Source organism: Argopecten irradians, chromosome 9, assembly GCF_041381155.1.
Source record: "Argopecten irradians isolate NY chromosome 9, Ai_NY, whole genome shotgun sequence".
Classification (NCBI taxonomy): Eukaryota; Metazoa; Mollusca; class Bivalvia; order Pectinida; family Pectinidae; genus Argopecten; species Argopecten irradians.
This window is the reverse complement of record NC_091142.1, coordinates 11,503,422-11,708,761: the sequence shown is the minus strand read 5'-3', so window position 1 is coordinate 11,708,761 and position 205,340 is coordinate 11,503,422. Positions and strand designations below refer to the sequence as shown.

General features: G+C 34.7%; 17 protein-coding genes and 1 pseudogene across 17 annotated transcripts; 13 read left to right on the top strand and 5 right to left on the bottom strand.

Annotated features, from left to right (window-relative positions):
• Positions 1–1,708: 1,708 nt before the first annotated feature.
• On the bottom strand, positions 1,709–18,443 carry LOC138331462 (nose resistant to fluoxetine protein 6-like; annotated as a pseudogene).
• A 9,682-nt stretch (positions 18,444–28,125) lies between these two features.
• LOC138330528 (neuronal acetylcholine receptor subunit alpha-7-like) lies at positions 28,126–29,370 on the top strand. Its single transcript, XM_069278097.1, has one exon. The coding sequence runs from the start codon at positions 28,126–28,128 to the stop codon at positions 29,368–29,370; it is 1,245 nt and encodes a 414-aa protein (XP_069134198.1).
• An 8,221-nt stretch (positions 29,371–37,591) lies between these two features.
• On the top strand, positions 37,592–52,720 carry LOC138331461 (beta-glucuronidase-like). The gene is given in 13 exon segments (XM_069279107.1): positions 37,592–37,847; positions 39,681–39,857; positions 40,441–40,625; positions 40,852–40,994; positions 41,651–41,751; positions 41,753–41,845; positions 42,221–42,367; positions 42,927–43,102; positions 44,071–44,220; positions 44,508–44,592; positions 45,278–45,454; positions 49,406–49,541; positions 49,653–52,720. Coding segments are annotated over 13 exon segments (1,923 nt in total). The 5' UTR covers positions 37,592–37,613; the 3' UTR covers positions 49,772–52,720.
• A 2,511-nt stretch (positions 52,721–55,231) lies between these two features.
• LOC138331460 (uncharacterized) lies at positions 55,232–57,838 on the top strand. Its single transcript, XM_069279106.1, has 3 exons — positions 55,232–55,772; positions 56,524–56,741; positions 56,934–57,838. Exons 1-3 carry the CDS (start codon positions 55,397–55,399, stop codon positions 57,480–57,482), a joined length of 1,143 nt encoding a protein of 380 aa, XP_069135207.1. The 5' UTR covers positions 55,232–55,396; the 3' UTR covers positions 57,483–57,838.
• A 125-nt stretch (positions 57,839–57,963) lies between these two features.
• On the bottom strand, positions 57,964–72,769 carry LOC138331459 (nose resistant to fluoxetine protein 6-like). The gene is made up of 15 exons (XM_069279105.1): positions 71,859–72,769; positions 71,227–71,387; positions 70,127–70,211; positions 69,405–69,492; positions 68,754–68,953; positions 67,308–67,493; positions 66,728–66,821; positions 66,072–66,164; positions 64,744–64,933; positions 62,321–62,400; positions 61,844–61,942; positions 61,364–61,508; positions 60,799–60,988; positions 60,101–60,243; positions 57,964–59,301 (listed from the first exon to the last, which is right to left on the bottom strand). Exons 1-15 carry the CDS (start codon positions 72,310–72,312, stop codon positions 59,191–59,193), a joined length of 2,319 nt encoding a protein of 772 aa, XP_069135206.1. The 5' UTR covers positions 72,313–72,769; the 3' UTR covers positions 57,964–59,190.
• Positions 72,770–78,133: 5,364 nt separating this feature from the next.
• LOC138330527 (neuronal acetylcholine receptor subunit alpha-7-like) lies at positions 78,134–80,088 on the top strand. Its single transcript, XM_069278096.1, has 2 exons — positions 78,134–79,305; positions 80,061–80,088. The coding sequence occupies exons 1-2, from the start codon at positions 78,134–78,136 to the stop codon at positions 80,086–80,088; spliced, it is 1,200 nt and encodes a 399-aa protein (XP_069134197.1).
• Positions 80,089–80,299: 211 nt separating this feature from the next.
• LOC138330526 (neuronal acetylcholine receptor subunit alpha-7-like) lies at positions 80,300–81,364 on the top strand. Its single transcript, XM_069278095.1, has one exon. The coding sequence runs from the start codon at positions 80,300–80,302 to the stop codon at positions 81,362–81,364; it is 1,065 nt and encodes a 354-aa protein (XP_069134196.1).
• A 9,509-nt stretch (positions 81,365–90,873) lies between these two features.
• On the top strand, positions 90,874–94,766 carry LOC138331458 (mitotic-spindle organizing protein 2-like). The gene is made up of 3 exons (XM_069279104.1): positions 90,874–90,940; positions 92,719–92,880; positions 93,444–94,766. Exons 2-3 carry the CDS (start codon positions 92,753–92,755, stop codon positions 93,775–93,777), a joined length of 462 nt encoding a protein of 153 aa, XP_069135205.1. The 5' UTR covers positions 90,874–90,940; positions 92,719–92,752; the 3' UTR covers positions 93,778–94,766.
• Positions 94,767–95,953: 1,187 nt separating this feature from the next.
• Positions 95,954–111,407, bottom strand: LOC138331457 (nibrin-like). Its single transcript, XM_069279102.1, has 15 exons — positions 111,292–111,407; positions 108,134–108,267; positions 107,760–107,902; positions 106,561–106,720; positions 105,504–105,607; positions 104,886–105,003; positions 103,091–103,281; positions 102,453–102,544; positions 101,594–101,660; positions 99,839–101,006; positions 98,765–98,827; positions 98,092–98,289; positions 97,572–97,685; positions 96,666–96,715; positions 95,954–96,084 (listed from the first exon to the last, which is right to left on the bottom strand). The coding sequence occupies exons 1-15, from the start codon at positions 111,320–111,322 to the stop codon at positions 96,048–96,050; spliced, it is 2,670 nt and encodes an 889-aa protein (XP_069135203.1). The 5' UTR covers positions 111,323–111,407; the 3' UTR covers positions 95,954–96,047.
• A 2,333-nt stretch (positions 111,408–113,740) lies between these two features.
• On the top strand, positions 113,741–128,708 carry LOC138330525 (uncharacterized). The gene is made up of 2 exons (XM_069278094.1): positions 113,741–114,585; positions 123,744–128,708. The coding sequence occupies exons 1-2, from the start codon at positions 113,859–113,861 to the stop codon at positions 125,495–125,497; spliced, it is 2,481 nt and encodes an 826-aa protein (XP_069134195.1). The 5' UTR covers positions 113,741–113,858; the 3' UTR covers positions 125,498–128,708.
• On the top strand, positions 114,582–115,513 carry LOC138331456 (uncharacterized). The gene has a single exon (XM_069279101.1). It carries the CDS (start codon positions 114,594–114,596, stop codon positions 115,392–115,394), a length of 801 nt encoding a protein of 266 aa, XP_069135202.1. The 5' UTR covers positions 114,582–114,593; the 3' UTR covers positions 115,395–115,513.
• Positions 128,709–134,276: 5,568 nt separating the features above from the next.
• LOC138331455 (complement C1q-like protein 4) lies at positions 134,277–137,790 on the top strand. Its single transcript, XM_069279100.1, has 3 exons — positions 134,277–134,312; positions 135,220–135,549; positions 137,131–137,790. The coding sequence occupies exons 2-3, from the start codon at positions 135,489–135,491 to the stop codon at positions 137,538–137,540; spliced, it is 471 nt and encodes a 156-aa protein (XP_069135201.1). The 5' UTR covers positions 134,277–134,312; positions 135,220–135,488; the 3' UTR covers positions 137,541–137,790.
• A 2,081-nt stretch (positions 137,791–139,871) lies between these two features.
• On the top strand, positions 139,872–141,601 carry LOC138330524 (complement C1q-like protein 2). The gene is made up of 2 exons (XM_069278093.1): positions 139,872–140,073; positions 141,198–141,601. The coding sequence occupies exons 1-2, from the start codon at positions 139,872–139,874 to the stop codon at positions 141,599–141,601; spliced, it is 606 nt and encodes a 201-aa protein (XP_069134194.1).
• Positions 141,602–147,427: 5,826 nt separating this feature from the next.
• On the bottom strand, positions 147,428–152,895 carry LOC138330831 (transcription factor 23-like). Its single transcript, XM_069278338.1, has 2 exons — positions 152,224–152,895; positions 147,428–148,857 (listed from the first exon to the last, which is right to left on the bottom strand). The coding sequence occupies exons 1-2, from the start codon at positions 152,560–152,562 to the stop codon at positions 148,672–148,674; spliced, it is 525 nt and encodes a 174-aa protein (XP_069134439.1). The 5' UTR covers positions 152,563–152,895; the 3' UTR covers positions 147,428–148,671.
• Positions 152,896–159,853: 6,958 nt separating this feature from the next.
• Positions 159,854–169,452, top strand: LOC138330523 (aspartate and serine-rich protein-like). The gene is made up of 7 exons (XM_069278092.1): positions 159,854–159,908; positions 160,214–160,227; positions 161,358–161,458; positions 162,632–162,774; positions 163,906–164,094; positions 166,732–166,788; positions 167,643–169,452. The coding sequence occupies exons 1-7, from the start codon at positions 159,854–159,856 to the stop codon at positions 167,732–167,734; spliced, it is 651 nt and encodes a 216-aa protein (XP_069134193.1). The 3' UTR covers positions 167,735–169,452.
• A 1,631-nt stretch (positions 169,453–171,083) lies between these two features.
• LOC138331454 (uncharacterized) lies at positions 171,084–177,327 on the bottom strand. Its single transcript, XM_069279099.1, has 4 exons — positions 176,977–177,327; positions 174,843–175,057; positions 174,292–174,408; positions 171,084–173,820 (listed from the first exon to the last, which is right to left on the bottom strand). The coding sequence occupies exons 1-4, from the start codon at positions 177,295–177,297 to the stop codon at positions 173,703–173,705; spliced, it is 771 nt and encodes a 256-aa protein (XP_069135200.1). The 5' UTR covers positions 177,298–177,327; the 3' UTR covers positions 171,084–173,702.
• A 4,269-nt stretch (positions 177,328–181,596) lies between these two features.
• Positions 181,597–187,533, top strand: LOC138331453 (uncharacterized). Its single transcript, XM_069279098.1, has 4 exons — positions 181,597–181,796; positions 185,477–185,572; positions 185,911–186,017; positions 187,200–187,533. The coding sequence occupies exons 1-4, from the start codon at positions 181,718–181,720 to the stop codon at positions 187,392–187,394; spliced, it is 477 nt and encodes a 158-aa protein (XP_069135199.1). The 5' UTR covers positions 181,597–181,717; the 3' UTR covers positions 187,395–187,533.
• A 6,781-nt stretch (positions 187,534–194,314) lies between these two features.
• On the top strand, positions 194,315–200,933 carry LOC138331452 (uncharacterized). The gene is made up of 4 exons (XM_069279097.1): positions 194,315–194,905; positions 197,965–198,066; positions 198,714–198,823; positions 200,196–200,933. Exons 1-4 carry the CDS (start codon positions 194,824–194,826, stop codon positions 200,424–200,426), a joined length of 525 nt encoding a protein of 174 aa, XP_069135198.1. The 5' UTR covers positions 194,315–194,823; the 3' UTR covers positions 200,427–200,933.
• Positions 200,934–205,340: the final 4,407 nt, after the last annotated feature.

Genomic DNA, 205,340 nt, shown 5'->3' with positions numbered 1-205,340 from the left:
GGACAAAGAAGAAAAGAAGAACTTCGCCTGCTATCAGAACACACAGCAGAAATGAGTTACAAATCCATGACATGGGATTCTCGACGACGAGATGCGAACACGATTTTTTACGATGATGCGATACCTTTGGTAGAACCTGTTCACTATTTAAATGTACATGTTTGTTGTAGGTAGGTTTTATTTTTGCCTCCATAATTGACGACGGAACTACTGTATTGCTACAGTCGGGGCGAGTTCGAATAGGGTACGAAGGTTTGGGAATTGTATCCCAGCTGAAGCGGTACTACTTCAGGAACTTGCCGGCAGGCGTAAACAAAAGTGTGATTAACACATCGTCTCCTGAAGCTCTACGTCACGCGCAAAGGAGAGGGTCACCTGTGGTGTTTCAGAGGGTATGTGCACAGAATGAACAATTTTATTAGTATTATCTTTGCAAGCAACACTGCAAAAAGGATACCTAGATCTCATGTGCACTCGTATGGTATATAACATCGTAGATAAGCATAATTTTGAATAATAAATATCTGTCTCAAAAAGTATACACTTGTAATACTACAGCGTATGCATTTTTCGTTTATTTTCAGAACGCGATCACCTTTAGAACCTCCAAGACTGATATTAATGCATGGTTTCAAACAATAAGACCAAATTTCCCAACACTCGAAAGTGTGGACATCCACTACTTCAAGAGAATCTGTCGGTCACGAGAAACTAAAACCATTTTATTCCCCGAAGATAGAATCGTTTTGAAACGCGTTCCTTATCGTCTGCTGACATCAAACACCAGCCATGTTTTCAGCTGCAATCCAAAAATGTTTGCTTCAAAATGTGAAACCGAAAAACGTCCTGAAATCCCTTCTATGATGTCTGCCTCGACAAACCTTTCATGTGAGGTAGGTATGGTGATGTATTTGGACTTGTATGGCGATATCAGTGATGTCGAAAATGTAACTGATCATGTTGGTAAGCAACTTTCGTACTGTTTGGACGTTTATGAAGGCGACATTTTGTTTTTATACATTACATGTGCAGCTCAGTTTAGTGTTGAGGATGTTGTACGTGTTCTGTCCGTGTTTCCTTTGGAACTGGTCGGAAACGAGGTAACATATTGTGTTGAAGAAACGATAGAATGATCTTTTTTATGTCAAAATATATAGCCGCTAGAATATTAAAATCCTACAGTACTACGGGCGATAAATATCTAGCACATAGAAATATGCTTATTATTAAAGATTGATGTTATTCCGTCTTTTCATATTACAGAGTTAGCTCCCATGGGGTAGGTATTCATTGTGATGTCATTATTTTGTGGGCACATTTCACGTCGTTTTCTCTGAAAACATGACGTTACACTAGAGAACACATGACGTCGCAATCAATACCTACCCACAAGGACAGATAACTCTGTAATATGTAACTAGAGAAAATAAATATACTGTAAACAACCTTATTTTTGCGAGACACTAAATTTTGCGTATTTTGCGAGCGATTTGAAATCGCGAAAATTAACCGCCGCGATAAATGTGTGTCAAATGTAAAACGTTAACTTCATTTTTCATAGAACTGCAAACTATTTTCACCGCGAAATTTAAGATTGCTTACAGTATATGTACTTTATTTTGCAAATAAATGTCACTTGGCACATTTCCTGTGTCATAAAAACAGGTCTTCCTGACTTTCACAAATATTACGAACTATTCAGTCTGGTATAAATATATTTTTATTAGCATATATAACGATGACAAAATCAACTTTCAGCAAGTTTTACGGAACACGTAAGACTTGTGTAATACAACATTAGTATATTTAATAACTACATAATGATTATTTAATTGTTATGTTTAATGCTGTTTATTTATGTTTTTAGCTTTCGTGTTACATGAAATATTCGTTGCTTAGAAACTTTCGTTGTTCATGGAGTTGTTGTTTACCCACAAATATTAAAACAATTAAATTTGTTTATACATTTTTGGAATCACTGCTCATAGGTCAGCCATGGAGGTTTCTGCTCACAAAGTAATTTCTAAACTATAATTGACAAATGAAAGTAGCACAAATTTATCATGTTCCACAGTATTTTCTTATATGAACTGCCATGTTTGTATCTAAACATTGATATAGACAAATGAAGGAGAACGACAGAATATAAACCATTAAAACAAATTGATAATTGAGTCCATTGTGGCCGTACATCCTCTGATTTACCTTCCTCTGACTCAAATCCATATGGCTTTAATACCGGAAAACCCTACTTTCACCAGCCTCATTGCCAATTCATATTCGGAAAGAAGGTTCGAAATTAAATTTTAAGTAAACATCTAATATATGTTTTGGGTGATCGGGTGGTATAGTGGTTAAGCCGTTCGCCTTTCACCAAGCCGGTCGGGGTTCAATCCTCTGAAAGGACGTGAAAAGGTTAGGGGTCACCTGCTCGATCACGTGGATTTTCTCCGGGCACTCCGGTTTCTTCCCACATTAAGACCCTTCGTGCGCTTACATTCGGGTCATCGAGAGTGATTTGCATAAGTTGTATAACTTGTTTCGCAATCGATGTAAATAAAGTTTATTTTTATATGTTTTTGAAAACGTTTTGTTCAAGTTTAAACTAATAACTTGCACTTCACTATCAAATGAAGAACTTTGAAATGACTGAGAGGAACACATGTTTAGAATAAACACCATAGACCAGTAAATTCGTAATATTAGTCTTAAATATATGTTTATGCAGCTAGAAGTACATGTAGCTTATGTTAGCGCATAATAAATCATTTAAATACCAACTTCCTTTAAAGCTTTTAAAGCTAGAGAAATGTGTTGGGATTCAGTGACACAAAACATTTTTAAACCGGGAATTCATATTTGATATGCAACGTCCTCTTAGTTTCATATTTTTGAGTATTTTATAAGCACACTGTGATTATTTTCGTGCACTATCGTTTGAAAAACACCTTCTCTAGTCCCATCATTGGCGCTTCAATTACCATGGAAACAATATAAGCTATGCAATATGACGTCACCAGGTTGCCAAAATACATGTAAATCTGAAAGCAGAAAAATAAAATAAAAATGCATTGTAAGTAAAGCCATTATATATTATTCTATTGATACAAACAATAAAACATTAAAGTGAATAGTCGGGCAAAGAAAACCAGTCTCAATGCTTTCATTAGCCTTCCAAAAGTTCTCACATATTAATACGAAGGTCAAGTTCGGCTTAGTTTCCATGTTCTGACCATTGAAATAAAGAAAAGTTGAAAGCATTGAAAGCGAGGCTGCGTGGAAATGTAACCACGGACATAGTCAGCCGGGAGGACGTTTTAGGATTCCTATACTTTAAATTAATTTCTTCGTACGCAGACAGATTTTGACGAGAGATTTTATTTTTCTATTTCAATAAATAATACTGGATACATTCACACCATTTTTACCTACTTTAGCCATCCTTGCCCGACTGTTCACTTTAAAGATATACATCTTATATATGATTTTAATGCAGTCGATCGGTGACCTCTAGGTGTAGAGATAATACCTTTGGATACATTTATAGCATAGTTACTTCCCTTCATTTCACTCCGTCAGTACTGACGAAGCGAAACGGTATTGGCGGAGTGAAACGGTACTGACGGAGTGAGACGGTACTGGCGGAGTGAAACGGTACTGGCGGGGTGAGACAAAGGGAAATAACTCTGATAGATCGGAATGAGATCCTACAACAGTAGCAATGGACTATGCTAAGGTAGTTCAAACGTGAAATAACTGTGTTCAGACGAATTACCTTATTAATATTCCTCATCTTAGGAAAACCAGGAGCGTATTTAATTATAAATTAAGCGGGCTTACCACAGATATATCACCGTAGATGAACTCCGAGGGGAGGTTGAAGCTGTACATTGATATAACCACAGGATGAACGAGGTAGGCACAGTAAGTCAATCTTCCTAGAGGGGCCCAGACCTTCCAGGATAATAGGATGTTCACTGGACCTGTAGGTACAAAACCAGGAAACATAAAGAAACAACAGCAAAGCTACTACACTTTGAGGATTCATGAACATATTTAGTTCGCTAATAGTTTGTATCATTCAGGTTTGGGAGGTATGGATACATAATGTCTTAATCTCGTAATATTGAATTGTCAACATTTCAACACAATTTTTCAAAAATTGAATAAAATTGGTATTCTGCACATAAATCTTGTTTTTGTACGATATACCGAAATATATTTTCAAATACATTTATAAGACTGATGATACAAATATCAAAATATACATGTATTTCCAACTTCCAACTTTTCCAACATAGTTTTAATGTCAATAATATAACGGATCATGTAAAAATGCCAGGCATTGAAAAGATGACGTTGCAATATAAGCGACCAGAATTCACAGTTGTCTATTGGAGTAGGGATGATTATTAAGTAATTTGGTTATGACTACGTCACAATCAATCAACACTCTTAGAAGGCACTGGCAATTTTCAAGTTATAGTGAAATTTATTTCTCTTTTACTGAGCTTTATCATGGTGCATGTATATCTTACCACCATATCCGGTTGCGCATGCGTATATGACCCATGCTATAGCAATCGACCATGACAGCCTTGAACAGCTGACGTAAAGTGCACTAACTCCCAGATTTGCTTCAGCCGAGTCGTGGTAATAATGGTAAAGACCATATACTGGAAGCGTTCCCATGAAAACTGCTAACAACCAGCCAATTAGAACACTTATCTGTGAAAGAAAGTAATTCCAGGAATATGTAAGAATAACTCTGAATATGAAAACAAATGGTGGCTCTCCATTATTTTGAAAACAGAAACTTCATTATGCCCGCCGAGTCAAATTTAAAGACTAGCCATTCCATAAAGTTCACTTTTAAGAATTACCTTAATATTTAACATTGCTTATCACACGAGCCAAGAGATTTTTTACTTCATATTTTTTCCATTTCTCTTTATACTCAAGGTACCTGATGTAATAGTGATAGTAACAAATGTAAAACCTTTCGATATTCAAACTTGATACGGCCAATCACGTTACAGACCCTCTTTGAAGCAAAGTCAAAATAAGGATATGTATTTTCAATCAGATTGGAGAAATACTTACCTTATTTAGTCTTGCCTTACAACCATTTGTGTGTAAGAGGTAGCCTAGCAACATCCCAACCATATAAGGAGCTATTCTGGTGTATGGTCTGTTGTACAATGTATTACCAGCATAGGCGTCGTCTTTATGCTTTGTGGCTGCCTGACTGAAGAATAATACCAATGAATTAAAACACTTATTTTATGCCATCATACTGTATAGTTGCTTTTATTTGTGGGGATTTATTTTATGTAGTTTCGCGGTCAAATGTAATTTCCGCGAACTCAGATACCCGCGAAAAGAACAAGTAGGATTAAATGTATAAAATAAGAGAATGTCGGGAATGTTTCTAACCGGGAAAAAAGTACAGAATTACTTTCTCTTGTGCGTATACAGTTGTTGACCTGGGTTGAGGGCAGCAGTTGCCCGAAGGCGACCAATAAAACATTAACAATTCGACAAAATAAACAGTTTTGTGTATTTCAAAAAGCAATTTCTTACCTCGGTATGTGAATGCCGTATTCAATAGCCGTCATCAAACGAATAAAGACGCATGCTGCAATCATTGCAACGCATACGCTAACACCTACTTTCCGATAACTGAAATAAATTTGATCTTAATATCGATAATCCATTAAAACATTATCGCGTTAATACATAAATCAATCGTGATTCAATGCAAGGATGTTGCATAAAATCAAACCAGATTACATATGTAAACAAAAAACAATAAAAAAGGAACGGTAACATGTTTTCAAATAATTAATTTTAATATTTGTATGTAAAAAATATTGTATTAGTAGAACCCATTTTTCTATTATTGCATCGTTTATTCACAGTCAAACATTGAGAATATGACCTTCAGGTCACTTAAAGCATGTTTAACCTATTAAAGTTTATCATAATTATCACATCATGTTTTATTTGTCCTTTTTACAAATTTTCTATATTTTTCTTTATATTTAAAGATGCACTTACCGTAAAAGTAGAATGATAAATATAGGACTAATAATGAAAAACTGCATGTCATTAGATAGATACCAAGTCCACGCCATACACTGAAAACAGTAGATTAGAAGACTTAAACTAGGTGATACATGTAGATACTATTTGATTTTGATTTCCATAATATTGTATGAGAAAGGGTTCAACAATATCGATATTTATCTTATAAGAAGAACTCACTTAAACATGATCAGAAAATTTAAACGATTATGGCCATATGCTTGCGCTGTCGCATGAGAGACACGACGATGCTGCTTTATATTATGACATTATGATTTTAAAGATGATTCCATGGTAACTATAATCAAAAGAATATATTATAAAATGTGTGTGTGATTAGTTCTTGAACCTTTGCATACACTTAGGTATAAACAAATACACGGCATATTAATAGGACTTGTATAGTACTTTTTATTCACAGGAAATTGCGCTATTTTAGCGTTCAAGGTAATTTCCGCAAACTTTGATACCAATTAAATAACGAGAATGACAAATAAGGTAACATGTATGAATAGCTAATTAATTTTATGAGAAAATACAGAAAAAATCGTGATTTTTTTTTTTGCGAAAACAAAACGTTTTACAGTTTTTTGTGCCTAGAATCTATTTTTGCTAGGTACCACTCTCAGGGCAGAAGTTGTTTATGTTAAGTATGACCGCATTAGACACAAACGTACTATTTTTCCTAGGCTACCACTGTCAGGATATAAGTTGTTTATGTAAAGTATGACCGCATTAGACACAAACGTACTATTTTTCCTAGGCTACCACTTCCAGGGTAGAAGTTGTTTATGTAGAGTAGACTAGACCACCAAGAAGATGAACAGGGGTCCCCAGCATAATCCATCATGGCGTTGTAGACAATACCGTAAGGTCCACTGACGAAATGCCTGGTCAGTGTAGCGTATATCATCAAACAAAAGGCAAATGCTGGAGTAAGCCTAGAAATACAAAGTAGAATATGTAAATAAAGGATCTTCATTGAGTGTTCATTTCATATAAGATTTTATGCAACGAGTCTAAGAAGCTTTCACTTTTGCTAGCCTTTGCAAGCACAAATTGAAACTTCAACTCAAGACGAGATTCATAAAATCTCATGAAAGCACAAATGTATATTTTAATTAATGTTATCACATAATTACAACAACCTACAATTCGACACATTTCAACGCCAAAATGTGTTGCAAAAATCGAGCGAATTATATTACAATAGTGACATATGCATAAAAATATTACATCACATTTTTCTCACTACCCGCGCAAATTGCGAAATGCAATCACACGCGAATGTAAACTGTTCTACAGTAAAGTATGCAGTTCAAGTATATATATCACCGCCATTTTTAGTTTTATGAATAAAAATTATTTTATCATTGTTTTTATACTAAATCTGGCTTTCTGATTGGCCAATACGTTTTTAGATACCAATTTAAAAAAAAACTGGAAAAAAAGAATGGAGCGAATGACGTGACAATATAGAGACATTGACGTTGCGTATTGATTCGGAAAATGAGTCCTTTGCAAAATCATTATAATATTTTATTCTATCCAATAGATAAAAAAATTAAATATATGCAATATTTTTTTAACTTCATCGGGTTATGATTTTTTGTTTGCAAACTTTGTGAAAATGGAAAAAAATTAAAAATAATTAAAAAAAATGACATCAATGCTTAAAGATGCTCCACCGCCGACAGAGCATAAATGATATTCATTATTTGAACAATAATTAGTGTTTAATCGTGTATGAATAAGTCTAATTATCACAAAAAATAATATAAAATAATTTATTTTGACTTTGGATGTGCGCAAACAGTATTTCATTCCATATAGGATATATGTCGGAAATGGTGTTAAGTAAGTTACAACTTTTGTAATTGAAGAAAAATACCAAATCGTCTGCTGCTGTTTTTGATAGTGAAAAATACCATTTGGCAGCGGTGGAGCATCTTTAGTTAAATAAGAATGCATGCATAGATAAGATAACCGCTAAATAGTGAACAGTCCAAATTAGATCGGGCAATTTTTTTAAAATTTGAATTTAGTAAGACAATCCCGACGTGTTTATATAGTTACCTCCAAACTCTATGAAAGTAAAACATTCCCCATCGTGTCCGGCCGTTGTTTGCTGCAATATCTTTTAAACACAAATAAGTCACCAAAGCTCCGCTGGAAAAGGAAGATAATTCAAAACACTTTTTTATGTATATAAGTTATATCTAACACAAACACTAGATCTTTTTTTTCAAATGAAGAAATAACCAAATAACAAGTCTGGGTACAAAGCCATAAATTAATATCACGAAATAAAAAATGTTTATTAATAAAAATCTTCGCGAATGGAATATCAATTATTATGAAAATGCACATGAAAACTGCTTATGGATACAATCGCTCACGTTCAATTTACAACAATACGTAATTCTATTAATAGTTTTATTCATTACTTATTATTAATTATTTTATTTAACGTATAAAATCAAAATGATTCGGATTTAATTTAATATATAACAAAACAAAAGCTATGTAGTATTGCTATTATTGTAGGGGTTATTTTTTTTCAGTATATGCATACAATCTGCGAATATATCTGTAAATTAATTAAAAGCAAAAATTGAAAAAAAAACACGAAAAAGGGTTAAAAAGAAAAAACATTTAAAAAAAAAGTAAATAAAACAAAGTAAAAACAAAAAATGATAAGTACTTTTTTAAGAAGTTATTTACCTCATAAAGAAAAAAGTGTCAACAGAAAAAGTGGCGTTTAATATGGCCTGGAACGTAAATCGTTGACCAAGTTGTATGGCCTGGCCAGGGTTTTCTGAAAATCAAATTATATCGATAAAGTTGAGGTACATGTATATGACTTCATTAAGCATTTGTCATGCTAAAATAAAAATGTAATACAAAGACTTTTCTACTTTTCAGAAATATATGAAGTACTTTCATTTACTAGTTATAATACAAGATAATTGATGCTAACCATTAAAACATCGACTGCAAAAGAAATGATGATGTATCCTTTAATTTCGACGTCCGACCTTTTCAGCAATATATACCATATAGCCAGGTCAAAAAACTTCACGATTTAAACTCATAAGGAGTATACTGGACTTTATCGCTTTCGCGATTTTGCTAAAATTATATATAAAATTCATTCAGTTTCTTGATTTTTTACGGCTAATATTTACGCGACAATAGCAATATCCTACAAAAAAAAAAAACCCCGAAAATATAGACCTCGCGAAAATAACAGGTTATACAGTATTTAAGTGGCTAAGTGGGTGACGTTCTACTTACGAAGTGATGTGTTTGCAAATGGTATTTCGTAGTTATGTCCCAAGATGACCCACCACATGCTCAACACGCGCATACCATTCAGAGAAGAGAGCGGACTCGAGGCTGTAGATGTAGACATCAGCTTCTCTGTGTTTCTCACGAAAGAAAATGATGTCATGAATGAAGAGAGCATCTTTTTTGACCCGTCTGCAACCAAAATCATAAATGAAAGTATGATAATGCATCAAAGAAATTCCAGAATCTGTGAGGATCACATCACTGTTTTCAAATTACTGTAACCAGGCCAACGTATATTTTCGCATACCATTAGATATCGCGAATGTATTTTTTTTGCTAGGTAGTAAAGCATCTCGAAAAAAAAATCACCTCAAAATGTTTCAAAAGTAAAATAATATCTTAAAACCGAAAATCGTGTATTCAAATGAAAACACAAAATCAAGTCTCCGCGAAAATAACTTAGTTTATCGTTGAAGAAGAATCGGCAACACGAGGATTCGGGATATGCAGGCTAGTCTATTGTGAGTCTATCGGAAAATACTCTCTAAGCATTTCGTTACATCACATGGTTCCAGTGGCACCATGCGATACATTTTGCAAACGGAGATCAAATCTGAATATTTTGGTAAATCAATATTATTTCTTCTTCTGGAAAGAACTAACTCACTCATATTGCGGTAAAATAACAACGAAACCATACTTGACTCGGAGTACAAATAACGACCTACAACGAAACCATAATTGACTCAGAGTACAAAAATAACGACCTAAAGGCCTTAACGACCATCTGAAACTTGTTTGACGTTTTGCAAAACACCATATTCTTTGTAAATGCATATTTCTTCAGATAATTAAAGAAGCTCCACCGCCGACAGAGCATAAATGATACTCATCATTTGAACAATAACTGGTGTTTAATCATGTACATATGTCTAATTAACACAAAAAATAAATAAAATAATGTATTTTGCTTTCGGTGCATGCGCAATCAGTACTTCAATCCAATTAGGACATAGTGCCACGGAATCTTTTCGGGGTGCGATTAGAAGCTCAAACTTTTCAATGGTGGTAATGATGTAAAGTAAGTAACTTTTGTCCCCAAAGAAAAATATTTAATCGTCTGCTCCTGTTTTGATAGTGAACAAATATTATTTTTCCGCGTTGGAGCGTCTTTAAAACATTCTTAATGTGTTTTCAAAATAACAGTCGATCGTGATGGTCATCTTCAATTCAAAATCTACGTGAAAAATAACAACATGGGATCATAGAATTTCAGATCGAGTCGGAAAATACCCACACCTGGTAGAGAGCATGTCAGGAAAAGTTTGAGCTTAAGCCCACAGAGACAACGACGGGTACAGCACGATGTCAAATACCAAAAAGAAATCACTTCAATGAAGATAAATCTTTTTGATGATTATAAGTTTATTATAACTATTTTAACTGACTTCAAAAGTTTGAGTACGATTTTAATACAATTGTACTGAAAGCTGATGATGCATTTTTAACTTGAATAAACTTTAAATATTACCATTATTAGGTGGATTAATCAGTGGAGCTTCCTCTAGTGACACTGATGTACTCGAAAGAAGACCTGTCCGCTCATTACTTTGGATCGCTATACCGTTACTTGCTTTGTCTTTCCGCTGTCTGCTAGCACCTTTATACCTCAGACAAATATCTGTCAGTGTTCCAATACATACCAGCGACCCCAGTAAACCGCACACTACCCTGACGTTAAAAAAAACAACAAAGTATCATTTTATTGTTTATAAATACAGTGTATTCTGGTATATAGTCTAATATTTAAACCGCACACTACCCTGACGTAAAAAGGAAGGTGACATTTTATTGTTTATAAATACAGGGTATTCTGGTATATGAATTAATATTTAAACCGCACACTTAAAAAGGAAAATGACATTTCATTATTTGTAAATAGAGGGATTTCTGGTATTTAAATGAATATTTAAACCGCACACTACCCTGTCGTAAAAAGGAAGATGACATTACAATGTTTATAAATACATGGTATTCTGGTATATAAATTTATATCTAAACCTTACACTACATATGTCCTGACGTTAAAACAATAGCATTACATTATTTGTAAATACAGGATATTCGGTATATTAAATTCCCAGCAACATGATTACAAATGATGTATTACGTGAAGCTTACAAAGCTACGACAGCGCCGGTAGAATAGGACCGCTCATCATCAGATTGGGCCGCCACGGGTTTGGGAGGACCGGAGCCATCATCAATCACTTTACAAGATATGATAAAAGTTATTTTATTATTTAAGGTTTATGTTGAATACTGTTGATACATGAAGGTCATGAGAAAATATTTTTTTCAAAAAGTGAATTTACTCGAAATAAACATGATGAGAATCTTTGTGTTACATCTATAAAACATACAAAATTATCAGTATTCAAATCAATCCATTAAATTTAATCAATGATATATAATCTTTTCAGAAGATCCTAATTGACAGAGGAACTATTTTCTATGAAATCTCTACGCCATCAGCCAAGCAGAAGCAACGTTACAAAAGAAAATGTAATTGGATTAGTACAAATTTCAAAGACAATGACATAGCTCGTTACAAACATAAAATGAATTATAAAAAGATATGATAAAATGTCATTTACAATCTAAACTTACTTTATTTCAACAAATCAATTTCACTTTTTTTATTCATTCACAGGTAAAAAATAATACATATGTTATTAAATAATTAACAATAAAAGTATTTTTTATAAAATCACACACTTAGGCAATACCAATTGATTTCTCGTTCGTCGGATTTCCCGCTCCTATTTTCAAAAAAAAATGATTTTTTTTACCGCTCCCATGTTTTTGTCGGGGAATCTGACGAACCTGGGCAATTTTTACAGGGTCCATTTTTAGTAGTCACCGTTTCCTGATCACCCAGATGTTTGAATCATAAGTGCATTGTCTCTTCAAACACGCAAGCGTCTTACAAACCTTTACAACAACATACCTAAATATCAAGTTTTTCCGCCACCACGTGCAGACAGAGTGGTACTTAGAGATAGGTCCCGATTTCAGTCTTTTTTGCCGATGTCCGCAACTGTTTTAAAAGACTTTGCATTCGATGTCACATTAAAAATGGCGACCATGATAGGGGATTTGACTTACGGACGAAAAACCGTCATCAGGCATGTCAATATTACTGTATGGCAATCGCTAATTAATTAACACCTCAGTTATTTTATCTTAAGACCCGGTCAGTATGTAATTTGACAGATGGCCCACATAGCTTGCATTTGCCAATATGTTTTGACTGCGCGACTTAGTAACAGCTAGGTGACGATTCGTCTGCTATTCGGTCAAATATCTGTAGTAAATTACACTCTTTACTGGGATCCAAACTTAGTGTTACTTATGCTAGGTTTACACTATGTTCCCGGCGGCCACGGCAGCCCCGTTTCGGGCCACCGTGGACAAAACGTGGTGACCGCGAGACATCTTTCAAGAGACAACGCAGAAGGACGTGATAGACAAACGTGAGCGGTCGTGATTACCGTGGATGCCGTGCCAGATTTTTAAACTGTCAAAAAATTTGCCACGGCAGTCACGGTACAGATGGTAAACGCCACAGGACGTCATAAAACGGGATTGACGTAACAAAACGTAACAATGCGTGCGAGGCCGTAACGGCAAGCCAAGGTGGATGATAACCGTTTCGATACGTTCTGTCAAGGCACATCACGGCTTGTAGCGATTGAAAGCCCGACGTGATACGGCGTGTTACGTCTTATTACGGTCTTACGTTGCAACCAATATCTGATGAAGTATCATTGCCTGGCCTGGTACATATTTGCTACTTCATGGATTATTTGTATTATTAAATAGAAATAGTCATTATCAAACACATTAAAACCATCAAATTATACAAAAGCTATTATTGCAAAAGACAGATTAAGTGATTAACCATTACAGAAAAAAATGGCGTAAAAATACTTAGCTATAATAATTATATATATTCATACCAAATATAATTTGTAATTAAAATGTGTTTGAAATGACATTTTCGGCAATAAATATTGTTTCATTTGCTTCAAAAAAATCCCGGTATCAGACTTTCATCCCTAGTAAGCCTTGGCGGACCGTGAAAAACGTATCGGAGCTTGATCAAAACGTGTAAAACGTAGCAGACCTCATCAGATCGTAACAGGCCTAGTGAGAACGTAGTGGTATCCTTGATAGACCGTGCTAAAGCCGTAGTGTAACTTTAACCTTCCGGAACAGCACTTTCCCGTATATCCACGGTCCATGACGTAATCCGTAAAAGACCGTCGCAAAACTTCACAAGACCTAGCTCAACTTGAATACAGAGACAAAAATAGCCAAAATTCCACGGCGCACCACGTTTCGGGCAAACGGGGCTACCGTGATCGCCGGGAACATAGTGTAAACCTAGCATTATGTTTCATTTTGACTTCTACAACAGTATAAAATATATTTGCCTTCATTTTTGTGTTGATTGGTTATGTATGTTTGTGTTTGATTTACCCAAAGCGTTTCATGAGAAAATCATAGAAAAATGATTTTAGAATATTTCTGATGAATGCTGATATACATGTGGTAAAACTTTTGAGCCATACTGTCCTTATATTTTGATACAAATACACTTTTAAAGACAATGAAGGAATGTTATTAAAATGAATAATTTTTATGTCAATATGTTTGGTGGTTACATATATAAACATTATCTCATCTTAAGTATGAGCAGCTAAATAAGTAACATGCTAAACAAAAATAGTCAGTTCAATACAATATTATGTGTCAACTAAAAAAGAATGTGCATGTCGGATGAGGCTACATTGGTTTAAAAGATTTTCCATTAATGATAATCGCTGATTGTTTCTATTAGTTTGTTGGTTTTTGCTGATAGCTCTGTCAACAGCAAATTAACTATTGAAATTATTGACAATAAGTAAAGCTTTCTTCACTATTTCCTTTTAAGTATTAAACATTGCTATTCAATGTTAAAATTGTCATGATTTGTCTTAAAATTGAAATATACCATGCATTGAAAGCATTTTGTGTAATAGCATATTTTCAATAGCTGCACAAATACTAGACTTCATGGTTTTTTTTTACTTCTTTGATACAGTTAAAAATGTTGAAAACAAAAACTTATGTTTAAACATAAAAATAAAGTTTTTAAGTGGTATTTCACGAATAAACATAAAAGTCTAATAAAAATCCCGTGAAAATATTAACTCGCTCAATTTTTTCCCGCTTTCAAAATATTTTTTAGAATTAAAAATATTTCGCTCGCCCGCTCCTATTTTAAATTTCCAAAATCCGAAGAACAAGAAATCAATTATTGGAATGACCTTACACACAATAAAAAATATTGCGATATATGTCATATCATTGACACTGCATCACATGTCTGTTGACAAAATTTTCGGGATTTCAGTTTGTATACACTCGACATAGTACCGTCAACATGTACTTACATGTTCGAATCAAACCCAATCACATCTGTTTCGTTGCAACTACTCGGTACGCATATACCGTGGGAAAATAGGTTTGTTTCCAAGCGCCTGATAACACAATGAATATAATGATGGTGATGTTTTTTCATTCTGGACCCTCTGGTCTGGTAAAATATTCTCCGGGGTGTAAATATAACGACATTGAAAAATAACTCCTGGGATATCAAGGATGCTGTACAAAAGATAACCCAGATCGTATTGTGTTATTTTTTGTATTGTCCAATACAGATGTCAGATTATTGTTTACGTTTGTGGAATTTGAAATGATTGTCTGCAAAAGTGTAAAAATCTCTATTGATCACAAATGAAATGTACATGCCGTATCACTTATTATTTTTCTTACGTTATCAATTTATTTTCGGTTATTTGATGATGTGATGTTGAGCTTATATCGAGGACTTCGAAACAGTTTATGATGGACAAATGCATTCATAAGATGGACATTTATTTCGAGATAGTTCGGTTACCATTAAATATCATCATGATTCTATGTATTTATAAGTATAAGTATATATTGCGCCTCATTTGTGCTGTATTAGTTAAATATTTGTCCTACTTTGTCCCGCATTACTGTTCGTATTCTATTATGTAAACGTGTTCATTTTGTATGTCTTGATAAAGGGGCAGATCGCCTCAAAAATTTGACAATTTTTTGTGTGTCCACGCGGTTGGAATTACTTCCTTGTCCCATATTTATAAGTATACCAACTCGACACCAAGTTGGGGTCGTTGATTTATATACACTTTGTGATAGCAACAAATAAGTTTATTTTGTTTGGATTTGGTTTTGTTCTCTATTGTAGTACATGCGGTTGGTACGAAGGGTTATTAGTGACTCTTATATAACATATTATATATCAAACTCGCAGATACCAACGTTAACGATTACTTATTTGTCGAAAAAAAAACGTTTTATTTCTTATGCTATTTCATAATTCAATAACTAGATATCATTGCACCGGGTATTTTCTAGTGAAATAGACGAAAATGGTCACTGGGTTTGGTGATGTCAGTATTTGTTATCATGACAAAAAGCTTGGGGCATATTCGTATTTACCTGTACAGGTCTCAGCGAGGATGCTAGGAAATATTTCCCAGTGATGGAACGTCCTGATGGTAGTTTAGGTGACTTGACCGATACACATTCGCCATAACTCCCAAACCATAGATATTGTCCCTGCAGTATACCGCTGGGGATCTTGGCGTCGGCATCCAACACTAAGGTAAAGGAAAGATAATCATGATTTACTGGTAAGTGAAAAAAAAAAGAAAAGAAATGTTTCACCAATACATTTTCATAACTCTCCATATCTAGATGCTTATTTGACATTTTTCTTCGTCATTTATTTTTGTTAAGGTTCATGTAATGGCTTTAAACAGTGATATTTTGCAAGCCTAAAACGCATTACTGTGCTGCAATTGAACAGAACTAATTTCATTAATTGTTGGTATATACCCTGGCTAACTGCCAGTCTTACTGTTGATATGTAATTTGTGGAGCTGCGTGTAAAATACAGTAAAATATGAGAAAAATGTATAGTTCTGGAGAAGACATAGAACTCGTGTGAATTGCATTGATGGAACCAAATAATCATGCCATCGTGTTCAGTTGTGAATATGCCAGGTACTCCAACAGTTTGTTTGGCAAAATCGGACCAGCAAATAGCGCAGGAGCCTAGTGTAGTAAATGCAAATGGCTGCTATAAATGGCGGATCGAAAATATCGCATATAAGAAGCCATCTCAATTGATACAAATGTTTTTTATAGACACCAAAAGGTACTCTGAACATAACAAGAAGACTCTTCACGAAAAAATAGTTCAAACAATCTGTTTGGGGCGAAAAATGCAAATTTCCGGAAAGAGCCTCAAAGTCCACATTTTAACTATTTTTTTCGTAAATATTCTTCTTGTCATGTTCAGAGTACCTTATAGTGTATATAAGAGCACTTGTATCAATTAAAATGTCTTTTTATATGCTATATTTGTGATCCGCCATTTAAAGCAGCCATTTGCATTTACAACAATAGGCTCCTGCGCTATTCGCTGGTCCGATTTTGCCAAACAAACTGTTGGAGTACCTGGCATAGTCACTACTGAACACGATAGCATGTTTATTTGGTTCCATCAATGCAATTCACACGAGTTCTATGTCTTCTCCAGAAATATACATTTTTCTCTTATTTTACTGAAATTTACAAGCAGCTTCACAAATTACTTATCAACAGTAAGACTGACAGTTAGCCAGGGTATATACCAACAATTAATGAAATTAGTTCTGTTCAATTGCAGCACAGTAATGCGTTTTAGGCTTGCAAAATATCACTGGTTAAAGCCATTACATGAACCTTAATGTGTTTTTTTTTTATATAAATGAACATAATTATTACAGATAGAACAGAATTATTGATTTATCAGCATATGCATACTTTTCTTTAACAAATTGATTTACAAAACCCTATGCTGATTTTTTATCCAGTTATTTTATTAAAGATAATTTAGAAGCAACCGGTTAACATAATCTAACGCTATTCTGTATTCACAGAACATACATTGTAGAACGAAACGAAATGATAATGTTGATATTAACATAGGTAGCCATTAAAACTATTGAGGAACAGTGTAAATATCAAATTTAATAAAAATAAACCGGTAATTAGAAATAAAACACTTACTACTGAGAGCATAAGGTTTTAAGCCTTGGATATCCAAAATGACTTGTTTTGTGTCATTTAGACAAGCAAACGACACATAATACCGGCTGTCATTTGATTTACTCATAGAAAACACGTTCGTCAATTCGCTCACATCTGGTCGCTTTAATTCACTTTCACTTCCGGTGGTTTTCAGTCCCTGCAAATCTTCGTAGTTTCGAAGCAGAGTTCCAATTGCACCATCACGAAGATAGGATCGTCTGAGATCTAAGAAGTGTTCCTCTTTTCCCTCTTTACCCTTTCCTATCGGAAACGGATCTCCATTGATGTAAAAGTGATTTCCGAAGTCTCCCACAGTTCTCCAATCGATATTTGTCGTGTCTTTGTCAGCTAGACATCTGACATGTTGTGAAACCATTAAGCCAAGAAACAATGAACAATTCACCAAGAACGCCCAGCCGGCCATTGTCTTCATCTTTGTCGGGAAGTACGTTCCTTGTATGGATCTTCTTGTACTGTTATGAATTAAATACTATCGTACGTGAGTTGGTGGTTATTCACACCCGTATAATATCACCTTTGAACCTAATGAGAAAAGCATGACTACCCGTAATACGAGTTTACCTCAGCATACCCAGCTTCAAACTGAGACGACAAAGGCACGTGACGACTCCAATAACAAACACTTATAATCCGAACTAACACCGATGTCGTCACATGCTTAAGGTGTGAATGGTAGCTATAGGTACATGTCCTCACGATTTTGCACCAAGAGAGTTCCTCGATATAGGCGAATGTTGTACTCTATGTTAAAGCTGTGTGTTAATGGACACACAATGTAAATAGACTGATATACAAGGGTCATGGTCAAGTGATCGCGGTATATCGTGAAGTGTGTACATGTGTATACAAACATAACCTAGATGTCTAAATATAGATCAGTCACATGTGACTGAGTCACTACGTAATTGCGAAATCATGGTTACAGTAAGCGTTCCCATTTCATGATTTATGTAAAAAAGATAGTTATTTTTAATCTTGATCAGATAGCAATATCATCATTCTATGTTTTTTTTATAACTTAATCAGATAGCAATGTGGTCATTCTATGCATCGGACTATACATGTGATGGCACATCATGGTGTTAAATAAACATACACATGATATTATACATGAACATAACAATATTAAATATTTTATTCAGTGAAATATAGCAATACATATGAAAGATAAAGAATGTTCGCTACGTCAGACTCCATTTATAATGCATAATCCATTGATTTATCTTCGAGATAATACTTATATCTATTATGTTATTATTAGCAGATATCAATCTCTATTAACACAACAAAGCAATATGGATGGGCTTGGTATTTAGCGAAAGTGAAATGGAATTAAACATTTCTAAATCTCCAAAATTGGTAGTTTTTTGAAGTTGGGAGTTTTTACCTTATTTACGTTAAATTACTTTTTATGTCTGAAACGTTCTGTACTATTTATCAAAATCTATCACAGTGTTTGGTTCAAGCTGTCTACATCTTTTAACTCCATGATAATTAACAAAATATCGTGCATGGGAATGGTGGTTTGGATATTCTTGACGTCTTGCTTCACGTTTGACGAAGTTTCAAATGAATTAGGCCTATTCTAAACACCGTGTTATCCATCGTGCGTCTCGTCTGCTCGTAAATAATTAACATTTGACGTCTCAAAAACTACTAAAACTGAAGCATATTCAAGAAAATTTTCACATATTTTTCAGAGTCGAAGTCCATTAAAAAATGTGAATTATATGGTCCCCACCCCCTGTGGCTGTGGAAAATACCAAAATGAGTAAACTTGACTAAAATTTCAAACATCTTCTCAACTCACAGAACTGGCGGAAATAGAAATTTTTCATAGATTGAATGTCCTTATAAAATTGGAAATTTTATGGCTCTGGTGTCTTCGACTTTCCATGGAGAAGAGTCAAGGTCACTTAGGTTATATAGAAAAACACATTTTTGAACATTATTTGTTCGATATCCATAGGAAAACGGGTCATACCTAATTAGAAATATCAGTATGTGATTGTCTTGTCTGACCCAAAAAGACCCGAGAGGGTCGGAGTCAAAAGTGGTCAAAATTCTTGAACTTTGAAATTCCTATCACTGTTCTAGGTATAATACACTTAATTACTCTTCATTTCAAAGGCTAAATTAATTAAAATTTATAAACGTTTCAGAGGTGTTATTTATTATAAATCATTTTCATTTTGGTTTTTTAAACGAAATTGTAGATCATGATATTCAAGCCATTTTTATTCTTTGTATATGCACAAATTATTCCTAACAGACATCAAGAGGCTGCAATGGGTCAGAATTGTTAACATATCTTTGTGACATTTTGTATAAGAACTGGTGTGACAGCCAGGACCTATTGGCCTTTTGTTAATAGTGTTGTCATATTGGAGAATACAGCAAAATAATCTAACAGGACACGAAAAACTACTCGTGCATTATTTCAACTATTACAGCTTGCTCCCCTGCGTAGGTATCCATTGTGACGTCATTATTTTGTGAGGGAAACTCACGTCGTTTTCTGTTATAAATATGATGTTACGCTCACAAACACATGACGTCATAATCAATACTTACCTGGAAGAGCTGGGTTCAGTTTCACGAACATTGCAAAATAATCATTTAATGGCACATTTAAAATATAATCACATTGAATCTACATTACTAAATTTTATAAATTATTTTTTAATATATTGAGTTGCCAAAATTTTTATCAATAGGATGTTAAACTATTAACGTCTATACCAAGGTACATAGTGTTTTAATAACCTATGGATGTTAATTTGTGAAGGAAATTATCTTAGATGTATTTCTTCATATATTCCATCTAAGCATATTACGCAGTTATCTGCTCTCGTGCAAAGGTAAATAGTTACATCATTATTTGATGTGTAAAAATTACCACTTAATTTAAATACTTAGGTATGATGACATTATTTTTTAACATCACCGGGGTATGAAATAAATTTTGTTTGGAAAATGTATGAATCCTTGTTCGCGTAGCTGAATCTCACAAAAGTCAAAATTAATTTCGTAACCCAATAAACTTGAAAAATAGTGACGTCAATGCTTTTAATTAATCTTTCTGTCCACTTGATCACACAAATTACGCTTAAACGTCAGACTCCATTTATAATGCATAATCCATTGATTTATTTTCGAGATAATACTTATATTTATTATATTATTATTAGCAGATATCAATCTCTATTAACACAACAAAGCAATGGATGGGCTTGGTATTTAGCGAAAGTGAAATGGAATTAAACATTTCTAAATCTCCAAAATTGGTAGGTTTTTGAAGTTGGGAGTTTTTACCTTATTTACGTTAAATTACTTTTTATGTCTGAAACGTTCTGTACTTTTTATCAAAATCTACCACAGTGTTTGGTTCAAGCTGTCTACATCTTTTAACTCCATGATAATTAACAATATATCGTGCATGGGAATGGTGGTTTGGATATTCTTGACGTCTTGCTTCACGTTTGACGAAGTTTCAAATGAATTAGGCCTATTCTAAACACCGTGTTATCCATCGTGCGTCTCGTCTGCTCGTAAATAATTAACATTTGACGTCTCAAAAACTACTAAAACTGAAGCATATTCAAGAAAATTTTCACATATTTTTCAGAGTCGAAGTCCATTAAAAAAATGTGAATTATATGGTCCCCACCCCCTGTGGCTGTGGAAAATACCAAAATGAGTAAACTTGACCAAAATTTCAAACATCTTCTCAACTCACAGAACTGGCGGAAATAGAAATTTTTCATAGATTGAATGTCCTTATAAAATTGGAAATTTTATGGCTCTGGTGTCTTCGACTTTCCATGGAGAAGAGTCAAGGTCACTTAAGTTATATAGAAAAAACACATTTTTGAACATTATTTGTTCGATATCCATAGGAAACGGGTCATACCTAATTAGAAATATCAGTATGTGATTGTCTTGTCTGACCCAAAAAGACCCGAGAGGGTCGGAGTCAGAAGTGGTCAAAATTCTTGAACTTTGAAATTCCTATCACTGTTCTAGGTATAATACACTTAATTACTCTTCATTTCAAAGGCTAAATTAATTAAAATTTATAAACGTTTCAGAGGTGTTATTTATTATAAATCATTTTCATTTTGGTTTTTTAACGAAATTGTAGATCATGATATTCAAGCCATTTTTATTCTTTGTATATGCACAAATTATTCCTAACAGACATCAAGAGGCTGCAATGGGTCAGAATTGTTAACATATCTTTGTGACATTTTGTATAAGAACTGGTGTGACAGCCAGGACCTATTGGCCTTTTGTTAATAGTGTTGTCATATTGGAGAATACAGCAAAATAATCTAACAGGACACGAAAAACTACTCGTGCATTATTTCAACTATTACAGCTTGCTCCCCTGCGTAGGTATCCATTGTGACGTCATTATTTTGTGAGGGAAACTCACGTCGTTTTCTGTTATAAATATGATGTTACGCTCACAAACACATGACGTCATAATCAATACTTACCTGGAAGAGCTGGGTTCAGTTTCACGAACATTGCAAAATAATCATTTAATGGCACATTTAAAATATAATCACATTGAATCTATATTACTAAATTTTATAAATTATTTTTTAATATATTGAGTTGCCAAAATTTTTATCAATAGGATGTTAAACTATTAACGTCTATACCAAGGTACATAGTGTTTTTAATAACCTATGGATGTTAATTTGTTAAGGAAATTATCTTAGATGTATTTCTTCATATATTCCATCTAAGCATATTACGCAGTTATCTGCTCTCGTGCATAGGTAGATAGTTAAATCATTATTTTATGTGTAAAAATTATCACATGATTTAAATACTTAAGCATTGATGATACTATTTTTTAACATCACCGGGGTATGAAATAAATTTTGTTTGGAAAATGTATGAATCCTTGTTCGCGTAGCGGATTCTCACAAAAGTCAAAATTAATTTTCTTAACCCAATGAACAATAAAAATAGTGATGTCAATGCTTATAATTAATTTTTCTGTCCACTTGATCACATAAAATACGCTTAAACGTATGATTCTATTGATTTTTAAATGGACTATTTTTTTCTAAATCAATAAGCAACATCGACTTCTCTATTGTGACATCATGATAACGTCAAGTTTACACGCAATTTTCGGATTCCGATTTTGTTTTCTTAGTATTATGCAGAAAAAGAAGCTGCCAATCAGAAAGTCGAATTTAGTATGAAAACAAATAAAAATTAATTTTAAACTTATGAACTAACAATGAATATCTACCTTTAAGACAAGACTTTGGTATGGTTTGGTTTGTTTAGTTTTACGTCCTATTAACAGCCAGGGTCATGTAAGGACGTGCCAGGTTTGTTGGTGGAGGAAAGCCGGAGTACCCGGAGAAAAACCACCGGCCAGCGGTCAGTACCTGGCAACTGCCCCACACAGGATTCGAACCCGCATCCCAGAGGTGGAGGGCTTGTGGTAATATGTCGGGACATCTTAACCACTCGGCCACCGCGGCCCGTAAAGACAAGACAACTCTGTAGTATACAAAGACAGACTAAAGATATTCAAATATCACATTGGACTATCCACGTCACTAAAATGGATCAGTCCATATGTTATCTAGGGAATTGTGTAAATACAAAAATATGTAAGAAATATTTAACTGACTAAAATATTGATGACTGCAAAAAGATTATGATGAAGGTGATATTGATGATGATGGTGATAATAAGGAGATGATGGCGACGAGGATAATGATGATCTTCAAATGACACATGTATGTACAAGTGTAGATTTTTATATTTACAATGGAGATATATTTATCATATATAACCGTATAATTCTTATTTTGGTAGTCCTGTATGTAAACTGGTCACGTGGAGATTGGTACGAACAGTTGTCTTGTCATACCTATATTGTAATGTGGTATACATACCTTCCAGACTATATCCTCTTCAAGTTTCATGTTGACAAAGAATATCAAAGTTGTAATTTCTTGATCCAAAATTGGGAGCATTTAGCTCCTTTTTGGTGACAGTAATGGGAGGATTGATGGTAAATTTAATAAGGCACACTAATGTTTAACTTGTCATTAACTTCAACAAAGTTGAACAATTCAAACAAAACGAACATTCCTTAAATTTAAGGAAACCCTTAACTTAAATCTCTCCATATTCAAGCATTACAGATTTTAAAGAAGGCTTCTTCACTTCAGATTTTTTCCTTAACTTTTTTTAATGCTTCTTTATGGCAAAATTTAAGGAATTACAGGAATTCAACCGGCGCCTAACTTCCTTCATGATGAGCGTCAGACCGATATCAACCATAGAATTTCAGTCACGTTTACTAAACGGTGGTAAAGTCTAAAATTACCACACAAAGAAAAAATCCAATAAATATTTTACAGTCATATCCTTTGTATTTAAAAGATTGAACAATATGATTGATAGACCCATGAAGTTTTGTTTCCGTCATCCAAGAGGGCTTGAGGACGAGGTCTGTATTTGAAACCCTATTGTCTCATTGCTAAAGTATTTGCACTTTTGTGTCGCATGATATTGATTCGTGGCTTTTGTTACTTTAACCCTGAAATCAGACAAAAAATATTGACTGCAATAAGCACATTTTACCATTAAACAAGAGGCCCAGAGGGCCTGTATCGCTCACCTGGTTTGTAATGCCAAGTAATATTCTGGATACAGGTTCATTGTTTATTTTCTCTAGAAATTTGAATATTTACCTCTAATTCCCCTATTGGGCCCCACCATTCCTGCCCCCTGGGGGTCAGAGCCAAAATTTATACAAGCTCTGTTCCCCTTCCCCCAAGGATGTTTGTGGCCAAATTTGGTTATAATCATTGCAGAACTCTATGACTAGTAGCGATTTATAGGATTTACCTTTATTTCCCCTATTGGGCCCCGCCCCTCCTGCCCCCAGGGGGTCAGAGCCAAAATTTATACAAGTTCTGTTCACCTTCTCCCAAGGATGTTTGTGGCCAAATTTGGTCACAATCCATGCAGAACTCTAGGTCAAGTAGCGATTTATAGGATTTACCTTTATTTCCCCTATTGGGCCCCGCCCCTCCTGCCCCTGGGGGGTCAGAGCCAAAATTTATACAAGTTCTGTTCCCCTTCCCCAAAGAATGTTTGTGGCTAAATTTGGTTACAATCCATGCAGAATTCTATGACTAGTAGCGATTTATAGGATTTACCTTTATTTCCCCTATTGGGCCCCGCCCCTCCTGCCCCCGGGGGGTCAGAGCCAAAATTTATACAAGTTCTGTTCCCCTTCTCCAAAGGATGTTTGTGGCCAAATTTGGTCACAATCCCTGCAGGTAGGGCGTTAGAATTGTACCTGCTGCCCCTATTGCATGATCGTAAAAGGCGACTAAATTTAGGATCTTATCTTTTCTCTTCTTCCTAACTGACTTGATCTTTCCTTATGCCTCCCTTGGCACCGCCTCACTTTTGGCCTTGAGTTGAGCGTTCGCCCCTGTGAGGAAGGCTCTGGGTTCTGTCCCCTGGCCGAGACACACCAAAGTCTATAAAAGTGGTAGTTTCTGCTCCTGCTTAGCGTTCAGCATACAGGGAGTGGGACGACTGGTTCGCCCGTTGTCAGTATAATGTGACCGGGTGGGGTGTGTTGCTTGGTGTCTTCGGCGGCATGCTTCAGTGATATAGCACTATAAAAAGGGCAACAGTTCCACTATACAAGAAGACACAACACGAACATACCGCAGTCTCCCAGTCCACTCACCTCGCACAACATGCACGCAACACACCGCATACATGGGAGGCCGTCCTTACATGACCATAGCTGTTAATAGGACGTTAATAAATCAAACAAACAAACAAACAAACCATGCAGAACTCTAGGACAAGTAGCGATTTATAGGATTTACCTTTATTTCCCATATTGGGCCCCGCCCCTCCTGCCCCTGGGGGGTCAGAGTCAAAATTTATACAGGTTCTGTTCCCCTTCCCCAAAGAATATTTGTGGTCAAATTTGGTTACAATCCATGCAGAACTCTATGACAAGTAGTGATTTATAGGATTTACCTTTATTTCCCCTATTGGGCTCCGCCCCTCCTGCCCCCAGGGGCTCAGAGCCAAAATTTATACAAGTTCTGTTCACCTTCTCCTAAGGATGTTTGTGGCCAAATTTGGTCACAATCCATGCAGAACTCTAGGACAAGTAGTGATTTATAGGATTTACCTTTATTTCCCCTATTGGGCCCCGCCCCTCCTGCCCCCGGGGGCTCAGAGCCAAAATTTATACAAGTTCTGTTTCCCTTCCCCAAGGATGTTCGTGGCCAAATTTGGTTACAATCCATGCAGAACTCTATGACTAGTAGCGATTTATAGGATTTACCTTTATTTCCCCTATTGGGCCCCGCCCCTCCTGCCCCCGGGGGGTCAGAGCCAAATTTTATACAAGTTCTGTTCCCCTTCCCCAAAGAATGTTTGTGGCCAAATTTGGTTACAATCCATGAAGAACTCTATGACTAGTAGCGATTTATAGGATTTACCTTTATTTCCTATATTGGGCCCCGCCCCTCCTGCCCCCAGGGGGTCAGAGCCAAAATTTATACAAGTTCTGTTCCCCTTCTCCTAAGGATGCTTGTGGCCAAATTTGGTTACAATCCATGCAGAACTCTATGACTAGTAGCGATTTATAGGATTTACCTTTATTTCCCCTATTGGGCCCCGCCCCTCCTGCCCCCAGGGGCTCAGAGCCAAAATTTATACAAGTTCTGTTCCCCTTCCCCCAAGGATGTTTGTGGCCAAATTTGGTCACAATCCATGCAGAACTCTATGACTAGTAGCGATTTAAAGGAAATGTTGACGGACAGACAGACGGACGGACGGACGGACGGACGACGGACGACGGACGCCGCGCCATGGCATAAGCTCACCGGCCCTTCAGGCCATTTTACCATTAAAAAAGTGAAAAGTTTTATTACCTAGTCTCTCCGTAGCTTTTCGTTTTGTTATTTTAATTTACAAGGTGAGGAGTAACAAAGCCTATTTATTTTCTTGCCAGTGCCAGCAGTCACTGATGCTACCTATTTTATGAACATCCGGTTCTCTACAACATGTTAGTGGATAGATAAATGTATTCTGTCGTTTTGAAGTAATGAATCAATTTGAAATGTTATTTTTGGAAGTTCATTTTGCTATCTTCTTTATATCTCTATACATAAATATTCATTACGAAATAAATCGATTTGATCATAGGTTAAAAGCACCCATTTAGATCGTTTTATAATTTGCTTCTTCGGTCAGACCAGCAGTCAGATACCATACACCATCCGAGTAAGCTAAAATCACCAAATTAAGTTTGCAAACGCAGGTCATTTTTTTCTTTAATATTTCTCAACAAGTCGACTGCCAAGTTCAGTGGTTCATCATTGGAGATCGTGTTACAACGCGACTATATTCGGTAAGTTTTTCATTATTTGCAATAATAAAATGTGTAAAAATTATAAACTGCGTCTGCAACGATTGATTAACGATTAAAGTTTGAACAATACAAATATCTTTTTTTTACAATTTTTCGGCCTCTTGGTCATCCTTAGGTATATGAAAACAAAAAACCAGATATGTAAAATCCATCTTGAACTTCTTCATATGATCATATCATTATATACTATAGTAGCCTGAGGATAGCAAAAAGGCCGAAAACTTGGAATAGAAGAAAATTTTTACTGTTTAAATTACATTATTTTCTACCTCTGGAGGCCGACTGTTTGAAGGTTCAAGTTTAATTTTAATAAAAAATAAATATGTTTTTTGTTATTATGGAGCTATGTGTACTATAAATAAATAAATGGTGAAGCTATTTACGGTGAGAGTAAAATATGATTTTGTGTCATACACTTGTTTCGTCATAACACGAAAATCTAAAAAAGAACAATGAAAATATTTGCTACATGCTACAATCAAGATTGAATTATTGAATTCATTGTCCGTTTTAGAGGTCTATCTTGAGCTTTGGCGTTTTAGTATCTTAGAGCAAAGATTTGGTTAGCTAAAAAGGTAGCTGTGAAAATAGCATAATAGTACCAAGTCGTCGCAAAAACAAGTTTACAGTTATCGATTGAAATGCTGGGGATAAAGATATATTTTATTACGTTCTCAAAATCGATATCCAGGTTTAAAATACATTTTTTCTTTACGTAATTCAATTATATCATGTCACTTGGATTAAAACAACGATTATTTCTAGTTATACCTGATGCATAATTGTTGTTTGTTTAACAGTCGTATAATGTCAGCGGATGAGATGTAGTTTGGTGTCTTCGGCGGTATGCTTCAGTGAGACTGTGCTATCAAAAAGGCAAGAATTCCACTATCACAAGGAGACACAAAACAACCATACCACAGCCTTCTAAACATAAAGATACCCACAAACACAGCCACTCATACGGGGAGGCTTTCCTAACACGATCCTAGTTGTTAAGAGGACGTTAAACATCACAAACCAAACAACATGGCGGCTGCACAACTTGGACTGTGTGTTCTACTTTTACACGTGATGAGGACGCCTGTCAGGGGGGAGAGTGGTTCCATGGATGACTGGATACGTCTGACTAATACACTTCTATCCAACTATACAAGGGAAATCTTCCCCCTCTACAACTTCAGTGATACACTAAACATTGATATATCGATGTTTCTCATGTCCATTATCGATTTCGATGAACTTTCTGGCGTTATTACATTAAGTGCGGGCATTATACTTACATGGCCGGATTTTCGCTTAAAATGGACGCCAAACGATTATGGTGGTATCCAGAAAATAAGGATTAATTCACTAAAAGTTTGGGTACCAAAAGTTTACGTCATCAACGCTGCGGATGACTTTCGGCAGTTTGGTGCGGATGAGTATGACCTTGACATTACCAATACTGGTAACTGTGAGTATGTTCCCGGGAAACTCTTAAAGGCCACGTGCACAGTTGACATGTCAAAATTTCCCATTGATACACAGATTTGCAGCATCCAAATAATGCTATGGCGATCTCCGTCCAATGTGAAACTGACCATCAGTAAATCGCATATTTTGATGACGTGGTACGCACCTAACGGTGAGTGGAGTGTAGACAAAACCGATGTTTCATTCTTCATGGGCTATGGTACACCATCGACGACTCTGGACTTCACTGTTCATATGTCTCGACGATACCAGTATTTCATTGTATCTATGACGATCCCCATCATGTTGTTGTGTTTCCTCAATCCTTTCGTGTTCCTGCTGCCTGCCTCCTCAGGCGAACGAATCTCTTATACAATAACCATGTTTCTGTCGCTGACAGTGTATATGACACTCATCAATGACATCCTTCCGAAAGTGTCTGAAAACATGGCGGGGATGACCTACTTTTTATTGGCAGTCATGTTCTACAGTGGAATCATGGTCCTGCTCACCATCTTCACACTTCGATGTGACAGTATCGAGGATGTTCGTGAATTCCCAATGTGGCTTCGGCAGTTTGCTGGTCACTTCTGCAAAGTCAGAAAAAATCAAATTTTCAATCATGCAAGACCGTCTGAAGGGTTTGTGGCTAATGAGCAAGGAGAACCGGAAGTTGACAAAGCGGATGTTGAAGATCCGAAATGCCTTCGTGTTCAACACAAAGACACAATGCGCATCATTGACAGGTCTCTGTTTGGTTTCTCCATTCTGTCTATTTTTATCATCGTCACGTGGTTTCTATCCGCATACCACTCTTAATTTAATTTCGAGTTTTCGTTTTGTACACCAAACAAAAGTTGAAGCTTGATCCGTATTCAATCCACTACTCGGCTAATTTGGTGTTTGAGTGAACTCTGTGAGTTGTTGAGGCAGTATCTTTGAGTTCGATTCTTGTGGTTGTCAAAACCGTACAGAGCTCATGATATTTCTGATTATATTATGCATTTTATGGCCCCGGTGGCAGTGTGATATGAAGGTTTATTTACCCGAATGTGTGATATTTCCCGAGGGCTTGCTGTTATAATAATAATCATAGGTATAAATATCATTTATTTAGTAAGGTTATGGTGTTATTAGATTCTCTGGACAAATACTTAATATACATTGTATGTGAAAAAACTATATTGTTACATACCATTTTCGAAAGAATTCTGAGCTTCATATTGGTAGTGTTTGTTTTCTTACTCTTTATCCTCTCTTGTAGTAAGATAATCATCAGTGTTACATTTACAACATGTGCCAATATTTCCATTCTAATTCTCGTTTTCTGCTTACTCTATATAAACCTGATTGGTTGTTATAGTAAGTGGTATGAATGCCCATTTTGTTCAAGCATTAGCTTGCATATTTCGTAGCTTCAATAGACTTTAATACAGAATTAATGTTGTGTCGTCATTAGGAGCTACACAATTGGGTGCATGTATTACTGATGAATGGAGGCAATTAAAAATGATACGTTGCATTATCCTTAGTTATATCCTGTTTGTATTTGCATTTTATCCTTTGATGTATTAACAGTCGCCTTATCTTACTTAGCTAATAAAAAATGGAACCGCTATAGATTATCAAATTCACAGCAGAGACGTTATTGTGTTTGTTCATTTATATAAATATGCATTGGGTATTTGTTGAAACTCCCAGGAAGAATCTATACGACCTGCTCTCCAAAGTTATGTAATTTTGAAGGTTTAATGATTGGTCAAATCACGATATTAAGAATGGTCGTTTCTTTAAGAAAAAAATAATATAAAATGCATGTATACGCTTAAAATAATTGGAAACCTACAACAAAGTATAGAAAATAGTGTCCGAGTGATTTTCTGAGGCAGAGCATAAGGTATAGTAGGCCAGGTGCGTATATTCGTTCTAGTCAACCTAGTATAAATTATGGTAAGCAGCAAAATGAATTTGAAAAACAGTTTAATAATTTATTTTTGTTTAAAAAACGATAAAGCAGAATTATGATGTTTACATTTTTCTTATGAAATATTGTGCAGACTTGGGCGCCCGTACATTGTAGTTACTTCTGTATTTAAACATGACTGTAGCAGTCTAATATCGATGTGTCTTCATAGAAGTGTTTTTGTTATTCAAATTACTGTCATTATTGTCAAGAAATAAAATCCTTTTAATTAATCTGCATAAGAGTTGTATTTGATTGTTTGTTTTTAATCGGTATTTTAGAGGGAACTATATTGAGATGGCTTGAAGATAGGCAATTCCATTTATTGAACCTGGGTAGCGTCATCACTACTGCAGGCGGAGAAATTCGACGATATAATTCTTTATTCCCAATGTTTTGGAGGGAAATAATTTAAAATAATAAATGTTACCAGAAGAGATCTACAGTTGATATGAAACAAACCTGTTGTTGGAAGGTAAAATAGCATTAGCTGCCAAACGGGGGTACCCTAAAATCTCGATAAGATGCCACGGCTTATATTCTTTTGTTTTGTAGGAAATCCCAGGCTTATTTTCGAGAACGGTCTATTTTAAAACCCGTTTTATTATCAAAGTCAAATATCCTACAGAGTTCATAAGACATGATGCTTACTTACGAGACCGGCTTACTTTCGAAACCTTTCATCTGCGGCCTCGTTTTGGAAAAAAATACGTCATGTTCCAGATGTAAAGCTTGACTTCGCTCTGTTTTTAGAGGAGTATTTTCCTGGTCAAGCTAGGCAACTGACCACCGATATTGTTCGCTGTATGCATTGAAAATGATCTGAAGATTATATCTATGTATAGGATAAATTTCAATTTCGTAGTCTTTATATTTCATTGGGCGAAACCTACCTTTAAACAACAAAATAAATAAATAAATGATGTAAATTGGAAAATATTTAAATGAATAAATGTAAGTTGCATATTACATGTATTTTGATTAAGGTCATGTAATATTTTTACCGTCTAACGTTCTTGTTCGTCATAATTTTTACAAACAAATACTCCTGTTAGGATCATAAAGTATTAAGACCTCTGATTAATACTACAAGTTCATTGCTCTTCTTTACTATTTCCAGTCGATTCAAGAGAAGTCTGGAATCGTCGATTCAACGTCTATAGAAAGCTATACTTAATCTTTTTATACCGATTTTGCCCCGTATTCGAGTTTACTGCCAGTCGCAGGGCTAAACATAAATGTTTCAGCATTATATGCTATTGTCTAGAGAATATCTGATTATGTTTGAAACTAATTGTAATGATGTTCATGAAAATTCAAAATGTAAAGGGAGTGATCTTGTATCTTTGTAGGAAGATGTTATTTAAAAATCATATTCAAGTAGATAATTGATGTTTTGCGAGCAATTTATCTGCAAAATATTGAGTTTGTGACTGATTTGATGAAGTAGGTCACTCAGTGACCATTTGTTAGGGATTTTGCTCTATTTTAGCAAAGTTAAAAACTCAATGGATTTTGCTGAAATAATAACTTTCAACTTTCAAACCAATTAATACGGTTGAGTATTTGACATTTAGCAACTCATGCATGAGGACCTTTACGATTGATCTAAGAATAAGTAAAGAGTGGGTAGTGTAATCGTTGAAGCAAACCGTTAAATAAAATCATTAATAAAACCATAAGAACTACTGAGCCAACGAAGAAAAAATATATTTCCGGTTGCGTTCATTGTCACAATTATACTGGGTCGTATTAAAAGTGAATCCTCCGTTCATAAAACATACATTTAGAATTTTCAAACTTTAGGGGAATTCCCCTTTTTTACCGGAAGTGACGTATTGTGAGCAACAGATTACGTCTGTGTTGTGACAACACGATGGCTTCGTGCTCGATGCGTATCAATTTGAAAACATTGCATTATAACTCATCGCCTCTTTATATTTGAATTTATCTTTTTACGTACGTATACAGTTTTTTGTATTCCTAAGCTGAAGTTTTTTTCCCCTGTAAATGTGATAAAAATGGCAAGTTTTCGGCACAAAGGATGACGGTGCATTGTTGCAGCAGGCTACAGCGGTTATCAGGACATCTCGCACTTGGAGACCTCGGTACTTGGTTTTTTTTTACACCTCGACATTTTCCCGATATCTCGGCACTTGTCGGTATCTTTGTCGGTATAATGATATAAAGATACATCATTGGCCTAATCTTTAATGCCTCAACTATAAATCCTTGTTATATGAAATTACTGCAGTAGATTCTACCCCTTTTATAATTTACAGAATACGAACATAAATTGTAAAAATTAAGATTGATTATAATTTTCGACACTTGTTTATACATGTACAAGAATAGTTCTCTTTTCTTTTAAAACTCTAACCAACGACGAAGATCTAAATCTTATGTCATAAACACACGTGTTCCATGGTACAATAATAATGTACATTGTAGTTCAGACATCCGAATGTGTCAATTTACGATATATTTATACATATAAATATTCATTAACAACCTTAATGCATGTTATCATTTTTCTTTCAAGTCGGTTAATTATAAGCTCTGCAGTTATCTTTCATATCATACAATAATTAGTTTACGGCAAATTAAATCCTTAAAAGTATCTGTCAGTGACTAATGGTAAAAGATACATGGAATGTAAATTATGCTGTCGACAGACTTTTGAAGCGTGTAGTAACTTACAAAATATCGACTTAATCCCGATCTTAAGTACTAGTTAATCGGTAAGAGAATGAAATATGCTTCAATTTCTTGATTTCAGCATTTTTGAAGATGACCTCTGACAAGTGGTATTTTTTTTTCTATCAAAAACAAGAGAAGACGATTTTACACTTAGTATTACAAAAGTTACTTGCTTTACATCATTACCACCATTGAAAAGTTTGAGCTTCTAATTTTACTTCAAGATAAAGATATAAAAAAATAATTGCATCCCGAAAAAATCTGTGGCACTATGTCCTATATGCAATGAAGTACTGAATACGTATGCACCAAATCAAATTAATTTATCATTTGTGTTGATTAGATACATGTATATACATACGCGATTAAACACCCATTATAGTTCAAATGGTGAGTATCGTTTATACTCTGTCGGCGGTGGAGCATCTTGAATAAATTGGCTGTAATTTATTTTTCTGATATTCACAACTGGAATATTTGCAATATATTGATCATCGTATCGCTATAAGTCTATAACAACCTGTCATTTGACACGAACACATGCATTTTTATGTAATAAATCTTGTACCGAAGTACATGTATATGTTGGGGTTTTTTTTGCGGGAGGTCGCCGTAGATCTAGAGGCCCCGCCCCCGCCATAGCATTGGCTACAAGCCTCGATGTTCACGTGTCAGTCAATTATAATTACCAACTGATTGACGAGGTGTGTTCCATTGGTTACTGAATCATTTATTTCTGCAACCAAACCGAAGCATATGATATGAAATGTGTCGCTATACAGAAATCTTCAAGTATATGTTGCAAAAAACTTTAATTTACGTTCCGGGACTTGTATTTTGCATAACCAGAATAAAATACCTATCACTGTAAAATCTACTAAATTTGATGTATACGCCGTAAACTCCCTATGAACGGAGTAAATAGTGAACAGCTAACTTTAATTTGATTGCTGTAAAATCTTGCGATATTGGAAATTAAAGCTCAGATATGTCAATGTCTGAGGCACGTTCATGTCTTCTCAGTAACAACTTACAAATGTACCTAGCTTCAGTTAACATTTTATGCAGAGAGAACGTGGTAAACTTTCTTGTACATATATGTTTGTGGTTAAAAAAACTGAAAAGTTACGTGTATTTGGCCTATGACATTGTCGAAATCAATTCTTTACGTTTGCAAATTGCAATTAATTGTAAAATCAGATTTCCTGGTATTGTATAATTTTTTTAATATATTTCATGCCTTTTGACATATTTTTAGTTGATTGTCACAGTTTCGTTATTTAACCAAATTTTATTAAATTCCGTATGATCGTAGATAAAAATTTGCAGATTCCATAATAATGGTATGATTTTCCGTGGTCTATTTAATTTATATTTTAATGTTACATGCATTTTTATCGCCAGCGGAACATGATATTGACGTCAATTTTTTGTTAAGCACTAACACAGAATTTATGGAAAATTCGTTGAAAAACGAACGTGAAATTCGACTGAAAATTAGTCAAAATGCATTAAATATCATATATAAGAAAAGTATCATTAATATACTAAAACGAACATTCTTAAACGTGTGCAATATAGCGATTCCCCCTAATAAAAAGCTATTCCTTCGTTCGCGGTACCGCCAGGTGCTGTAAACAAACATGTTTACTTCTGTTTTAAAACTTCCTAATCTTAGTTATTGATGAAGATACTTGTAATACTATCAATTTAATAAATCGATTGTTATCATAAACTACTTTGATGCTTCTATATTGAACAATTAAGTCAATATTAAGATAAAAAGATTTCAAAATGACTTCCACACCAGACCGGAAGGCGAAATGACGAAAAGACGAAAATTAAGGTTTGTTAATATTCGTCTTTTCGGGGCGAAAAGACGAAAAGACGAAAATTAAGGTTTTTTAAATTTCGTCTTTTCGGGGCGAAAAGACGAAAAGACGAAAAGACGAAATTTAAGGTTTGTTAAATTTCGTCTTTTCGGGGCGAAAAGACGAAAAGACGAAAATTAAGGTTTGTTAATTTTCGTCTTTTCGGGGCGAAAAGACGAAAAGACGAAAAGAGACGAGAATTTTGAAGGCGAAAAGACGAGAATCAAAGTCGCTAATTAGCGTGTATCACTTTCGTCTTTTCGTGTTTGACTTTTCGTCTTTTCGTCTTTTCGCGGCGAAAAGACGAAATTTAAAGTTGTTAAATTTCGTCTTTTCGGGGCGAAAAGACGAAAAGACGAAAATTAAGGTTTCTTAATTCTCGTCTTTTCGGGGCGAAAAGACGAAAAGACGAAAAGACGAAATGGCACAAATCAGCCACCGTAATTTTCTTATGTTATTAATGTTTTTAAGAAAAATTTAAAGCTTACAGCTTATTCTATTTATCTGCCACCCAGATTGCATTTATATCTCCAATAAATGCAATCTAACAATCCTTTGATTGTTAAATATGCACTTTTCAAGATAGCTGTCAGCATTAGCCCAGGTTTTGGAAAGCAGTTTCCACAAGAGATAACAACGACAAATCAAAGACCAGATATTGTTATGTGGTCTTTGTCTACCAAATAGGTTATCCTGGTGGAGTTGACCGCACCGTGGTAAGAACGGATGGATGATACGTATGAGAAGAAGAAGGACAAATACCAGAATCTAGTAGTCGACAGAGAGGATACGACGAATAATCGTCGTATTTCTATCAGCTAAAAGCGAATATATTTGTTGAAGAAACAGGTCACACGACTTTTGGTTGTTGGATATGGAATTTATTCCACACTCGTAAATTATTTTTTAAAAGTTACAACAAGAATAAAAAAACGAAAAAAGTTCACTCGTGTGGAAAAAATTCCATGCACAACAACCACGTGTAGTGTAACCTATATATATGCATGTAAGTGAATTTCACTATTTTATATATGCATGTAAGTGAATTTCACTATTTTATATATGCATGTAAGTGAATTTCACTATTTTATATATGCATGTATGTGAATTTCACTATTTTATATATGCATGTATGTGAATTCCAATAATAATTGTTAATTTGTGATACATATGTACATGTAAATCTGTGTTCTCACTCAGGCCATTTGTTTCTGTACTATTTTTTTTCTTTTTCTCTGTTCTTTTATGACCTCTTGTAGAGCATGTATGTGACTAATTAAGTGCATAAAGTATCTTTAATCTTACAATGCTTTCGTGTAAGTTATTTAAGGAAAAGATGTTTATTTTGTTGAGGTTATGAGGGTATAATGATAATGGAGTCCGTGTATATTTTATGTAACCTCGGCCCATAAAAACCTCTGTATCACCTTCTCTAGTGGTAAACTCAAAGAATTAGCCTGCACGTTTTTAGTTCTGATGGTTCTATCGAAGGATACCACAGGTATTGATATTTGTGATGTACCGCATAATCTATAGTGTCTATGATATTTGTAAGATTCCGACAGGCGTTTGGAACAGCAAATTACAAATAGATGATTGGCAGGGATAACCGCCAAACTGTCAATGCACATACATGTACAAATAAAATTAGTTCCGTTTATCTAATGAAGCAAACATCTGTGGTTTTGTCGATATAACAATAAATCTTTTAAATATTAAATGAGATGAAGTTGAACTCCACGGTGCAAATCAGTTTGAATTCATGTTAATTATGATTACACACGTCATATCGTGGCAGGATATAAGTCTTAATTTTTAATGCATTATCTGTCAGATAAGATAATTTATTTCCCCTTACACTATCCTCATAAGTCATGTATCGGACAAAGAAAGACAAGCAGGCGCGAGTGGTCTGTGGATGGCCAGACGTTGCCAGGAACACTTTCCACAAATCAGAAAAAAATCACGACATTTAGGTAATGTACATTACTTCAGCGTGTGTCCTAATTTATAACGTTAGGTTTTTTGTTTAAAAAAAAAGAAGAGAACAGGCCATGGGGTCACTCAGACCTCTAAAACTCTCAAAAAGTTAAAAAAAAAAAAAAAAGATCCGCGTCTTTCTCAAAAAAATAATAAGGATCCTTTTTAATGTACATTTTCATTTTTGTTTCACACATTTTCTGTCGCATTTGGTTCTCCCTTTGGTTTTGGTTTGGTTTTCCAAAAATCATAAAATGTGTATAAATCATTAACAAACCGAAGAATGAACGGCCTCACAACTTTATTTAATCCTTTTGAAATAAAGTACCATATCCACTTTCGGATATCCGGTATTTAATTATACGGTATTACAATAGAAACCATGAACCCGATAGGAATTTGAAAATTCCCACCATAAAGTTTTATGTCTAACATGAGAGGTTCTCCGAACGTCATGATAAATCGGATCTGATGGAAAGAGCAAGAGTTGTTCCGGAGAAGATCATGTGACTTTATTCACATAAACAAAATGGCCGCGTCCATGTAAGATGTTGATAAAGCGAGAGAACATGAACGCACATCACTATTTCTTTAATTTTCTGTTACATTTCTGTTTATTTCATATATGCATATGTCTAGATCCATTCGGGATGCTATATCCCAAGGACTCAGAAAGCCGGACAGTAAAACTCTTGGACGGGATGTGGAATTTTCGTGTAGATAATTCGCCTAACAGAAATAAAGGATTCGAAGAAAAGTGGTATACAGTTCCCCTTTGTCAAGTATGAATACACTTTGATAGTATGCATTGCTTAATCTATTGAACTGTTAGTTTCCGGTTTATGAATGCAATTATAGAATATAACAGACAGTGCTTAATTATGAAAATGGTCATAGTTACCAGTTTTATGAGTAGTACGACGAAGTGACGTTTTTTCAATTGATTCTTCTAGTTCTACTTCTAGTTCTACCGTGTTCTTGCCTACTTTAACAGAATGAAGATTGTGCAAGTTAAGTGCGGCAAGACTTGTGTGTGAAAGATTATTTATATTTGTATTTTGATAGTCCAGTCTTGAAGGAGGAGAGGGTAGCACTTGTTGCTACTTCGGGAGGGAGAGAATTCCAGTTGGATATGGTGCGTGGAAAAAAAGATTCTTTACGTGTGGAGGGTTTACAGGAGAGAGTTCGGAAAGAGAGTGTCTGGACAGTCGATTGAGAGGTTTTAGGTATGATGTGCGGATGGCTGTCTGTTTATGAACTATTTTAAACATGGTTTTCAGATAAGAATCACAGCGTCGGTCCACCAGGCTGCGCCATTGCAAATGGTCCAGCATGTTGCCAATACTGGATGTATTCCTGTGGCGACTGGTTACAAATCCTTTTTAGCCCACCATCATCAGATGGTGGGCTATTCAAATCGCCCTGCGTCTGTGTTCCATGGTCCGCCGTCTGCGTCCATCATCCATCCGTAAACAATGCTTGTTATCACTATTTCTTAAAAAGTACTGCAGGGATTTTGTTCAAACTTCACATGGAGGTTACCCTTGGTCCCTAGTTGTGCCGCCAGACAGCCATCTTTGATTATGGCAGTTGAAGTTTGTTATCGATATTTCTTGAGATCTACTGAAGGCATTTTGTTCAAACTTCACATGGAGGGTACCCTTGGTCCCTAGTTGTGCCATATTCAAAGTTTGTTATCGCTATTTCTCAGAAAGTACTGAAGGGATCTGTCTCAAAATTCATATGTAGGTTCTCCTAGGGACCTAGTCGTGCATATTGTGTTTTGGGACCGATCGATGAACAAGGTGGTCGCCAGGCAGCCATCTTGGATTTTGATATTCAAAGTTTGTTATCGCTATTTCTCAGAAAGTACTGAAGGGAGGGATCTTTCTCAAATTTTATATTTAGGTTCCCCTAGGGACCTAGTTGTGCATATTGTATTTTGGGACCGATTGATCAACAAGATGGCCGCCAAGGAGTCATCTTGGATTTTGATAGTTGAAGTTTGTTACTGCTATTTCTCAGAAAGTATTGAAGCGATCTGTCTCAAATTTTATTTGAAGTATGTTTGAAAAAGTTTAAAAGTAGAGAAAAGATCCATCTGTCCTTTGTCAGATATAGATCATTCTTTGGTGGGCGCCAAGATCCCTCTGGGATCTTTTGTTCAAATATGGGTCCCATACTGAACTGGCGTATTCCAGCTTCGGGCGGACCAGGGCTAATGTGTAGCAATGTTTGTTATAGCAATGTGTAGAAATTGCATGTGATCTGAAGTACACGTGGTATAAAGGTCATCCAAACATGACCCCTTCTGGGATGTTGTCAGATCCTCTATTGAACAGAGTGGTTATTAGCTGCGATGACGTACTTAAGATCTGAACGACGGACGGACAATTTCTGACAGATGGTCGTCATCAGATACCCTGCCGAGAACGGACTTTAACCTGTTTAAGCTAATACATAAAACAATCTTTCATTTGGTTTTGATTTTTGCCTATAATTGATTTATAATCGTTTAGCATCTTTCAGGTAAAGTAAAGATAAAAGTATTATTTTCGATTAAAAAAAACCTACTTGCATGTACTAGTCACTTATAAATGGGTTTTTTTCATCAGACAGGGGAGGTAATTCCTATGCCTGTTCCTTCAAGCTACAATGATATCACCCAGGAAAAGGAGATCCGTGATTTTGTGGGCTGGGCTTGGTATGACCGAGAGTTTTTCTTACCTCAGGAGTGGAAGTCTAAGCGAGTTGTACTACGTGTGGACAGCGCTCACTACAATGCTATTGTGGTAATTAATGATACTTTTGAGTAAAATACTGATCAAATTTTTTTTTATCAAGATCCTAACACTGGAATATCTTTATTACAAAATCAGCACAAATAGAATACTGCAAACATTCTTACAGAATTTCAGCAGTAGTTTAATTTTAGCACTTTTTCACACTGTCTTTTTAGCGCCAATGTGCTAAACTTGTAAAATAGTGTTTTCATATTTCTTGTATTGAACAACCGAATTGCACGTATCATAATTTACTGGTTCTTTTTTTTTTTTGCAGTTGCACTATATATATTTAACTGCATTGAAATAAGTATGTTTTCAGTTAACTATTACCTTCCATGTTTTGTTAATTAAGGTTAGAGGGGAGGGGTTATACTGGAACCAAGTTGTTTGTCTGTCCGTCAGTCTGTCTGGCTTGATCTCTGTCTGTCTGTAGACACAGCTTTGTCCACTGGGCCAGCAAACTCCTCCAAAACTACTCGACAGATTTTTATAAAATTTGGTACACAGAACCCTACATGATGGGGAGTTGATTAAACTACATAGGGTTGTGTTTATACAATATAAACCAAGTCTTTTCATGTTTTTGTAGTGGGTAAATTCTAAGCAGTTGGTTGAACACGAGGGAGGTCACCTGCCATTTGAAGGGGAGATAACTCAATGGGGCATGCCCATTAAATTTGGGGGTAGCAATAGGGTGACAATAGCCATAAACAACACTTTAACACCTACCACCCTCCCACCTGGAACCATCCAATACCAACATGATACCAACAGGTAGGGACCAAGATAGTCGATTTAAGTTGTTTTCATTTTTTTGAGAATAAATGTTGATTGATATATACTGATTTTTTTATCAAGTTTTAAATTATGATAATCAAGAATTAACAAACCTTAATTTTAGTCTTTTGTGGGGTTTTTTCTTCTCCAGATTAGTCTATCTTGATTTATACTGCTATTGGTAGGATCAGGAAAAAACTTATCGCTTTGTTTTTTTCCTTAGATATCCTGAAGGCTATTTTGTCCAGAATTTGCAGATGGATTTCTTTAACTACGCTGGGCTTCACCGCCATGTCCAACTTTATACCACACCCAAGGCTTACATAGAGGATGTAATCATAGATACCAGTCTGCAGGATACAAAGGGTAAATATAAAATTAACAGATTTATGGAGACATTTCTATCCTGTCTGGTGGTTAACGTTGTTGAAAACTAACTGTGGTGATATGATTTTTTAAAAGTAATTATTTTTGATGAGTAAATTACCTGTGTTTTTGTATAATGTAATATTTATTTCTCTATTTGTTGCTGATAAAAGCATTATCTACTAGGCTATCACTAAAACCTCTCAAAATACACATTATAAATTAATTTGTACACTGGAGATGCTGTCTTGAAAAGATTGGCTGTTGATATAGGATTTCATCTTCGATTCTCCAGTGGTCACTATCACTGTCATTATATCCACCTCTGGACCATGTCATAGTAAAGCCGAAGGCATTTTAAATAGGAAAAAAAACTTAGCAATTACAGTCTTACAGAGAGACTTCTTTTGAAAACTAATCAAGAGCAAAGCCCAACTCAAAATCATACAGTACACATACCGATAATTGATTCTTTTGATGAATTCACACATCAAAGGACCAAACTATCTGTTTCATTAGTTGTCACACACAGAGCCTTTAGTTTTGCTATGATATAAATGTAGTCCAGTGGTGGATAAAACAGCGTGATAGTAACACCTGGAATATTTCGAGATTTAAAACTCATGAAATTGATGGTGAGTTCTCTCAATTTTTAGGCCTGGTCAAGTACACAGTGGTCACTAGCGGTCAGCCTGGAAATGTCCAATTAGCTGTGGAAATCATAGACCAAGATGGACAGGTGGTTGGTCGCAGTAATCATTTTCCAGGACACAATAACAGTGGACAATGCTCAATTCTGGTGGCCGTATACGATGAACAGTTCTCTCCCTGGATACCTCTATACATTCAAGGTCAGATTCATGCTGAAGTTTGAAATTTTATACCTCTGCAAATTCAAGGTCAGCTTAAGAAAAAAACTTGATGTTCATTCCTCTAGATAGTTAGATTCATTGTAAAGCTTGAACACATACATTCAAGTTGACTTTCCTGCATTCACATATAAAAGATTCATTATGAAGTTTGAAGAATTATTGATAATCATGTGGGTGAAGTACAATTTACTGTCAATTTGTCCCAACTTTCAGTGATTTTCACATCATATTTTTACATAGTTTTTGATAAATTGTACTTTTATCCGCATCATTTACACATCTCGAAACCCCCCTATTGCGTTGCAGTTGAACTTTACTACCGATTACACATGACCTTTGACCTTTGTATTGCAGATGAACCTGACCTTCCTTAGCAACCAAGTGTCTGATGTGTACCGACAAAAATTTGGTATTCGTGAGGTCAAGGTCACAGATAAACAGCTGCTGATCAACGACCGACCATTTTACTGTCATGGCGTGGCAAAACATGAGGACTCTGACGTAAGTAAACCACATAATCCAGTGAAACAGATAAAAGTTCCCTTATGATTGTTGTCTATCTCACACTTTTATACCAGGCAGATGCATGTATACTACATACAGTGAAACCTGAATAAATCGAACACTTGAATTGCATGCCATTTCCAAACTGTCCACAATCAAATTTGTTCCCTGACATTTTTATTCAAATTGTGAGTTTTCCAGACTATTGGTGTCCGGTCTGGATTATCATGGATACACTGTGTATGAATGTTTTGGCACCTTTAGGTTTAAGTTTAGCAAAATACAAAATGATTGATAAAATTAATAAAATGCTTTTATGTGGCATTGTACTAAGAAAAGACGGTGCTGAGCATGACATTTGGCATTGTCTGCATTTGACATTTAAAGTAAACTAAAACTCGAACTATTTAAGATATTTAATTGAGTGAAGTTAAATATCAGAAGAACAATGAAAAATTTACATATACATCTGCATGGCCAATTCAATTTTAGTACCAGGTACCGGTAATTGGCCAAATATTTCATCTAGTAAAATATATGTGTTTTCTTGTTACAGCTAAGAGGTAAGGGGTTGGACTACGCTCTTATTGCTAAAGACTTCAACTTACTCAAGTGGCTTGGCGCCAATTGTTTCCGAACCTCTCACTATCCATATGCTGAGGAAATCATGGACATGGCGGATGAGCAGGGAATAGTGGTCATCGATGAGAGTCCAGGCGTGGGAATCAGAGAGTAAGATGTTAGCTAAGGACGACATTGGAGCTAGTTAATTCCACCTTCTTCCAAATGTGCTTCTTCTTTCAAGATTTTAATTAAGTTGACTAAGTGTTCAAGGTAGTACAGTGAAGTCTTAATTACAATAAGATAAGAAGGTAAATATCCATCCTTGATACTCCAGGGGTTACTATCACTGATGTTATATCCACCCCTGGACTATGTCATAGTAAACTGAAGGCAACAGAACACACAGGTTATGTAGTTCTGTGATGTACATCAAAATAATCAAATAACGGTACACTGTGGTTGACTGTGTGGCTTTGAAGTCAACGTTGCTCTCTCTGCAATCATCAAAGAAGGTCTCTGCAGGCCTGTGATTGGTCAGTTTTTTTCTCTTGAACGTCATCCAGTTTTACTATGAGATAGTCCAGGGGTGGATATAATGTTAGTTACAATAACCCCTGGAGTGTCGAGGATGGTAAATGTCATAAAAAAAAAGGACCAGAATACACAGGGATACCGTATTCTGTCTTTGCATATTGCAGAGTTAGCTCCCTTGAGTATCGATTGTTACATCATTATTTTGTGAGCGCAATTCACATCGTTTTCTCCGAAACGTATGACATTACGCTCGCAAACATATGAGACCACAATCAATACCTACCCGCAAGTGCAGATAACTCTGTAATATGCAAATTGGGAATAAACAAGGGCCAGTTTAGACACATATACTGTAGTAATTAATTTAAAGTTATTACCTCCATTTCTTTTGTTGGCTATTTTTTATCAATTATTTTTACCAAAGATTTCTTCAGCACTGCTATAATGTTTCTCCCACTGATTTTGTTAAAGCCTTAATTCTTTAAGAGTTAGATTGGATTTCATTTTATTTGCTTAATAATATTTTTATAAGATATATTTAAATCCATTAAAATGGAAGACAGTTAAGTGACTTACCATGTATTTACATTTCCTCTTTTAAGAGGCAACAACTTTGGAAATTTGTCCTTGGCACACCATCTCAAGGTTATGGATGAGATGTACAGACGTGACAAAAACAGACCAGCGGTCATCTTATGGTCAGTGGCTAATGAACCAGACACAAGAAAGGATAAGTCTATATATTACTTCAAGTAAGTAGATTCTTGATATCACTTATTCATTGCCTCCATGAAAAAATCAATTCATTATCGTCAAGTATGAAATAGGTTTTTCAGCAGCCATCTTCCATGATCTCAGAAACGACAATTGAGATGTCATAATAGTAGTTACATTAAAATACCTGGTAAGAGGATGGCAGTTCATGTGCCAAACAATGCCAACTGCATTTGGTAAGATTAAATAGTGAGGTTGCAGTGAAAATATAAATATAGTAAAATGGGGTAATTTTATCTTTACATTAATTATTCCCCCTTTGCAGAACTCTCCTGTCCCATGTGAAGTCTATTGACAGCACAAGACCGGTTACTTTTGTGGCAAACTCTGACTTCAACACAGAGAAGGTGGTATGTAGATTTGTATTCCTTTGTCAATTTTAAACATTATTCATAGAATTAATAAATATAGGCTATTTTTTCGGAAAATGATATCACCCTTCAGTCGGCCGATTTTCCGTGAATTAAACAATTTTACGATTGAACATGTATCTGGTACGTTATTATTTTTTATCTTTATTATATTTTCATCACATATTATATCGTTTAAACACTTTTACAGTGATTTTTTTTCGGTGTATAACTTTACTAAACCGCCATTGTGTTGTGAACACATTTCTGTCGGTGGATTTCCTTGAATTAAACAATTTTACGAGTGAACATGCATCTGATAGTAATTATGTTCATCTTTGATATATTTTCATTGCATATTTGATCTTTTAAACACTTTTACAGTGATTTGTTCGATGCATAACTTTACAAAAATGGCGAGTAAAACTTTCGATTTTCACATGTGAATCACGACGTAATAATGCAAAAACGTGGTCAGATTTTGGTTTTCGTCCACGGATAAGCCGCACTGGTGTATTAGCCGCCTCTCCCGATTTTCAGGGAAAAAAAGTCGCGGCTTATACTCTGGAAAATACGGTAATTTACCTATTTGGTTAAAAATAGCTCTGATAGAAATATATAGTACAAACATACAGTAGTATTTACCCATTTGACATTATGATCCCTATAACCTTTGACCTTTTAGGCCCAATACACAGACATCATTTGCCTGAACCACTACAATGCCTGGTACCACGACTGTTCTCACACAGAACTCATACAGAGGCAGCTGACCTATGACCTCCAGCAGTGGTATGCCAAATATCACAAACCAATCATGATTACAGAGTATGGAGCCGATACTATAGAAGGTTTTCACCAGGTATGTATACATCCTCGATACTCTAGGGGTTACTATCACTGATGTTATATACACCCCTGGACTATCTAATAGTAAAACTGAAGGTATCAGAACAGAACAGGTAATTTTGTCCTTTGATGTACTACATCAAAGAAGTTATCTACGCGTGCGAGTATGTATTGATTCAATCTTTCCCAGGGTTCATTGCGGTCCCCACATTCACATCTGTCAATGGCACATGGACTGGCATGGCCGTCTGTTGACCTCGGTTCACAGAACAATACATTGTGCCCCCTTTATATATGACGTCACAGTGATTGTTTTTTGAAACGGCAGACGTCTTATGCAAATCGTGACTATTTACTTACAAGAAAATCTAGTGTATCCACAAAATAATCCATTATTGTTTGGTTTGATATTGAATGATCAAATGAGATAATATCAGAACTGGCAGTCATTTACAGGAAAATGATACAAAAGGAAACTTACAACATATTAAAGAATTTAGTATGTGTACGAAATACGTTTTTCAAGAATCTTGAAATTTCGCTGGGCCGTTTACAGAGGTGAAAGTGTGGGGACTGCAATGCACCCTGGGAGAGATTGGTATTGATTGTGACATCATATGTTTGCAAGCGTAACGTCATACTTTTTGGAAAAAACGACATGAATTGCGCTAACAGAATAATGATGTAACGATCGATACTTACCAGAAGTGAGTTAACTCTGTAATATGCAAATACAGAATAACGAAGTGTGCTTATAAATAAGTAAATCTGTTGGTCCACTGAGGTTCATTATAACCATGCTTTACTCTATAAATAGGTGTTTGATATGACAATGATATGCAAAGATGGAATGCACATACGTAAATTTATTGGCCTAATTTGAAATATCTTAAGTACAGACCATTTCTTAGTAATAAAACAATGCTAAATATCGACAATGAATAACGGAACACATTAAATAAATCGGCATGTTTTATTTTGCCTACCCTATCATCCGAGTTGTGGCTTCAGAATCACGCTTTACGAGTGATCTTTTCGTGCACATGGCGTTTGCGACCAAACATGATTTCAGTCTTTGATAGGCATAAAGGGTCGTTAAAACTTCCATCCTTAAGTTGGCAACCATATTTGTACCTCAAATGTTATGACCGCTAGGTTATAAACCAAACAATACTGTATAAACAATTCATAGCTTGGGCTTCAGTAATGGCTGCCAGGGAGTTAATTACCGGAAGTAGGTCAAAGGGACGCTACTATACATACACTGTACTCCGTACTCGAAAAGTCGATCTCAGGGACCGGTCGTTATACAACTTTGACGGGGCTAAAACGACCGGTCGTTAGCCACATTAGACAGGTGGTCGTTATGCAGAGTGCCATTATATAGTAAAAACGCACGGGGAGTCTAAAAACCGGTCGTTATAGACAGGCGGTCGTTATATACAGGCGGTCGTTAGAGCAGGTTTGACTGTACTGTATTACAAACATCTTACAGGAGTATTGATGGGAAATGAAAAATACTATGTTATAACAATGGATTTATTATATACATGTATTATACTTTACACATCACATGTTACAGCTATGTGACAAGGCATGAAAAGGATGTTTATGAAAAAATAATGGAAACATTTTTAATTATATTTTATGAATTATTTCTAAAGAGGTTGGAATTATTGGCTGTATTTCCAAATATATATTTAGTTCTTAAATAGTCTTTATGCATTGCATCTTACATAAACTTAAATGAATAGCAAAATTTTAATGAATTGCATATTATTATGCCAGGTCATGAATTTGGGTACATCTAGTGTTTCACACATTCGTTCTAGATTTAAAGAAAAGCTATTAATGTTTACAGACATGTGTATTATGAATTTATGAATAGTGCTATATCTGCCAAATAATTAATATCAGAAAAAAATGATAATTTTTGTGGGTAAATACTAGTATTGCAATGGAAGTGTAACTTTATACAATATTATGATCAGGAAGGGTATAGGTAATAGAGCCAACAGCTTTTAATTCTTGAAATGGGAATGTAAAACGCGATTGATAATTTTGTAGAGTCACAGAAGTTATTAGCTTAAAGATGCTCCACCGCCGACAAATGGTATTTTTTCACTATCAAAAACAGGAGCTGAGAATTTAGTATTTTTATTCACAAAAGTTACTTAATTAACACCATTACCACCATTGGAAAGTTTGAGCTTCTAATTTTACTTCAAGTTAAAATTACGAAAAATAATTAATTGCATCCCGAAAAAATTCTGTGGCACCATATCCTATATGGAATGAAGTACTGATTGTGCATGCACCAAAGGCAAAATAAATTATTTTATGTAATTTTTTGTGTTAATTAGACATACATATACACGATTAAACACTAGTGTTTCCCACAGGAAAAAAAAGGGCATGGTGCTGGGTTTTGAAAAGGGCACTTTGACCGCGATAAATAACCATCAGAGGGGCACATAGGTTATATCGACAACTTCCAAGGAAAAATCTTTAAAACTGTCTTGTTGTTTATTTAATTCTGGTTCAACTTAATATCATTTAAATGCTTTAAACTCTCTGAGTTGCTAAGTAATATCAGGACATATATTTAATTATTCTGAGTGAAAAAAAAAATGATTTTGAAAATTGTAATCTGCCGATCATATGATCATGACTATAATTTATTAACAAGAAAGATCTAAATTTCATTTATATTAATTAAAAGAATGGGGAAAATGCAAAATATATTCCTTTATTTCAATCCAATAACCTTTATTTTAATATATATCTTTATTTAAATATTAAAAATACTGTATTGATTTGAATAAGATAACATGTTTCATAATAATGGGCAATTAATTAAAATAATGTTCTAAATTTACAAGCACTAAATTAAGAAAATACAGATAATTGTTAGAGTAGTATTCAAAATATTTCAATTTAGTCTGATAGAGAAAAAAAGTTGATTTCTTTTTAACTTGATAGCCTATTAATAATTTTATCATATCTTTTTTAAAAATAAATACCGTTTTCATTTTTAAAAACGTGAATATTAGTAAAATCCTGAAATTCAATACCTCCAGATCTACTATTACAATACACCCAAAATGGCTGCCATTACAAATCAAAGCTTGTGACATCCATCAGATTTAGATAGGCCTATTAAACATTAAAAACGTGAGTAAATCATTTACAGTTGTAAGCAGTATTTGTTTTTGAAGTAATGCTCACTAGCTGTAGTCATAAAACTTATTGAAAGGCCAGCTGATTGTTTTCTAGGCTGCCGATCGGCTGCTTGACTTCAGCTTACGTAATACACAGACCTGAAAGTGACACCACAAGCCAAGGTGGAAATAGCCCAAGGCTGCTAATTAGGGCCACTGGGGTGTTGGTCAGGGGGTCAGGGAGTGGTCACACCTCTTTTGTTTACTTAATTATCAAGCCACTGCCTGGTATTTTGGTAGTTTAGTAAAAGTGTACTGGGGACAAACAGGGCACGGCGTTAGGTTATAGGGGCATGGCGTCAGGGAAAAAGGGCACGGCGCGGCGCCATGCTAATCGGGGCTGTGGGAAACACTAAACACCAATTATTGTTCAAGTGATGAATATCATTATGCTCTGTCGGCGATGGAGCATCTTTAACATTGATACTACACTTATCATCTTCTGAATAATTTAATTAAAATAAATCAAATATTTATTTTCATAATGTAGGTCATATTATGTTTCCTGCTGTCGTCCTAATTACCGCTAGTTAGTTAACTATCACTGCGCTAAACAGTAAACCAGAAAAAACAGCAAAATGAATCTTCATGTTTGGTGTTGTAACCTCATTTTAGGCTATCAATAGATATTTTCTGTGTTATCATGGTTTTTAATTTGTTTTTGTTTTGGAAAGGTAGTGGACCTTGAAGTTGGTAGGTATGAGGTTTCTTCCTGTATTATGATCAGTATATTTTTCTTCCAGGATCCATCAATCGTATTCACAGAAGAGTTTCAAGTTGAATTTATGACAGAATATCACAAAACATTTGATAACCTACGACAAGATTTCCTTGTTGGAGAAATGGTGTGGAACTTTGCAGACTTTATGACTGCTCAAGGTATGGATTTAATTAAAATCATCAGTGTGGTTGAGCTTTGTTCAGTGTTTGATAGCATTTGATACAACAGGTATAAAATTTCAGTACTTTCATTACTTTGATTTATTTCAGGTATTACTAGGGCATTTGGTAATAGAAAAGGAATATTTACTCGACAGCGGAGACCAAAAATGTCAGCTCACTTGCTACGGACAAGATACCAGGGAATGATAAACAGTCATCGGCCATGATTAAGTCATACTCTAATAACATCAAGTCGTCGATTTTTTTTTATAATTTATTAAATGATCTGGTAAATGTTTCACATTACTCACTACTATACAATCAACAGCTAGCTGTTAGTCTGAGCACAGTTTTGTTGTTTCACCCACTTTATACAGGGGTTTCAAATGTTATGGTATCTAGGTTGAGGAAGAAATTAAATTGGTTGCCTTTTCCCTTGGATATGACAGGGAAATTCTTGAAATCCTTTTCCAATCTCACTGTATGTATGTTTTGAATATTCAATAGTCGGACAAAAGAAGGCTAATATATCATGTATAGTTGCTTATGAAATAGAAAAATAAAATTTTCCGTCAAAATCACTCCGATGGCGAAGAAATTAATTTATATTACAGGAATCCTAAAATGTCCTCCCGATTGGCTATGTCCGTGTTGACATTTCCATGCAGCCTCGCTTTCAAAGAGTAAGGCAAATTTACTTTTAGAACTGTGCTAAATTTACACGAGGCTTTTCCATAATTTCAATTGGCAAAACTTGAAAACGTAAGAAGAACTTGACAGTCGTTCTGATAAGTAAGGTCTTTTTTGAAGGCCAATTAATGCATTTAGACTGGTTTTCTTGCCCAAGTATTCATTTTAACATGCTTTGTGAGTTTTAAGAATAAAAGATTTCATCATGGATATGTCATTTATATAGAGATGTCTAAACTCTCTGGAAAACTTTGGCCAGCCAACAAAAGGCTTTCAAGTGCTGAGCGACCAAACATCTTTTTGGAAAGTCTAAATACCGTATTCGACCCAATAAGCATCCAGGGCATTTAAAAGATTGAAAAAATGAAAAAGTGCTTATAAGACGAAATTATTGCAAAACAAAGTGCAAGCCTATACATTTTTTTATTTTAGTTTTTTTGGTCTTTATTTATGCCCAGGCAATTGAAATTGAGGCTTCAAAAGGGGGAGGGGTGCTTATAGGGACCCCAGCGCTAATTGGGTCGAATATGGTATATCTGTCAATATGACAGACCCATGCATACTTATTCTGTTGATTATGCCATAGATATTTTCAAATATTGATGATGTACAGAATGGAGATGCCACATGTATTGATGATGTGGTGTCGCGTTATTGTTTAGTGTAATGTAAGCTGTCTTGTACCCACATGTAAGACAGAGTTTTCTTTCATACCTATGGGTGTAATACCGGCTGGTCCAGGACAATACACTCATGTCGCATGAGGCTGTATTGCCTGGCTACCCAAGCAATAAATCTCGTGACGTCACAGTGTCAACAAAATCTCTATTTCCTCGGTAAAATTTTAACATTTTTTTCACAAATATGGCTAGTTTTACTATAAAAGATGCATACAACGGAATTCGTTATGAAAATATCATGTAATTTTTTATGTATGGAAAATTGACTTCCAGTCGTTGATTTCTTGGAAGTTTTTTCAAAATGGCGGGATATTATAGCTGTAAAATTGCAATAAAACATTGAGGTATGAAAGAAAAATACTCTTTCATAAGTGGATATGAAGGATATGGATATTCTATCCTAGGGATCACAAAATGTTGCAAAATTCTCGGCAAGCCTCGGGTTTTACTACATTTTGTGACTCTCGGTAGAATATCCCTATCCTTCATATCCACGTATGAAAGAGTCTTATATTCTCCCATACCTGACAGGGATATCCTGCGGTTGCTAGGGAAAAGACTGTCATTTACCGTGGTACAATTTAGGGAATAGACACTAGACACGGGCTTAACAATGACGTCATCGATACATGCGGAGATTATTGTCGAGAACAAAGATTCTATTAATTTTTTTTTCGGTAATAACCACATGATTACCTTGATAAGGGATCAAAAATATTTTCCCCTGAGTGCCATTATATATACACGTATATCATTATATTGTATTTTAGATGTTTAACATCTTTTTATATTTTCTTTTTCAAAATGTGCTACAATTTGTGTCAATTTGATTGAAATGACATATTTGTGGCTTTGTTAACACTTTGCTTTACATCTGAACATTTTAAATTTTTATTTGGGTTATGATAATATTACTTCGGAGTCTGTGTTCAGTCAAGGAACTATTATATGCCCACCATGACGTGGTACTGAATATCCTTGGCTAGGGAAGTTGGAAGAGGGATGTTTTATACAATTTTTTTCAGTACCTTCTAATGTATAGATAGTTACAAGTGTAACAACTGTTGCATCTTTATACCACATTGTTGGAATGTAATATTGACATTATTGAATGACATTTAAGTATTTTTCATATTGGAATTCATGTTTACTTCATGGTGCCTTTCTATATTTGTAATGACATCAAGTGGTGCCTTTCTGTTACTTGTTATGAGTTTGATTACCTGTTCTATTTTCAGGTATTCAATGTGATCAATATTGATTAAATATATTAAGTACAATTACAAGTTGAGATTATCTTCTGTAACATAGCCATATTTTGTGTGCTACATCACACTTCTTGTATGGCGCTTACTTGTTTTTAAATAAATGTATTTTTTTAACATGTAACTTCTGCATTGTTTGTAACTGATGTAGGTTTTTTTCTTATGTTTTTTTAATTAGTAATTATATAATGTGTTTGTTGTTTTATATGTACAGTTTATTTTATTAGTTTAATGTCCTATTAACAGACAGGGTCATTTAAGGATGTGCCAGGTTTGTTGGTGGAGGGAAGCCGGAGTACCCAGAAAAAAAACCACCAATCAGAGGTCAGTACTGGCAACTGCCCCACATGGGATTCGAACTCGCGACCGAGAGGTGGAGGGCTTGTGGTAATATGTCAAGACATCTTAACCACTCGGCCACCGCGGCCCTTTATATGTACACAATAAATAATAAAATGTAAGAGTTTAAGAGAAAAGATAATCAACTGTATGATATAAGCAATGCAGTCAATGTACAATAAAATCTTCTTTCATCTCTGTATATAGCTCGTCCACCTGCTTAATAGACAATTATCTCAGTCCAATTTAACATTTAATCATGATTCCTGTACATAAAAACCACTTGGCTTAAGTTGGCTATAAAGACCATTTTTGGGTCAGTAAGGTGGTCATTGTAGACAAGTTTGACATCTTTGTGTATAAGATGCTAAAATTGGAGAGCTAGAAATTATATCCACCCTAGCCTCGATTTCTCTTAACAAACTTAAGTAAAAAAATTGACTTAAGTCAGAAAATTTAACATAAGTTATATAAGGAGAAAAACTTAATTTTAGACTTAAGTCTTCACTTTTGTTTTGAGAAATCGGACCCTATATCTATAGTCCCTCTGCCTGTCAACAAAGACAAAGAAGGAGTTTCCAATCTCTATACATGTTTCTGTGTATATGCATGGTATCGCTGTGACCTACACACAGTTATCTCTGTAGCTACTTGAATGTCTTTGTAGTCTGAACAAAAATCTGCACCAGTGGAATAAAACATTTTTAGCTCACCTCTTTGAATGGTAAGTGAGCTTAATGCCATGGTGCGGCATCCATCATCCGGCGTCCGGACAGCGTCAACTTTTCCATTTAAACAGCTTCTTTTCCAAAAGTTGTAAATCTAGAGTCCAGAAATTTGGCTTATATCATGTTGGGATAAAGGGCTACAAAGTTTTTTTCCAAATGACCTTCATTCAAGGTCACAGGGGTCAAATAGGCTAAAACGATTTCTTCTTAATAACCATGAGGCCTAGAGACCAGATATTGGGCATGTGACATGCTGGGATGAAGGGTTACAAAGTTTGTTCAAATGAATGACCTTGACTTTCATTCAAGGTCATAGGGGTCAAATAGGCTAAAATATTTAAACGATTTCTTCTTAATAACTAAGAGGCCTGGAGACCTGATATGGGGCCTGAAACATGATGGGATGAAGGGCCACTATGTTTGTTTAAATGAATAACCTTGACCTTCATTCAAGGTCACAGAGGTCAAATGGGCTAAAATATTTAAGAGAGTTGGAGACGACCTGGCCCGATGCCAAACAGTGTCAGCGAAGTTCAACTTTTGCTATAGCACTGTGGTCTGGCCATACATCAGACATCTATCTGTCATAATGTCTAAGGCTGGTGTCAGGGCAAGAGTATCTCAGGCTACCCATGTAAGTACAGTGTGTGTGATTTGAGTAACTGCAGTATGTCCGTGTTGTGTCACCTTGTGATAGTGTGTTTTGGGAGACTGCAGTTTGTCTGTGTTGTGTCTCCTTGGGATAGTGTGTTTTGGGAGACTGCAGGATGTTCGTGTTGTGTCTCCTTGTGATAGTGTGTTTTGGGAGACTGCATTATGTTTGTGTTGTGTCTCCTTGTGATAGTGTGTTTTGGGAGACTGCAGGATGTCCGTGTTGTGTCTCCTTGTAATAGTGTGTTTTGGAAGACTGCAGTATGTTCGTGTTGTGTTTCTTTGTAATAGTGTGTTTTGGGAGGCTGTGGTATGTTCGTGTTGTGTCTTCTTGTGATAGTGTGTTTTGGGAGACTGCAGGATGTTCGTGTTGTGTCTCCTTCTGATAATGTGTTTTGGGTGACTGCAGGATGTTCCTGTTGTGTCTCCTTGTGATAGCGTGTTTTGGGTGACTGCAGTATGTCCATGTTGTGTCTCCTTGTAACAGTGTGTTTTGGGAGACTGCAGTATGCCCGTGTTGTGTCTCCTTGTGATAGTGTGTTTTGGGAGAGTGTAGTATGTCCGTGTTGTGTCTCCTTGTGATAGTGTGTTTTGGGAGACTGCAGTATGTGTGTATTGTGTCTCCTTGTGATAGTGTGTTTTGGGAGAGTGCAGGATGTCCGTGTTGTGTCTCCTTGTGATAGTGTATTTTGAGAGTTCGTGTTGTGTCTCCTTGTGATAGTGTGTTTTGTGAAACTGCAGTATGTTCGTGTTGTGTCTCTTGGTAATAGTGGAACTTTTGTCATTTTATGCTGAGTGTTAAGCAAGAGCATTTATAGACTATGATGTGGCTCAGTCAGGGGACAGAACCCAGAGCCTTCATCATAGGGGAGACGCTCAATTCATGGCCAAAAGTTGAGTGGTGTCAAGGGACGCATTAGAAATGCGACTCAGTTAGGAAAGAGAGAAGATATTTTCAGTAGTGCACGTGACCTCAGGTGCTCAGTGTGAGTGTTATCGGTATTATATGACAGGTTGTTTATTAAAGTGAATTATAAAGTCATGTCGACAATTTCAAAAGAATCATGATGCTTTTACTTATTCAAGTATATTTATGACCCGCAGCTATTCATGCATGTAATAGCTATTTTTTCATATTTTACTTTAGTGTACATATCTTCTACAAAGTCATCACTGATTAACTAGAGTGTGACCAGTTTAAGTTCAGAAAACGTCGTGTGTATTCACTTATGCCATTACCTAAAAAGCCCATATCGATATATAAAATGATAAAAACTCAGAGCCCAATGCTTCTGGTTCAAAATTAGCATTTGCAAAGACCGCATAACATTTTCTGTGGATATTTACAATGATGACGTTAATGTCATACATCAGTAAACAAGATTTGGTATGTTTTCAAAAACTCATCCCGTGGATACATTGGTAGCTATGACACAAGAATGTTCATGGAAGCCAGGTCGTAAATAATCAAAAGCCTGCGTGTATATCAACATGCATGTATGACCTCGTTGTGGTTTTTGTTGGATATGATAATGGCGTTACGAATGTTTTATAAATCATTGACCCAGGTGATGAAGAAAGGGAAAAAATACGTCCAGACGTCTGTCGATTTTAAAAGAAGGAACATACTACAACATATAAAAAACTTTGATTCTCTCCATGGTTTTAAAAAATTAAGCTGCAGAGGATTCTGTGTAGATAGAAAGTGTGAATTATCCCAACTCTATATCAGGCAGACGACACCTGACGACCATGATGACTTAGTTTCTCTGAGGAAACATGTGTATGATGGGAAGGACTACATCCCCAGTAGCTACCATGACTTACTGAAATGTAACACAGGCGTGGCGGGGTACATCGACAACAAGATGGTAGGTCATTAACACTTTAAGGGTTAGCATACTGTAAACCATCTTGTTTTCGCGTGCGATTGAATTTTCGGGAATTTCGTGGACAATAAGAATATCGAAAATAAATCTCCGCGAAAACGAACTCTATATGTCTAGATCGCGAAGTCACCACGAAAATAAGTTGGTTTACACACAGGTTTACGACGCGCAAAAAAAAATACTAAAAATATATATTTTTTGCGCGTCGTAAACCTGTGGTTTGCAGTTATCAAAACGCAACATCGATAGTAAACTTAGTATGCACATGTACGATTATGATACCTTTTTTTTAGTTTCCTTTTTCCTTTCACGTTTAAAAATTAAGATTTTCTCCAAAACTAGTCAATTGATTTTGAATAACGCAATTATTTCACTCTTATTGAAGAAAATTATGAAATATTGACGTAAAATAATAATAATAATAAAATAAAACAAAAAATTGTCGAAATTAGATATATCGAAATCAAAATGATTAACTCAGAAACATTTAATTCTCAATTCAAGACTAAATGGACAAAGAAGAAAAGAAGAACTTCGCCTGCTATCAGAACACACAGCAAATACATAAAATGGTTAACATCATTAAAATGAGTTACAAATCCATGACATGGAAATCTCGACGACAGCTTAAAGTAATATTTCGAAGTCGAGATGCGAACACGATTTTTTTTTACGATGATGCGATACCTTTGGTAGAACCTGTTCACTATTTAAATGTACATGTTTGTTGTAGGTAGGTTTTATTTTTGCCTCCATAATTGATGACGGAACTACTGTGTTGCTACAGTCGGGGCGAGTTCGAATAGGGTACGAAGGTTTGGGAATTGTATCCCAGCTGAAGCGGTACTACTTCAGGAACTTGCCGGCAGGCGTAAACAAAAGTGTGATTAACACATCGTCTCCTGAAGCTCTACGTCACGCGCAAAGGAGAGGGTCACCTGTGGTGTTTCAGAGGGTATGTGCACAGAATGAACAATTTTATTAGTATTATCTTTGCAAGCAACACTACAAAAAGGATACCTAGATCTCATGTGCACTCGTATGGTATATAACATCGTAGATAAGCATAATTTTGAATAATAAATATCTGTCTCAAAAAGTATACACTTGTAATACTACAGCGTATGCATTTTTCGTTTATTTTCAGAACGCGATCACCTTTAGAACCTCCAAGACTGATATTAATGCATGGTTTCAAACAATAAGACCAAATTTCCCAACACTCGAAAGTGTGGACATCCACTACTTCAAGAGAATCTGTCGGTCACGAGAATCTAAAACTATTTTATTCCCCGAAGATAGAATCGTTTTGAAACGCGTTCCTTATCGTCTGCTGACATCAAACACCAGTCATGTTTTCAGCTGCAATCCAAAAATGTTTGCTTCAAAATGTGAAACCGAAAAACGTCCTGAAATCCCTTCTATGATGTCTGCCTCGACAAACCTTTCATGTGAGGTAGGTATGGTGATGTATTTGGACTTGTATGGCGATATCAGTGATGTCGAAAATGTAACTGATCATGTTGGTAAGCAACTTTCGTACTGTTTGGACACTTATGAAGGCGACATTTTGTTTTTATACATAACATGTGCAGCTCAGTTTAGTGTTGAGGATGTTGCACGTGTTCTGTCCGTGTTTCCTTTGGAACTGGTCGGAAACGAGGTAACATATTGTGTTGAAGAAACAATAGAATGATCTTTTTTATGTCAAAATATATAGCCGCTAGAATATTAAAATCCTACAGTACTACGGGCGATAAATATCTAGCACATAGAAATATGTTTATTATTAAAGATTGATGTTATTCCGTCTTTGCATATTACAGAGTTAGCTCCCATGGGGGTAGGTATCGATTGTGATGTCATTATTTTGTGGGCACAATTCACGTCGTTTCTCCGAAAAACATGACGTTACACTAGAAAACACATGACGTCACAATCAATACCTACCTACAAGGACAGATAACTGTGTAATATGTAAATAGAGAATATAAATATACTGTAAACAACCTTATTTTCGCGTGACACTAAATTTTGCGTATTTTGCGAGCGATTTGAAATCGCGAAAATTAACCGCCGCGATAAATGTGTGTCAAATGTAAAACGTTAACTTCATTTGGCATGGAACTGCAAACTTTAGGTCTTCTTGTCTTCCACAAATATTGCGAACTATTCAGTCTGGTATAAATACAGTTTATTAGCATATATAACAATGACAAAATCAACTTTCAGCAAGTTTTACGGAACACGTAAGACTTGTGTAATACAACATTAGTACATGTAATAACTACATAATGATTATTTAATTGTAATGTTTAATGCTGTTTATTTATGCTTTTAGCTTTTGTGTTACATGAAATATTCGTTGCTTAGAAACTTTCGTTGTTCATGGAGTTGTTGTTTACCCACAAATATTAAAACAATTAAATTTGTTTATACATTTTTGGAATCACTGCTCATAGGTCAGCCATGGAGGTTTCTGCTCACAAAGTAATTTCTAAACTATAATTGACAAATGAAAGTAGCACAAATTTATCATGTTCCATAGTATTTTCTTATATGAACTGCCATGTTTGTATCTAAACATTGATATAGACAAATGAAGGAGAACGACAGAATACAAACCATTAAAACAAATTGATAATTGAGTCCATTGTGGCCATACATCCTCTGATTTACCTTCCTCTGACTCAAATCCATATGGCTTTAATACCGGAAAACCCTACTTTCACCAGCCTCATTGCCAATTCATATTCGGAAAGAAGGTTCGAAATTAAATTTTAAGTAAACATCTAATATATGTTTTGGGTGATCGGGTGGTTTAGTGGTTAAGCCGTTCGCCTTTCACCAAGCCGGTCGGGGTTCAATCCTCTGAAAGGACGTGAAAAGGTTAGGGGTCACCTGCTCGATCACGTGGATTTTCTCCGGGCACTCCGGTTTCTTCCCACATTAAGACCCTTCGTGCGCTTACATTCGGGTCATCGAGAGTGATTTGCATAAGTTGTATAACTTGTTTCGCAATCGATGTAAATAAAGTTTATTTTTATATGTTTTTGAAAACGTTTTGTTCAAGTTTAAACTAATAACTTGCACTTCACTATCAAATGAAGAACTTTGAAATGACTGAGAGGAACACATGTTTAGAATAAACACCATAGACCAGTAAATTCGTTATATTAGTCTTAAATATATGTTTATGCAACTAGAAGTACATGTAGCTTATGGTAGCGCATAACAAATCATTTAAATACCAACTTCCCTTAAAGCTTTTAAAGCTAGAGAAATGTGTTGGGATTCAGTGACACAAAACATTTTTAAACCGGGAATTCATATTTGATATGCAACGTCCTCTTAGTTTCATATTTTTGAGTATTTTATAAGCACACTGTGATTATTTTCGTGCACTATCGTTTGAAAAACACCTTCTCTAGTCCCATCATTGGCGCTTCAATTACCATGGAAACAATATAAGCTATGCAATATGACGTCACCAGGTTGCCAAAATACATGTAAATCTGAAAGCAGAAAAATAAAATAAAAATGCATTGTAAGTAAAGCCATTATATATTATTCTATTGATACAAACAATAAAACATTAAAGTGAATAGTCGGGCAAAGAAAACCAGTCTAAATGCTTTCATTAGCCTTCCAAAAGTTCTCACATATTAATACGAAGGTCAAGTTCGGCTTAGTTTCCAAGTTCTGACCATTGAAATAAAGAAAAGTTGAAAGCATTGAAAGCGAGGCTGCGTGGAAATGTAACCACGGACATAGTCAGCCGGGAGGACGTTTTAGGATTCCTATACTTTAAATTAATTTCTTCGTACGCAGACAGATTTTGACGAGAGATTTTATTTTTCTATTTCAATAAATAATACTGGATACATTCACACCATTTTTACCTACTTTAGCCATCCTTGCCCGACTGTTCACTTTAAAGATATATATCTTATATATGATTTTAATGCAGTCGATCGGTGACCTCTAGGTGTAGAGATAATACCTTTGGATACATTTATAGCATAGTTACTTCCCTTCATTTCACTCCGTCAGTACTGACGAAGCAAAACGGTATTGGCGGAGTGAAACGGTACTGACGGAGTGAGACGGTACTGGCGGAGTGAAACGGTACTGGCGGGGTGAGACAAAGGGAAATAACTCTGATAGATCGGAATGAGATCCTACAACAGTAGCAATGGACTATGCTAAGGTAGTTCAAACGTGAAATAACTGTGTTCAGACGAATTACATTATTAATATTCCTCATCTTAGGAAAACCAGGAGCGTATTTAATTATGAATTTAGCGGGCTTACCACAGATATATCACCGTAGATGAACTCCGAGGGGAGGTTGAAGCTGTACACTGTTATAACCACAGGATGGATGAGGTAGGCACAGTAAGTCAATCTTCCTAGAGGGGCCCAGACCTTCCAGGATAATAGGATGTTCACTGGACCTGTAGGTACAAAACCAGGAAACATAAAGAAACAACAGCAAAGCTACTACACTTTGAGGATTCATGAACATATTTAGTTCGCTAATAGTTTGTATCATTCAGGTTTGGGAGGTATGGATACATAATGTCTTAATCTCGTAATATTGAATTGTCAACATTTCAACACAATTTTTCAAAAATTGAATAAAATTGGTATTCTGCACATAAATCTTGTTTTTGTACGATATACCGAAATATATTTTCAAATACATTTATAAGACTGATGATACAAATATCAAAATATACATGTATTTCCAACTTCCAACTTTTCCAACATAGTTTTAATGTCAATAATATAACGGATCATGTAAAAATGCCAGGCATTGAAAAGATGACGTTGCAATATAAGCGACCAGAATTCACAGTTGTCTATTGGAGTAGGGATGATTATTAAGTAATTTGGTTATGACTACGTCACAATCAATCAACACTCTTAGAAGGCACTGGCAATTTTCAAGTTATAGTGAAATTTATTTCTCTTTTACTGAGCTTTATCATGGTGCATGTATATCTTACCACCATATCCGGTTGCGCATGCGTATATGACCCATGCTATAGCAATCGACCATGACAGCCTTGAACAGCTGACGTACAGTGCACTAACTCCCAGATTTGCTTCAGCCGAGTCGTGGTAATAATGGTAAAGACCATATACTGGAAGCGTTCCCATGAAAACTGCTAACAACCAGCCAATTAGAACACTTATCTGTGAAAGAAAGTAATTCCAGGAATATGTAAGAATAACTCTGAATATGAAAACAAATGGTGGCTCTCCATTATTTTGAAAACAGAAACTTCATTATGCCCGCCGAGTCAAATTTAAAGACTAGCCATTCTATAAAGTTCACTTTTAAGAATTACCTTAATATTTAACATTGCTTATCACACGAGCCAAGAGATTTTGTACTTCATATTTTTTCCATTTCTCTTTATACTCAAGGTACCTGATGTAATAGTGATAGTAACAAATGTAAAACCTTTCGATATTCAAACTTGATACGGCCAATCACGTTACAGACCCTCTTTGAAGCAAAGTCAAAATAAGGATATGTATTTTCAATCAGATTGGAGAAATACTTACCTTATTTAGTCTTGCCTTACAACCATTTGTGTGTAAGAGGTAGCCTAGCAACATCCCAACCATATAAGGAGCTATTCTGGTGTATGGTCTGTTGTACAATGTATTACCAGCATAGGCGTCGTCTTTATGCTTTGTGACTGCCTGACTGAAGAATAATACCAATGAATTAAAACACTTATTTTATGCCATCATACTGTATAGTTGCTTTTATTTGTGGGGATTTATTTTATGTAGTTTCGCGGTCAAATGTAATTTCCGCGAACTCAGATACCCGCGAAAAGAACAAGTAGGATTAAATGTATAAAATAAGAGAATGTCGGGAATGTTTCTAACCGGGAAAAAAGTACAGAATTACTTTCTCTTGTGCGTATACAGTTGTTGACCTGGGTTGAGGGCAACAGTTGCCCGAAGGCGACCAATAAAACATTAACAATTCGACAAAATAAACAGTTTTGTGTATTTCAAAAAGCAATTTCTTACCTCGGTATGTGAATGCCGTATTCAATAGCCGTCATCAAACGAATAAAGACGCATGCTGCAATCATTGCAACGCATACGCTAACACCTACTTTCCGATAACTGAAATAAATTTGATCTTAATATCGATAATCCATTAAAACATTATCGCGTTAATACATAAATCAATCGTGATTCAATGCAAGGATGTTGCATAAAATCAAACCAGATTTCATATGTAAACAAAAAACAATAAAAAAGGAACGGTTACATGTTTTCAAATAATTAATTTTAATATTTGTATGTAAAAAAATATTGTATTAGTAGAACCCATTTTTCTATTATTGCATCGTTTATTCACAGTCAAACATTGAGAATATGACCTTCAGGTCACTTAAAGCATGTTTAACCTATTAAAGTTTATCATAATTATCACATCATGTTTTATTTGTCCTTTTTACAAATTTTCTATATTTTTCTTTATATTAAAGATGCACTTACCGTAAAAGTAGAATGATAAATATAGGACTAATAATGAAAAACTGCATGTCATTAGATAGATACCAAGTCCACGCCATACACTGAAAACAGTAGATTAGAAGACTTAAACTAGGTGATACATGTAGATACTATTTGATTTTGATTTCCATAATATTGTATGAGAAAGGGTTCAACAATATCGATATTTATCTTATAAGAAGAACTCACTTAAACATGATCAGAAAATTTAAACGATTATGGCCATATGCTTGCGCTGTCGCATGAGAGACACGACGATGTTGCTTTTTATTATGACATCATGATTTTAAAGATGATTCCATGGTAACTATAATCAAAAGAATATATAATAAAATGTGTGTGTGATTAGTTCTTGAACCTTTGCATACACTTAGGTATAAACAAATACATGGCATATTAATAGGACTTGTATAGTACTTTTTATTCACAGGAAATTGCGCTATTTTAGCGTTCAAGGTAATTTCCGCAAACTTTGATACCAGTTAAATAACGAGAATGACAAATAAGGTAACATGTATGAATAGCTAATTAATTTTATGAGAAAATACAGAAAAATCGTGATTTTTTTTTTTGTTTTTTTTTTTTGCGAAAACAAAACGTTTTACAGTTTTTTGTGCCTAGAATCTATTTTTGCTAGGTACCACTCTCAGGGCAGAAGTTGTTTATGTTAAGTATGACCGCTTTATACACAAACGTACTATTTTTGCAAGGTTACCACTTCCAGGGTAGAAATTGTTTATGTTAAGTATGACCGCTTTAGACAAAAACTAGGCTACCACTACCAGGGTAAAGTTGTTTACATATACAAAATATGACCCTTTTGACAATATGACCGCATTAGACCAAGTACTATTTTTCCTAGGCTACCACTGTCAGGATATAAGTTGTTTATGTAAAGTATGACCGCATTAGACACAAATGTACTATTTTTCCTAGGCTACCACTGTCAGGATATAAGTTGTTTATGTAAAGTATGACCGCATTAGACACAAACGTACTATTTTTCCTAGGCTACCACTGTCAGGATATAAGTTGTTTATGTAAAGTATGACCGCATTAGACACAAACGTACTATTTTTCCTAGGCTACCACTGTCAGGATATAAGTTGTTTATGTAAAGTATGACCGCATTAGACACAAACGTACTATTTTTCCTAGGCTACCACTGTCAGGATATAAGTTGTTTATGTAAAGTATGACCGCATTAGACACAAACGTACTATTTTTCCTAGGCTACCACTGTCAGGATATAAGTTGTTTATGTAAAGTATGACCGCATTAGACACAAACGTACTATTTTTCCTAGGCTACCACTGTCAGGATATAAGTTGTTTATGTAAAGTATGACCGCATTAGACACAAACGTACTATTTTTCCTAGGCTACCACTGTCAGGATATAAGTTGTTTATGTAAAGTATGACCGCATTAGACACAAACGTACTATTTTTCCTAGGCTACCACTGTCAGGATATAAGTTGTTTATGTAAAGTATGACCGCATTAGACACAAACGTACTATTTTTCCTAGGCTACCACTGTCAGGATATAAGTTGTTTATGTAAAGTATGACCGCATTAGACACAAACGTACTATTTTTCCTAGGCTACCACTGTCAGGATATAAGTTGTTTATGTAAAGTATGACCGCATTAGACACAAACGTACTATTTTTCCTAGGCTACCACTGTCAGGATATAAGTTGTTTATGTAAAGTATGACCGCATTAGACACAAACGTACTATTTTTCCTAGGCTACCACTGTCAGGATGTAAGTTGTTTATGTAAAGTATGACCGCATTAGACACAAACGTACTATTTTTTCCTAGGCTACCACTGTCAGGATATAAGTTGTTTATGTAAAGTATGACCGCATTAGACACAAACGTACTATTTTTCCTAGGCTACCACTGTCAGGATATAAGTTGTTTATGTAAAGTATGACCGCATTAGACACAAACGTACTATTTTTCCTAGGCTACCACTGTCAGGATATAAGTTGTTTATGTAAAGTATGACCGCATTAGACACAAACGTACTATTTTTCCTAGGCTACCACTGTCAGGATATAAGTTGTTTATGTAAAGTATGACCGCATTAGACACAAACGTACTATTTTTCCTAGGCTACCACTGTCAGGATATAAGTTGTTTATGTAAAGTATGACCGCATTAGACACAAACGTACTATTTTTCCTAGGCTACCACTGTCAGGATATAAGTTGTTTATGTAAAGTATGACCGCATTAGACACAAACGTACTATTTTTCCTAGGCTACCACTGTCAGGATATAAGTTGTTTATGTAAAGTATGACCGCATTAGACACAAACGTACTATTTTTCCTAGGCTACCACTGTCAGGATATAAGTTTTTTATGTAAAGTATGACCGCATTAGACACAAACGTACTATTTTTCCTAGGCTACCACTTCCAGGGTAGAAGTTGTTTATGTAGAGTAGACTAGACCACCAAGAAGATGAACAGGGGTCCCCAGCATAATCCATCATGGCGTTGTAGACAATACCGTAAGGTCCACTGACGAAATGCCTGGTCAGTGTAGCGTATATCATCAAACAAAAGGCAAATGCTGGAGTAAGCCTAGAAATATAAAGTAGAATATGTAAATAAAGAATCTTCATTGAGCGTTCATTTCATATAAGATTTTATGCAACGAGTCTAAGAAGCTTTCACTTTTGCTAGCCTTTGCAAGCACAAATTGAAACTTCAACTCAAGACGAGATTCATAAAATCTCATGAAAGCACAAATGTATATTTTAATTAATGTTATCACATAATTACAACAACCTACAATTCGACACATTTCAACGCCAAAATGTGTTGCAAAAATCGAGCGAATTATATTACAATAGTGACATATGCATAAAAATATTACATTACATTTTTCTCATTACCCGCGCAAATTGCGAAATGCAATCACACGCGAATGTAAACTGTTCTACAGTAAAGTATGCAGTTCAAGTATATATATCACCGCCATTTTTAGTTTTATGAATAAAAATTATTTTATCATTGTTTTTATACTAAATCTGGCTTTCTGATTGGCCAATACGTTTTTAGATACCAATTTCAAAAAAAAACTGGAAAAAAAAGAATGGAGCGAATGACGTGACAATATAGAGACATTGACGTTGCGTATTGATTCGGAAAATGAGTCCTTTGCAAAATCATTATAATATTTTATTCTATCCAATAGATAAAAAAATTAAATATATGCAATATTTTTTTAACTTCATCGGGTTATGATTTTTTGTTTGCAAACTTTGTGAAAATGGAAAAAAATTAAAAATAATTAAAAAAAATGACATCAATGCTTAAAGATGCTCCACCGCCGACAGAGCATAAATGATATTCATTATTTGAACAATAATTAGTGTTTAATCGTGTATAAATAAGTCTAATTATCACAAAAAATAATATAAAATAATTTATTTTGACTTTGGATGTGCGCAAACAGTATTTCATTCCATATAGGATATATGTCGGAAATGGTGTTAAGTAAGTTACAACTTTTGTAATTGAAGAAAAATACCAAATCGTCTGCTGCTGTTTTTGATAGTGAAAAAATACCATTTGTCAGCGGTGGAGCATCTTTAGTTAAATAAGAATGCATGCATAGATAAAATAACCGCTAAATAGTGAACAGTCCAAATTAGATCGGGCAATTTTTTTAAAATTTGAATTTAGTAAGACAATCCCGACGTGTTTATATAGTTACCTCCAAACTCTATGAAAGTAAAACATTCCCCATCGTGTCCGGCCGTTGTTTGCTGCAATATCTTTTAAACACAAATAAGTCACCAAAGCTCCGCTGGAAAAGGAAGATAATTCAAAACACTTTTTTATGTATATAAGTTATATCTAACACAAACACTAGATCTTTTTTTTCAAATGAAGAAATAACCAAATAACAAGTCTGGGTACAAAGCCATAAATTAATATCACGAAATAAAAAATGTTTATTAATAAAAATCTTCGCGAATGGAATATCAATTATTATGAAAATGCACATGAAAACTGCTTATGGATACAATCGCTCACGTTCAATTTACAACAATACATGATTCTATTAATAGTTTTATTCATTACTTATTATTAATTATTTTATTTAACGTATAAAATCAAAATGATTCGGATTTAATTTAATATATAACAAAACAAAAGCTATGTAGTATTGCTATTATTGTAGGGGTTATTTTTGTTTGTTTTTTTCAGTATATGCATACAATCTGCGAATATATCTGTAAATAAATTAAAAGCAAAAATTGAAGAAAAAAAACACGAAAAAGGGTTAAAAAGAAAAACATTTAAAAAAAGTAAATAAAACAAAGTAAAAACAAAAAATGATAAGTACTTTTTTAAAAAGTTATTTACCTCATAAAGAAAAAAGTGTCAACAGAAAAAGTGGCGTTTAATATGGCCTGGAACGTAAATCGTTGACCAAGTTGTATGGCCTGGCCAGGGTTTTCTGAAAATCAAATTATATCGATAAAGTGGAGGTACATGTATATGACTTCATTAAGCATTTGTCATGCTAAAATAAAAATGTTATACAAAGACTTTTCTAATTTTCAGAAATAAATGAAGTACTTTCATTTACTAGGTATAGTACAAGATAATTGATGCTAACCATTCAACCATCGACTGCAAAAGAAATGATGATGTATCCTTTAATTTCGACGTCCGACCATTTCAGCAATATATACCATATAGCCAGGTCAAAAAAATTCACGATTTAAACTCAAAATGAATATACTGGACTTTATCGCTTTCGCGATTTTGCTAAAATTATATATAAAATTCATTCAGTTTCTTGATTTTTTACGGCTAATATTTACGCGACAATAGCAATATCCTACAAAAAAAAAAACAAAAAAAAACCGAAAATATAGACCTCGCGAAAATAACAGGTTATACAGTATTTAAGTGGCTAAGTGGGTGACGTTCTACTTACGAAGTGATGTGTTTGCAAATGGTATTTCGTAGTTATGTCCCAAGATGACCCACCACATGCTCAACACGCGCATACCATTCAGAGAAGAGAGCGGACTCGAGGCTGTAGATGTAGACATCAGCTTCTCTGTGTTTCTCACGAAAGAAAATGATGTCATGAATGAAGAGAGCATCTTTTTTGACCCGTCTGCAACCAAAACCATAAATGAAAGTATGATAATGCATCGAAGAAATTGCAGAATATGTGAGGATCACATCACTGTTTTCAAATTACTGTAACTAGGCCAACGTATATTTTCGCATACCATTAGATATCGCGTATGTATTTTGTTGCTGGGTAGTAAAGCATCTCGAAAAAAATCACCTCAAAATGTTTCAAAAGTAAAATAATATCTTAAAACCGAAAATCGTGTATTTAAATGAAAACACAAAATCAAGTCTTCGCGAAAATAACTTAGTTTATCGTTGAAGAAGAATCGGCAACACGAGGATTCGGGATATGCAGGCTAGTCTATTGTGAGTCTATCGGAAAATACTCTCTAAGCATTTCGTTACATCACGTGGTTCCAGTGGCACCATGCGATACATTTTGCAAACGGAGATCAAATCTGAATATTTTGGTTAATCAATATTATTTCTTCTTCTGGAACAACGAAATAACAACGAAACCATACTTGACTCAGAGTACAAAAATAACGACTTAAGGGCCTTAACGACCATCTGAAACTTGTTTGACGTTTTGCAAAACACCATATTCTTTGTAAATGCATATTTCTTCAGGTAATTAAAGATGCTCCACCGCCGACAGAACATAAATGATACTCATCATTTGAACAATAATTGGTGTTTAATTATGGACATGTGTCTAATTAACAAAAAAAATGTATTTTGCCTTCGGTGCAATCAGTACTTTTCAAATTAGGACAAAGTGCCACGGAATCTTTTCAGGATGCGATTAGAAGCTCAAACTTTTCAATGGTGGTAATGATGTAAATTAAGTAATTTATAGAAAAATAAAGAAAAATATTTAATCGTCTGCTACTGTTTTGATAGTGAAAAAATATTATTTTTCTGCGTTGGAGCGTCTTTAAAACATTCTAAATGTATTTTCAAAATAACAGTCGATCGTGATGGTCATCTTCAATTCAAAATCTACGTGAAAAATAACAACACGGGATCATAGAATTTCAGATAGAGTCGGAAAATACCCACACCTGGTAGAGAGCATGTCAGGAGAAGTTTGAGCTTAAGCCCACAGAGACAACGACGGGTACAGCACGATGTCAAATACCCTAAAAGAAACCACTTCAATGAAGATAAATCTTTTTGATGATTATAAGTTTATTATAACTGTTTTAACTGACTTCAAAAGTTTGAGTACGATTTTAATACAATTGTACTAAAAGCTGACGATGCATTTTTAACTTTAATAAACTTTAAACATTACCATTATTAGGTGGATTAATCAATGGAGCTTCCTCTAGTGACACTGATGTACTCGAGAGAAGACCTGTCCGCTCATTACTTTGGATCGCTATACCGTTACTTGCTCTGTCATTCCGCTGTCTGCTAGCACCTTTATACCTCAGACATATATCTGTCAGTGTTCCAATACATACCAGCGACCCCAGTAAACCGCACACTACCCTGACGTTAAAAACACCCAACAAAGCATCATTATATTGTTTGTAAATACAGTGTATTCTGGTATATAGTCTAATATTTAAACCGCACACTACCCTGACGTAAAAAGGAAGGTGACATTTCATTGTTTATAAATACAGGGTATTCATGTAAATAAATTAATATTTAAACCGCACACTTAAAAAGGAAAATGACATTTCACTGTTTGTAAATAGAGGGATTTCTGGTATATAAATGAATATTTAAACCGCACACTACCCTGTCGTAAAAAGGAAGATGACATTACAATGTTTATAAATACATGGTATTCTGGTATATAAATTTATATCTAAACCTTACACTACATATGTCCTGACGTTAAAACAATAGCATTACATTATTTGTAAATACAGGATATTCGGTATATTAAATTCCCAGCAACATGATTACAAATGATGTATTACGTGAAGCTTACAAAGCTACGACAGCGCCGGTAGAATAGGACCGCTCATCATCAGATTGGGCCGCCACGGGTTTGGGAGGACCGGAGCCATCATCAATCACTTTACGAGATATGATAAAAGTTATTTTATTATTTAAGGTTTATCTTGAATAGTGTTGATACATGAAGGTCATAGAAAATTTTTTTCAAAAAGTGAATTTACTCGAAATAAACATGATGAGAATCTTTGTGTTACATCTATAAAACATACAAAATTATCAGTATTCAAATCAATCCATTAAATTTAATCAATGATATATAATCTTTTCAGAAGATCCTAATTGACAGAGGAACTATTTTCTATGAAATCTCTACGCCATCAGCCAAGCAGAAGCAACGTTACCAAAGAAAATGTAATTGGATTAGTATAAATTTCAAAGACAATGACATAGCTCGTTACAAACATAAAATGAATTATAAAAAGATACGATAAATGTCATTTACAATCTAAACTTACTTTATTTCAACAAATCAATTTCACTTTTTTATTCATTCACAGGTAAAAAATAATAAATATGTTATTAAATAATTAACAATAAAAGCATTTTTTATAAAATTACACTCTTTAAAAATTCACATAAAAATATCGCGATATATATTCATATATCATTGACACTGCATCACATGTCTGTTGACAAAATTTCGGATTGCATAACAGTTTGTATACACTCGACTAGTACCTCAACAGTACTTACATGTTCGAATCAAACCCATCACATCTGTTTCGTTGCAACTACTCGGTACGCATATACCGTGGGAAATAGGTTTGTTTCCAAGGGCCTGAAACACAATGAATATAATGATGGTGATGTTTTTCATTCTGGACCCTCTGGTCTGGTAAAATATTCTCCGGGGTGTAAATAACGACATTGAAAATAACTCCTGGGATATCAAGGATGCTGTACAAAAGATAATCCAGATCGTATTTTGTCATTTATGAATTGTCAATACAGATGTCAGATTATTGTTTACGTTTGTGGAATTTGAAATGATTGTCTGTAAGTGTAAAAATCTCTATTGATCACATATGAAATGTACATGCCGTATCACTTATCATTGTTCTTGCGTTATCTATTTATTTTCGATTATTTGATGATGTAATGCTGAGCTTATATCGAGGACTTCGAAACAGTTTATGATGGAAAAATGCATTCATAAGATGGACATTAATTTCGTGAGAGTTCGGTTGCCATTAAAGACATCATGATTCTATGTATTTATAAGTATAAGTATATATTGCGCCCCATTGAGCTGTATAGTTAAATATCTGTATACTTTGTCCCGCATTACTGTTCGTATTCTATTATGTAATCGTGTTCGTTTTGTATGTCTTGATAAAGGGGCAGATCGCCTCGAAAATGTGACAATTTTTTTTGTGTACACACGGTTGGAATTATTCCTTGTCCCATATTTATAAGTATACCAAATCGACACCAAGTTGGGGTCGTTGATTTATATACACATTGTGATAGCAACAAATAAGTTTATTTTGTTTGGATTTGGTTTGTTCTCTATTGTAGTACATGCGGTTGGTACGAAGGGTTATTAATGACTCTGATATAACATATTATTAATGACTCTGATATAACATATTATATATCAAACTCGCAGATACCAACGTTAACGATTACTTATTTATCGAAAAACGTTTTATTTCTTATGCTATTTCATAATTCAATAACTAGATATCATTGCACCGGGTATTTTCTAGTGAAATAGACGAAAATGGTCACTGGTTTTGGTGATGTCAGTATTTGTTATCATGACAAAAAGCTTTGGGCATATTCGTATTTACCTGTACAGGTCTCAGCGAGGATGCTAGGAAATATTTCCCAGTGATGGAACGTCCTGATGGTAGTTTAGGTGACTTGACCGATACACATTCGCCATAACTCCCAAACCATAGATATTGTCCCTGCAGTATACCGCTGGGGATCTTGGCGTCGGCATCCAACACTAAGGTAAAGGAAAGATAATCATGATTTACTGGTAAGTGAAATAAAAAAGAAAAAGAAATATTATGAAATACGACAAAAATAATACATGTAGATGGCTACAATTTCAATGTTTCACCATATCTAGATACATTTTTCATTTCATTTAACTTTCCATATGTAGATTTTTCTTAAATGAACATTTTTCTTCGATAGAACAGAATTATTGTTTTATCAGCATATGCATACTTTTCTTTAACAAATTGATTTACAAAACCCTATGCTGATTTTATTTCCAGTTATTTTATTAAAGATCATTTAGAAGCAACCGGTTAACATAATCTAACGCTATTCTGTATTCACAGAACATACATTGTAGAACGAAACGAAATGATAATGTTGATATTAACATAGGTAGCCAAACTATTGAGGAACAGTGTAAATATCAAATTTAATAAAAAAAAAACCCGGTAATTAGATATAAAACACTTACTACTGAGAGCATAAGGTTTTAAGCCTTGGATATCCAAAATGACTTGTTTTGTGTCATTAAGACAAGCAAACGACACATAATACCGGCTGTCATTTGATTGACGCATAGAAAACACGTTCGTCAATTCGTTTACATCTGGTCGCTTTAATTCACTTTCACTTCCGGTGGTTTTCAGTCCCTGCAAATCTTCGTAGTTTCGAAGCAGAGTTCCAATTGCACCATCACGAAGATAGGATCGTCTGAGATCTAAGAAGTGTTCCTCTTTTCCCTCTTTACCCTTTCCTATCGGAAACGGATCCCCATTGATGTAAAAGTGATTTCCGAAGTCTCCCACAGTTCTCCAATCGATATTTGTCGTCTCTTTGTCAGCTAGACATCTGACATGTTGTGAAAGCATTAAGCCAAGAAACAATGAACAATTCACCAAGAACGCCCAGCCGGCCGTTGTCTTCATCTTTGTCGAGAATAACGTTCTTTGTATGGATCTTCTTGTACTGTTATGAATTAAATACTATCGTACGTGAGTTGGTGGTTATTCACACCCGTATAAGATCACCTGTGAACCTAATGATAAAAGCATGATTACCCGTAATACGAGTTTACCTCAGCATACCCAGCTTCAAACTGAGACGACAAAGGCACGTGACGACTCCAATAACAAACACTTATAATCCGAACTAACACCGATGTCGTCACATGCTTAAGGGTGGATGGTAGCTATAGGTACATGTCCTCACGATTTTGCACCAAAAGAGTTCCTCGATATAGGCGAATGTTGTACTCTATGTTAAAGCTGTGTGTTAATGGACACACAATGTAAATAGACTGATATACAAGGGTCATGGTCAAGTGATCGCGGTTTATCGTGAAGTGTGTACATGTGTATACAAACATAACGTAGAAGTCTAAATATAGATCAGTCACATGTGACTGAGTCACTACGTAATTGCGAAATCATGGTTACTGTAAGCGTTCCCATTTCATAATTTATGTAAAAAGATAGTTATTTTTAATCTTGATCAGATAGCAATATCATCATTCTATGTTTTTTTTTTTAACTTAATCAGATAGTACTGTGGTCATTCTATGCATCGGACCATACATGTGATGGCACATCATGGTGTTAAATAAACATACACATGATATTATACATGAACATAACAATATTAAATATTTTATTCAGTGAAATATAGCAATGCATATGAAAGATAAAGAATGTTCGCTACGTCAGACTCCATTTATAATGCATAATCCATTGATTTATTTTCGAGATAATACTTATATTTATTATATTATTATTAGCAGATATCAATCTCTATTAACACAACAAAGCAATGGATGGGCTTGGTATTTAGCGAAAGTGAAATGGAATTAAACATTTCTAAATCTCCAAAATTGGTAGGTTTTTGAAGTTGGGAGTTTTTACCTTATTTACGTTAAATTACTTTTTATGTCTGAAACGTTCTGTACTTTTTATCAAAATCTACCACAGTGTTTGGTTCAAGCTGTCTACATCTTTTAACTCCATGATAATTAACAATATATCGTGCATGGGAATGGTGGTTTGGATATTCTTGACGTCTTGCTTCACGTTTGACGAAGTTTCAAATGAATTAGGCCTATTCTAAACACCGTGTTATCCATCGTGCGTCTCGTCTGCTCGTAAATTTAACATTTGACTCTCAAAAACTACTAAAACAAATATTCAAGAAATTTTCACATATTTTTCAGAGTCGAATCCATTAAAAATGTGAATTATATGGTCCCACCCCTGTGGCTGTGAAAATACCAAAATGAGTAAACTTGACTAAAATTTCAAACATCTTCTCAACTCACAGAACTGGCGGAAATTTTTTCATAGATTGGTCCTTATAAAATTGGAAATTTTATGGCTCTGGTGTCTTCGACTTTCCATGGAGAAGAGTCAAGGTCACTTAAGTTATATAGAAAAAACACATTTTTGAACATTATTTGTTCGATATCCATAGGAAACGGGTCATACCTAATTAGAAATATCAGTATGTGATTGTCTTGTCTGACCCAAAAAGACCCGAGAGGGTCGGAGTCAAAAGTGGTCAAAATTCTTGAACTTTGAAATTCCTATCACTGTTCTAGGTATAATACACTTAATTACTCTTCATTTCAGGCTAAATTAATTAAAATTTATAAACGTTTCAGAAGTGTTATTTATTATAAATCATTTTCATTTTGGTTTTTTAACGAAATTGTAGATCATGATATTCAAGCCATTTTTATTCTTTGTATATGCACAAATTATTCCTAACAGACATCAAGAGGCTGCAATGGGTCAGAATTGTTAACATATCTTTGTGACATTTTGTATAAGAACTGGTGTGACAGCCAGGACCTATTGGCCTTTTGTTAATAGTGTTGTCATATTGGAGAATACAGCAAAATAATCTAACAGGACACGAAAACTACTCGTGCATTATTTCAACTATTACAGCTTGCTCCCCTGCGTAGGTATCCATTGTGACGTCATTATTTTGTGAGGGAAACTCACGTCGTTTTCTGTTATAAATATGATGTTACGCTCACAAACACATGACGTCATAATCAATACTTACCTGGAAGAGCTGGGTTCAGTTTCACGAACATTGCAAAATAATCATTTAATGGCACATTTAAAATATAATCACATTGAATCTACATTACTAAATTTTATAAATTATTTTTTAATATATTGAGTTGCCAAAATTTTTATCAATAGGATGTTAAACTATTAACGTCTATACCAAGGTACATAGTGTTTTTAATAACCTATGGATGTTAATTTGTGAAGGAAATTATCTTAAATGTATTTCTTCATATATTCCAGCTAAGCATATTACGCAGTTATCTGCTCTCGTGCATAGGTAGATAGTTAAATCATTATTTTATGTGTAAAAATTATCACATGAGTTAAATACTTAAGCATTGATGATACTATTTTTTAACATCACCGGGGTATGAAATAAATTTTGTTTGGAAAATGTATGAATCCTTGTTCGCGTAGCGGATTCTCACAAAAGTCAAAATTAATTTTCTTAACCCAATGAACTTTAAAAATAGTGATGTCAATGCTTATAATTAATTTTTCTGTCCACTTGATCACATAAAATACGCTTAAACGTATGATTCTATTGATTTTTAAATGGACTATTTTTTTCTAAATCAATAAGCAACATCGACTTCTCTATTGTGACATCATGATAACGTCAAGTTTACACGCAATTTTCGGATTCCGATTTTGTTTTCTTAGTATTATGCAGAAAAAGAAGCTGCCAATCAGAAAGTCGAATTTAGTATGAAAACAAATAAAAATTAATTTTAAACTTATGAACTAACAATGAATATCTACCTTTAAGACAAGACTTTGGTTTGGTTTGGTTTGTTTAGTTTTACGTCCTATTAACAGCCAGGGTCATGTAAGGACGTGCCAGGTTTGTTGGTGGAGGAAAGCCGGAGTACCCGAGAAAAAACCACCGGCCAGCGGTCAGTACCTGGCAACTGCCCCACATAGGATTCGAACCCGCATCCCAGAGGTGGAGGGCTTGTGGTAATATGTCGGGACATCTTAACCACTCGGCCACCGCGGCCCGTAAAGACAAGACAACTCTGTAGTATACAAAGACAGACTCAACATATTCAAATATCACATTGGACTATCCACGTCACTAAAATGGATCAGTCCATATGTTATCTAGGGAATTGAACTGTGTAAATATAAAAATATGTAAGAATTATTTAACTGACTTAATATTGATGACTGCAAAAAGATTATATGAAGGTGATATTGATGATGATGGTGATAATGAGGAGATGATGGCGACGAGGATAATGATGATCTTCAACTGACACATGTATGTACAAGTGTAGATTTTTATATTTACAATGGAGATATATTTATCATATATAACTGTATAATTCTTATTTTGGTAGTCCTGTATATAAGGTGGTGAGTCTGGAGATGGGTACGTCCAGTTGTCTTGTCATACCTATATTGTAATGTGGAATACATACCTTCCAGGCTATATCCTCTTCAAGTTTCATGTTGACAAAGAATATCAAAGTTGTAATTTCTTGATCCAAAATTGGGAGCATTTAACTCCTTTTTGGTGACAGTAATGGGAGGATTGATGGTAAATTTAATGAGGCGCACTAATGTTTAACTTGTCATTAACTTCAACAAAGTTGAACAATTCAAACAAAACGAACATTCCTTAAATTTAAGGAAACCCTTAACTTAAATTTCTCCATAGGCAAGTATTACAGATTTTAAAGAAGGCTTCTGCACTTCAGATTTTTTCCTTAACTTTTTTTTAATGCTTTTTATGGCAAAATTTAAGGAATTAAAGGAATTCAACCGGCGCGCCTAACTTCCTTCATGATGAGCGTCAGACCGATATCAACCATAGAATTTCAGTCACGTTTACTAAACGGTGGTAAAGTCTAAAATTACCACACAAAGAAAAAATCCAATAAATATTTTACAGTCATATCCTTTGTATTTAAAAGATTGAACAATATGATTGATAGACCCATGAAGTTTTGTTTCCGTCATCCAAGAGGGCTTGAGGACGAGGTCTGTATTTGAAACCCTATTGTCTCATTGCTAAAGTATTTGCACTTTTGTGTCGCATGATATTGATTCGTGGCTTTTGTTACTTTAACCCTGAAATCAGACAAAAAATATTGACTGCAATAAGCACATTTTACCATTAAAAAAGTGAAAAGTTTTATTACCTAGTCTCTCCGTAGCTTTTCGTTTTGTTATTTTAATTTACAAGGTGAGGAGTAACAAAGCCTATTTATTTTCTTGCCAGTGCCAGCAGTCACTGATGCTACCTATTTTATGAACATCCGGTTCTCTACAACTTGTTAGTGGATAGATAAATGTATTCTGTCGTTTTGAAGTAATGAATCAATTTGAAATGTTATTTTGGGAAGTTCATTTTGCTATCTTCTTTATCTCTCTATACATATATATTCATTACGAAATAAATCGATTTGATCATAGGTTAAAAGCACCCATTTAGATCGTTTTATGATTTGCTTCTTCGGTCAGACCAGCAGTCAGATACCATACACCATCCGAGTAAGCTAAAATCACCAAATTAAGTTTGCAAACGCAGGTCATTTTTTTCTTTAATATTTCTCAACAAGTCGACTGCCAAGTTCAGTGGTTCATCATTGGAGATCGTGTTACAAACGCGACTATATTCGGTAAGTTTTTCATTATTTGCAATAATAAAATGTGTAAAAATTATAAACTGCGTCTGCAACAATTGATTAATGATTAAAGTTTGAACAATACAAATGTATTCTTTTACAAATTTTCGGCCTCTTGGTCATCCTTAGGTATATGAAAACAAAAAACCAGATATGTAAAATCCATCTTGAACTTCTTCATATGATCATATCATTATATACTATAGTAGCCTGAGGATAGCAAAAAGGCCGAAAACTTGTAATAGAAGAAAAAATTTACTGTTTAAATTACATTATTTTCTACCTCTGGAGGCCGACTTTTTGAAGGTTCAAGTTTAATTTTAATAAAAAATAAATATGTTTTATGTTATTATGGAGCTATGTGTACTATAAATAAATAAATGGTGAAGCTATTTACGGTGAGTGTAAAATATGATTTTGTGTCATACACTTGATTCGTCATAACACGAAAAATCTAAAAAAGAACAATGAAAATATTTGCTACATGCTACAATCAAGATTGAATTATTGAATTCATTGTCCGTTTAGAGATCTATCTTGAGCATTGGCGTTTTAGTATCTTAGAGCAAAGATTTGGTTAGCTAAAAAGGTAGCTGTGAAAATAGCATAATAGTACCAAGTCGTCGCAAAAACAAATTTACAGTTATCGATTGAAATGCTGGGGATAAAGATATATTTTATTACGTTCTCAAAATCGATATCCAGGTTTGAAATAACATTTTTTCTTTACGTAATTCAATTATATCATGTCACTTGGATTAAAACAACGATTATTTCTAGTTATACCTGATGCATAATTGTTGTTTGTTTAACAGTCGTATAATGTGACCGATGAGATGTAGTTTGGTGTCTTCGGCGGTATGCTTCAGTGAGACTGTGCTATCAAAAAGGCAAGAATTCCACTATCACAAGGAGACACAAAACAAGCATACCATAGCCTTCAAAACATAAAGATACCCACAAACACAGCCACTCATACGGGGAGGCTGTCCTAACACGATCCTAGTTGTTAAGAGGACGTTAAACATCACAAACCAAACAACATGGCGGCTGCACAACTTGGACTGTGTGTTCTACTTTTACACGTGATGAGGACGCCTGTCAGGGGGGAGAGTGGTTCCATGGATGACTGGATACGTCTGACTAATACACTTCTATCCAACTATACAAGGGAAATCTTTCCACTCCACAACTTCAGTGACACACTAAACATTGATATATCGATGTTTCTCATGTCCATTATCGATTTCGATGAACTTTCCGGCGTTATAACATTAAGTGCGGGTATTATACTTACATGGCCGGATTTTCGCTTACAATGGACGCCAAACGATTATGGTGGTATCCAGAAAATACGGATTAATTCACTAAAAGTTTGGGTACCAAAAGTTTACGTCATCAACGCTGCAGATGACTTTCGGCAGTTTGGTGCTGATGAGTATGACCTTGACATTACCAATACTGGTAACTGTGAGTATGTTCCCGGGAAACTCTTAAAGGCCACGTGCACAGTTGACATGTCAAAATTTCCCATTGATACACAGATTTGCAGCATCCAGATAATGCTATGGCGATCGCCTTCGAATGTGAAACTGTCCATCAGCAAATCGCATATCTTGATGACGTGGTACGCACCTAACGGTGAGTGGAGTGTCGACAAAACCGATGTTTCATTCTTCATGGGCTATGGTACACCATCTACGACCCTGGACTTCACTGTTCATATGTCTCGACGATACCAGTATTTCATTGTATCCATGACGATCCCCATCATGTTGTTGTGTTTCCTCAATCCTTTCGTGTTCCTGCTGCCTGCCTCCTCAGGCGAACGAATCTCTTATACAATAACCATGTTTCTGTCGCTGACAGTGTATATGACACTCATCAATGACATCCTTCCGAAAGTGTCTGAAAACATGGCGGGGATGACCTACTTTTTATTGGCAGTCATGTTCTACAGTGGAATCATGGTCCTGCTCACCATCTTCACACTTCGATGTGACAGTATCGAGGATGTTCGTGAATTCCCAATGTGGCTTCGGCAGTTTGCTGGTCACTTCTGCAAAGTCAGAAAAAATCAAATTTTCAATCATGCAAGACCTTCTGAAGGGTTTGTGGCTAATGAGCAAGGAGAACCGGAAGTTGACAAAGCGGATGTTGAAGATCCGAAATGCCTTCGTGTTCAACACAAAGACATAATGCGCATCATTGACAGGTCTCTGTTTGGTTTCTCCATTCTGTCTATTTTTATCATCGTCACGTTTTTTGGGGGGGGGGTTTTCTTTCCGCATACTCACTCCTTAATTTAATTTTCGAGTTTTCGTTTTTGTACATACCAAACAAAATTTGACAGCTTGATCCGTATTACAAACCTCTACTCGGTCTATTATTAGTGTGTTTTGATTGGAACTCTAAGATTGTTTTTAGCCAGTATCTATTGAGTTACTGCATCTTGTGGTAGTCAAAACCGAACAGATCTCATTATATACTCTGAATAAAAATATGCATTGTATGGCCCCTGTGGGCAATGTGATATATGAAGTGTTTTATTTACCCCGAAATGTGGTGATATTTCCCCGAGGGCTTAGCTGTTATATAAATATAATCCTAGGTAAGAATATCATTTATTTATTAACGGATTAAGGAGTTATTAGATTCGCTGAGCAAATACTTTAATATACCACTTGTATGTGAAAAAACTATATTGTTACATACCATTTTCGAAAGAATTCTGAGCTTCATATCGGCAGTGTTTGTTTTTCTTACTCTTCATCATCTCTTGTAGTAAGATAATCATCAGTGTTATATATTTACAACATGTACCAATATTTACATTCTACTTATCGTTTTCTGCTTACTCTATATAAACCTGATTGGTGTATATAAGGGTATGAATGCCCATCTTGTCAAGCATTAGCTGCAATATCGTAGCTCAAAAGACTTTAATACAGATAATGATGTCGTCTTTAGAGCTACAATTGGTGCCTATTACTGCTAATGGAGCAAATAAATGATCGTGCAAACCATTATTAAACCGTTTGTATGCATTTTATCTTACTTGTATTACATCGCTTATCTACTAGGCAATAAAAATTGAACCGTATAGAATATCAAATTCACAGCGAGACATTATTTTTTTCATTTATAAATATGGGAGGCTGTCCAACACGATCCTAGTTGTTAAGAGGACGTTAAACAACAACAACAACATGGCGGCTGCACAACTTGGACTGTGTGTTCTACTTTTACACGTGATGAGGACGCCTGTCAGGGGGGAGAGTGGTTCCATGGATGACTGGATACGTCTGACTAATACACTTCTATCCAACTATACAAGGGAAATCTTTCCCCTCTACAACTTCAGTGACACACTAAACATTGATATATCGATGTTTCTCATGTCCATTATCGATTTCGATGAACTTTCTGGCGTTATAACATTAAGTGCGGGCATTATACTTACATGGCCGGATTTTCGCTTAAAATGGACGCCAAACGATTATGGTGGTATCCAGAAAATAAGGATTAATTCACTAAAAGTTTGGGTACCAAAAGTTTACGTCATCAACGCTGCGGATGACTTTCGGCAGTTTGGTGCGGATGAGTATGACCTTGACATTACCAATACTGGTAACTGTGAGTATGTTCCCGGGAAACTCTTAAAGGCCACGTGCACAGTTGACATGTCAAAATTTCCCATTGATACACAGATTTGCAGCATCCAAATAATGCTATGGCGATCTCCGTCCAATGTGAAACTGACCATCAGTAAATCGCATATTTTGATGACGTGGTACGCACCTAACGGTGAGTGGAGTGTAGACAAAACCGATGTTTCATTCTTCATGGGCTATGGTACACCATCGACGACCCTGGACTTCACTGTTCATATGTCTCGACGATACCAGTATTTCATTGTATCCATGACGATCCCCATCATGTTGTTGTGTTTCCTCAATCCTTTCGTGTTCCTGCTGCCTGCCTCCTCAGGCGAACGAATCTCTTATACAATAACCATGTTTCTGTCGCTGACAGTGTATATGACACTCATCAATGACATCCTTCCGAAAGTGTCTGAAAACATGGCGGGGATGACCTACTTTTTATTGGCAGTCATGTTCTACAGTGGAATCATGGTCCTGCTCACCATCTTCACACTTCGATGTGACAGTATCGAGAATGTTCGTGAATTCCCAATGTGGCTTCGGCAGTTTGCTGGTCACTTCTGCAAAGTCAGAAAAAATCAAATTTTCAATCATGCAAGACCGTTCTGAAGGGTTTGTGGCTAATGAGCAAGGAGAACCGGAAGTTGACAAAGCGGATGTTGAAGATCCGAAATGCCTTCGTGTTCAACACAAAGACATAATGCGCATCATTGACAGGTCTCTGTTTGGTTTCTCCATTCTGTCTATTTTTATCATCGTCACGTGGTTTCTATCCGCATACCACTCTTAATTTAATTTCGAGTTTTCGTTTTGTACACCAAACAAAAGTTGAAGCTTGATCCGTATTCAATCCACTACTCGGCTAATTTGGTGTTTGAGTGAACTCTGTGAGTTGTTGAGGCAGTATCTTTGAGTTCGATTCTTGTGGTTGTCAAAACCGTACAGAGCTCATGATGTGTCTGATTATATTATGCATTTATGGCCCCGGTGGCAGTGTGATATGAAGGTTTATTTACCCGAATGTGTGATATTTCCCGAGGGCTTGCTGTTATAATAATAATCATAGGTATAATATCATTTATTTAGTAAGGTTATGGTGTTATTAGATTCTCTGGACAAATACTTAATATACATTGTATGTGAAAAAACTATATTGTTACATACCATTTTCGAAAGAATTCTGAGCTTCATATCGGCAGTGTTTGTTTTTCTTACTCTTCATCATCTCTTGTAGTAAGATAATCATCAGTGTTATATTTACAACATGTACCAATATTTACATTCTACTTATCTCGTTTTCTGCTTACTCTATATAAACCTGATTGGTGTATATAAGGGTATGAATGCCCATCTTGTCAAGCATTAGCTGCAATATCGTAGCTCAAAAGACTTTAATACAGATAATGATGTCGTCTTTAGAGCTACAATTGGTGCCTATTACTGCTAATGGAGCAAATAAATGATCGTGCAAACCATTATTAAACCGTTTGTATGCATTTTATCTTACATGTATTACATCGCTTATCTACTAGGCAATAAAATGGAACCGTATAGAATATCAAATTCACAGCGAGACATTATTTTTTTCATTTATAAATATGATGGTATTTTTGAAGGAAGATTATACGACCTGTCTACAAATTATGAATTTGAAGTCTAATGAGTGGTCAAATCGATATTAAGAATGGTCGTTTCTTTAAGACAAAAATAATATAAAATGCATGTATACGCTTAAAATAATTGGAAACCTACAACAAAGTATAGAAAATAGTGTCCGAGTGATTTTCTGATGCAGTGCATATAGGCACCATTTCGTACCCGGCCGAAAGGTATAGTAGGCCAGGTGCGTATATTCGTTCTAGTCAACCTAGTATAAAATATATGATAAGCAGCAAAATGAATTTGAAAAACAGTTTAATAATTTATTTTTGTTTCAAAAACGATAAAGCAGAATTATGATGTTTACATTTTCCTTATGAAATATTGTGCAGACTTGGGCGCCCGTACATTATAGTTACTTCTGTATTTAAACATGACTGTAGCAGTCTAATATCGATGTCTTCATAGAAGTGTTTTTGTTATTCAAATACTACCATTATTGTCAAGAAATAAAATCCTTTTAATTAATCTGCATAAGAGTTGTATTTGATTGTTTGTTTTTATTCGGTATTTTAGAGGGAACTATATTGAGATGGTTTGAAGATAGGCAATTCCATTTATTGAACCTGGTAGCGTCATCACTACTGCAGCCGAGAAATTCGACCGATATAATTCTTTATTCCCAATGTTTTGGAGGGAAATAATTTAAAATAATAAATGTTACCAGAAGAGATCTACAGTTGATATGAAACAAACCTGTTGTTGGAAGGTAAATAGCATTAGCTGCCAAACGGGGGTACCCTAAAATCTCGATAAGATGCCACGGCTTATATTCTTTTGTTTTGTAGGAAATCCCAGGCTTATTTTCGAGAACGGTCTATTTTAAAACCCGTTTCGTTATCAAAGTCAGATATCCTACAGAGTTTATAAGATATGATGCTTACTTACGAGACCGGCTTACTTTCGAAACCTTTCATCTGCGTTCAAATTAAACAACAAAATCAATAAATAAAAAATGAAAATAAATAAATAAATAAAAATGAAAATAAATAAATAAATAAAAGTTGAACATACATTTATTTGATAATGCATGTAATATATTTACCGTCAAAACGTTCATGTTCGCCATATCTTTTACAAACAAATCCTCCATTAGGATCAAAGGACTAAGACCCTGTCTAATAACAGTTCATTGCTTTCATACATTCCATCGCTACAAGAAAGTCAGGAATCGTGATTCCATGATGTAGAAAGCTATTCTAAATCTTGTCATTTTAACCGATTTTGCCCGATCGCGATTTACTGCCAGTCAGTGCTAAGCAAAATGTTTCAGCATTATGCTATTCAGAATATCTGATTATTTTTGAACTAATTGTAATTTTAGAAATCAAAAGTAAAGGGGTGAACATGTTCTTTGTTGAAATGTTATTAAAAATATTTTAAAGTAGAAATGATATTTTTGCAGCTTTTGTCTGCAAATATTGAGTTTGTGAACTGATTGAAGAAGTAGGTCATAGTGACCTAGTTAGGGATTTGCTCTATTTTAGCAATAAAAACTCAATGATTTTGCTGAAAAACTTCACTTTCAACCAATTATTAGGTTGAGATTGACATTTAGCACTGCATGAGGACCTTTACATGATTTAAGAATAAGTTAAGATGATAGCATCCTAAGGTCACCTGGGCTACGTAGTAATAAAATAAATAGGGCATGCATGCATATTCAATGAATGGTATCGCCATTATATAATCTAAGCATCGTCTGATTTTTGCATGTTAAAAGCAGATTTTAAGTTATTCTAAATTGTTTTATGGCGAAATCCCAAAGAACGCGTTCACATGCATTGCAAGTAGGATGGTAGAAATTATGAAGGCGACTAAATTTGTGATTTTAATGTCGGATGTTAGACATTGTTATTGTAATGGACAGTTTAATCCCAATAATGTTTTTTGTTGTACCAAAAATAAACAGAAAAATTAGACAAAACTCAGTCAGAATATTTAGCGGAATTTTAGATAACTCTAGATCTACATGTAAACATTTACAAATCTATAAATGTGTATGACCCTTATTTAGCCATTATCATGTGCACGAACGTGCGTGCCCCCGGTGTTTGACGGATATGGGCGCGACAGGGTTCCCTTCTTTGTAAATAATGTCAGTCTTACCACTGATATTTGATCCTCACTGGGCCAGTTCGCGCCAGTTGCTGACCCTTTTGTTTTGACTAACCAGGCTCGCATCAGTAGAGGTCAGCATCATCACCACACACGTGTGTATACTCACATTTCGCGCGAAGGAGTTCGAGGTACAATGTACTCGTAGCAGAATATACGCACATATAATACGTTGGTAAGTAAAATAACTCTGTATGGAATCATTCAGTTTATAATCTTAATTTCTGCCTTACAAAACTAACAAAATGGAAGGCACAGCAAGCACCCTCATGCAGCTGAAGTTTACTACCGAACTTGGCCGGTTGACCGGCACAGGGACACGAGATTGTGTTACAGTTTGTATTCATCATATCGATCCCTTGTCTTTTAATAGTTATCGGACTTGTAAAGGTCTTGATATATGTAGACAATATATGTGATTATACCATGTTTGATGTAATGAACTTTATGAACGTTAACTAAATAATTTAAGTTGTAACTAACTTTCGGGTCCCTATGACTGTCGTCTGTTCCGGTTTAATGTTTATTTATGTGTATGGTAAAGAAACCCCGGAGTTTCGGCCGTTAGACTTTTTACTTTCACTTTTTCACATACTTTTTCATCAAATGTTATTTACATTTATTTTGAAATATTTTTAAGTCTCTCAATAATATGCATATCTAGAATTAGTATGCTTTTCGGATGTTTTTTCGCTACAAAAAACAATCAAAGTACTGTAAGTACTGCAGCCCGTAACCCTTTGTGTGATTTTAAAAGTTGAAAAACTATACAATTTGACAACGGTGTTCAATAAGTTCAATGCGTGTAGTATTGGACAATTGGTATAATCAAATAGAAATGAATGGTTTGAGTAATATAATGACATGTTTTGTCAGAGGATAGCCTCCATATCAAAGTTTTTTAATAATATAACTGACAAGTTTTGCCATACGAGATTACGTTTATGTCAAAGGTTTTTTTTATCGATAATTATTGCACATATTTATATTGCATAGATATAGTCTTCGCATATGATGCTTGTAAAAGTGAAAGTAGTGAATCAATATTTGTTTTTATATATGCTTTCCTTCGTGTCAAGACATGAAACAATTTTGTTCAACTTCTTAAAAAACAATTAATAATTATTACAAAGTGGAAGGGATATTATGTAACAATAATTCGAATGATATTACGATTACATTTGACATAATAATACAAAGGTTCCTTAGAATTGTAAGGAGTGGATATAACGTCAATGATAGTTACCCCTCGAGTATTAGGGATGCAGGTCAACTCAGTAGTATCGCATCCTATATATATATTATATGGTTAGGTTTGACCGCTAAAACCCTTATAACGGTAATTGGCAGTAATGGGACATTTAAGATACCTATTTCTATGTGTATTACCTGAACTATTTCGTCACACTGACACTAATTCTGTCCACTGGTCATGAATTGTTTTACCTGTTACTACTATAACATTTATATGAGTGCAAATTGCTACCATAAATATCACTAATGAATGCTTATTCCTTCGAAACTTCCTTAAAAAATAATTTACGATTGTAGTGTTTTACAAATAACGAAAATGACGAAAATACGACATAATTTACGATTGCAGTGTTTTCAATAGCTCTAATCGTATTTATCTTTTGTACAATCCACAGAAACTACTCGACATTATAAACCACCAGCTCAGTAAATCACCAGGAACACTGCCCTTGACAACGTCAGACATCAGACTCCATAACGACGCATTGTCCATCACTATTGTGACACCTCGACACAAACATACGACACATCGGGTGACACATTCCGGACGCAACACCTGGTGTCTTATTTGGTAACCACCCGTCAACTAGAGACACGTGAGACGTTAAATGAGTGAATCTGACGATGACAACATGGCGTACGTGTCGTTGAAAAGTTTGTTAGCAAATAACCTGACTACTAACAGGTATCAGGCAACAAACCATACGACAAATTCGGCGATACATGAGACGTCAGATTCGCCGACACACCAGGTTTCAAATTCAACGACGACACATCAGACTTCGCATTCGGCGATACAACAGACGTCAAATTCAGCGACACCAGAGGTGTCACATTCGGCGACACTACATCATGTGTCACATTTGGCGACACCAGATGCGTCACATTCGCCGATAGATTTGGAGACGCAGCAGGCTTTGAATTCGGTAATAAATCCGGATTCATATTTGCCGACACAACAGGCGCCAGATTCGGCGACACAAATAGTGTCACATTCAACGACACAGCAAACGTCAAATCCAGAAACACCAGAGGCGTCACATCCTGTGATACAACATGTGTCGCGTTCGGCAACCCGCCAAATGACACATCCAGACATATACGCGACGTCAGATCAAGAGACCCATCCGTCGAGTTACAAGATAAAAAGTCCGCCAACTGTTCCAGCAACACATCAAGCAAAACATCATTTGATGCATCCGGCGACGAAGGAGATGACACAGCACCTTCACGAGAATGCCGCCATTTCATCAGAAGTGTTGTGTCAAACGAAACAGTCGGACTCTCTCGGAAAATCACACATGGAAGAGAGCTTCTACAAATGTGAATTCTGCCCAAGAATGTTCTATACTTTCTATGCTTTCCAGAATCATATGACGACTGTACATGCTAACCATGAGGACACCATTTCACCAGTAGTATACACGTATGGTATTTGTGGTCGGAAAAATCTCACACCTGCTGCTTCTGAGAGACATTTAACGAAACATAGCCACCAGGACAAGAAAACATGGAACTGTGAAGATTGTGGAAAGTGTTACAGCACACACAACGCGTTAAAGACTCACGCTATGTCACACATGCAAAATAAGCCATACAAATGTGATATATGTGGAAAGGGCTTTGTAACGTTATCAAAAGAACGGCGGCACAAAATTGTACATCTGAAGGAGAAGCCTCACAAATGTACCATATGTAATAGGGGTTTCAGTCTGGAGTCCTTTCTACGTGTACATTCCTTGAGCCATACAGGGCACTATCAGTACCACTATAAGTGTGACCATTGTGGATCGAGATCAAAGGTGTCAAACCTGCTACTAGAAAGTGGTGGCAAATCGCATCGGTGCCAGTACTGTTATAAAGAAAACACGCTACTTTCTGATTTATTGTGGCAGAAAGTCACAGAAACGGGAGAGCGTCTTTTCTCTTGTGATGTCTGTGGAAGGGCATTCGGTAAATTTGTCAATTTACAGCGACACATAAAAGCAGATCATTCTGAACAGATCTTCCCCTGCTGTAGGAAAAATGTCGATGATGACAACTTTGGTTGTATACTGATACCAACGATGCCTAGGTATTTGGAAGACGTGACTAGTGATGCTAAACAGGCACTCTCTCAATTAATCAACGTGCGTAACAACACGGGAGGCGTGGCTAATGAGAATGAACAGACAATTCAACATTCACCTAGTACACGTGACAACTCCATGGGCGTGGTAAGCGAGGATGAACAGACACTCTCTCAACCATCCAATGTACAGTGCAACTCCATGGGCGTTGTTAGCGTGAATGAACAGACGTTTTCTCAACCACCAAGTGTTCAATACAACTCCTTGGGCGTGGTTAGCGAGAATGCACAGACATTTTCTCAACCACCAAGTGTTCGATACAACTCCTTGGGCGTGGTTAGCGAGAATGAACAGACATTTTCTCAACCACCAAGTGCTCGATACAACTCCATGAGCGTGGCGAGTGAGGATGAACAGACATTTTCTCAACCATCAAGTGCTCGATACAACTCCATGAGCGTGGTGAGTGAGGATGAACAGACATTTTCTCAACCATCAAGTGCTCGATACAACTCCATGAGCGTGGTGAGTGAGGATGAACAGACATTTTCTCAACCACAAAATGTTCTATACAACTCCATGGGCGTGGTTAGCGAGAATGAACAGACACTCTCTCAACCGAGTGTACGATACAACTCCATGGGCGTGGTTAGCGAGAATGAACAGACATCTTTTCCTACCGGTATAATTTCCAACCCTGAGGGAGGGCTCGTTTGCAATAATTTGCAAGCACATTCCCGACAACCAAATGCACATTTATGCTATACTAATAATGGGTTTTCGAACATTCAGCCACCATACACACACTCAAATATACAGACGTATGTATCCAATGCAGTGTGTATTGAGAATTCAACCGTGGCGGGATTTACAAATCCGAATGAGACTGCTAGCGTTAGTGAAACTTTGAGAGAGGTTGGCCGTGAGAATCAAGACATGTTATTTCGTTTTGAACCGCGTGAGAGTGGCGATATGTGCGACAAGATTTTTGATCGCGAGAATCCAGAAATGTTGTGTTTTGGTTGTGGTGAGGAGGTTAGCGTTTGTGAGAATAATATCGGTGAGATTTCGTGCCCATGCACCGACATTGGTATTGAAGTTTCAGATTTGAGTAAAATATCCAGTGTTATTAGAATAAGTAGTCTAAATGACGACATTGATGACTATACGGATGGTTGTGGAACTATCGTTGGGGAAATTTCAAGTACTCGCGAGTCTCTTTGTGAAGGCGATAACTCCGTTGTAACCATGGTAACCGATGATGTCGAGTCGAATTTTGTTGGAGATGCTAGTCCTATTTGTGATAGGCTTAGAAATAATGATGATAACGACATGGAAACTGGTGACGTCATCGGAAGACTCTGCGAGGAAAGAAAGGTTGTAGAAATAATAGGAAGTTGTGATATTACCTACCTTAGCGTGACGACTGATCTTGGAGGGGTGACTGGCGTTTGTGAGACTTCCGGTGGCCTTGAAATATCCGGTGTGAATGAGATCTGTGATTTCCGTGAGGTGGTTGGAGTTAGTGAGAAAAGCGATTGTATACGAAGTTATAAGATAGGTAACGGATCCTCGGATCTGAAAATGTTCAAATCTGGAGACGGAGTACTGGTGATCGTGTACGATGAAGATAAAAATCCTATTTGTGATGACATCATATAAATGCTACAGAAAAAATATATAGTGTGAACAAAAACATTAGGCTATATAGTACATTGGTCATAATCGCAGGGACTTGGCATGGATTTCTAACCAGCAATCAATGCATTGTATATATGTTTTATAATGTCTATAATACATTTACGTGTATTGACCGATGGTTGGAAATACATGCCATGGCCTAGTCCGCTAAACCTGCCTATATTATTAGGCTTTTTTAATTTTTTTCCCTAATATATAGACTATATATTAGGCAAAAAAAAAAAAAAAATAAAAAAGCCTAATAATATAGGCAGGTTTAGCGGACTAGCCATGGCCAAGTCCCTGTGGAAAATATTAAATATAGAGGCGGGTTATAAAAAATAAACTAGAAGCTAAATCCAAAATCATAAAGTTTGTTAGTTTGTTCTTGTTAGAGATAAAATTCTATAAAAACCAATAGAAATACTATTATCATTTTTGTTTTGAAATTAAAGTTGATTTCAATAACTGGTCTTAAATTGTTTTTTTCTTTCCTCAGGTACCTATGCTAATCTTCATAAGGCTGATCTTCGTTCAAATATGACTTTAGTTTTGGTAAAAAAAACACTTCACCTCTACGGACTATTGAGTATAACCAGTACGTTCCATGACTTTTCAGTTCGGAATGTGAATTTTCCGGATTATCGGGGATCCACTTTACATTGTACCTGTATACATATATAATGTGTGAATTGTCAATATTCGATTACAGTCTGAAAGTATTAAAAAAATGAATAGGCAAAATAAGAGACGAAATACGAATTTACGTTAGACCTACATGAAAATCAATATGTCTCATGAAAAAATCTGAAAAATAGTAAAATACTGAGCGGTAACAAACTTTTATTTGTTTAATGAAGGCAGTTGCCTGTCAGTCGTGTTATTTTCAGATAAGTTCAAGAATGAAATACACATTGTATACATGTCAAAGGAACCAAAGTCCATTTGAAACTATAATCTAAAAACGTAGATCAGAATCATAACAGAGGCCTATATTTTGGCTATAACGTTAGAATCGGAATCTTTCACATGTACCTTGATTTCTAATCGAATCAAAAATTAATTCATTGTACGACTATGGTACAAGAAAACATACAAATGTACCCACCAACAAAGCGTTGTGATCATGTCAGTTGGGTCATGATTGTCAGAATTATCCTGCATGTAGCCTTCCCGTCAGTATCGCTTAAGATGTTAAAAACAAAATATCTTATTCATATAGATTTGATAATAGATTGCAGACAAACAAAACATTTCATCATTCTTTTTTTGTCTTACGATCGGATTCTCAATACCATAGTTAGATTTGAAAACGAAACTTCATCAAAAGTTTATTAATTATTTTCAATCGTTAAGCGGCATATTCTCATTGCCGGATTCTTCGAAAATGGTGGTATTTTTATTTGTGAGTAGGCCTATCTGTTAGCACCGTTTTCCCGGTCTTCATGATAGCATTTAGCTAATAAGACTGTCCTAAATATTTTAACTGATCAGAGTATCTTGGTTTGCGCATGGTTAAGAATGGTGTTAACAGGATATCCAGTAGACCACTGAGAGTATTTTTAAATTTGACTCACAAGACTTCGGTTTGAAACACATATAAAAAAGCCCGAAGTACCAGCTCAACAAATAACCAATTGGCTTTTCATTAAATTTAATAGCCCCGGGCCGACGGGCTTGCAGTTATTTCTACCTCTGTTTCAGTGCCCTATTTGAAAAACATTTTTTTCTGTAATTTAAACTACACCTTTATTCTTTGTTTTCTTAGTTTATGATTGATTCCTCTGGCTTTCAATTGTTCTTCAAAGTTGAAAAAGTTACATATGTCAATTTTGTCAATGTTTTTCACTATTCTGTATGTCTGGACTGGGTAACATATCAAATCTTTTTCGTCAATACTGCAGAGTTGGTAATCATAATCTTCATCATCTGTCACTGTTACTCCAACAATATCACGACACGACGAGATAACATTGCGTCGCATCCACCCAATGTAATCGGGTGGAATAAGACCTCATACACGTGTAGGAGTACTGTCACTGTATGGCCTATTTTTATGGTACTCACAAGTTTTGTCAGTATCAAACTTTTTCCATGTTTAATTGTAAGGGTAAAACTTAGAAACATTTTCTCTTCTCATGTTGCACAAGTCTACTGTAAAACTACCAAGTCAAAATTCTTCACATAATAAAGAGGAAAAAATATATACATGTATAATGAATCTCCTCTTTTGTTTTGAAAAATTCAGAGTCTGATATCTATAGGCAAGTCTATATCAGCTCTGGAATTAAATAGCATTATAAGCAATAGTTACTGTTGTAACGGAATAGATATTTCATTATCACCTTCTGACTTACTTTTCAGAAGGTGATATCTTTTCTGCTACTACAGTAGCTAGTATATAATAGTTATGTACTGTTCTTGATCATCAGTGAATCTTATATTATCTGATAATCATGATCAACCTCAGAATTAAGGTCATGCATATATGTCATGGCCACTCACTACTGAAAGACCACTTTTACTCAGATTGGTGAGTGGTTTAATAGAGAAATTTGTTTATGCTTGTAAGATTCAACAAACATGCTGTATTTCAGTGTAGTAACAAATAATTATATACACTTGTTGGTGGTTTTCATTGTACTATGCGTACATTCAGTACTTTGTACAAGAACCTTATAATTATGATATCAATATTGATATTGTTCATGAACGAGTTATGTCACCTTTAATGAAATAAATACATGTATGTTACGTATATGTACAACATGCAGTCATGGCCATGGAGAGAGGATAATGTTTAATCTATATCTTGTCACAGGAGTTCGACATTCTGTCATATACATATAGCATAAACACATAAAAAATACCCCCTACATACACTGTATACTTTACATGCATTTTTTTAATGTAATTAATTAAATTACCGTTACCAGGTTAATTCAATGCATTACAATTAATTACGATTACATTTTAATTACCCCATGCTTGTGATAAACATTATATATACATCACACTCCTGTGGTTATATATGTAAACTGTAATAATTAAGACTAAAGTCAAGAGTGCTTTATTACATGAAAATTCTAGCTTTTAATTATATAATATATGTACAGGGTATGCCAAAATAGAAAGAAAATTGTTCAGACATTTCATTTACAATGTAATTTATCTATGTTCCAGGGCTGAGAGTAGCAGATTCATATAACATTTGACCATGTCACTTCGAACACAAAGCACGATGCACTTTACAATGTTGAGTAAAAATGTCCTGTCGGCTGAGGAACAGGAGCTGTATGAAGTGGCAGACCTGGCAGGAGTTGTCGTAGATCCATCAGTTTTCAAGTATGTAACATGTAAACGCAACTCAACAGACATGTAAACAATGTTGGGTTGTAATAGTTTGGTTTGGTTTGGTTTGGCATCCTTTCAACAGTCATTTACATTGTAAGGATACAACAGGTTTATAGGTGAAGGAAAATCAGAGTACTCAGAGAAAAACCATGGGCTTCAAACTTGTGAACTAGAAGTGGAGTGGGTTGTGGTAATACATCTATGGCTGGACATCTTGACCACGTGCACTCAACCACTTATTTTATAAAGGATCAATAGAATAAATGTTCATGTTAGGGGCTTATTGTAAATTTTAAACCATGGTTGATGGATGTATTCTGTTTATTTATAATAACAGTAATCTTTTTTTAACTGATATTTTATTGCATATATATGATCATGTCTGCAGTTATCTTTATGAGAGTATATAAGCTTGAGTTTATGATTTACATAGATCGATTTTGTGGAAAAAAAAATTCTTGTCGATTTAACAATCAATACCTTTATCCAGTGAGTTATTGTTTTCAACATAGCGAACAATCGCACTTCTTCATATAGTTTTAATATCTTTACAGAATTGTCCTTGACCTCCTGAAGATGAATGTTGCTCCAACAGCTGTTCTACAGATGCTGAAGTCCATGTGTGGTCAGCGACGAAAGAAAGCACCCCCTGTGGGAGGAGATCATCCTGTTCCAGAACAGTCTTCCCATTCTTCCTCCCGCTCTCGGGATAGCAGTAAAAGTTCACATTCAGCACACAGAGGTCGATCTGGCAGTCCTAACCATTCTTCCGAAGTTCAGGTCAGATCTCGTGACGACGGAAAATCACAGCACTCCTCTGCACATCGGATTCGATCTGGCAGTCATGGGCGGTCAGCAGCCTCTTCTCGACTTGATCCAAGGAAATAATGATGTTTGTGGCGAATGTGTATATAAACTTTTGTTGAAAATCTCATGAGATAAAAGCACAAGTTCTGATGTTTGTGAATGGGAATGGTGATGAACGTTTTTGACATTTTAGTCTGACATTTCTCTTAACAGTGTACACTGTATAGAAGTGACATTAAATTATACTTTTTTTGAAAATCTCAACAGACATATCTCCAAGTATAGGTTCTGATGTTTGAATGGGAATGGTAATGACTATGTTGAATATTTTGGTCCTACATTATTCTTAACGGTTTATACTGTTCAAGTGTCAAATTATTGTGAAAGAACTTGTACAATGTACATTTATAAGCATTTTGATCAGATATTGTGGTGAATGAGAATGTTATGGATGTTGATTTTTAATTGCTAGTGTGTATGGAAGTGGTGTATTTTCAATAAGTATGCTCATGTTTTTAATGGCTTGTGTATATATATATATATATTTTTTCAAAATACAGTCACGAATTAAATTGAATGAATGAAGTTTGACTGTACATCACATTGTAGACCTAGTATTTATTGTTAGTGTTGCCACTGACCGATTTTCTTTCTGCATTTGTCATTATGTGAATATAGAATTTCCAAGCAGAAAATGTCATCTTGAAGACAAAAACTATAGTTCATTTAAATTAAAGGGGAGATAACTCATGATGCATCTCTCATGATGTGTATCTTTATTTAAAATAAAGTTTAAGTGTGAAATGTAATTTCTTTTTTGGGGTTGGGAAATTGTAAAAAATGCATTAGTGTTTATTGAAATTTTGAAAGAATTACCAAATCCTGGTGTTTTGATGCACATGTAATTTGAAGTGTTTATCATATTAAGTTAAGATTGATTCAAGCTTTAGCAAATAGATGCATAACTTAGGAAATATTTTTTTTCAGATAATAAATACAATTTTGTGATAGAAATATGATCTGATGGAAATAAAGATTTTCCTATTAAACTTGATACAAAGTCAAATTCACCTTTGTTTTGCCTTCTGTTTCAAAGTTCATGTATCTTAATTTCCATATCAATGTCGAATTTGGCTGAAATCATGCTTGGGTAAAGGGAACCGATGTTGTATATGGAGTGGTTGTAGGCTTCAACAACCTCGATATTCCAGGGGTTACTATAACCTGATATTATATCCACCCCTAGACTATCTCATAGTAAAACTGGAGCCAACAGAACAGAACAGGGCCATTTTCGATTAAACGGTTTGACTGGTTGGACCTAGTAGTTCGTTTATTAATTAAAGACGGACCTGGTGATTTTATATTGTTTTCAGACGAGCCTTGGCAAAGCCCTCATAGGCTGTGTATCAAAAACTGCAGGTCCGTCAGGATTTATACTTGAAATAATGACTTTAACCAAAGGTCGAACAGGTTGTTCCGAATAAATGAAAACGGCCCAGATAATTTAGTGCTTTGGTGTATATAATGTCAGTTATAATAACCCCTGGATTATAGAGGATGAGGCTCCAAGGGACGGAATATAGGATTAAACAGCAAAAACACTAAATTGTTCTCGTATATAAGATGGCTGGGCTTAACATATAATATAGTAGCTACTATTGTAGCGGAAAAGATATCGCCTTCTGACGGAAAGGTCAGTCAGAAGGTGATATCTTTTTCGCTACAACAGTAGCTACATATATAGTGTCCCCTGGGCAACTGATACAGGCCTTCTGGTCTTTGATCTTGTTTATTCTGATTAATCTTCAGAATAAAACCAAGATATACCCAACCAGGTTATTTGGTACAATTGTTCCAGGTTAGACCGACGACTAGACTCAAAAAAAAAGATTTTCTCAAGATACTATATTACCTCCTCTTAGCATTAAAATGTGTCGCAGACAAAAATCATCAAGCCACAGTTTTTTAAATGTTCTAGAACCTGGTGGCCAGTTTAGTACTCTGTATGACATGAATATATATAGGCACCTCTAACTCTTTTAACAAGTGGTTTTTGGGGGTTAAGATATTCTGAAGTAATAACGTGTTACTGGTTTTCAGTTCCAATTTTCTTTTACATAGTAAAAATAAAATGCTAACTATAGTAATCATCATATGATTGTGCCCTTATTAGATCATATACAGATCTTATTAAAAGGTCAAAGCCTATTCAAAGACAAAAACACATTTTCATCAAAAATTCACAAAAGAAAACTGTTAAATAAAACTTTTAATCAATAAGCTATATCATTACACATAGCTGCCAATAAGACTGATCATGATCAGACAAAACCAACCACATATAGTTATCAACGTGATCGGTTCGTGTGTGATCGCGGTTCCCATCTGAAATACGAAAATAAGAAAATTAAGCATTTAGATTTTAAGTTGTTAATAATTTTAATGTACAGTACAGACACCATATTCATATGATTCAAATTTTAAGGACACATGAATCTTTTTACAAGAAATCTCATTGGAATCCTGATGTCGATACAATTGACTGATGTATTCAGGTATGGGTCAAAGACTGATATTTACTTTGCTTTTCCTTTCTATTTGCATTCATTCTAATCATTTGAGAAAATGGAAAACATTAATATAATCAGCATCAATATAATCTGTTCCAAAGACTTAAATTCAAAAGTGAAAAGACTAAGAGTGTTTATTATGTATATATATAGTTTCAGAAAGACCTCTTTACCCACTCACCCCCGAAATTTCATAATAGGTTGTCCCATCTTTTGAAGTAGAAGAGTTTAAAAGTGTCTTCAGGGGTGAATGAGTTTAGTGTGTTATGAGAAACGGTGGTAATAAACTACCATTTTCAACTTAAAGATGGCCACTCATTTGTTTTCTAACTGTCCCCAAAACTGAAAATGCACTTAAGATCAATTAGAAGTTTTTTTTTATTGTAATTCACTTACTCAAACAGTTCTTGTGCACGTCTGTTAGCCTCTGACTGTTGGCTCTCAGCCTATATAAAACAAAGCATATTATTAGAAATCAAATAGTACCAGTATTTAGAAAGTATGAATGAAAGAAATCTGGGACATATAACGTAACATACTCAGTCCCTGTCTGTTATGCTTACACTGTTGGGGTATTCAGTCATTCACATTCCTATCCTGAGTTCGACTTTTTTAACCAAAATGGAGAAAAGGGTTTGATTCAAGTTTGAATAACAACAAATGGTTATATGTCTCTTGATAAGAAACTTAATGTGTAAGTTAAACATTTTAACTCATTCACCCCTGAACATTCATAATGAACTGTTCCAGCCTTTTAATTGGGAGAGTTCAACTGTGTCTACAGGGGTGATTAAGTTAAGTCAATATCGTCATATCTATACCTGTCAATCTTACTGAATTATATGGCTGTAATGTGACAACATTCCATTCCTTGGTTGCTCACAAAGACTTATCATTACAATCCCGTTTCATATAAACCCCACATCATTTCACAAAGCTTTTTATTAAAAAAAACCCCTGTTATCCTTGACCACCATGAGACAAATCCTCAATACACCCATCATTGTCACTATCACTGTCATTATGTCCACCCCTAAAATATGGCATAGCAAAACTGAGGCTCTAAGTGCTGCAATAGATGAGCCCCGTAGTTTGGTCCTTTGATTGTAGACACTGTAGTTGATGGTATGGCTTGACTTTGGGCTTCACCGTCTTTGTAATGTTGAAAGGAAGTCGCTCCAGGCCTGGGATTGGTAAGTAATAGTAACCCCTACAGTATTGAGGATGCTCATAGCAGGGTTTTTCCTTTTAAATTCTAATCCCCAAATCCTTCCTGATTAAGCCTCTTTCTTCCTAACTCACCTGTTGAGCTTCCTTAAACCACTCATCGAGCTCGCGTCGCTGAGACGTCTGATGTGGAACTAGATCGCTGCCTCCAATGATGTTAGGGAGTCTGTCTAGGCCCGCAACACCAGCCTACAATAATAAATCTGAACTAATTCACCCCTGAAGACAAGTTTAGGCTCGCCTAAATCAAAGACTAGACCAGTTCATAATGAAATTCTAGAGGTGAATGAGGTCAATGACCTCAAGTGTTCTTATCAATGGGTTAACACAAATCATCACTCCATTTTCAGTTTCCGCAAGCATATTTAATTTTTCATAATTTCATCGATTAAATAAATCATGAACTTTGCAAACTTTGCTTTAATAATTAGGGATTTGAATACATGTATTTACAATATGCATAATGTATATCAAACATGTACTGATAAGAAGTAAGGTTTTTGATTTTTATTTTAAATATCCAAAAGCAGAAAAACAAATTCAAAAGCAAAATAAATCCATTTTTTCTCATCGTCTAACATTCACTTTTAATTACCTTCTTGAATTTTTTGAAATTTTTGACGACGCGATCCTTCCAGCGTGAATATCCCGCCGGAACATCTGTATCTGATCTAGCAGGTGTGTTTTGAGGTCGTGAAGGTCGTTGGGCCACAAGGTCAACAAATACTGTCTGTACAAGGTCTGTAGGGATGCCCTCCTCTTTCACATAGTTTCCATGGTACTTCCCTTCTTCCTGCAAATATAATAACAAAGCAGTGAACTAAATGTTGATGACTTTCAAAAGTTGTCCAACATATCGGTAAAAACAATTTCATTTAAATATCTTCATAACCACGCAGTGACACCAAAATTATCAATTCTAGCCTTCTCACTAATTCTTTTATTATAATTAAAATAGATAAGAAAACTTCCTATAATGGAGAATATGAAGACGAAGATCTTGAGGTAGTTAAGGAATATATTTTAATTTTGTTGAGGTTATGAGGGTATAATAATAATGGAGCACCACCAAAAGTGGGGTCATCATGACCCCAGATTGCTACGCCATCGACTATTCCCGTAAAAATAGAATCGCCGCACGTGTTGTGCTATCATTATACACTGATAATGATAATACTAGGAAGCATGGTTATTGAGTCCATGTCAGTGCAAACTGTAAATATTTTATAGGTAATGTGAACTGGTAAATCCTTATTTGTTTTGAGTACCTGAATAGCTTGTCCTTGCTCAACTGACAAAAAGCCTGAAACTGAGGCAGGTTCTGTTCTCTTCTACAATAAAATGAACAAATATATTGACATCATTTTTTGTTAAATGATTACTCTACACTAGGGCTGGGTATTGGAAGGTCTAAAACGATGCGATACATATTGACAATACACTGAAACAATACGCAATACGTATTGACGATACAGTAGACCTCTTTTTCAAATTCAGTTGACCATTGTATTTCGAATATTGTGACAATAAAAGACAATTTTGATAAAACATTCTATAACCAGGAAAAAAGTCTACCAAACATTTGATTCGGTTTATCATCTGTGTTAATTAATTTCAGTCAATTTGTATTCTTAGTGATGAAAAGGCATTTCTAATCCATCTAGGTGACACAGATGCTTTAAACACTTCCTTTTGATTGAAATGCTGTTACTTGAATGATGTTTTAGGACAAATTTTGTTTGGAATTTCCTATGTCTATAACCAAAACAGTAGGGTGAGTTGTTAAAACGATATAGCGATATACAGCATGTTTGTGTATCGATATTTGATACACTGCCAAAAACCGATACGTATCGGTATATCGATATATTGATCCAGCCCTACTCTACACTGATAAGAAAAGCAAATAATAATTGCACGAAGTATAGTCTTTGATTGAATTTCTTGCAGAACTCATTAATCAAATGCATTATATATTCCCCATTATATTAACAAACTTAAAGCTAATTTTTCATTTTTCTGTGATATATATTTATAAACCAACTTATATTTGCATGTGAAGACATTTTGTGAATTTCGCAGGCCACAAGAAATTGCAAATAATGTTTCAAATATACCAGGTAGGTCAAGTAGAACCATAATGATGTTAAGTTTGCAAAATCCAATCATTGTACCAAAAATAAGTTGGTTTACAGTATTCAATTGTTCATACAGAATATTTCTGATCTAGTTTTCTTGACCCCCCCCCCCAAAAAAAAAAAACAACCCCCATTAATTCATCATCATTATATATATCAATTCAGTCATGATATAAAACCTACCGGTAAATAAATCATAATTACCCTCTGTCCGTTTGCTTCAGCTTGGACTCTATCTTGGTCCCTCGTTCTTTCAGAGGTAGGTTTGCGGGGAGTTATCTTCTCCTGTTTAGTAACAATTTCCTGTCTGTCCGTCTGCTCATCTTCCTGTTCCTCCATTCTGGAGTGGCGCCCTCTAGCGGAAGACTGAGGAGAGCTAATTCCTGGTTCTTTTTTAATTTTCACCTTTGACCTTTGATTAATATCCTCATCATCAGATGAATCGTCTAATTTCCTTTTCTTCTTGCCTACTGTTTGTGATTCCTCAATTAGTCCTACATTACCTTTTGAACTTTTAACCTTTTGACCTTTTGCTGGTCCTTTCCCTTTACCTGTCCATTTTGTTCCAGAATCTGAATCTGAGTCAAGCACTCTGACCTCTTGACCTTTTCTAGACACTGACATTTGACCTCTATCATTTTCAGTCTCAGATTCAGAGTCCATTACAACAATATCATCATTTTCGTCTTTATCTGAAACTCTTTGTGAATTTTTGGATTTTTTCACATCATTTTTGCGACTTGACCAATCAAATGGGTTGTCTTCATTCTGATCTTCATCTCGTTTCCGCTTAGATTTCCGTGTAAAATCATAGTCCTCATCAGAATCGTCCTCAATGATTTGTCTTTTCCCAGGGCGAGACTTTGGTATTTGCAAAACTTTCTCCTTCTTAATAACATTGTCATTTTGAGTATTTCTAGGACTTGATATACCAGCTCTCTTGGCAAAAGGTCCTTTTAACACTGAGCTGTCCGTTACACTTTCAGGAGCTGGAGAAGGTCTTCGATTTGACCTTTTAGGATCTGGTGATACTGATGACCTTGACCTTAAACTTAAAGATTCACTTTTATATGGAGCAGGAGATGGTGACCTTGACCTTGGACTTCTTCTGACTGGTGACAAATTAGATTTTTCTGGCTTCTTTTTTGGTGATGGTGACTTTGCTTTCTGTCTTGTATTCTGTGACCTGTCTATTTCTGAACTTTGACCTCCTGATCTAGAGGTTGTGGCTTTACCACTCTGACCTTTGGCAGTGTCCTTGTGCCCTTGATTAGAGACCTTTGTTCCTTGTGACCCTTGACCTTTTATGCTTTCTGAAGTGGAAAGTTTCGGCTGTGTTGATGGTGGCGATTTCTTCTCTTGTTTCACTCTTCTGATTGGAGAACAAAAATAAAATAAATAATTAGCAGGGATATACTGTATAACCCATTATTTTTGTGTAGAATATATTTTTTGGGATTTCCTGAGACATTGCTATAATCGCAAAAATTTGATCTGAGACCTATTGAGATATGATTGAGTCATATATATCCCGAAAGCCAGATCTTGGAAGTTTAAGAATGCTAAATATAATTATCAAGTTTTTAGTCATAATTGCAAAACATTTTACCCGCTACATGGTGAATACATGTCTACCAAAGATAAAATTTCATATATAACCTATTTTGTGACGAAAAATACTTCATATGGTCAGAACTTAATTCAATCAGTACATAATTTTAATATACACAGGGGTTGTCTGAAGTTGGTAGGAAAAAGATAACTTGGAAATGAATAGCAAAAAATGACTTTTACAAAATTGATCCTTTTCAGAGACTACTATAACTGACAATTTAGAGGATACCATACACTATTTCTATTTATTGCTTACTGTGTCTGTGTAAACACAGGGGCCTGTGACAGTGACTGACTTGGTAGATGAGACAATGAATTATAAGGTCATTTCTGTTTATTACTTACTGTGTCTGTGTAAACACAGGGGCCTGTGACAGCGACTGACTTGGTAGATGAGACACCATCTGACTTGCTGTAAAGACAGTATTTTTATGATCAGTTATCGCCAGATATAATCTTGTCATTAGTAGTTTATCTTTACTCTCTTCTTAATACAGCAAATTAATTTTATAGAATCTGTATTATCAAAAATCAGCCATACTTAAAATTTGGAGACAAAAAAAACAGTTGTTATTTTTACACAGGAGGGATTTTTGACATACAAAATTATGTTCCATATTCAACAAAGGGACAAACTCAAGAAATTTATTTCACAAAAAGTATAATATTTACCACAATCTACACATGAACTTGTAACACACATACATACACCACAATCTACACAGGGACTTGTAACATATTTTCCACAATCTACACAGGAACTTGTGACATAAATACCACAATCTACACAGGGACTTGTGACAAACATACCACAATCTACACAGGGACTTGTGACATATATACCACAATCTACACAGGGACTTGTCACATATATACCACAATCAACACAGGGACTTGTGACAAATATACCTCAATCTACACAGGGACTTGTAACATATATACACCACAGGGACTTGTATCTACCACAATCTACACAGGGACTTGTAACATACATACCACAATCTACACAGGGACTTGTAACATATATACCACATTACAGGACTTGTAAATACATCTAAACAGGGACTTGTGACATACATACCACAATCTACACAGGGACTTGTACATAATACTTATCACACAGGGACTTGACATACATACCACAATCTACACAGGGACTTGTAACATATATACTATAGTCAACACAGGGACTTGACATACATACCAAAGTCTACACATGGATTACAATATTGCTCTGTGTCACAATGTAGTACAGCCAGTCCTAGTTCAGCGTCCTGACTCATGTGTCTCTTGTGTCTGAAATAAAGACATTTCCTAACAATTTGGTTTGAGTGGGTTTAGGTGAAGAAAAGCCGGAGTACCTGGAGAAAAATATCCAGCCTATGGTCAGTATCTGGCATCTGCCCAACAAGGCCATGTCGACCCCCTTTATTCTTCATCAAAAAGTAGCTAAAGGGTTTCAATTAAATAAACATATTCATATGCATTGTATTTATAGTTTGTCAGACCATGTGAGTTAGCTGAAAATGTGTATATTACTTATCGTAGCAAAGAAATACATGCATACTTCAATTTTGCTTGTTTGTTTGTTGAAAGCCCATCCACAGCCAATTAGGTCATTTAGGGCCAAACTAAAATTATGTATACATGAAGTATGCATACTTCAAATTAGTTAAGAAAATTGCTTTATGTGTATAACAAGCTATGCTTATAATTAAATAATCTCATGGATTCCCTGATATTAGTAATTACCATGTTTTACTGTATAGTAGTTGAAGCGCAATGACATTTTTATGTCTAGAAATTAAAACAAAGATTTGAAATTCTAAGAGCTATTTTTACCTAGCAAGCATTTTTTCCACATATTTGTACCACTCTTTCCACTGGCTTGTTGTGCCACCATCATGACCACAGTCCATGACGACGGTGTCTTTCTGTGTGAGGACAGCGTCCTCCCCACGCCCATCTGGCCGAGTCTCCATCAACAGAGGTATCCCACCGCCAAGTTCTACAGCCAGACTCATCTTCTGGAACTGGTAGGGAAGCAATTATGTTATATATTTAGAACCGAATCAAGTAAATGTAAGGTCAAAATAAGCATATATGTACCGCATACATTGTTTTGGACCTGCTTCGTTTTATAATTTTCACTAGAATCTAAGGCGGGGCATCTCTATGTCGCTTAAATAAAGAGACAATTCTGTCTAAAAGTACATTAAAATTTGCGTATATATATTAGAAACAAACCAGTTCTTATAGAAATTAGATTAGTTGGTTTTACTGTGATATGCCAGGAAAGCCCACTGTAGTGAAATGTATGTGAAATGATCAAACTTGCCCTTGCCAGTGTAGTAAAGAAATATTTGTCTAGAACTATTCAAACCGCTCTTACGGTAGTGTGCTTACTTTATTAGGTCATGTTTCTACCTAAGTATAATTTGACCAACTCCTCATAATTTGACCAACTCCTCAGTGGTTATGTATATATATATGTAGTACATTTGTTTAATGTATGTGACTTTGGCTCGGGTATGGGTACAGCATACCTGCTTAATCGTATTGATCAACAATTTGGAATTTCAACGGTATCAATCAAAATACTTAACAATGTCGTGGGAATTGTCAATATCTCTTGTTATATGTTTCATAAGGAATGTAGGACAATACATTTATGTCATAATTTGCTTTGTGGATTGCAACAGGATTAGCCTCATTGAATTGTCCCTTTAAGGGATCCGCTATAGCTTGGTTCTGACTTTTACACATTTTTTGACGGATGTTGCATTTCCACCCGCTACTTATGTATTGTTTCTTCTTCATACAAGTGTTAATAAATCTACCTTCTCTAGGTTTTCAGTAATAGGTGAGAAAAATGAGTCTAAAATTACCTTTACCAGGTACTATAATCTACTCTCTCTATTATGGCCTGATTGAGAGGGCACTATTGCCTCATAGTATTGTCGAGGGATGGAATAGTGCCCGAGCCAAAGGCACTATCCTATCACGAGACAATACTATGAGGCAATAGTGCCCTCTCAAACAGGCATATAATGTGTTTAGTACATCACCCTCACATGAAACCTGTTTTCATGTCATCGTAACAGAAGCACCTCAAACAACACCTCGCAACGCTATCTCCCATTTCCACACCACGTTGTTACATTTAAGTACAACATATGAATTGTTACAGAAATCTGTGTTTCTTTAAAATGGGATTCAGCTTCATGAAAATTATTCAAAAGTAGATTAATATTGAACATAAGTGAACTGTATTCTGTAGAAAAGCAACATTTGCTTTAATCCCCGCACACAACAGCCTGTCAGCCATTTTGATGTCTTGGTCGAGGCGCAACGTTATAATTACGTGATGTAATGGTGACATCACAATACATTCACAATCATTTTCGCGCCACTTCAATAGTGCCCGCCCGCTTGCCCGGGCACTATTGCAAATAGTACCCCTCTGTGTAGCCAATCAGAATCCAACATTCTGTCACGCGATGTACTAAAATTCAGTAATTGTGTCTTGGTCATGGGACAACTAGAACCCAGAGCTGTCTTCACGCGGGAAGTGCTAAATTCACAGATCAAAGCATGTAATGGAGGAATAAAAGGTTTTTGCAATTAAATACTATACCTGTTTCTGCTGGAGGAAGACAAATGTTTTCCCCTGGAAAATGGTTTTGCGTCGAGGATCGTTGGTGAAACTGACCTCCGTGGGATCAACTTGTGATTCTGATACAGTAGGCAGGAAGCTATGGGGACCATATACAAACAATGAGTCAGAAATCATCTTAATCTCATATAGAAATAATGTATAATCAAAATAAGTCAGAAATAACTTTAAACTTATATATCTATTCTCAATCTGACTGAATTACATTTGTAACTTCTTTTTCTCATCATTTTGTAAACTACTCTCTGCTATGTTGCCGAGTAGCTACATCCAAAGGTGGTATGAATGTAATCTCCTATTGGTAGCTACAGTATGATGAGTTTACGAAACGATGACAAGGTTTAGGAAATGATTTATTGAGACTGGTTTTAACTGAATCTATTCCACTATTATCTCATCTCATGCTGTGCTATTTTTTGAAATAGTGAATGTTTTATTTGTACCACAAAATATTGACAAAAAATGCAACATTCTGATTTACTAAAATTTGATTTTCTAGTTTTATGACTACATTGTGAAAAATCTGACCAGTAAATAGTTTGTATCAAGCATAGATTAAAGTTTTTGGTTAAGACAAACCTCTCTGGGTCTGGTTGTTCTTTCCTTTTCTCAAGGGATTGCAGATAGGCATCCAGATAATCAGGGGAGACAATTGGCTTCAAGGCAACCATTGCACAAACAACCTATCATACATAACAGTTAAATTGATAACAATTTAATCATCTAGCATCAGGTCAAGTGGAGTTTTGATGCCTACTAGCTATAGCCTATACTCCCCCCTTCCAGATCTGGGGGTTAAGATGTGGTACTGATTTATAATTAATATTAAACCCAAATCATTTCCGCACAACACTGGAAGAAAGTGTGCAATGGGATACAAGACATTTCTGGAAAAGGCGACAAATAATAACCATGAACCCAGCATTAAGTATATAATCTAGGTATTCCATAAATGAAATCCTTCTCGGATATATAGCGGTAACCCTATGTTATTGAAATGGACTATTAGCACAAATGTGTGGCCCTTTTCAATTTCTATGCCTGAAAAGGATATAGGGACGGTGTAAACGCCAACCCTGATATTTGTTTCAGACAATTCTTTTAAAATTTGTATGATTGATAAATCATGCAGCCATAATAACAGTAAACATCTGTGTGTTAGCTTCAATATAATAGCTACATAAAATATTTTCCAGTAAAATAAGACAAAATCATAGGATAACGGAAGTAATGTGAATGTAATATACCTAGATTTTAGCAAAGCCTTTGGTAAAGTGTCACATAGGCTACTCTTGCATTAACTAGAGGCATACAGGATCAAAGGAGAATTCCTCATATCGATACGCAAATTCTTATCCAATCTAAACCAAAAAGTAATTGTTAATGAAGCGAGTTCTACACCTAGAATATAGTATAAAATCTGGTCCAGTTTGTATAATCCCAGTACCTTGGTAAACCGTTTTATTTTTGCGAGATACAACTTTTCTTGTAATTTCACGAATTATAATGTTATCTGAATAAACATATAAATGCATAAATATCAGTAAGAGCTCCTGTTCACAAATTTAAGTTTTTGCAAATATGTTGAAAATAATGTAGACATGAAAATAACGTACTTAACAGTATAAAGTCGTACCTTTATTGTGACACTGATCGACGTCATGACCAGATGAGTGCAATGTCTGGACCAATCAGCGACAATGTGACCACCTAACTGCATCACTGTCTGACGAACCTGCTTCTTCAATGCTGGGCTCAGACAGGAGGTGGAAACTACCATGGGTTCATATACAGCTCTGATCAAACATAAAATAAACAATGTATTAATGTTTTACTGTGGATCAAGTCCACATAAAACCAAGGTGGAAATGTTAATACTTAAACGAAATGGTCTTCAATCAAAGTCAATATTAGAATGAAATGGTCTTCAATGTTAAAGTGAACAGTCGGGCATGGATGGCTAAAGTCGGTAAAAATGGTGTGAATGTATCCAGTATAATTTCTTATGAAATGGAAAAATAAAATATCTTGTCAAAATCTGTCTGCGTACGAAGAAATTAATTTAAAGTATGGAAATTCTAAAACGTCCTCCCGGCTCACTATGTCCGTGGTTACATTTCCACGCAGCCTCGCTTTCAATGCTTTCAATGCTTTCAACTTTTCTTTACTTTAATGGTCAGAACTGGGAAACTAAGCAGAACTTGACCATTGTATTAATATGTGAAAACTTTTGGAAGGTCAATGAACGCATTTAGACTGGTTTTCTTTGCCCGACTATTCACTTTAATATCAGAATGAAATGGTCTCCAATGTTAATGCTAGAATAAAAATGGTCTTCAAAGTTAATACCAGAATGAAATGGTCTTCAAAGTTAATACTAGAATGAATTGTTCATTCATCATCTATAAATAACCGACAGAGAGATGCCTGACAGCTCACAAGTGCTTGACATTTACTTTTACATCATCAACATATGAGGTGTACAACATGGCATGCATTGTCAATGACATATCAATCTTTATGCATAACGATGTTCCTTTGATGATGGGTAGCACAATGAAAATTATTCAAAGTAACAACAATTCACCTTTCTTCTAAGTGAAAAATAATCAAACAAGGGGTGTAAAGTGGACAGTGATATCGCAACCCTCATGTAAGATTTTTGCGGGCCAACACTTGGCAAGCTTGTGCTAGCTAGCCAAAAGGCTACACTTGGGATGTGATACCTTAACCAGATACCGGGTATATATGCAAATGCTCCTTCATTCATCCCCCTCATTTCATGGCCGGATATAAAACCTTGACCTTTGATATACTCAATAATCATGTACTTACATGAAAGATGACTTTGGTGAACCAAACATAATCTCATCTCCATCGCTCACTGTCGTCTGACCTTGAACTTTGCTGTTGTTAAGCATTGTGCCATATTTGGATAGATCCTTGATGGTAAGTGTAGGTAATATTGTAAGTTTGTTCTGAAAGAAACTTTATCTTAAGATTATTGTAGAAAAACACATCATGCACAACAACTTGAATGATGACGGAATATCTTAATCGTATGAATTTAGTATGAAAACAAATAAAACTTAATTATTCTTTAGGAGAAACATAACTCAAGTTAGTCTGTCCACCGTCCTATCTGACAGATAGATGATTGCTACATGTAATACTGTATATATCTGGTATGACCTATATTAAAATATTACCAGATTGCCATCTTGGTGAGCTATGGTCATTTCGGCATGTCTACGACTAACTGCAGCATCGTTTTCAACAAGGATCTCACAGTCCTTCCGGCCCGCAATATATGTCTTCCCCACCAATAGCGCATACCGCAAGTCTACAACAGAACATATACATGTATGGTACATGAAATGTGATATAATATTCATGGCTAGATGGGGGAGGGGGGTGCTTAAACCAGAACATCTGAAATCAAGCAGTAGGTTATTAAAGTGTAACCTGTCTATAAAGGACACTATAAAGACTAAGCAAAAAAAAAAAGACTTTATAGAAAGGTGTCATTTATATAGAGGTCAATTATAGTGTATAAATTGTACCAATTAAACTTCAGGTGTTGCTGCAATATTGTAGCTCAAAAGACTTTTAGACAGAATATGGTGTCGTCTTTAGAGCTACAATTGGTGCCTATTACTGCTAATGGAGCAAAATTATGATTACGCAAACCATTATAAAACGTTTGTTTGCATTTTATCGTACTTTATTTGATATTGCTTACCTACTAGGCAATAAAACTGAACCATATAAAATATCAAATTCTCATCGAGGCATTATTTTTTTTACATAATACATATGAAGGGCTTTCTGAAGGGAATTTATACGGCAAGTCCACAATTGTGAATCTGACGTCTTGTGAGCAGTACGGTAGATATTAAGAATGCTAGTTATGTTTGTTTTGGACAAAAATGATATGTAAATGCATGTATACGCATAAAATAATTGCAAACCTACAAAAAAGTATAGAAAACTGTGCCCGAGTGATTTTCGGAGGCAGTGCTCCACTACGACACATAGGGACCAATTCGTACCCGGCCGAAAGGTATAGCAGGCCGGGTACATATATTCGTTCTAGGTGTTGATGAGTAAATTGTATGTCATAAAGTTTATAGACAGTGTCCTTCATGTATGCTTTATAGCAGGTTAAGCTCTACAGTTGAGTGTAAGTTAACCTTTATACCCTAGTGTACTAGCTAGGAGTGCACTACATTTAAACAACGGGTAAACTAGTAGTGCATTACGCTCAGTTAGATGTGACCACTAAAACTGCTATACAGGTATTGGACCTTGAGCTATACCTTTTTGCTTGTGATAAACTAAAGCTGATAACTCTTGATAAGTTCTTTCCTCACTTTTTTAGTGTTTTTTTCTGAAGTGTATGTACATCATGACGTTACTGTTCCGCCATGGACATATCCTGTACTTACATGTACAATGTTTGGTTTGGTTTGTTTAGTTTTACGTCCTATTAACAGCCAGGGTCATGTAAGGACGTGCCAGGTTTGTTGGTGGAGGAAAGCCGGAGTACCCGGAGAAAAAACCACCGGTCAGCGGTCAGTACCTGGCAACTGCCCCACATGGGATTCGAACCCGCATCCCAGAGGTGGAGGGCTTGTGGTAATATGTCGGGACATCTTAACCACTCGGTCACAATGTACCAAAATAGCAACTAATATACATGTAAAATGTTACATATATAATACATGTATGTATATAATTATATAAATAATAACTAAACAATTTTGCAGTAAGATTTCAATTATTTATTAAATGTTTATTAATCATTCTAAGATCAAAATTAGCTACAGCTGACTAGTAGAAACATACGTCAACAACAACTCTGATAGATCACAGGAGTTTGACGTTCTGCCAATAATATATAGTATACATATATAAAAAATACCCCTATATGTGTTTTTATATAGAATATAAGGGTATTTTTTATATATGTATACTATATATTATTGACAGAACGTCAAACTCCTGTGGATAGACAGGTCCGGTAGCACGCTAAATCTGGCTATATAGCTAGATTTTACTATATAGCCAAATCTGACAACACGTTATAGTGGACAAACGTAAACAAACAGGTGAGGTCTGGTCACATTTTTCTCGTGGAGTATGAAAGCATGGATGACGAAACATGTAAATCGGTGATATGAATAATGTTTGACTACTTGTTCATTTGCAGGCAACTTTTTAAAATTCCATCGTTGCAATTATTTAGTATCCATTATCACTATTCTTTGGTAAGAAAACTATAGCGAGGCGAACCAATATGGCGTCGTTGTGTCGTCTGCAGATAAGCATCCACATGATGAAGATTCGGGCCACAGGTGCGCTTGGAGCATGCAGATCCCGTGCAAATAGTGACCATGTGCAAAAAGTGCCATAGTAGGCTCATAAACAACAAGATATGTGGCATATTTCAAATGGGAAATTTGGATTTTATATCTTTTTCATCAGAACATGAGGATGAATGGATGCGAGTACCAAAAAATGCAACGACGGATTTTTAAAAGTTCACCGGAAATTATTTTGGATGACAAAAATATTTCGTTTTGCCGATTCTCAAGATTCGTCATTCAATTTTCGATGTGTACGCTGATTTTGTGACCAGGTATGTCACTTTTGTTTATATTTGTCCACTGTACGTGTTGTCAGATTTGGCTATATAGTCAAATCTAGCTATATAGCCAGATTTAGGAGTCCTACTAAAGACCTGAATGGACCTGAACGGGACCTGAAGGAGGACCTGAACGGGGTTTTAGAGTATTAAGTGCATATATATATATGCAATATCTCTTTATTGTATGCTAGAATATATATAAATACACATCTTGATGTCTTTTTAGTGAAATTTTTTTTTTGAAGACTTAATTATAAAGCTCGACAAAAAGGTCGCTTACCGTACCGATAATATGGCGGACCTGAACGGGACCTGAAGGAGGACCTGAACGGGGTTTTAGAGTATTGAATCGATATATATAAGTAACATCTCTTTGTTTTCCGTTTGAATATATATAAATACACATATGGTTGTAATTTTTTAAAAATATATATATTTTATTTAAATATAGCTCGCTAATAAGGTCGCTTACCGTAACAATAACATGGCGGACCTGAGCGGGACCTGATACTGATAGGCCTATTGTTACCTGATAGATTCATAAACAGTTGATGAAGTGTCAGTCATGTGGTTACGTTATTCTTTATTTGGATATCTTTTTTTATTACTTTTCCTGATTGACATGCAATGTCTTACAGTTTAATTAAGCATTTGCTAATAAACCAACCGAGACCAGAACAGAGATACTTTCAACTCCATTAGAAACAGACATATTACCTGGATTTGACAGTGAAGTTAGGAGCCACATTTCTGTTGTTTCCGGAAGTAAATGTACCCGCGAAAAAAGATTCTTGAGTCGTGGTCACTGATGCGCTTATATAGGACAACGCGGACAGACCGGTTTGGGCATTATTGGACATGATCGATTGTACCGAAGTACTTTAAAAGATAGGAAAAGAGGGACAAGACTCATAAGTCGTATAATTTGTGTCTAATTACATTTGTATATATGGAAATAACATGTGTTAAAAAAAAATGATAAAAAACCAGACACAAAATGTCACTGTAAATGGAGCGGATTCAGAGGTGGCAAACGGTTACTGGCATCCCACAAGGATCATTGTTGGGGCCTCTACTCTAGATCTTATTATGTTATCGACGTGCTTCTACATCGGGTAAGTGCAGCTGGCATTGTACTCCATTTTGCTGACGACATAAAAATCTTTAGAATCATCACAAATGATGCTGATACCAAAGCACTGTAGAACATGATAAGTAAGAGTGACGGTTGACTTTCATAAATGCATCCGGATCTATTCACATTTGAAAGATCACAGGTGCGATTTGTTTAGGCTAAAAAATCAAACGATAAACAAGCACAAGCTACTGTATAACAAATCATAGATTTAGATAGTTAATTACTATAACGAAATCTCTGAATAAATGGGGAAAAAATATATTTGAGTAAGAATATTATAATAAAGTTTGATTTGAAACACGATAATAACATAACCATTACACTGAGAAAGACCTTACTTCATACAAAACAAAAGTAGAAAAACCAAAACAAAGTTTAGCATACTACGGAGAACATTTCATTTTACGGACTCTTTGGAACTTATGTATACCTTGATATACATATGTACTTGTCCAACCTCAACTTGACTAGATGTAAACTCAGTCTGATACTGGCGTACAAATATAAACATATCGGTCTTATCGAGAATGTCATGAACCCGAATTCCAGAAACTACCATATGAGGAAAGGTTTTAAAAACCATCCCGAAAAAACTACTTTATAATACCGACGATTGTGCGGGGACATGAGCGAAATATTAAAAAAATGATAATATGATTACTTGCAAGAGTCAATGAAATGGTATTATATTTGATGCGATACCTTATATAGTTTCATGGACCTGTACTGTGCAGCCCACTGCCGCTATCGGGTGGCGAAATATTCAGGAGTTTGTTCAGTTTCCTTTGCCTTTTTGTATTCCTTTGGTAATTCTATGATTTCCTTTGTCTTCTTGTATTTTCTTTATTAATTCAACTTTTCGATCCTTTGTCTTTTTTCTATTTCTATTGTTAATTCTATCTTTTCCTTTGACTTTAAGTATTTTCTATTATAATTTCTATTATTTCCCTTTTTATTCTTGTATTTTCTATTATTAATTGTATGGTTTCTATTGTCTTCTTATATTATCTATTGTTGGATCTATACTATGTTTGTGTAGGGTATATCTTGATAATGGGATCCGACTGTACATATTGATCCGCTACTAACTACTTCTGCCCTGCGGGTAGGGCGTTAGAATTGTACCTGCTGACCCTATTGCATGATCGTAAAAGGCGACTAAATTTAGGATCTTATCTTTTCACTTCTTTCTAACTGACTTAAATATCTTCCCTAATGCATCCCTTGGCACCGCCTCACTTCCGCCTCACTTTTGGCCTTGAGTTATCCTGGTTGTCCGACATGCACACGTAATAACAATAAACCTATCCGTTAGCTGTCTCCACTTTCCTACTTTATACTCTTTCGATCCCCCATGACAGGGTGCTCTGTATCCACATGGAGATGTGCTATCGGACTATATTACTCTAAGCAAACTCGTATATATATAAAATACAGATCACACAACAACATGAATATACCGCAGTCTCCCAAAACACGAACCTCGCACAACATACACGCAACACACCGCATACATGGGAGGCCGTCCTTACATGACCATAGCTGTTAATAGGACGTTAATTAAACAAACAAACTAACGAACTCACCCCGCTCCCTTAACCAGGCACATAACCGGGACATTACACAACACATCTGCCTACTATTTAACTGTCAATCAATTGTGACATTATATAATTTATCTATCCGGAGCAGCGCAAAACACATTTCTGTATTTATAATAACCACACGATACCTTGCATGTACATTGGATAATATGTCTAACATACGTACCTGTCTGCAAACACAGACTTAATCAAACAGATTAAGAATGATAAAAAATATTGATTTTTTATTCTAATATGCGTCGCTTAGATAGAAATTCCAGGTACAATGTTTAGTTTCTGGAACGTTTTCATGCCTTATTTAGTTTTTAAAGTGTGAAGCTATTGACAGACGATACAATTTATGTGTTTGTGATATATTTCGACCTGGATGGTCATACATGTTTTTGGACTAGTATTTATAACAACGCGGACAGTAACAAGTACCCATAATTCATTTAAGCTCATGCTGACGAAGGAATGTGTGCACTATGTAAAAATCTTAAAATGGCAGTGGGAAACATTTTATTCTCTCAGTGTGGATAAAACATTAAATATTGGCTATAATGGCTGGTAATATGTCCATCCGTCGTGCACAAGTGCACATCACAGACGGATGTAAGTGGTGTAAGACTACACAAAACGTGAACTGGTATTGTTATGATTGTCAAGAGTCTTTGTGTGATGGCTGCTACGAGTCACATCAGCGAGCAAGAAAGACAAAAGACGATGACGTAGTGCCCATCAAAGACGCCGATAAAAGACGCAGATCAATACTCCCAGGGGTATGTAAAACACATTCTGGAAAATCATGCGATTTATACTGTTGTGATTGTAATGTCGCGATTTGTGTGATGTGCTTCACGCAGACACACACGCAACATGCTTTCAGACCATTCGACGAAGAGGTCGAATCACGCAAACAATTCATGGATGAACAAGTTCACACATTGAAGTCAAAACAACAACAATTCGATGATAACCTGTCGAAGCGTCATGATGTTAGCCAATATTTCAAGGAGAGTGTCGACGTTATCAGGAAAACAGTTGAAACAAGGAAATTGGAACTAAAACAAGAAATCGATTCATTGGCTGAATCCACTTTGCAGCAATTGTTGTCTCTGATAGAGGAAGAAGAAAAGTCACGTGATCAAGAATGCCAATTCTACGAAAAGAGCGTGGACGAGATAAAACAACTGATATGCGAGGCAGAAGAGCAAGCTTTATCGGGTACATCATTGTTTGATATGAATGAGAAACTCGGCACAAGTGTACCGATGTATGATGAAGTCCCCTAACCCATGCTTCCTCGTCCGCCCGTCTTTGTTCCAGGGAAACTACTCCCGGATCAGCTACAGGCAATGATCGGAAATCTTCAGTCTGGCATCTGGCAGAATGAAGACATCGGGTATGAAATGATGGAAATTGACAATCAGATGGTCCAGACAGTTTCTTTTAAACTATCGTTGGATCGCCCCATCAACGCAATATGCCCTATAGACGATACCAACTCTTGGATGATATTTCATGAATGTAATGATTTGATCAAGATCAGCAAAGAGGGAAAGATAATGGAGACAGTACAACTTGCCTTCAAACCACGTTGCCTGGCTTTGACCAAAGCGACAGAAGTTCTACTAACCTGTCACGGTTCTTCCTCTTCCATTTACAAATTGTCCAGAGACAGGCAGGTGAGCAGATTCGCCGACGTCAGCCCATTCCGGGCTTGGGGAATCAGCGTGTGTGAAAGTGGAGAAGTATTGGTTAGCACATTATCACCAAAAGTACTTGTACTCGACAATGCTGGAAACATGATCAGACAGATCACCTGTGAAGGAGATGCACAAAATATAGCTTGTTTGACGTCAGGGAGTATCGCAGTGATCAATAGCTATGATACAGAACTAATGGTCATTGACAGCTTTTATCAGATAACCCGAACGTGGAGCGGGGAACTGGACAACGGTCAGAAGATTAAGAAGACGAACCAGTGTACCATAGCCAGCGATAGGTATGATAGAGTGTTTGTGCCAGACTACTCCACAAATCAAGTGTACGTCCTGGCAGAGGACGAGAGGAAGGCCAAGCGTTTTCTGGGATGAAAACATGGAATAAAGCGTCCATTAGCGGTTGAAGTAGACCGATGTGGACGTGTTTGGATAGGGTGTGAGGACGGTGCCGTGCACGTGATGCAACTAGGCAGGAATACAGAAAGGGCACAATCTGAGGTGACCGAAGTGGCATGGTCACTGGACACAAAACTTTAAACAAGTAAAAAACTACTATCCTTTTGATGGTAATAACTTTCCTGTTTCACTCGAAAATATATTTTTTTTTTGGGGGGGGGGGGGGGGGGGTGCAAAAATATTAGATGTGTGGGTATTAGTTCCTTAGTGCCTGTTTAGACTAGTGATATTTTGTATGGATATATATCACCTTTTAGGTATTTTTTACATAACTAATTTGATAAAAAGTATGTATGCATCGAGTCTAGCATTATGTATTACTGTTAACTCGTACATGTTTGTGTAGCTTGTAAATTTTGGAAAAATGTACAAAATGTACATTTCAGAAAAATAAGTCCACAGGGTTGTGAACATATTTTTGTTATCAAATACCCATACAACTTCTTATAGATTCTATTGCATGTACACACTTGTTTAACCGGATTCGACTTTACAAAAACATACACATCGAGTCAATTTTGACCTTCTCATGCAATTAGCGGATGTAGATTATATGATGCAAATATGATATTCGAGTACGGTAACGCATGCATACTTTTTATGTGACAGTACGCTATCAGCCGACCGTTAACGTTTTAATCGAGGTACCCCTCTCATTCAAAGATGGCGGCTGGCATGTCTTGTCGTTTTATATGATATATAAGATATAATCGATACCCATTTTTCTTTATTTTTTTTCTGAAGATTTTCTCGCAATCGGGCCCCTGTGTGTACATCATGACGTTACTGTTCCGTCATGAACATATCTTGTACTTATATGTACCTCGATAGCAATTATCCAAATAATTTTGCCGTAAGATTTGAATTATTTAGTAAATGTTTTATTAATCATTCTAAGATCGAAATTAGCTTCAGCTTGCTAGCAGAAACATGCGTCAACAACAATTTGTTTGAGTTTTATGGGCCGTTATATTCAACTAAGGTCATTTAGGGCCAAACTACAAGTCAGGCATTAACATCAGGATAAAAGATCAGGGTAAGAAAAGGCAAGTAAAGACTAAAACACAGATTGTAAACGTTTATTTGATAAAAAAAGGTTTGCATGGGATAAAATAGTTTTGGCTAAAACACATGAGAAAACTCATGCACAATGTTGATGAAACGATGAAAGGTTGAGTTGATACGATGTATGATGAGAAAACGTTCATATTTTGCTTAAAATACCGATCTCTTTGAGATAATTAAAAATACGATTATGTCTCACGGCATGAAACAAAGTGTACATGTCGAAGACATCATAGTATTTATCTCGTATGTGTTTAAAATCAATACAATGCAATAAAACATGCTCCACTGTGAGAGAAGAATCACATGCATGGCATGTAGGAGGATCCTCCCCTCTCAATAGATAGGAATGTGTAAAATATGTGTGTCCAGTTCGGAGCCGAGAGAGAACAACTTCCTCTCTGCGGTCTCTCCGACTGGACAGTTTAGGATTAAGTGTAGGTTAAATTTTAAACAGTTTATTGTTTGTTTCGGTAGACCACCTTTGTTGCCAATGGTGTTTTAATGGCTGACTGTATGTAAGGTTTGATGTCGGTGTAAGGTAGTTTCAAATGTGTTTGAGCTAGGCGAAGAGCAGTCTTAGCTGCTTTATCGGCCTTTTCATTTCCCTTTATACCCACATGACTTGGAATCCACAGATAAGTAATTTGAGATTTAGAAGATAATCGAAATGTTCGGATTAAAAGATCTTGAATTAGAGTATTTCTGGGGTTTCTTGATTTCAAAGCCTGAAGAACCGAAAGAGAGTCTGAACAGATGATTGCCTTTTCAATGCGGTTTTCTTCGATGTGGTCAAGAGCCAGACCGATAGCACAAGCTTCCGCTGAGAAAATGGAGGCAACATCTGGAAGTCGGATAGAGGAACAGTGATTAGATGAACACAGCATGCTGCCGCAACTTTATCACCATCTTTTGAGCCGTCAGAGAAGATCTTAACATGATCAGGGAAAGTCCTGATGCACTCCCCGAAAGTTGGATTTATGTTCTTCGGGTAATGCACTGGACTTTGCCCTCTCATGCAAAGATAAATTGATATCCGGTGTTTGAATGAGCCATGGTGGTACATCCGATATGGTGTACTCGTCAAGGGTGTCGAAATTTATATTTAGTTCCTGCAAAAACTTTGAAATTCTGATGCCAAATGTTGGTATGAGCTTTTGATTTTGTCTGAATATGTCCTGGTGTTGTGGATTAAATACAATATCGAATGCGGGGTTTTTGGGATTGGATTTCAGTTGAGCAGCATACTGTAAGGATAATTTCTTTCGTCGATCGTCTAGAGATGGCTCATTAGCTTCCACATGGAGACTCTTCACAGGTGTTGTTCGAAAAGCTCCAAGTGCCAGACGCAGTCCCTGATTCTGGATAGGGTCAAGCAACTGTAGATAGGAGCTGCGAGCCGATCCATAGACAATCGAGCTGTAGTCAAGTTTTGATCTAATAAGTGCACGGTAGATATGCAGAAGCATTTCACGGTCTGCACCCCAATCAGAATGGGACAGAGCCTAAGAGCTTCATTTCTACCAGATCTATTGATAAATGAATCACGTGACAGAAGGAACTTTGTAGGTTTTGGCACGGATTTTGGTATGTTTTTTGTAGCGATAGAAGTGAGCGCTTCTTTGAAAATTTTAATGGGGTCATCGAGGTTCAAAAAATTATCCTCGATGAGCTCCTCGGCGCATAAGGTTTTAAACTGAGCCTAATCCGCCTTATGTAAATTCCAACGAGGAACCGGCTCCTCAAGTTTTGGTGACCCTATGTTTTTTAATATAATTGGAAAGTGATCGCTTCCACAAAGAATGATCTTTGACCCTCCAATCATAATCCAGAAGAATTGATGGATGGCACAACGATAGATCAATGTGGGTAAGCGAGCCAGAGGCAGGGTGTAAATATGTTGGGGCATTGGTGTTATAAAGACATAAGCTGTTTTTATTAATAAACTCTTCGATACGTCTACCTCTATCGTCAGTGCCTGGGGAGCCCCAGAGGCTATTATGACCGTTAAAGTCACCCATGATAATATATGGCACTGGTAGTTGTGATACGATGTTACTCAGTTCATCACAACTAAATGGAGTATTTGGAGGTAAATATATAGAACAGACTGTTATTTTTCGGTGAAGAGTTGCGCTTATAGCAACAGCTTGTAAGGTGGTATTTAGCTGAATGTGTCTGTGAGGGACGTTTTTATGCACCGCCACCGCCACACCACCTGATGCGCGGCCGCCTGTTGTTGGAGTTTTTGCTATAGTGTAAATTGTCTGAGATTGATGGTGTCTTTCAGCATTATTTCTTGAAGGCAGAATATGGATGGGTTTTTTGTTTGTATAAGATGTTTTAATTCTTCTATGTTCGCTTTAAATCCGCGTATGTTCCATTGTATGATAGTGTTTGTCTCTATGTTGGTCCCTGAGGATAGTTTGTCGGACCGACAGGACTACTTGAAGTAGGTTGTTTGGTGGCGATAAATGTGTTGTCACCAAACTCGCTGTCGTCCGATAGAACATCATAGATGTTCCGTCCAAGGATAGGGTCATCTGATCCCTTACTGGGTTTGTTGTTTTAGTGCAGGGAGCCTCGCCAGCTTTACCTTGGTGGTTTTGGTCTGGCGTTGCTCCTGCGGTGGTGTATTTGCTGGACGCTTGGCTTTATCGGGGAGTTTTTTAACGTCAATAGACGGTGAAGATATAGCACGTCTATGACGAGCAGCGGTAACTTTTTTCTGATGTTCGGTGTTTGAATTTGGTGTTGTGTAAGTCCTGGAGACGCCGGTGGGATTGGCGTTTTAGCTCCAGGTGGTCCAGCAGGTAGTTTTTGTTGTGGTTTGTGTTGTGGCTTAGATGGACCCGACTTGAACCTGTTTGGGTCCCCAATGATTACTTTGCAGGCCTTAGCATCAGCCATATCTGGGACATCATTGTCCCAGTTAGGCTTGTCAACCAAGGCCTGGACCGACGCATGTTTGACGGTGACACTGTCAACAGGCGTCTTTGCGCGGGTTATCTGAGCATAGGTTGCCACATTCAGGTCTGAACGCTCGACTATCCTCCTAGCCTCGGGGAAAGAGACACCTTGGGTATATTTGACCCGTAATATCTCTCTCTCCCGAGTCCAGGCAGGACAGGTGCGAGCAGACGCAGCATGGTCACCCCCGCAATTGAAACAGTGACCGTTGACAATGTCACATTCGTCTTTTTCATCGTGACCTTCACGGCCACAGTACTGACATACCATTTTCCGTCTACAATTGCTCTCATGATGGCCGCACCTCTGGCAGTTACGGCACCACAATGGATTTGGAATGTAGACGGTAACAGCATAACGAAAACATAAGAATATTTCGAACGAACATAATTCAAATCAAGCTTGCGACAGCACGCTCGCAAGATTGTACACCCACAAGATCGATCAGAATCAAGACAATCCAAATTAAACTCACGATTGACCCTAAGCCACCGCCTTCTTGGAGATCTACGAACCAAGGGCTCCGCATGACCAGCCGATTGATAATACAGGGCCCATATTACCTCTCGTCTAACCGGAGTCTGAAGCCAAAGTAGTGTGTAGCAGTAAAAAAAGGAAGAAAAAAGAGCAAAACCTATTCAACCACCAGGACCTTCTTCCCCCGGATACGAGATGCAACCCACGGCAAACAGGTTGGCTCAAATTGGAGCTACTGTGAAAGCCTTCAGCTACACTGACATCACGCAGACGCACATCACACCCCCAAAAGTGGAGTGCATCCGCAAGAGACCAGTGCACCCAGTCTCGGGACGTGGACCCAGCTTTCATGGAGACCTAGCAGAAACATGCGTCAACAACAATTCTGATAGACTGTGATAAACAGCTGATGAAGTATTATACATAATGTATTTATAGATTCTTACCAATACCACCCGATTTCCTGATGGGATATATCTCATACAGACCAACATACTGACGTCGGAATTTTGTTTTATGCCATAACGTTTAAACAGAAAATTAATGTTAAGCGTACAATCGACGATTATGACAAAGCCTCGCTAGAATCGACCTACGGGCTCTGCTCACCGAAAGGATTATTGCGTTCAATAGTGTGGTAATGATATTCTCCTTTGTCTTCTTGTATTCCTATTGTTATGTCTATTGTGTAACCGGGTTGCGAACTGGATCTTAGCAATTAAAACTCAGGGACAACCGGGTCGGGTTCACTGGTATTTATTCACCATAAACATTGTACTGCCTGCATGTGGGTTCAGTTGGTCCATATACAACAATGGATGCACTATCTGCTTATTGATATAGATATAGGATATAGATAGAACCCTGAAACATATAAATAAAAGTACATTAGGATCGCTACCATAACTAACATACAATACTAAACGTGTACACTAGACAAGTTATCCCTATCGAAATATCACAGTTATATAGATACAAATACATAAGTAAAACTCTTTAATTTCCTATCAGTAAAGGTAGTTACCATTACTTTACAACCATGCATTAGCATGACAGATAAAGAGAAATATTTACCCTATACTCTATAAATATACATAAAGAGTACAATATACACAAGGGGAGGTAATCCGCTTGTCAGGTAACAAGGGGAAGTAACCCACTTGTTACGAACAAGGGGAAATAATCCACTTGCACACTTAACACAATTAAAACTAGTACAATATGGAAAATAGTTATTATTCTGATATACACATAAATATACCAATTACAGTGGGTTACATATTATAGCAAATTCAATAATATCTTACTTTATCACATCAATATACAAAGCATTTCTAACTATAATGTGTATGTAGCTTACCTCAACTATGGGTAAAGTGTCGCTTATGACTATAATGTATACAGCACAATAGCAGACATCTACATGATTTCACTGAAAAATTTATAAATAAATCAATCAGTAACAAGTATAAAACCATACACAATTACTTTTAAAACACATACACAAATTACACAGTTACTAAATTCATACTGGATTTAGAGATATGCCAAATGTAAGTTACAATCTATTTCAAATTCCACTCTATACAAAATGTATACACTTTCTCAATAATGAATTGAATAAATCTACATTTCTTAATTACCATACTTCAGATACCAAAATAATATGCAAAAAGATAATATAAAAAGTATTATACTCACATTTGGGTTTGTAGCTTATTGGCGCGTATCATGATACAGATCTCCAAAAAGGGGAGATGTTGCTCCTTTCCCAGATCTCAAGCTACTGTCTAATTTTTGGACAAAGACTTTCCCTCCAAAAATATATTAACCAATAAGACAACAGGTCAGATAGGTCAGGTCAAGGTCAAACACTGGACTTTACTCTACATGCACACAGGACATGGACAGTACATTTAATAGTGGACATTCACAAAGACAAGTCACATGACCAACATACTTCATACATACACAGGTAAAATCTATTTATAGCTCACCAGGCAGAGTGAGTGAGCTCACTCTACATATATACATTACTTGTATATCACAGAGCACTTACCACACTCTGTGATACATCATTCAGTGAGACATCAACGTTACATTGACCTGAAAGAAATTACTTTAAAACAAACGAAATTTAAACAATATACAACCCATGTATCAATATACAATACAATCAAATTAATAAAATACCAATTAAATAATTAGTGGTGGAATAGTCCACTTGGCCACAATTGTTTCCCTTGTCTTATATTTCTATTAATAACTGTATTGTTTCCTTTGTATTTTTGTATTCCTATTGTTAATTCTATTGTTTCTTTTGACTTCTTGTATTTTTATTATTAATTCTATTTTGTCCATTTTCTTCTTGTATATTCTAATTATTAATTCTTTTATTTCCTTTGTCTTGCGTTTCTTTTGTTAAGTCTATTGTTTCCTTTGCCTTTTTATATTCCTATTATTAATTCATTGTTTCCTTTGTATTCTTGTATTTTCTATTGTTAATTCTATACTATGTGGTCGTGCTTGTGTTATGCATATCTTGATAAAGGAGTGAATAGACTTGAACATTTGACAATCGATGTTGTCCTCACGGTCAGTAATTCTTCCATGCCCCATATGCATTATATACAGTATGGTTGACTACATTTATATCGTGGACCAATTAGATTAGATAAACCCATCCTTATAGAAAAAAATAAATATAGTCTTTAGATATAACAGAGTTACTTCCCTTGCGGGTAGGTTTCTATTGTGACATTATTATTTTGTGAACGAAAATTCACGTCGTTTTCTCTGAAAAGTATTACGTAATGCTCGCAAACACATGACGTCATAATCAATAGTTACCCACAAGGACAGATAACTCTGTAATATAAAATATACATAATATATGGGATAGATTCCTTTCATGTGTGAGGCAAACTTCATTATTTTCTTTGTCACATCACCGTCATTTAATTCATTTCGCACTTGCTATTATAGATAATAGCCCCGATAGTTATTAAAGTCCACAGTCACCAAATCCGCGCCGCACATAATGCATATATATATCAGAAATATTTTGCAATAACAAATTCAGAACATACATAAAAAAGATACACTATCTACCGGCAATGGGACCACCTCGCCCATTTCTGCAAACGTTGGTTCTAGTTTCGGAGAAAATGACAGGGCGATCCGATTGTACATATAAATCTGCTACTAATGAACCCACTCCCCCTACCAGGCACATAATCTGGGCATTACACACAACACACCTACCTACTATTTACCCGCCAATCAATTATGTCATTATAAATTTTACCTATCGCGAGCAGCGCAAAACACATTTCTGTATGTGTAATAACCACACGATACTAACATAGAAAAAGTTGTCCAGTCATCTTACCTTGCCTGCACATTGGACGATATGTCTAATACACCTGTTCGCAAACACAGGCTAAATCAAACATATTAAGAACGATATAAATCATTGATTGTTTCTAATATGCATCGCTTTCAGATATATGTGTACTGGTCGAAATTTCAGGTAATGTGTTTAGCTTCTGTTTAATTTTCCTCGCTAGTACGTTTCGATCTGATTGGTTAACGAACCATGTGCATGTGTGTAATGAATAGTATGTACTTGTATATCAAGCACCCACCCATTATTCATTCAGCTTATGTTAACGAAGGAATATGTGCACCATGTAAAAATGGCGACGGGAAACATTTTTTCTCTCAGTGTGGATAAAACTGGGATAAGGAAGTAATTCCAACCGTGTGGACAAAACAAAATTGAAACTCAAACATTGACTGTAATGGCTGGTAATATGTCCATCCGTCGTGCACAAGTGCACGTTACAGACGGATGTAAGTGGTGTAAGACTACACAAAACGTGAACTGGTATTGTTATGATTGTCAAGAGTCTTTGTGTGATGGCTGCTTCGAGTCACATCAGCGAGCAAGAAAGACAAAAGACGATGACGTAGTGCCCATCAAAGACGCCGATAAAAGACGCAGATCAATACTCCCAAGGGTATGTAAAACACATTCTGGAAAATCATGCGATTTATACTGTTGTGATTGTAATGTCGCGATTTGTGTGATGTGCTTCACGCAGACACACACGCAACATGCTTTCAGACCTTTCGACGAAGAAGTCGAATCACGCAAACAATTCATGGATGAACAAGTTCACATATTGAAGTCAAAACAACAACAATTCGATGATAACCTGTCGAAGCGTCATAATGTTAGCCAATATTTCAAGGAGAGTGTCGACGATATTAGGAAAACAGTTGAAACAAGGAAATTGGAACTAAAAAAAGAAATCGATTCATTGGCTGAATCCACTTTGCAGCAATTGTCGACTCTGATAGAAGAAGAAGAAAAGTCACGTGATCAAGAATGCCAATTCTACGAAAAGAGCGTGGACGAGATAAAACAACTGATATGCGAGGCAGAAGAGCAAGCTATATCGGGTACATCATTGTTTGATATGAATGAGAAACTCGGTACAAGTGTACCGATGTATGATGAAGTCCCCAAACCCATGCTTCCTCGTCCACCCGTCTTTGTTCCAGGAAAACTACTCCCGGATCAGCTACAGGCAATGATCGGAAATCTTCAGTCTGGCATCTTGAAGAATGAAGATATCGGTTATGAAATGCAAGAAATCGACAATCAGATGGTCCAGACAGTTTGCAAATTTAAACTATCATTGAATCGCCCCATCAACGCAATATGCCCTATAGACGATACCAACTCTTGGATGATATTTCATGAATGTAATGATTTGATCAAGGTCAGCAAAGAGGGAAAAATAATGGAGACAGTAAAACTTGCCTTCAAACCACGTTGCCTGGCTTTGACCAACGCGACAGAAGTTCTACTAACCTGTCACGGTTCTTCCTCTTCCATTTACAAATTGTCCCAAAGCAGGCAGGTGTGCAGATTCGCCGATGTCAGCCCATTCCAGACTTGGGGAATCAGCGTGCGTGAAAGTGGACAAGTATTGGTTAGCACATTATCACCAAAAGTACTTGTACTCGACAATGCTGGAAACATGATCAGACAGATCGCCTGTGAAGGAGATGCACAAAATATAGCTTGTTTGACGTCAGGGAGTATCGTAGTGATCAATAGCTATGGTACCGAGCTCATGGTCATTGACAGCTTTGGTCAGATAACCCGAACGTGGAGCGGGGAACTGGACAACGGTCAAAAAATTAAGAAGACAAACCAGTGTACCATAGCCAGCGATAGGTATGATAGAGTGTTTGTGCCAGACTACTATACAAATCAAGTATACGTCCTGGCAGAGGACGAGAGGAAGGCCAAGCGTTTTCTGGGAAGAAAACATGGAATAAAGCGTCCATTAGCGGTTGAAGTAGACCGATGTGGACGTGTTTGGATAGGGTGTGAGGACGGTGCCGTACACGTGATGCAACTAGGCAGGAATACAGAAAGGGCACAATCTGAGGTGACCGAAGTGGCATGGTCACTGGACACAAAACTTTAAACAAGTAAAAAACTACTATCCTTTTGATGGTAATAATTTTGATGTTTCACCGAGTCGGAAAACGTTTTTATTTTCTTCTGGGGAACGTTAGCAAAATATTATTTGAAACAATGCTGTTTAAACTAGTGATATTTGGAATACCTAGATAACACTTCTAATGTGTAGTTGAACATAACTAAGTTGTTAAAAATTGTGTTAGCATCAAACCTTAGGTATTACTGCTGAGTCGTGACTGTTATATTGCAATGTACATGGAGCGGCTATTTGACCAGACTCAACTTTACAATTGCATACGCATTGAGTCCTTTTTTTATATTGTCATGCAAATAGCGGCTGTAGATTATATCATACAGATATGGCATATAGGAAATCATTTCAATCACCACAAATACTCCTATCATATACTTTTAGGAACACTGAACATGAAACGAAGAAGTTTTGAAAAGTTGACAAGGCCAAAAAGGACTCGATGCGTATGCAATTGTAAAGTTAAATCCGGTCAAATAACCGCTCCATTTACTTGTTATAGACACTAATAAACATAGCGGCATGGTTATTTGGTAACAGAAATATGTACTGAACCTTGTGGAGGACTAACTAAACTGAATTGTACATTTTTATGTGTAGATTTTGCCAAAAACACAATACGGCTCAATAGTAACACTTTAGGTTAGGCTTGATGCATACAGACTTTTTATCATCTTAGTTATGTTTCAAGTACATCTAAGAAATTATATAAAGCAGACAAAATATCACTACAGTGTAGTTTAAACAAGGTCTAAGACCTTAATTTGGCCCATAAATATTAGAAAAATTGGTCAATTTGTAATCGAAGAAACTATGTTTTCATTGTTTATCATCTGCTTGGATTGAAATCAGGATTTTTCAAAATATTTTCAGTTTCGGAAAGACTTCATTATACATGTGCCTATAAAAGCTAACCACTGATTGTATTGTGTATTAGCAGAACACATAACAGTGGTATTGCATCGGTAAGATTTAAAAGGCGCTTAAAATCGGTGTCTCTTACAATATCGGAATCTCCTAAAATAGCAGATACCTCATGTTGCTTTTGTATTATGCTTTAGCTCAGTGTGAGCAGGTTGACAGATAATCGATATTGATCTTTCGAGGTCACTGTACATGTTCGAAGTACAATATGTGTGAATGCCTTAATTAAGACGCCTTTTCATATATGTACAGTAAATTTAACTAGAGGCATCTTGTTGGGTTTGCGGCTCGTGGGTGATATGGTTTACGTTCATGGACATAATAGCTCGACCAGATTTGTACGGTTTCTTCCAAACATATCTCTCAAATATAATGTTTATATCTTTCAATGACAATTAAAGATTCTCCACCGCCGACCGAGCATAAACGTTACTCATCATTTGAACAATAATTGGTGTTTAATCGAATATATATACATGTATGTGTCTAATTAACACAAAATATCTTCCTAATTTCTGATGATATTCGCTGTCTTTTATAGTTTTAATTCACGAAAGATTTATGATACGAAAATATGATCTAATCAGAAGTATTTATCAAAGATGCTCCACCGTCGACAGTGCATAAACGATATATTCATCATTTGAAAAATACTGTACGTAGTAAATTAACACAAAAAATAATGATAAATAATGCTTTTGGTGCATGCGCAATCAGTACTTTATTCCATGTAGGACATAGTGCCACGGGATTTTTTCGGGATGCAATTGATTATTTTTAATATTTTTATCTTTAAGTAAAATAATTAAAGAAGCTCAAACTTTTCAATGATGGTAATGGTGTAAAGTAAGAAATTTTTGTAAGTGAAAAGGAAAAAAAACCCGAATTCGTCTGCTCCTGTTTTTGATAGAGGAAAAATACCATTTGTCAGCGGTGGAGCATCTTTAACAGATGAATATTAAGTACATGTATATGTATTTATAGGTGAACATTATGAAATGTTTCTTAGTGTGTGAATATCATAAAATATATCTCAAATATAAGGTCTGTATAAATCTAGAATGGAAATCTGGTGTCTGATCTTATTTGTATGTTTTATTTTTATAACATAACCATTTACGTTGTTAGTATTAGCATCAAAGTATTGTGTGTGTGTGAAATGAATTTTATTGGAAGATGCTTCAACTTGTGTATTTGGAGGAAACCGTGATGTTTATGATCGACATAATTTAAGTATTTAATTTCCTCGGGCGTAATTTGGCTGTTTTTTTGCTATTAAGGATGTACTCCTCTGAGAAGTCAAATTTCATTGCATTAAACTTTTTTTCTCATATAGATTTTTGGAAAGAGGAGTTCATACCATGAAAGAAAATAAAAGAAAAAAAACATATGTCCGTGTGCTCGTTTTTGAGCTACTGTCACTCAAAGATACCTAGTTGACAAAATATTGGATTTTATGGGAATTTTGCCGTTTTGACCATATACACAAGAGATTAAAGCCATAATTTCCTAATGAGGTGTTTGATATGTATTAATGTTTGTAGAATTTATTTTCCAGTAGTCTTCTTATAAAATATACCAGTTTTGATTAAGAAGACTAATATTTTTTCTCAGAATAACAACATATGTTACCCCTACCCTATAATTTTGAGCTACAAAATGCACCTTTTCAGCCATTTTTGCCAAATCTAACCCTTATAGAAAAGGTTCTGGTATATTAAACTTTTGTTTATATTTTGCCTATCAATAGGGAAATGGTTATTCTTTCAAAATCAGGCAGAAAAATGGGGGGTCCGTGTGCTTACTTTTTTTGCCCCACTTGAATATTCATTATTTTTCAGTATTTTAGAGTAAAAAATAAAAGATCTCAAATTACCATTAAATGTAAAAATAAAGTGCAAAAAGTGAATAATTTCACACACTAATGCTCAATATTTTAATAACCACGAACCAAGTGAAGATTTACAGCAAAAATTAGCTCGATACAGCTAAAAATGCTGATTTTAGTAAAAACAATTTCAGTAAAAAATGGTAAAATTTTGGCTCTACTCAAAGCTAAAAAAGACACAATTTCAAAATGGCCGCCAAATGGGCCATTTCTTAAAAATCTGCTAAAGTTAGAACTGTGATTTTTTGACAAAATTTGCAACTGGCAACTTGCTACAGATATTGATAAATTGTATTTGAAAATCTCATAACTTCTTTGATCTTTGTCGAAACGAGACTTCAACGGGACTGAAACCTCAGAAGAATACATCCTTAATCATTAATGACTAATATTAATTCATTTGTCATCCTACGATTATCTTAAGAGAGTAAACATCCCAGATTCATATGGTGGATGATCATCCGGAGCATATGGTCTGATGTATTCTCTCATTAGTTTCCGTAAAATATGTATACTTTATTTTTGTTTGGCCTCGTTTAATTCCTTTTTATCGTTGTTGAATTTGAAGGATGTCTTCGGTGTAGGTTACATTTTTTTTAATTGTAGGTGCATCCAGAGTATAACCAACACATTCATTACATTACCATGCATGTACATTACAGTCTTGTGGTTGAACTAAGACCTTATGACATAATTAAAACTACCAAATGCAAAATTTGCTTTTATTATTTTTCTTTCATTACCCTCGTTATCAACACGACAATTCTTCATCAAATTGTCGAAATGCATTTTCTTTAAATACATGTATTTGATTAACAGTCATATGAAATATAATCCACCTCTGGGTTGCAAGATTGCAGCCATATTGACAGTTGCCAAGTACGCAGGCAAAATTCCCTAACCTGGCTCGTGCACATTGGTAGTCAATAGATCGCTAAGGTCACAATTTATTCTGGTCAATATCTAGTCAAATTGATATGAAAGTCTGGTCAATTTCACATAAGATTTTTAACCTGAAACGACATTACCGTAAGTTATCTTCTGGTCAAATTCAGCTCATTTTCATGTCAAAACTTCTCTATGTCAATTTCCAGTTAGAAAATTTTGCCTGTATACTAACCGTTGGATTACTTGTCAAATATACAACTAAGTAAATATACTTAGGAACTGAACCCAATACTTGTGTCAGACATGGAATAAAAACAACTTTTGAAAAATCATACGGACAGACTTCAATTCATGAAAGAAGAATAAGAAGAAGAAGAAGAAGAAGAAATGATGATGATGTTGATGAAGAGGAGGCGAAGGACGTCGAGGAGGAGAACAACACCTTTTCAATTTCAATTCCGAGCAATTTTATTCACAAATGCCAAAGGGATTAGAAGGCATTACATATTTAGTTCTTCGCCCTATAAAACAACACAATGGTTCAAGTTACAAGTATTCATGAACATTAATACTTAACATATAAATCTAGGTTCAAATGAAACGTTAAGAAGCATTTCAAATTAATAGTAAAGAAAAATGTGTTCTGAATCCTTTTTCGCAATATTATGCAAGTAGTTCAGTTGAAAACACATTCTCAAATTGTTTCAATATTACCCTTTTTAAGTTGTAGCAAATCGCCAGATATATATGTAAGGTGTTCTCTCTCTATATATAATAAATTTCTTTAGTGAAAGACAATTATATTGATAACCGAATTTTGAAAGGAACTCAAGGTTCATTAGAATGTTATAGCGGAGATAAACACCTGTCTTTTTTACTTCCTTGTTTTGTATATTATATGTGGGTGTTGATCTGTCTTATGGGTCATTGTCATCCCTCGATTATCTTAGGAGAAAGAGAGAAATCCAGAGTCATTTGGCGGCTGATCCTCCGATTTTCTGTAAAATATGTATACTTTGTTTTTAGTTTGACCTCGTTTAAGTGCATTTTTTCGTGATTGATTTCGGTTTATGGCTTCGATTAAGGTTTGATTATATGTATGTTTAGAGTATAACCAATACATACATTACAGTTCAATGTATGTAAATTAAAATTTTATGCTTGAACTATGACCTTTAGATATCATTTAAAATTACTTTATGCAAAATCTTATTGGTTTCATTATTATCACTCTCGTTATCAACATTACAATCTTCACCAACTTATCGAATGACAGTTTCTTTAGATACTTAATTATAAATAATGTGAGTACTTGTATAATGATTGTCTATAGAAACATACAGTAAGTATGCCTCCGATTGCACTTCCCCTTGTATACTACAATCGTCTTGACACAAATGCCTAAAATGGTTTAATACAGGTTAACGACACGCGTTCTGAAATAGGTCTTGTCCTGTATTTCCATAAAGTCCATAATCAGATGAGGATGTAATCCCATCATCAGAGACAAGGTGTCATTTTAAGAATACAAAATGTGTGCTCGGTCCTATGGAAAATTGCCATCTTCGTCAAAGGAACACTTCATATCATGGAGGTAATGTTCTCAAAGTAAGGACGAAGGTACGTACCGTGCATTACAGTAATATAATCTATCTTTGGGTTGTGAGGTTGAACCAAACTAGGGGAAGCTGGCAGGTACTGATTGTTTGTCTTGTTTTACTCCTGGTACTCCGACTTTCCACCTTGTAAACCTGACATCTTCTTCATTAATTCTTGTACTTTTAATTTGACGATAGAATTATTAAAGCAAACATTATAAATTGATTAGATTTTGTAAGACCACTAAACAGCGTAAAAGAAATACTTGTGATCCAAACCAGCATAACTGCAATCTGGCAAACAAATTTCGAGAAATCGTATGGACAAACTTCAATATTTCCGGTTTGCACTGACATGTTATCATTATCAGCGTATTATGATAGTGCAACACGTGTGGCGATTCTATTGTTACAGGAATGGTCGCTAACGTACCAACGTGGGGTCATGACCCCACTTTTGGTGGGAACATTTGAATGACTCGATTGCAATCAGCTGTTCAATCGAATTCGTTGACGTTCGGGAGAAAAAACCAACAAACATGGGTATTTTAATGAAAATATGCAACTGTCCCGAGAATAATTAATATTCATTTTACGTGAAAAACTTTAGATATAAAAATATACATTTTTAGCTCACCTGGTCCGAAGGACCGAGGTGAGCTTATGGGATACCGCAGCGTCCGGCGTCCGTCGTCCGTCGTCCGGCGTCCGTCGTCCGGCGTCCGGCGTCCGTCAACAATCGACTTCTTCTCCATAACCGCTGGTCGGATTTCAACAAAATTTGACTGGTAGCATCCTTATGGGCTACTAACGGAAAATTGTACAAATGATGGGGCTGATCCCCTGGGGGCCTGAGGGGCAGGGCCAAAATGGGTCAATTTGGCTATTTCCATATAAACGACTTCTTCTCTGAAACCAAGCATGGGATAGCACCCATAATGCAATGGTAGCATCCTTACAGGATGGGGATTCAAAATTGTACAAATGATGGGGCTGACCCCCCAGGAGCCTGAGGGGCGGGGTCAAATGGGGTCAATTTGGCTATTTCCATAAAACGACTTTTTCTCTGAAACTAAGCAAGAGATAGCACTCATAATGCAATGGTAGTATCGTTATAAGGTGGGGATTCAAAATTGTACAAATGATGGGGCTGACCCCCGGGGGCCTGAGGGGCGGGGTCAAATGGGGTCAATTTGGCTATTCCATATAAACGACTTCTTCTCTGAAACTAAGCATGGTATAGCACCCATAATGCAATGGTAGCATCCTTATAGGGTGGGGATTCAAAATTGTACAAATGATGGGGCTGACCTCCCGGGGGCCTGAAGGGCGGGGTCAAAAGGGGTCAATTTGGCTATTTCCATATAAACGACTTCTTCTCTGAAACTAAGCATGGTATAGCACCCATAATGCAATGTTAGCATCCTTATAGGGTGAGGATTCCAAATTGTGCAAATGAGGGGGCTGACCCCCCGGGGGCTTGAGGGGCGGGGTCAAAAGGGGTCAATTTGGCTTTTTCCATATAAATGACTTCTTCTCTGCAACTAAGCGTGGTATAGCACCCATAATGCAATGGTAGCATCCTTATAGGGTGGGGATTCCAAATTGTGCAAATGATGGGGTTGACCCCCCGGGGGCCTGAGGGGCGGGGTCAAAAGGGGCCAATTTGGCTATTTCCATATAAACGACTTCTTCTCTGAAACTAAGCATGGTATAGCACCCATAATGCAATGTTAGCATCCTTATAGGGTGAGGATTCCAAATTGTGCAAATGAGGGGGCTGACCCCCCGGGGGCTTGAGGGGCGGGGTCAAAAGGGGTCAATTTGGCTTTTTCCATATAAATGACTTCTTCTCTGCAACTAAGCGTGGTATAGCACCCATAATGCAATGGTAGCATCCTTATAGGGTGGGGATTCCAAATTGTGCAAATGATGGGGCTGACCCCCCGGGGGCCTGAGGGGCGGGGTCAAAAGGGGCCAATTTGGCTTTTTCCATATAAATGACTTCTTCTCTGCAACTAAGCGTGGTATAGCACCCATAATGCAATGGTAGCATCCTTATAGGGTGGGGATTCCAAATTGTGCAAATGATGGGGCTGACCCCCCGGGGGCCTGAGGGGCGGGGTCAAAAGGGGCCAATTTGGCTATTTCCATATAAACGACTTCTTCTCTGAAACTAAGCACGGTATAGCACCCATAATACAATGGTAGCATCCTTATAGTGTGGGGATTCAAAATTGTGCAAATGATAGGGCTGACCCCCTGGGGGCCTGAGTGGCGGGGTCAAAAAGGGGTCAATTTGGCTATTTCCATATAAATGACTTCTTCTCTGCAACTAAGCATGGTATAGCACCCATAATGCAATGGTAGCATCCTTATAGGGTGGGGATTCCAAATTGTGCAAATGATAGGGCTGACCCCCGAGGGCCTGAGGGGCGGGGTCAAAAGTGGTCAATTTCCATATAAATGACTTTTTCTCTGCAACTTAACATGGGATTACGCTCATAATGCAATGGTTACATCCTTATAGGGTTTGGATTCAAAATTTTGCAAAGGATGGGGCTGACCCCCCGGGGGCCTGAAGGGTGGGGTCAAAAGGGGTCAATTTAGCTATTTCCATATAAACGACTTCTTCTCTGCAACTAAGAATGGAAGAGCACTTATAATGCAATGGTAGCATTCTTATAGGGTTTGGATTTGAAATTGTACAAATGATAGGGCTGACCCCCGGGACCTTAGACGGCAATAGATGCGAGGTCAAAAAGGTCAATTAGGCTACTACTTTCATATAAATTACTTTGCCTCTGAACCTATGTATTGGATAGCATATTTGTATGGTATCAATAGCATCATTGTATGGTTGTGATTCATAATAAAAATCTGGGCCTCTTGTTTTATTTTGTTGAGGTTTTAAGGGAATAATGATAATGGACCCTATGTAAATTTTGTGAAACCGGGCTTCGCCAGAATTACATAATTTACACGTGCTTCATTATCATTATATCCTCATAACCTCAACAAAATAAAAATCTATTTCTTAAATATATCAATACATGGAAGAACAAAAAAAGACAAGTAGAAGAAAAGGAAAAATAATAATAAGAAGAAGAGACGATGACGACAGCGACGACGACGACGACGATTATTATGAGGAAACCTTTAAAAAAAGTAGAGAACAGTATTTTTAAACCTTTTTCGAAACATTTCAACTTATTTATTGGAAAACAACATATACTCAAATTATTTCTATCTTAATGTCATTTGGAAGCTGAACTTTTTTAATTTGTAACAAATGGTACATACATATACATATATGCTAGTAGCACTCTATTGAAGGGCAACAATATTGATAACCGAATTTTGAAAGAAAAAGTTATAAAAAATGTTATTGCGGAGTTCAACAGCCGTCTACTTCACATCCTTGTTTGTATATAAAACGTGTTAACCAAACCCAGAGATTACATAAACATCTAGGAAACAAGCAATGAAGGTAAGTTATTTTGTTTCATGGTGAAAGTTTGAATGATTTACAAATCCCAAATCAACAGCAGCGTATTTTCTTCATTTTATTTATAAGCTATTTGCGATCGATGCGAAGAATGAATATATGTTTGATACTGATACTATTAAGAGTTGCTTTATCATTTTGGTAATTTTAAATGATACAACCCTTGATTTATGATTTTTTCAATGACTCGAATATCGGCAATATATACGAAAATTGCTTAAAATAAAATTCATTAAAGGCAGATTACATTTCCGAAAACAAAATTAAATTTTTTTAAACGATAATAACATAAGAGAGTATATATCGAATGCCTAAGATCAGGTAATAATACCAAACACTTAAAGGAGACTTTCCTGCAGTTATTGACTAATGTCCAGATGACGTTACTCATAAAACTGACGTCATTTCAGAATATTTTTTTTTTAATTCCTGAAGTTTGTTTTTTAGCATATAAAATGCATGTGTTAAAATGCATCTCAAGATACATACAAATTGCATGAATATCCATTTCTGAATTCTCTATAATTTAGTTCTTGAACAAAGAGCCTTTGAAAAAATTTTGAACAAAAATTTCACTTCTCTTCTATGAATATAAATAAATATTTGTGAACAAATATTTATGTTTCATGAATTTTAATGTTTTTGATTTATAAGAACAAATATTTTGGAATGTTTCAAATGTGATACTAATAACATGCATGAACAATACCTGTTGTCATCTTTGTTGTATGGATAGTTACAATGTTATCTTCTCATAACGGTATCAAAAAAGATTATAAGGTCTTTATTATCAAAATAAGTTAAAATTTAATGCTAGTTATGTTATATAGTCTCGACATAACGGTATCTGAGAGTTATTTTGTATGTTTTGTTTTGTTAAAAAATGAAGACATCTATGTATTACGCCATATGCCTTTTGCTGATTTCCTTGACATTGGCGGAGTCCCAATCACCATGGCAACATGTTCAAACTAGGAATGTCGATGAACTTCTGCAGACTGTTTTAAATCTCAAAGCGGAAGTCGAAGAACTCAAAAACATTAATGAAAAAGATGCTTGAATGCATTGGAAACTTTAAAGATTCAATATCGAAACTTGGAAAAAAGGGTTGAAACAACTGAAGCCGAAAATAAATATCTTCGCAAACTTCACACTCGAATGGAATCTCCCACAACAGGAGATCTAGCATTATCTAACCATACAAGGGATACTCGTGCAGGTAATATTGTAATTATATCTTTAGCGGTTTAAGCGTTAATAATTTTGCGCTTAAATATGATAGTGCTTAAGTGGTCTCTTAACAAGTTAATTGTTTCACACCTCTTTTGTTACAGTTACAGGCTATAGCATTAATTGCTCTGCCCAAACCGTGTCAAAACTGGCACCCGGACGATTGGCGTTTGGCAACGATCGAAATGACATTCATTTTTCTGGTCGTTGTAGAGAGATTTTTTTTCGACCACGGAAGGAAAGTATGTGGTCGATGTTCGCGTTGGAGAGATAGTCGTTTAATAGAGCTAAAATATATAGTGAAATCGTTTGGAAGGAATTGAAGTTGTCGTTTAGAACAGAGGGTTGCTTAATACAGATGGTCGTTTGTATAGATTCGACTGTGCTATGAATGCAGGAAAGCTGTTAAAAATAGACTTAAATTTAATTGCGTCAAAATAAGAATATTTACATAAGGTCATCATAATGATTCATCATTCTACTCATTCCTGTTCATTTCTTCAATGGTACAATTAAAATAGTCCAGTGTACATTTGTCTATTTATGCATATTGCAAGTTTAGCGACGTTTAATCAGAATAAAATAGAAACATAATAAGGTTATCATGGCGCTACAAAAATGAAAATCTAAATTAATAGATTTTAAATTTAAATATTTATTTACTTGATAAATAGTTTTCTTCAGTGAAATAAACAGAATGGATGTTACTTTGTCGTTTCATCTGGTTATAATATAATATGAAAATGTGCTAGTATTGTTTTGATATAAAACAAATCAATGGTCTTAGTCATAAATTAAAGGGAAAGTAAGAATAAATAATAGAGAACTCTGTATGATTTCAATGCATTTCTCTTTCTCCGAGAAATACTGATATTTCTTAGGTTGTTCATTTTCTTGATTACGATGTATGTAATAAGTTATTCTATAATCAAATCTCAATTAAATATATTGTATCTATCACACGTCATTCCAAATTAGCATGTTACAGTTATTTGCTATTAAGGGTACAGGTAATTGATAGTTACGTCATTAGTTTGTGAACTACGTAACAAGTTTTTTTGCGAAAAGTCTTTATCACCCAAAAATATTATTCAACTCTCACACACATCACGTTAAAATCAATATGTACTTACAAGGGCAGATAATTCCTTAATGTGCTAAAGCTTTTTTATAACATGCATCTGTTGTTAATGTAATTAGCCTTTTGGGGAACTGATTAGAGCGAAGGGCAGTCGGAATTCACCAATTGTGGTTCATCAGCAATATCATTATTATGATGGCAATAAAAAAACTTTAAAACAATACAAAAATCTTTTGTGTTTGTTCGGAAATGATTCTGCAATCAGCTTGGTTTATGCGATGTGTTAAATTCAAGAACTATAATTCAAATCTGATATGATTTGTTGTGTTACATTACTAAAAACAGAACTATAAGGCCTATTGATAGCTACAAAATATTCACGAAGATTTTTAAACAAGAAACTGACAACCTCTGGGATTTTCGTCTTACGTATACTAAATGACTTCTAATAATTTATAATAGTGTTACACCATTTTGTATTGTTTACAGTAGGACCCCCTCCTGCAGGACCTATAGCGTTTTACTACTACCTTCATGATCCCAACCGTCGACCATCTCATGACTATACCATCCGATTCGACCATAAAATAACAGATGTAGGAGGCCCCAACTATGACACCGGTTCTGGAGATTTCACATGTCCAAAAGCAGGATTGTACGTGTTCAGCTGGAGTATTGGAGAAGTTGACCATGGACACATTTACACCGAACTGGAAAAGAACGGGGAAACTATGGCATGGGCAATAACAGGAGACACAACGTATGCAACCTCGACTTCAAATACCGCCATTCTGCATCTGGACAGTGGGGATAAAGTTCGCGTGAAGATATCCTATACCGGGAATTATCCGACTCTTTGGGAAAAATTCTCATCATTCTCTGGATTCTTACTTGTATAGATCTACTTTCAATAAAAAATCAAACTGAAATATTCTATATTTACATTTTCACTGCAGCCCCACTAAGTATTTTTACCAAACGCAGTTGGCGTTGTTCAGGGCATGGGCTAAAATTGACTAATCTTGACGTCATTATCATTATTACGTCACTTGACGACAATGAAATGTTTATTCAATACAGATACACTTTGATATTTTCTCATATAATTGCTATGAAATGTAAATATAACCATAAGACTGCATTCAGTTGGCAAGCGAGCTTCATTACATTTCCATTGTCCAGTTAGGGTTCATTCTTCTGTTATTGTAAACTGAATGCATTTCAACTGTTAAATTGAAAACATAATTGTAAATAAGAAAACCAACAATCGCACCTTTCTAAGGGGGAAATTGCTATTCGTTTTTCAATCCGAGAAGAAAATGGTATGGGAACATTTTAACACTCGCGTCTGGCAGTCTTAATTAAAACGGCTTATACGAAGTGCGATTAGACCCTTTGTGCCTCTTGATAGTCACAGCAAACCAATAACGCAAAACTGAATACAATATTTTTAAATCATACAATATATGTATACAAATGACACGGAATCTGTATACGACATACATATATCTTTTTGTATATACATTTAGCAACATTCAAGTGTTTGTATGCAATTTCGTGCAAATAAAATTGTGTATATAATATCATATATCATACTAATGGAAATGTTTAAATGTAATAATATACAAATGAAAATGTTTATATATGTACGACATCATACACGTAACATACAAATAACATACAAATGAAACTATTTAAATGTACGATATAATAATATATATACACGTAACATACAAATAACATACAAATGAAACTATTTAAATGTACGATATAATATATATACACGTAACATACAAATAACATACAAATGAAACTATTTAAATGTACGATATCATATATAAACACGTAACATACAAATACATCCAATACAATATGTTTGAAAAATTGTGATTCTAAAAGGATATACATTACACAAATGACACAATATCTGCATGTATATCACTGAAAGATGCTCGACCGTCGACAAAACATAAACGACTCTCATTATATGTACAGTAATTGGCTTTTACGCATGTAAATGTACATTTTCACATGCATGCCTATAAAACAACACAATGGTTCAAATTACAAATACAAATGTATTTATGAACAGTAACACATAACACGAAAAAAAAAACAAATAAAACATAATGAAACTTTTTAAGTTAATAGTAAAGAAAAAATTGTTTCGGAATCTTTTTAAAATTAGTTGAAACATATTCTCCAATTGTTTTAATCTTAATGTCATTTTGAAGCTGAAACCTTTAAAAAGTGGAAGTAATGTAGTGTTGTTCTCCGTATCATTCATTTATTTAGTGAAGGACAACAATTTTGATAACTGAACTTTAAAAGGAAGAGATGATTCAAATATTATCGCAGTGTTCAACATCTGTCTACTTCACATCCTTATTTTGTATATAAAACGTGTAGGCCAAAACCTAGAGATATCTTACAACAAAAACTTCTGAGGAACAAGCGATGAAGGTAAGTGTTATTGTCGTGTGGTGAAAGTTAGAATTTTTTTTCTCAAATCCCAAATACTATTGTCTTTGTATTCAATATGCATTTCGATTGATACGAGGAATAAATGTATTTTTAGGTGATATCTTTTTATACGGAAACTAAGATTTTATTTTATCATTTCATCATTTCTGTCATTGTTAATGATACAACCCTTGATTTATGATCTTTGCACTGAGCATATTTCCTCGAATATCGTCTATTTTTTACGATTTTTACTGTATCTTGTCTTTATTTGTTCACATACGGCTTATCACTTAAACTTATATTATCACTTGGCCCTAAATGATCCAGGCTGTCGATGGCAAACAAATATAAATTAGGTCTTTCAAATAAAAAAAGTTAGACTTCAATGTTATTTACTTACCGAACTTTTCATTACCGCAATATTTTCCAGATAACGGTATCAGGGCCTAGTTCACGAACATTCCTTAAATTTAAAGAATTCCTTGACTTAAAATTCTCCATAGGAAAGCATTAAAGATTTTAAAGAAGGCTCCTTTACTTAAGGGGTTTTCCTTAACTCAAAAGTCAAGCTAAGGAATGTTAGTGAAACTGGACCCTGGGTGTATTTATGTATTTTGTTTTATTACAAAATGAAGACATCGATGTATGTTGGCGTGATTTGCCTTTTACTGGTTTCCTTGACATTTGCGGAGATCCAATCACCATGGCAACAAATTATGGCTGGGAATGTCGATGAACTTCTGCAGATTGTTTTTAATCTCAAAATGGAATTTGAAGAACTCAAAAACATTCATGAAAAAGATGCAAATGCATTGGAAACTTTAAAAGTTCAATATCGAAACTTGGAAAAAAGGGTTGAAACAACTGAAACCGAAAATAAATATCTTCGCAAACTTCACACTCGACTGGAATCTCCCACAACAGGAGATCTAACATTATCTAACCATACAAGGGATACTCGTGCAGGTAATACTGTAATTATAACTTTAGCGACTTAAATACATGTGCCGTAATTTTCATACTCGTCAATCAAAAAGAATTTTTAATATGTTATTTAAAACCAAAATTAACCAACATTTTGACAATTAACAATACGTACAATGCATAGGATTTCGTTTTACAAAGTTATATACATGTAAGTGCTCAAATTTAGTTTTGGCAGTACTGTCAAAAATCATGATATTTATGTCTACATTGCATTTAATACTTAACAGCGATATTAGTATTTTTAAGTGATTTCTTCAGATGAGATTTCATCTCAATATCCAAAAAGTACTTTTTAAAAGTCAGAACTATTACAGTGAATAAATAATGTATTGATGTATTTGCTTATAACATGTTTGTCTGTACCTCTGAATGATTTCCACAACTTAATTCATCAAAACGTATGGTTTTCAATAGATTACTAAAGGAAAAACCATGTCAAAATGTTCGCTCAATTATGGCTTAAATAACTTTAAGCGTCAGCAGTTTTGCGCTAAATTATGCTAATTGTCCTATATGGTGTAGGAATAGCACTTACTATAAATGCAGTAACATATAATTTCGCTTAGTTGTTCAAAATAGACTAAGATTTGGTTGTGTCAAAATAAGTTTAGAATATTTGCATAAGGTGGTCATAATAAATCATCTCTCTACCCATTTTCTTATTTTTGTATTAAGGTTATCAAAAATAACTATTAAGATTTATTTTAAAAAATGTATATGGTATTTACTTGATAAATATTATTTTTCAATAAAAGTAAAACGTGTCTTGTATGTGTTTTATTTTAACGGGGAAAACCCCTTTCACGAACAATGGAAAATTACTTACGAACCAATTTTATTAAAACTAAACGTTATATGAGCCAACATTAATGCCAACCCTTAAAATACTTTAGAAAATTCAAAATGTCCCAGGGGCCTGTGATATGGCCAAATTAATGTTGCCCAGTTGAGGTGTATGCCAGAGTCATTTTTTATCCAAAACCACAAGTCAACATAACAATTATTATTGATCGTTGAAAAATACTGACGAAAGACCTTTTAAAACAAGCATCTTACAAAATATCTTCTATCAAGAAAATTTTGTATTTTTTTTTTACATTTAGGACCTACTCCTGCAGGACCTATAGCTTTTTATTACTATCTTCATGATCAAGTTCCCCCACCTGGCAACTATATCATCAAATTCGACGACAAAGTAACAAATGAAGGCGGCTACTACGACCCTACTTCAGGAGCATTCACCTGTCCCAAAACAGGAGTGTACGTGTTCAGCTGGAGTATTGGAGAAGTCGCTCATGGACACATTTACAGCGAACTGCAGAAGAACGAAATTGAAACCGTAGCGTGGGCCATAACTGGAGACACATTATACGCCACCTCTACTTCAAATACCGCTATTTTACATCTGGACACTGGAGATAAAGTTAGCGTGAAAGTAACCAGTACTGGAAATCGGCCGACCCTTTGGGAAAAGTTCTCAACATTCTCTGGATTTCTACTTGAATAGATCTCTACTTTCAATTAAAACAATCCTACTAAATTATTCTATAGTTATATTTATGCTTGCTTCACATAGAACTCAAAGCCACATATGAATTGAAATGGCCATCTTATAAAGAACCATCCTATTATTATATTCTTCAAAATTTATCATGTGGAAATACAACCTTTGCAACACATATAACCACTGTGTATATCCTGTGGTGGGGATTGCACAGAATTACGCCACACAGCGAAATAGTTGAAAATAAGTCAATTGCATTCCCACTATATGTAACTTTACCATACGTAGTTGGCGTTGTGCAGTGCATGAACTCAAATTTGCTAATTTTGACGTCATTATCATTATGACCGATCATAATTACCGTGTCAGCGATCATGGAAGATGGATATTCCGTCATTGACGAAACTGAATTGTTTATTCATTATAGATGCAAACTATTTAAGATTTTGTTATAAGTTATAAAATTGTTATGAAAATAAAACCGCATTCAGTAGTTAAGCAGTCTTCATTAAACATGCCGCTATCCAGTTAACATTCTTCCCCCATAATTATCAACTCTTAAATGAAATACGAAATTGTAAATAGGTGTGATTTGACCCATTTGGCCTTTTGAATGTCACACCATTCCAATAAGACGAAATATATATACAATATCTAATAAATGACATAACATATGAATGCAATATTATTTGTTTGTAAATATCTATATACAAATGACACGGAATCTCTTTACAACATTTTTTAAATAAGTTTTTTAGTTTTGTTTTTGTTTTTTTTATACATGTACATGTGTGTAGTAACATTCACGTGATAGGGTATATGTGTACAATAACATATATAATACAAATGAAAATGTTAAATGAAGCTATTCATATTTAAGCTATCATATATATAACAAACAAATACATTAAATACAATATATTTCCAAAGTTATGATTCTAAAACGGTTTACATTACGCAAATGTTACAATATCTACATAATTTCATTTAAAGATGGTCCACCGCTGAAAATGACTTTACTTTTGGTGGATGCGCAATCAGTACTTCATTCCATATAGGCCATAATAGCATAGAGAGTCAAATAATTATTTTCAATATATTTATCTTGAAATAAAACAACAAGTTCAATTTTTTCAAACTTGGTATTGATGTAAAGTAGGTAACTTTTACAACTGAAGAAAAATACTAATTCGTCTGTTCATAATATTTTTGCAAAGAAAAGCTACCAAACGTCAGCGGCGTAGCATCTTTAATAAATATTTATACAAACTACTAAGTAATTTAAAAGTAAGATAATTCTGTACAGTATGTGCATACTAATATGACATGCTATTTATGCAATCACGAATATAAAAAAGCACATTGAAAGTAAAAAGTACATTTTTTTCTGGTTATTTCTTCAAAGTTATTACAAGTTATATATGAAAATTTGTACATAATGTGATAATTTTACATCTCGATGATTTGCTTTATGAATTAATTAAAATTTCATGATGAGTTGATAGAGTTATACAGGAAAATACAAGGAAAACGAAAACGATATATGACAGATATTTACCGTTCAAATGTGACAGTCTAAAGTTTTACTAGAGAACCCGGTGGTCGAGTCTGAACATTCTACCATTAGTTCTCCACGCCTTTGTTTGCGAGATTTGGAATTCATGGTTCTATTGTAAGAAATGTTATCCTTACCCCAGCTCATTTTGTATTTGCACAATACATAACAAATTATTTATATGCCCGACGGGTAAGTACTCATTGCGAATCTATGATGATTTTCGGACAAAACAGGACCTTCTTATGCATTTGCTGACTAAAAGAGGAAATGCGTTATTAGATTTCATGATAAGAAAACAATAACAATGTAAATAAAATGTAAACGTAATGATAGTACAAACTTAAAAGATTTAATTAATTTTGAATTTAAAGAATCAATTTTGGATCATTTTGTATGACCTATTATGTTAGTGGCCTGTTTCTGAGGCGATATAAACAGTCTATATAATACGACCGAACACGATAGGTACACGTAAAGGAAATTGCAATAAAAGTTCCCTGCAAATTCGAGAGGACTTCGAAGATTAACAGCAGTATATCAGACTGGGATAGTACAGCAATAATACCGATTATCCAACTAAATCCTAGGATCGATGAAATTCGAATAAAGATAATCATATTAGATTTATTTGAATTGACCGAATTTGATGTTGAGCTTATATACCGTATAATGCCAACAAACAGAAATACGTTTCCACACAGAACAAAGACAATGGGTACGACAAAAGCAAATAATAACACGAGTGGATGTGAAATAAAACAAAGTCGTCCACCATACCAGTTTTCTGATGGTGTGATCAGAATATTTGCAACTTTGGTGCATGAAATGACGAATGCAGGTGATGTAATGCCGATCAACGTGTATTTCAACGAAATTATCAACCTTTCGGATTTGTTATAACTTTTAAGATCTTTAATATCAAAATATAAACGAAACGGGCAGAGGAACATGAATACAAATGAACAAAGCCAGAAGAAATTATGGATTGTTCCAATCCATTCACAGGTTTGACTTGGAATTTCCAAATAAGTTAACGTAAACAAACTAAATTGGGAAAGTAGTAAAAAAAATATCAGTGCACACAATAAATATGACTTGCCGTCCCGGAAAACTGGTATAATACAAAATTGTATCAAAGAGAAAAACATACAACCTATAGATAGAGACGCGCACGATTTGTTTATAAGAATTCTATAACTTTCGGTACTTTTATACCATTGATACTTTTTTCGGTATTTCAAAAAAAATGTTTCGACGCTCAAAAAATAGTCACCGTTTGCAAAGACAACATCCAACGGTGAAACATCAATCCCTTGGAGATGAAAGTTTGAAAATGATTGATTATGTATATCGCTTTCATTGTATGATTCGTTTCTGCCACATAGTTTGACTGCAGGACTGGGTAGGTCATTATCGACGGAAATCTGGTCCACTATGTACACAGGGTTAGCAATGGAAATATTAATATTCGTCTTGCATGTTGTGTGTTTTGAATTTTCTATGTGCCTCATTATAGAACCATCTGAATTCCTGATCGTGTACTTCTTAAAATAATTTGCAGTCCACGATCTTTCCGATTCCAGTGTTGTCCCAGTGAAGTCTTTTCCAACTATTTGAAGGTATATCTGAATGACTGAACAAATTTCTTCAGAAATAGAACTAACCCCAAGTATGACTTTCTGTCTTCTTAAGCTAACCGTATTGTAGATTAATAGGACCCCAAAGCGATTTTTAAAAAATGTCAAATACGACTCTATAATTTTTGTTAGGTCAATATACGCTGATTTAATTTTATAATTTGTGTTTGCTTCAAATAATAGATCCAATACGAACCCACCACTTGTGTGTTTTATATCGACACATTTCCCACCAGATGGCTCTGAACCGCCGGGACAATACAGACGGCGACAACCAACCTATTGGAAACAAACACATACTCATTATACAGAGATAATGTAATGGTACTTAATTTAGCGGTAGTTTTATTTTAGCACTTTTTGCGCTGTATGTGAAGCGCTAATTTATGTACAGTGCCGAATTTTGTAATAGGCTATTTCAGGTAATGAACCAATGAATTGCGCTAATCTATACACGCGCTAATAAATCATAATTTACATTTTTTTCACATTTGTGCTAAAACCTGACTGCACTATAACAGTACGTTGCTAGTTATGATATTATTACATGTAATAATGTGGAAAGTAAGAAAAAAGAAAGTCTGTAGTCGGATCACGACGGGACGGTACGCTAACAATATTGCTCGAAATCATTCCGTTGTTAAATGGTATCTACAACAATTCTACATTCATAAAAAGCTAATGTTCAAAGATTCCTCAAAGTACAAGATGTATGTACCTTAAATGTTGTTGTGTAGCTGATTAATATCCGGTTGTGGGAGGTAATAGCATATGAATTATAACCAAAATTTTATTATGAAACTTTAAAAAGAAAAAGAAAAAGAAAAAAAAATCAACAAAACACTAATGCTGCTACCTGTCTCTTGCTTGCAAAGAAACACAAAAGAAATGTTACTAATTTGAATTCGCCTGGATTGACAAATCTGACGAAAATTTATACCATTCATGCTCTCAAGCTAATAATTTACCTAAGTAAGGATATAAGCACTATCTAAGTTAATAATTTACCTAAGTAAGAATATAAACACTATAAATATGTTTAATATATTTCTTTCAATTAAATAGACATTTAAATGGATTCGGATAACAAATCAGCAGAACAAATTATAGGTAGGTATTTATTTGATTGGTATAACTGTTTATTTACAAATATTCATTAATTAATCGTTTCTTGAAAAGCTAAACCCATATTTTATCATGTCTCGTTGATGTCATTACTACGTTAAGCAAACGATTGTTTGGATCAGCCTTTCTTTTGATCAAAATTATTTCACGCATAAAATGATTTCGTAAATATCAAGCATAAACGCGAATCCCTTACCTTTTCAGATAAATAAATTTCATTATCTCCACATTTTGACTTCTTTCTTTGGAACAGAGACGAAAAATCGATGAGGTTCCTCAGCCCAGTTTTGAAATTCACTTCGGTTTGGCGTGGCGCAAAACATATAGCGCCGTCTAAAATATCAGTGTAGTTGGATCCTTTATCTGCAATGAGGCATTCTATAGTTCTATAATACCCATAAACATATCTTCCTTGATGTAATAATAATGGACTAAACACACGGTTCCGACAGCTAGAATTGTTCCCGACATCAGAAGAATTGGTTATAATGGTGTAGGCGAATTCACGATAGCAGTAATGGGCTGTATTGCCCTGCGAAGGTACGTATCGATAGCTGCAGCGTTCATTATGAATTTTAGTCATAACTGACTGAATGATAGACCGTGAAGCGGGTTGTCTTTCAGAAGGACAGTGTATCTCCAATAGCCATGGCATTGGGTTTTCGACACGGTGACACTTGGCACAGTGGACGTTTTTAAATGTTAAGTTAGTGTAAATATCGGTAACAGGTAACATATCACGAATATCAGTTTCTGTAGACAGTTCACAGGCTTCCTTTGTATCCAAGTCATGATCCCACCACATTGGACAGGAGGACACCATAAACGCACCCTCACGCTGCAAATAATAATTTATTTTTTCACGGAAGGACGTAGCTTCACATGTTGCCATATCAAGGTATTCATAAAGTTGTAGGTCTTCATGCCTTTCTTTCCAGCCTTCTCTAATGGGGGTAGCATCAAAACAGCAGTTATCATAGTTAAAACACAACCGGTCACAACTGCAGTAACTATTCTTTGATCCAGTTTCACATGAATGGAATGTATGCCTACAGATATCAAATAAAAGTTCTTGATCACCAATAACTGCCAACGTCATTGATAGGAAGAAAACATAGCAACCAGAGAAAGACATCTTGCTTATTGTTTATGGATTTGGATTCTGCTAGAATATTTTTACGTGCATTATACGTCAGTTGAGTAATACTGAATACTACAATGGCCGTATGCCTTTTTATATAGTCCACACCTTCAAATTATATTATTCCCATAACTGAGGCCTAATTGGTAAACATATGAAATTCGATTCATAATAACAAGTTATTAATGAAGGTGTAATTATTATCATTATGTCTCATTTTCGTTTAAAGAATTTCCATTGGTTGTAAAATTGTCATTTTATATTTCATAAATCAAATTAGTAGAATATATTCCTTGGTAGATAACTAAAGGACTGAAAACAAACGCATTTATAAAATATGATATTTTATTTCACAAATTGGATTTGGGTAAAAATAAAATTAAAGCAAATATGTTTGGGTCCAAAATGTAGGCCATTATCAACATCGGCCTGAACCCGGGTCGTAAAATTATGTTATTATTTCGAACTCCGTAATTGAGATAGTCATTGTCATACGTACAGTGTATATTCGCTATGGCTAAATATCAATAACTCAGATTATGGCCAGAGTAAAAGTCAATTTAACCACTGTGTCCACAAGTTTTATAATTATCAGCATTATTTATCTATAAAAGTGTCGGTTTTTAAAATCAATTATCCGGCTATCTGTGCTATAAAACCTCGCGTTCCGTATTCTATAATTATGGATCAGGTGTTTTGTATACTCAAAATAGTGTGAAAGGCTATAATATCACAATAAATAATAACCGATCCCATATTTGATATGAAAGATTAGCTTTATGTGGCATTTTTCTTTTGCAATTTTGTCTTAATCTGTATACACCATCGATTATTCTGTATTAGTACATTACAGAGTTATCTGCCCTTACGATCATAACATCATATACTTTTCAAAGACGTAGGTTTCAATCACGAATTTTGTAAAAGTTATTTCCGGTATTGAACCACGGAAGTGCGCTAATTGATATCAGCGGCAATAAATCAAAGTTTACAGTTATTCGCATTTGCGCCAAAATTTGACTGTGCTAAAATAATTACGTATACAGATACATATATAAACACAAGTATTTGTTTCCTTCTCGTCATATTCATTATGATATTTTCTTGTAATGGCATTTCTTCATTGAATAAGATACATGTTAAAGAAACGTCACAGCGTCTAATATTTTACTGTCCAAATCTCATTATTGTCCGAATGTTATCCTAAGCGTTGGTCGCGAATCCCTCAAATCATAAACCATTTCCTCTAACGGGTTTGTTAACTGGATAGCTAACTGTTTTTTTTTTTATTCAGGTCAATTTTTTGTCACACGATTTTTTTGGCTACCCATTAGTTCCAATTTTTGAAATGCAAGACATAGAAGTTCGTTCCAATATAACACCACATTCCATGAAACATCTGGGTTGTACCGGACCAATCTGAACGTCCCGCTACTCGTAAAGCTTGCGTTTACCCTATACATGGGATAAACAAAGAGTAAGAGAACAGAGACATAAAGAAACAATTAAACACAAGTCCTCCACTACATTGTTATTTTAGATTAGGCCTTATTATGCACACATACATAAGTATTTTTCGTCAATATTGTTTTAATTGCCGATTGTATAATGACTAGAACTCCTTTAATAGCATTGCCTCATGTTCTGCGAAGTCTTCATCTCTGGACCTTGCTCGACATTTCATGTGTACATCAGAATGATGTGAAGTCATCGGTGTGCTGGGGCTATCGGATGCCCTCTGGACAGGAAAAGTGCTCGATAATATACCGGCATAGAGTCGGGATCTCATCGGCCATTTCTGAAATATGAATACAATGTAAGAAAATGATAAGAATGATGCCGTAAAAATGGAAATACACAAGGTGCATATTTCTGTATATAAATCGTCCACGTAATAATACTATTTTTAATTGAATGATTGAATTTGGTACTCAGCCATGAAGCACTACCTTCAAGGTAGCGACAGTGGAGGATGACGTGTGGAAAAAATATATGTTTTTAAAAAGTCTGCATGATATTTTATTGATGTTTTAATGTTATGAAAATAAAAGATTAAAATGATTCGTAGCCTTTTATTTTGAAGGAATACTCCTTTAAGGTACATGTATGTTGACGCAACTTCGATAATAAAATTGCCAATGAATTCAGAAAGATCTTTTACTAAAATATTGGCATACGCAAATGAAGCAGCTGGTATAAGTACGGATTACATTGAAACAAATTTAATTAAATGTCATCAGGTGTTTTTCTTGTGCAGAATGCTGAAATCAACAAGGCATCGTGTCGAAGGTATGTTGACGTAACTTAGATAATAAAGTAGTAATATAAACAAATATCAGAATGATTTTTTAATGTAACTTATCTGTATTCGTCCATAGTACATTAGACATATTTGTCGTGAAATCCTCCGTATAGACCATTAGAGTCTGTATTAATATTTAACCATGAAATTTGGGAATAAATGTCTTATAAAAGGACTTTTCAAACAATCAGCCTTCATACTGAGAAAATATGTATAATTTATAAACAGTACAAATGGGTATATGGAAATAAAATCATGCTATGTAAAATCCATCTTGAACTTCTTGATACGATTCCGTAGCATTTTGTTGGTACGGCATCCTATCGAAAAGTTCAAGATCGATTCTTAATACTTGTAGGATGACCAAGATGCTGGACGTTGGAAAAGAAGTACACTTTAAGTAATGCTGTATTATTTCATTACTAAATTGTATTTATAGATAATGGAGTATATGATGAGACAGATAGCAATCTTAATGTTACTCTATTTTGAAATAAGAAAATCACAACTACGTAAAGTAAGGTTTAAAAAGGAACAAACTAAATATGTATTCAAAACATTTACCCGTCGTAGATAAAATCAAAACCATTGTAAAATTGTAAAAAAGGATATGACTGAATATAATTGAATTAAATAACTATAGAAACAAAGGTTATTATGAAATACATCTAAATATATTATCAAGAATAGCTATTTTGATTAGTTTTATCTGAACATTTAATAATCATTTACAAACCAACATAAGGCTCTTAATAAGATGCTGGTTCAATGACTTATCAAGATATCTTAGAAAGATCAAAGTAGAAATGGAAATAAAACTCTGAAGAAAACTTAAAGATGCTCCACTGCCGACAGAGCATAAATGATATTCATCATTTGAACAATAATTGGTGTTTAATCGTGTATATATATGTCTAATTAACACAAAAAATAATATAAAATTATTTATTTTGCCTTTGGTGCATGCGCAATCAGTACTTCATTCCATATAGGATATAGTGCCACGGAATTTTTTCGGGATGCAATTAATTATTTTTCATATTTTAACTTGAAGTAAAATTAGAAGCTCAAACTTTTCATTGGTCGGTTTTACTGTGATAAGTAACTTTTGTAACTGAAGAAAAATACTTAATCGTCTGCTCCTGTTTTTGATAGTGAAAAAATATCATTTGTCAGCGGTGGAGCATATTTTAATAATGTTAATGGTCTTGTCTCACTAATGTTTATCACCTTTGTGTAGTCTTATGCTGGCTCAACCTAGTAATTATCAAGATATCTTAGAAAGACCAAAGTTAAAATGTAAATAGAACTCTGAATAAATCAATGATGTCCATGGTCTTGTCGTACTAATTCTCATCACTTTCATATTTTATTGTCTCAGTTGAAAGATTGCATCATTAGTGAAAATTAACACTATTTCATACAATTAGCAAAATATTGCCTTCCCTTAATGAAGGTAAACATATTTTGGTGAGTTTTAACATTTTGAAATATTCCTTAAAAATAACGTAATTGGCGTTTGTCAATATGAGGTTTATTTTAATCTTAATTCAAACCTGGCCTATTACATTGTATATTCTATGTGATAATAGATAAGCATTTGTGGGTACATCAGTATGTCAAGCTAGTTACAAATGAATTTGAAATGTGTACATGTATATATTGGTTACATACTTAGACCCATTTTAGTTTTACTTAGATGATCAAACTATCACCGACTGTACTTTGTCTTCTCAACAAAATTCTAGTTTTGTATGGTGGAAAAATAAACAGCATTTCCTTTTATCCAATCTCTGAACCCCTTCCTGTTGCCTAACGCGGCACCTAAGCACAGATGAATTATAGTACTACTTATCAGTAATGTCAAATTACTAGTTAATGTGTTATATATATGGAGACGGATTAATATAAGTATATTGTACTTGTTTCTGAATCTGGTCTGTGTATGGTCAACTAGTGTCATATTGTTAAAAAGTTAAAAGATATGAAAACAAAATGTATAGAATTTCTCTACAGGACTGGATGAAACCTAGTTTGCAAGAAAAAATAGTGCATCTTGCTATAAAATATATTAAACTTTAAATTACAATCCATACAATATTAAAATATGATAAATTATTTTAAAGCGTAAAAAATAAAAATTTTCATACATAGCTTTAATTACATTACATTTTCTTAGGATATATAAATTACAATAACTGTTCTTTAAAAAATCATGTATCGAACAATTTTATATTCAATATGTGATGTATACTTCATATTTTTGATATGAATGCATACATTTTAAAGATGCTCCACCGCCGACAGAGCATAAATGTTATTTATCATTTAAACAATAATTGGTGTTCAATCGTGTATATGTATGTCTAATTAACACAGAAAATAATACATTTTTGTTATTTTGCCTTTGGTGCATGCGCAATCAGTAATTCATTCCATAAATGATATAGAGCCACAGAATTTTTTCGGGATGCAATTAATTATTTTTCATATTTTTAACTTGAAATAAAATTAGAAGCTCAAGCTTTTCAGTGGTGGTAATGGTGTAAAGTAAGTAATTTTTGTAACTGAAGAAAAATGATAAATCGTCTGCTCCTGCTTTTGATAGTTAAGAAATACCATTTGTCGGCGGTGGAGCATCTTTAAGTTGCAGCATAAGCTTTTTAGGGATTACGATTCACACAAATGACCATCTACTACTGTACATGTTTATTTGCTAAGAAGTGTCTAAATATTGTAACATGTTTCTTTATCGATCATATAATGGCATTTAATCAAGCAAATCGTATGATTTAGTTGACGAGGAAAATAGACGCTTGAATACCACTTACATATTTTCTTTTACTGTAAACCGTGCCTTACCTTAACGGGATGCATGATTCCATTGGCTGCAAAGACTTGGTTTTCGTCCTCATCCTCGCTCAGAGTACGCATCAAGTGGGCGATATAGGTCGTGGCTAGGACAAGAACGTCCAACTTTGACAGTTTCGTGTCCGGAGGTACCGCTGGTAGGGTGCGCTGCAGTTCAAGGAATGCTCCTCTCAGAGTCTTCACGCGCGAACGCTCACGTGCAGCATTTTCAAAAGTGATTGGACGATTTCTGCTGTTCTGAAATCTGTCCTGATCAAGGGGATTCAAGGAACCGTCATCCATTTTGTCAAGTTCAATATTTTTTTTTATCTTCTGAATTTTGGAGTACATAAGATTAAGATGAAATATTCATGTCATCCATACAGATTTGTATTCCGAACGTTTCTGTTATGATTTGTTGTAAAGCTTCATCTTGAAAAGGTCATCATGATACAGACATCCAATTAAATGCAAATATTAGTCCAAGAAAATGAAAAAAAACGTCGTTAATCCAATAATGTCTATAAATCATTAAGCCCTACTTTATGTAAGCACCATTAATGTTTAACTGCCGACTGTTCAATTTGCAAGGAAGTAAGTAAGAACTAAGATTAAAACAATGTCCCGTGAGAAAGTGATCGGTTACCAAGAGGAAAGCCCGAGAAATCGAGTCCTATTGGTGAACGGGTCCTGTTTTTTTTCTGTACGGTGGTCGTCCGAAGCAATGTTTATATACAACAGTGATCCATCACTTGCTAACAAGCGAGCGATAGCTCTCAGTGGGAGGGGGCGGGTCAGGTAAACAATATACAAACAAAGGTCTTAGCAGGAGGGCTAGTGATGACGGGCACAAGTAACTTATATCATGTTTAGATAATTAGTGAGAGAAATTTGATTCTGGATTAAATTCATTAGTATATTTTGTCTACTGTCAAAGTCAGAGCTGAACATTCAGAAATTACATGCGTCATCAATCTAATTTTACTTAATATTGCAAAAAATCCGTCATCAATGATAATGCTAAAAGTAATTATAAAAGATGAATTAATTTATGAATAATGAAAAACAATATAAGAATTAGTAAAAAGCGATACTATAATCTCTAATGAACTATAAAACATATCTTAACTAAAGACTTAGACTAATAAGATTGATTTAAATGAACAAAGAATATGCTAATACCTTGCAAAAGAAATATCAGTTTGATAAATAGGTATTATCATGGATGCAATTTGGATCTATAAGTTATTGAACCATAACATATTCCCAATTATATTAAAAAATACTCTTACCCACAAAAATATCAAATAAACAACAACAACAAAAATAAAAATAAAATTATGTCAAAAACAATTTATAATTCATGATGTCGATTTAACTTCCATCAGTATTGGATGACAAATTAAAACAATATCATATGCTGACCGATCACGTCTACTGTATAAGCTTATATAATGATAGCGTACAAAGTGAGGATCACAATTTGTCGCGTGACATTTTACCTGTAAAGGTTTTGCTCAGATGCTATCGATGTACATGACCCAGAAACGTATGTGCATAACCTAGGTCATTTAGATGACCTTTATATCCTTTTACCTGTGTACATGCAAACATATAACAATGACCGAGCGCATCAGGAAATCGTGCCGTCATAATACAAATTGATCAGTGTCAATTTCTGATTTTACATACGAGGATGTAATTGTACATTACAAAATCGGCTACAAAAACAAACATTTTTTTCTCAGTTGCAATTGATGCTACTTTTCCGTTTTCTTTAATTGACATTTGATGAATCCATCTGGTTATGAAATGTTCCAATTATTAAGCTCAGCCATATAAAAAATGACTATGTTAAGTACATTAATGAAGCTACTCAATTAATGAAAAACACAATAATATGAAAGACGTATCTGTCCCTTCTCTTATTATATATAATATATAAGGGAAGGATAAGTCTATCATGTATTAATATGTTTTCCTTAATTGAGTAGCATCATAAATGTATATATTCAACATCGTCATGTGTTTAAGTCAATTGAAAAATGAATCTTTAATTATGTCTTATGTATAAGGGTCGTGTATAATCTACAATGCTTTGGTGCAGTGTATGCCTTGTATGTTACACTGTATTTGTTAGTACTGATGAACTGTAAAGCCTAAAATCAATAAATGATTTGATTTTACTGAAATATATATCATTATAAAACGTTATGCTATACAATGTATAATGATGGTTTTCTTTTAATCATATAAACTCTTAAAAATATCCATTGTTGAGATGCAATGGTAATATTGTAGATACCTTTCCTTTTAGCATTTCTTATTACAGAACTGCTTATTCCTTTTTTCTTAATTAGTTAATTGTTAATTAAAAGTTAATTGTAACATTTTTGTTGCATCGCAGTAATGTTTTATTTACATTGTAACTATTTTATAATTTAATAGTACTGCGTTGAAATTGTAGATTATGATATTTCTTATTACTTTTAAATATTTTGATAAAAATATTTACTTTATTTTTTATTATAGAAAAAAAACGAAAACAAAAACAACTCATTTTCAATACGTCAAAAGATTATTCTCACAATTGATACTAGCGGATCTAGAGAGGTTTATGGAGTATTACTTTTTATTATTATTAAACAGTTTCGATGTCTGTGAGTACAAAAGAAGAAAACATTGTGAGATTCCGCTTAAAACATTTTTATTTCAATCTCCACTAAATTATAATACAAATATACATGTATCTAAAAAGTACTCATTTTTCATGCGATTTTTCGTTGCTTCATTAAAGATGCTCCACCGCTGACAAATGGTATTTTTTCACTATCAAAAACAGGAGCAGACGATTTCATATTTTTCTTCAGTGAAAAAAGTTACTTACTCTACAACATTACCATCATTGAAAAATTTGAGCTTCTAATTTTACTTCAAGTGAAAAATATGAAAAATAATTAATTGCATCCCGAAAAAAGTCCGTGTCACTATATCTTATATAGAATGAAGTAATGATTGCGAATGCACCAAAGGCAAAATAAATTGTTTTATATTATTTTTTTCTGTTAATTAGGCACATATATACACGGTTAAACACCAATTATTGTTCAAATGATGAATATCATTTATACTCTGTCGGCGGTGGAGCATCTTTAAAGATGCAAAAATTAGACACCTCGAACAGTTTAAAAGCGGGCTAAGCGACGATATCCTCACACGAAAAAAGTTCCGTCTACGGTATGATCAATGTTGTATTTATAATGTTCGAGTTACATGTTTATGTAGAATCAGCCGAAGACAATCGGACAACTGTTAAATGGGGATGATACCGCCAGATTAGAAACCATCTCTCTGGTGTCAGTCAGAAGCTCAGACTACACATGGATGTGTGGATAGCTACATCTATCCGCATTTTAATGTTGACATATTATATTAGGTTTCACTTTCAGATGTTTACTGAAGGTAGCGTTAGAAACAATACTGCATCGGCTGTTAGACAGTGGCCACGATCTATTTGACCTCTGTCAATCAAATTCCTACCGAGAAAAACTCTCATAGAAACGATTATAATCTATCTATAGGAACGATAAGCGTAACTACAGAAAAAAAAAACGTTAATGAGTTACTATTGATCCCAAACAATAAAACTGATGTAATTGATGATTAGACAGAAAAGATAACCTGTTTATTGTGGTTTACCTATCTTTTTTTTTTTTTGTATTTTGTGTTTATTATGATGGATTTGTGCACAGCTGATCAATTAATGAGATGAGAACATCATTTATTTAATAAGTCACTCAGGTATAATTGACCACAAAGAAAACATCATTACTTTAACATAGAAAGTAAAAAGGGATTTTTTTTTCTTCTATACAAAAAATGTAATTGCAAAAATTAAAATTAATTTGAAAAAAAAATGATGTCGTGCAAAATTTTGCGACAAACACAACTGCAAAACAATTTAATTGACAATAAAACAATATGAAAACCACTAAATGCTAAAGGAATGTCAAATACGTAACTAAAATCGATAATGCAAGTTTTTATAATTAGCCGTACACCATAACTAGGGAACTCTATGATTATTGCAAAGAACAGAAGAAAAAAAAGAAGAGAAAAAAAAACAAACAAACAAACAAAAAAGCTTTGGTATAGCAATATGAAAAATGAAGAAAAAACCTATTTAAGTTTGAAAAGTTCCTCATTTATACATAACGAACAGCTAGCAATGTTGTTAAACGTTAAAACTTTTTGCTAAACAATAAGTGCATACTACATGTAAATAGTTCCCAAAAATCAGTAGTGGAAAAGGAAGAAATCACATTTAGATATTGATTAAATGATAAATAACACAAATATTGAATATTTTCTCTTCTGTGGTTACAGTGTAAAACAAACAACACAAAATCTCAGCAATAAAATTAGACCAAATTGAACTCTTTCTAATACATTAGAGGTGGAAAATGAAAAAATAAGTAATGAATACCAGTCGCGGAAGAAAATACTAATGAGTGTTCGCGAATTACTTAAAACGCTGAACTCCGGTACTTAGATTGTTTTTATTCTTTACTAAGAAAATGTGTCGATTTGGCAACAAATTACGTGTAATCAAAACCAGACCTGTAATACCACTCTGCTACACATGTACGATTCTTGGGAGTGTCATATAGGATAGTAGTGGATTAGAATTTCAAGTGTAATTTTAATCAGTTTGATTTTACACCAATGCAATGTTATCGTAGAGATCATGTTGTACAGTGACATAAGTTATAGATAAATACAACCCACGAGTAATTAGAAAAATCCTAAGGCAGAATTTAACATAAAGATTGGTATGGAAACCCACAGAAAGGCTTAAAGAAGTAAAACCAGGCATTCTAATTATATATATATATATAAAAAAAAAAAGATTTAAAAAAAAACCCAGGTATTCTGAAATAACGACGATACCTACCAACAAAAGAACAATACACATCGACAAACACAGACATTTTAAATATCCAGTACAAATATAACAGTGATGGTGGCAATCACGATAGAATTTCTACACGCAGAAATTCTCAGTCCTCATCCCTCATGAATTTAAAATAAAAACATAGCAATGGACGTTGGGTAGGGATGCAGGACTGTTACTCATATACATTGGGAAATAGATTAAAACTGATTTTCCGATTAAATTCGATTTAAAATTATAAATGAAAATTTTAGTTGTCATAAAAAACAAGATTTGCTGGCGATTGCGTTTTCATCTGTTCTTTTTTTGATAACCTTTTACAGAAAAAAAATATGTTTGAACATCTGCATGGTGGAAAGCATTTTGTTGTTAAAAAAGTTCGAGATTTCAAACGCTACTGTGTTTATCAAAGTATGTTAGTATGTTGAGTGTGTAAAGGGTCTGATGAGAGATTAGATTGGAAAAAAACAACGACAGTGACTGTCAATAAGAAATAAAATGATTATTCTCTCACTTTTTTGTCCATTCAGTGAACCTAAGTCTATGGGTTGCGCAATACTTCATTTTATAAAGTAGTTACGTTATACCGTATATAATTTTAGCTATCCCGTCTCTGAAAAAAAAACCTCTTCGTCATAATTGGGAGAGCAAAATGTGTACGTGAATTTAGCTTGGAATCAACAGTGGTAAAAAATGCATTAATCAAATTTTAGATAAAGCAAAAAAGTTTTTTTTTCTGAAACGCAATTTTACAATTTATAAATAATAGATATATGTTGGGTTTTTTTTTTTTTCTTTTCTTAAGCCTATTTTCCATTTCAATGATTTTCATACTTCAACGCGTCAGCATGATTCGGCACTATTTCTTCTTTGAAATAGAATATTGGAAGACTTTGATAGCAATCAAACCGTTTCTTAAGCGGAAAAATGACAAGTTCTTGACAGACGAATGCTATATCGAGGGGAAATTGATATAGAATCCTCCAAAAATGAGTTGAAATATATCGATTTTTACAATATATTCGAGGAAACTCGGGCTTCATATTATTACTTCGGTGGAAATTCCCGTTTGTGTATACATAACCTAAGTGTAGACACCTCTTACACAAGCAACGAGGAAATATCGGCGATGGTCGGCGCCAGGTCTCTTTACGCCATCTTATACAACGAGTCAGGAACATATCTTTGTCTCCATTTTACAAGATGTCTCCATGTCGCCGTTCCGAGCTACAACTCCGTGGCTATAACATATATTGATTTAGCAGTATTTTTTTTTATTTATGATGTTGTAATTATGATTCATAGGCGCGTATATATCCCTACCTGTTGATTCCGTGACGTCACTTCAAATAATGAGTCGGCAGATTCTGTATGCGGAAAGGTGGATGTCCTGTTGGTGGTGTTAAGAAATTATACTTATCATTATTTTGGCGTAAATTTATATAATATCAATTATTTGAAGAAAAAAACCGCTATACATATAATGAAGAGGGGCTTATGTAAAATATACTGCACAGTTGGTGTGTAGCAAAAAACGTAAATATAACTTTATTGTTATTATAAAAAGACAACAAAAAATGTGTAAATAGATACATTATAATGGATTTTTACTTTCCATGTCTATCAAACGCAAGTTAGTCAAACTTCAAATTTTGAAAAGAAAAACGCTGTGGAAAGTATTCCTTATCTCAATGTTTTTTTTATTTTATTTTATATTTTTATTTTATTTATTTTATTTTTTATTTATTTATTTATTTTTTTTTTTTTTTTGGGGGGGGGGGGGGGGGCAATGTGGCTACCTCTGCTGGATTTCTGCAGCACATTTTATCTTAGTGCATCATGCGCTAACTGGAGCTGAGTCAGTTTAGATTCGACTCTGATCACTGAAATATTACTTATCAAGCTATATGGATATCTTCATAGTGAGCTGGTCATTATATAAGCGAAACTTACATGGTCATTATTTTTGGTTTACATGAAATATATTTGATGAATGCAAAAGCCATTTGAAACTTAGTACGCATGCAAGCCTTTCAAAGTCATTTTATATGTACATTTAAAATGTAGAACACTCTGCACAAAGGTGTAAAGGTTAGCTTAAACTCAACTGTACATTTGCAAAACCGATAGGGTATCCCTTACATTGTATCTCTGTCAAACAAGATAGCATTGGCTCAATACATGCTAGGATTACAAGAATGTTCAAAATCCAATAAAAAAAAAAGAATGCTCAATACATGCTAGGATTACAAGAATGTTAAGAATCCAATAAAAAAAGGTTGTGTCATTTTTTCTCATTGTAGGATTAAAAAATCAAACTGATGATATTTTATTGTCATCACCGGTATGAGGCTGTCACAACATAAAATAAAATCGCGAATTTCAATTATAAAACTTTCTCAAATCTGGAATACTGTCTCCAATTTAATATGAAATAAATAATTTAATAACAAGTAACATCCATGTATAGATTGACAGTTTAAATACTTACATGTACTCTTTAAGAAAAAAGAAACTCTTTCGTCTTTCTTGCTCGGACTTTTTATTAAAAAATAAAGGGGTAAACCGGAATAGGAACAATCCCCGGTTTCTATCTTTTGTTTTATACTGGTGGACTTTCACCCTTTGGTTAGGGTATAGTACTAAGTTACCTATTTGCATTACATTTAGCTCGCAAGTTTCAAAGTCATGCTGTCGACGGCTCGATCACAGAGACAGAGACCAAGAAGGTCGGGCCCTCAAGGTATGTCATTATAAGGGGTTATCAATGGTGAATAGACAAAGTTCCGGACGAGTGGGTTATTTTGTTCTGATGTTGACAAGTCGTGGCTTGACATTCGAATTTTTTTTAGATTTGGTTTGCGGACGTTTTGTTGTTGAGAGATATGAGTCACATACTGGATGGTTGTTGGTTGTTACACGTAGCTGTCTCGAGTTCTATTAAAATTATAGTATATATTAGATTATCATGATATTCCCACCTTCTACATACGGATCAGGAGATGGGCTTTTATACTGGATAATATTTTAATTAATTTACTGATTCAGGTCTGATTCGAGTTGTAATTTTGGCCTAAGAAAACTCTCGGGCAGACCTGCTAGTTGAGAGATAGGGCTGTAATATGTTGTATGGCCTTTTTGATTAAAAAGGTGCTATAATTTTCATCACAATTGTGTTGAAAATAATATCACATCAAAAATATCCTTTTTGGGGAAATTGAATAAAAATGAAGCTTTAGCTGCTGTTCTTAATTGATATTATGATATTCAATCCACTTCGTCTTATTTAATTTTACTGATGTCAGTAGGTATTATTTAAGGACATTCATTTTTGGGGTTTTATATTTAATTTTTCTGCATTCTGGGAAAATATACTGACTGAAATTTGGGTAATATAATAGTGGCTGTTTTTCAATGGGAATGGGTCCTTTTACCGGACCTATAAAGGCTGCATAATAAATCCCTTGGGTAAAGCTACATGGTTGCATATTATATTTATAAAATAAATTATTATAGTGTTAACATGTTACCAGAGGGTTTTGACGTTCTGTCAACTAATATATAAGTATAGAACTGTTACAAGTATAAAAGAGTTTCTTAGTTAATAGTATTTTTTTATGTTACTATATATTATTGACAGAACTCATACTCCTGTGAATGTACATATATATTATATATGTATGTAATCTGATGTGATAATTCACAACAATTACACACGACATCTACTGACAGTAATTAGCTGCGTACTCTGAACGACGGGCACGGGTAGATTTCTGACAGATTTATTTTAACAAATTGGAGGCAGCTGGGTAACATGATATATTCCTTATGGGTACTGTCAGTCCATAAACAGTAGAGATATAAAACATCAATAAACATCGATAGTCTATTTTAACCAAACAAAGAATATAGAAAGGATGTATTATGTACAACTATCAATAACAATGCATTTTTATTTAATTATATTCAATACACAATTAATGGATTAGATATTTTCAATTAAATACCAGTATGTATCTTACTAGTACATTTTATATTATTTTTTGATTCACGATCATTGGTATCAGGTTTTACTCTGTTATTATATCAACATGGACTTTTGCTATCAGCTGTTAGTGTATATGTATTATGGCTTCGTTTATTAAAATTATGTTGATTCTTTTTTTATGTCTTTTTTTCTTCTTTTTCACAGGTCCTCACTCAGACCAACACAGTTTTAGTTACCATGTTAGCATTGGCGAGATTTTTTGATTTAAAACAGTCTTGCACTTACACAATCGATGTGTTTGAAATGTCAGTTTCTTTTGTTGTAGCAGAGCTCATTGTTTTGCAACTGCTTGCTGGTGTAGATAATTTTTTCAAAGTTTGTTATTATATACATGTAAGGGACATGTGATATATCAAATCTGATGAATTTATAATGACAGTATAAACTTTTATTAAAAAATTTGCACTATAAGGGGATAAACATCTAAACTTCGACTTGTTTACATGCACTGTAATATGTTAATGCAAATAATGGAAAAAAGAATTGAAATAAAGTTCATACATGTGTATGCATCATAATGTGAATACCAGTTATAGATATTTTATTGGCAAGTAGTTTGTTGCAGCCCGTTCTATTCTGTATGAAAAAAGGGTTTGGGTATAAAACTACAACCTACTGCCAGAAAGGCGGAAAGTGAATAAAGTGGTCTGAAACGAAAAACTTCCCCCAGAAGGTATATGATTTTTCAGATGTCTTTTATTGCCTTTAACTCTGCTCCTGGGTTATCTTGCTCTTTGACAGATTGTCAGATATAATCTATAATTTATATTATTTATAAAAGATAATCTGTAAATTAGTAATCATTTTTATTATATTTGTGAATCCCTTTTTAAAAAATTTTTTTTTCTCGCAGCAAATAAAAAACCAATTTTAACAGCAAGGGAAGATTTACATGTGGAAAGGAATTTGAACAATGTTAGTAAATGGATATTCAATAATTTCCAAAAAGATCCTGAAGTTTCATTGTTATTGTTTTAGCTATTTTCCTCTGTATTGCGGTAATAAGGGTTTTATTATTTATTCAGTGGGCTTACAGTTCGTAGTTATAAATAATATTGTGTGTATTGACCGATAAATTTTTTGTATCGATCTCAAAAATTTTATGTACTTACCTTATCTTCTAGCTAGGTAGTTACTTGGTCATTGAAAAAATAAAATTACATTAAAAATATTTCATGTTGATTTGGTATCTCTATTTAGTTGAATATTAATTTGAGAAATGTAAAGATAATTGTCTGCAGTTGTATTTTAAGTTGGTTTTGCATTTTGGTCCTAAAGTTTAAAATAAAAGTTTTCATGAAAAGGTCTAGTATAGTTCATTTTACTGTATCAAAATTGAATATAATTGATTTAGCTACGTGGTAGTTAATCATTCGAAAATGATGTTCAAATTTTTGGGATATGTGTTTTCTCTTTAGAATAACTCAAAACTCCTCTGACTGTATAGACGCCAAGAGTCAAAAAATTCAAGGGGATGAAGAAGTGAGTCGCGCAATGCATATGAATTACAACTCAGGAATGCTCGCTGCTGGCATGTTGTTTAACGGAAAAATAGAAAACGGTAAAATTCCGTCAATTTGCAGTATTAGGTTTGTGACTTATAGTATTTACCGCTTCATTTGCTTCATGCCTTTAAAAACCTTGTTGTTCGAGATTAAATGAGTCGCTTAATTAATTTTAATGTCATTTTCTGCAATTAATATATGCATTTTCTGCAATATATTAACATTTATAAATACAGTACTGAACTTTTTTTTTAATCTTTGAAGATACCAGGTAAAATTTTTGGACAAGTTTTGGCCAGTTGTTTTGTCAAAGATCTTAAAGATCATTTGTAATATGTATCTACACTTGCCACCCTTCTGTGCATGTATTATTGCTTATTTAGTTATGAAGTATATGGTTAGATTTTAGCATCGTCATCATGGAAAATGGCAAGACATTTTGTTAATGCTTGCTCAATATCATACATAGTTGCTCTATTGGTTACGTATAATCTGGTGTATCAGTCACATTTTCATCCAGAAATCCAGGCTTACAAACCCAGAACACAATACCATTTTTAAAGTTTAAATAGAATCTTTGTTATGCTGTTTCGTCAAGTAGATTTCAAAATTGTTTCTCTATTTTCTTGGTTTTTTCAAACAAAAGTATCCAAACGGATCCTTTTCATAATTCAATAAAGTAAAAAATGATCAATGCTATTATCAATTTTTGAGACAGTTAAAGAAAGGAAAACACATTCTTAATATACAATATGTTAAGTGACTATCTTTTCAGAATCCATATACATGTATATATATACAGCTTTGATGTTTTCATATTGTCTTAAATAAGAGTTGTGACATGTCTTAAATAAGAGTTGTGACATGTCTTAAATAAGAGTTGTGACATGTCTTAAATAAGAGTTGTGACATGTCTTAAATAAGAGTTGTGACATGTCTTAAATAAGAGTTGTGACATGTCTTAAATAAGAGTTGTGACATGTCTTAAATAAGAGTTGTGACATGTCTTAAATAAGAGTTGTGACATGTCTTAAATAAGAGTTGTGACATGTCTTAAATAAGAGTTGTGACATGTCTTAAATAAGAGTTGTGACATGTATCAGTACCTTTTTGTGTCATTTACAAGTGTACATTTATACAAGCATCAAAACACAGTATTTTCCTCCAGTTTTGGTGATGATAATGATTGGTTCTTACAGCTGCCAGTGTTTATACTGATGAGAACACCCAACAGTCCGTACCAGACTCCAACTGTAGTGAGGGCTCGGGCACTATCAACGAGGACTCCAACCTTTCATTCGCAGACACACAGAACACCAACCCTCCCTTCTCACAAGACGCAGATAACGACAGCAATGAGGCTGATATGAGATTAGGTGAGAACACCGACAAGAAATGTGAGAATTTGTTGTGATAATCGGAAATAACAAACATCACTCTCTCCCTGGTTTGTGAGATATAGCCATGAAAATTAGGCCTCAGTTTTATAAACTTCCTTTTGTATTATACTTACTGAAATTCCTCTGTTTCAAATTTTCTATAAACAAGAAAACTTAGTTTTATGAATAGCACATCAATCAAGAATTTCTCTGAAATTTTGCAATGCTTTCTTATTAAACTTTTTCCTATTAAAATCTGTATGATTATTGCTAAGGCAAGGATGTTGATTTAACTGGGGCTAGAAACATCCAGCCTGGATATACCAGGGATTATTATTATCAGTCTTTCTTATATCCATCCCCGGACTATGTCATAGTGAAACTCAAGACATCTCCGAAGAAAAACATTGACCCATCACAGGCCTGCACAGCCTTCTATTAAAGATTTTAGAGAGCGACTCCCAACTTCTTGCTATGACATAGTCCAGGAGTGGATATAATGACAGTGATAGTAACCCCTGGAATATCGGGAATGAGAAACATATACCCGTAATATCACCCGTTGTTACAATTGCAATATACAAGTTTTGAAATTTGCTTGTGTCACATACTCCTAACATATTTTTTGTCTATTCTAACAAGGTTTCACAATTTTTCCCCCTTCAACTGTGTTGTTTGAATCATAAGTGTTTCTATTATCTCAAATGTACTAGTGTTTCTATATCTTAATGCTGAAATGTAGGATATTTTTACAGTTACAATACATTTGTTACTTAATGTGTCTTATGTAAACAAATTTATTTTCGTGACGACCCAACTTCATGTTTTCATACAAAACAACTTCTTCACAACAATTTATTATTTTGCGGTTGAGACTTCTTTGGTTCTTCTTTACTTGTATTTGAAATATTTTCCTGGTGATATATTTTAACAATTTCCCGTTGCCTACAAATTATGCGAGATTTAATCTAATATAAAAAATAAGTCGGGTAACAGAATACCCTCAAGTTTGATACAAAGTACAATGTATATTAATTATATAATAAAAAAACATATAACGTACAAATATACACTTTGAAAATATCATTTTAATATAATGATCCTCTAGAATACCATGTTTGACACAATTAGTACCAATGTTTCTCTAGCTTCTTCACTTTGCTTTAAATGAAAAAATAAATAAAAAATAAGCAAGGATAATAAATGATTTCCAGCAAAACTTTGGATTATAATGAATTTGACATAGTTTTTAGCAGATACCCAATTTTCTGTCTTTTATTGTCGTGCTGGGTACTTATTGAGCTTAATATGGTATGACATTTTTAATATCATATGATTTTGATACACACAGTAAACTTGACTTCCATACAGCTGTTTATTTTCATGGGAATGATTTCTTTTAACAATTTCGGTGGACACTGCTATGATAGTGAAAATTTCATCCACAAAATATGAGATATGGTTTACCGGTAATCATTATTATATACCCTGAAAGCCAGACCAAGAAAATTTAAACCATTGCAATTTAAATATTTTTGTTTTCAGTCGAAATTGTGAACATTTTAATCTGCAGAAATAAACAGCTATACGGTAGCTTTATTACTATATTGGGAAACACTTGTATTTACCCTACACTTTTCCTGGATTTGAAAGTTCCATATTCATAAAGTCACTGCCATTTAGTTGTTCTTTTCTTGTGCTATAATACATTACATTTACAATTTTATTTAATGTACAACACATTCGATTTGATTGGCAAATTTAGCAGCAATTAAGTCATTGAAATTTATTTTATTTTTAAAACTAAGTCAAGCATTAAAGGGACAATTCAATCACACTAATTCTTTTACATAACCAAGAAGCAAAATATGGCATAAATGTATTGTTCTACATTTCTTATGAAACATATAACATAAGATATTGACAAATTCCATGTCATTGTTTATTATTTTAATTGATACTGTTGTAATTACAAATCGTTGATCAATACGATTAAGCAGGTACAATATATACGCTGTACCCATACCCGAGCCAAAGTCACGCACGTTAAACAAATGAACTACATAACCACTGTGGAGGTGATATAATGATTTTTTAGGCAAGACAATTCACCTAATAAGGTAAAAAAAATTCTGTCAGAGTGATTTGAGCTGTTGTAGACAAAAGTAGCATTACTCTACGAGCAAGGGACTGGGTTCGGCATACAAGATATTCGACCACAATTTGTAATGGCGGACAGCGAGTGAGTTTGAACATTTCACACGCATTTCACCACCATGGGATTTTCTGACATATCACAGTAAAACCGACTGATCTAATTCCCATTAGAACTGGGGGTTTTCTGATATATATACAAATTTTAATGTTCTCGTAGAATGAATTGTCCCTTTAAGTGAATCAAAATTATGGGCTGGAATATGTCCAGTATATATCCAATTATTTTATAGTAAAAATGGCAAAAGAATGAACATTAAGTGAAATGAATATGGCAACAGTGAAATGAATATGGCAACAGTGAAATGAATATGGCAACAGTGAAATGAATATGGCAACAGTGAAATGAATATGGCAACAGTGAAATGAATATGGTGACTTTTTCCTCCGATACTAATCTGTATGCATCCTTCCTTGTAGCCATGAGTATGGTTCGAGATGAGAAAAAAGAAGAAAGTAATTTAAAGAAAGACAGTGGTTAGTTTTTGATGTTGTCGAAGGGTTATTTCACACCTATGATAAATATATTCAAAACCATTGAAAAACTCTTGATTGAGACATTTAATTGTATCAACTGTTGTTTATCTCAAAATGTCTTATGTCATATGTCAGTTTTGGTAAAGTTACATATACCTATTCTAGCAGTGGTTCCTTTGTATATTACAGAGTGATCTCCCTTGTGAGAAGGTAACGATTGTACGTCATGATTTTGTGAGTGAAATTCACGTCATTTCCGTTGAAAAATATGATGCTACATTCTCAAACACATGACATCACAATCAATACCTACTGGCAATGGCAGATACATATATGTAACTCTTAATATGCAAAGACCAAATACCTGGTTCTGCATGTATGCAAGACAGCAGAGCTCTAGAAACAAAGCAGTTTTAGTTTGACTTTTGACCTTTATAGAATTCCTACTTAATGAAATTTCATACTGAAAAATTTATGTTTGAAATTCCTGTAAGACAAAATTAAATTTTTTATTAAGATATGAAAATTAAGGTAGAAAATCGGACTAACTTGATCATGTGTGAAATATCCCTTTTCCTCTGTCTACTTTGTCGTAGTGTTAGCAAGATGTTTTCTTCTTCCATGATATCACTCTTATTGTATATATTCAATTGAGAAATCTGTAGATACACAAACCGCATTAATATTTTTGTAATCGTGTAGAACTATATGCAATGTTCAATTCTACACAAAGAAAATGTAGTATAACGTTATATTGTTTCAATTAGTATTCTTTATCTTCATTATCTTACCTTATAACCTATGCTATCATATAGCAATTAATCTCGTTAATGTTGTTATCTTTCTATTTGAAGGTGATTCCAATTCTTCAGCCACTCCAACCGATCAGGAATCTGATGATCCACCAGCGAAAAAAACAAAGTCGTCTTCGGTAGAGTCCAGTTGATGTTAGAATGTGTTCATTTACATTTTGTGCCAGATTTCTGGGGATAATTCCAGTGAAATAGTACAACATTCTGTAGAATCACCATATTTGTGAGCTTGTCTGCTTGACTGAAGTGGGCTTTGACTGACTTGACAATGCGAGGTGTGTGTCAATAAGAAATGTATGTAACTCAGTGTCATTAGGTTCCATATAAATTCATGGTTTATTGTCACAGGAGAATATGTTACACAATCACAGAATATTATATTTTGTTTGATTAAACGTAGAGTACAGTTAAACATGGTTAAAACTAACCTCTGGGGACCAACAAAATCACTTCCAATATACAATGAAATTATAGTTTGTTTTACTAATATAACAGACATCTTTGTAAGGAACCTTGACAGGAAAGGATAAGTACATGTACTGTGTACATGTTATAACCATGAATTTATTGTTATTCGCTATAAACATGCTTTACTATAGTAGGGAATTTGACCTTGATTTCCATTTTCAATTCAAATCATGTCATCAACTCATATTGTTTTCCCTAAATAAATAAACATTTCACCAGAAATGCATATACAATGTAGAGCCTTTGTTACAAGGCATTTCCAGAACAGTGTAGCTAGCTGCCACTGTGCCAGACTGTAATTTTCATGTAAATATGAGAGTATGTAGCTATCATTGTTTAAATTATCACACTAGACCATGGCTGTTTGGAACTATCAGATTCACAAAAATGTCATGTTATCGTAAGTTTGGCAGAATGTTACGTTTATAAGTGTTTCATACAATATTTGTATAAGAATACTTGTTTCAATGGACTGGAAAAATAGAATTTGTCAACACTAATATAAGTGCAATATTGATTGTTTTGGGCGATTCCTATTTTGACCTTTTTACTCTAGACTTATAATACAGTCTCTATTTCAACCTCAATATTCCAGTGGTTACTATCACTGTCCTCAAATCCACTCCTGAACTGTCCTAGTAAAACTGAAGGCTCTGTGTGCGATGTCAGATGAGACAGATAGTTTGTCATTGATCCCTTGATGTACATCAAAAGAATTGAGTAATGGTAAATCTTCAAAGGAAGTCTCTATAGACCCATGATAGCTGTCAGGGTTGTTTTTCAACTGGAGTTCCTTCAGTTAGGCCTAATATTGGCTGTGACATAGTCCAGGGTGGATATTATGACAGTAATAGTAACCCTTGGAATAAGGAGGATGTCTATTCTGTCTTTGCAAATTACAGAGTTGTCTGCCTTTGTGGGTAGGTATTGATTGTGACAACATCTGCTAGCAAGCATATAATGTCAAAATGGATACCTACTCATAAGTGGGGTAACTTTGTAATATGGAAAGACAGAATATTTCTATTGGCTCAGTCAGGTGTAGTCAGTATGTTCCTAAGGTGCTCATTTCCTTATCTTTACAAACTCTTTTTTATAGAAAATATTATAGGGTACTTATTTTGATACTACGGTTTGTACAGCATTAGCGAATTACATCAACTTTCCTGCCAGATTTGTATCTAGTGTCAGGGACACATAAAACTAGACGTGTTTCAAGAATCTAATACAATTGTTTTGTTCAGACAATGCTAGGTGTGAAGTGAGCCATCAACAGATGACTTCTATCATGTTGGATGTGTTTGGAGCATGTGCCGCCTAGATTTACTCTGCATTATGTATAAATTGGTTATTTGAAATGCACGAAATAAAATGTTGTAAATCAGTTGATTTATCTTAATTTTTTCTGTATACATATAACTATTGTAGGAGACCCACTGTTGATATGCACTTCACTACCATACACTTATCAGCTGATGAAATTTATTGCTTTAAAGTGAATAGTCGGGATAAGGAAGGCTAAAGTCGGTAAAAATGGTGTTATTAATATTCAGGATAATTTCTTATGACATAGAAAAATAAAACTTCCTATCAAAATTGCTCTGAATACGAAAAAATTAATTGATGTTATAGGAATCCTAAAACGTGTTTACATTTCCACTCAGCCTTGCTTTCAAAGAGTTAGGTGAATTTATTTTTAGAACTGTGCTAAATTTTCATGAGGCCTTTTTATAATTTCAATACTCAAAACTGGACAATATAAGTAGAAACTTGACCGTTGTTTCGATATGTAAGGACTTTTGGAAGGCCAATGAATGCAATTAGACTGGTTTGCTTTGCCTGCATGTTGATGAAAATTGAATAGCATATATTACTTGCCTCATTAAATTTTTATTTTAAATAGAATGTTTTAGGAGTCCCATTCCTCAATAATACATATTTAATTCTAAGCAATACTGCCAGATTTTGCATATGGAGGCAAGCTTTGTCTACTATAATATTATATATACTGTGGGACTGAAACCTCATATACTTGTGTATGGATCGAGTCCACACACTGTGATGTACGTGTTTGCATACCAGGATTAGGGTCATTGGTGACCTACAAATATTTAAGCTTTGACCTTAATATTGCTGGCTCCTAAATGCACATTTTATATCTACTTATTGGTCGTTATTTATGCCCTTTCCCATGCCATGGATTCAGCAATGTAATACTTGTAACATCGTCATTGTATCCCATAACACAAACTTTGAAGTCTTTCTCGTGTGAATTTATTATGTACAGCATTCGAAATTACCCGTTACGCCTGTCTGTCTGCCCTTAACCGGCAACTTTATAGTAGGGCAGACAATTTTTGCCATGCAACTGGTCCTTTGACCGGCAACTTTTGGTCCAGTTCTGATAGACTACTTAAGATATACAAAACAAAAATAGTATAGCATTGTAGAAAGGTTGAAGATCGAATTGCACAAAACAGATTTTCGTAATATTCTGGTTTTCTGTCAACTTTGTTGAGAGAGCACGATACGATACTAAAACAGATGCATCGTGTTTGTGGATATTTTGTTAGTAAAAATATTACTTTGCTAGTAGATAAACTACAAGGATGAATAATTGTAACTTTGTAAGGACCAGTAACTTTTAGGGTCAGTCGGTCCTTAGGACCAGCTGGAAAATGTCCTTAAGAGATATCACTGATTATGTATACGACAATTGTGATTGTGTATCCAAGGAAATAAGGCATATGCTTGCTAAATACTGCGACAGATGAATGTACCATTAGCATGGAAAGACTTAATTATGACATACTATTTTAGAGGTTTTTCATCCACAAATTACTTTCCGTTACCTACTAATCACCCCCTTTGTCGTAAATTTTTAAGGTCCCTGGGTGTATTAACGGCTAATACGGTAATTGCTGGAGAAAGTGAAGACTGTGACACAGTACATGTATAAACCGCAACATGATGAAACCCTGAATCGGGTTCACAAAGAAACAACACAACAATTACTCAAATGTCAACAAGAGGCTTTTATTGTGAAGCCTTTTGAAAATATGTATACAATGTATATAACAGATACAGATACAAAAGGAGTACAAGTAAAATACTGAAATAGCAGAAATCATCATGTTTGGTAAGGAAGTGAACTAAAATGACAATATCACCAATATTTACGGTATGTAATTTTTCACATACATCTAAAAAATACAGTGTATGGTAGTATTTTTTTGGTTTTGACAATATTTTTTCATAATAATTCACATGTTATATTCCTTCTGTATATATTTTTTCAATATCCCATTAATCATTTCTTGATTTTAAAAATGATTAATTTCTACATGGAAATAAATTATTTTATACTCTTATTACCTCCCCTGGTTTGTAACTATGCATGCTCTAATTAAATTAAAATAACAAAGTGTGTGTAAAATAACTAGTGAAATAAAAACTTCACTAAAACAACTAACTTTGGAATATGTCAAGTAAAATAGAAATGGTAGAATAAAATGCCATACTTCTAATTTGGGGAATTGATATTTCAGTTTGAATTCTGCGATTTTAACTTTTGAGCATGCATGCTTGTTTTATCTTTGGAGATAAAAATTTGGACTTGAAAAAAATCTACCAACCATTCTAAAGTATATCATTAGGAATGAGTATTATAATATTGTAGCTTGAACTAACAAGTATAATTCTACATTACACCAGACAATTATTATATTTACAAAAGTGAAAACTTACAAGTACAGCAGCTTATGTGATGATGAACAATGTTAAAATCACTAAAATAAATGTTGAAAAAATAATAGTCGTGCATGAATAGTTAAAAAAACAATACCAATTTGATTAAAAAATGCTAAGGATATAATTTAGTTGTAGTTGTATTAAAATAAGTCAAAGAAGTAATTTATTAGCTATTAAAAATATTATAGTATGTAGTTCTAAATAAATGTGCATAGTTGTATATTAAGATGTACATAGTACATCAATGACATTGTATGTAGTACATTCAATATTTAACACTTAACAAATACATGACGAGGGGATGAGGAAGCAGATAGTCTGACACATGTACTTATATTTAACATTCAAAACTAAATGATCTATAACAAATTGTGAAGTCAACATCCTACATTTACTAGTAAATGTACTTACAATAGGGACAAAACTCTACCATTGTTACTACATGTATTGACTACATGCACTTGATCATGTGTTTTTCTATCCATACTATTGTATAACAGGTGCATTTTACTGAATTTTCACAAGAGTTACAGATCTAGAGGCTAGTAGTACAGTCGTGTATTGTTGAAATGTATTTTATAATGAGTGAGCAAATAAAAGAGAAAATGTATCATTACAAGAGAATCATACAGCAGAAAGATAGATTTAGAAAAGTACAAAGAGGAATAATACTGAAAATCTGTACAGGTAAGTTAGAGTAATGACAAAAGTACAGAAGAAATTGAATAATCATACATGAAAGGTTAAATACTCAATTCATATTGCTTAACTTACAGACTTATTTGCTTGCAGTCACACACAAAACACATCAAATTCAACCTTATGTAATAAATCTAATTAAGCATATGTAAATGTGTACAATAGTATATACCTGGTATTGTTACTTTACATATATAAACAATAGCATATTGTTACTGTACATGTACAATAGCATATTGTCACTGTACATGTACAATAGTATATTGTCACTGTACATGTACAATAGTATATTGTCACTGTACATGTACAATTGTATATTGTCACTACATACATGTACAATAGTATATTGTCACTGTACATGTACAATAGTATATTGTCACTGTACATGTACAATAGTATATTGTCACTGTACATGTACAATTGTATATTGTCACTACATACATGTACAATAGTATATTGTCACTGTACATGTACAATAGTATATTGTCACTGTACATGTACAATAGTATATTGTCACTGTACATGTACAATAGTATATAGTATTGTCATTGTTAAGCATATGTAAATGTGTACAATAGTATATATTGCCACTGTAAATGTACAATATCAAAAGACTGGCAAGTTTTTCGAGGTCAGCGCTGGGACTAAAACTATCAAGCTATAGCTATGTACCTATGTATGTAGTACATGTATATCTATCAAATAATGCCATACACAATGTGTATAAATACTATCTAAAATGACTCTGTAGAAAAGGAAAAGTTGGTACCAAGTTTGTCAAGGTTTTCCATATACTACCTAGTCAATAATGTACATCTGTTATTGTGAAGCTCATAACATCGGCCTACATAGATAGCAGATTTATAATTTCCTTACTTTGACAACTCAAGAAATGTAAAAAAAAAAACAACAACAAAAAACAAAAACCCACTAAACAAGTATTCTCAAAGTCAAAAGGAATCTGTAGGCTGCCATCACATCTACCTGCCTAGATCTGACAAATGACTAACAGAGAGAAAGCAGGTTTGCAAAGGGAAACATTGACATGCACATGTATATTACAAGCTAGCTAGCACCACATCATTTGACAAAGCAAACTTTCAAATTGTCTGTTGCAGATTAATCTAACAGTAGAATGGCACTAATATGAGATTCAAAATGCAGCACCAAAGATGTTTGTATAGCTCAACGCACAAGAGCTGAAGTCCTTATTCTCTGTTGTCGGCTCTGTATTCTTTCACTACTACGTTCTCCTGTGGGACGTCTCAAACTGCCGTTTGTCAGAGGGGAAATTGTTGATCGTCTGGAAATTATCAAATATTCAGTCTTAGATATGTTATTCTTCAATCAATTATTCAGTCTGATACATAGATGGAATAAAAATCAAACGCTGTGGTGTTACAGGCCAAAGGTATATCACATAATGCCTGTTATTAATCTAATATCTTGGGTAATTAATTAATGAATGATACTCTTGGGGAGTTACGTAACCTTGGTACAGTACCTTTTAGCAGTCAACATAATTTTGGAGTTAAAGCAAAATTCTTTTTCATTTAATTGCTGATTTTGTCCTATATGTACGCCAATTAAATTTGTACGATATTCTTATATATGTGCAAATAAGTTGAAAAACTTAATTCAATAAAGTAACAGGTAATTTGAATAAATTTGAATTTGATTTAAATACATGTTACTTTGCATACGGTATTATCATAATGATGTTGCTATACAAATGTATTTAGGTCCAATGCTACGATTGTATTCAGATATATACCTTGTCTTCGGTCTTTGTTGTAGTCCTCCAGGGGTAAGAGTAGCAAGAGCCTGCATGTTAGAGGTGAGGGCCTCTACCTCTCTCCGAAGTCGGGTCGGAGTCTCCATATTGTCTGTCCTGGGAAAATCAAGACAAAAAAATTTACGCTTAATTTTTCTTCAATGCAGACAACAATTATTTTCATTAATTCTAGCTGTCTGTCTGTCAACTGATGGGTCAGTGACTGTGTTTCACTCTTGAAAGATGTACTCGTTAGTTGTGAAAAATTGTAAAGTGAAAAAATAGTGGCACAAGCCTTTGAAATATGCCACTGACATAACATTGTTTTATTATTATTATTATCAAGATTTTGAAAAAAAAAAAAAAAAAATTTTTTTTTTTTTTTTTTTTACATACAGTTCAGATTGAAATTTATTCTGTTTTTAAATAGTAAATAAGCTACACTACTGTTAAATTATTTGGTTTATTCATTTTTATAATTTAATAGGATTCTTTGCTGAACATGACTCAAGAAAGTTTATTTTTATCTCTAGAACTTGCAATTGACATACCATCTTGAAGACGTTGATGTACGTAATCTGGAAGGTGTTCGACTGGTGCTTGGGGTGTCAATCAAAAATGGAGAGTACATTTTAACTTCGTGATTAGCAGGACGAGGGGGTGTCCTCAGTGACGTTTTGTTGCCACGGCGAACACCCTTAGATGGCGATGGGCTCCTCGTTTCATTGGTCAACCTCTTCAACTTTCTTGTGGATACACGAAATTTCTAAAATCAAATGAAGCAAGAAATTACATTTTATTTCCAAGAAATTTTCACTTGTCCTTTCATCAAATTCATGTAATATGAATAGTAATTTCATCAAATATTGATTATGATCATGAATTCACAGAGGACAACCGACTAAAGATAATTTGTAAGGCTATACAATATCATAGATGATTCTCTAATACCTGTCAACCCACCCAGACTTAGATGAAAAACTCCCATTTCAACTTATGAATGTAAATTACTGGACAACAGAACCTAATACTAAATAATCTCCCCATAGATTGAAACTTGAGAATCTGACATGTTGTAGAGGCAAGAATCAATTTTGATTTTCAAAGACTACTGGTAAAGATTTTTGTTAAGAAAAAAATCGTTTTCCAGGTAACCTTATATAACTGGTGTCCAGGTATCAAGCTTTTACATTTGGGTCTACAATTTGTCTTTATAGAATGCATGCACATGTATGTTTTTTCTTTTTTAAAGGCAATTTTTTTCTTGACTTCATATTATTTCATAAGGTAGCTATAATGTAATATAATCTGGCTATAGATATACCAGTAACTATATTTGTGTGTACTCTCCCATGACTATATCAAATCTAACTGTCACCCTTTTAGATGACAATGATCAAAACTTATTTCTTTACAACAACATTCATTGCTGGCAGTGATCCATGACATTTGTCAGAACTATTTGTAACATGATGGCTACAAATGTACTTAGACTGTCACTTTGGTATTTGGTGAAAATATCAACCCTATATACTTGAATTTGAGCGGGAAGGCTTATACTAGATGACTCATTGGTTTAGGTAGGATAGAGTTGGCATGACTCCAGGGTTTCTCTTTAGGGACATATTAAGTCTGGATTTAGATTTACGGACTGATAGTAAATGTTTAACTTATTATGGGGCAGTGGTCGGACATTGTAGTAATTATCATGTCTGCCCCAAGGGCTGTGTCAGACAATAAAATAGATTTTTTATAGATATTTGAAATGACAAATATCATGTCAAACAAGGGAAACAAAACATAAAAGTATATTTTTTTCTCGTCTTGGTATTAAATACAAATATTTTTATATATATTTTAATCTCAGCTGCATCATATTATATTGATGTTTTGAAAAATAAAAAGAAATACTACACAAACATTAATAATTAACTTATTATTTTAAATTTTAATTATTATAATTTTGTGTGTTTATTCAGTCATGCAACTGTAATAAATATGATCATAATAGTTCATGTTCCTAATTAATATTACAGTCTTTTGCAATGCAACTACAGATACGTAACATAACCATAGCTTTGGAATGTCGCTTTGTAAAACCTTTTCTTGTTAGATCAGTGTACGATTCAGTCTTGAGTTATCACCTGACATGTTATTGTTTTTATAAGCTGTTAAACAAACATCAACTACTAAAACAACCTCGCTATAAAAACATTCACAAAACAAACATAGACTTGAACAAACACTTTAGTCGAAGCTAGACACACGTACAAACCTGCAGCTGGTTATACAAAATATACACAAAGATTTGCAGAAGGACGTGTGTTTCTGTGACAGAAACAACTCAATGCAAGAATCAAATGCATTTTGTTCAAATGTAGAATTTTAAAGGAAATGACTCATAAAATTCAAAACCGTTAGGCCTAGATTTTTTTCTTGTAATTTTCAAACCTACAAAATTCAGATCTAGTAGGGAAATATATGGCAGCAAATGCAACCAAATCATATAAATATGGGAATAATATAAACACAAATTATTCTTCGTTACGACATTAGGTCGAAATTGAAGTTAACTTATCACCTGAAAGTAAAAACCGGGATTGCACGGTGCCCCATGCAAAATATGCAGGCATATACATGTATGATCGTAATAAATAATTATAGAGATTCAAAATTAACAATTACCTGTTTTAAAGATCCCATAGCTTCACGAACTGACTTTGTAAGGTTTGAATTCCTTTCAAACTTCGGCTTAGCAGGTTGTTGATTTGCACGATTTCTCATCGGATGGATTGCATGTCGCTGTGTTGGAATATCACCTTCCGAAATAGCTCGCTTGTACTTTGGTGTGTTGAAATACATGTTTTCTTTTCCTTCTAATACGTTATATTTTTTACCTGGAAGCCACGATAAACGAAACGACTTTCTGAGATTGGTAGACATCGTGCTTGTGTTGACGTGCTGTGACCGTTTTAAATGAACCGCCAACCTTTGTATCTTCACCATTTACGGCGATCAGCTGAGTGATCACGTGGTTTTGAATCTTGGGCGCGTTTGATTGGTGCGGTACAGGGAAGTGGCGATACACCCGGATATGATTACCGGCCAAACAACTAATTAAACGAAATAATTAGGTGATAAAAACACGTTTGGACAATGACGAAACAAGATGACACATGTATTACCACCAATCAAATAATGATTATCAATTGATTTGTGTAATAATAGGTACTTTAAACATAGATTTTTAGATATTTATTAAATTAATTCCAATTTTAACAGACCCTCGGGTTGTCATGCCATACATTAATTATAATTTTAAACAGTCCTTATAATATTGTATTTACCATAATTAAGGCGTCGTACAGTGCAATAAATATTTATTCTACAAACGAAGGGAAATATTTATTCTGTTTTTTCTTACTTTTTATTTTTCATCTCAGTTTAAAATGTTATCAAATCAATTAAGATGGAACCATTTTAGGCTTATGACACGATATTAATCAGCATAAAAATATTGTTTTTTTGACTTGTTGTATTACGTGTACTTTGTGTGCTTTTAATATTGTGAACATTCCCCAACCAGAATAAAATTTACATTGCCTACATGTACAAAAATTACATGTACAAATGTAGGTGATAACTCCACATTGTAACAACGGTGAAACAAGATGATACATATATACCAACAATTAAACAATGATAATCGATCGATTTACAAAGATTTATGATTGAACATTTACGTCCTTGATTTGTGTAATCATAATAGGTACTTTAAACATAGAATTTTAATTTGCTTATTAAATTAATTCCAATTTTAACAGACCCGCGGGTTGTCATGCCATGTACATTAATTATATTTTCAAACATTCATTATAACATTTTATTTGATATAATCAAAGCGACGGACATATACAAAATTCGATGAAATATTTAATCTTACAAATGAATGAAGATATTTGTTCTTCTGTTATCAAATTGATTTAAGATGGAACCTTTTTCGGCTACAAAACACAAATGATCAGCATATTTTTTTACGTGTATTGAGTGTACTTTGTATGTTGGCATATTGTGAACAGCCCTAAACCAGCAGTTTCACAGACTTAACGGAATGGGATGAACCACTCGGAGACTGGAATTTGAGAAAAAAAAATCAATATGATAGGTACATGTATGTTTTAAGGTCTAACTCACTGTAAGTCGATTGCCGACGATCACAGGAACTAACTTGAACAATTTGAACAATTGGAATAAACAATACCGAAGTTTTCTATTGAATTTAATTTAAATGTGACATGTTCATACTAAACTGTTCTATTTATAGCAGAAAATGTATTTATTCAACATAATTCCTAGTTTATAAACGTAAATAAGGATTATTTATTTAATTTACTCGTGACTTTTAATCAAAATTTAAATTGATACATGCAGGAATAAAGAATTTAAGCATTATATCCTACTTTAATCAGATAGAAACGCAATAAAGGCTCAGGAAGCTCCCGCGGAATAGCCTGTAGCTTTTTGGCAATTGCATAGAAACGTAATTTGAAAATTGCATTTTATCACTAAAATATCAATCTGTCATTCAAATAAAATAGCTTCAAAATATCACAGGGACCTGAGAATTAGTTACAGTTTAATACATTTGGGTCCACCTGAGTGTCCATAGACTGTTTTAGGCATATAAAGCCATTAAAATCATACCATATATATGGTATGTAACGGGTGAAGAGAGATATAGGAATCGTCAGAAAATTCAAAGATTGTGTGAGGTCTGTAATGCTAATGATATTGAAGATGAATGTCACTTTATACTTACATGTATATGCAATTGTTACGCTGATTTAAGAAAAAATATATTAAATCATATTATTATAGACGTCCTCGTGTTTTTAACTTGGTACTTTTATAATCAACCCAGAATATAGGGGAAATAAATAGGTTAGGAAAATATATAGATTCGGCTTTAAAGCTTCGAATTAATTTCATTTCTAATTTAAGTTAATTGATTTTACAAGGTTTTGAAATGTGCATTATAAAATTATTGATATTATGTCTAATGAAATAGTATATAAACATAACCAATCATACAATGTACCTGTTTTGCTATGCAGAATGTAGTTATATGTTTGTCCAGCACTGTCTGCATTGTTATATTGTATATGTTCATGTCAACTCTCCAATGTGTTAAAAACAAGGAAATAAAATAATCTAATCTGAATCTGACAAATCATATTTCTTGTGAGTCTTCGCAGAAATCATACGTTACAAGGCGTTGGAAACATATATTTAAGTGATGTATGCAGGCACATACTGTGACATAAAAACAGAGACTTAAATAAAAAGCAAGAATTTTACAGTGCATGCCATCTGTGTTCTATAGAAAAAAACTTTACAAGGCATCATGTGTTTGTCTGTCGATTTGAACGATTTCCACAGCTTTGTTTACCAAACCTTATGATTTTTAATAAATTACTGAAGAAAAAATAACATGTTAAATTTTTCACCAAGTTACGGCACATCAGAAAATGTAATAAATGTTTCTGGCCACGTATGTGTCATATCACTGTGCCATATATGTAACTGTTCCACTAAGTTTTGGACGCACTATTTAAGAGAGTTCGGGATTGAACACCTGTACGGACTGATTACAAGTTGAAACTATTCTCCATGCTAATTATTCTCTACATACACCTCAGCTATATGTATCTGGTTCTGTAAATGAGAGCTCTTAGATTTCATGCTATTTAGGTATTGTACATATTCGATGTTATACGAGCCGCAAATCTGCTCAACATATATTATTTGCAATTTATTCTGAGAATTTTGAGAATGAGATATATAGTACCTTTTACAAATGTAATAATTACTCTTCGAGTTACATGACTTTGCTAGTTATAGCATAATACATGACGCAAATCTCGTATCTTACACAACCATTCGGGTTTATTAAAGTGAATTCCCTTCATTTCACTCTGTCCGATCTTTTTTTTTTTCAGTTTCTTCCCTTCGTTCCACTCTGTCGGTAAGGGAAGTAACTCTGATCGACCAGATCAGGAAATTATGCTTAAAGACAACTTCACTAGCCAAGGGTATTAAGTTCTATTCTTGTAGTAGAAAGAGAATCGGACTAATACCCTTGGCTAGCGAAGTAGAAATAGAATCGGCCTAATACCCTTGGCTAGCGAAGTTGGCTTAAAGAGAATATAAATTGAGCGCAAATTGCTGTCAACATATACAAAAGTATGCCCCTGTATGTTACTGTAATTGCAATTACCAGGTCATGTGATTTTAATCGGTGTAATATGCTACAAAGGAAATGTATATTTGTATTTATAAAGCACAGCATTTAGTAAATAGTATTGATATAAGCCTATGATGCTAGATATTTACATCGATATGTTACTGTGAAGTGTCTAGCCCCTGTGCTTTCCGCGTACTGTATCGTCTATAAATATACTGTGCATACAACGTGTAGACATGTGCGTCAAGTCCCTGTCTTTAAATGTGATGATCTGTATCTACTGTATTGCTGAATAGATTAGGAAAGAGAAGATACCAAGTCCCTGTGTTTCCAGGTAGGCTATCGTTTATACTACATAATATTGTGTAACCATATATGAACTACTCACATGCATGCTACTAGTAAATTTCAAGTCCCTGTGTTTCCAGGTATGGCATATGTTACATATATTTACTATGTATATCAATTACACACGTGTATGTTATACAGGTAGATTTCAAGTCCCTGTGTTTCCAGGTATTGGTAGGGCGCTGTATGTTAAAATAAACTTGAGAAGAGAAGTGCTATAGGTAGACATCAAGTCCCTGTGTTTCCAGGTATGGCCTATGAGATGCATAATAACCATATATCAATTGCACTCATGTGATACTATGCTACATATAGACTTCAAGTCCCTGTGTTCCAGTTATTGCTAGGGCGCTGTATGTTTATATGTATTGTTAAAATGACTTGACAGGATAGGATAATTGTTATACGTAGACTTCAAGTCCCTGTGTTCCAGTTATTGCTAGGGCGCTGTATGTTTACATGTATTGTTAAAATGACTTGACAGGATAATTGTTATACGTAGACTTCAAGTCCCTGTGTTCCAGTTATTGCTAGGGCGCTGTATGTTTACATGTATTGTTAAAAAGACTTGACAGGATAAGTATTTAGGTATGCTTCAAGTCCCTGTGTTCCAGGTATTGCTAGGGCGCTGTATATGTTTACATGTTTTTTTCGATAAATGCTATAGGTAGACTTCAAGTCCCTGCGTTCCAGGTATTGCAAGGGCGCTGTATGTTTACATGTATTGTTAAAACAGACTTGACAGGGGAGATGCTACCGACAGATATACAGGTGAGCGTACGGTCTCCTCACATCTCTGGCTGACCACTGAACGAGGAACACATCTGTAGCAACATGGAGGATAATACTGGACATACACGGACAGTGGTCATTGCGATGGATAGCAGTCCTTGCGCCAAGAAAGCTTTCCAATGTAAGTAATTATAGTTAAGTAAGTGCAACTACACAATTACAGTAAATCAATTTTTCGCTGATACCAGTTATTCTCGAGTACATCAATTTAGACCTGCAATATTAGATTCACCTGCAAAAATAGCTGCATTCATAAAGTATATACCTACATGTATACAGTATGCTAAAACATTTTTCGTGGTTGTCACATGCATGCTTGGATGTATCACGTAAAAGCCACGCGCAAATATTTTTTATTTGAATTTCAATTTATTTTCATTAGATGCATACGTACAATTTTTACATAAGTATATAAAATCGCAATATTTACACAACAGATATTGTTCATTACGTATTGTATTACCACGCGATCGTGTGTTTATTACTTTGAAAAATAAAACCTACATCGACATTATTGTAAATACAATTAAGTTTATACTAACCCGGTCTCATGAATATTCATACATTTGTATTTGAAGTAAACCTTGGGTTGCATTTCTTTACAAGATGATGTGAAAAACATACAAACATGCATTCTATTCGTCTGTTGCATCAAATGCTGATTGGAAATTCATGGGCATGTCCTCATATAATTTGAGTAGATAACCAGTTTTCTCCAGATAGATGTTCTCTGCTAAAATAGGACATGACCTTGAAACCGACACTTGGAAATATTAACAAAACCTGTAATACCGTATTAAAAGCACGTGACCATATGACGTTAACCCAATGACTTACGAACTGCACGAGATATCATGTGCATGCAAAATCCTGCAGAGACGTACATCCTACATATAATATATATCATATTACACGTAAGAATTACACTAAATATACCGACACCGCAATTTTACAACTTACACACTACAAAGACACTGTTACATTGTACGTAGACCCATATTAAGTTAAACATATAACGGCAACCCTGTCGTCACATTTGGTTGCTCATTGTCAGATTTGAACGGGTGCACAGGGATTTAAGAATATGTTACAATTTAAAATATATTTGGACCCACTAGAGTATCTCAAATATGGTCATATTTGAGACGTTGTAGGGGATACAGATAAAACTCATACAATACAATGTACGAATTCCCAGATCTCTGTGATTAAACGCGATGTAAAGTGTGTCTTATGCATTGGTATGGTTCGGTCAGATAGCACTATAAAATCGGTAAGTGCCATCTGCTATCACAAGGAGACACAACAAGAAAACGCAATCTCCGAGAGCAACACATTCGAACAGACATTGCATAAGCTTTACTGGTTTGTAATATAGACCTGAGATAGATCTACGGAAACTAATATCGTCCTCGATACTCCAGTGGTTAATATAACAGTGATAGTAACCCTTGTCGAGTAACAGCTGTGATAGTAATCCCTATTGGGATTCCTCCTCGAGACTCTTTTGTATTCGGACGTTTGATAGATGTCTCTCGTAGGAAATCTATCAAACGTCCAATATACCAGAGTCTCGAGGAGGAATTTCAATAGGGATTACTGTGATAGTAACCCCTTCCGAGTAACAACGGTCATAGCAACTCTTTAGAGTATCGAGGATGCACTAGTATAGCCCCAGATAAACTGTAACTAATTCGCAGGTGCTATCGATAAGACATAAAACATGTTTGCGTAAAATGTCAAGATACATAATAAATTTAAGAATGCCTGTCCTATATTCTAATTACTGTCTGTCTTCGTTAATATCAAATATAATAAAAGATCAGAAAGTCACGAGAAATGGGACCAGCTGATGGGACAGATGAAGTGCGTGAGACATGCGACAAAGCATATCGTAATGGGCTGATTAGGTCCGTATCGCACAGATCGATAATGTCGGCAAAAGATATTTAACAATTGCATCAGTGATATGGATTTTCTAAGGAAATGGATTGGACGTTTCGAGTCTGGGTCAAACTTTGATCAACTTGTTAGGATATAGCATGTTTATAGATTTCACGCGGTATGCACAATACTTATGAAAATACATTACATGTCTTATTTTCAGACCTTCATTTTACAGAGTAATCAAAGTTTTTGTAAATGCTTGCCTTGGTAGATACACGGGGAACTTTTTAATGAGACATTCAAGCTAACTGATCCCGACCATCAGATTGACTTTCAGACGTAATGGCTTTATGCACTATATCCGATAAGTCCCTAGCGGCAATATCTGGTCAATGAAGTCACAGTTACGGACCCGAAATGGTTTCTTGGATTCTTGAATGGAGTATCATCAGACGTCATAAGAATGTGTTGAACTCTGTATTATGTGTGACTTTTAGTTATTCTTTTTCTTTCATTTGTTTATAGCAGAACACGATGTCTTCCCAATGTTCCCAAAAGTCATCTTTAGAAACCTGACGCACATAGTCACCAGAGTGTTTTTTTTTTCTTATATTCCGTTGTAGAAACCAGCCTATCCCATTTCCGATTGGCCGAGACGATTTTCATGCATTAATTGTTTCAATAATGTGCATATATAGGTACAAAAATGTACGCGTATCGAGTCATTCTTTAATAAGATATTGAATGTCAAACATGGCGAGTGAAGCTAAGGCATGCCTTTCCACCACTCAAGTTGAGTTATACTACGTGTATGCAATAGCTCGTACTTGTAATGAATAGGTAAACGCCTATGTATATGGGTATTCAGCATCATCTAATGCTCAAGCTAAATTCTTAATTGGGGGATTCAAACGCGGTCGAAAGTCTTTAGAAGAAGCCAGCTGGTTTGGATGACTACTTAATGCCACTAACAGACATGTGCAATAATGTTCCGTATCTCGTATACTCCGATATAGGTATGCTGCACCAAGATGATATTAGTTTGCGTCTGATGACTGTAGATGAGACTTGGGTTAGTTCTGAGTCCATAATACCAAAGAACTTCAAGATATAATAGAATCTTACATGGGTCTGTCAAGGCCTGGGCGACAGGGTGATGGCCCACAGCTTTGTGATGGACACAAATAGCGTTCTCATGTTGGACTTTTTACTCAAAAGTAAATCCTGTCCAGTATACAATGAAAACTTGCTGGGCCAGATGAGAGCCATCTTCCATAAAAAACGCCGAGATTAATTCTTTAAAGGTATTTTGTTGCAACAGTTTAACGCGAAAATGTCCACACTTCTTGAAAAATTGCAATGGATGATGTGGAGGGAATTAATACCACAGCCTGATTATTTGCATGACCTAACTCTTTGCGACAGTGGACGGCAGTTGAGGAGTGGGTCCATGAAAAGGACCCTAACATTTTTAGTTCGGAGTAGATGACACTTGATCACCGTTGATCTAAGTCCATTAGTCTAGAGGGTAATTATATCCAAAGAGAAGGCGGCGGATCCTAACTGGAAATAAGTTAGACTGGCTACTTATTGATTCACCTTCGTATGGACGTTTGTATTTTTTACAACTTTAGAAAGCTTTTACCTTTGCATTTTTACGCCCTAGTGAAATATGAAATATGACGTTTCATGGACAAAGATACCTTGATATATACCACTTAATAAAGTGAAATAAGCATATAAATAGTGCCATGTTGAATGGGTAAACTAAGGTACCAAAATATTTCCTTCTTTTGCATATCCTAGACACCCGAGATTCGTTGACCCTCAACTGAATTAGAAGTTCGTAAATTGTATAACAGGTGATGTAGGGGTAAAATGATACACGGGGTAAGTGTTTGGTGTATGTTGTAGGGTATGTGACCAACCTACACCGCCCTAAGGATCACGTGGTGGTTACTTCGGTAGTACACGTGCGGGACGCCTTCACGACAGAACAGTGGCAAAGTCGTATGTATTAAAGCGGATTGTATGTGCCCAATATCAGTGAAACAGCATGGCAGTTTTATAGATTGATCCTGAATAAGACAATGAATTTATTGAATTAATGCATTATTATATCAGCCAATCATTTAAACTATTTTTATGTTGTATTTGCTTGTCTAGAATTGCGACCTTCATAGCGTCTTTGTTGTAAACAAAAATATGATATTGACTATGAAACATAATATTATGAAACATAATATTATTTTGATAATTATGCAAATCTTTGATTTCCGTTATATATTCTTTATCTAACCCTCACTACATCCGCTTCAAAAGACAAAAAATCACTATTTGCTTTTTAGTATTGAGGTCCATCGACTCCGACATGCTATCCGCTAACGCTGAGAAATACAGACATACACTGGAGTTGGAGTTAGAGGACCTAACAACCATGATGAAACAAGCAAAGGTAGTTATATACTGTAACAAACTTATTTTCGCGTTGAATCATTTTCGCCTTTTCATGTCCAATAACTCCCAAGGTTCTACTGTTTATGTTTTCGTAACATTTTCGCGGCGAATCGTTTTCGCGTTTTGTCGGCATATGCGGGAAACGCGAAATTTTATCACACACGATGATAAGTTGGTTTACAATAACATAGGACACTTGACATGATAATTCCTTTATTTAAGAATATTCCTTGCCAATACAATTAGAAAGAATTTCCTAAGTTATGGAGGTTTTTTAATTGGGGATTTTCGTAGCTGTTATTGAGCGTTGCTGTGCATTTGCTTTTGCTTAATTTCCTAAGTTAAGGAATGTTAATGGAATATGAAACCTGATTAAAGATTGGTAACAAAAGAACTGAAATGTCACAAAATGTCTCCAGTTGAACGTTTGATACTCGAGTTTAGTGTATATTCCTAATATGGTCAGATGAGTTGTAATTTAGCCAAGAAGAATATATATATATATAATATTTTAAAATCTTAGAAATAATATACGTGTATAAAAGTATTATCAATGTAGATATTTTATGGAATACATTATACGAGATACTGAAAACCATCTTATTTTCGCGCCGACTTAATTTCGCTATTTCAGGCCCAACGAAATTTTTCAGACGATTTAAATTCGCGAATTACAGGTAAAACGCTCTGTTGCACTTGAAGTTTTTTAAGCGGCGCTTTATTTTCGCGAATTCTTATCGAACAGAAAATAATAAAAAATAATTTTCCCGCGAAATAAGTTGGTTTTAGAAGTTTTGCTTTGGCGATATTTTATAGATATTTTGCTTATATTACTGAAGCACAATTTCTATTGCAACCAAACGACACATTGGTTTTTCACACATGGGCATGTTCTAATGAATTTTGAATGCATGCTTCTCCTACCTTTAACAAGAAGTCAACCCATGGGTAAAACGTCAATATTTTAATTCAAAATTTGGTACATCATGTCCCCATGTTGATTTTGCTTTCTTTGTGTTAAAGGTGTTGTTTTCCATTTAGTGATCAGCACAAAATCTCTTTTCTGGATAATTTTGTGTTTCTCTTGAATATTTCAAAAAAATGATCAACAAATTTGAATCGGTAGATTTACAATGAATTTCAGTTATGAATTTGATATTTTGTTTTAATTTGTCAACAGGTAAGCGGAAGGATAGAATTCGTGCATAGTTATAATGCTAGAAAGGGGATTCTAGCTGTGGTGGAAGACTGTAAAGCGAATTGTCTCATCGTCGGATCAAGGGGATTCAAGATGTTTGAAAAGGGAATTCTTGGCACAACTTGTGAAGAACTCATCCAAACCAGTGACGTCACAATCATTTTATGTCCGAATTGACTTCTTCAAGAGTAACGGAACTATCTTTTTATATCCGTACTGACTACTTTATGACAATGACGTCACTATCATCATGTCGGAGATTGATTCATTCATTTGATTTCCATTAGACAGAAATCAAGACGTTATTTTGGCTGTCGTCTGCCCGCTGTCAAACAGTTGTTGTCTAAAAAATGTCCAGAATTTTAAGTAATTATGGAAAATAAATTAGCATATGTGAAAGGGAACTATTCAACTATCAATGGACAGTAGGTAGGGAAATATCAAATCCCTGTAAAAATATTGACTTGTTTTTTTTTAGGTTAAACAGACTACCATGTATACGTGACCAAGGAGATTCTATCGATATATTTACTCTGGGTGTTTTTGACACAAGGAACAGTATTATGTATTTATTTATGCATTTACGTTTAAGTGTTATACATAATGTAATGTAAAAGGCAGTGATGCGTGCGAGACGCACGAAAAAGATTGTGACAATTTATAAAAAGTAAAAGTAGTAAAATATGTCAAAGTTGTTTAGTGCTATATATCTGACAAACATGAATGGATGTTACCTTGAAAAAGAAAAATACGGGCTAGTAACCCAGCCAAACGTGACAGCCGTATACAGATAAACGTTCAGGATTTGTTTACGGACAAATGGAAGAGTACATATGTCACTTGACACAGGGACCTGAGGTGATTTACTGATGATAAATAAAAAATGAACTTGATGGTATTATAGTGTAAATTGCAAAGGAGGAAGCAAAAATGAAAAAAAAAAAAAAAATCGAAAAGTTTGATATGTTTCATCCGTTATTTTGAGCTTTTTCATCGACAATAATGAATGGTAGTTGTCTTGGGGATAGGCTTGTTTTAACTTGATGATATAGAATGCAATGAAAAAATTTGTGAAATAAACAAAAAATCAGGAAAGTAAAATATTATATATTCTTATATACTTACAATAGTATCACACACAATTAGCATCAATGTAAATTGATAATAATCGCCGGGAAACAATTACACTTGTGTATTATAAAAGCAATAATCATTTTTTTGTGAGCTATATAATGTTCTCAATGTTATTTATAGAACTTCTAACGTCACCAATAAGTCATTGTTTGCGTTAAGCAACATAGTTGTACTATCAGCCCATTACTTTAAACAAATACTTTGACGTGTGTAACATCTTGTCTGATAAGCTGATGCAACAGTGCAAGGTTGGTTGGTAAGATCAACATTCTATTAACAGCAAAAGTCTTTTGAAGATGGCCTCTCCTGTGTGCAATGCGTTGCGCATGTGAAATGCGTGCATGTTCAGGGAGACTGCAGTATTGTAGGTCATGCTGTGTCTCCTTGCAGTAATGGGACTCTTGTTCTTTTTATTGTGCTATCTCACTGAAGCATGACGCCAGAGATACCGAGCAAGCATACCCCACACGCCGAAGTCACATTATATTGACAACGGAAAAACCAGTCGTCCCACTCCCTTTATGCTGAGTACTATGCAGCAATAGAAAACACAAGGACTTCGAAGAAAACGACTTAAATTCTGTGTCGAATGCTTATTTTGTCAGATCGAGAACGAGTGTATGAACGATGTAATTATTGTCTCTGTGTTGCTTTAAAAGGAATAAAGACTCCATAATATATGTTTTGATGGAAAAACTAAAAGAAAGCAAAACTCGAATGGATTTTTTAAGCCTATGAATTATCGACTTATTATAGTCCAAGGTGTCATATTAAAGATGCTTCACCGCTGACAAATGGTATTTTTTCACTATCAAAAACAGGAGCAGACGATTTAGTATTTTTCTTCAGTTACAAAAGTTACTTACTTTACACCATTACCACCATTGAAAAGTTTGAGCTTCTAATTTTACTTCAAGTTAAAAATATGAAAAATAATTAATTGCATCCCGAAAAAATTCCGTGGTACTATATCTTATATGGAATGAAGTGATGATTGCGCATGCACCAAAGGCGAAATAAATTATTTTATGTTATTTTTTGTGTTAATTAGGCATATATATACACGATTAAACACCAATTATTGTTCAAATGATGAATATCATTTATGCTCTGTCGGCGGTGGATCATCTTTAATATTTTACAGAATTTTCACTTTAGGCTACTAACATGCGTTTCAGAAAAACAAATGAAAGGAATAACAAGGTAAGTGGAATGTTTTATTGAGATGACACTTTTAAAAAGACTCGAAGGTACATATGCATTCCACAGCAGTCAAATACTATATAATAATGACAAAAACAAGTTAAACTGTCACTGTATAATAGTAACCTCTTGCAGTTATATCTTTTATTAGTTATGAAGCATGTTCTTCGATCGGATGCATTTTAAACGTTTTGTTAATAAATATAAGAGTGCTAACACACAACAAACATTAAAGAATACATTCCTATACCGTAGACCAACTTATATTCGCGGTGACTTAATTTCACGTTATCACGCATTACGACATTTTGACGGCGATTTAATTTACAGTTGTAGGATTCTACTAATTTTTTGTAAACAATTTCGCGGCAGTACATTTTTGCGATTTCCAATCGGCCACGAAATTCAATCACTCACGAAAATACATTGTTTTACAGTATACTGTATACAGAACGTAAAATCCTGTGGTGTAATTAGCGTTCTCAGATTAAATACACACTTACAATTCCGGAAATCTATACAGGATGCGTTTGTGTGTGTGTATTTTTTACAGGTTATTCTTTATGAATAATTCTCTGATGAGTAAGAGCAAGTGGTAGCTTTGCATCAAGATCTAAAGTCATTATTGATTTGCTTGAAGTCTAAGTTACACACATATGTATTGCCAGTAATTAGTAACTAGTCATGGAAAGATATTTAAGGTACATTTAGGACAAATTTTAAATGTAATTGTGGTAAGCATATACTGTATAACATGGAATATTCGTGAGTTCTTTCTTTCGTGGTTTGGAATTTCAAATAACATCGTGAGTAAAATTATTCATGGTTAGCCTTTCTGATAATAATTGCAGTGATTTATTTAACAGATTTCGCTATTTTTATATTCGTGGTTTATAAGAACAAAGAATACCGCCAAAAGTTTTACACAGCGAACATTTCATGTTATACAGTATCCTGAGATGTGTTCATAGACATATATTATAACTGCTAATGTATAACATGTTTGTTGTGTAGAACGAATTTATTATACACGTGTATGTTTTTGTAATCATTGTATAACCATATATACAAACGAAATGATCAGAAGGTCCTATGTTATATAGAGTAAGGTACAGATGTTTTATTGTACATTTTGTTGAAGTACGGTATTGCATACAGTCAAACCGGCTCTAAAAGAAACCTCACTCTCTATATAAAGAACACCTGTCTAAAAAGGAGACATACTCATCTAATCCCATTTGGTCCAATTTACTAAATAATTGATCTCATATAAAGGGCACCTGTCAATAAAGGACAGACTTATAGACCCCATCCGATCCAATTTATGATATAAAGGGCCACTCTATAAAGGATACCTGTCGATAACAGACAGACCCAGCAAACTCATCTGATTCAATTTACTATATACATGACTCACAATAAAGGGCACCTATCTAAAAAGGACATCTCTATATAAAGGACACTTGTTTATAACTGATAAAACATTTTTCGTTTTTGATTCAATGAACTATATACTTGCCCTCACTATAAAGGACACTTATCCATAAACGGCAGACGTAGCAATACCATTTAGTGCAATTTACAATATCATTGATATCTCTATAAATGAAACTTGTCTATACCAGACATATCAACACCATTTAAATTTTCTTTATACAATGTACAGTGTAATTGACCTCTCTAGAAAGGACATGTCATCTGAATGAAAAGGACATTTTTTGCTATGTCCCTTTTTCGTACTTTATAGACAGGTTAAATTATATCCTGAGATAAATTCATCAGAATGACTGCTGTTGTAGTTTTGACTCTTTAAAGTGTTCACTACATAACCGGATTAAAGCGTTTAACGCTGTCATAACATTTATCATAAAATGTGTATTGTGTTATATTCCTTACGAAACTACTGGGTGTACTGGGTTTGCTCCCGTGACAAATATAGTGAGACCGGTGTACGTGTGTTATGGCACATGTATGTGTTGTAGACATGTTTACGGAGAATGCGACTTTATTACATATCTTTGTTTATGTGACCTCGGTTTTTTTGCAAGGACGTGTCCCACTTATAAACATAAATTTGTTTTCGTAATACTTTTGTACATGTCATCAGCTTTAAAGACTTTTATATTAATTCAGGTTATTATAATTTATGAAATTCATTATAGAATAAGAACAATTACTGAATTCATCATATGTAATTCATTATAGAATAAGACCAATGATTGTCAAATTCAATAAAGATGTCAAGTCTAACCACATATGTCGCCTGTTTAGAACCATAAACAATATACATGTTTCTATCTCAAATCTGGTATCCTAAGTAAATGGATTATTTGTTTTGGTTTGTTTATTTTTACGTCCTATTAACAGCCAGGGTCATGTAAGGACGTCTAAGGACTAAAAGAAATCTTACTCATTATGCTAGTACAAGATTAAAGACATCTGTAGTAATAATCTATGTATCGGATGTGAATAGAGTTGTACGCATGGTATGTATGTACGTGTATATATATATTTAGCATTGACTATGACAGAGGTGTAGTAAACATGTTTACAATTCATGAGACATATATATCTTCCCACATGTCACAATGACTTTCGTAAGGACAGTACTGCTATGGTCCCCACATTTATAATGGGATATAGTTAAGATTGGTTGTTAAAACACAAATTAAAATATCGTATAACGTGTGATTCTCGCAGGTCAGAAATTTTTTCTATTTGAAATAAAACTGACTCAGAGAATTAGATTTTAGCGGTTTTAAAATTTTCACGATTTGGCTACATGGGTATATTTCGTCTTTGCTATTCTAGAGTTAGCTCTCTTGCCGGTAGGAATCCATTCTTACGTCATTATTTTGTGAGCGCAATTCACGTCACGTTCTCCTAAAATATGCCGTTAGGCTCCCAAACACATGGCGTCACTATCAATACCTATCCGCAAGGGCAGATAACTCTGTAATATGCAAATGGAGAATATAATTGATCAATTTCTCAATTTTCGCGGCCATATCAATATCTCACGAAATTGCGAGAATGTCAATCTCGCAAAAATACCGGCTATACGGTATACGGTATAGCTTTCCCTCAAAGAGTGTTATATTTTAATTAAGTGGATAAACCTTTTCATAATTATCGAACTATCATATTTTTTTGGTTGTGTTATTTTTCACGTTGTAAATATAATTCAATAAGACTTATGCAAACCAAAGTACTTCCAATTGCGATTTATTTTCGCGTATTTTGAGTGTGATTAGAATTCACAAAAATAAATCGCCACAAAGAATATTTAACTACAAGTACAATAGAGAATTTATTTACCTGTAAACTGTGAAATCAAATCGGTGTGAAAATGTCATTGGTTATGAAAACGATAATTCGCCGCAAAAATAATTTAGTTTTACAGTACATGTATTTCTTATTAACATTTGTTTGTATAAAACATCCCTTTATTTTCATTTTCTTTCTGTGGTGTATAACAGTGAATAGTAGAAGTTGCTAAATGATAAATGTACTTACAATGATGACACTTTTTTCTTTCAATCAAGTGTTAGTATAGAAATAAAGTGATTCCGTAGACGTATAATGTAATGTTATATGGCATATTGTCGATAAAAACAGTCACGATTTTGTAGCTCCGTGCAGAAGTGTTTATTGATGATATTTGTTGTGCAGAAATCATTGCTTAGTTGAGATGATATTACAAAGAGTGGATGAATATATGATATACATATATCAATACTGTTGAACAAGTTTCCATTTCACATCTAAGATTTTACCTTTGCTAGACGTTGGTAGGAAAAAGAGCTCATATAAAACTAGATTTCATGAAACAAGTCTGAGGGTTTCCTTTTCCTAGACAAAAAAAGTTGGCAGAAAAAAACAACTTGAAGGCGAGTTCCATAAAACCTCAAATGAAACTGATATAGAATGGGTGTGCTTTACCAGCCTACAAATAATGCTAATGATGAAAAACACAAATAGTGCTGTAATTATATTATTCAAGACCATGTAGTGTAATTATACAAATAGAGCTGGAACCTATTCAAGAACATGCAGCGAAAAAGACACCAGGCAAAGATTCTGGTAGCTTGAGTACACAATGTTCAAAAGTTAAAGAATATAAACTGTTTATAATATTATAAATGTATCTCGTGATTTTATATGAAACAATACTTATTTTCTACAATGAAATAAATCATACATGATGATTAGCAAGCGATATTGTTTTGCCATTTCACAAGAGATCTATACTTTATAGATATTGATTTTAAAATATCATTGATTTTAACAGCAGGAAAGTGTTCGATACTGTCAACCAACTCAATTATTTTAGCGAAGGTTTTTATCCTTTTTTAAGGACACCCAACGTATTGTAGGCTGTTTACGTGTGTAACCGTCGATGACCTAAGGATGTTTTCGTGGATATCTAATTTCGCGATGTTGGCCTCTGGATTTCTACTTTACCTACATTTTTTCGCGACAATTTATTTTTGCGATTTCTTGTCGTCCCCGAAATCCAAAAAAATTAACCGCACATAGACAATAATTAATTTATAGTATTATAAAGGTTATTGCACTTGATTAGAACACGGACCATATTTTTTTCACTAAATGTAAACATATAAGAATGTGTCCTAGTTGTAAGTCACACAGATGTTACATAACTCACAACACATCAACTATATGAACCTGTAACCGAATCACATTACAGATTGCACGTACGACTCAGTATAAAACCGTAGTGATTGAGGGTCCCCACCACACAAACCAGATACTCTCATTGACCTCTCCTGACGGTGGAAGATCATTGGATTTTTATAACTAATATAGCTCAGACGAAGGGTCATTGTCCATGCATGGATGTGGTCGAGTAAACATTAACTAAAACACTTAAGTTTCAGCGTTAGCATTAAGCCAGTTCGGTGCTATTTATATCCTCATGAAGACAAGGGAAAATCTATACTGCTGTGTGTATTGGGATACAATCTAACTAACACAGATCGATCTGTCCCTAGTGCATTAGCTAGTGTTAGTCAGATACCCCAGTCTACTGAGTCGTCTGCTCACAACATGGAGGAAGGCATATTGTAATGTAAAAACACTCGTGTGCTGAATAAACTTTAAACCGTCGACTTGAAACCAGGTCAGGACTCTACAGTGTATATTATAAACTCAGAGCGGTGTTGTTTATTTCTTCAGTTCGTCTGCTTGGAGAGGAGCACGTACACACTCAAACTTTAAACGGGAAGAGTAACTGTTTGTTATCGAAATGGCTGAATCCACATCATCAGACAAATTCAATGTTGTCCTTGCCATGGATGGAAGCGATAATGCAAAGTTTGCATTCAACTGTAAGTATATCTCTTAGTTTTTTAGAAAGCTTGAATAGAGGTTGGAGATGGATGCCCCATAGGAGGATTTATATAAGCTTTCTAGGAGAGAAGTAACTTATAATTAAGCGTTGTTCAATCTTTTTCAATTTATTGAAATAAAATTTTGTTAAAATTGAAATTGACAAAAAATTTGATTTTAATGACCTGTTTATGCATCACGACACAAAATTTGTTTACAAGATTTTACAAGATTTGCCACTTGACATGCGAGGGTTGATGTTTTATGGGGATAAGAATATAAGCTTACATTTATTGACCTACATACCATCTCATACAATTTGTTTAAAAAGGCAGAAAAACAAACCCTTTTACATTTAAAACTTGACATATAGCTTTGGCATTAACTATCATCTCTTAGTCACTGGTTAAACAAGATTACAGGACCCAATGAATTATTCAACAGTCCGTGTCATCACATATGTATTAGCATCCTGGGTATTATAATTATTATGCAGTAAAAACACGTGTATGATGACCATCAAGTTCATGTCGATGGATAATGTATTTATAGTATTACGTTCACAACACCTTTAATACACATTTTTGTAACTGGATGTTTAGAGAAACGAAAGCTGCTGTACATGTAGAGTAAACCAGTTGCTTCTCTCAAAAAACTGCTCTTTACCGATATACCACGGCTGTGATATTTACTCTGAAAACATGCAAGGAGCTTCCAAGATAATTCTTCAAATACCACCAGGGTATGCCAAGCGCCAAGCATAGATATTTGTGTTATATATAGGCAACTAGTCGGCATTATTATACAGGCGGCTGTCTTATTGATTATAATTATCTTTATGGATATCGACAGGTAGACTTGTCACCTGCAACATCTCTGTCCCTGGCGAGGTCTGTGGTCGAGGTTATTACCGATATCATCTGATAACTCGTTAACAGTTTATGGGTAACATGAGAAAGCTTATCCATGTGCAGTTTGGTCTGTTAGTGAAGATGGCAGATATGCAAACACACGTATAATCATGATAATATGGTAAAATGAATCGAAATGTAGAACCAAGAATGCAAGTCCATATGTGTGATTGAACAGTATTCTACACTATGGACATTTGGAAGCAGAAAGCACTAGCGAGTCATAGAAGGAAGAATATAAGGAATAATTCTAATTTATGTGTGATGGATTTTGCATTATCGCATTAAGCAAGAATCATCACTTTTTCTTATACAGGATGCTTGTCGAACCTTATACAAACGCGCATACCGATATACATATTATATGTTGAAAGTTTGGTTAATAAGGTTTAATTAACGTCTTTTTAACATCTATGGGGATTTAAGGACGACCTCCCATGTGCATGCATGTTTTGGTAGGCTAATGTATATTCATGTTGTGTCTCTTTATAATAGTGTAATATCTTGCCCTTTTTATACTGCTATCTCACCGAATCATGTCGCCGAAGACACCGAGCAACACACGCCACCCGGACACATTATACTGATAACGGGCGAACCAGTCGTCTCCCTCCATTTATGCAGGAAGTAACACCAGATAAAGAAAAATCAAATGAATTTCACTGAAATAAACTGAGACATCCAAAGATGTAATGGTATCATTTGGTCACTGTTTTACACACCACTGATACATACTATCGAATATATACATTTTTCTGATCACATTATAGTGCTCTCTGACTGAAATATACTGCCAAACATATCACTGGACAGTTCACCTGGCCACGCGATATTATACACATATTTCATGAGTTACTGTGCTCTAGTTCATAATATTTAACCCGAGGTGATGGTAATCAACAAATGTTATATTGCACGAGGCCAAAGGCCGAGTGCAATATAACATTTGTTGATTACCATCACCGAGGGGTAAATATTATGAACTAGAGCACAGTAACCAGGGAATATTTGTTTTATTACATAATCACCAGTTTTTCAGTTGAATATTTTTTTTTTATAAAACGAATACGACAATCACTTAACAAAATCATCAACACCGTACCGTACGGAAAAAAAACCTTAATATCCTATTGAAGATTGACGTATAGCCCACGGAAGTACGACGTTGTAAAAATCAGCAGGTGCGATTTCTGGTTACGCTACAATGATTAAAAGATGCTTGCTGCCGAATACATCAAGAGCAGACCAGGTCCCCACTTGATAGCATTGTAAACCAGATTTACACAAAGATATGCTTAAGACAGCATCATCATCATCCCCTCTGTTCTACTTATCGCATTATAGTGTTATTTTATTGAAAACAAACCCCCTTCAGACATTCTACAGTGACACCACACAAATGGATCATAAATCATGGTAACTTGATATTGACAACTTGTGTTTTGTCTAATACTTGTGGATACTCTACAAGGCCCGTTCTATTGATTTCCATCTGTAACGACCAGACCCCATAGTTCCTGGTAGTGGTTTATAAATTGGCGTGGTTTCCTAGCTAGTGTTCAACAGACTTGAGGTGTTCAATCAATAATAAATCAACATTCCTGTGTTGTTTCCGTAAACATTGGAACAACCAACCCTAAACGTTTAAATATTGTATTCAATATAAACTCCTCGTCCAATTTACATACGATTTACGCTCAAACTGAGTTATCCGTTACATAACCAATTTCAAATTTGGAATCTTGAGAGTTTTGTCTGTTACAAACTACAAGTTATATGCGAATTAGTAACATAAGGAAACGTGTGCCTTCATTTTAGTACTGGCCACTTCCTTACTGAAAACTTTCGGTCAATTGCATCATTGACGAATTTCGAACGAAGATTTTGGAGGTTAATGTGGTCAATTTCTTTTTAATGTCTACTTTGATATTTATTTTTCGTCATAAAGTTATTATGGTCACTACCTATATCGCTAGATGGTTTTTATTGCTAATTGATGAACAATTTATTCCTAAATCACCGTGGATGTTAGGAAAAATATACATGCAATATTAAATATATTGGCATCCAATGTATCAAAGTACATTTTAAAATTCTAAGTGATTTGTTTATAATTTTTGCAATCCTATTATTGGTTTTTTTTTCAGGGTACGTGAAGAATGTCCATCGTCCCAATTTTCATGTTATCTTAGTCCACGTGATGAGTATGGAAAGTGCGGTTCACAATGCTGAGTGGTATAAACCTAATGGTAGGTATAGGGGTGGCATTGTACATTTGCTTTAGGTGTTACAGGTATTCTGTATTTGCATAATACAGAATTATCTGCCCTTGCGGGTGGGTATTGTGACATCATGTGTTTGTGAGTGTAAGTCATACTTTTCTGTGAAAACGACGTGAATTGTGCTCACAAAATAATGACTTAACAATCGATACCTACCCGAAAGGGAGCTAACTCTGTAATATGCAAAGACGGAATACTGTAAATCAATTTATCAAATCCCGCTGATGTTCCAAAACCGCAAAAACGCAAAGGCCACAAAGGTCACAAATGTCATTTACAAGGTCAAGGAGACTATAATTATAAATTGATTCACACTTAAAGATGACATCTTGTTATTATATAGTCAATGTAACTGCTGGAGATATGTTTATAAATGCAATGATTTCATCTAAACCTATATAAACTAATGTTTATAATGCAATGATTTCATATAAACCTATATAAACTAATGTTTATAAAGCATCGTATATTTTTCTGTGACTTTGAATGATTTTCACAGCTTAATTCATCAAACCTTGCAATTTTTAATAGACTACTGAAGTCAAAATTGTCGCCTAGATATGGCACATATAACTTTCTCTTACTGAAATCCTCTTTTATATCTTTCTAATCAGCATCCCCTCACGGGTACGACACAATGCTCCTGAACAAATTAATTGAGGAGGAGAAAGCAAGGATACGGGAACATCTGGAGGAGTTCGGACAATTACTGAGGGATGCAAGGGTAGGTTTTATTTATTTTGCCAGAATCACATATAATCATTGCCGCAACGCATCAAAATTCAGGGTCGGAATGCAATTGTTTTGTTTGTTTATTAAACCTTTTCCGAGACTAGTTACATATTATATAGTAACAGCTGTTAGTTAATCCAGCTTTATGTCATTTCTCAACACGGACTTGCATTGCGGCCGGCTTCGGTTGAGTTATTGAGCGGATATTAATACTCATTTGATATACATGTATCTAGGACTAGTGATGTTATGAAAACTTAGGTAATTTAAGCTGTTTTCGGGTAGGATGCCTTGTTAAATATTAACAACCTGTGAATTTGTGACTGAATTATAAAATTATGAGGGGAGACCGTCGTTATCAACTACAACATCAAAATTTTCATTGTGTGAAAACATCTTTTATTAGTTTATATAGAATCGCGTTATTGAAAAATGACGAGTTTTAGTTTTGAATTGACCCTATCAAAGTTTACGTTCACAGCTTAATTTTGTATGACAGTTCATTGATATTTCTATTACGTCAAGATGGAACATGTGTTATCGACCGAAAAGATGTACGAGGATTAATAAAATGTATGAGAAAGCGTTCTAAATTAGTTGCTTCCCTTTCATCTAACTATTGCACATCTTCACCGTAAACATGGAATATAATTAAGCCATTTTACCATTCATTGGGATTTGAAATAAATAACATAATAGATGCAGTGCAACCTACTTATTTAAACATAAACATGGTTAAATGCTAATTAAATCCCACTAGAACGCATTTTCCTTTCTGCATCTGGTTACATAAAATTCTGACTGTTGTGCCTCATTTGTCATGAAAACATTTGTAACCGAAAAAATATATAAAATAAACTCACATACACATTCATACCTAAATTACACATTTGAAAGTCAATCAAGTACAATACGTTAATAATACAATTACTTCATCGTCGGTGACTCACGGTTGATTAAATTGCTCTACGCTTCACTTATTACATAATAACATGGTGCAATCATCCATGACATTCCGACGATGATAAACATGCACTGATATATTGAATTATATCGACTTTACAATAGGTAACTTAATAATTTGTATGCGCTTTTGTTTTACAGAATTATTTTGTTTAATCGGCTACAAATGCTTTCCGTATTCCGTCTTTGCATATTACGGAATAAACTCCCTTGCTTGTTGGTATCCATTGTGACGTCATTATTCACGTCGTTTTCTCCGAAAAGCATGACATTACGCTCGCTTACACATGGCATCACAATCAATACCTACCCGCAATAGGAGATAGCTCTGTAATATACAAACATTATCAGAGTTTAACCATATTTTCATATATATATTCTTCTGTTTTATTGATAAACAGATAGAGGGGACCGTGAAGAGCATCCACTCCGAAAAACCTGGCGCAGGTATCATTCAAGCCGCCGAGCAGTGCGACGCCAAGTTGATTGTAACCGGATGTCGAGGACTCGGCAAAGTGCGCAGGACACTTATGGGAAGCGTCAGTGATTACATTGTTCACCATTCAGCAGTTCCAACAATGGTCTGTCGAATACCAGACGATGAACATAAACACGGACAGAAGAAACATTAGATGTTGTCTCATAAATTTTTAATAGTTCTTATAGCTTCGGCAATCAAGATGATTTAAGAAGTAATCGATGGCAACACGCTGTTTCCGTTGCATAATATTTTGTATTCTTGAGCCCGAATCTCTTAGTATAATTGTCTTTCTATACTTGTGACTTTGTGTGACCTTTGCCACTCTCCACAATATCAGACATACATATGTCCAGAACTTGTACTATGATATATTTACATGTGTATATGAAATCCCTCCATGCGGTATTAGAACCGTCGGGAAGTTTATCTTAAACCAGAGTTGTAAAGTCCTGTAGCGGGCCTAGATTGGGTCGACAACCGGCGACCAGATAGACCAGGCTAGTGTTCGAAGGTCCCTGGTTCGAGACCAAATCTGGCCGTTACATTTTCTCTTCCTGTCACAGATTCCCACTTTGGTGTTAGAAGCTCCTCAACCAGAATTGTAAAGTTCTGTTAACGCTTTGGCTTTAGAACCCGAGAAATGAAATCTCAAAAAACATATAGTTAAACATCACTCAAAACCAATATTTAAATGTTGAGTGTATTTTTGGTGTGAGAACTAGTAGAAATCACCAGTAAGACAGATATGTATCTATTAAAATATCAGTTTAGCGTTAGGCAACGAGGAAACCCATTATTAAACGAGAATTATATATGTTTGAATGTTCTCTTTGATTTTAGGACCAGAAAAACTCGCCCATGTTACAAAAAAAAATTACTTGTGAAATGTCGCACCATAGGAAAGTCATCCTAAACCATAATTAAATCTGCTAAAATGTCCACTTTGGTGTTCTGACCAGGCGCAAATCACCTTTAACCAGAAATATACAATATGATATAATATATTTTGGTGTTTGGACTGTATAAAACTCCCCCTGGCCCTACAGCAATTAATAACACATTCAATCCTGAAGTGATGCAATGGACTGTTCCAATTCTTGAAATAGAAGAGTCCAAATGTGTCTTAAGGGGTGAATAGGTTAATATATGAGTTGACGTCATGGTGACAAGGCTAGTAGAAATTCGGGTTACAAGTATGTATTTTGCCTCCATTTTATATGTTCTATTATACTAGTATACTTAGCAGTGATAAAGCATAGTGTTTATATTATATTATGTATTTCACAGACAAATCATATATGCAATTATATGAAAATCAGGAACTATACATTATCGTCATATTTTGTATTTTTAAACAATGGAATTAGAAACCAGTATATCAAATGTGTAATAAAATACCATACATATCATAAATGTTCGTGGAACTGATAAATCATTAACATCCTCTTTCCCAGAAAATCAGAGTATGTAATTGGAATACTTTACGATATCAATACTCTTTCTATATATGTCCTTGTGGTTTATATGTTGGCAAATAGTCCATTACCTGTAGTAGAAATTATTCATTTTAATTTATATGTGATGGTATTTTACTTCGCGTTAGTCGATTGTTATGAACAAATTAAATTTCATTTTACGTAGGTTATTGTGAAATCTTCATGTTTTGTGTGTGTATAAGAAGTTTTATATTGTTTTGAATGAAACACCAGAGAAAAAGCATTTGATGAATACATGTGTTTCTTAATTTATCTATATCATTCATTATAGTGAATATATAAAATGATACATTTTCCAGCAATTTTCCAGATGTTAAAATGCATAAGAGTGTTATTACGTAAACATGTACTGTAAATCTAATTATTTTCACGTGCGAATCAAATTTGCGTATTTCGAAGGAAAATAAATTTGATTAGTGAAATATTGAGAAATGGTTGAATTATGTATATACCCTTAAAACCAATCGCGAAATTTAAACCGCTAAAATTTAGTTCAAATCGCGAAAATTTTGACCCGTGAAAATAAATGGCTATATGGTATCGATAGAATTATGCTACTGGAATAAAGTTAAGAAATAGCGCAGAATTAATCTCACAATTTTTATTTTTATTTTACTGTTATTGAAATTGAAATGTTGAACGTTGTAGTCAGCCTCAATTGTAAAATATGATACGTTTATTATTGACACAAGACGAAGAATGCTAATTTCATTGGGAATATAACAACTTGTCTTAAACGTAGTGGTAAATCAATATCTTTAATGTGAGTTACACATAGCTCGGTTGCGCTACTTTGCAATATCTTTCCAAACCATGGAAACCAATGGGATATTTAATAAAAAAATCTGCTTAGCTTAACTTCCAGAGCAAACTATTCAAACAAGAAACCTGTCTCTATATACACATGTGTCTGTCAGCAAATTAGAAGAAAGGTTTGTTATCAATTTAATTAAATTGAATTCAAACTTTATTGACATCACCATTACATAACATTCTGGTATCTATCAAAATACATGAAATGATGAAGCATTACACAAACACCTTTAGTTTAAACAGTATTTTATTCATTATTGATACGTATAATGCAATACATTAACACCTTTCGGAATCGGAAAACAAGCTTAGAACTTATATAAATTCCTTTCCCTGAAATATCAAGCAAGATTAAAACTTCGGCACTGGAAACAATTTTAACAAGACATGTATAACGTTAAGGAAAGTATCTACATTGTATTAAACATTTGAAATAAATGAAATTTGATATATACACAACTTGGGCAAAAATCATAAAGAGCATAGACAACATATAACAAAACTATAAAAATACTGTAATTCTATCTTTTGGCGCAATCAAAGTTAAGCGTTTGAATAATTCACACGTTTGGAATATGTGCTGTATTGACTATATCACGCAATAACTTTTTCAACGCTACACATGTTTTGCAATTGGTGTTAAATTAGGATTACTACTGAAATATTTGTTTAAATAGGAATCAAATTTATGTCAGTCCGAATGTGCATGTGCATATATTGCGCGGGTGAACGTGTATGTACCAAAACCCGGTGAAGGGTGAATTAGAGAGTTCCAGAATAAGAATCTAAAACGCGAAATTTAAACATCGCAAAATTTAACCACCTACAGTATCCCTTGAAGTATATTGATTCAGAAGCAGCAAAAATGAGGTGTTACATATATCAGCACCAGCGAAACTACACAGTGACACCGTTCACATCTGCAGTCAGACACTTTACCATGGAATTCCTGTAATGTCAGTAAAACAGGATACTTACAAAGCATACCGAAGGAATTGCAGTGCTACATATTGGCAAATTATTTGCTAAACATATCACCGAATGGCAATATAATTTTTGTAAATATAGGAACCATAGCTTTGTGAGGGTATTTTTTTTCCAATTTCAAAGGAGTTAATTTGTTTTTCAATTGTTATTTTATTGCTTTATGCGATTGTACTACATATACCGTACAATTGTTATTTTATTGCTTTATGCGCTTTATGCGATTGTACTACATGTACCGTTTGTTCTTCAAAAACGAGTCAAAGCATTTTAGAGCACCGTCAGACAATATAGAACTAATTGAGAGATGAGCTAGTTGAGAAAGGCTGACAGATTCCTACACTTAACCAGTCAGAATGAATTTAAAATGGACAAAAATCATAGTCATATACAGAATGTATTGTGTTATTTCTATTCATCAATGAAAATCGTGTTAGCATTAAAAAGATGACATCGAAAACCTATTAAATGCCTATTAAAAGTGAGAAATGGAATTGCAGTTGTGACATTAATGTAATCTGGTTGTACTTGATATGTATGTCATACCGTCATTGTGTTCAAACATTGTCTTTGTGTTGAAATAGATACAGTATAAAGTGATCAGGTATTACCGAATAAATGGTTTTCCACTTTCTATTGTTTCATTTTATCTTTAACGGTCACGTGGAATTGATATCAATGATGTAGTAAGTGGACAAAATGTACGTTTTGGCAGGTTAATACCATAAAACGAGTAATTTTTGCGGGTCAAAGTTTTCGCTGTTTGGACTTCAAACGGGAACGTTAGATTTAAACGGTTTTACAATTTCGGAGTTTAAAAATTAGATTTCAACGGTTCTTCAATGCTGTTTTGAACAAAAAAAACATTATAAAAGCTTCCTATTGTTTCGCGACTAATGACGCTTTATTAATAATAAACCCAAATGGCAATGACTATTTTAGTTTAGATTATTAGATTAATCCTAATCAAATCAGGATAATTTAAAGTCGGTCATCCAGGCTTCAATTTGATGCGGTGTTTGAATGTTTTGGAGGCTGTGGTATATACGTGTTGTGTCTCTTTGTAATGGTGCAATTCTGTTCTTTTTATAGCGCCATCTCACTGATGAATGCTAAGTTAATAGACACACCAAACAACACACTCATCCCCAGTCAAATTATACTGACAACGAGTAAACTAGTCGTCCCACACTCCCGGTATGCTGAGCAGAAACTACCAATTTTATAAACTTTGACAGACAGTATCTGATGTATTGGTTCAGTCAACTGTTGTTATGAATATAGATCAACATACACCAGCTATAATACGATAACACAAAATACTGTATAATACTTTGAATTAACATTTTTTCGCGCGCGATTTACTTTCGCGATTACCCCAATCGAAATAAATTCGCGAAATATCTCTAAATAAAAAGTTATTCCCGAACTTACATTGAAAATAACGGTAACTATGGAGACGGATGAAATGAACATGTAGCTGTTTACTGTTAGACATCGCGATGTTTTCTCTCCTCCTCGAAATTAAACAATTATACAGTATGGTGTGTCTCGGACAGAACCTTCACAGAGACATACGCTCAAAACAACGCCAAAGGTGTCAAAGGCCAAGTTACAAGAAAGAAGTAAGTTATAAATTGTAGAAAAAATAAGGTTTCAAATTTTAGTCACCTTTTACGATCTATGCAATAGAGACAGCAGGTACAATTCTAACGCCCTATCTGCAACATATAGAATTAATTTATTTCACAAAAATCAATTAAAAATGCGCT

What these genes read in the sequence shown, in the direction of transcription:
- LOC138330528 (XM_069278097.1), top strand. Translation starts at nt 28,126, where the DNA reads ATGGCGGCTGCACAACTTGGACTGTGTGTTCTACTTTTACACGTGATG.
- LOC138331460 (XM_069279106.1), top strand. Translation starts at nt 55,397, where the DNA reads ATGACCTCGTTGTGGTTTTTGTTGGATATGATAATGGCGTTACGAATG. An exon ending in CATCGACAACAAGATGGTAG is followed by an intron (nt 55,773 to 56,523) that starts GTCATTAACACT and finishes TGTTGTAGGTAG; the next exon opens with GTTTTATTTTTGCCTCCATA. An exon ending in CACCTGTGGTGTTTCAGAGG is followed by an intron (nt 56,742 to 56,933) that starts GTATGTGCACAG and finishes GTTTATTTTCAG; the next exon opens with AACGCGATCACCTTTAGAAC.
- LOC138331459 (XM_069279105.1), bottom strand. Translation starts at nt 72,312, where the DNA reads ATGAAGACAACGGCCGGCTGGGCGTTCTTGGTGAATTGTTCATTGTTT. An exon ending in AAAACCTTATGCTCTCAGTA is followed by an intron (nt 71,388 to 71,858) that starts GTAAGTGTTTTA and finishes CCTTTACCTTAG; the next exon opens with TGTTGGATGCCGACGCCAAG. An exon ending in ATTTGCAAACACATCACTTC is followed by an intron (nt 66,822 to 67,307) that starts GTAAGTAGAACG and finishes TTTGATTTTCAG; the next exon opens with AAAACCCTGGCCAGGCCATA.
- LOC138330527 (XM_069278096.1), top strand. Translation starts at nt 78,134, where the DNA reads ATGGCGGCTGCACAACTTGGACTGTGTGTTCTACTTTTACACGTGATG. An exon ending in ATAATGCGCATCATTGACAG is followed by an intron (nt 79,306 to 80,060) that starts GTCTCTGTTTGG and finishes TGTCGTCTTTAG; the next exon opens with AGCTACAATTGGTGCCTATT.
- LOC138330526 (XM_069278095.1), top strand. Translation starts at nt 80,300, where the DNA reads ATGGCGGCTGCACAACTTGGACTGTGTGTTCTACTTTTACACGTGATG.
- LOC138331458 (XM_069279104.1), top strand. Translation starts at nt 92,753, where the DNA reads ATGTCACTTCGAACACAAAGCACGATGCACTTTACAATGTTGAGTAAA. An exon ending in GTAGATCCATCAGTTTTCAA is followed by an intron (nt 92,881 to 93,443) that starts GTATGTAACATG and finishes ATATCTTTACAG; the next exon opens with AATTGTCCTTGACCTCCTGA.
- LOC138331457 (XM_069279102.1), bottom strand. Translation starts at nt 111,322, where the DNA reads ATGTGGCTCCTAACTTCACTGTCAAATCCAG. An exon ending in AACTTCACTGTCAAATCCAG is followed by an intron (nt 108,268 to 111,291) that starts GTAATATGTCTG and finishes GTTCTGTTGTAG; the next exon opens with ACTTGCGGTATGCGCTATTG. An exon ending in TCTTCCTCCAGCAGAAACAG is followed by an intron (nt 103,282 to 104,885) that starts GTATAGTATTTA and finishes CTTCCCTACCAG; the next exon opens with TTCCAGAAGATGAGTCTGGC.
- LOC138330525 (XM_069278094.1), top strand. Translation starts at nt 113,859, where the DNA reads ATGGCTGGTAATATGTCCATCCGTCGTGCACAAGTGCACATCACAGAC. An exon ending in ACCGATGTATGATGAAGTCC is followed by an intron (nt 114,586 to 123,743) that starts CCTAACCCATGC and finishes GGATAAGGAAGT; the next exon opens with AATTCCAACCGTGTGGACAA.
- LOC138331456 (XM_069279101.1), top strand. Translation starts at nt 114,594, where the DNA reads ATGCTTCCTCGTCCGCCCGTCTTTGTTCCAGGGAAACTACTCCCGGAT.
- LOC138331455 (XM_069279100.1), top strand. Translation starts at nt 135,489, where the DNA reads ATGGAATCTCCCACAACAGGAGATCTAGCATTATCTAACCATACAAGG. An exon ending in TACAAGGGATACTCGTGCAG is followed by an intron (nt 135,550 to 137,130) that starts GTAATATTGTAA and finishes TATTGTTTACAG; the next exon opens with TAGGACCCCCTCCTGCAGGA.
- LOC138330524 (XM_069278093.1), top strand. Translation starts at nt 139,872, where the DNA reads ATGGAATTTGAAGAACTCAAAAACATTCATGAAAAAGATGCAAATGCA. An exon ending in TACAAGGGATACTCGTGCAG is followed by an intron (nt 140,074 to 141,197) that starts GTAATACTGTAA and finishes TTTTACATTTAG; the next exon opens with GACCTACTCCTGCAGGACCT.
- LOC138330831 (XM_069278338.1), bottom strand. Translation starts at nt 152,562, where the DNA reads ATGTACTCCAAAATTCAGAAGATAAAAAAAAATATTGAACTTGACAAA. An exon ending in GAATCATGCATCCCGTTAAG is followed by an intron (nt 148,858 to 152,223) that starts GTAAGGCACGGT and finishes TTCATATTTCAG; the next exon opens with AAATGGCCGATGAGATCCCG.
- LOC138330523 (XM_069278092.1), top strand. Translation starts at nt 159,854, where the DNA reads ATGCTGTCGACGGCTCGATCACAGAGACAGAGACCAAGAAGGTCGGGC. An exon ending in ACAATCGATGTGTTTGAAAT is followed by an intron (nt 161,459 to 162,631) that starts GTCAGTTTCTTT and finishes TTTTCTCTTTAG; the next exon opens with AATAACTCAAAACTCCTCTG. An exon ending in TGAGGCTGATATGAGATTAG is followed by an intron (nt 164,095 to 166,731) that starts GTGAGAACACCG and finishes CCTTCCTTGTAG; the next exon opens with CCATGAGTATGGTTCGAGAT.
- LOC138331454 (XM_069279099.1), bottom strand. Translation starts at nt 177,297, where the DNA reads ATGGTGAAGATACAAAGGTTGGCGGTTCATTTAAAACGGTCACAGCAC. An exon ending in CTATGGGATCTTTAAAACAG is followed by an intron (nt 175,058 to 176,976) that starts GTAATTGTTAAT and finishes ATTTGATTTTAG; the next exon opens with AAATTTCGTGTATCCACAAG. An exon ending in CAACAAAGACCGAAGACAAG is followed by an intron (nt 173,821 to 174,291) that starts GTATATATCTGA and finishes GATAATTTCCAG; the next exon opens with ACGATCAACAATTTCCCCTC.
- LOC138331453 (XM_069279098.1), top strand. Translation starts at nt 181,718, where the DNA reads ATGGAGGATAATACTGGACATACACGGACAGTGGTCATTGCGATGGAT. An exon ending in CGCCAAGAAAGCTTTCCAAT is followed by an intron (nt 181,797 to 185,476) that starts GTAAGTAATTAT and finishes TGTATGTTGTAG; the next exon opens with GGTATGTGACCAACCTACAC. An exon ending in CCATGATGAAACAAGCAAAG is followed by an intron (nt 186,018 to 187,199) that starts GTAGTTATATAC and finishes ATTTGTCAACAG; the next exon opens with GTAAGCGGAAGGATAGAATT.
- LOC138331452 (XM_069279097.1), top strand. Translation starts at nt 194,824, where the DNA reads ATGGCTGAATCCACATCATCAGACAAATTCAATGTTGTCCTTGCCATG. An exon ending in TGCAAAGTTTGCATTCAACT is followed by an intron (nt 194,906 to 197,964) that starts GTAAGTATATCT and finishes TTTTTTTTTCAG; the next exon opens with GGTACGTGAAGAATGTCCAT. An exon ending in TGAGTGGTATAAACCTAATG is followed by an intron (nt 198,067 to 198,713) that starts GTAGGTATAGGG and finishes CTTTCTAATCAG; the next exon opens with CATCCCCTCACGGGTACGAC.